Below are 208181 nucleotides of genomic sequence, written 5' to 3'. Positions count from 1 at the left end.
ATTCTAAATTCGTTGACATTGTTTCCATTTCTCAAAAAGCAGCGACAGATGTGCAGTTAATTCAGAACGTATCCAGAGCACTTAACATTTTGTAATGCAGCAGCTGGATGCTAAAGTAATTTAAAATGAATATTCCCCACTTATAGATCTCCATTAGATACTCAATGACAAAGTGAAAACAGGTTTTTATTTTAATCTTTGGCAAATGTACTGAAGAGAAGAAACTAAAACATCACACTGATGCAAGTATTGAGTCTTCTGTATGAACCTTTGCACATCTGGATTTGGGGATTTTCTTGACAATCTAGATCACAACTTCTCCCCTCCTAGTTTCCTTCCCTAACCCTAAACTGCAGCTGCTGTGTGTCCACAGATAAACCCACTTGGATTTCCTGCCGGTCTTCTCTGCAGATCTCCGTCGGGTTCTTCGCGTCTCTCCAGAGATGTTGGATGAGTCTCACGTCCCGGTTCTCGCTGGTTTCCCTCGAGGACGATCATGCGCTGTGTTGGCTGTGTGTTGAGGATGGTGGTCCCGTAGAGTGTTGTTTTCTCTCACTCTTTGGCTGCTTCTAACTCCAAGCAGCTTTCAAGTGTCTGTCACTGAGGAGGGGCTTCAGACATGCAGGCCTGATGGGTGATCGATGGTTGTCCTTCTGGAGGTTTCTCCCTCTTATGAAGGCCCTTCTCCCCCATGAACACTGCTCGGTTTTGGCTTGTTGTTCCAAAGCTTCTCTCTCATTTAGAATCGTGGAGGCCACTGAGCTCTTTCAAAGCAGCAGACATGTTTCTGCAGCCTTCCTCAGATCTGTGCCTCCACACGATCCTGTTCTCTGAGCTTCCTCTGATGTGCATTATCAGCTCTGTGTGTGTGTGTGTGTGTGTGTGTGTGTCTTTCCAAATCATGGTGGTCACAGGTGGTCTCTAATCAACAAGAAACACCTGAGATCAATTTAAAGTGTCTTAACAAAGAGTTTTTTCTTAATCCTACAAAAATGAAAATCTTGTTTCCACTTTGTTATTGTATTGAGTGTTGAAAACAATGTATTCAGAAGATTTTATCATAAAGCTGCAACTTAAAATATGAATGCTTTCTGACTGTGATGCATCTTGTAAATCAGAGGTAATGTGATTTAAATTATAGTAATTCATTTTGTACAGATCCGTTTGTATTTAAATTAAAATAAACACACAAACTGGCCACCAAAGCAACTTTCTTTGAGAATATATATGAGCAAAATAAACCCCAAAAAGAAATAAATATATAGATTTTCATAAAGACTGAAAATTGAAAAGCCCAAAATGTTACAGAAATATCTGAACTGATTACCCAGAAAGCAACAAGTAAAATATCAGCAAAAAAATAGTTTTACAAAAATAACTGGTGAAAATATAGTTGATTTAAATATATGTTTATTTCAAGTGTAAAATCACTAATGACAGCAAACATGAACTGAATATCAACATCTGCGGAAACATAATCATCAAACCAACGAAAATATGAACAAAATCAGTGCATGAAGATAATCCACCTCAAACAACAGTGAACATCACCAGAGACTTCTGATACACAAAATAAAATAGAGTTTTAAAGCTTTTAACGCTTTGACTTCTGCAGTGTTGTTTTATGAATCTATATTCATACAGAATTTATATAATCAATACATTATCGTGATGTTTGTTCTATCAACCGTCTGGTTTCACCATAAACATATAAAACAATAGAAAGACATTAACTCCAGTCTTGTGAAGTTAAAGTATAAAGTGAGCAGGACGTGTAGGAATACTTCACAGGCACAAATATAAAGCTTTGTACACCACTCACTGCAACAGCAGTCTGAGGCAACACAATTCAAATAGAAAGTATGAAAATACCTTTATGTACTCAACATCCCCGTGTTCTGACCTGAATGTGGCTCAAACTCTACATTGTGAGTGTTCTTACAGATCTACAGGAAGTGAACACGGTGTTTTTTTAATTCAGAGGGATCCTTCATGGTCCTCCTGGATTCACCGGCTCGGCTCAGTCCGCCAGACCGCCTGACTCAGCAGGAAACAAAACAAAGCAGAAGGCCCGGAGCTCGTTCACATCAGAGTCCTCCGTTTCAGGATCTGGTCTGAGAGCCAGTCCAGACCCTCGACCAGACCCGTCCCGCTGACGGCACAGGAGGCCTGGACGAACCACTGCACGGACACACAGAGGGACAAAGACATGGGAGTAGTTTACGATCAATGATTGAATTATAACTCACTGTGTCCTGTAGTTCAGTCTAAAAAACAGTTTACACTTAGTTTAGTGTTTGCTAAATCTTTTTCGGGGGACCGTCGCGACCCAATTAACAACAGGTGAGTTTGTAAATGACCATTTCCACATCACCAAATATTGTCTTTAATAGTTAAACTTATCATTTCAAAGATATACGTTTGATAATTCACTTTGTTTCACCCATCCCCTGCTTTATGGTCCGGTTGACTCTGAATGGACCATAATGTACTAAATGAACATCATGCTGTATTGAAGAAGACTTGAAACTAGAGATTGAGATTGATTGTTGGATCCAGACTCTTGACCGTAGCTGTGCCAGATTTATTACTTTTATTTTAGTTTGAAGGCCGTGGACACATGATGTCGTCCTGCTGATTTGCTGCGCATCACAGCAACAAACTACATGTTTTGTGGTTTACTTTTGGAAGACTTGTTGAATCTTAAATTCCAGCTTCAGCAAACTCTAGCTTTAATAAGTCAGCTGTTATCATGACGACATGGTGCATATTCCTCAACAAATGTGGTGTTTAATCAGATTATCACACACTTTGTCCCGGCCGATGCAAAACGCTCGATCCACCTGTGAAATGAGGCTTTTTAAGGACCCGACAGACAGACTCATTGACACAGCGAGTTGTTCATATACTGTTAACCTTAGTTCTGGTTAGCAGCGGTTTGCATGGTGTGTGTGGTGTCTGTCTGTCAGTGAAAAGAGAAGTACACACACACACGCAGCGCCGAAAACAGGACGTCATTAACGAAACCATCTCAAACCTCCACAACAAAGTGTCTGCAAGTTTTATCATTTTATATTTTCTGCACAATTAATTATGCATCATGAAAGTCTAAAAGCTGTTTCAAAGCCCTCTCAACACCACCAGGACTAAAGAAAACACTGAATCCTTGTGTTTTATTGTACATTGAGATTAACGTCTTTATACTCAACTCGCAGAGGAACCACAGAGGACGTGACACCTGTCACACAGACTGTGGTGTGTTTGCGAGACATCATCACGTGGTCCGTCATTCTGGACGAGCTGGTTTCCTCCACAGTGATTGTGCAACACTCCATTATGTAACACTGAGCCGTCGATCGCAAAGCCTTCTCTGGTTTACTGGCAGATCGTTTCATGTTGTTTGTTTGTTTTGAAAGACTCTTCAGTTCATCAGAATCATTGAAATTCACCAAACTAGAAAATACGAAGGGGATGATCTGTAAAGTAACTAAAGTCACACAAATGCAGTGGAGTAGGCCTACAAAGTATAATATTTGGGATTCAGTGTCAGTGAAGTAGTTCCATGCAATTAAAATACTCAAGACATACTTTGAATTTAAACTGAAGTACAGCACTTGAGTACTTAGTTACATTCCATTACTGTATTTTTAGAAAATCTAGTCCCCACTAACTCTGCTGTAAGTTAACTACCAACACAAATGATACTTCAATGGATCATTTATTTGTTGATCATATTTTGTATGAATAATCTGAATTTGCTCAGTAACTAAAGTTATCAAAGAAATGTTGTGTAGTATTAAGCACCACAAAGTTGTACTTCAGGACAGAAGTTGAGTAAATCTAAATGAGAGATGAGCAGAACAACAGGAGGGAGAGAAGAGGACTTTCTGTCTGCAGAAATGAAACTCAGCTCTGAACCAGGAAATGAAAGTGTTTGAGCTGCAGCTCGTTCAAAAGGGGTCGACGCACAGATAAGACACACATCCTCACAGCGAGGACACGGAGACGCTTCACTGCAGACACTCTGGTCAGCCGGCCCGAGGATGACGATGAGGATGAAGAGCAGGCCGCTTTACGTTCCCATTGTGATGGCGGTGATGTCAGCTTTGGCTGTCACAGCTACGATACGGCCAACAGAAGGTACCAACACACACTTTGGTTTTTTAATGACTTTTGGGGACATTACATTGATTTACATTTATTTCCTGGAGACTTAGAACCACAACCAAACTAAAATACTTACACTCAGCTTAAACCAAGTCTTCACCCTAAAATGTGATGAATTATGTAATATGGATATGGATAAGGATGTGCATTTTGTCCCCATAAGAAAGGTAAGTCCCCACAATGTGACTGTGTAAACAGATTAATGTCCTCACAAGATGGGTAAAACACACACAGTTGAATTAATATTCCGGTTTTGTTTACTGTTGGACATGTTGCACAAGGTGTCGTCGAAGTTTGATTTAGTTTTGTTTGTACAACTTGCATTTAAGTTATTTGAGATATTTAAAAAATGTGGGTCTGTCAGTGTGTGCGTGTGTGTGTGTGTGTGTGTGTGTGTGTGTGTGTGTGTGTGTGTGTTGGGAAACAACAAAATCAGTTCGAGGTGGGTCTGTCAGTGTGTGTGTGTGTGTGTGTGTGTGTGTGTGTGTGTGTGTGTTGGGAAACAGGAAACAAACCTTGGTTCAGGTTCAGCGTCAAAGCACAAACTTCCTTGTTTTTTTTGTCTTGGTGAGACCGAAGCTGTGACCCAGTTCTACACTTCATACTGAGCTCTCAGCACGTTTTCATTATGTTATTTAAAGGTACAGTGTGGAGCATTTGGCGGGATCTATCGGCAGAAATTGATTATGATATCAATAACTTTGTTCTCTTTCGTGTATAATCACCTGCAAATAAAGCCTGTTGTGTTTCCGTGAGATTAGAATGAGCAGTTTGTTTCTAGGGGGCCGTGTTTTCTACAGAAGCCCAGAACGGACAAATCAAGCACTTACTTCATCGGGCTATTTGTGTTTTCGACCATAATTCTTCTCCCTTCACGTTCAGCACAATTCAGTAGTTTCAGTTGGTTGCAATCTGCAACCTTACCACTAGATGTAGCAAGATCCTGCGTAGTGGACCTTTAAATAATTTAATTAATATGTAGTGTCTTCACCCTGGAAATAAATTGTATGCAGACTAAAAACACGATGATGGGGAATGCATTAAAAATAATTAAACACAAAGAACCTCGGCAGTAAATATATGTATGTATACAGTTTCTCTCATCCACTCCTGACACTACTTGTTTGTTTCCCTTGTTCTGATTATTCCACTGTTGTAGAAACTCATCAAAGAAAACTAAGTAGAGTGTAATTATGAAATTATTAAAATGTGATGAATTCAGCTCAGTTTAATTCCAAACTGTACATGTCTTTTTTATTATGTAAAGGTTTCTGCTATTTATTTTCGAATTATGAATTAACCCCAACCACAGTTTTTACAGTGTGAACGCTGTATGAACAGCCTGGTTTGAGGGATGTTCGATTAAAAACTCCTGTTTTAAGACATTTAATATGACACTTAATATTTGTGATCGGTTTTTTGAACATTTACATCTTCAGTAGGAACCAAGAGACTCCGAGCTCAGAGCCACAGAGAGAAGTCAGGAAAGGTTGAGAGACGGAATAACACGTTGTTGCTTTTGGTCTTCTCATGGGATTTGTTGACAATAACAAAATTGAAATCCATCACCAAACTTATCCTTTCATGATTTAACGAGACAAACAATTCTAATTAACAGAATGTACTGTATTGTATGGTGTGAGGGCGCATGAGTGAAAAGGAGATTTAATATAATGCTGGTTTGTGGTTTCTTTTCCTCTTTCTTCCTCTAGAAACAACTGGACAAAGTTTAAACGGGAAGATGTTCACTTTGTCTCGTGATAGAGGAGGAATATCCTTCTATCCACCCTATTATTATCCTTCCTACTCAACCACCAACCGTCCCTACTACACCTCCAACCGGCCCTACTACACCACCACCAACCGTCCCTACTACACCACCAACCGTCCCTACTACACCACCACCAAACGTCCCTACTACACCACCAACCGTCCCTACTACACCAGCAAACGTCCCTACTACACCACCAACCGTCCCTACACCACCACCACCAAACGTCCCTACTACACCACCAACCGTCCCTACACCACCACCACCAACCGTCCCTACTACACCACCAAACGTCCCTACTACACCACCAACCGTCCCTACACCACCACCACCAACCGTCCCTACTACACCACCAAACGTCCCTACACCACCACCACCAACCGTCCCTACTACACCACCAAACCACCCTACACCACCACCAACCGTCCCTACTACACTACCAAACCACCCTACACCACCACCAACCGTCCCTGGACCACAGCACCTGCAACTAGAGGTGAGTACATTCACAAACCACATAACTACACAGAAACACCAGTGTCGGGTTACTTTAACGGACAGGTTTGCTCTCGTGTTCTCCTGATAAGAAGTGATGGTATTAAATGAACTCATTTACATGCTTGTTTGTTGAGGATGTTCTTCATTACGTTTTGCAGATTGAAGCTACATTAAGTGATTTCTGACCACAGGGGGGGGGGGGATAGACTTAAAGAGTCATTTAACTAAATCATCGTATTTATTATACTATAATTTTTTTGTCATACTGTCAGTTTATTCTGATTCAATTCTATTTTTTTAATTTTTTTTACAGAAAATAATTAATTCTTTCCTTCAGACCCCAAAACCTGTAAAATAAAAGGCTGGCTAATATCACCAACAACTTTAACTTTATTCATTTATTTGTGGGAATAATTCAAGATATTTTTCATGGATTTTTTCCCAGCAAAATGCAGCAAGACAAAATAAGGATTGAAGTCGAACAAGTATATAAAGACGAAACTAGACAATTAGCAGGCATTGTTATAAGTATTTAAAGATACAGGTTATCCGCTACAGCCATAAGTTATCAGCACCAGAGAGTTTCATGTCTCTGTCGTTGTTTTGTGTCTCTTTGTGGTTGTTTTGTCTTGTTGTTGTTGTTTTGTGTGTATTTGTGGTTGTTTTTTGTCTCTTTGTGGTTGTTTTGTGTCTCTTTGTAGTCCTTTTGTGTATTTGTGTCTCTTTGTGGTTGTTTTGTGTATTTGTGTCTCTTTGTGGTTGTTTTGTGTCTCTTTGTAGTCCTTTTGTGTATTCGTGTCTCTTTGTGGTTGTTTTGTGTATTTGTGTCTCTTTGTAGTCCTTTTGAGTATTTGTGTCTCTTTGTAGTCCTTTTGTGTATTTGTGTCTCTTTGTGGTTGTTTTGTGTCTCTTTGTAGTCCGTTTGTGTATTTGTGTCTCTTTGTGGTTGTTTTGAGTATTTGTGTCTCTTTGTAGTCCTTTTGTGTATTTGTGTCTCTTTGTGGTTGTTTTGTGTCTCTTTGTAGTCCTTTTGTGTTTTGTGTCTCTTTGTGGTTGTTTTGTGTATTTGTGTCTCTTTGTAGTCATTTTGAGTATTTGTGTCTCTTTGTAGTCCTTTTGTGTATTTGTGTCTCTTTGTGGTTGTTTTGTGTCTCTTTGTAGTCCGTTTGTGTATTTGTGTCTCTTTGTGGTTGTTTTGTGTCTCTTTGTAGTCCTTTTGTGTATTTGTGTCTCTTTGTGGTTGTTTTGTGTCTCTTTGTAGTCCTTTTGTGTATTTGTGTCTCTTTGTGGTTGTTTTGTGTCTCTTTGTAGTCATTTTGTGTCTCTTTGTGGTTGTTTTGTGTCTCTTTGTAGTCCTTTTGTGTATTTGTGTCTCTTTGTGGTTGTTTTGTGTATTTTTGTCTCTTTGTGGTTGTTTTGTGTTGGCAGGAAGCTAATCAAAGCTAACTGAAGGAAACATTTTCTATCAAGATAACAATAAAACATTTATATTTAAATATGAATCCAAAACATAAAAGAACATATCTGCAAAGCGTAGTTATATTTCTATTGACTGCACTATTTACTTTCGTGTTTATTTTTTATTTAATGCGCTACAACAACCAAACAACTGTTCATTTTACAAAACGTAATTTGTCAATCAACACTGCCCATGTGACTCCTGCAGGTGTGTCTGTGTGTCTGCGTTACCTGGCCGAAAGCGTCTCCTCACTCTTCACACTCAGTCCATCCAGCAGAGCCATGGAGTTTGGTGTCGGTGATGCTGGGTCGTATGTGCTGACCGATACAAGATACGGTTACTACAGCCAGTACTTTCGACCTAACATAAAGTTCTGGCCAAACATTGGACCGGACATCTGGAACAGAGTCTGCTTCACTGTGGACTCCATGAAGAATGTGGCCCAGGTGTTTAGTGGCTCAAACATCAGCATCAGGAAGAGGCTGCCCCTTCAGGTGAGAACAAAGCAGCACATACTGGAGCAAAATGTACTTGTTTTGCATTTTTGTAGCTTCAGCCCGTAGACTGTAAATAAGAAGTGGAGGTGGTTGTCGTGGCGTCACTGTTAGGGTTTGAACAAAGAGTCAAAGGGTTCCTCTTCCAAGGCAGAGTCAAAAACTAGCTGGTTCGAGTCAAAATCAAATAAAAAGATATTTCATAACTACAGAAGCCAAACAGTTGCAAACTGAATCACACTATTAATACGCTTGTGCACAATATTCCATGAAATATGAGATCCAATCCAACAGGCTGGTATGCCTGCTCGATGGCCAGCAGAAGATCTTGACAATAATTGACACTTGACAATAATATCAGACAAACTCTTGGTTCATTTTGTCTGCAGTCATCTTTAATCTTCATTATTGTCTCAAATATTATCTGTCTTCTCTCTCTGTGTGTGTGTGTGTGTTCAGTATGTCTGGTCAGGTGAGCCTGTGATGGATTTTTCAGGTTTTGACGGTCAGTTGACAGACGTCCAGATTTGGGATTATCCTCTCAGATACAGAGAAGTCTTCAACTACATGACCAGCGGCATCTACGCGTAAGTGTGTGTGTGTCCCGTTTTGAAATATGTGAGCGTTCTCTGTATAGCTTGTTTTTGACTATTATGACGCGCAGAATTCAGATGGCGGGCAGGAAGGGAAGAACCTATATATAATGCGCAAATTGGAAATGGACAGTGAACACATAAAAGGGTTGGTTGAACCTACGCGCAGCAGTTATCGCCAGAAAACAGAAACACATATTGGATGTGATCCCTATGGAAGAGATTTTTTGCCACGCGGTGTGGAGGCCATCGACATTACAAATGGTCCTCCAGACCTCCTCCTCACACGGCTTGCCAGATGAAGGCGTACAAGAGTCTGAAGGCTTGTGTTGAGTTCGAGAGCCTCTTAAACTGTGGGAGACCAGCCTTTCCAAAGAGTCAGTCGGTTTCAATTATAAACAAAAGCTTCATGTCTCAAATTCTCCATCTAGCTACTAATCCTAAAACACTTTATGTTTATCTTAATTATGCATTTCCATAACACTTATGATTATGAATTCTTAAATGTGAATCATTAAACACTTTTATTATAACTCCTAAACATGCAGTTCTACACTCAAATTTCCTACACTTGCAACTATTTCGTGAGCGGTCGGGTCCACGACATCGGAACCAAAGAAGCATTGAACGACTGCCGTCTTGTTGTTTTCCCGGGTAGCTAGCATCGCTAAAAACAAAAGCTAGCTATGTAGTTCGCGAAATTACTCCGCTCCTCCAGACTTTAGAGGTTTTTGATCCATGTCTGTCGCCGTTTCTCTGTGAGTTTTTGTTTTTTCGGGACTTGAAAGTAGCCCTTGTTTTTCCCTCCATTCGATGGGTTGGAGCAGCTGTAAACAGCTCAAACCAGACGCCTTATTGCTGCAGTATTGAACCTGCCTCCAGCTGCCTGCCCTCCATCTGGAAAGCGTGCCGATGTGTGCCGTCATCTACAGAGAACCTACACCACCAGCACTGAATACCACAATGTTATTTTATCATTAAATGTCCTGTCATATATTATTATTTATAATAATTTGAAACAATATTAATAGTTGTTGTAGTTGATGTTATTTTATCATTATTATATTCATGTTTTTTATCCACTATTTGTTTTGTTGTTTTTAGGCCGTACCAAGGCTCCGCCCTCTCCTGGTCCTACATCAGCTACTCCCCCAGAGGAGAAACACTATTGGAGGACACCTTTGAGTTGCAGGGGAGACAGCCAATCAGCAACAGGAGGGGAAAGAAACGGCATTGGCCAAAGAAGACCAGGAAGTTTTACAAAGGCTGGGAGAGCAAGAGTGAGCAGCTTTAATGAAACACACCTCTGTTCCTGTTCGTCATTCGACAACGATTAATCATGAATGAAATTCAAACTACTACAGATTACTGATTTTTTATTAAAGTACGTGATGACATTATGACAAACTCGTCTCAGTAACGAACCCTTTGTGATTATTCTTCAAATGTAACTGACACGCTTCACTTGATGTTCTCGTTTAACCTGTATTTGCTTCCTTCATTCTTCACGTTATTATAAAACAATAAAGAGATGGCTGACACAATATCGTTGCTGATTGTACATTTTATATAAGAAGCAGCTGGGAGGTCAGACCCCGTTGTGCCATCGAGGAACAGTTCACCATTTGAAACATGTTTATTCGTATAGAAGATGGATATTTGTCCTCATCAGGGGTTCAAATAATTATCCATGTTCACTCACTTCCTAGTTCCATTTGAGTCTCATGATACGATGGAGGCTGTTACAGCATTTGGAATACAACAATAGTCTTCAATGCTGTTTTTATTTACAAGTCATTCGTTTTTTAAAATTGTATTACACTAAATTACTACATTATATTCCTTGAACTCATTCTCATACCCAGACTTTACTCTAAATGCATTTTCAAGCAATATTTTCACAACACGTTTTCAAAATAGCTTTTGACCACGTGGTCACATGTTAAAAGCAAGTATACCTTAAAACCTTAACTTGCATTCCCTCTAATGACCACCAGGGGGCGACTCCTCTGGTTGTATAGAAGTCTATGAGAAAATGACTCTACTTCTCACTTGATTTATTACCTCAGTAAACATTGTAAACATGAGTTTATGGTCTCAATCTCTAGTTTCAAGTCTTCTTCAATACAGCATGATGTTCATTGATATTGATCACGGTTCACCTTGTAATTGACGGGTTGCTACGAGAGGAGTATACAGCGTCTCTACGCGACTCCTCTGCAGTCCAAACACGGTCACTTCGAGGCCATGGCATCGTGTTTCGGCTGAGATAAAGCTGTAGAAAGACGGTACACTACCTGGTCAGCAGCAAACAGCAGACAGACGGAGGAACTAGCTGTTGAACACAGAGGAGCATTTAGCAGCTGAAGAGACGCATATCTGCCTCAGCAGGAGGTGGAGACCAAAAGCGGAGCTAAAAGAGAGACTACTGGACTCTCATTCACCCGGTGGACACAAAGAGGACTCCAAATCTACTCTTAAGGGGCAAAAAAGTGTTCTATGTTGAAAAACAGACAAGAACATACACTAAAATTTAAGTTTTCTGTTTAATGCCAAAAATACCCACCGCGTTCGAAGCAAACAAACGTCAGGGTTCCAAGTCACGATAAAGTTACATACAACTCTGATAATTATCATAATTATCTTTTAATTACAAACAAAAGAAACAACCTGTCGGCCATCATGTGAACAACACGGTGTGTTAAACCTGTCGTCCGTCGGGCCGTGGTTTAGAGTGGTGGTGACATGGCTCAATGAAAACACAGAGATCGTGAACGTCAATGCAGCTCAATGTGTGCAGCGATGCAACATAAGCAGCTTGTATTAGCGGATGTTGACATTTTGAATTTGTAGTGTCTTATTATTGATGTTAATGTTATATATACACATTACATATATAACATATCTATTATAAATATTTGATTATGCTGTTGGGGTCACAGCTGGCAAACATTTTATCTGGAAACTAACTAAGTACATTTACCCAAGTACTATACTGAAGTACAATTTTAAGCTACTTGTACTTTCCTTTATACTACAATTCAGAGGGAAACGTTTTTATTTTTAATCCTCTACATTTATTCAATACCTTTACTTAGTTTGCAGATTCAGATTAATAATACAAAATATAACAAATAATGATGTATTATTATAAAGAACGTTATTGATTTCTGGGGACTCAGCAGTAAATAAAGTAATTTAAATTAGCTCCACCTTTAAATACACACATTCATCAATAATTATGATTCCACATTATAATGTACATGTTTCTGATCTGCATATTGAGTACAGTACAGTTATTTCAGTTTCTTTGAGTATACTTTGATATCTAATACTAGTATTTCTACACAGAAAGTCTCAGCCATAAGTTTTTGGCATAAACATGTTTTTAATTCTTTAAATTACCGAAACCGTTCTGACATGAGCCGACATTTTAGATCATAATCCGTGATTCTGTTCAATATCAATGTTTTCTGGGCGTCTTAATCACATTATAATCACATTTTATTAATGTTAGAATGTAACAGTTTCAGTGTCTGACAGTAAAAAACTACAAATTCAAAATGTCAACTTGTCTCAACAACATTGTAATTATTCTAGGACAGATAAATAAGCATTACATGGAGCTGTTCTTATTTATATCTCTGTATTTAGACATCGGTCGTAATAGCAACATAATTATTGTACATCATCGTATCTGGGCCGTCATTTCACTTTACACCATTATGTACAAAACTCTTAATTCTCTACAGAGTGAAATGTGAGAACAGCCCTCCATTAAAAAAATGTTAAATTGTTAAAATAAGTTGCTATTTTTACAAATATAAAACTTACATGGTTGCCCAACAACCAGCACACATTTGAGTTATTATTCTTCACAACGATCTGCTGGACAAAGTATTTCTCCAACATGCGTTTCACGACGGCTTCAAGGAAAACAAAGAAAAACACAATCCATGCGTCTGAAGACATTTTCAAAAGAGTGATATTCTGAGATGTTTCACCAACAACACTTTTATAAAACGCTACAAAGTTATTGTCATTTAAAACTCTGAAAATACAAATAACTGAATAAATTAAATGATCCGTTATTGCTTTGATTAAAGATAGTTTTGTTCGGTTTTTTACGTTTTTCTTTTTTGGGGTCCAAGAATTCTTTTATGAATTCAAATAAAGTCAGAAGCTTTCAGTTTCAATTATATCTTTTGTGGCTGAGAACAGTTTAAACAATTGAAATAAATGATCAAAGTCACATTATTGTTCTTTTGAAGGACTTGATTCTGGCGACGTAGCTCTAAGCCGTCACTGAAATAACCAGAAATCAATAAATCAATATAAAAAAGTATCGTCTGAAGACAATCTGCAGTTAATGATATAAAACATGCCGCCAATTAATACAGTGCTAGTTAACCCTTTATTAGAACATTCCTTTTAGTTTCTCTGTGACTCTGTCGGTTTTTAGTTTCAACGATGCATCTGTGTCGTTCACTTGCTCATCAGAAAACACGTAAAAACAGACTTCAGCCATATTTCGTTTTGGGGTCTGAAGGCAACACAGAGGATCCTGAGCAGGAGGATTGATGGCCGTCAGAAGTTGTTGTTCGTCAGCGGAGTAAGTTTAGTTTAGTGTGAGAACAATCGTTGAGCTGCAGCTGAAAGACGCTCTTATTGTCTTTACAGGAACCAGATTGAGACGAACTCATCGAGTCCTTGGTTCTCCTTCCTGTAAGGCACCGGCATCGCTTTAACACAACAAATCAAAAACAGTTAAAACAGAGCTGGCTGTAGTGTTTGTTTAACACACACAAGCCACCAGTCAGTCACCAATCACCTAAAAACACGCTGCTTTTTGGACAGTTTGGACTTTCGTGTAATTTTCCCAAGAAGTTCAGAATCAGGTGAAAATCAGTGACGCACAGGTTTTGGGTTCAGTCTTCAGACAATGATTCACACCAACATTTCAGGACATTTTGAATGTTTCCCTCATGCTTTTACGATGGGCTACACAAAGCCCACGTGACAGTAATACTGGGACGTGATTGGCTAATGAGCGCGAGAGACAAGAGTCGTTTACTGCATTGACAGTTGTTACAGGGTCGCTGGTGCTTAATGCTCTCTGTGTGTTTTGTTCGTTAATATAGCAGTTCAATTTAATCATAAAGCACTGCTTGGCTCTGCTCAGTTTGTTTGCATAAAAATGTGTGTTTGTGTGTGTGTGTGTGTGTGTGTGTGTGTGAAGGGCACACTGGTCCAGTTAGTGATGAAGTGCACTTCTTTTAAAAACGTGAAAAAAACCTCCAAAGTCAGTTCCCCCGAACGTCAGGAGGCTAAAGAGCTGAGGGTCACAGGTCAGCTGGGTTCTTCTTCCTGCTCTTACCTTCAAGGCGAAGACGAGCCACACAAAGGCTCAGATGAAGCTCTTGTACCGGAGCGGCATGCCGAAATAGCAGCGCTGTGACGAATCAAGCGCTTCCTTTTCCTTTCCTCATAACGTCTCTGTGACGGGGGAAAACAACAACACCTCTTCAGAATTTTTCAATTCTGTTTCACCTCCTGAAAACTCTTCGGAGGAGTTTATGTCGTCACATGATCACCGAGACGAGAGCGACGGTCTGAATCCCTCTGAGCTGCTACCGGAGACGTTTGGGTAAAAAAAGAATCATGAAGAACTGAAGTTGGATGAACAAAAATTGTGCTGTGTGCTTTCCATGTTAGAACCAGAAGAGGTCCTCAGACTGCGGCCCAGTCTGGGAGGAGACCCACTAGCCCCCAAACTTTAAAACAAGCTCAGACTGGGGTAAGAGTTGCAGACTGGGGGTCAGGGAGTGGAGGGCTTGTGGAGGATGCCCTGCAGGTCCTCTGGTAAGGCCAGGATCACGGCCTCTATGTGGGCCCTCAGCTTGGCCACAGTCGCCGGACGCACCGGCAGCTGCTCCCTCTCCGCCTGAGTCTGCAGGAGAGAAAGTTCAGACAAAGTATTAGTTGTTCTTTTAAATCCACAGTCAGACACTCACATATGAGCTCATATTTTATATTAACGATCAGCTGATTTTGGATAAACGAATGGTCCTTTGACTGCAGTGGTAAAGGAAGAGCACCGGTAGTATCACTGGTACATGTAGCAGCTGGAGTGTACTTGTATCAGTACTCAGGTTTACTACGAGCAATAGTTACAACAGTACGAGTGGTGATCCAAGTCAATATGCGTGGTCCTTGCAGCAGTATAGATAGTAGTAGTAGTGTATTAGTACTAGTAGAAGTATTGTATTAACCAGAATAAAAAGTATTTTATTCTGGTTAATACAATGACTTCTACAGCTGATCGTTAATATGAAATTCTGTTTGGAAAAAAATGTATTATTTCTCTAAACTGATTAAATACTTTGTCGTACTAATAGTACTTTTACTTACTACGATTAGTACTGTTGGTGGTACCAGTACAAATAGAGCTGCTTTAGTTCAACATGATGTTAAAATATTACGGTAACCAACATTTTTTTATTTTCAAACACAATCAGTACGTCACAAATATAGCAGCAGTAGTTGTAAAATATGAGCACTAGTAGTAATACTCGTAGTAGTAGTAATACTCGTAGTAGTAGTAGTAGTAGTAGTAGTAGTAGTAGTAGTAGCGGATGAGTTTGTACCAGTTTATCTTTCAGCTTCAGAACCAGATCAACTGTCTCCACCTCAGAGTGCTGCTGGACTCTCTGCTGCAGATCCTAGAGACACAGAGACAGACAGGTAGAGACATACACACAGAGACAGACACAGAGACAGACACATAGAGACAGACACAGAGAGACAGACACATAGAGACAGACACAGAGAGACAGACACACAGAGACAGACACATAGAGACAGACACATAGAGACAGACACACAGAGACAGACACAGAGAGACAGACACACAGAGACAGACACACAGAGACAGACACATAGAGACAGACACAGAGACAGACACAGAGAGACAGACACACAGAGACAGACACATAGAGACAGACACATAGAGACAGACACACAGAGACAGACACAGAGAGACAGACACACAGAGACAGACACATAGAGACAGACACAGAGAGACAGACACATAGAGACAGACACAGAGAGACAGACACACAGAGACAGACACATAGAGACAGACACATAGAGACAGACACAGAGACAGACACAGAGAGACAGACACATAGAGACAGACACAGAGAGACAGACACATAGAGACAGACACATAGAGACAGACACATAGAGACAGACACACAGAGACAGACACATAGAGACAGACACATAGAGACAGACACACAGAGACAGACACACAGAGACAGACAGGTAGAGAGAGACACACAGAGACAGACACAGAGAGACAGACACAGAGACAGACACAGAGAGACAGACACATAGAGACAGACACAGAGAGACAGACACAGAGAGACAGACACATAGAGACAGACACACAGAGACAGACACACAGAGACAGACAGGTAGAGAGAGACACACAGAGACAGACACATAGAGACAGACACACAGAGACAGACACACAGAGACAGACACAGAGACAGACACAGAGAGACAGACACATAGAGACAGACACAGAGAGACAGATACATAGAGACAGACACAGAGAGACAGACACATAGAGACAGACACAGAGAGACAGACACATAGAGACAGACAGGTAGAGAGAGACACACAGAGACAGACACAGAGAGACAGACAGGTAGAGAGAGACACACAGAGACAGACACAAAGCGACAGACGCAGAGAGAGAGAGAGAGACAGGTAGAGACAGACACAGAGAGACAGGTAGAGACAGACAGGTAGAGAGAGACACACAGAGACAGACACAGAGAGAGACAGGTAGAGACAGACACAGAGAGACAGATAGACAGGATGAGACATGTCCAAGCCTAAATAAATGAAGACACCCTCCATTCATTTACATTGTTACTGGTTTCCACCATATTGATATTTGTGCTTCCATCATAAGGAAGTAAGTGAGCTACGTAGTTAAACGGTGTCTTTCTTTCTGTTGTGATTATTGTTGTTATTTCCTACTTTGTTGTTCTGTAGACTTACAGAAAGTGAATACCCTTAAAGTCCAGCTAGGAACAACATGGATTAAACATTTGTGGCTGTGTTTTTGTATCTATAATTCACATTCAATGCCTGTTAGTTATATATCGTCCGGGCAGCTCGGTCTGCTCTGTGCAACCGCATCATGTCTCCGTCAAAATATAGATTTTTACAGCTGTGCCCGGTGGAATCCAGAGGTGAGAGAACAATTTGGGGCAAAACGTGTCAACTGATTTAGTCAGATAGGCCTCAACAACTTGAAAAGTCTGGGAAAAAGTCTGAAACATCAGTTCAGGTTTACAGAATGACTGACTGCATCTGATCTTCACCCTCCCTCCCTCCCTCCCTCCCTCCTCACCTCCTCACACAGCGCCTCCAGGTGCAGAGCCTCCAGTTTCTGGGTCATCTCTCTCCTCCTGTTGCGGAACCAGCCGTCAAAGTTGGCAGATTTGAGGAAATTCCTTGACACGCAGAAAAACAAAAAACAATCATGAGTCCACGTGAGGCTGATGTGCATTAATGTGTTGCTCTGCTATCAAAAGTCATGGTGGTAAAGTTAGCTGTGAATAGTGTTGATAACACATGCTGGGTTGGTTAGTGTTGTGTTTACCGGTAGAGTCCAATCCAGTCTCCTTTCAGTCTGGACGTGAGCTGAGGTCCGGCCTTCTCCAGCGTCTTCATGAAGTCCTGCTGGATGAACGGTCGCAGCTGAGGAGGACTCTTCCAGGGACTGATGGACTTCTGGAGAGGCATCAGGCTGGCCACGTACCGCTCCTGTGACACAGACACAGACGACACACACACACACGCGCACACACACACACACACACACTTAAATAACTTCAGAATCAGCTTCATTGTCAAGTAAGTTTTTCACATACAGTGAAAGGATTTTATATAAATAAAAATCCTCGGTTGTTACCAGTGGAATCATGAAGCTCTGCGTCAGTTCTAAAAAGTAGCGTCGAAGAATTGCATTTTGGGCCGCTGAGGGTCTCTTCTGCTGGACACCCTGGAAAACAGACAAATAAAATATCATCATTAAATAAAAACATCTTCATTATCAAACATTAAACTGCTCTCAGTTGTCCAGATTTTGAAGCAGCAAACAATCGACGTTGGGGAGTCGCGATGCTTCTATTTCAAGTACACTTCTCAGTAGAAGTTTGGTGGCATTTAAAAAACTACGAAGAACCAAAACCTTTCTCAAAGCTTCTCTCATTTCATAAATGATGGTCCCATTTAGAGTCAAATACGCCATAAAGCAGGGTGTGCTTTAGGGCGGGGCTACACAGTGATTGACAGGTCGCTACCACGATGTTGTTGCCGAGTTGTCCGTGTTTTCGTCTTACAACTTTAATCCTTTCACACAGAGCGTTTTCAGTTCATGAAAGTTAACAGTAACATTTTGGTCCCCGATAAATGTCTTATTCGTCTTCTGTCACTTCTGGTTGCAAAAAGCCAAGATGGCAACGGCCAAAGGCCAGAACTCGAGGCTTCACAACATCAGTCCACAAACCAATGTGTGACTTCACGGTGACTACGTCCACTTCTTGTCTACAGTCTTTGTCGTTACCCCATGAAGTTTAATGGAAAATGGCTTCAATCAGTCTGTCAATAAAACGAGTTCAGACGTGTGCAGCGCATTGACCGGTTCTTACCTTCTGAAGCTGTTTGATGATTTCTTCATCTTTGTTGAGATACGGCTTATATGCCGTGTACACACCTGCAACACACACACACACACACACACACACACACACACACACACACACACACACACACACACACACACACACACACACACACACACACACACACACACACACACACACACACAGTGTTCAGCTGGTCTGACAGTGACTGAAGTGAAGTAGAGAATCTGCGGCCTCATAACTGTGGATGTGAGCTTGTGAGAGCTGCAGGTCGGCTCTGTGAGGTGCTTCACATTAAAAACAAAGACGCAACGATCCTGAGAAATAAACACGGAGGCTGTGAAGCACTTACCAGGTTTGGAGTCCAGCGTTTTGAGGTTTTTCAGTTTCTTGACTTTCATCTGCTTGGCCATCTCTCCTGAGAGGAGCAGACCGATGGAGAGAGGAAAGATCAGACATGTCTTTACAATGCGTCACCTGATGTCTGACTTACAGCTGAACAGTAATTCAGCATCACATGTACTGTATATTCAGATCCTTCACTCAAAGCTACTACAAGGAACTTTCATTTGGTGTTGGCTTTGGCGGCCCCTGTGGACAAAAGCGGTAGTGTTTTTCCGAGCAGGGTCACAGCAGCAGTGGTCTGAAGAGTCTGTGGTAGTGGACTACATCGCAATGCAAGGTTTTTGAACATTTGTCTTTTATCAACTGAAGACAAACATCACATTCCAGCAGCAGCAGTGTCACCCACCTGCTTGCTTCATGTCTCCGATGCGGATGATGTGCGGCCAGTGCTGCAGGGTTTTAGCAAAGAAGGGATTGGTCACTCCCAGAATGACCGACGGCCTGAAGATGGAGAGAGAACAGAGAGAGAGCCACAATTATCAACTCAGACGAACACTAACAAATCTCTGTTGGCAGTTACAGCAACAAAAAGGAGCCAGAAGCTAACGTGAGCAAGACCACCTTAAATCTTTTCGAGGAATTATGACTACAGAGAGTGGTCAGATCTTTCCAGTGTTTTTACGTTGATCTTGGTTAATATGCACAGCTGCATGTAAACTGGAACATACATTTTCATTAGCCAAGTAAACAACTTCATAGGAATTCTGTCCTTTCCGAAATAAGGTAAAACTTGACTTGCTCAAGGGCCACACAGCTGCTCTGGTTCGTCTTTACTCACGGAGCCTGAGTCCTGGTCGTGTACTCCTTAAACTCGCTGTCGTGGATGGTGAAGTACGGCCGGAAGTCACTGCAGAAACGCAGAGGAGAGATACAGCTGTGGAGGGAGAAACAGAGGGGGAGAGAGAGAGAGAGAGAGACAGAGAGCGAGAGAGACAGACAGACAGAGACAGAGAGACAGACAGAGAGCGAGAGACAGACAGACAGACAGAGACATCTTTATTGTTTGAAGACTTTCGAGACGTTTAAAATCTGAACTTAAGATGTGAAATGTAGTATTTCACATCTTAAGTTCAGATTCTCCGTGATTTAGAGACATAAAGTCAGAACACATTGAATTTGACATAACCTGCCCCCCCCCCACCTGACCAACGCCAGCACGGTGTCCGACGACTCTGCTGGCGACGGCGCCATGACGACGAGCGCCTCCCCCAGCAACACCAACTCCCACAACATCTGGATGTGGAAGAAGACCGGATAGAAACACCTGGAGAAGGAGAGATGAGAGAGAAGTTGAGGTTTAGAGTTTATAGTCTCTTTATAGTGACGCTCTTCACACAGATTTACTTCACTTTCTTCAGCACAACTCATCTTCTCTGGTGGATTTTCACAAAAGTATTAAAATGACCTGAAAACACAAGATTGATCAGAAGACCGTCTTACTGGAGTAGATGGCTGATCATCTTTTGTGGACATGGGAACATTAGACTGAGGAGTCTGTCTCAGTGGAGACTTTCACGTTTGGTCTTTACTTGACAAATTATTCTGAATACACATTTTTCAGTTTCCAAATACTCATCGCTAGTTTTACTATTTTTCTTCCTGTGATAAAGGACAAAATAAAGAAATAACCCTGAAGGTGAGCAGTCAGCTGTTATTATATGAAGTCAACACGGTGATGCTTTTCATAATCAGCGTGACTATTCATGACGGTCACACTGACCCTGTGAGTTCTGTGAATACGGACACTAACTGAACAAGTAAACAATCACGTTTTACAAACACAAACTGAATATTGAAAAGCAGCCGTTTCAGGAAACTTCTGTCTTTATTTTCTCCCGCACAAAAAAATATATACATTTTGTCAGGTTTAAAAAGAAAGGTGGTTTGGTTCACAAGGCGCACGGAACATCCTCGAAAATAATGCAGCGAAACATTTAACAGTGGCGCGTCGAACACCCTGATGTTACCCAAGCGCTGCAACTACGGCAGCAGAGAAGGGCCACTCTTACAGAAGAATGTATTTAAACCTGTTTAATACTAGAAAATACGCTCAATGTTACCGTCACTGCCCTAACCCGTCCAGAGTAACAGAGATAAGGACGAGGATCCAACATCTAACATTTTACGCAAAACTGTTGCACACCTGTTTTCAGAGGCAGCGGCAGCAGAGAAGTGCTGCAGTACTGCCCTCAAACAGCAGGCGGTGACAGAAGCTGGTGTGTCGTGTGGAAGGAAAAAAGAGCTGCAGGTCTCACCTGAAGAGGTCCACTTCATGGATGGTCGGGAGCACGATGGACACCTGACTGTCACTCTGGAACCAAGCACATAATCACGTTTTCAATGCAAACGAATCAAAACAACATTATATTTAATATGAATATATTTTGCGTGTGGTCACCTGAGCCGACTGGACCAGCTGGGAGGTTCCTGGTTTGTCGTAGCAGGTCGGGATTCTAATCTGCAGCAGCACACAGATTATTACTGAGAGTATGAACTCTACACTGCTTCTGATGGCTTTCATCAAACGTAGGACGGTGGCGTACAAGTCACAGTTGTTTTTCATCCAGGTGATTCTTTACACGAGGACACAGTCAGAGTGTTTTCAGCATCAAATTACTCGTTTTACACTCCAAAATGTTATTTTTATTGAAATGTACACTTTGTTGGTCAATCACATTCTTAGATGCCAGGCTCCCCCCTAATGTGCTCTTACAGATATAGATAAAAAATCTATCAATGTATAAAGAGAAATCATGTAAGTGGAACAACAATGCACAGCACAAAAAATATTTAAATATAAAGTTTAAAAAGACTCCAACAACATAAACAAGTAAAAGGGAAAATTAAAAATGACGGTTTCACATTAAAGTTGCAGAGCGCTGCTTTGACAAGTCACACTGAAACGCCTACTGACGCCTACCCAGTGAGTGTGTGTGTGTGTGTGTGTGTGTACCTTGATGACCACGCCCATAATGGGAAGCGTGAGAATTCGTCCCGGATGGGGCGTCGGCCAGCGGTCTATGTCATTACAAGCTGTCAATCAAACACACAAACAGTGATCTGGATCAGAATAGATCAACACTGTGGCCGCTCGGCGCTTTAGAGAGAGAAAGTAAATAAAGTTGATCTACACACACTCAATGCAGTCTGTACAACTGCTCTGCAACAAATCCCACTTTCATGAAGTTGTGTTTATTTAACCGAGACAATTCAGTTTTAGTTCAAATATTCTCAGAAACATGTCGAGAGAAGTTTATACATCACGAAAACGATAACTGTAGTTTACAAGGAGAGAAAAAATGAACAAGATTAAGTAGAAAAACACTTACTCACACAGACAGGTAGAGAGACAGACTGGAGGTAGAGTAACAGACAGACAGGTAGATAGGTTGGGACAGACGGTAGGGAGGGCGAGAGAGAGACTGGTAGACAGAGAGAGGCAGACAGGTAGTTGAGGTAGTCAGACAGACAGGCAGGTAGAGAGACAGACAGGTAGTTGAGGTAGTCACACTGACCAGCCTCCAGACAGGGTTCCTGTTTCTCAAAGTATTCTGGAGCCATGATCTTCAACAGGGAGTGGAAGAAGGTCACGTAGGGCAGCTTACTGATCAGGACCAGAGACTACACAGACACACACACACACACACCAGGTTCAGCAATAAACATACTTGAAGATTTAATACCATCAGTAATTATGATATCATTATTATTATAGCAGTCTGGCGCTGACCTTCTGGAAGTATCCTCTCTTCAGGGATTTGTCTCGCACCTGACGGAAGTACACGTAACCATAGTAATGGCCCTGTTCTCTCTGAGAGACACACACACACACACAGGTGAGAGAGTGACACAGTGAGAGTCTGTATGTGTGTGTGCGTGTGTTAATGTGTGTGTGTGTGGGTCCTGACCTTCAGACTGGGCGGTGCGTCCCGGTCGTTGGTCTCCAGGAAGCAGCCGAGTGACGACTTCCTGTTTGAAACCTGACGAAAGCGGAAGCAGAACTGCGTGTCGCCAAGGCAACCTGTGAAGAACAGCAGAGTGATGTTGTTGTGACGCTATTAAACAGTCAACTGACAGACAGGAGACCAAAGACTCAGCTGCAGTTACTGCTCATCACCACAGGGGGCCGCCAAAGAGCAACAGAGATCTTTAAATATAAAAGTTATCCCAATTATAATAATAATATAATAATCCCAATGCCCCCCCATATAAAGCCTTAAACCCTGAGTGTGAGAGGCTGCAAGGGGCATACAATGCTATTATTTTATACTTATCTATCTTTAATCCTTAATGTTTTAGTAAGACAGGCTGAACACACATGTGCCGTCCTCTTTGTTTACGTTTTATTTTAACGTCTCCATGCTTCCCCGTGTTTAACGTCACATTGCTATGAATTGTGGGTAATTCCCTTGGGAAAAGTCTGCAGAAATGCGGACTTACGGAAAGTGTCCATAAAGGGCATAAAATGTCTGCGAGAGAGACTTAAAACACTGAACGATTTGACGGTGTCTTCCTGGTTTCCTCCTACAGGAAGAGGAAGTAGGAAAAAAAAGACGAAACAGGAAGTGCCCGATGAGTCACCGACCGGCCTTTAATCTCTGCATGGCCTCCAGCAGACACCAGGAGAGTGTGAGAAGGAAAGTTAGAGTGATGAACACGCCACATACAACACACACACTCTCTCTCTCTTTAAAGCATTTCACTTCATAGGAAACACACAAGCACACACACAAACACACTTCCTAGAGCTCAGCCAAAACTCCATGACATCATGCGGTCGTGTTGCGTTCGAGGCCACCCAGCGTGAAACGAGCCTTCAGACGCTCTGACTCTCGGTCTGAACCTCTTCATTACATGTGTGTGTTTCTGTTCTCTTTGTGAGTCACTGCATCTGAAGCTGGGACCCAGCTGGACGCAGCGAAGAGAAGAAGAAGACTTGCAGACAAGTGCAAACCGAAGGGTTAAAGGTCACCAGCATCAGTAATTCTAGACCGGTGGTGAGTTTGTGTCTGTTGGGAAAAGTGGGTTCTGTTGTGTTTATTTATACCCTCGGTGTCTAGACGCCGATTGGTGGAGACTGAACTGGAGGCAAAATGAATAAAAAAATATATATAATCCACCATCATAAGACCAGTGTAGAAGAGAAAGGAGACATGTTGATGCTGCTCTGTTTACTGATGTGTATGCTGCAAATATGGCTGCTGATAAATTAATATGTTTATTATTTTATCAAGTGTGTTTTGTTTTCATCTTATTTTCCCTGTTTTTATCTTCCTTCTCTGTCTATTTTCTTTGTTGTAAAATACTTTGTGTTGCATGTTTTGTATGATTAGAGATGTTGTGCAAATAATGTGTATTACTATTATTATTACCAGCATGATATAAGTCTGAAACCACCTTGACGTCGCAACTTTCCAAAATCTAAAAAACAACACTTTCACCGCTCTTAACGCACAGCGTGGCCAGAGCTGAGGAGGTGAGGAGACAGGAACTCACCTGAGTTGGAGTCGGGGAAGGAAAGGTAGCAGATGCTTGTTTTCTGAAAGAGAAACAGATTTTGTTTGTTTTTCGTCCACTTTATCGTGTAATCTCAGGTTGATTCAGTGATGCAAATGACACACAACTGATAGGAAACAGAAGGAATTTAAGGATTATAATGAAGAACTTCTACGATGTTCTAGGAGTTAGTGTACATCGTTTACCGGCAGCATGTGATGGCTGTATTTAAGCATGTTAAATATCTTTAAAAAATCCTCACCTCTTTCTCTGACAGCTTGGAATGATGAGGATAAATAACCTGGAAGACACATGAACAGAGTTACCACACAGCTCATCAGCCCACTTCTAAAAACTCTGTTCAGCTCCAGAGAAACAGAAACATCGGCACTTTCTGTCACCTGGTCCAATACTTTATGTCACCAAATTATAATAAAACACATTTTTATTTTGTGCTTAGATATTTTGTTATCACTGTTTTGTGGACTGGCTAGTGTTTTTCAGTATAAAGGGGATGCAAATTTTGATATAATATTATTTTTTGTGATGAATGCATTGTGCTTTTATCATCAAATAAATATCTAGATAACATAATAATAATAATAATAATATGATAAAGTTATGGCTTCCAGGAACTTGAGACAAAGTTATAATGATCCGCCTGCACATTCTTTACACAGACAGACGCATTTCAGAAAATACTTTATTCAACCAATAAATCAAAATGACAAACTCTTCAGATAAAAAAATATTTTAAGTTTTTGTGTTGCTAGGTTCCTGAGAGAAAGTGAAAGACTTGCAGGATCCTGAACCCAGATCAACCGGTGTTTGTTGTGTTGGATTCAAACCATCCAATGCCACTGATGCCTTGCTCAACTCCTCGAGTTTAAGGCCGGAAAAAAGTTTACAGCAAAAATACCTCCATTTGAGATAGTAACGTTAGCTGAGCTGATGCTGTTGGAACAGACTAACTCCAGGGAAAAGACAAACACACACCATTCACCTGACGTTAGACTACGATAAACTATATTATTAGGTAATGACATCGTTATTATACAGTTATAATGTTCCTCTAAATCCTCTATATCCAAACACACATACACACGTCAGCACTGTTAAGACCAAAAAACAGGGACCATTGAGTTGTTTATGTGCTCCACTCCAGGAAGTAGTCTGAGCCCTTTAATAACTGCTAACCTAAGCTTTTTTTTTTTTTAGCTACAATCTAGAGTTTTTCCCCGGAGGATCATCCATTCTGCCTCTCACCTCCACCGCCTGTCCGAGCTCCAGGTCGAAGCCGACCACGCAGATGCAGTGCAGCCAGGTGGAGAAGCGGTCCCAGGGCAGCAGCAGAGCCTCCTCCGGCTCGTCCTCGCCTCCGGGCCCGGGAGGAAGCGTTATCTCCTCGGCCGGAGAGATGCTGCTAGCGTCCTGGTCGTCCAGGTCCTCCGGCTCTTCGACCATCTCCTCCGGGCCTTGTAGAGCCATGGCTGGCGACAGCTCGACACGTAACGTGCACTCGGAAAGGCTCCGGAGAACGCTAACGGTTGTGTTTTTGTTGACTGGTATGTCGCGTTAGTGCTCAGGTTACAACAACATAAGGCGAGCAGAGCTAACGCTACAGAAAGTAGCTAGCTAGCTAGCAGTTAGCACAGGAGCAGGGGAGCGTACGTATACGACGTGATGTTGTTACGTCATCGCGTAAGGTCGTGGTGACGTCGTCACGTAAGGTTGTCCCCGGCACTGGGTTGTGTTCAAGTGAATTATGAGACGTTCAATGTTTTACGTTTATCGTCAGCATTGGGAGATAATCTGTATGTCAAACTTTTGACGTTCTAAATCATAATACGATTGTTGCAGCAGAAATACAGATAAATAGAAAAAATAAGGAAATAAATAATAAGACGTAGGTCTTTGTAAAAAGATGTAATATAAATAGAATAAAATAAAATAAATAGAGTATATGGAGACAAAATTGCGAGGTAAAATGTTTTTTAAAACGGAGAAATAATTCTAAGGAATAACCTCATTAAGAGCAGATTATTTATCTTTCAAAACACTTTTCAACCACAATTAAGGACAAAATAAATAAACCTAAAAGTATTTATATCATACCATACACACTTTAATGTGTTCACTTTCAAAAGAAAACCATTTCATCAACACAAACAAATTGCAATGTCCTGTTACTCATTCCAACAGTCCATAATTATATCAGTCTCGTTAAGTGTCAATCATCCAAATATCCCCAAATAACTTCCTGATGTAAGTCAAGGGTTTGTACGTGTGTGCATTTGTGTGTGTGTGTGTGTGTATGGAAGGTGTGTTGTATTGAAGGGGGTGAGTGGACGCTTCAGTCTAACTTCAGATCAGATCTAGAATTCATTAAGAAACTGTTAAACCTTTACTGACATGTTACTTTAAAACTTATTTATTGTAAAGTCCCTTCTATTTCCACTCTGACCTTTTTGTCGTTTTCAATATATTCAATATTTCATCTATATTCTGCTGCTATCAATTGAGCCCAACTCTAAAGTGTGATTCAGGGAAAAAAAAGGAGTAAATCAGCTTTATCTAAATCCTTTCACAGCTCCATTGTTGAACAAACAGATGGATTAAACAGAGTGGGGGGTGCTCACAGAGAGGAGGGGTACAAACACCCTGTTCATTGTGACACAAACCCACCGTAGTGCAGGTAAACATACAAAAAAAACGATATTTAAAGTTAAAATGACAAAATACACTTGAGTTTACAGAAGAAATACAAATATAATGTATGCATATATTAAACAAATATGTAAAATATGTAGAGAGACAAATTAATTAATCTTAATTCAACAATACATATGATGACAAGATTAAACAATATCACATCACCGTTCATATTAAATTCCAATATAACAATGTATCACGACTTCTCCTTGCGTCAATACAACTTTAAGAGCTTCACATGAAACACAAGTAGATCATGAAATAACTGCATTTATGAATATGTGTTTCAATCATTTTTTTAAATGGAGTTTATCTTTTTGGGAGTCGCTTGTTTCCAACGAACAGCTTCCTGTTTAATTGGTCAAACGGGGCAAAGAAGCTAAACACAGTAAGATGCCGTTAAATCTCAAATTATAGTCAGACTGTTAGTGCAGCGACAGCTGGTCCTCTGCTCGCTCTGCAGGTGGGCTGGGCATGGCTGCAGGGACTATACGTCCAGGATCAATACCAGGACCAGGTCCAGGACCAGGACCAGCAAGTTACAGTAAAACTTCAAGACTTTTGAACACTGTTACGGTCTGACGTTACACCTCTGGTTGATCTTGACAGTCTGGTATTCGTGGCTCAGTCCTTGGCTCGTCCTTGGCTCTGGTATATTTGGAAGCCTGCAGTGACCCCTCAGGCCTCTCAGATCCACCAAGACCTCCTTCAGGAGTACATGCTCGTATATGTACAACCTGAGATGTTAAAGGAACTTGTTGGCACAGAAATTGTGATTGCATTACACCAAACACCAGCGCCACATGAATAACATAAAGGGACACAGAGTAGAAGAAGGAATAATGAGCAAAGGAGATTTTGGTGGAATAGTTTGACATTTTGGGAAATAGGCTTATTTTACTTTATTGTAAAGCACTTTGTGCTGCATTTAATGATTTTTGACTTTTGATAGAGAGACAGACAGGAAAGGCAAGATACTTCCTCTTCTTCTTCTTATCATTATTGTTATTTTCATCATACTTTTTTTTCTTGATGAGGGGTTTGATATCACGCTCATGTGTACAGAGTGAATGTGAAGCTGCGTGAAGCATCCAGAGGGATTGGAAACAGGTGGAAAGAGCCAGACCGGCTCAGTCCAAACTTCAGAAAATCTGCCAATTAGCACCTCTGAAGCAGTAGCTGTGTGAAGTCTTGTCTTAAGGTCAGCAGTAACTCGTGGTCAGGTTGCCAGGAAAAATGTATCTTACAGACAACATCGATGGTATAAAGCACGACATCGCTTTGCATAGAGGTCTCTGCCAAGATTGTGGGAACTATTTTCCCAATGGTGGTGCTGAGGCAACAATCTGAATCTCAAAACTCCATTTTATAAAACAGCTTTAATATGCGGGTGAATTGTTTCAAATGCAATCATCAATCAGTAAATTCTGAGCAAAACTGCTAAAATAATTTCATCCCTTTCTGACTAGTTTATAAAATACTGAAGCCACAGTTCAGCAGCTCACAGCTATAATGATTATTATTTTGTTCTTGCCGCTACAAATCTCAATAGTTGAATTATATTCTTATTTAACATATTAGTGAAGCAGAATGTCTCTCTGACAAAGAAAACTTCATGAACTTTGGTTCATCTGTGCTTAAACAAAGGTTGAGACCAGCGTGTTTTAGATGCACAAAACTGGAAACAGTAACGATTAATTATTATTATCATTTTTAAATCTCCTGTTCAAAATGAACGGATCAAACCAAAGTGATGTCCTGTGGTGTTTTCTCCTCCCACACTTCATGTCCTACTGTCTCATCCAGCATTGATTTGGTCTCAGCTGTCGGTTCACCAGAACACAGCGGGGACGTTTCTGGAGCCACAAGCAGAATTTGATCTCCTCACGTCACTCCACCCCACCCTGCTGCCCCAGGCCATAAATCAAGACACCTGGACAAAACTCTATGATGTAACTGTAAAATATTGTCATGGTGTTCGTATTAATAGTATCACGAATATGAAAAGGTACCGTAAGACAACAACAGGTACGTTTAAAAACAGTTCAAAGGTACACTCCCTGTGTTTATAGCCCCAAATCCCAGAGTAATAATAACTTTAGTGACATTCCAATGGGAAAACCTCAAGAAAACCTTTTTAGTTTTGTCTGTAAATGTGTCTGTAATTATGAATTATGAATTAATATCATACAAAAAAGCCCTTGTTTTATTGCCATCTAGTGTCCACACGAGAGTCAGGTAGGCTGAATATATATATATATATATATATATATATATATATATATATATATATATATATATATATATATTATTTTTTTCATTGTATAATTAGCTTTTGTTCATTTTGAAAAAGCACAAAATAATTCATGAAATATTAAAGTATTGCTTTGACATTTGTAACACATATAAATTGTTTACATATGTAGTTCTAGGTAAAGTCAAATTTAAGTAAATTGTGACGTTTTTTGTTTCCTGTTGTTCATAACAAAGAGCCTACAGTCTGAGATTAAATAATGGGTATTATTTATCCTGTTGTTATAGCTGTGGACTAAAATCATATCATATTTGTAGTTATTACAGTTAATATGTTGTGCGATATATTTTTAATTATAATTCAGTTACATTTTTACCATTATAATTTAAATACCATATTATCCAAAATACTTGTATGTATTTACGAAGGCTGGGAATGAAGCAAAGTATTAACCTAACCATATAAATTGTTAAGTACGCTAAATAAACAAGTTGAAGCGAGTTGACTTTCCAAACATCCGACTATTCATTTTTCAGTAATCATGTTTTATTTAATATCTCAAGATCTTGATTTAGTAATTCAAATTAACAAGATGTTTGAGTATTTTTCTTCATCATTTCCAACTTTTATTTTTTCATACCACAAAAAAGGCTTTTGTATGGAAGCCCGTTCCTGTTAGCAACTAATCAATAAAAATCACAGAAAATCACAGAAAATCAAAAACAAATCACAAAAAAGTAAAGTTATTATTATTTTTAATTTACAAAAAAGAAGAATAAAAATAAAAATAAATTATATAATTATATATCGGTTTTATTCTTTCGAAAACAACTTTTATTTTCTTGTATATTTTCTTTGGTTAATAAAAAATAAAAAATAAAAACTTAATAAAAAACCATTGCTGGCGGAATGGGCTTCCATACTTCTATGATATTCGTTTAAACCAAATTAATTGCAAATATTTTAACGTTAATCTTTTTTTTACAGTCAACTGACATAATGAGCTCATCGGTGTAAATTGATGTAACTCGGTCCGTGAACGCACCTCGCCTTGTCTGTCTGCTCTCTAGTTACAAGTATGGCGGCTTGGACTTGCGGAGGAGGAGAACAACTTGTTATAGATTCCTCCCGGAAAACTGTAGGAAAGCGGCGGCTTTAAAACTCAACCGTCTCGGTAAAAAACACGACCTGGAACTGAGACACACGCGCGCAACTTGTGGCTTTTACGGAGTTTTTTTTTTCTTCCCTGGAAGATAACCTGGAGCTTGTGTGATGCGCGTGAGGACCCGCAGTCAAGAAACTCCCCTGACTGTCAGTTAGCTAGCCGGCTAGCTGCTAGCTGATCCACCGTTTCATGCTAACATTCGCTTGCAGGGGCTCCGTAGTAGCTCAAAAAAAGGCGGGCTAGCTTGCTGCTTTTATTTTGCTCCCAGGAGACACAAGGGGATGGCATTTCGCCTCCATCCCGGTAAGCGAACTGGTTGAGAGGGGTGTGGGGAGAAAACATTTGGGCACCTGGTTGATAAGTTTTGTCGGCACTCATTAGCCTAGCCTAGCCTAGCTTACTTGGTTCAACGCCAGAAAACGTTGGCCGAGAGAGTTAGCGCTAGCTTTGCCCCGTCCGTTTTGCGAGCTAGCCAATTAGCATTTTAGTTGCACAAGAAGACCTGTGCTTATCGCTCGTTCATGTCGAGTGTTTTTTGACGCGTCTGCACTAACTAATATCAGACCAAGAACCGCTTTAGTTCGCCTAATTGACCGTAAATGATAAATAACTCAGGGATGTTTTTTTGCTCGTTAGTCGTTAGCGACCTTACAGGTGTTCTGGTAGAGGGAGTGGTGGCGCTAGGTAGCTAAGCTAAGGTATCAGGGTAAACAGCGTCATTCAGATTATTATGGCTGTAAATGACGAATAGATTACAAGACGACACGCTACTAAGCGGTGTGTAAGCCGACTGGCATGTTGCACATTGCTGCGAGACAAGACTTAACATTGCTCGAAAGCGCGCAATAATATTGTTAACTGTTCCCTTTGCCTGCTTCTTCGGTGCCGGAATAGTTTGATGGACGTGGGAGGCTGTTTTCCAGGCTGTCAGTGCTATAATACTCAGTCATGTATGTCTTGACACATGGCACCCTGGTCTGTGCATAGTGCCTGCTGTCAGATATATAAGTATCGTTATGTAGCGTTGGTGCACAGTCAGTGAGGGGAATGTCTTGTCTTTTTTATACCTGTTGGTTTGTTTTTTATTTTCATTTGTTTCAAACACAGGAGTGTGAATCGAAGTGGGAAAGCAGTGCAGCCCAGGCTGTGCACAGTGGACAATGTTTATTAGCTAGTGCCTAGGAACTTAAAAGGACTGACAGTTCTGCCTACACATATCGGCAACAGATATTGTACTTTTATTCATTGGTGGATTGTAACAGAAGACTGCCACTCTGGATCAAGAAAACCTGCCCCCCGTGTCCCGTTGGAGTAACACTCTTAAGCCAAAATCAATGCCTTCGGCGCTGGCCGTGTTCGCCTGCCGACCCAACTCGCATCCATTCCAGGAGCGGCATGTGTACCTGGATGAGCCAGTCAAGATCGGCAGGTCGGTGGCTCGGTGTCGGCCGGCCCAGAACAACGCCACCTTTGACTGCAAGGTGCTGTCCAGGAATCATGCCCTGGTTTGGTTCGACCACAAGACCGGCAAGGTAAGAGAGGATGATTGTTGCTAACCTGACATTTTGTTCCTGTATTTTCCTTCAACAGGAGTGCCCTTTTGTCATGTTTTCCATAATTCTCGAGCAGGCAAGCCTTTTATGACAGCCTCGTGGACCGTAACGTCACAAATGATTCTGGATTTATGTTCCACCCACTTCAAAAATATTTACTTTAAGACAGTCTCGCAAATAGACAATTGTCGAGAGAGAACGGGGATGGAGTATTGCAGTTATGTAGCATAGTTCGGCTACCAAAGTGCTCCTAAAAGCAAAATCTCATCCTGATCGTCCACATTCTTGTGCGATTGTGATTGTTGGCTCATTTTCTTGACCGGAGTTAAACTTTGTCCGTAAACATAAATTCAATGCAGATATCTACTGAGGAATGTCCTTGGTCCAGTCTCGGACTCGACTTAATCCTTGGCTAGGAAACCAACCTGTTATTTCTTTTAAAATCCACAGGTCTCAGATCTGAATCAGATCAGTGTGTGTGTAGTTTCTCTGTAGAACAGGTTGAACAGGCTGAGACAACCACGGGATTAACCCAACTATGTGGCATGCAGGGACATTGAAATACCGTGTGTGTGCGTGCTCACACACACAGCATAAGCTATTTATAATGACACCAGTAGCGTCATCCTTTCCTCTCTTATGCGATAAAAGCACACGCATGCGTACGATATATTGACATGCACTTATTTATTGGCGCTAAGGATTCAAAGTGGATAAACTGTCGCCACAGGTTATTTATGGCTCAGAAAAGGGCTGAGCTGGTAGTTTTGTATAATGAACCCAGTCACTGACTAGCCCAGTATTTAACAAGCTCAATCATATAAGAAAGATTTAAGTGTGTGAAATGTTTAATGAATATACAATAGAAATACAAGAATACCCTTTTCTGCAACACCTGTTTTAAAAATACTTTTTAAAGATGTAAGTACAGGGTGGGCAGATTAAACCACATTGAACATATTTAGAATTATTTTTCACATTTTAGGTAACGATTCAGTGAATGTGGGTTCCCTGTGACCTCTGGGTTAAGTTGCCAACCATGAACCTCAGCGTCACTGGTCTCAACTATTATCTTAAGTCTATTATTTTACACAAATTAGCGTAGCTGCTAGCAGACTTGTTCCTACTCATAGCTTTTATACTCAACACTGCGTTGAAATAAAACAAAGTTCTGACAGGTTGTTATGTTACGAAGAATATCGCACAGTCACACACTCATACACGAGGGAGAGTCGCTAACTGAGATTACTCTAAGCAGCGAGTCGCTTAAAGGCTCTGAAAAGTTTGGCGTTATTCACAAAACATTAGGAGCTGTGTCGCCTATATCAACGTGTTTGAAATATTGCCGTTATCGTGACATGAATTCATATTTATTTTGTCATATGTATCAAAATTATACCGGCGTCATCATGATCAATATGATGTGGCACACCCCTAACGTCGACTAAACTTTACATTCATCCGTAAGTTAGCAAGTAAATAAAGTCTTTGAACTTTGTTTACATTAGGTTTTTGATATGTTTGACACATTTATGGATAAACTGGTGAAGGGCAATGGCTGAGTATTCACCCTTTCTCTTTTTTTTGCACACGCACACAGACACAGACCTGGCTTGCCTAACCGATGGTTTAACCATAGGTTCCTCTTGTAGTAACATCTGTTGTTTGTCACATGAGTCTGCAGTTTGTTTCTTCAACAACCAGCCTACAGTTTCCCTTTGCTCTAATGGATTGAAACAGAGTTTATTTTCACCTGAATTGTTCTGCGTTGTGACTGAGAGCGTGGAGATCTGCATACCACTCAGGTAAAATGTCAGTGGAGACTTGTGTTTTACTGCACACATTGACACTTTATGAAGGCTTTTATTTGGCTGTTTTCACCTCCATCATGTCTTTGAGTGATAAGTGTGCACTGGAGGGAAACTGGTGCGATTGGTCGCGTCCTGTGATTGATGAACCAATCAGTCGGCTCAGTGATCCAGCAGATTGCTTTATTATTGATGTTCTCTTTCTGTACATCAGAGCAGAGTCTACTGTAAGACAGGAAGAGGTCCCACCAAGATCCCTCACTCTTAGATCACTGGAACTCAGTTCTCAGACTCAACTGGAGCTGCTGGAAAAACTCAACTCGATGACATCATGTCTTTTACATTTGGTCAGTTTTATTGTTTTGCAGCCAGACTGAAATGTGATTTAAGGATTGAGAAGTACAACGCTGTGATTACATGCTACGTATTGTAGCTTGCTGATCTCACAGCCTCCCTCTGGGACCATTGCCCCGACACAACGACTACTGCGAAGGAAGGATGAACTAATTGACACGAGCACAGCTGGTGGGATGAATATCTGAAGGGCTCTGAGAGGAAATAATGAAGTGTGTTCTTATTTAAGCAGCAGCCCATCACGGGAAGGTCAGATCAGACCCAGCTGCTCCTCTCTTAACCCTGGAGGTCCTGGGACCTCCATTCGGGAACTACTGTAAAATAAGAGATCCAGAGAGCTCAACCAGAAGACACAGTTGGTCTGACAGATGAGATGTCAGTACTTTGCCATTTTACTGGCGCTTAACTTCTTCCTTTCTCCGTAACAAGTAGTATTTCTCGATAAGGCTCCAGGAGTCCATCACCACATGTTTTCAGTGTATAGTTCTTTTTTTTTTAGAATCATTATTGCTTCAGACTGTATGTGAAGCCCAGCTGAAGTCTTTTTACATCCAATGAATGAAAGACAAACACTATCTAACCATGTGAGTTGTCCCAAATGTTGGCTGTAAGTTGTTTTTTGCAGTCCTTGATGAGATGTTTGATGCATTGGCCAACTGTTTTTGGGGAATTACGGAGCTTTTAAAAAATGAAGCTGTATATTTGTGAGCTGTTTTTTTAAAAGCAGTGTGTAAGTGAAGCCTGATGTTTCCTTACTCATAAAAGGATAATCCCAGTCACTCTCAGATGGTGAGGCACACAGCTCATTGATCAAACCCTGGTGTCGGATCGGTAGTCGGTATAGGCCGATGCCCAAAAGCCCAGGTATCTGTATCAGGACTGGAAGAAGTCTGATCGGTGCATCCCTAATTTGAATGCAGCAATCGACTCCTCAGACACTTCTAAACAGCAGTCAGTCAGCTGGTGGTGTGCTCAGGCAGATCAAACCAGATTTATAACTCACTGGAGAACTCTGTCATCCAGCTCCATCACTTAGTTATCCAGTCATTCATTTATCCATCCACTGAGTGTGTGTGTACTCTGAATATTAACATGCGGCAGATCAGATCAGGTTTATTGTTCACAAGGAAGTAGTTGTAAAATGTCAGAACTACGAGATACGGGACACTGATCTATGAAAAGCACTTTTTGGGGTTTTCATGCAACAACCAGGGTTTAGTGATTGTTGCAAGAAAAGGTAAATATAACATTAATTGAAGCTGCTTGTCAAATACTGTTTGGGTCCAGCAAATGGCTGAGTTTGTTAAATACTAGCAGGTCAGCTGATGGTTTGGAAGGTAAAATACTGCATGTTCGTGCGTCCTGCTTCATAAATACCCAGCTGGTGAGGGAACATTCTGCTGCATAAAGTTGCAGCGCTGCATGAAACGATGGTGGAGCTAAATCTGTCCTCTTGTTTCCCTGCTTGTGGCCCACATGTCTGGTGCAACGCCTCACATCAGGCCATCTGCAGCATTGTTCTGCAGGCCGATGTCACGTTTGTGGGTCAGCCCTCTGTGGAGGATTCAGAGTGGAGAAAAGAGTGCCAAGGAAGCTCTGACTTTAATTACAGTTTGAATGAATAGCTTTAAGAAGCCTCGTGGGTTGAACAGGTGTAAATACCTGTCGGCAAGTAGAAACCTGTGCACAGGGAATATCCCTCCTGCCGGTTAATAAGCAAACCGTGTCATTTTATATTTGTCGTGTTTTCTTTTTGTACTTTTTATAAATGTTCCATGCTCAGTTATGTACAGTTTAGCTGTTACTATAAATGAGAACATCACCTGCTGTTTGATTCCACTGTGATGGGAATGAAGTGCAATGCACTGGTATGGAACTATGGTTCAGAATTTATACATTTTCTTAAGATTTACATTTCTTAAAGCCAGTAAAATGTTGCGTTTTAAATTTCTTGGTCAGTGAAGCTAGCATGTGTTGCTAATACTTAGCATGTTTAGTGAAGCTGTGACACGTTTTATGAAATACAAACTACCATTTGAACGTTTGTGTAAAATGTAAATATATTAAGTCTGTAGTGATCTGTCCCACCTTAAAGCTCATTGTATAGGAGCAGCAGGCCGAGTCTTGTGCTGCGGAGTTTCTGTAAAATGTCGCTCTGATGTGTTGAATGCCTTGTTGACTTTTAGCAAAGCAGTGTTTCCTCGAGGGTACGGAGCAGTTAGCCAATGGGGGAAGAGTAACCAGCTAGGGTCAAACTAAAGACAAACTTTATTATAGTTGAGTATTTATTTTATTATTTACACATATCACATATTCTGGAAATGTTTTTATCCGCAGATTTGACAAACTAATTTGCTTATTATTTTACAAAAAGGAGCTTGCTAATGCATTAATAGTCATAGCCTGGACTATCTTCCTATTTTACAGTTCTCTGCTGTTGCACACTTAAACCAGCTGATGCTATTTTTATGTTATTGATTAATTTTCCACTGCGTAGGGCCAATAAACCGATGGCTTTAGGACACAGGCAGCGACACTCTTCTTGTGCTTGTTCCCTAACTACAGAGTTATTTAAAACTTAATTATGATGAACATCGCACAGTGCTTCTCATGGACGACTTTAGGATTTAATTACAATTAAATGAAATACTTGTATGTACAGTATATGACTGTTGTAATACAGTTTATTCAGCTGTTTATTTGGCAGCCTGCACTTATAGAAAGCTCTGCAATGTTTTTTAGTGTTAGGCTGCTTTTACAATAATTTGGGCAAATTATGTATTGGTTCTCATTTGTTTGAACTGTATTTGTTGAAAAGGTTAAAGCTCTATTCGCATGTTTTGATCCTGAAACAGTTAAGCAGACATGTTTGCTGTTTCCCGTTTCCTTCTCTTGTGTTTTTAGGTATTAGAAATAAATACGTTTACACCTAAGTTACCATTACAGGCTAAAAGATGAATCCTTTATGACTTTGTTAATCACACGTCCTCTACTCTTGTGCCACCTTTTTCATTGGTCTCACCATTTCAGTCTCTGATGTGTATCACACTTTACAGCCTCGCATGTCTCTGTAATGAGGTGGTGTTGATTTAAGTCAAAGTCAATAGATTTAAGGACTTGACTGGTCGTTCATGCAGCCATCAGAGTGTTGACATCTTATTACTACAGCAACTCATTTCCCAGCATCCTTTTATCACAACTACACTGACAATGTTATTGTCAGTGTAGTTGTCGGGTAATAATGAGAACATGCTCACACACTCCCTACAGTAGATGAGTCATTAGATTGCTGGAGGCTTCAGGTGAGGACAGATATTCACAGGGTCCAGAATTGGCATCCTTCTTCACTACGAACTGTTACGCTTACTTTATCTGACCTCAGGCTGGGTACCACAGAGGGAAGTTCTGCAAATTCTGCAAGTATGTGGCGGCACAATGGCAGAGAAGATGGCGCTAAAGGAGGGTAGTTGTTTTGTGATGAAGACAACCAGAGAGATAATCAGTCAGTCAACCAGGAAGCAGGTGGACGACCGCGCTGACAGCAGAGCTGTTGTCTGAGTATCGGTACTCCGCGGCATGATAATGACCTCCAATGTGAATACCAACACAAGCACGGGAACGCTGTGACCGCTCTGTAGCTCTCTTCATGTCTGTAGTGAGAAGGAATAAGATGCTGTTGGCAACCTGGAAAGCTCAGCTCTGGTGTTGTGCGTGTGTGTTCAGTGATAGCAACGCTGCACCCAAACACTGCAGCAGGACGCCATGATGGAGCATTAGAAGAGAGAGGGGGGGGGGTCTTTGGGAATCTCACATTTCAGATTCAAAATGAATTCAGATTCAATGAATGTAAACCTGTCTCCTTTGTCCACTGAACTGCAATATCAAACATAACTGACAGTTAACTAGTCTTGATGATGGTCACTTTTCAATGCAGTGACAGATGTTCATAAAGAATATGAAAGCAGATTAATCTGGAAGTATGAGAGAGAAGGTGAGAGAAAGGACTACGATATGCATTTTCACGATATAATGTGTCTGCTGAGTATAGGAACAACAATGTTAAAGTCAATACATTGTGTTTTTAAGCTAATGTTTATTTCTGAGTCCTTATAGCTTTCATTTTCTAATATTAAACTAAATTATCCTGCTTATCAATTAGTTTAAAGCTCACTAGAGCGGCTCGCACATCGCGGGCTTGACCCATACACTGGATATCATAAATTTAATAACGATTAATATTCAATCGTTTTGTGTTTAGCTAGCTAACGTTATTAGCATCCTACCTCGGAACAAACAAAGTCGTTCTTGTAGTTCTTCATTGGATTGCGCTGTGAGTGAGGTCTCCATCTCTTTATTTGTTTCATGTGCTCTTAACTCTTCGGACTTACTAATAGAATATACTTCAGTTGGTACAATACAAACAGCCACTGGTGAGGACGTCAAGGGTCAGAGGTCACGACAATAGATGGAGAGAGCTGTTTCTCACTCATTTTTAAAGGTTCGATACACCACCCTATGGATGACAGAAGGAAAATAATGAGAAGAGGCCAGATGCTGGAGTTTTGAGGTTGATGGAAGTAGATAGTGAAGTTGATACAAGGTCTTTATAATTTATTCATACATGATGCTTTTTAGAGATCTTGTGACAATTTTCTACTCATCTTATTGGCTGCTAAGGTGAAAGTATCCGGTGAAACATTCACATGAGATTATCCAGCTTGGTAGGAAGGTTGTCATCAAAAAGCCAGAAGAACCTGTTGACCAGAATAAACTCCGGTTAACAGGTGAGTCGGGTTTAATCTACTAACCGATGAAGCAACTCATCCAGCGGCTTCAGCTTTTCAACACTTCCTCAGACAGGAAGGAGGAAGCTGTCGACACAAACGGCCTTTTATGAGCTTGTTGTTAGAAATGTTACTTTACTCATAAAGCCATTAACAAATACGGCTTTTGTTGAATTTACCTCCTTTGTAATTGACAGAAAATAATTCATAAAAGACATTTTATTACCAATTAAACTGGAGATTCAGAAACCTTTGCGTCATTTAATAATACATGATTTTACCTTTTTATAAAAGATGAATATAACTGCAGCTGAACATCATCCAGCGTTTTATGAAGGTTTTTATTCTCTAGATATCTGTTCAGCTTCCAAATACGGACGGATGTTTTATTCATAAAGAATTCATATTTGATTTAGTTTTCAAACTGTTTGCCAAGATTTGAGACGCAGCAGAGAGTGAAATGACGTAAAAAAGGAAACATGTTTGTATTGAATGTTTTCCTTTTTAATAGTGTTTAATCTAAACGTTAACGTCTAATGTCAAAAATACACCAGACGTTTAAAAAGCTTGAGTCAAAAGCCCAGAAAAATATAGTTAAAAATATAATGTAAAAACATTTTAGAAGATGGAACCAGATGTTTGACATCTTTCTTTAATCCCTTAAATCATTAATCAATTATCAAAATTGTTGACAATTAGTTTTCTGTCTTTTGACGGATATTTAGTTGAAGAGTTTTTCTGGCAAGCTCTAATTTGAATTAATATTAATAGATACTGAAAGATGAGTTACTGTCTGTCTCTCTCTCTTTCTTTCTCTGTCTCTCTCTCTTTCTCCCCCTCCCTCCCCTCCATAATATTAACCACTAAAGTGACAGAGCTGAAAATAGGCAGCAGAAATCTGTAGCCTGAAACACTATCAGGCCAACACTCACCTTTCAAGGAAACGCACACACACACACCGTTCTGCAGGAATACGCTCACGTGCTCTGATAAATAAATAAATATATAAACCCCTCTTTCTGTTTGCCAGTAGCAGCAAACGGCCTCTTTTTGGAAACGGTGGCAGGAGTCCAAGCTCCAGTCGGCTGCTCTCTCTCCGTCTACAGCCTCTCTCACATCCACTGTCACCGGGAAAGGCTCTGCCAGTTTTAAGAAGCACACCGAGTTAAATTAAATCTTACCCCAATGCCGACAATGAGATAACAAGACAGCGTTAACAACATGTATCAAGCAATCTCTCACCGCGTTTCTCTGACTTCTGGCTCATGTGGAAGTTGACAAATAGCTCGTGAGCACTGCGGCACCATCCAAAAAATGGGTCCATCATATTTGAACGGGAGAATCTTTGTGGCTCCGTGGGTTGAGCGGATCGTCCTTTAAAACCACAAGGTTGGCGGTCCGATTCCTGACCCCTCGTGTGTCCTTGAGCGAGACATGGAACCCTAAGTTGCTCCCCCCGGGCGCTTCACAGCCGCCCACTGCTCCCTAAATGCTTAGGATGGGTTTCATGTATGTAAATGACTTGTTTACGTCCTAAACGAGGCTGAATACTACCAGAGTTTTGGTGAGGATGGCTCACCTAACCCCAATACATTTTATTTATATAGCGCTTTTCATGACACTCAAAGACACTTTACATTAAAATCTTCATATATAAAAACAATACACTAAAAACAAAGTGCACAATAATAGTCACACATTAAAAGCAGTTTTGAACAGGTGAGTTTTGATGTGGTCACGGGAGCGGGTGTGGGTGAGCAGGCGAGCAGCAGAGTTCTGGATGTACTGGAGTTTATTCAGGATTTTGGATGATGTGCCGTAAAGAATGCTGTTGCAGCGGTCAATTCTGGAGGTCTCAACTCTTATCACACCAGGATTTGCGGCCCTTTACTCGGTCATTGAGAACGACATGTGCTATGTCTCAATGTTTTTTTGACACAGCAAAAAAGTCATGAAATCCATGAGGGAAAGTTGCTACGATAGAAGCAACCTGCTATCCGTTCATAGCACCGAACACTTTATGTGTTGTTTTACCACATGTTCCAGGGAAAGCTTTGTTTCTGTATGACAGCTGGTACAGCATGCTCACTGCCCAGAACAAGAGGATTTGGTTGAAGAGTCTTTATTTGTGAATATGAGCAGCTTTTTTATGTCACGTGATTCAGAACATGTTCTGTGCTCTAACAACAAGGACGCTATACGGACACACTATCTTTTGCTGCAGCTGTGATGTCAGACAGTATTAAACGAGAAGGTAAATGAAAGCATTGAATCTGTCTCGGTATGTTCCCGACTCTAAAGGACGGGGATCAGGACATCCCTGCTTTAAACAGTCAACGTGTGAGAACGCTAAAAATACATTGTTTAAACAGACGGAGGACGGTCTCCATGTGTGGAAGGAGTTCATTACCGCTCTCGCTCTCGCTCTCTCTCCCCCCCTCTCCCCCCCTCTGTTAATAGAACAGGTTTATCACGACCGGCTTCCTTCAGCGTGACCGATTCATTCATTTACTAAAACATGGAGATAATCTCTGTCCTCTCAATCATCTCTACAAAGAGCCCGTCATAGTTCTACTGTCGGTAATTATTAACACGACTCTCATGGCTTCTTCTTTGTTTAACGCTGACCGTCCACTTGACTTCTGATGTGGATCCTTTGATCTGTTCAAGTAATAGATTACTGAATGTACTACGTTACTACTTCCAGTATTCCTACAGTAAAGTATCAGCTCTTGAACCTCCTGCTTCAACGTTGACCTGCTGTACTCACTATAGTGGAGTGGAGTGCTCAGTGTAGAGGAGATGAAGACTCGCGTTGTTATAAACCAGAACTGTTCTTTGTCTCTTCAGAGACGGTAGCTAGCTGTGAGACGTCGAGTTCACCAGCTGACTGAACAAGGAAAGAATTCTTTCCCTCACTCACTCGCTCACTCACACACACACTCTCTCTCTCTCTCTCTCTCTCTCTCTCTCACACGCACACACACACAGAGGCATTATCCATGGTTAGTGTGTCAGTAAGTCAGTCTGTGATCTGCTTTGTTGTGTCTACGTTTCAGAAGGAGAAGAGCAGATAAAGCGTCCCAGACGAACACAAATATAATTCATGTTGGTTCAGATACGAGTCACCGGGGTAACCTTTTAACCAATGGATCTGTCATTCATTCACACATGCCTTTGAGTTCGCAGTCAGCAGTCATTTAGGAGAGTGTGATGACTTCAAAAGACTGAAGTGTGTCTGGACGGTGCTTCATAATCAGCTGGGATTACTGCAGAGTGAGAGAATGAACGTCTGAAGCAGAGCTCGTCTTTAACCAGCCGTATAGCTCTGGCTTTAGTGCTGAATCACAGTTGCTTAATTTCCTCATTGGCCACACTTTGTTTGTTTTTGGGGAAATGAAAGAGACTTTCTGAGCGATTCATGCCGTGAAATTTAAGTTGAAATCAGTTTGTGGAATCAGACGACAGCTGTAACCGACAGAAAGATACCGAGAGCTTCTCTGAGGCTCAGTGGAAGGTAAAGAAGCTCGTACTTGTTGACTTGTCCTCTGAAGTGAAGTGAATTATGGAAAATAAAAGGAATGTGTAGCAGTTGAAAATGTTCTCACAGTCTTATTGATCAACAGCAGGGACTAGGACGCTCACTGTGTTTTCACCGGAAGATCTAAATTAATTTCTGGGGACGTCTTACAGTACAGGAACGTTCAGGGTGAGGTTTGCAGGGATGACCGTCACCACTCTGTCAAACACACAAAGTGAAGCTGCTTCAACTCGTTCACTGCTTCATTCATAGAACGAGGAAGTACTCTCTTTGTTTGCTGACCTTAAAGATAAAGTTATGCCGACTAAAACAGAACTGAGAAGGCGAGCGGTAGACGTAGCCACGGTGCCGTGACTGAGAGATTCACGGCACACTCAACAGATGATTTACTGTAGAGACAGACGCCCTCTGTTTTGTTTTCCTCTGTATGTCATTCCTTACATCATTACATGAATCAGTAAATACTCTGCAGCAGTAAATGTCGTTAGTGAGACAAAACTAAGGTGTTATATTTGTTTCAGTGTTTACCCCTGGAGACTACCGGCACCCCTCGTCCCGTGTCATGTTTCTTTGTCGTACCTCGGCGGACTGATTTGCCTAATCGTCGCAGGTCTTCAGGCCGCTATGGAAACGCAGACACCAATGGGCTGAAGGAACCTTTCAGTTCCTTGAAAAGTAGTTGTGGGATTAAATTAACAGGAGTTTATGGTGGACATGCGGCGTTTGTAAACTATTTGAAAGGACCATGCAATTGTTTTTATCAGTTGTACATCTTTACCATACATTTCATGTTAATGCACTTTAAATGGTCAAGATTAATGTCTTGCCTGTCTCAACTTTTTTGTGTAGTTTTAGCCGGAGAGCCTCTGCAGTGAGACCCCTGCTGTGCCGAACACAGTGGTCCCATTCAGAGGGAGCTGCTCCAGGCTTTAGTGTTTTACTGGGGTATGTTTTACTGGCTGATAATGCTGTGAAACGAGCAAATGATTTAATGAACATAGACGAAGGACTAAACCAGCAGTCTGCTGCTCACAGGTAGATGATGTCGTATGTGTGTGTGTTGCTGGGTGAAAAGCTCTATCGTTAGGTCCCTCCCTCTCTGTCTCCAGGTTACCATGGGGACAGGAGGTAACTGTCTGTGTGCATGTACATATATATACCGGTGTGTATATATATATATTTATATAGCTATCATGATCTGTGAATTGGTAGTTTTTTCGCAGCACACTGCAGTCGGATAAACGGCAGTCAAACAGTCCGTCTCTGCATCTCTTTCTTTCTCTCTCTGTCGTCTTCCTTCTTCAGTCACTCCTTCCTCTCGTCAGTGTTCTCGCTCTCTCTATCTCTCTCTCTGTCCGTCTGTCTCGCTCTCTGTCTCGCTCTGTCTCTCTCTCTCTCTCGCTCTCTGGTAGATCGACATTGGTTTTCAGTCGTGTCGGAGAGCTGAGAGCTGTTGAATGAAACTCCTGGAACGACAGAGAGACAGGCCTCAGGCATCCAGATCAGATCGCAAACTGTGTGTGTAGTGTAGTGTAATTCATACCTTAATTTGTCAGCGTGTTCATGCTTAAGGTTTGTGTTCTGTGTGTCCTTGTTAGCTTTTAATCCTCGTTTGTCTGTACATGTGCAGTTGTTTTGCCGTGTGTGTGTGTGTGTGCTTCATTTCTGTTTCTGTGAAATTATAATTAATTTCAGTTTTTTTTTTTTTTCCTGAATGATGTGTGAATGAAAGAATTGATTCTTGCTGTTTGTGTTTTACTGACATGGTTGTTGTTGTCGTCCTTGTGGATTGGTGTAATGTGACTGTGTTCAGTGCTTTTAAATGTTGCTGTATGGTCGGTGTTATTGTGTATTTCTGGGCGGTAGAACTACAGTAAAGCCTGAGGATTAAATTATGAACTAGTCACACCTCCATGTGCTGACGGGAGGAGAGTAGTGATGAGTTGATGTTGACGGGGTACTTTTTTATAGGCAGACAACGTCAGTTATTACTCATTTTTGTTTTTGACCATAAATATTTGTTACGTCAAAAACTTCCACACAGAAAAAGCTTAGTTAGTGTCTTCTCAGCGTAAAGTCTGTGGAACAAACCGAAGTGTTCAGGGGTAGAAAAAACATATGTTTTGTGTAATAATGAGGCAAACCAGGAAAAGGTAATAGATGCATTGGAGTATGTGTTGGTGATAGAAAACCCTGTGGTGTCCGACTTAATCAATACCAATATAATGTCAGTGTGTTTGTAGCTCCCTCTATGATGTGGATCCCAGGGTGGCAATGCTTGTCGTTGCAGACTAAAATGTCTCAACAACTATGAGATGGGCTTTCATGAAATTTGCTCCAGACTCCGCCAAAATTTCCAATTCCAATTTACGACCAAATACCTGCAAGACTAAGGATGTTCTCATCACCCCCGGCTGTACTTTGTGTTTAGTACTAATTTGCAAATGTTTGCATGCTAACACGCTAAACTAAGATGGTGAACATGGTAAATATTATAACCTGCTAAACATCAGCATCGTCATTGTGAGGATCTTAATCTACTGATGTGAGTATATAACTCAAGACTGGTTAATATTAGAGCGAGGGCTGGGCGGTATGGCCTAAAATGAATATAGTATGTGTCACAGTATATTTGCTTTTCCTTGAATGTCAACATAAATACTTTTGAAGGGGCAGAGCACTGCATGGCATCATTTCAACCATCCCGAAATCAATTTAACCGTCAAACATTCTGCGTTTTACTTTTACTTAGTTTTTGTCGTTATTTGCATAAAACGCTTGCTGTGATTAAAAGAAATCTTGGCATTAGTAGTTTAAATGATTTATAATAAGTGGCTTATTTGAGGAAGTTCAACAGGTCATAATTCATCTCTAATATCTATTTATATTGCTGTGAAAACATCTCCTTCAAACAACTGTATTTATTCAAGTTTCTCACCAAAATCTATTTGAGCACATCCTAATACTTATTTTTCTGAGTCGAGCTTGAATGCACCATGCTCGTCAACCCAACCTCTGTTAACGTTGGCTTTTAAGCTACGAAGGACGGTATTAATATTATTATTGTGTATCGTCTCCCTCCTGATTGTGACATTCTCAGCATTGGTTGGCTGAAATGAGCACTAGTTTGATGTATAGTTTGGATATTACTGTTTGTGAAATGTCATTATGAGCTGCAGCTCAATGTTGTCGTCTATTCTATTATTTCACTCCCTTCATTCAGTGTTTTTATAGTTTTAAACTTGACTACTTAAATACAACAGTCTGTCCATGTCTGTTGTTTTTGTGACAGTGCTGTAAATGTATTATTATTATGACTGATTTCTTAAGGTTTCTTACCTGCCATGTGTGTGTGTCAGTTCTACCTGCAGGACACTAAGAGCAGCAACGGCACGTTCATCAACAGCCAGAGGTTGAGTCGCGGCTCGGAGGAGAGTCCGCCCTGCGAGGTCCTCTCGGGCGACATCATCCAGTTCGGCGTCGACGTCACTGAGAACACACGCAAAGGTACACGCACATAAGAAATATATATATCTACGCGGTAATATATTCAAGTTCTAGTCATTTTAAACGTGGACACTTTCTGTTGTATGTTGAGAGAGATGCAGGCATGGTTTTTTTTCCCCTCTACCAGTAAAGTGCAGAGCAGATATTTGGGTCAGCTCTTCAGCTCTACTAATAATTCATTCAAAGAGCATTCAACCTGCATCCATATGGGACGACTATTCTATGTTAATCTGTGAACGTCCGTTGAGTTACACGAGATACAATTAGCACCAAATGTATTTAAGTTGGAGATCGTGTTCTCAGGATGAGCGTAGTGAACAATTGAAGCCCTGTGTGTTGGCAGATTTTAGATGTTCAGGTACAAATCATGAATGCTTTAAATTCATCATGTATAGTTTATAAATATGTATTTTGTGATTCATTTTTTCCCTTATGTTCTGGGCAGCCATTGGTTTCCATTCATTTACAGTATGAAAATGAATTTCCAGGCTCTTGAAGCATTGTTATCCACACATTTCTATTGAAAACCATATTTAAAAGCTTTCGGTTAAACTTTTTCAATGATCTGTACCAAACAAATGTTTCCTTAAATCTGTAGACTATGATGTGAAGGTGAAGGCCAGATGTCGATATTAAATATTAAACTAAAATGTTATTTTGACTCACATTTTGCCTTTAACAGACATTACGCCTTGTGCGATTTGAGAATTACAGTTGAACATATTTTGATCAACTTTAAGCAGATTTGTCGCCTTAACTGATGATGATGTTGACTCTGGTAACCAGTACTGAGGTGTTGAACGTTAACATGGTCGTGTGTCTGTGTTTGCAGTCACTCATGGCTGCATCGTGTCAACAATCAAACTCTTCCTACCTGATGGGATGGAGGCGCGGCGACGAAGCGAGTAAGCATTCTCATTGGTTAACACTTGATGCATGAAGCCGTTTGGTGGTTTGAACATATTGTAAAAAAAAAATAACTCCATTGTTGGACTGAAAGATTTGTTTCTGCTCGGTCACAATGAACCAGAGACTGATGGTTTTAATAGATGTCTGGTTACTACACACACACACTCTTCTGCTTGCATAGTGATGTGATTAGTGTCAGTCTAGTTGTTGTTGACTGCCATTTTGTTAACGAGCTTCGTGTGTATTTATTTATCTTTGTGATCCACCATTTAAAACCTGTTGTCGGTGTTGGTCAAACGGTCATTTGATGTTTACATGAATTCATGCTGAGTGTTGGAGAATGAAGGATATTGTGTACACGCGCTACTGTGTGTGTGTGTGCAGTTCAATGGGCCGTAGCAGACCAGCAGCTCACCCAGCATGGAGCTTCCTACTGTACTGGGAGTCCCACCTGTGAGTGTGTTTGGGACTGGCTCTTGTAGATCTATATGTGTGAGTGTGTTTGGGACTGGCTCTTGTAGATCTATATGTGTGTGAGTGTGTTTGGGACTGGCTCTTGTAGATCTATATGTGTGAGTGTGTTTGGGACTGGCTCTTGTAGATCTATATGTGTGTGAGTGTGTTTGGGACTGGCTCTTGTAGATCTATATGTGTGTGAGTGTGTTTGGGACTGGCTCTTGTAGATCTATATGTGTGTGAGTGTGTTTGGGACTGGCTCTTGTAGATCTACGGTATATGTGTGTGTGTGATGCCGGTTGGTGGGCAGTGCCATCTGCTGCCTTGCTCCAGCTTCTAATCTGGAAATCACAGACGAGCATCCTGACCTGCATGAAAACAGACTGAAAATAAAGAGCAGTGTGTCTGCTCCCCCCCGCTGTCTGCAAATCAAGACCGCTTAGATGTTTCAGAAACCGTCTTATTTCAGCTCTGTTTTTGGTCTCTTTAGCTGCTAAATGCTCCACTTCTTTCACCAGCGGGTGTCTTAACTGTGTCTGTCTGCTGTTTGGTGCAGTAGAGTAGAGTCCTGCAAGATTTCAGCTGACTTGGCTTTTTTTTTTAAATGTTCACATTTATCATGTCATATAATCGTCTTTTAGTAAAACATTAAGTGAGTCTGATGAACTTGGCTGAATGTTTCATTCCCACTCTGTGATGTCACTGGGCTGAATTACAGTTAATACAATCTTCATAGAATCTAAATATTATTGAACTCAATCATAACTTAGATAAAAACAATATGGAGGATATTACAACATTCTCTGCAGCTCTGTATCTCTGTGTGGAGGGCAGCTGGAGAGAGAGGTGTGAAGCTAAATCAGACAGATTTATTAATAGCTGCTCTGCTCCCCACATGTTAGCATTAGCCCCTGGAAGCCTGCCAAATACAGCTTCATGCGGTCTTATGTTTAATATTACATAGTCGCCCTCTGTGTGTATAAATTAGACCAAATCTGTGACTGGATTCAATGTTATCTTTCGTTGCTGTAGGTGTGATTATGAAAACTCAAAAGAAAAGTTTGATTAATTTACCTTCTGAGCTCTAATGTCGGCTAAATAAGATAAGACTTTATTAATCATGAAGGAAATTATTTTACAGATTACAACCGAAGAATAAAACAACAGAATATAAACATACAGTGCTGTGAAAAGTATTTGCCCCTTCCTGATTTTTATTTTTTTTGCACATTTGTCACTTACGTGATTTAGACCAGGGGTCTTCAGTGTTTTTCAGGCCAAGGACCCCCAAACTGATAGAGCAGGAACCCCCGACTATATATATTGTATAAAATTGTGTTTTATATTAAACTGGGCCTAGTGCCATGTATAAACATACCTGTTATCTTGCATACAATACTGAACTATTAAAATAATGGATTATTATACAAAATATAATAATCAAACCCAAAATATTGTGTTTTCCATCTAATGTGAAACGCCTGCTGTGACATCACAGATGGGGGCATGGCCAGAAGAGTCAGAGCAAGTTAAAACTCCCACTCTGCTTTATGTGTGATACGTCTCGCTCTTCCAGTCTGTCCAGGAAACATTGAACTTCTTCTTCTATCTGGTGAACTACAATGCTAAACAATGACTCTGAGATGTTGAAGTAAAACCTGTTTGGTTTAACCACCATTGTTTTAGCTCCAGTCACTGTGTTGTTCATGACAATAGCTCTCTTTTGTTTCCCTTATCGGCCTGTTATCACCTGCATATTTCTTTAAATCTCGCTCTCTCTGAGAACTCTCAGAACTGTTTTAATCTCCCTGCTGATTCAGAGCTTTTGAATGCCAAGTTGTAGATTGATAACTCCGCCCCCTCATGCGATGCCAGGTTCGTTATCCAGCACACCTTTCAGCCTCCCACAGACCATAAAGACAGTGAGTAGCTGGAGCAGAGAGCGGTGGGTTTTATTTCGCCACAGTGAGTGCCAGGGTGGGTGGAGCTACAGCAAGTTGCACAAGTTAAAGAAAGAAAATCTGCTGCTTTTGCTCCGAGGAGGAGCAAAGAGTAGAAAGAAAAAGTTTGTGTTATTATGGGATGACCTCACTCACGCTGTGGAAAAGTAGAGAGGAATCAGCTGCTCGGTCTGAAACTAGGAGAGAAAATGAAGTGAGGAGGAAGGATCTATTTTCTCACAGTCGGGCTGAGATCAGTGACCTTTGTCCTGTGACCAATCATCACCTGACACACGGAGAAGAAGATTGGACAGGTAACGTCTCTGTTGTCCACAATCTGAACCAGGATTTATTTGGGCTCGGATTATGTTTTACGTAAAGTGAGGCTTGAACTGTTGCTTGTGTCTGTTTTTAAAGCAACAAGGGGATGGGCATGCTGTCATAACATGAAGCTGGAGAACAAACGACACAGAGCTTGTTGTCTTGTGTTCAGATGACTGTTGGGTTTATGTGTGCTGTCAGCAGATGAAAACATGAGACCAAACGCATCTTTTACTACTTTTTTTTAAGATGCTTATACAGTAGTTATTGTTTCAGAAACAGGCTTGTGTCTGTACTGGGGTTGGTCCAAGTGTCTTCCAGGACGAGGCATAGTTTTATTTTAAATACCGTTATATCATCTGTTTAGCAATCACCCACATCCAAAGTTCAGTAGGGCTGCACCGAACGAGTAACTTATTGATTTATTCTCAAGATTATTTTGTTATTAACTGTTAAATATGACAATTCATTTATCCACAATAAATATGACAAACCTGTCTCACAGATTAATTAAGTCTGTCACAGCAACTCTTTCCATGAACTGGAGAATCAGTTTTTCTACTTGACTTGTTGATTTCATCACCGGAGTAAAACTTGGTTACAATAATCACTCACAGATGTATTGTTGCATAAGTGTGGGGCAATATTCAGAGCTGACTATTAATAATTCACAGGAAACTGAACAATCACAGTTCAGGCCACTGCAGAGGAAGACTTCTGTTTACAACCCACCCGCCACATTTGTCTCTTTACTTAAATCTTAATTCTCCATATGTTGTATAATAAGACCCCACATGTGTTCCAAAAGCAATGATGTACCTTTTGATAATGTAAGTAATGTTTTCCAGAGTTAGTTATGGGCACTTCTTTACTCTAATTCATCAGTTCATTCATTTATAATAATATAAAACAGATAAAAGCACAATATGCTCACGATTTGAGAAGCTGAAAATGGCAAATGTTTTGCTTTTTTCATTTATGAATTGTTTATTAGTTATTAATCGGTTTTCTCTTCTGTTGATTGACTTGATCCACCAAAGTTTTCAGCACGAGTATTACTTTTTTGAATTCATACAACAAAGTTCTTAAAGAGGCTGCAATTTCAGATATTATTTCAGGAACTATTACTTTAAAGAATAAGTGAAGAAGAGTGACTGAGGCTGTCCAAGGCCGGTCTGAGTCGGGATTGCAAGTGGTCGACATATTCGAGCCGGGCAAGATGGAAACTACTGCCAATGTTTTCCATCATCAGTGTCTCCGCTGGACTGCATGCTAAACACACTCGGCTAGATCGTGTGTGTGTGTGTGTGTGTGTGTGTGTGTGTGTGTGTGTGTGTGTGTGTGTGTGTGTGTGTGTGTGTGTGTGTGTGTGTGTGTGTGTGTGTGTGTGTGTGTGTGTGTGTGTGTGTGTGTGTGTGTGTGTGTGTGTGTGTGTGTGTGTGTGTGTGTGTGTGTGAGACTTGATGTTCTTGTGAGACTCAGTTGAAGAGCTGCGAGTTTAGATCACGGTATCCTGTTGGTTTTTTCCTCCATCTTTTAAAAGATGTTATTTTGGAGCAGGTACGGTCTTTGCCGTCGTTGTTTGATGAGGCCAGAAAGACGAGTGATTTGTTTGAGTCTGCTGGAAAACGCATGCTGTGGAGCTTAAGTTCAGTTTTCAGGAGTTTGAGCTTCACCCTTCAGTACCTCTTTAAGAACCAGTGACCTTTGAATTCTTAAGAATATTCAAACACTGGAATTGGAATGTGAAAAAAACTAACTAAATAAAACATTTATAACATAAAACTGCACGACCAAAGCCATAAATAAAATGGACTTTCGGGCCTCCGTTAACAAAAATGTGCAAGGTCTGCACAATGCGCCAGTCTTAATATTGTCTGTTAATAACTGTTTATTCTGACATGTTGACTAAAACGTTGATGATCTTATTTAAACAAACAAATCATCGAGGTCAGCCAAACGATTCAGGTCTTGCGCAATATGTTGATAACGTAAAAACGATGGTGGTCACGTCCATATATAGTGTGATGAGTGGATAATGTAACCGTAGGCTGTATTAATAGTGACAGACCTCTTGTCCATCAAACAGCTCTGTGAGCTCAGCCAAGCACGAGTTCACTTCGTGTGCAGGTTGTTTTTCTTTTGCTGGCTTCTGTTATTTTTAGTGGAGTTTGATTGATTTTTTTTTTCCCACCTGCATTCCACGATGACCCACCCTGCTTTGATTCTCATTGGCTGGCACCCGTTGGCTTTTTGTTTAGCAGAATTTGTCGCATTTATTGCTAATGAACCAAATTCGTGCAAGGTTGGTCGGCTTAATGGTTTCAACTCGGATGTGGATGTTTTTATCAGGATGGCAGCCTTATTGTTTAGCGCTCTCGTATATAATTACAATGTCCTGATTTTGTGGAAAATAATGTATTTTACAATATGTAACGTTGCCTCTATGGATGATATAAATGACGGCTCCATTGGAGATTAACATTTTGATGTGGTGTCATAATTAAACTTATTGTTAACCATAATGTTGATATGGCAACCTGATCAACAAGGACATTTAGAAAATGGCACTTTATATCAAAAAGGTTGGCAGAAATTAAAATGTTGACCTGATGATAGCGTTGGATAAAAGGTGACATCACCACCAAAGTAATACAATTGGATATGGAGCCTCCTGCTGTGTCGGTGCTGTTTTGAGTTTTTGAGTGACGGAACTGCTGCAGGCAGTCGTGATAAGCAAGTCAACATTATGCAGAGCGATTGCTGCGATTCAGTAGGATTGATGCAGTAAAGATGAGCGTGGTCTTAACAAAGTCCCACAGTGTGGCAGACGTTAGACTAAAGAGTGCTACATAATAAGAGCTTAATAGCTGGTGTGCATTGTAAATTAATTGATTTAAAATGGCCCTGGAAAAAACACTAAAATGTTACTAAAAATCTAATTGAAATGGCAATAAGTGCACTCTAGAAATAGCTGATGTCTTACCATGTGTGTACTTGTTTTATTCAAAATGACGGCCAGTGTTTCTGTGTAGTTTTTATTCATTCATTTGCAAAATATACTTCATGAAATTATGATGTAGCAGCTCACAGAGATGTGTTAAAGAAGACTAAATAAGAGATAATAAGGGTATCATATTTGATGAGACTGACGTTCTTCAGACGACATGTTTAGGAGGATGATCTCCTGCTGCATACTTTAAATTCTGCCTGAGTGTCTGCTAATGGACGTGCAGCAGAGCTCGATGTGACGCAGCTCTGAAAACACTGAACTCAGCACAGTGAAATCTGTCCTGTGATGGACGATGTCGCTCTGTGGAAGTTATTTGTCACGCTGAAGGAGAACCTTGATATCTGTAGAGAACCTGTGCGGTTGATGCCAAATGTAGAAAAAAACCTCCTTTTTCAGATGGTTGGCTTATTCTTTGAGGTGACTTTTATCCAATTCACTTAGCTAAGATCTGGCCGTGAGCTCAAAGCAGCAGTCACTAATAAAAGTACTTTTATTCTTCATCTACGTCTTCCTCTTTAGATTCATATAAACTGCCAGGGTTTTATTACTTCACTTTACCTTCTGTAGTCGAATGGCTTTGATCTCCTTTGAGTTAGTTTGCTTCTTTGATTTGCGCCTCCTAATATGAGATTATAACAACCAGGATTAAGTTGCACCAGCTATTTGTTAATCCGTGACTGTGTGTAAAGTTTTCTAAATATGTAGAAACTACCAGCTAATCTCAAACCGCTGATTTGATTAATCTGGTTGCTTATTTAAAACGTAAGGAATGTCTTAGTGAGTAAAGACTTTTGTGTAAATCATCAACAACTTTCAACAATATAGTGACTAAAGAATTACCTATGGATGTACTGTCCCACCTGGGTGGTGGGACAGCCTTACGTCCTAGCTAAACTGGGTTAGCTTAGTAACAGCTAATATCTACACGTGTGCACCAAACCATCATCATTAGCTGACTTTATGCGGGTAAATCTCCACTTTAGTCAACTTGTAATAAATAGATAAGGCTGAGATAGAAACAGCTGGGGCACCTGGATCCTAATCCAGATGAAATGATCACCACAGTCTGAACAGACGGGTGGTAGATTGGTTTGCTCTGCTGCTTCACACTGAGGAGGTCCTACCTTTAAAGGTAGAAGTGGTCCACTCAGCTGTCTGTGTGCTCTGGTTAACTTGATAGACTGGCAAAGGATCAACAAGTGTCTTTAAATGGTGAACAATGTGAAATAAACATGACTGGTTCATCAGCACACCGATGTTTGAAGTATTTGAATGTGACTGTCTCATGTTGCGTCTTTCCTGCCGTAGAATAATCATTTTATCGTACTAAACTTGTATTATGAGTTAACGAGAGAGGCTGTTATGTCTTTAAAGTTGTTCCCTCTCCACCTCTCCTGCTGGTTGGCTGTTACACATTAACAGAGTCGGCTGATATATTTCTGCCCAGAGTCGAGTTTACCTTCATTCCTGAATTTGTGGATTATCTTCTCCCCCTCTAGAACAAACCTGTGTGACCGTGTGTTGCGTGTAGATACAACACCTTGAATAAATATCTCCACTAAACGGCCGAGGAGGTCATGTTCATGCGGGGCATAAACTGATGCTGGATTAGTTTCCTCTTAATGTGACTCAGCGTTGGTTTTATGCCCTTATTTGTTAAAAACTACGTTCATATCTTGATAAATAACATGTGAACACATTAATGCACATAACTAAACAGGAATGTGTAAACTGTGCTGTGTCATTTCAAACAGTGTCTGTGACGAAGAACCTTTTCTATATTGTGATGAATTTTTCAGATATGTGATGTAAAAATAGACGTTTGATGTCAAACGTTGTGTCAGCTGTTATTGGTAAAGCTGACTCCAGTGAAAGCGCCTCCTGCTGCTCTGTGTGAGTGACCTGTAACATCTCTCTTTAATTGCACTTTAAAGTACTTTACTTTCCTCGCTTAATGCTCCACTGACTGTTTGATGTTCAGACTCTTCCTCACTACAGCCTCAATGCGCCGCTTTAACACAGCTAACATCCACTGCAGTGTTCACTCTGTGATTCTGTGCATTCACTGCAGCCTCTCTTTATGAGTCGTACACAGTAGGAGGGTAAGAAAACATCGATACACTTCAGAGATGTTAGGTTTTGTGATACAGTACAATTTCTCTAAAAACACATTTGATTTTTAACAAATTACATTCAAAGATTCATGCCAGACCCCGGTTTAAATTGCACAAAAAGCAGCGTTTATGCTTATGGCGGCTTGGTCTTTACAGTTCTTTGTTTTTTTAAATTCACAATATATTGTTGGTAGGTTTGGCCGTTATTACCACAGACTGTATCTAAGAAGTGGACGTAGTCGTCGTTACGTCACCCGTTGGTTTGTGGACTGATGTTTTGAGTCCTCCAGTTTGGCATTTAGGTCGTTGCTAACTTTGTTTTTTGCAACCAGTGAATGTAAGTGACGGCGAGGTAGAGACGCTGTATATGGCTCGATTAGCGACCTCCTTCAGGGCGACTGGCTAAATGGAGAGCAGGGTCGTCCTTCAATCAGAGGATTGACTGTTCGATCCCCGGCTACGCTAGTCGCATGTCGATGTGTCCTCGAGCAAGACACTTAAAAATTGCTCCTGTAGCTGTGCCTACGGTGTATGAATGTGATAGGTAGGTGTCATGTAGCCCCAGCCATCAGTGTGTGAATGATGACAAGTAGTGTGAAAGTGCTTTGAGTGGTCGGATAGACTATACATGTACAGTCCATTTACCATTTAGACCTGTCAATCACATGGTAGCCCCGCCCTAAAGCATCCCCTGCTTTATGGTCTGTTTGACTCTAAATGGACCATAATGTACTAAATGAACATCATGCTGTATTGAAGAAGACTTGAGACCATAAACTCATGTTTACAATGTTTACTGAGGTAATAAATCAAGAGAGAAGTAGAGTCATTTTCTCATAGACTTCTATACAACCAGAGGAGTCGCCCCCTGGTGGACACTAGAGAGAATGCAAGTATGATTTTTCAATACCGTCATAAATACTGACGTCTCGCTTTCTCTGACAACTTTGGTTTTGGCTCACTTAAGGTGGACTGACCTTTTTAAAGGTGGACCAGCTGTTCTGATTCTAAAGACAAAGTGACGAGCCACTCCTCCCGAGTTTTAATCGGGGATGAATAAAGTGCTGCAACGATACACAAAGGATCCAAAAACAAATGATTTTAAACCAAAGAAACCTTCAGTAGCATGAAGTAAACACTTCAATGGGCTGCGATGAGGTTTTTAATTAACGAGGAGCGACAAGTGTCACAAGACCTTCAAGAGACTCTTCTGTCGCCGTGGTTACTCCATGTGTCCTTCCGCCTTGCTGTTTCTATGGTGACGACCATGTTTCCTCCTCTCTTCTCTCCTTCTCCTCCAGTGTCATCCAGGCTCCGTTACCTCTACCTGTAGACAAGGTGAGAGCAGACGTCGTCCCGTGTGTGTGTGTTGGGTAGTTTGCACACACAAGTATTATTTGTACACACACACACACACACACACACACACAGAGTGGAGTAGTCAGCTGATAGAGGAATGCAGGGATTGCTGCCAGTTTTAGCCGTCTCCCTACAGAAGTCATTCATCTAGTTGAGGGAGCAAAGTTTTATTTTTTTCTTCTGTTTTTTTTGAGTGCTTTGTGTCTTTAAGACTATTTAAATTTCAATCAAATAGCTTTTTTTGGAGTCTGTTACATTATACACATCTGCTCTTTATTTTTGTAATTATTATTTTGAGGTGTCATGATGGCGCTCACTATTTCTGCATTAATTTGATGGAATAATGAGCCAATATCTGTCTATGGAGATGGAAACCTTCATTGCTATAAAGCCATTTAAATCTCGGAGCAGACAGCAGCCTGATACATAACACAAGAGTCACACACTCTGTCGTGTTCCTGCTGAAGTCTTCTTGTCTCACTCACCAACATGAACACACGTGTTGTCGAGCACCGTATCGTGTTGAACGACCAGAGAAATAGTCATCAAGGAAAACAGACCCTTTAATGTCAGTTTGCAGGCTAGATGGCTAATTAGCTGAACACTATGGAAACATGTGTGCAATTAGTAAAAAAAGGAAACAATATTTTTTAAACATCTTAAGATATATTTTTATCGGATTCTTTAAACTCCCAAACATCGACATTAGTATCTGCCTCAAAAATTCAAATTTGACACGTGTTATTGTACAGTGAGTTGAGCCAATCAGCTCTCAAGTGTCTGCTTTCTGTGTATAAAGATGACTTCATCATACCACACTAAACACATTAAACCATATTGAGTCAAATCAATACATGGCACACAGCACCAAGCTATACTGTGCTACAGCGTCAGGCTAACTGTTGAAGTCCAGACTTTACTTTCACACACTGTCTGGGCCGTGTTAGCTTTCTGTTAGCTGCCTCGCCCTGTTCTGTGTTTCCCTGCAACAGTGGGAACAACAGGGCCTCAGTGTAACCTGTCTGAGGAATGTAGGCTGATGGTGTGGTGTGTGTGTGTGTGTCAGGGAGGAGCTGTGACTAGATTTGAACCACGTTTCTAACATAATTAAGTGTCTTAAAGCAGGATCCTTTCGCCTCCTGGGTCTCAGAAACTCTCTCACACGCGCGCACGCACACACACACACGTGCAGACTTGAGGTGTAAAATACAGAGTATGTGTGGTTTTTGGACAAGACTACATGTGTCAGTGGGTCATGTTGCACCTGCTTTCACTGCCATCAAGCCTTTTGTTAAACATTTAAATCAAGCGAGGAATAGTTGAACATTTTTGAAAATACACTTAAACGTTCAGATTGGCTCACTGGTCCACCAGTTTGATCACTGGTTTTACTTTATATGTGACCCTGGAGATTCAGGGCTCATCCCCACAGTATTGTGAGGTATGCAAACTCTGAATGAACTCCAGACAACTGTCAATATGTCACTGTGATCTGTGTGTGTTTATTTTCTAGGTTGCTGCCAACACTCCCAGTATGTATTCTCAGGAACTGTTCCAGCTCTCCCAGTATCTACAGGTAACACACTGACACCTACTGGTCGTTCTGTGGAACCACACTGACGATAACGAGGCACACGAGTCGGTTCATGTAATAATGGTTTTACTGTCGGATAGGCTAGAAAGAGGAGGGCAGGAACTCTGCTTCATTGATGACAACTGACCTCATGATATAACATGAAGCATCATCTGTTTTTCAGCCATCCATAATTCTATCATTAAACATATAAAACCCATCACCAAGTCGGGTACATTACAGGAGAGCAGATCACACTAAATACCCAAAGATGATCAGTGAAGCACAGAAAAGATCTAAAGCTTGAGTAGTTGTTAATTATTCCTGAAGGAAGTGCCTGGAACTCTTTCCTGAGTACTTATGTAACCTCCTCTTTGATTAGTGAAGGACACGAACCCCACACAGCTGATATTCTCACAAAGACACGGGGCCTCGTTACAGAAACGTCCTCAGTCTGGAATCTGTCTTATCTCAGTTTAAGATGCCATTTATGATTTTATTTATTACAGAAACATGTTTCCTAACGATCTTATCTTAGGAAGGAGTATTTAGCATTACAGAACTGTCCGAACTAAAGAAGTTAGGATGACATAGAAAACGTAAATTCAGTTTCACGGTCTTGATTTGTCAGACCATTTAAATATCCGCCAGTTAAAGTAACCAGCTGACAGCGGTATGAAGAGATTAGCAGGTAGAAGTTAACTAACGCACACAGTTAAGGTAATGGTTATTAAGTGAATTGAAAATGAAAGCTTTTTTTTGTTGAATGTTTCCAGAAGAACATATTTATTTATATTACATTCTCTTCATTAATACAGACAAACAATTATCACAATTTAATCATAGACTTGCTGCTAATCACACTACTGTCACTTTACCCAGACATTCTGTCTCCATGTGCTTTTTTTACGCACCTATTTATTTATCTCTTTATATTTAAGGTAAATAACCATTGTTCTTATGTGAGTCATTGATTATCCGCTCTCTCGCTCTCTCGCTCTCTCGCTCTCTCGCCCTCTCGCTCTCTCGCTCTCTCGCCCTCTCACTCTCTCTCTCTCTCTCTCTCTCTCTCTCTCTCCACCAGGAGGCCTTACACAGAGAGCAGATGTTGGAGCAGAAGCTAGCCACTCTGCAGCGTCTGTTAGCCAACACTCAGGAGGCCTCAGAGAGCAGCTGGCAGGTAAGAAATACCACCATCATACTTTAAACCATACTTTAATGTCACGACACATGCTCTGAGTTGTGACTCAGCATTTTTTACTCCTTCTGATGTTGCAACTTGTGAATACAATTTATCTCAAAACTGAAGTGTTTTTTACAACTTTGAATTAAGTTTTCAGTGATAGTGTGTTTAAAGCAAACAAAAATGCCTCACATCTGTACAAATGTATCGTGTAAAGTAGGGCTGCAAGATGATGGAAAAAACTGACTTCTGTGAGGGAATTATGCCCTAAGCTTACACTTCCACTTGTGTGTGTCCGTCCTCACCAGGCTCTGATTGATGAAGACCGTCTGCTCTCCAGACTGGAGGTGATGGGCAGTCAGCTACAGGCTCACTCTAAGGTAATAATGTACCTTATGATAGAAATAACTCCTGCAATAAATGGATCAAAATGAAATCAACATTTTCATCCACTTTTATAAAACCACAACTTCTCTGACAGTCCCAGACGGAGGAAGGGATCCGTAAGGAGCTCCTGGCTCTACAGGAGGACAAACACAACTACGAGACGACGGCGAAGGAGTCTCTGAGGAGAGTCTTGCAGGAGAAGATCGAGGTGGTCAGGAAGCTGTCGGAGGTGGAGGTAAGACTCACACTCATGTTCTTACTAAATGACCACGCTATGAGGGTTCATTTGTCATTTTTGAGGTAAGTGGCTGATTGTTTTGTGGTTTCCTGCAGCGCTCGCTCAGCAACACGGAGGACGAGTGCACCCACCTGAAGGAGATGTCTGAGAGAGGCCAGGAGGAGCTGAGGGAGCTCGCCAACAAGTACAACGCCGCCGTCAACGAGATCAAAGAGCTCACCGACAAAATTAAGGTACCTGCACAGACACTGCAGTGTAGGTGTGTGATGCTACTGTAACATCTAACTAGTTATTTTAACAGTTGTATAGACTATATTAAGTATTTGTTGTTGATACCAGCTGATCGTAAACCAATCGTTTATAAAACATCTATAAACTTTACATCGATGGACCAGATTTTTGTAGCACTTTGTTAGTGATTAATAAAGGTTTGTGAATCTTTTATAAACATTATTTGGATGGTTATTATTAAGTGACAACTGATGATGATGATACCTTGTTAAATGGTTGATGTAATTAATAATTATAAGTAATTATTTAGATAGTTGATATTTGTCAGTGGTTAATAATTGGTTTTTGGTCCATCTGACTAAATAATGTTTATGTTTACAATTTGTTAAACATTTACAATTATTTTTGTAAACATTAAATACTTAATATGGTTTATGAAATTTTATAATTTGTGTAACAATAAACTCTTGACATATGATAATTGTTATCGTCTCTTAACGGCTATGATACAATATTACTAATTATGAATAAAACTATAATTATAAATACAAACTAATAACATAATGCATAATATAATAAAACAGCATTACTAATAATGACTAAATGTTATTACTCATCGTTTCATTGTTTAACTTAAATTTATACCATCAATTTATTTATTTAACTATCAATTTACCATTTATTAAAGATGTGACCTTATATTTGATTTAATAACGTGGATTTATTTAATTTTGTAGAAGCAAAGTGTGTTTTATATACAATGTGGTCCTTGCTTTTATAATTGTTTTTAATATTTTGTATTACTTTTCTCTCTCTCTGTCTACCCATTCTTATATTTCTGGCCATTTCTCCTTCTTTCTGACTCTTGACTTCCACCCTTTCTTCTATCTCCCTCCCTCCTCTCCCTCCTCCAGGAGGCGGAGGACCGGCAGGAGGAGCTGACCCAGCGGGGAGCGACGGAGAAGAGGGAGTTGGAGCTGCGGATCGAGGAGATGGAGGAGAAGGAGCAGGTTCTCCAGGCTCGCATCGAAGCTCTGCAGGCCGACAACGACTTCACCAACGAGAGGCTCGCCGCCCTGCAGGGTACACACACACACACACACACGCACACACGCACACTTAACAAGCTGACACCCTGCAAACCAATCACTTTAACTTTAACACGGTGAGCGGGTCAGAACAGGCCTTTGACCAATCATGGGGCTCCGCTGGGACTTCCTGTCAGTCAACGCTTCTCTCTGCTGTTGTTGTTGTTGTTGTTGTTTACAGTGCGGTTAGAACAGCTGCAAGAGAAAAGTATTAAAGAAAACAACAGCCTGGGTGAGTTCTCATGTCTCTGGTCTGCTCCGCCGTTCATCTCTCTCTGTTGCCGCTAACTTCACGTCCTCATCCTGCACTAATAATGCATGACAACGTCCTGCATGGTGTCCACATCACTTCCTGTTTGCTCGCCGCTCTTTTTCGTTCATCTGTCTCTGTTGTCTGTCACAGTGGAAGTCTGGCTCTTCTTCTTCTTCTTCTGTTTCGGTCTCTTGACTCCGGCCCTCGGGGGTCCTCTGGTGGTTTAAGGGGACGTGTGACGTTGATTCGCGCTGAAGTCGAGATATTTCTCTGGTGTTCGGTCTACGTAAACCCTCGGTACACTTCTGTCAAGCTCGTGAAGCTTTCAGAGAAACTCAGCTGTCACTTAGTTCCAGATTTACATTCAGAAACTTCAAAGTCACAGTGTTAGCAGGTCTGTTACTGTTAATACATCATCAGTCCTCCCTAAATACAGACATTCAAATGTTGAAAACACAAGTAACTGTTTCACTTTGGATTTAGAATTACAAGCTTTATTTGCGTGCATGCACACTTTTGTAAATAATACTATTAAAATAATATTCTAAACAAATATATGCTAGAGCCCACCAATAGTGGCTTTTCCAGGTTGATTCCCATATTTATAAATAGTTCAAAAATATAATCAACAATAATATTTGAAATAAACATGTAGCATAAGGAAACATTTTTGATGAGGAGCCCTCGGATATATTTGTGAATCACAACCAGGATAACGAAATAACAAAATGTCGCTCACCAATATGTGAAGGATTTGTCTGTTTTGTAAATGCAACATTCAAAGTTGGCCCCTCCTCCTCGACTCAACGAGGATTCAAACGTGTGATCTTTTTAATAAAACGTGCCGCCTGCGGCTGTTTCAGAGGAGGCCGGTTGTCTCGGGGACCCGGTGGTTCTCTGTGGAACCGGAGCGGGGCTCGTTGGGGGTGTCTGGGTTATCTGGGTCGATTCAATGGTTACCAAACTGTCCACTGCTTTGGTTATTCTTCTTCTGGGGAAGAAGAGCTTCTGGTCACTGATTGACTTCTTGGGTGTTGAATGCCGACACTGAACATGAATGCTGGAGGTGATGGCTGCTCACTGATCACTCTTAATCACTAGCCACTTTGTGAAGGAACCTGCCGTCATTCGAAAAGTTCCGACAAACTTGTGTGTATATATTTATATATATCTGATCTGGTCACATGACAGATGTCGACATTGTCTCCCACGGACCAGACGAGGACAAACTGAGCCGGCAGACACCTGAGAGCCAGGAGGAAGACGAGGATGATGAGGATACAGACACAGATGATGGTGCATTTGGTGGAGATGAAGATATTGATGGTAGTCTGTTTGATTATCACAATAGTAGACATCTTAATATGTTATATATATATATATATATATATATATATATATATATATATATATATATATATATATATATATATATATATATATATATATCAAACTCAAGATAAAATATTGACTTTGTTTACCTGATTCCAGACAGTATCATCAATAACATGACGAACATTTCTTTACTGAAATGTTGATCTTTCTTCTAGTTTTCCGTATCTTCAGAGTTAAGTTAATCAGAGCCCAATACAGACGACATCACCGTCTCTGAGAGGATGTAGAGGTCCTAAAGCGAATGAACTGAGACTATGAATCCATTGGTACTGACCCTGTCATGCCAGCTTGTCGGGAAGGAGGCGGAATAACGCTCCGAAGTTGGGCTTAACCTCAAGCAAGCGGTCTTGTTATTGCATACATTGGGTACGACTGTGAAGCTGAGATTCTTCTTCTTGTGGATCCAATGAGCCCAATTGTATTCTTGTGTGATGTTGTTAGTCCCCATAGAATCCATTTCACCACCGCCTCATGAACCTTAACAAGGTTATCATTTTCTCGAGACGCACTGCTGAGCTGCATCTCAAGTGTATCTTCCCAGCGCTCATGTGATGTAATCCACTTCTGTGTGGACCTGCTGTCGCCCCCTAAAAATACACACAAACGGATTTATGTGGGTCTCTGAGGGGGATTAACTTTTGATCCACGGAAATATTGTTCTAGCCTCATTTTAAGTTCACACTCAACAGACATTACATGACATTCCTGGATCTTTTAGAGTTATGTTACTGTTCTTTACAATGTCGTCTTTGCTTCGATATTGTCTTCGTGAAAGTCCTTCTCATTTCCTGCGTAGATAACGTCGGCTTACTGAACTCCAGTAAGCCTGTGTTGTCGTTCGCTACATTTTCTGTGCCGGTTGAGGAGGAACTTTTGAGGTCACACTCACATCTTGAGTTTCCATTCTGATTCTGGAGGTGAGAGTTCATGCTTTGCTGCAGAAACTCCTCCTGAATAATGCGATGACTGGATTTTTCCATGAAGTTGTAGTTGAGCTGCTTGAATTCCACATGTTGAGCTGTAAAGTCAGAGACCGTCTGTCTGCCTGTCTGTCTGTCCACGTCCTGTCTGCTGTTACCGTGTTGTGGTATCTGTCCAGAAACACTGCGTTATTCCTGCCATGGCTTTGATTTTCTGCCCCGCCCGTTTGTTTCTCAAGCGTCGATCTGTCCGTCAAGTTATTAATCTCTTTGTTACTCGATAGTTCCTTCATGCTTTCTACCCGCTTGTGTCTTTTCATCATTTCTGTCTTCGGCTCTCTGCTGCATCTCGTCCTCCTTTAATACAGAGTTGGGTATTGAAAGGAACCGATTTTCTTTTTATTTAAATTCTGCTCATCGATTCTAGACAGTAAAGATTTGATCTTCTGCTCGTCAATATAGAACATAGCTGGCTAAACATGCATCAACATGTGTGTTTTGACCAGATCAAGTGCTGGTGAGTCGTGAAACTACAGCAAGTGAGAGAACACAGTTCTGGTGACTCATTTTCTAATTGTGCTCTAAATGATTTATTTCTTAAGTACAAATGGGAAACAAACTTTAGTCAGAACAATATTTCTAGGTTACTTCATTTTACTTCCATTTTTGAAACTTTTCAGAGTTTCTTTTTCTTTCATCTGTGAACACATTATTTTTGTCCGGATCAAGAAGTGTTTATTGTTGTAATACTCATTTAGACCACAAGAGGCAGAAGTGCACCTTGTGTTCTAAACGGGATGAAAAGCGTTATTTTGTCGTTCATTGATTCATTTTCTTCCAGGTGAGTTTAACATTTGTCCATGCACTCAAAACACAAGGTACGTGTATATAGTAACTTCATTTCAGCCTCTTGTGGCTGAAAACCAGCTGAAAAAACAGTAACTTCAAACATGATCCTGGCAAAAATAAAGTTCACCTGTTAGTCATGAACACAGGAGCGAAAACATCGTAGAAAACAGACCAGATTTTTATTTTTAGCCTCCAACATATTTAGTTTTAAGTCTGAAACGATTAGATTCAGTTAGATGTTGCATCGATGAGCAGAATCAATCGGATCTGAAATAAATACAGACTCCTCTCCTGATCGTCCTCTTAGTAATGTCAGCGCTCTGTGTTTCTATCAGACAACTGTCATGTTAACAACAGCGGAGGAGACTCGACTAGAATCCAACAGTTGATTGAGTGTCCGCGTGAGTACAATCACACATTGCTACTGTGTGCTGCCACACACACACACACACACACACACACACACACACACAGAAGCACAGACTCCCATGCTGCTCGGAAAAGTCAAAAAAGAAAGGCATGTTGCATCAAAATGATAAAATATTAAGTCAAACACTTCCTTTCTCAGTCAAAATGATCAGATAAATGAAAATGTTTAACCTTTTCATCATTTACTAATGTGATATTGAAGCTAGAGTTTGTATCTTTAGTCATATTTACTCAAACTGTCACTGAGTCCTGACTGTAGCTCATAAGACAGATAATCGTTACTCTGCCTCCTCGTAAGAACCAATCAGAGCAGAGGAGTCACTGACGCAGCTGTCAATCACTGCTCTTGAAGCCTGTGGACTAAAATCAGATCAAATATGAATCAATATTCTGTTACTGCACTGCTTATTGGCAGTGATTGACAGCTGCTTCAGAGACTCTGATTGGTTGTTTTTCATCGGACACGGTGGAATCCTGCAAACGTCATGAGGACTAAAAGGAGCCCCAGGAACCAGATTATCTGTCTCGTACACTACGATCAGGACATCGTGACAGTTTGAGCGCATAGCATATAATTTAAGATTTTTACTTATTTCATGACACAAACTGATGTCTTTTCTCATAATTATGATGTTTTTTCTTCCATTTTAAGATCCATCCGAGTAAATCTGGTGACTGTGTGAAGAAAGTCATAGCCGACGTCTTTGACTTGAGTTGTACAGATATGAATATCACAAGATAGTTGTTGTATTATACATAAAGCCAAAGTGTTTCCGCTTACCTCCCACATAGGATCCATCCATGCAGATACTTTCATTTGTGCAGGTTTTAAGACCTCAGCACAATAGACTCGAATATGTTTATTTGTGTTGCTGAAAGCATCCAAAAGTTACACTTTAAAATCTGGAGAGCAGCATCTCTCTCCAGAGAACCGATGTCCCCGTTATTCAGAATAATCAGACATCACTGTCTACGAAAAATCAGAACGGTGTTTTATTCGGTTCTTTATCGTGAGTAACCAGGAGAGAATACGCTGAGGGCAACATACTATTTGTTGTTGTTGATTTGAGTGAAAGGACCTTCTAAACAAACCAACTTGTACAGCGTGAACATGTCCTTAGATATTTGATTGCAGACAGATCGCTGCTGTCTGAACGGTCTTGCTGCAGCTCTCTGAACGTGTCCGGTAGTTCCAGGTTTATCTGGTGCTCTGGTGGTTGTTTTGTGGTGTGTTTTGGTTCTGTAGCTCCGGTCGACCGGTCGGTTCTCAGCTTCTCTTCTTCTTCAGCAGATCTTCCCATCTTTAGTTTCTGCATGCTGACTTTGTAGCTCTTCACTGGATTGGTTCGCTAACCTCCTGGTTTCTCTCTCCTCGTGTTTCTGTTGTGAGAGAATTAGTTTAGCAGCTATTCTAATGGACGGTTTAAATACCTGAAGGAGTTATTTAAGTGTCGGGTTTGTGGAAACTTCCCTTGACTGCCTACATTTTCACCAGCTCTCTTATTTGTTTGCAGCTGGCAGAGACGTTAGTTGCTCTAATGACTCTGTTATTACTGTGGTGGAACACACGCAGAAGAAACTAATTCTCCTCTTTGTGACTAGGAAGCATAACCAGTGCAGAGCGTTTGGCTTTAGATGGATCGGGAGGATTTCATAGAGATAAATGAAAATGTATTGAGTTGTGGATTTTTATATTTATCGTGGGAGCAGCTGATATCAGTTTTAATGGGCTAGATTTGGTTAGAAAGTTGAAACAAGATTTATAGAACATCTGTCAACGGCTTTGTTTTAACATGTGGGTTTTATTATCCAAGTGAGATTCCATAGAGGTGATGACGCTTTGTTTACTTCCATCTGTCATCTAGATTAGTCTTTATTTGACATGTTTTAGACAATAACTCTCTCCAGAGTAACTACACAACATACAACATAACTGTACCACAAACTCATTTATTCTGTGTACAGTGGTGTCCACAGTTCATGTACTTTTCCATGTAATACTGCAGCGTGTCATTTTAATATTTACAACACAAAACTATCCCGGCTAATTCCTTTGATGTATAATGTCTGAAGATGAGCACAACCTCACTTATCTGACCAACTTCGGAAGCTGAAGTGAAACTTTATTTCACTGAGATTCTACACTTAACATCTGGACTAACCAGCCACCGATCCAGCTGTTACCTCACCCCGAGTCAGTGTACATGATTAACAGGGTGTTCAGTTGGCCGATTGGACGTTTGCAGAGTTTGGGATTGATCAAATAACCAAATAACCTATTTAAACTGATTGATTCACTGATTCTCTGTTTTCTTATTCTCTCCCTGCAGCGGTCAAACAGCTGAAGGAGACTGTGAGTTCTTCAATCCACAAATTAGCCAACTTTGCCGGTAAGAGCTCAGCTGAACTTCAAGTAAAAAGTATCAATTAAGTCCTGGAGCAGTTGAGTCGGTGAACGAGCACCAGATATCAGAGAGAAAACAAACTGAACTTGATGAAGCAGACGTAAAATCAAGAATCCGGCTATGAACCGAGAATTCATCCTCCGTGTTTATATGTATGTTTATAGAAGTGATGGACGTTCACCTACAGAACAACCAGACTGAAGAAGAAGACGACGACATCTTGGCCAGCCCTGACCGACTAAAAGGTAGAGGACACACACACACACACACACACACACACGGTTTTGACTGAAAGGGTGGATTTTCACTGTTGGTATCACCGCTGCAACACCAAACGGCTTCATCGTACAGCGCAGCTTCAGAGTTTCGTAGCTTCATGTAGCTGCAACACAAACATCCAGCTCTACCCTCTCCGAGTCCCAGCTGCTATACATCTACCAATATCATGTGTTGTAATTAGGGGTGTAACGGTTCACAAAATTCACGGTTGGGTTCGGTACGATACAGTGGAGCCACGGTTCGGTACGTTTCGGTACAGTAGAAAACTATAAATGCCAGAGAAATGTACTTTATTTTAAAATATATTTATTCATTACAACTAACATCATGAAGTATTCTTTGACTTTGAACAATGACGGAACTATACCTGAGTGACTCATCTTCTGGGGTGTCTTCTTAGCAACACATAAGCATAAAAAACTAAAACTGCTCCTTAATGTTATGTAGTATTGTTACTTACATCTTGCAAAATAGATTTTTAATCTCAATGGGACTACCTGGTTAAATAAAGGTTAAAAAAAAAAAAAAAATTGTATTTATTTTTTATTCAAACGTAATCGGTTCGTCATATGAGGCTCCAAAAGCCTCACCTGAGGAACTCTGTGCTGATACAAATAATATAGAGTTTTATGTTTTTTGATGTAAAATAACAATCAGAACCTTATTTTGGTGCCAGTTCTTTTAATTCTTGTGATTGTATGATGAAATGTTAGAGAATATCCTCGCGTGTTTCCAGTGTTTTCAGTGTACTCGGGACAGTTACATTGACTGACGTTTTGTGAAGCCACAAAGGATAAAATTGCTGACACATCCTACTACAGTGACCTCCGACCTCTGTCTCTTGCTGTTGTGAGAGATCTGACTGTCACACACATATTTTTATGTCACTACTTTGGAACCCCCAACCTACATGTCCCCCCCCCCCCCCCCCCCCACCCACCAAACCCTTATTCTAACCTCTAAACAGTCAAACTCACAGTAACAGTGAACGCACTAAAGCTGCTAGAACTGCTGCTTTTGTTGTTTCACCACATGAACCCTCCAGTGCCTCACACACTCTAATCCAGTCAGTGCAGGACACACACGTGTGTGTGATTTTGTGCACATATACACACACTTGTGGAAACCTATTTATTATTTTTTCTATGCCTTTCTTTTCTTTTTTTTCATTTCTTTATATTGTTTGCTGGTTTTAGAATTCTTTTGATTTAGTTTTTTTCCACACTCACTCTGTTTCCTCTTGGCTAACGTGTGTGCGTGTGTGTGTGTACGTGTGTGTGTCCACAGGCAATCCGATGGATGCCAAAGAGTCAGACATGTCAGACACTCTGAGTCCCAGCAAAGACCGCAGCAGTGACGACACGTCAGGTCAGTACAAACACACACAATGATTCATGTTGGAACCAGAAGTATTTAATTTCAGTTCCCTCACGTCTCTTCCATCTCTCTATTTGTATTAATAGTGTTGACGTCTGTATGAGTGTATGAATTCATCATGGAATAAGTAACCTGAATAATGGATTTAAATTTATTTTCTAATATGGTTGTTGATAATTCAGAGTAGGACATGAATCGTCTCTGTGGGACCAGTCAACACTATATGTGTGTGTGTGTGTGTGTGTGTGTGTGTGTGTGTGTGTATGTATGTATATATGTATGTGTATATATATATATATATGTGTGTGTGTGTGTGTGTGTGTATGTATATATATGTGTATATGTATGTATGTATGTATGTACCGGTAGTCATATCTGTTTTGTGTTGGTTTACCTTGTGGCTATTTTGAAAGACATTCTAAGTGTTTTTTTCTATTCCATTTTAAATTAATTTGCCATTAGAAACGTAAATAAATGTGTGTGTGTGTTTCAGACGGCAACATGGACGACCAGGAGCTGATCGAACCACAGAACAGAGTAGCTCTGCTCAAAGGTAACCATGGCAGCTCATCTCTGCTTTGTAGTTGTGCTCTGTGCTGCAGCAACAGACCACCAACACCAACTCAACAGACATGATTCAGTCGTACACTCAACTGTCCACTAGGGGGAGCTCTTTGCTTGTGTTGTTGGCTGCAAGTCCTTTTTTTTTTTTCAGAAAGAAAATGTATCAATGTTGACTTACTGTGTGTGTGTGTGTGTGTGTGTAGCTGAGTTGCATCGGGCCGGTCTAGAGCCTGGAGACACGGAGCAGGTCATCCACCACCTCCACAGAGAGCTTCTGGATGCCCAGGAATTAGCCAACACCGGCAAGCAGAGATGTCAGGACCTACAAGGTAACAGTTTAAAATCATCCACTAGATTTCACTCAGAGATGTGATGTGACTACATCCCAGCTCCAACCAGGGTCCACAGATTCTTGTTGTAAGGACATTTAATTAAAACAATATTGATCTCATTGTACGTCACAACATGACGTCATACCAGATTAAGATGGTGACCACATGACTGTGTTTGTGTATCTGTAGCTCTGCTGGAGGAGGAGAGGAGGAGTAACTCTCAGCAGACTGAAGAGTCGACCAAACAGATCCAGTACCTGCAGAGTAAGTGAATACACACACACACACACACACACACACACACAGTATACTACACGCCTGTATACATGATCACCATACTCCCATCTAACTTCTCTTTGTGTGTGTTTAGCTCAGCTTGGGAAGCTGCAGGCCGACATGGAGGCACTGAGGGAGCAGAGGGAGAGCACCATCTGCACCACCAGAGAGGAGCTCTACTGCGCCCAGGAGGAGGTACCCCTCCATGTCATTCTGCCTTCTACTCCTCACTCTGATTTCGCCTCCTGACACCCTTGTTATTACCTCTGATGCCTCTTTGACTCCTTCCCATCCAATTCCTCCTGACAGGTCCCCGACTCCTCTGAACTCCTCTCTTGACTGCTTCCCGACTCCCTTTTTACTCCTTCCTCTTCCCTCCCAACTCCCCTCTGACTCCTCACAGCCCCATCTTACTCTCCTCTTACGTTCACAGTAGGATCGGAAAAAGAGCAGCTCATCTTTGATTTGTAGCAGTGATGTCGGGCGTCGGTTTGTAGCTTAATGTCACCATTGAAAATAACTTGTAGCTCGTTGCTTTGCCGCTCGTGGTGTGAACACTTCATTACTCCTTGTGAGTCTCTTTTACCTCCTTCTGTCCTTACTCCTACTCTCCTCTGACTCCTCCTGACTTCTTCCAACACTCTCCTCTTACTCCTCGTGGCTCCTTGTCTTTTCTCCAGGCGGCAACCTCTGGTTCTAAAAAGTGAAGCCAATGTGGAAGTGTCCTAAACCTGCATTCTCTCTAATGTCCATCAGAGGGCGACTCCTCTGGTTGTATAGAAGTCTATGAGAAAATGACTCTACTTCTCTCTTGATTTATTACCTCAGTAAACATTGTAAACATGAGTTTATGTCTCAATCTCTAGTTTCAAGTCTTCTTCAATACAGCATGATGTTCATTTAGTAAACTATGGTCCATTTAGAGTCACACAGACCATAAAGCAGGGGATGCTTCAGGGAACAAAACTCAGACCCCTTCTTGTCCAGAACAGACTTCCTGTCTGTCGGTTTACAGTAAATCTCAGTCACGTGACATCACTGATTGTGTTTGTTGCTGTCAGATCCTCGTCCTGCGTCACGCCATGGAGGCGGCCACGGCGGAGCGGGAGCGGGAGATCGCCGCCCTGCAGGCCGACCTGGGCAGCGTGCGGTCCGAGCTGGAGCAATGGAGGGACACGGCCGCCAAGTACGAGAGCGAGATCAGCCGGCTGCAGGAGTCCTTCACACAGCAGCAACAGCAGCGGACCACCGCCAACCAGCTGCAGGGTGAGAAGAGGGTCTACTGTTGTAGTTTGTCTCAATCAACATTAACAACACGTAGGTTTTAATTGTAACTATACTTCCTCTTCCTCTTCTTCAGCGGAGTGCGTTACGTTGCAGCAGCGGTGTGTGTGTTTGCAGCAGGACTGTGACGGCCTGCGAGGTGAACGGAAATCTCTAACGGACAGACTGCACCGCCTGGAGAATGAGCTCAGCAGGTACACACACACACACACACACACACACTTTACATGACGCCATATGTTTTCGAGGGTTACCTTCGTTGACACTTTCAGGTGAAGAAAAGACGTCTCATGCAACTGAGATTGATGTGAAATTGTAGCTTTTGTCTTGCTTTGTTTTTAGTTTGTGAAACCATCTTCATACATGCACAGGTCAAAAACAGAGACCATTAAAACATCTGTCCAAGATGGTGAAAGAGATCATGGAGATATTAAACAATGGTGACATCACACAGTAATGTTTGTACTTCACGTCTTGGAAACTCTTCTCTGACATGAACCACAAGTGAACAAAATGGCCCGAAGATATCAGAATCAATTTAATCCCAGTACTTCTTTAATGAATTTAACACATTTGTATGTTTGGTTTTAAGCAAGCTGTACCTTGAGAATAGTGAAATCCAAACTTACATTTTAACTCTTGTACGCAGCCAAAAAAGTAATAATACAACCATGAAGAAAGTTTATTCATAAGCTGAACTCCAGCTGACAGAATGTAAACGATTTATTTGCTGTAGAACTTTTGTACTGTCATAAATATTTTTTAGTTGATGAAAAAAATGTAATATACTAAACGTTGTATTGAGAAGTGCCCAAACATCTTAAATGAGTGTAAAAGGTGAGGATCGACCAAGAACATATGGGGAATGCGTGTCAAAGTGCGAGGCTGGACGTTTAAACCGGACCTAAAGTCTGTGTGACAGCCGTGATCGAGTTAACGAATTCTGACCTCAGCACAGCTGACAGGAGCACCGCCCGAGTCCACGGGTCCTGACAGGTTCAGAGTTTAGATTCAGCACTAAAAGACAAACTGAGGACGAGACGGACTGAAGGAAACCTGGTGTCCAGCTGATTCAGGCAGAACGCGACGAGAGGGCGACAGCTGACTGACTGAACCAGACCGAGCAGTCGGCAGCGTTTTTATCCGCAGCTGTGTTTAGTTTCCAATAAACTGTCGGTGCCGCTGGCAGCTCTTCTCATTAAATATCTGACACGCACCACTCGGGTTAAACTGCAGATGTCTGCTGTCTCATCCCTCCTGTACGACCACAACCTAAACTTCTTATGTTGGAGTCTTACCTCATTCAGCTACATGCAAAACATGCAAATGCTCGTGAATAAACTGTTAAGTATTAGTACTACTATTATGGAGGCGCCTCTCCTAAAATACAGTCCACCTGCCTAAATGTCAGAAGAAGTGTTTACAGTTTTATGAAATGTAACTTTAACCTTCAGGGGGGAAATAGCAGAGGGTTGTTTATCACACACCAAACTGTTGATGTCACCATGTAACAACTAAATAGATCACAAGAGGTGATCATTTGCTTTCAGGTGATAAATCAGGTCAGCACGTTGCAATGTTTGATAAAACAGTGTGTGTGTGTGTGTGTGTATGCGTGCAGCACCAGGGAGCAGAGTCTGGTCCTCAGCAGCAGTCTGGAGTCTCTGGAGAAGAGGGAGGAAGATCTGCAAGACAAACTGGGTTCTTTGGAGAATCAACACCTGCAGGACGCAAGCAAGCTGAAGAGCCAGCTGGACCAGGCCCAGGCCCACACACACACACTGCAGAGAGAGGTACACACACACACACACACACTGCAGAGAGAGGTGCACAGTCCCTTAAAGTCGCTTCTCTACGGTATTTACAGAAAGAGAAATGGTGTGTGTGTGTGTGTGTGTGTGTGTGCAGTATGAAGACACACAGTCTCAGCTGTTGGCCCTCCGTCAGCGTTACGAGAGAACGGAGAAAGAGAAGCTGAACATCCACCAGGAGCTGGAGCAGTGCAGGAGCAGCCTGAAGCTGCTGCAGGACAAGACCAGCTCCGTGAGTACACACGCTCACACACGCTCGCGCGCACGCGCGCACACACGCACACACACACACACACACACACACGCTCACGCTCACACACACTTCCTTTTGAATATTACCAAAGAGCTACTTGTGTTGCAACCTTTATTCCTGTGGTTGCTCAGCTGTAAATCCAGATGTTTTCATGATGTCATTTCCCCCCCCAGTTTTGGATTGTTTTATTTTTTGCGTAAAGATAAATGCAGGAGAAGCACCAGACTTGCTGCTCATGGGCACTGTGGCAGTGTTGGACTTGCTGGCCGTAACCCACCCAGCTCCTCCGGTTCACAGCCTCCCTCCTCACCGCTCACTTGATAACTGGACGCAAAATGAGTCTCACCAATCAGTGTTGTTGGAAATTGAATGAGACGTTCAGTCCTGTTCACTAACAAAGAGGACTGATGATCAATAATGTCAACAGGATGTAATAGTAGTGATGAGGAATCACGTCATCGTCTCTCCTGAATCTCCACTCTGAGCTGATCAGTTGCAGCTGTTAGTTTAAACTCAGAGTAACTCAAATCAGAAGACGACAGCGAGGCGGAGCAGCCTCTTCTTCCTCCTCCTCTGTTACCTCTCTTCTTCATCCTCTTCTCTCTCATCCTCCTGTCTTCAGCTCTTCCTCCTCTTCTCTCTCTCATCCTCCTGTCTTCAGCTCTTTCTCCTCTTCTCTCTCTCTCTCATCCTCCTGTCTTCAGCTCTTTCTCCTCTTCTCTCTCTCTCTCATCCTCCTGTCTTCAGCTCTTTCTCCTCTTCTCTCTCTCTCTCATCCTCCTGTCTTCAGCTCTTTCTCCTCTTCTCTCTCTCTCTCATCCTCCTGTCTTCAGCTCTTTCTCCTCTTCTCTCTCTCATCCTCCTGTCTTCAGCTCTTTCTCCTCTTCTCTCTCTCTCATCCTCCTGTCTTCAGCTCTTTCTCATCTTCTCTCTCTCTCTCATCCTCCTGTCTTCAGCTCTTTCTCCTCTTCTCTCTCTCTCTTATCCTCCTGTCTTCAGCTCTTTCTCCTCTTCTCTCTCTCTCATCCTCCTGTCTTCAGCTCTTTCTCCTCTTCTCTCTCTCTCTCATCCTCCTGTCTTCAGCTCTTTCTCCTCTTCTCTCTCTCTCTCATCCTCCTGTCTTCAGCTCTTTCTCCTCTTCTCTCTCTCTCTCATCCTCCTGTCTTCAGCTCTTTCTCCTCTTCTCTCTCTCTCTCATCCTCCTGTCTTCAGCTCTTTCTCCTCTTCTCTCTCTCTCATCCTCCTGTCTTCAGCTCTTTCTCCTCTTCTCTCTCTCTCATCCTCCTGTCTTCAGCTCTTTCTCATCTTCTCTCTCTCTCATCCTCCTGTCTTCAGCTCTTTTTCCTCTTCTCTCTCTCTCTCTCATCCTCCTGTCTTCAGCTCTTTCTCCTCTTCTCTCTCTCTCTCTCATCCTCCTGTCTTCAGCTCTTTCTCCTCTTCTCTCTCTCTCATCCTCCTGTCTTCAGCTCTTTCTCCTCTTCTCTCTCTCTCTCATCCTCCTGTCTTCAGCTCTTTCTCCTCTTCTCTCTCTCTCTCTCATCCTCCTGTCTTCAGCTCTTTCTCCTCTTCTCTCTCTCTCTCTCATCCTCCTGTCTTCAGCTCTTTCTCCTCTTCTCTCTCTCTCTCTCTCATCCTCCTGTCTTCAGCTCTTTCTCCTCTTCTCTCTCTCTCTCTCTCTCTCATCCTCCTGTCTTCAGCTCTTTCTCCTCTTCTCTCTCTCTCTCATCCTCCTGTCTTCAGCTCTTTCTCCTCTTCTCTCTCTCTCTCATCCTCCTGTCTTCAGCTCTTTCTCCTCTTCTCTCTCTCTCATCCTCCTGTCTTCAGCTCTTTCTCCTCTTCTCTCTCTCTCTCATCCTCCTGTCTTCAGCTCTTTCTCCTCTTCTCTCTCTCTCTCTCTCTCTCTCTCATCCTCCTGTCTTCAGCTCTTTCTCCTCTTCTCTCTCTCTCTCATCCTCCTGTCTTCAGCTCTTTCTCCTCTTCTCTCTCTCTCTCTCTCATCCTCCTGTCTTCAGCTCTTTCTCCTCTTCTCTCTCTCTCTCTCTCATCCTCCTGTCTTCAGCTCTTTCTCCTCTTCTCTCTCTCTCTCATCCTCCTGTCTTCAGCTCTTTCTCCTCTTCTCTCTCTCTCTCATCCTCCTGTCTTCAGCTCTTTCTCCTCTTCTCTCTCTCTCTCTCTCTCTCATCCTCCTGTCTTCAGCTCTTTCTCCTCTTCTCTCTCTCTCTCATCATCCTGTCTTCAGCTCTTCCTCTTCCGTCTTTTGTTGACGTGGCAGAAGGTGTTCGTCTTGTTCCTCAGGCTTTGTTTCCTCAAGAGTTTTTTTTTTTTCAGACTAAAAGTCCTGATCCACAGATTCACAGGACCAGATAATTCTTGTTTATTCCAACTCTTGTTCCTATTTTCATAGTGCTGTCCATCATTTCCTCCAGTTCACTTCATGCTCTCATAGAGTTAATAGCTGAGAAACGACCCTCCAGGTTAGATTCATTTATTTGAGTCATAATAACTTTATCAGACCTTCTTCCTGCTTCAACTTTGACCTACCGTACTAACTGTAGTTGTGCGCACCCAGTTCTCCTGTGCATTGACGAATAATTAGCTGGATTAGTTAGGTGTAACCGCCGTCAACAGACTCTGATGTGTGGAGTTGGTGCAGTTCTCCTTTAAGAAGCTACCAGTGTGGCTTTTGATAAAAGACAAATAGTGTTTTTACATGCGTCCTGTGTTTTAGTTTGTGTTTTTAGTGCTGATGGAAATGATGGACCAAACCACGAAAATAGGACTCACGTTGAAATAACAGTCCATTAACTATCTGCACCGGGCAATACATGAATTGGCACCTCTTTTTTATTTATTTTTGTTAAATTAAAGATCGTATATTTGTTATATTGACTCTTATCACTGGTCTCCAGGTCAGTTTCTGGTGCTAATGAGACGTCCTGGTGTAGAGTTAATGAGCTGAAATCCAACCCGAAACATGTTTAAAACGAGCCTGGTGACTGATGGCACTTCTTCTGTGGTGTTTTGGCGAATGTGGCTGTTGAATGTCTAGAACACGGCGGTGTTGCTTTGTAGAAACGGCCGATAAGATACAAACCTGCCTCCCTACAACACCCCCCCCCTGTCTCTCTCTCTCTCTCTGTCTCTGTCTCTGTCTCTATCTTTCTCTCTCTCTCTGTCTCTTTCTCTCTCTCCCCCCTCCCTCCCCTCTCGCTGTAGCTGCTCCATCCTCCATGTTGGTTTTGGTTGATTTGCCGGCTGATATCTTCTTATCCCTCTCCTCCCTCCCTCCCTCCCTCCCTCCCTCCCTCCCTCCCTCCCTCCCTCCCTCCCTCCCTCCCTCCCCTCTAGCCATCCATACTGCAGCCTGTCCAAGCCATATTCATTGGCCTTGTCCTGGCTCTGCTGTACTGGTGTTTCGGCCAGTTGTGGTAGAAAGGTACACACCGACATGACGCCAGTCTGTCTCTCGTTTGGCCTCCATCTGTCCGTCATCTGTGGAAGGAAAGGTGACGGAGGTGAAGACATCGTCCTGATCTGTGATGAATTCAGGGTCTCGTGATGATAATTAAAACCCGTCCACTGAGATCAGTAAAGTTTAAATAGTTATGTTATTATTCTTCCCAAATAACGACCGTGTACCTGACCTTTTAACCTTCAGTGCACCTGTAAGAAATAGTTCATTTTAATGCCATTTTTGTGGAATTACTATTTTAGTTCTGGTGAGATATGTCCGCACAATATTGGACGACAATAAAAACAAATGAATCCGAATCATTGCAAATGATAAAGTTGCCAAGTCTTTAAGTCTTTCCTTAAAAAAGTAATTCCTAAATATGATAAAGTCTAAAATTGTTCTATTTTTTATTTATACTGCTAAAAGCAGTGAAGTATTGACGTTTAATATCCAGTGTTGTATATTAGTTACTATGAAGGTAAAGCAGTAGTTTGGTGGAACAAACGTGTGTAACAGTGTAATGTTTTACACGCGTGTAGCTGCTGCACAGATGAAAGCTACAATAAAAAATACTTTTTATAACAACATTGTCAAAAGAGACGAGAGGATCAGGTTGAGGTCACTTGGGTTTGATTATTTAAGCTTGTGTTTATTGTTGAATGCATCTTTGTGTAGACTGCTGTTACTGAAAGGTTTTGAGTGTTGGACCCTGAATTCTGATCAGCAGGACGTTTCCTCGCCTCCTTCCCTTTAAGACCGAGTGTCATCCTCGTCTTCATGGTGGTCTGTGTTTGTCCTCCTGTGTGAGCAGCTCTAACTTGCATGGCTGTCGGTCACACTTCTTCTGCTTCTGCTCTGCCGACACTAAACTCTGCTCTTTAAAGGGACCGGCTCCCACGCACCTCACCGCCGGCAGACATCTTTAGTTTCATCGTCTTCTCGGGAACGTTAGTCCTCCGGCTCCGACAAGAAAAACTCTGAGTTGAAAGTTTTAATTTGGTTTAAAATGTGAGCAGTTGATCTTTCCTGTAGTCGTCATCGACATAAATCTGTGTAAACGGCTCAACAGGAAGCTCACACTTTAAGTTGTTCTGTTTTCTTGAGCTGGTTTCCGCTGCGTGGTACTGGCTCTGCTGCCTTTGGTACCAGGACACTCAGTGAATCCTTTCAATCGACAACCAAACAGGAACGTCTCAACTTCCTCCGTTGTTTGTTGTAGTTTTGCAATAATAATCTGTGTCCAGTGACGATGCTCGAGGACCAATCAGTGGTCTGCAGCGTTTTAACTCCACCCTCTCGTATCAGCTCAGCTCGTACCGAGGTGGCGCCAAAAGAAAGTACCAGGAGCCATCCACAACTTTTACTAACGGAAGTGGACTGTTTGGTGGAAACGCGTCTTTATCGTCAACGTGTTAGTCAGTCAGTCTCTCTGTGCTTTGACTCCAGCTGGTCACTAGTTTTTATTAAACAGGAAGAAGTAGTGCTTCTGTTGGGGACTATTTTAAGCGGCAGATTAATCCACATTTGGTGCTCTAGTGAGTGTTTGTGGCAGCAGGACGGTGTGTGGGGGACTGAGTGTTCATGGTGATGAATGAACAAGTTGCCCATCGTTGATTCGTCATAATAGTTTCCAGAACAAGACATTACATTCCTTTTTTTAGGTTTTGTTCTAAATATATGAAATATACCACCAGAGTTCATCTTTTACCAAACGTTCTGCTCTGATTCAGCCTTTCTAACGGTTAGTTTGAGGTGAGAGATTGTTCAGTTATATGAATATCAAAGAGAGGAAACAACAATTCTTCCAATTTTAATTTAATTTGTTTTCCCCTCAAAAGAATTGTTAACATTTGTTTTGATTAAAAGCAAAACTCTGACGATGGTCTGAAAGGTCGAAACACCACTTTCCACCCAGTGAACGCGCTGTTAGCATGAAGCTAACGGAGTTTATTTAAGTTTCCCCTTTAAAGAGTCGAGCTCTTCACATCCCGTCATCGCTACAGTCGGTTACTAACTCTTTCCTGCGACCTCATTCATTCGTTCATTAACTGTCTCTTCACAGCGCTCACTCTCAGGGTGGAGCTGCTTCTTACATTATCTTTTAATTTGATGCATCATTGCCTCCGTCTCTTGCGACAGGGTTTGTGGTTCATTTATTCATTTTTCTTCCATTTCTTGCATCCAGTCTGCTGCTTAATCTCAGCTCTTCATCTTTTAAACATGTTATTCCTTCACCTGCTTACAGGTGTGTTGTGTTCACGCGGACTCATCCATCTTTTCGTCAAGTCTTTCTTTGGAGTTTCTTCATTGTGTTATTAAGCATCCGTCGTGTTTGCTGCTTGTGTGTTTCGTTGGTAAATGTCTGACCAGTGTTTCCAGATGTTTGCTGTGAAGGGAAACTGTAACTTTTCTGTGTACTCAGGTAATCTCCTCGGCCTTGTTTCCTTTGCTGCCTCATGTTTATTCATTTACTTCTTTCCTCTCCTGAAGCCCCAAAAGATGTTTTTTCATTCATTTTTTTATTGTTCAATATTAAAGTCTATCGCTTGTGCACGAGTTGTTGGAATGACAGTATTTACGATAAACCTCATACTTCTTCAAGACGCAGCTTTGATTTGATGCAAAAGACACTTTAAAAGAGAGAACTCCGTTAATTAGGATTTTACGTCACTTAAAAAAACACAGAAACTGAGCGAGCTGATAAAAGGACCGATTTTAGACCTTTTATGAGTAACGGCAGTATAACGTGGTTGTGAGGATGTAAAGGAGGAAGTTACGTAAGTTGAGCTTCAGACGGATGAAGCCGTGTTTCCCAAACATCCACTTTTTAAACATTACAAACTATCTTATGTATAAATTGTGAAGAGTTCATTTGTGTGTGAATTAACATTTTTACTGCCATTTCTACATCACTTTATATTCTCTTGTGCAGATAAACGTTTGATAAATCACAACTCTGTTTTTATACATGTTATTGAAAACATGTTAAACACTAAATAAAATCTCCTCGGTGGAGTTAAAAGGCTCGCTGTTTTTTAAATGACACTTAAGAAATGTCATCTTTTGGGGCTTCAGAGTCTTGACTTCTTTTATTATCTGTTTTCTGCACTTCTTCTTGAGTTCGTCGCTCTTCTTCATCATTCTCTCTTTTCTGGTTTTAATCTTTCATCCGGTGTGTGTCGGAAAGTTCGGACATGACGACGCAGACTAACGTGATTTTCTTTGTCGTCGTCGTCTCTCTCTCTCTCTCTCTCTCTCTCTCTCTCTCTCTCTCTCTCTCTCTCTCTCTCTCTCTCTCTCTCTCTCTCTCTCTCTCTCTCTCTGTCTCTGTCTCTGTCTCTGTCTCTCTCTCTGTCTCTCTCCCCCTCACAGAGAGGCTGGAGCCCCTGGATGCCGGTCATCGCAGTGATGGTCGCCGTGACGGCAGCCGTCCTCTACCCAAACCTCTCCAAGAGCAGCTCCACCTAGGACACACACACACGCGCACTCTCACACACACACCCCCACAGTCACACAGAGCGCTGTGAGGAGAGCATCACTGCTTTACTTGTATAAAGTCTAATTGTACATAATTGTAGAGGGAATATAAAGGTTGTGGTTTCTACAGAGGATTCAGAAGCTTCTTGGTTTATTTTGTTTTTCTGTTTTTTTTTCTGCAGCGGAGAGTTTAGTTGTTTTTTATTCTCTGCTCTCTCTCTCGGGGGGGGGGGGGGGGGCTTCTTTATTCTTGGCTTCCGTCTCCCTGCCGATCGTCTGGGTTAACGTGGCGTTAAAGTCCAGCAGGCCGAGCTTCCACACATCACCTGCCAGAGGGTGAGAGCTTCACGCCGCCTTGTCCCACCGTCAGCGAACGCAACACTTTCCCAGCAGCCTCGGTCACGTGATCCACTCTCACAGGTGTCACTGGTCTCCATATTCAGCTTTCATTTGACTCATTTATCATCTGTAGGATTACTTTTTGATCTTTAGCTGCATGTTTTTGGTGCCAGTTTACTCTAAATCTTTCAATTTATTACCCAAAACATTGCATATTTCCATGAATTATTAACTTGGCAAAGCAGATTATAATTGAATTTGCTTGATGAAATGCTCCACTGAAGCTCGGTAAAGACTGTCGTGGTAACAGCTCTAATGTAACATCAAAATAAAGTTTTAATAACTTTGATATTCCAGTTGCTGTTCTGCCTTCATGGTGCACATTCTCAAACAAACGAAACACTTCCTGTGTTTCACTTTCAGAGTATAAAGTGAATCCACATGCAAGAACTCCTTCATAGTGAACATAAACTTCTTCTGTCGGTCTGCTGGAAAGTGTTCTCGTTCAGGTGGTTTTCAGGAAGTCCTGCTGACACGGCGTTATTCTCTGTTGTTTTGTTTGTTTGTTTTCTGGGGGAGTTTGGGGGTCGGGGGTTAAAACATTTGAAACCAAATTATTCAAAATGAAAATCTGATTTATTTTCTGTTGGGTTATTTTATTTTTGTTTAGATTTTTTTTGGGGCACAGAAAAGGGGCTCAAAGTGCCTCTGATGTAACTAACAAACACCACAGTTTGTGTGCGGACACACACACACTCTGATAAACACACACACCTGGGTTAACGGACTGCTCGAGGTCTGTCAGTGTGGAGAGAAGCTGTGAGTCGGTGATCCTCAATGTCTTATGAGATTATTCCTGAACTTTCAACTGTTACCTGCTGAAGAAGCCTGTGAGATGGTGGTTAAAAGCTCAGGAAATAGCGCGTAAGTGGACCTTGATTTGACATGTCAAATTATTATTGGGGCTTCACCACAACCGTTCAACTACACGATTGTTTTTAGCCACGTTCACGTCTCTCAGACGACGACGGCGGAACTTTGACTTCATGTGTCCGTTAAAACCGAGCAGTTTGTCTGTAATGTTCATGCTCGAATGATCAGCTTCTCTCCAAACACTTCAGACCTCTGCTGAAACGTGTGTGTGTGTGTGTGTGTGTGTGTGTGTGTTGGTTCACACTCTGGACTGTTCGTCATCGTTCGTGTACTCTGTCTCGTCTCCGTGTTTAAATAAATGAAAAGACAACGAACAAATATTCCTGATGTTTAAAGAGAAAAAAACACTACAGTCCACAGAGAGAGAACTGTAAAATAAAATGTTACTGAATGATGTGCTACTAGACTTATTTTGTTAAAATTGTTTAGAGGTATGAGAGGGGGCTAAGTAGAGGTGGTGATGATGATGATGTATTGAATATGCAGAGCGATGTTTGGATTAAAGTTGTAGCAAGCTGACCCACCAAACCAGCTTCTGTCTCCTTCCTTCATTCACAGACTTCACAGCGAGAGCTGAACGCTGCAGATAATAACCGGATAGATTATATTTAGAAACAATGTTTTCAAGCTGAAATGGTCCTTCAAATGCAGGTTTCATTTATTTATTCCCAGAAGACACTGCACATTGATGATGGTAGATGTGCCAGTGTGCAGTAAACATTGTTAGCTGTCGCGTTAAACTTGTCATTAAAACAACAAATAAAACGTAACTTGATCAGCTGAACGGGATTAAAAGCTTCAAGGCAGCAATGCACGAAAGTAGGACCTGTAAAAAGCTTTTCATAGACCACAATGGTTCTCAGACAATCAGCAGTTAAATCATGACAACATATAAATGCATTACAGAAATTATTTAGAAGGGCAGTGCGCTCTTATTTTGAAATCAGAGTTGAAACTACGACCAGCTCGTGGTTGGGTGTCGCATTGTTACTGAAGCGGCACAACATTCTGTTCAAAGTCAAGTATGTGTGAACGTGTACTTTTTGGGGAGCGTGGGGGTACAAAATATCTAAATAACATTAGTATGAACATTTTGATGTAGTATACAGACATACTGTTATGTTGTACACAGTGCAGAGATACTATAAACTTTGATGTATATGGCCATGCAATCAAAAGTATTTGCATTGTGCGGAGTACACAGAATTAAAGAGTATTTTAAAGAACTTATTTGGAAGCATGATGAAGGCAAAAAAAACAGATTTGTGAGATCCTAATCTTGAATCTTATTCAGAGGTGGAAGAAGTACTCGGATATATTACTTCAAGTAAAAGAGTATTTTTTTAAAGTACAATACTGCCTCCAAGATCCTAATTAAAGTAGAAGTACATTATAAAATGTACCCAAAAGTACTGATTATGCAGTAAAATGTTCCCTTTGACTGACGTATAATATCAGATTGTTACTGATCACGTGGAGCTACTTTAACTACTTTATGAACAGTGAAGTAGTTCAGTCCAGTGGTTCTCAACCGAAGGGTCGGGTCCCTCCAAAGGGTCACCAGATAGATCTGAGGGGTCGTGAGTTGATTAACGGAGGAAAGAAGAAGAAAAAAGGAAAGTTCTGAAACACAAGACTTTATTTATTTTACTCTTTAATCTTTGCCTGCGATAGCCGTGGAGGGAATTTCTTCAAATTTGGCACCTGGACTCCAGAATGAACTGATTAGAATCCGGAGGTCAAAGTGACATCACTAAACACTCTTTCTTTTTTCACAAGGTCTCCCATTTATTCCTTTACCCAAATAAAGATGTCATCTGGATAATAATAATCAGCCATTATTGTTTGTTTGTACTTTGTCAAACAGGTTAAAATAGATTTTATTGAAACATAAGAACATGTTTTATTTTTCTGTTTTGTTTTTACAGTTTCTTGTGTTGAGCAGTGATGAGGTGATACAGACAGCTGAGTCACCAACATTAAAATATGATTCACGGAAAAAGGAACAGAAGACACTTAAATCTGAAATGTACAAACGAGCCCACAGACGTCACTGATCCTCCTGCAGCGTGTTTTTAATGATACGTCACAGGAGGGTTGAAGGAGTCATGGCTTGACTTTCCTCTGTTTAAACACAGAGGAGGGTCTGTGTGTGTGTGTGTGTGTGAGTGTGTGTGTGTGTGTGAGTGTGAGTGTGTTTGCCTGTGTCTGTGTTGAGGCTTGTCGTGGAGGGTTGGGTCGTTCTGTCTGAACAGCAGATTCAAAACTGCAAACAGAAACTCAACCTCAGTTTGTTCGCTGTTGAAGTCTGGAAATATGAATCTGATCAGATCAAAGTTTATTGATTGTTATTTATTGAAGATGAAAGAAACACTGATAGTAAACAGCAGATCAATAATGCATTCTGACAGCATCAGAGCTTCACTCTGACTGTTTTCCAGGAACAGAAAACTCCCACACATGAGAGTACAACTGAACGCAACAAAAATCTAACTCTGAACTGAAGGCAGTGGCGGCTGGTGGAACATGTTCTAGGTAGGGCTGTGCCACATCCAATCAATTTCAGCAAACATCCCAGTATGATTTCATGCAAAAGATGAAGGTATCAAACACGTATTACTACTTTGCAGTTAAATATTTAACCTTTATTCCAACATGAAAAAAAGCAGTAAATAACACTTATAAGAAAGTCCATAAGACGTCATTTCCAACTTCCGGTTCAAGCGACGATCGCTTCCGGTTGAAACCCCATCCAACCGGGGAAATGACAAATAAGGGGTACATCCCAAGGGTACTTCTCAAGTCTCTTAATTGTCATGTCCTCATTTCCTCACTCCTCAACAACTTCCGGTTCAAGCGAGGATCATTTCCTCGATCCTCACTAGAACCGGAAGTTGTTCTGCGCCGCCATATTAACGGCCGTCCCAAAGCTCTTATTTCCGCTCTGAGGAGTGAGGATCGATTCTGCCCCAAGCTGAATATATTTGAGGACGCTGATTGGCTGAATTGTATGTCACACATTTATATCTTTAATCAGCAATTTCATAGACCCGCCTCTTTTGGGCAGTTTCTCCAGCGCCCCAGAGCTGCTGAGAAGTGCACACGCAGAGAGGACATGCAGGAAAAGCATATATTTACCGCAGATATCATGTTTTACACATATTACTGGGTGATTCCATATTTCAAAAACACACATATTGACAATTTGTATAGTTTATTGTTATTATTATTTATTTTATTTGTTGTGGCTCAAGGTGGGGCAGCGCCCTCTATTGACCAGCCGCCACTGACTCAAGGTCCACTTAATGACGAGCATTGTTTCCGGAGCTTTCACATCTCACGGTCTTCCTCCTGCTCCTGGAGTTTTGGATTTCGATGTGGAAGACCATGAGATGAAGCTGAAAACATTTAGGCATTTATTTTACATTTAATGGACGGAGGGAGGGATGTTGTTTGTTTTATATTTGAAGTCCTTGCTCCTCTTTATTACAATAGTTTGTGTTTAATAAATTACTATATATTCACATATTTCATTCATTCATTATTTAATTAAATCAATTGTATCCATTCATTTTAAAATAATTTGTATTATTTCATATGATATTCTCTGTGAGAATAGAAAGTATTCTTCTTCTTCTTCTTCTTCTTCTTCTTCTTCTTCTTCTTCTTCTTCTTCTTCTTCTTCTTCTTCTTCTTCTTCTTCTTCTTCTTCTTCTTCTTCTTCTTCTTCTTCTTCTTCTTCTTCTTCTTCATGTGCTCGATGAATTAAGAGAAGAAGCTGTCTCAATTTTAACCAGTGATCAAAACCTGTCGACAGTCCGTCTTCTGAAATAAAGACTTTATTTGGCCTTATTTTTAATATTTGGGTGGTGGCGCGTGGTTTTGTTTATCTGCTCCTCTGTAATACACGATGTTTGAGAAAGTGAGTTCGGCGTCATTCCAAACTGATGCTGCATTCACGGGCTATCGACCATTTGACCATTATGAGATTTGTTTAAATGTTGTCAGTGGAAGTGTTGAGTTTCTAAGATGTGGAAACAGTTTAATGATCAAGTGAAACTAACAGAAACATAATTGTGATTCGTTCTGTTTCTGTCTTTAATGAAAATTATTATTTTTATTAAAAGATAATTTATCTTCTGCAGAAACGTGTGACCAAGACAGTTTGAAATCAATGTAGAATTACATTTAATAGATCAACTACAAATAACAATCTAACTAAAACATGAATGTAAAAATAAGAGACATTTTATTTAAAAATCAAAACGATACATTCACAAACTATTTTGATTAAAAAACAAAAACAGACAATTATGTAACATATGAAACGTTATTTTTAGTTCAGAGGAAACTTATTTGATATATTATTAAGATAAATAGAAAACATCCCTCCATTCAGTATCAGTATCATGTTTTAATATATATGTGTACTATATATGTGTACAAATGTTTATCTGTACATGCATTTGCCTTCTTTTCTTTATTATATTTTTATTTAAACTGCATGCAGTAGTTGAGTAAGTGTAGTTAAATGTATCGCATGAGAGCAGCTGGACTAATTACACCACGTTGAGGAAGATTACACCCAGAAGGAGGCAGTAATGCAACATTAAGGATCCCACGTGCACGTAAGAAATCCAAGAAGAAGAAATCCGATCTTTGAAAGCAGCACCTGAACGCAGCAGCGAGTCAGTCTCAGGGAGGCTTTTGAAAGGAAAACTCACCAAACCAACTTCAGGCTGCGCCGAGGACACATCCTGCGGGAAAACGACACACGCTCCACGGCGCAACTTTGTGTCACATTTCCTAACCTACAGTGTTGAAGAAAGAAAGCTAAAGATGCCCGTGACAGATAGGGACCTGGCGGAGGACGCGCCGTGGAAGAAGATCCAGCAGAACACCTTTACGCGCTGGACCAACGAGCATCTGAAGTGCGTCAACAAGCGGATCGGAGACCTGCAGCTGGACCTGGGCGACGGCCTGAGGCTCATCGCACTGCTGGAGGTCCTGAGCCACAAGAAGATGTACAGAAAGTACCACCCGAGGCCCAACTTCAGGCAGATGAAGCTGGAGAACGTGTCGGTGGCTCTGGAGTTCTTGGACAAGGAGAACATAAGACTGGTCTCCATCGGTGAGTCCATTCATTCGTCTCGAGGCTCCAAAAACCGCAAGTTGTGGACCCTAAAATTAGTTTTGAATGTTAGTGGAGTGTCTAAACGTGTCAGGGATGTTAGTGTTCCTAATTGTTTGTCCCAGTAAAGTTTTTCCAAGTTTATATCCACAACACACCGTTTTCTGTCGTGGGAAGCACGGACTTCCATCAATAATGGGGCGTTTTAAAGTCTAACTGCTTTTAAAACATGCCTAAATATATGGTACATAATTGTAAATGATATTTCTATAGTCAGTCGGACACACTCTTTAATTCGGCATACATGTAATACGCACAACAACAAATGGAGCTTTTATAATCTTTGTTCTCGCACCTGGCTGCTTTCAGCGAGGTGACAGACCGCGCTGGAAATAAAACTACTTTTACAAGTCGATGTTTATTTGAAGTTGGTCCTCTTGAGTGTGTATGTGATCTGATGTCAAAGGAAATTTGGCTCGCGAGGAAGCTTTTGCATTCCTTGGCTGCTGTTTTATTGTGTTGGCTGGTCCAAAGTTCAATCTGTAGCGTTACCTTTGTCCCCTCACGTGTGGAAGTCACCCAGAGTTCCTACATTTCTTATCATAAAGTTAACCAAAATCAATATTGTATAAGGTCCTCGCGTGGTAGAAGATATCGTTTATATTACACTTGTATTTTTTGCATATATTCCCATTTTAGACAGCTTGCGTCCTGCTCTTTCCATTACATGCAGCACTTACCAAACTATGTTTAAGAATCCTGCAGTTTAATATCGCCTCACCTACCGGAGACATTATAATAGTGTAAAATATTTAGTTTGAACATTGATAGACTTGAAAGAAACTAATCTTCAAATCGGCATACACACAACTCTCAAGAACTACAACCAAACCTGTAAAATACTGAATTAAACATGCAAGTGTGCTCATATCCGCGGCTCTACAGGTCGGGTCTCACGGTAATTACTGATGCCATGCATCACGGTGTCAGCAGCAACTGTTAAAGTGACAGATTTCTAAATGGAGTCTGGCACGTTGTGGGTGCAGAGTCTCCACAGGACGAGAGAGAGAGAGAGAGTGTTTGAATGAGCGGGGAGAGGCCACACCTGTGTTCACGAGCCCGGCTTCACGTGGAGCGCAGAGGGCTCTCTGATGGCAACATGTCACCCCGATGTCATGGCGGCCTTTCACCTGCTGCTCACTACTTCTGCTTCATATCTTTTTCTCTAACCAGCTGCTTGTTGTTGCGTCTCAAACATCTGATTTTAATTCATGCTGTTTGGCTTCCAGGCTGCACAAGACAGATAATCACACTGCAGTTATTTTGATGAATATTTGCTTTAATAACAATAACCAGACAAAGACTTTTCATTGCTTTAGATTTCCTTTGTTTCTTGTTTTAAGTAGTTTGACCCGATATCAGCTGATTGGAAAATTAAATCATTATCTCGGCCCAAATTAATGCTTGTTAGGACTTTTTTTTTAGTTGCTCGCTCTCCCTCTCTCTCTCTCTCCCTCTCTCTCCCTCTAACTCTCTCACTCCCTCTCACTCCCTCTAATGCTATCTCACTCCCTCACTCCCTCTAATGCTCTCTCACTCCCTCTAATGCTCTCTCACTCCCTCTAATGCTCTCCCACTCCCTCACTCCCTCTAATGCTCTCTCACTCCCTCTCACTCCCTCTAATGCACTCTCTCTCACTCTCTCTCACTCCCTCTCACTCCCTCTAATGCCCTCTCACTCTCTCTCTCTCACTCCCTCTAATGCTCTCTCACTCTCTCTCTCACTCCCTCTAATGCTCTCTCACTCCCTCTAATGCCCTCTCACTCTCTCTCTCTCACTCCCTCTAATGCTCTCTCACTCTCTCTCTCACTCCCTCTAATGCTCTCTCACTCCCTCTAATGCTCTATCACTCTCTCTCACTCCCTCTAATGCTCTCTCACTCCCTCTAATGCTCTCTCTCTCTCTCGCGCTCTCTCTCACTCTCTCTCACTCTCTCTCTCACTCTCTCTCACTCTCTCTCACTCTCTCTCACTCTCTCTCTCACTCTCTCTCACTCTCTCTCTCTCACTCTCTCTCTCACTCTCTCTCTCATATGTATGAGCTAAAATATCTGCACTAGAGTCCTGTTGGAAAGCGGACTGAGATTCTGCTTCACAGACGGTCTCTATCCGGTTGTCGGGTCTGAACCAGAGTTTTTAAAACCAACTGAACACAAACGAGCAATGCACCAGAGAACAACTGGGCGAGCAGCTTTTTATAACGGCTCTCGGGCAAATTGTATGAAACAGCAGAAGTTCAATATTTTCAGAAGGCTCATCTTGAGTTTAATATCTGCAGAAATGCATGTGCTGTGGACTCTTTAAGAGACTGAGAGAAGGTCCGTGACAACAGAGAGTCAGAGTCTGTGAACCTGGAGACCATGGTTACAAAGGTAACGATAGTTTGTCAAATGCCTCACCTCTGCGAGGGATGGAGTGACTCAGAGAGAGAGAGAGAGAGAGGGATAGACAGACAGACAGACGGAGAGGTAGTTGGTTGTGGTGAGGGGCTCCTCAGTGAGGTCCCTGGCTTATTGAAGCCAATAATGTTTCATATTATTTGAATTCATTGAGCAGTTTTCACATTGTTTCAGCTCTCGTTGTCTCTCCTGCTGCTTTCACTGTCGGCTGGGAGATTTGCACGACGGGGAAAGCAGCAGGTTGTCGTCAACATTTGACCCGTGTGTTTTGTTCACATTGGCTTCACTTCCACATCGTTGGACCACTGATTCATGTGGAGATATCATGTTTATTACCTTTAAAATATTTCATTTTCTTCTTACTGAGTGAAAGTCATCAGGGAATCGTAATGACTGAGACTTTATCGCTCTGAGATTGCAAAACCTTGAGTGTGTGTGTTGTACTGTGTGTGTGTGTGTGTGTGTGTGCACCTCTCTGCTGTGTGTGTTGTATAAACAAGGTGTGGACCATCCACTTGTGCATACAGGTGTGTTGCGTCATGACTTTGGTGGAAGACGGTGTTTGAATTGTTGCTGAAATGAATCAGGAGTCGATAAGAACACATCAGATTATTGATATCATTTGTTAATTATTAAGAGAAGAGGAAGCTCAGTGCAACCCTTAAATGTCCTTGATGCATATTAATTCACACAAAGGGTTTTGGTTTATTTGTCAGGTTCATTCGTTTCATTTGCTTCAATTTCAATCAGTTTGTGTTCGAACATAAACAAAAAAAAATACTTTTTGTTGTGCTTTTTTAATATATATTTTTTTCCCCCAGATGTTTTATTTTTCGCTATTAGTTTGAATCTGTGTTTGTTATAGAAATGTGTAATTACTGTTAAAACATATGTATTTTAAATACGGTGATTTAACTTTGATTGATTTTTTGTCACATCACACTGAAGACGATTCTTTGCTCTCAGGACACAAGCGCTCAGCTGAACGCACACACACACACACACCCACCTTCATAGAGAGCATGTGGGGAAAATGTACACAAAGAGCGGTTTAGCAACTTGTCTCTCAAAACTATTTTATTTGAATATAAATTGGAGTAAAATATGCGCCAACAAAGATCGGAAATACCACAAACTAAGTACATACATCACCTTTATTGGGTCGTGATTCTTAACGCGGTCCAATAAAACATGCAGAGTGCTATCAGACTAATCCGCTGGAACAAGCTGGGAGGCTTCCGCAAACCAAATGTCAGTTATTTCACAGGGTTTTTTTAAATCAGTTTTTTTTTTTTTTCCAAATTTGAAGCTGCATGAAAGTTTTGTGACCTGTTGTCATCGTATGTGTGAGGAACCAGGTTAAAACTCTGAGAACAGGCCCGACCGGATCTGTAGCTTTCAGTTGTGACCTTAGTCCGCTTATGTGACCACAGACACACACACACACACACACACACACACACACACACACGGTTAACCTGCGGTGCCTTCAGGCTGTGATTTTGCAGAGCGACATTCGCTCACTGTGTGAAGTGACTTTTTCCGGAGAGAGTTTTCACTGAAGCTTCAGTCTGTTTTTAAGCTGGAAGCCGATCGCTCGCGTATAAACATTTCCGTTATGTTTTAATATGCAGCCGTGATTCACTGTGTCCACTTCATTAGAAGCTTCTTTTTAAAACACACTGGTTGATTGCGATGGGCTTTGACCTCCCATTAAACTAAAGGTGGGAATCAGTAACTCACGACGCCATCGCAATACGTTGCCCACCATATTATTGCATCACGACAGTGATTCTGTGATACTAGATGCAATGCAAGACAATAGTCTCTGCGCATCTCAAAATCTGTGTAACTGAAGAGGCAAAAAAACACAGGAATCGTGTGTTTATTTTGGAGGCCCAGGCCGTAATGAGTCGGTCTGCTGGAGGCACGAGAGAACCAGGACTGAGCGGCGCAGACTGCCGGACCCTGCTGCTGTAAAATGGGAGGTTTTCTGTAGGGACCCCCCCACCGCTTTTATCCACAGTGACACGAAACGAAAGTTCCTTGTTGTAACTTTAAGATGATAACAATGACCCTTAACATTCAACTTGCTTCATGACGTCATTACGATGCGTGAACCTCAATCGAGAGCAAATTACACACCGCATTCAGATTTGCATGTAAACATGTCTCACAGAACTGGAGGTGTGACCTCCCTACGAGTTGATGGACAGAAGGTCACTTGAGGCCTTTCACACGAACACAAACTCTTTATAAACATCAACAAACAGAGTTTTACACATGCTGGATCCTCTCGAGCCAGAACCGCCAAACTGCTGCTAACGGCTAACCGCTGTAATTTGAGTCTCTGACATGTTAACGAACTTCCCTCTCTCTCCCCTTCTCTCTCTCGGCCTCTCGGTTGCCATGGTGCTTCTGTGTGTCAACAACGGTCTTCGGTGCGTAGAGCTGTGACGGCTGATTGATGTGTGGTTTCATTCCAGCAGCATCGTGTGTGTGTGTGTGTGTGTGTGTGAGAGTTTCTGTCGACATTGTTGTCTCTGAGGTGGTTTTTCTAATCTTCCGTCTTGGCTCGTCTCACTCTCTCTCACAATGTGTGCTTTGTTGCACATTAGGAACTTTTTTTTTGGTGGTTTCTGTGCTGATAAAAAAAGAAAGAAGCCTCTAATTTGGGGCAGTCGTCATTGTTGTTCTATGTTGGTGCTCTTTTGTTTGCCGTCTATTGTATCTGTTTATTCATGCGCGTCTTGTTGCTGAGCGCTTTGTCATCTTCGTGTTCTGGTTTTCATCTTTCAAATGTTTCGTGCTCGACCACAAGAAAACAGTCCGGTCAGTGAATGTGCCACACTCTTCTATCCATCTGCTCACATTAAAAAATAAATAAAAGAATAGAATAATTTAAATGTGACTATTATAAAAACATGTTTTTAGGAGTTGGGTTTTCCCAAAAGTACCAGCAACTTAAAGCGCCCAAAGTCATAACAATTCATTTTTCCTGTCAGACATTTGAAAATGTGTAAAGGATAACTTAAGGTTTGAGAACCGTCCTGTATCAGTGCTTTTAAATGTCAAAACCATCGTCTGGCCACTGTTCCAACTATTTGGTTTAAGTAAACCCTTCATTTATCGAGTTAAATCTGAGAATGGGCCGGCGCTGCACATTCTGCACATAATGATCCGATAGTTCCCAGTGATTATCGATTTAGTATTTTGGCTTGAAACGCGCATCCCTAAAAAACAAAAGAAGAAACGAGTGATGCGCCGATCTGTGTGGACCCGATTGTGATCATCGATTGTTTAACTGCGGCTGAGGGAGTTCATACACGATGTCAGAGTGTCCGTCTGTTGTTGCTCGACTTCAACAAAACGACGACATTTCAGAGTCCAGTGCGACTCCGCCGTGAAGTTAATGAATCGTTTTCATTTCCGTTGGAAACCGGAGCCATGAAGTCATGAAGATTTTAAATTGTTTTCATGGAACGATTTGTGGCAGACGATGGCTCAGATTCTATAAACATGGTGTGTTTTTTAAACTGACCAGTTTTTCTAAAATTCGATCTTGTATCGCCAGATTGTTGCCAAAACGCAGCCCTAGTAATCATGTTCTGTACATGCACACATCCTCAGTAATGCTGAACAGTTCGTTTTTTCATGTTTGGAAGAGTGTACCGGTAGTTTTTAACTTGCGATAGCTAGTAAGCTGTAGATCGTATCGTCAGTCTTCTCAACAGCGTAATCTTTAGTTTTGTAACTGAATTTTAAGCTTTGTGATTGGATGTTTTTGTTGCCCAAATGCAAGTCGTAGAAGTGCTCTCCAAAGTTTTCATGGCCATTTTGTTTTTTTCCCCAAACCGGATATTTTCTAACGCAGTTTAATATTTAGTTGTGATTCAGTTTCATGCCCGTTTACAGACTTGAAGTTCTCCAAATGTGAGTCATGTGACAGCATTTTGACTTGTGGAACCAGGGCTGCCTGGAAATAAGCCCGACTTACGTCACAGCTGCTATCCCAGGAAAGTGTAGTCAGCTGGAACATTTGAAACACCACTCGCATGCAAAGTTCATAAAGTAGAGCTCAGTCAGAGGGTTTAGAAAAGCTGCTGAAAACGCACGAGGTGCGTCACATCCGTGAGCCAATCGGCGGGTCAGCCAGCGCCACACTTTGATTTGACATTTGTCTCACCTACGAATCATAAAGCGTCCTACATGGACAGCGAAATGTCCCAAACCTGCTGCTCAGCGCTCAACAGACGCGATTATGTTTTGAAGATGTTTTAATTATACACAAAAAAAAAAGTTTAGTGTTTATCAGCTCTCCTCCCATGCTGGGAGGGTGTGTGTGTGTGTGTGTGTGTGTGTGTGTGTGTGTGTGTGTGTGTGTGTGTGTGTGTGTGTGTGACACATAACACACAGAGGCTCTGTGTTGCTGGAGAAAAAGGTAACCTGAGAGTGGCTGGGATATAGACTTTCACCCACACACCTCCACTCTGCAGAGAAAGCTTCTTTGTTGGTTCCATGTCGCTGCTTTGTGCCGTTTTTTTTCTTCTTCAATGTGAAGCTTAGAATCGAGTGACACTGGAATTCACTTTGAGAAACATTTGAAGGATTTATTACCAGAAAAGTCTGATATCTACATATTTATTCATGATCAAAGTCACGAACACGCTAGTTAAAAGTCACTTTGAAAATCAATTTATTTTCCTTTGCCTGTGACTTTACCGAGAGGCCCGTCTGCTATGAAAGCTTAGCTTAGCACAAAGACTGGAAACGGGTAGAAACTGCTAGCGTGTCCATCTAAACAGTAACTAAATCAAGCAGCTCTAAATCTCACACGTTAACGTGTCAGGGTTTGTTTTGTACGGATTAAACAAATGATATTTAACATGTTCAGTGTTGAGCTTTAGAGGAGCTGGTTGGTTGTTACTTTGGACAGAGCCAGGCTAACAGTTTCCCGTCTTTGTGCTAAGCTAACTAGCTGCTGGCTGTAACCTTATATTTAACAGATAGATATGAGAGTGGTGTCAATCTCCTGGTTTCTCTCGCTGCAAAAAAGCACATTTCACATAAGAAGAAAAGCCAACAATAGGGAAGGAATTGGGAACATATGTTGTTTTCTTCGTTCGTCAAATTGCCGCCCTCAAGATGAACAATAAGCACTGCTTTAGAGGCAACCACACGAGTTCCATCAGCTTCACAATGTGCATGTGTTTTAAGTAAGTATCTGACGCAAACGCACCTTTTTAGAGGGTCAGCTCACCCAAATAACACCGACGCGTAGTTTTGTTTATGCCAAGTTGTTGAGGTGATGAGACGTCTGATGCCGACCAGATACAATGGAGGTAAATGGTAATTTGTTTAAAACATCAAACGCACTCACACAGACCTTTGTTTCCTCGCCAGCACCAGTTGTCCTGTTGTCTCACAGCAGACGCTCGTGTCTTTGTGAAGCTGGTGTCTGTGTTTTGGTGCTGAACTGTGTTTGATCACACACACACACACACACACACACACACACACACACTGTTGTCTGGATGGAGATACAGCAGACATGACGTAGAGCTACGGATAGTCACTGTTCACTAAATATTTGGTTAATGATGATGATCCAATGCCAGAGAGACAAAAGCCCCAAACCACTAACCATACACGCCAACTTCTGCACACGCACCCTCACACACACACACATGCACCCACACACACACACGCAGTAGTGCTGAACTGTGTGTGTGGTTGTGGTGGATTGTTCGGTGACAATCACTGTGGTGAACCTCCTGCAGCCTGGCTCGCCTACAAACCTCTCAAACTCCTCTTACTCGCTCTCGTTCCATTTCTTCCTCTTCTATTTTTCTTCTCTTTTCTTTTCTTCTGGTCTTTGAACCTCAATACTATTTTGGAAACTGACAGAATTAACTGTCATCTACATCCAGGCATCAACTGTCCGGTCTAATTTGAAATCTTGTTTTTTTTTTAATTCTTTGACCGGATGGTTCCTAGTTTAGTTTAGATACGGTTTGATTGAACTTTATTGTCATTGGGTAAAAGCACAAAGACCAGAGCTGCTCGCTTTATCGTTTCGCGATGTGTGCGCGTAACGTTCGCCGCAATTTAACTGAAACACGTCATGACACACAAGCGGAACTTGCACGGTTCTCTTGTTCCGTGACTAATTTGGTGTTTACCATTAATTACCTACCGCATAGGTCGGCCTGCCACAGTTTGATTACGACCCTTACATGTTTACACTTCTCTACACGGGGGAGTCAACGTGGAGGGTCAGGCGCTCGGTCGCCGGGCGGATTTTCTCCATCCTCAAAGTGCACCAGCATGATGCATTTAACTTTTAAAATGTAAAAACGTATATTATTTATAAGTAAATTGCAATGTCAGTTTTTGACAATAATTGACTTTCTTTTGTCATTATCGATCATTTTCTTAAGTTTACTGAACACAAGTTGACGTCACCCATTGTCTTGTTTCATGCTCCAGGTAAAACATGTTCAACGTGACAAAACAACCTCCCATCAGGCTCCACTGAGTAGCTTTTTGTTTGTCCGACGTTGTACGCTAATTACAGATGTTTTTGTCGACTCGTCTCCTTTTGCCCCTCGTGTTATTGTCTTTTCTCCGTCACTATCCTCCTGCACTGCTCTCCTCCTCTTCGTCGTCCTCATCCTCACCACATGGTCATGTTTCTGGTTCTGATGACATCATGGCCTGGGAACCAGCGGGGTGAGGTCACGCGAGGCTAAACGCTGCAGCGTGTTTGTCAGTGGGCGTCCTGTTTATGCATGCAGACGTAATGCCAGATGTGTGTGTGTGTGTTAATGACAGGGCAGCACTAGGCTGGTTACTGGTCTCTTGTGGTTCTCCTGTTTTCAAGTTTCTTCTGCTGTTTGTTTGTATCAAACTTCTCTTGGCTCAAATGTCTTCCAACTGCAAACTGGTTCATTATTCAGTTGCAGGTGATGCTCCGTTCTGATACTAGTCCCATTACGTTCGACAGAGTGGACCAGAATACCTGACTTAATGGTCTTGAGAAGTGTTTCTGCATCTCTGATGAAGCTCTACTCTGGTTGAAGTCCTCCACCATGAAACAAGCTGTTGCTCTTTGGGACGCTTCAACCTGTGGTGTGCCACAGGGCTCAATTCTAGGTCCACTATTGTTTTAGATAGAAGTGCTGTGGATGTCCATGCCATTTCAGACTTGTAAGGAGCCACCTTAGAAAATATAATCATTTTAATATACCGATTATTCATGCACTTAAAAAGAAAATTTTGTATCTTACATGTTAAAGTTAAATGCATCAATCTGGTGCAATTTGAGAGCAACATTAGAGGCTACATCTATGAAGAACTTTGTGCCGATAGGAATGCAAATTTGTAACTGATCATGAACTCGTTAACTGACTTTGTGGGCAATAAAGTAGCCCATGATTATGAGCTGACGGATAATTACAATCCCTCCTCTGCATTGTGGAGTTTGGTTTATGGTTTCACTCGTCTTCTTACTACTTCACAGTACATTTAGTTTGTACGCCCTCTGTCGTTTTGGAGAAGAATGCAACTCTCAGAGCGTTGAGCATGGAGGTCCTTTGTGCAAGCTCATCTGCAGCCTTGGGTACCTTTTTTAAAACGTAGGTCTTTGATGATGACTGTTTCATTTGGGTCCTGCTTGAGTCCAAAATGCGGTAGCAAAGATCTCAAGCAACTGTTAAATTCAGAATTTATGACACAAATTCAGCCCGAGGTCCTCTGGCTGACCCGAGATGCTGCTTCACAGACTCGCCTCTTTAACAAACAGCGGGAGCTTTCCAGATTCCGTCTTTTGTTTGTTTTTTCTTGGTTCAGTCACTTCTTTGACTCCTTGTGAATGAGAGCAAGTTTCTCCTCGTGTTTGATCTCGCTCACTCGTCATCTCTGCAGCTGTTTGAGTCCAACCCAGGACCAGATTAAAGAGAGGGAAACAGGACGACACTCGTTATCCAAATCGAAGACGTCAAAAGGCCTCTTGCCTCTCCGTCTGTAATCTGGGTTCTTTTGGTGGGATCGCCCCCTCTGAGCTGCTGGTGCATGACTCATGTGACTCTTATTAAGCTGCACCGTTATTACAGCGATGCATCATGCGCTGATGTCATCAATGAGTGCTAAAATATGGGAATGCGATGGGGGAAGACCGCTGACTGCTCTGGAAACTGTTCAAATCTCAGACCTTGAACTTTTTTTTTCATTTTTTTTTTTTAAGCGATCAATCATTTGATAACTGCTTCGCCGTCCGCTGGAGGTTTAAAGGGTCAGTCCACTCAAATGATTCAAAACATGCGTTCTTGCGTGCCTCCAGTCTTACCTAGAAATGTCGATGGGATTCCTGCCACCGCCTCAATGCACGGGTGGTGAACTTTTGAAAAATGACGTGAAAATGAATCATCTTTCCAGATTCAGGGCTCCAGACTAAGTTATCCAGTGTTACCAACGCTCTCTGTTGGTCACATGTTTTGGTTTTCTGAGCATGGTATTATCAGTGATCAAAAGAAACTAAGTACATTTACTGAAGCACTGTACTCCAGTACAATTTAGAAAAATGTTGTGCTTTTTCCTTCACTAACTTCTTATTTTTTATTTTTTTTATACCAGCAGCAAGTCCACATAGCTGCTGAAAAAAAAGTATTCAAGTTAATGTGACGTTTGTCAGTGAGACGATAAAATGACTCGATTAAAACGTATGTATGACTGTTGGTGTTGATTTCAGGTTCATTGTCATTGCATTGAGAGAACGTACGTACATTTAACATATCAAAATAATGTTTCTCAAAGTTAAGAACGAAAGGTTGGAAACCACAAATGTGCACACGCGGCTAAACCTGCAAGGATAGAACGATATTGATCGATAAATGATGATGATTGTCGTTTCTATTGGACTGTGAGCATGTGATCGGTCTCACAGCACAGAGTGATGTCACACACCTGGTGTGTGTGTTGAGTGAAAGATTTGTTCACTGACCTGACAGCAGTTTGAAAAGGCTACCGTGTGTGTGTGTGTGTGTGTGTGTGTGTGTCTATGGTTGTTTAAATTGAGTGCTTGTTGAATTTGTGTTACTTTTGTTCCTTTGTCATCATCCATCGGGTCCTTGGAGGAGAGGTGGGTGTTGAAATGTGTGTGTGTGTGATGAATTGGGGGTTGGTGGGCGGGGTTATGATCTCAACACTGAGGAATGTGTGTACACAGTCTGTTTGACCCATGACACACACACACACACACACACACACACACACACACACACACACACGGTAGCTCCACGTCCTGTTTACCACTGAAGGTACCTCCTGTCTTTTTGTTGTGAAGGACATTTCCATCTAAAATTCACTTTCCCCGCCAGACTTTTACATTGTTTTTCAGCATTAAGTTGTTTTTCCCCTCAAACTTCCTAATTACGACACAATGATGCTCTGTTGTTGTGTAACAGAGGTGCAACGGATCACAAATCTCACTGTTTTGAGTCTTTGATCGGATCAGCAGGAAAAAAGGGAGCAGATAAAACTTAGAGATTTCCCCATCACGTGTCTTTTGCTGCGTCGACATGTTTCCGATCACCAATGAGCCATGTCGGCCGATACAGATAGTTTTGTTGTTTCCTTGTTATAGCGGCTGGTATACAAGGTTTGTTTTTTCACCAGCATCCCAAAAGACAGCCTTTGGTTTTTATTCATTTATTTGTATGAACATCACATGGTCTACTCCTAAAACCTGCTTGAACATCAGGTCTGCATTTATTGAAGGATCGTCTGTAATATCTCTGTGGTTCTTTCACTTTTTTTGGGTTTTTTTAACGCAAACCGGTCCGACCCATCTGTTGCAAGTTTAAAAAAATCATATTTTCATTTTATATGGAAATTTATGGAAACTAGCTGCAGCTTGAAAGGAAGAATGCTATTAAAAATCTGCACTTATTATAGTGTGTGTGTATAGTAATGTCGGCAGTAATTTAAAGTATAAAGATAAATCAGAACCGGAATACTTATTGTTCCCCGGGGTAACATTAGTATTGGCCTTTTTGGAAAAACAGCTAAATTATTTGTGGAACAATAAAGGCTGTGCAGCTCTAACATTGATTTGGGAGTCGCTCGTAGTGATGAACCTCCAGAGGATTATCTCATGAATCTGGAGCTCGTTGTTTTCCTGTCCAGCTGCAACTTCACCGCTTTGGTTCTCATGGCTTCATTTGTTTTATTGAAAAAAACCGATTTATAAGCGACTGTCCACTACCTGCTCAGCAACAAACAGCAGACGACACAGAGACTAGCTGGTGAACATATGGAGCCTTTAGCAGCTGAAGAGATGGGTATGTCCCTCAAGTGTTGGTGGAGACCCAAAAAGAGAGAATGTTTGACTTCATCAGGTGTAATACTGTTACAATGGAGGTAAATAAACAAGCAACTTTCCTCAAATTCACCAAATCAACTTGAAAAAGGATGATGCTGCATTCATGTGGCAAAAATAACCATTGATTGATTAATTAATCCAACCGGCTAGTGAAAGTTTGTGAAAGTTTTACTTTGTTCACAACTGTTTTACTCTTATAAACAAAGTAAATAAAAACGTATTGAATATAAATGTCGTATTTCTTTTCGTGTTTATTTGCTTGTGTGTGGATCTCTTGGGTAAAAACAAAGCCAGTTCATTTAATAGAATCCATCTTTATTTGACGTCTAATTGATTTAGACGGGTTTGATGACATTCTGGTGAGTTATGATGTGTGTGTGGTGTTATTACGACACATGACTCAAAGAAGAGGTTTCCTCTCTCCGGCTGCTGGGGTGGGACAGAATATTTTCTTCATGCTGACATCCGGGCGGTGATCTGCCTCAGGCGTCGACTGTTCCGTACGGCTCGGCAGTTAATTGTTGGGTAGGAAGTGAAACGTGTTTGTGAGACGGTGATGTAGCCATTGTGTGAAGGAACAGCTGTTTTAAGTGGGACACAGCTGTTGTGCCTGAGAGGGAGAGAGAGAGGGGGGGGGGGGGGGGTGAGGTATTCAAAAGAGTGAGCTACAATTACCTGACTTGTGTCTCACCTGTATGCTGGTCTGTCTGGCTTCACTGATCTTGTGTGCATTGGATTGATGGGGACAAATCTGAGCCAAATGCTGCGTTGTGAATGTCGCGTTGTCAGATCCCACCTCCCTTAATAATGGCCTCTGAGAGACGTGAAGGGGACGCTATTGCACCGAAGGACGAGCATTTCTAAAGCGGCGTACTGGCAGCTTCAGACCGGCTTGTGTCAGAAGGTGAGGAAAGTATTACTGCAGGGCAACGACGCGTTGCACTACTGCCTGACAGACGTCCCACGCCTGGTGGCCTAAAAGTGTCCCACATACTGTAAGCCGTCATGGGGACTTAAGAATTCAGGGGTCTTATGTTCCAGGACGAGGCTCCTTTCTCTTTTTTTTTTCACCCGATCTGCAACCGAACTTGTTGGTTAGCTGTCAGTGTGAGTTAACGAGCTTCTGGACTCGTTATTGGTTAGTTAGTTGGAAGGTTATTAGTTAGACTGTTGTTGGATCACAGAGCAGGTATTACGTAACTTCCTGTTCCAGAGAGAGAGAGAGAGAAGGTGTGCCACGCTGATAAGAGAGGCATTGTGTGCCAACCCGATTCACCTTCACACACACACACACACACACACACACACACACCTGCCATTGGCGTCCTTGTTGTGTCTCCACAGCGACGGGTCAACAAACCAGCAGGTATCTGCAGCGGCTTTAAACACGTTTATCTGAAGCAGATCCGGCCTGAGTTATAACGGGGAGCTTTTTTCTCTTTGTTTTGTTTTTGGTGAATGGAGTTGTGGACAGATAAATCTCAGAATGAAAGAGGCGCTGACTGCGGTGATTAATTTTCTCCGAGGGGGCGGAAGAGTCATGACAAGCCTCTCACGTGTGAGAGCCTCTTAGTGGTCGTAGCATGTCGACAATGAGATCTGAGCCGAGGTGTAGGTCTTAAAAAATAAAGAGTTCCAGGGAAATAAAGAAACTTTCCACAGGATTCTTTCACAGATTAATTGAAGTGTCTGATAAATAGCTTCTTCAGTTCTCTAGACTGAATGCGGTCTTAAGTCATAAAGTGAGAAGTAGGAGCATTTTCTCTTAGATATCTGAGTCATGTCCACTCGTGTATATGGAGCCGTCATTATGCGGGACTTTCCTAGGACCGTCTGTTATTTCTACCTTTTTTAAAGTTATTTGGGCCGGGCCGGGTCAAGGACTCTCCTGTGTGTGTGTGTGTGTGTCAAAAGCATCACATCACAGTCTTGTTCACTTAGAGTCTGTAAATAAACACGAGTACAATATTTGTTTTCAAGACTGTTGTCAACTTTTTCGATTTTGGGTCCCAGACCTGAGAGTCCGTCACATGAGCAGGAAACAATGCAGCAGATTATTAGAGCTGTTAAAACCCTCTAACGCACACACTCTGGTGTGTGTTTTTGTTTTGCGCTTCTTCCATCAGTGTTTTGACTCTCTGCATTTATGTTTCTAAACCCCCCCCCCCCCCTCCCTCCCTCTCTCTCTCTCGTCCTTTATGTGAACAATAGGCTACCATGGCGATAGCCTCGTTAATCACAAAACTGTCGGCAAGAACACACACAGTTTAGTTCCCATTCTGATGTTCGGGACTGTTTTGAATGGAATGAAGTATGAACTGTAAACACATTTTAAGGTTTAAAATACCCTTTAAAAGTTTCACCGATACAATGCATCTCACTAAAACAACATGGCTGGATGGCACTAAAGCGTTGGTCCCCGGCCTCGGATCCCTAAGGAGGCCCAAAATAGATCTGACCCGTCATGAACTGTTGACAGGATAGAAAAGTACACTGAACAAGATTGAAGTTCTGCTCCATAGGTTGTGTTTGAATCAGGCGGCAACCTCTGGTTCAGAACAGTTAAGCCAATTCTAAAGTGTCTTAAACGTGCCTTCTCTGTGTGACCCATCAGTGTTCCGCTGACCGACTCCTCCGACTGCTAAATGAAGTCTGGTTGTATCGAAGTCTGTGAGAAAATGTCTTGATTCATTGAGTAAACATGAGTTTATGACCAGAGCGGTATTCGGCGTCTCAATCGTCTCTCCCGACTCCTTCCGTTGCAAAAATCCAAGATGACAAAATGTCAAACTTGAGGCTTCAAAACCGCAGTTCACAAACGGGTGACATCACCTCCACTTCTTAACAGTCTATGGTTTGAATTAATAAATAACTTTTCCTTTTAAACCCTACTTTAGACCACTCACATTTTTCCGGGGACCCCCTGTCCTCACCCTGAGGCCGGAAACACGGCTCTGTTCTTTGCTTCCCCGTTGTTCTTCTTTTAAAGAGGGGGGGGGAAGAAACCTCATTGTTTGTCCTGGTCTGAAGCCATAAGCTCACGCACCGGGTGACAATGAGTCAAAAATAGAAATTGCTTAGTCTTAATGGACCACAAGCCAAAAAAAGCTTAAAGGTGCAAAAGAACCAATTCATAGATTAAAAAAAACCTACCGTTGTAATCTCTTGTTATTGTGCATTAACTAAACGCGTCACAACTTGAATAGCTTTAGTACAAGCGTCCCATATGGTGTGACTGATCGATGTTAAACTGAGTGCCAGCTCAGGTGTGTGTGTGTGTGTGTGTGTGTGTGTGTGTGTTCAGAGGGTAAAGGCCGCTGCTCAATTTACAGGATGTTTGCTGCAGAGGCGGAGTGTGTGAGAAACTCGCACAGGTGTGGCAGCTCAACCTTGGCGGGAAAAAGGAAATTAGAAAGGAGACGTGAAAAAAACCCCAAAAAACAGGCGAGTGGAGAGAGTGGAAGAGTTTAAAAAAAGTTGAAATACAAAGAGATAAATGAGTCAGTAAAAACAGAGATTAGGAATGTCGAAAGCAGGATGTGGCAACCTCTCCTGTGTGTGTGTGTGTGTTGAAGTAAATACTCCGTCATTATCAGTGTTGTGTCACCAGTGGGTGTGGCAGCACTCTCCCAGAGCTCCACCTAAACCCAAGGTTGCTGAAACATGTTTGGACCACAGCTGAGCTGCAGGATTCACCAGGTGGATCAAAGGGGTGTCTCTCTCTCACACACACACACACACACACACACACTCTATGTGGGACACTATGCATGTCTGCACGGTGTTGAAAGGCATTTTGCTGTTGCTTAATGAAGCAGAGATAAATATATTTGGTAACTATGAAGGTGTGGAGGCTCCAGTGTGAGATTGTTTACTGATAAGTGCTTTGATTCTAATGAAACGTGCACAGACGTGTGTGTGTGTGGTGGACGTGGCTGCTGACTCGTGTTTCATGACCGACCCCCGGGCGTGAGGGGAGATCACCCTAACCCTAACCCTTCCTTTTGGTTTCATTTCTTTCAGCACCGCAGGATTGCTGCGTAGTTGCAGGGCTACAAAAACTGACTTCAACAGAAAACTTAGATTTTGTTTTTGATCTGAACATCTGCAGATTAATTCCATACCTGCTGTGTTGTGATCTATGAAAGTTCGGCACGATGGGAAAAGAACAAATCCCCGTTTTGTTGTCTCTTTGCGGCCCTCTTGACTGTTGCTGGCTGAATGAGAGGCTCGTTGTAAAGGGCAGTTTCTCGCTCTGCTTCCAGTCTTTGTGTGACGCTCGGTCCTGACCGTTCTGATCGGACACCGAGATAAACCCGATTGAGTCAACATCACCTCATACAAGTTCTAATTACAAGAACAAATGATCATAATATCTGATTCAAGTCATGATGTCTTTGACATATTTCACCCGGACCTTGTGTCTCTACCAACTTTGACGCTAAAGACAGCAGACAAGCAAAGTTAATTATCACAAATGTTGGAGTGTTCCTTTAATACATACTTTGTTATTGTAGGAGAGAAAAATGTAGACTGAGGGATTAAAATAGACTGGAATGCTGTGTGTGCTGGTGTGAGGTACCGGCTGGTACAGTGAGGTCTGATTAATGAGTAGCATTACCCTGCAGCACTCTGTTCTGCTCTGCTAAAATAAAGCTAGAACCTGGATATCAGCAGGTTTGTTTTCAGATCTGCGCTCAGTGTTGCGCCATTTTTTTTTTATCAGCGTCTGAAATAAACTTTTTTGGGGTGGGGATGCCAAACGGGTTGATTGAAGTTGTGGTGTCGGCAGATAGGCTTTACAGACCAGGAACTAACGCAACAGACTCCCTTCTCACGTGTGAGGGGTGCACGGTTACTACGGCTGAACATAGAATGACAAGAACGAAAACGACAGACGATTAAACAAAAAACTGAGTTGACGTCACACAGATTACCGCTTATCGCCACAGGTGCCATCAAAGAGAACAAAATGAAAATCTTCCAGATTGTTACTTTAACATCTCAGCTTTGTGTTCTCTCTTCCTCTCCCTATATCTTGTAGTTTCTTGTTCAATTTTATTTTATTCCATTTTTTCAACCTTCTAGGATCGTTAATTTCAATATAGTTTTAAAATCAGCTTAGCAAGACTTTAAAGAACATCGTGTTGGGTTTTATTATTAAAGTTGTTATCAGACCCTCCTTGCTGGAACTGTTCTCTCAAGTTCTGCTTTGGGAGTTTGTGTTGTAGATGCAGCGTCACAGGAGAACCAACAAACAGTGTTTTTTTGTTTTTAATTCTTCGAAACTTGAATGTGACCTCAGGTCTCTGTTTCTCTCCGTCAGACTCTAAAGCCATCGTGGATGGGAACCTGAAGCTGATCCTGGGTCTGGTGTGGACTCTGATTCTGCACTACTCCATCTCCATGCCAATCTGGGAGGGCGAGGAAGAAAAGGTAACAATCCAGGTTTTATGAACTTGTTCTTCAGACTCATGACTTCAGACAAGAATGTACTGTCAAGTTAAAACCGGAAGATTAAAAAGACAAACGTTGCAAATACTTACGCTGGTTCTGGTTTCTGCAGCCGGAGTCAAAGACGCCTAAGCAGCGTCTGCTGGGCTGGATCCAACACAAACTCCCTGATATGCCAATCAACAACTTCAGCAACGACTGGAGGAACGGCAAGGCGCTGGGAGCACTGGTAGACAGCTGTGCACCGGGTACGCTGTGTGTGTGTGTGTGTGTGTGTGTGTGTGTGTTTCAAGGCTGTAGAGCTGACCGTACGTGGTCCAAAGTTAACTACCGTCGTATTTCCTATCAATACAACCGCCTTGACCTAGAACTAGTTCTATCTCTTCCTGTCGCGTCTGAGTTGTTGTGGTTCACGCTGTTGCTATGTGTCCTTTGCAGGCCTGTGTCCGGACTGGGAGACCTGGGATCCAGTGAAACCAGTGGCGAATGCCACTGAGGCCATGCAGCTGGCTGATGAATGGCTGGGCATCCCGCAGGTTAGATTCCCTCTGACCCTGTTCCACATCTGCTTCCTCAGTGTGACCTTTAACCTTTATTCAACACTTTACTGGTATTGTTGTTATCTCTGTAAAGTCTTTTGTTGAGTTAGAAGTTATGCTTCGCCATGTTTCTACTTCGAAGATGTTGTTGTAATAATGATTTCATGACTTCTCAAAGGGCTTTGATATCAGAAACATGGAGATTCATAAAACTGGTAACTGCAGTCAAAGGCTAAGATGCTTTCGACCCGAGGTTTGCTGGGAGGAGCTAAGACGCTAGGAGACCCGTTAGCATAACGAAAAGCGAGTGTCGGATGATTTCAAAGGAAGGAGGCGTCTCTGAGGCCTTTTACTGTGAAGCAGCTGCAGCGGACGATGCATAAGTTTTGTGTTCATTGTAGCCTGGCATGCTAACAATGCTAACGCTTAATAGATTATAGATTCGTATGGATGCGGTGACGGTTGCTTTGCATCCTGTACTGCCATTCAAACAGCCAAACAACCGTCACATTTTACTCTTCATCACGCAGCCCAGTAGAGAACAGAAGTCGCTCTGCTGGGATTTGTCCCTCCAGAGGTCGAAGGTTGTCGGAAGCATCTCACACAGACGCCGTTTGGTTTCCTGATTGAGAGTTCGTGTTTTTACACACTTTAGTTTGAAGCCGAGAGGCTGCGACTCGAGCTCAAACGGAAATGTACTATCATGACTTGTGCAACTCAATAATGAGTAACTTCTGTCACTTTTGAATAATTGGTTAAAATGTCTTTCTTGTTATTTATAATAGCTTCTCTGCAGAATTAATAGCAGATTTTTGTCCGTCAGAAAATAAAAACCTGTTTCAGCTTTTTCTTTCGTGTGAAGAAGAAGCTCAGCAGTGATCATGAAGACTCTTTCATCCTGATTTCATTCATCCCCCCCAGTCGAATGTTTCTGTGTCATGGCTGCATTACGCTATGCTCTGCTTCCTGTCAGTCAGGTGACACCCACAGGAAGTCTCCTCCAGAAACAACATAGCTGACCAACTTCACCGTCACACCCATGACTGTCTGGGCTCCTTTGTTCCAGTGACTGGAAATGCTAATGAGACGGCATACAGGGATATTTCAGACAATAGTGTTCTAACTTTGCTGCAGCAGTTCGGCGAAGACCGTTTCCTGTTTTTTAACGTGACGATACCCCTCGAACACAAAGCCAGCTCCATAAATGGATGGTTTTCCCAGTTTGGTGTGGAAGAACGTGACTGGTCAGCACAGAGGGTTGAACTGGAACGCAGACTGTGAGCCAGATTCAGTGTTGGACCTCACTGATGCGCTTGTGGCCGAACGGCAACAAATCCCTGAAACCAGGTTCCAAAGTCTTGTTTAAAACCAGAAGAGCCACATTCACACCGGCACACCAAATCTTCTTTTCGGTATATTAAAGTATAAAACTAATTTCTTTACAACAAACCCAAACCTTGTGTCTGTGTGTGCGCAGGTGATGGCTCCGGAGGAGATCATTGATCCCAGTGCGGACGAACAGTCGGTGATGACCTACCTGTCTCAGTTCCCCAAAGCCAAACTCAAGCCGGGAGCTCCGCTCAAACCCAAACTCAACCCCAAGAAGGCCCGTGCATACGGACCAGGTACGCAGCACACACACACACACACACACGCTTCACACGTGCTTGTTTTTTATTTTCATTTTTTTTATATCAACAAATAAACTCCTAAATATTATATATGACAAAGAACAGCTTCAACTCCTCACATTAGAGCACAGGTCTGTAAGTTTTGCTTCAAAAATAAATGAAAACGTGAATTGATTTCAAAAATAATTTCTGATTCGTTTTCTGTTTCACTCCGTTTCTGTGAGTGTTTTCTAGAATGTCATTTAAATCTGCAGCTAGTTGCAACTGTCCTTGACGTCATCGATAACATTCATACCGGACTCTGTTGATGTTCTTCTTCTGCAGGTATTGACCCGACGGGGAACAGAGTGCTGCGTCCTGCGGTCTTCACAGTGGACACGTTCAGTGCGGGTCAGGGTCAGGTGACCATCTACCTGGATCATCCAGACGGCACCAGAGAGGAGGTACGCCCCCAAATCCTCCTCTTCCTCTGCCCCCCCCCCACCTGTTTAATGACAAACCTGCTGTGATATTATATTTTTATATTTAACTCTGACACGTCTGTCTGTGCGTGTCGATCAGCTGAAGGCGGAGCCTAATGAGGGCAAGAAGACGTTCAGCGTCGCCTACGTTCCTAAAGTCGTGGGACGTCACCAGGTGAGCTTCACTTTCCTGTCTGTAAAAATTAATAAAATTATTAAATGCATTATGCTCATGATGTATTTTTCCATTTGACCTTAAAATCCAGTGTAATTCTCCTAATTCTATCACAGTACGTTTTATGATAATCGTGTTACTAGTGAGATGACTCGTCTAATAAAAGACCTGCGATGTTTCTGGGTAATTGTATTTTTTGTTTCCTAGGTGACGGTGATGTTTGCGGGCCAGCCGATTCCCAAAAGTCCATTTGAGGTGAACGTGGAGAAGGCATTGGGCGACGCCTCCAAGGTCATGGTGAAAGGCCCGGGAATCGAACCCGTGGGCAACGTCGCCAACAGCCCCACCTACTTTGACATCTACACTGCAGGTCAGAAACCATTTGTTTTGGGCCGAATTAGCCTTCGGTCCAAGGAAAAGGTGTCGCCGCTCGGCCCCGAGACAGGATGTGATGTCACAGACTGTAAACCACCTATAAGAGTGGAGCGAGGTTGTGTATGAGGCAACACGTGCCGCCTGAGAACACCCCCACGCCCTCTGTGTTCTAGTCAGCACTCCCACTGGAGGCATCTTGACATGCGTCAGCTTGTCAGGAAGAGTGTTTGGCAATCACTCGTTAAAAACGGTGATCCTGGTGTTTATGAACGACTAAACGGCAAAAGGTAATCGTTACATTCGTCGTTACTCGGCCCAGCTTCGTCAAAAGACGCCGTTAAACAGCTCTAAAGGCCTCTGCCCTCCAGTTTGGAGAGACTTACTGACCGTCAGCACTTCTGAAGTTATCTCACAGTGAAGCTGCAGCGTTTACACAAACCTCCAACTCTGAACAAATGATGTATTAAGTTAGGCTGTTAGCCAGGCAGCTCAGACGATGCAACTTGTAAGACAACTTTGGCGTTAGCGGGAGTCCCATTTCTTCTATTTTGGGACTTTCAGTTGTCACGCCAAGCTAATATTTCCTGGACCAGTTTTCTCCACCCAACCCATGGAGACCAAACTGACATCAACCCTCCATCGCACTTATGGTAAGACGAGGCAAATCGCCCAAGTAATGGAGCATTACTGGGATTAGTAACCGATGTAATAACGGTGACGTAATAACAGAATTTCAAACGGTTACACCCGGGCGGCAACCTCCAGGTCTGACGAGACCAATGCTGAAGTGCCTTAACAATGGCGTGTTCTCTGTAGAATACTTCAACACCGCGTGATCGTGTCATAAATGATCATCCATTTAGAGTCAAATAGACCTTGTGATTGACAGGTCTCTACCACGTTGTTGTGTGTTTGAGAGTTAATTGTATAACATTTCTCTCACCCTAAACAATTAATTAGCTTTATTAGCATCTTTCCAACGTGGTGGATTTGTTTCTACCGAGTTCACCATTTCAAAAAATTCAAGTTTTACTCTTGTATGTTCTCCATAAGCAGTGACGGAAGTCAAAGACTGACCTGTCGGAGTTCCTCTGTAGGAGCCGGTACGGGAGACGTGACGGCCGTGATCAGAGACCCTCAGGGGCGTCAGAACGTTGTGGAGGCGATGATGGAGGACAAGGGCGACAGCACCTATCGCTGCAGCTACCGGCCCACCCAGGCCGGCCCGCACTCTGTCACCGTCACCTTCGGAGGGGTGGGGATCCCCAGGAGCCCCTTTGCCGTGGACGTGGGGCCTGGTGAGTCCTTTCACCTTCACCCTTTACACTCAATTTGAATGGAGCCATTGAGGTAATCATCAAATGCACCGTAACGATCTCATCAGCCTTACCGTACACGTCTTTGCAGCGTGCATGCCGGGGGCGTGCAGGGCGACGGGTCGCGGCCTCCAGCCGTCGGGGATGAGGGTGAAACAGGTCGGTGACTTCAAGGTGGACACCAGGAACGCCGGCAGCGGAGACCTGAAGGTGCTCGTCAAAGGACCCAGTGAGTACCGTTCCTGCTTTAAAGAGACTCGAAGTGAAACTGGAGCGCCAGAGTCCTGTTCCCGAAGTAAGAGAACCTCATTGAGGGAAGTCTCAGGGAATCCTGGGAGATTTCGATTTCTGCAACATTGCTGTAGGGATGGTGATGTCTGTCGATCGACCACTTTAATACTATGGGAAGGTTTTTTGAATACAGAGATTCAGTGTTCACAGAGGATGAACCCGACTAACTACGGCCGATAAAGACGCTTGTTTAGACTGATGGCAAAAAGGAATGTTTTCCAAAATGTCAGGATGTTCTCTTAACTCTAAAGATTTCATTTCTGATTACTCCGTTTCATACGTGCGTGTGTGTGTGTGTGTGTGTGTGTGTGTGTGTGTGTGTGTGTGTGTGTGTTTAGAAGGCATCGAGGAGCCGGTGAAGCAGATCTCCGGTCAGGACGGCGTGTTCTCCTATGAGTATCATCCCAACAGTCCCGGCAAACACACCGTCTCCATCACCTGGGGGGGTCAACACATCCCGAAGAGGTGAGCTGCATTGCGCGCGTGTGTGTTCAGAGCATGACCTCAGCACATGACCTCATCAGATCTGAATGGTTGGATCTGCAGGGGAATTACGACTAAGTGTGGGCCTCGTGTTCCCTTTGTCCCCTCTCTCTAGAGCAGATTGTGTGAGTTTCAACATAAGTATCAGCACGAGTATTAGGATCAGTATACGTGTTAGTAGAGGGACTTCCCCACGTTTCTGAACTGTGTGTGTGTGTGTGCGTGTGTGTGTGTGTGTGTGTGCGTGTGTGTGTGTACATAATTAAATGAGTCATGTAGCGTGTCTGTCCGTGGTTCAGTCGTAATCATGTGCAGGCCTCCTCACAGGTCGCACAGGGTCAGAACGTTCCCATAATGAAGACGCTGTCTGACTGTTTTGTGGGGGGGGGTGGGGGGGTTGAGGAAGCTGTCCTTGAGCAGGTGTCTGTTTTATTTCATCCAGCACTGACTGTGGGATCATTCGGCTAATGTGGCAAACAGAAAACACTTTCTGTTTGTTGTTCTTACGCTGGCCGGAGACGGCCGGCGAGGGAACCGGTTTTAATCCTGCTGTTAGAACCCTGCAGCTGCTACCGGCAGCACTCCGATAGAAACCATGATAATGTGCGTCGTGCAAACACTTGGTTTCCGAGCACGCTTTGTTGGTGCAGAACATGTGCACAGATGATCAGAAACCTGATTACTGTTATGCTCTTCTATCCAGGGAGACAAATATTCAGCTTTCTCATGTTCCATGTAAACGCAATATCCTGAACATGATGACCAAATCAAAACCAGGATACCTGTGTGCACGTGAATGCCGTCATTGATGGGTGTGGTCAGAATTAAGCTCCGTTGCACCTGTAACTACACTCTCAGTGATGTCACTGGGTCCTCACGTACACCTCGACATCAAGGCGAGACGGCCAATCACTGAAGAGCTTCATGTGTGTTACAGGGAACATTCAGCACAGTGTTGATGTTAAATGTAGTAGATTGAACATACTACTTCCTCATAACATGACACCTTGAACTTTGACCCTCTCGCTCATATGTTTTAGCGGTGCAAAGGATTGTGGGTCAGAATAGCCAGAAAAGCATGCTGGCTTGAATGCTGCAAAATGCTCCGGATGTACTGGAACAACCTGTACCTTTGGCTGTGACGAACGTGTTTGACTCTTTTGAAGCCGAACTGAAATTTAGATTTGACCTTTTTGTGCAATTCTGTTTTTTTATGTTACAAAAGACGATATTTGGACTTATTTGTAGAAACGGTATGTAAGCCTGTAGCCTGGCTAGCATTCAGCCGTTTCTCTCTCTCTCTCTCGGGTCCAGATGTGGTGATGTTGAATGTCCAGACTGTCAGCAGGTGGCCCGCTGACCTCAGTACTTCATACATTACAGATCATTTGAATCAGAGGGCTGGAATCACAGATGCTTTCAGACCTGGGAGCTTAAAAATGCCTGTTAGGCTGCTGGAAAGGAAGCGATATGACAAACTGTGTTTAGTGCTCTCTCACACGGATACTGGCGCCAATTAAAGCGCAGCTGCAACGTCAGCGGGACGTACTGAAAACACTGCAGAACAACAAATAAATCAGTTTGAATAAGGCAAGGCAAGTTTATTTGTGTTGCACATTTCAACAACAAGGTAATTCAAAGTGCTTCACATGAAACCATTAAAAGCATAAAGGCAAAAGTAAAGGAGATTTAAAACATACATTGAAACAATAATCGATGTCTCCCTGAGACATTACGCTGCACGCAATCAACCATACACTGCCGCAATTCTGCAATTAATCTAATAATGCTAATGTCACATGATAAATAATGACATTGGTGTTACTGTTATTAGCAGTAGTGGTAGAAAGAGTATTTAGGGGGAGATGTTTGAAAGACACAATTGAAAGGAAAAGGAAAAAAAGGTCCTCTGTGTGAATAAAGACGGTAAATCACAACCGACAGCTTTATTTGGCGTGAAGCTAATTTCCATCTGCACACACACACACACACACACACACACACACACACACACTCTTCACTCTCTTGGAGCCAGTAACGACTGAAGGTTGGATTACAGCCCTGTGAGGCACTGAGGTTGTTTAATTGTGTGTTTGTGTGTTGACAGCCTCAAGGATGACCTCATGCAGTGTGTGGTCTCACTCCCTCTGTATACACACACACACACACACAGTCATTTACTATACATGTGTTATTACCACAGAGCTTCATTCTGCTCATTCTGACAGTTCTGCTCTGTTTTTCAGTCCGTTCGAGGTGTCGGTGGGTCGGGAGGCGGGGCCTCAGCAGATCAGGGCCTGGGGTCCTGGCCTGGAGGGAGGCATTGCGGGTAAACCTGCCACCTTCGTGGTGGAGTCTGTTGGCGCTGATGTCGGAGTTCTTGGTGGGTTTATTTTTGGTTTACTGCTTTTTATTCGGATTTTAAACTGGAATCACATCGGATTAAATGCCGCCATCGCCCCTCTTCACCTTTCAATCTAATCGGATCTGCGGCGTCCTCAGGTTTTGCCATTGAGGGACCTTCTCAGGCTAAAATCGAGTGCGAGGACCAGAACGACGGCTCATGTGATGTCCGTTACTGGCCGATGGAGGCCGGAGAATACGCCGTCCACGTGACCTGTGATGAGGAGGACATCGAACACAGCCCCTTCATGGCTCGCATCGTCCCAGACAACAACAGCAGTGACCCAGAGAAGGTCAGTAAGATAAAAGAAACAGGACGTCGGCCAGTAGCGCTGTGATTGGCCCAATAGGATGCATAGTGATGCAGCGATGATACACAGATTAGCTTATGAGCAAATGCCGACCTATTCAAATATGGCAGGATTTGCACCCGATAATAATTATCAATGATCTCTAATAGTTTTTCGGTTTTGTGGTTGTAGGTTCAGGCTTCCGGTCCGGGGCTGGAGAAGACCGGCTGCCTGGTCAGTCAACCTGCCGAGTTCACTGTCACCGCTAAGGATGCTGGGAAAGGACCTCTGAAGATCACGGCTCAGGTAAGACTCATAAATCCTCTCGTCCCAAATCATCAACGCAGACACACAACCGCCTACAAAGGTTTACCAATGAGTGTGTTGATGCTCACATCCACACGTTTCACAGCATCTTATGTGTTTTTACAGCTTTCTGTCACATAGTGAGTTTTTTGTAATAATACTAACAATTATATATCGATTATTTCCATTATTTATTCATTTTATTTGATGAATTGATGAATCGACGAGTCTTTTGTAGTCTAGTCAGCTACATCTTTGAACTTTAGTTTCTATTTCAGGAGGCTTTGACCATCTTAACTGTCTCTCTGTCTTCCCGTCTGTCTGTCTGTCAGGACGCAGAGGGACTTCCTGTGGCGGTGAAGGTGAGGAGTGAAGGCGACGGGCTGTACTCCTGCTCCTACACACCCACCTCCTCTCTCAAACACACCGTGGCCGTCACCTGGGGAGGAGTCAGCGTCGCCAACAGCCCCTTCAGGGTAAGCAGCCGATCACAGCGCCCTGTTAAAACGGGAAGAGACGTCCCGTCCAAACCAGAGGATCCGGTTGAGGCAGGACGTGCTAAAGTCATCCAGTCACAAGCTTTAGTTAAGGCCGAGTGCGTCAAAGCCGTCCAGTCGGACTCGGTTGTTCGAGAGGAAAGTTTTCAGACGGTGCAGTCAAAATGTCAAATTAAAAAGAAGCCTCTGATCATCATCACTACATACACCGAGGAGAGGTTCAGCTCCTAGTTCAGCTGCACAGGAACAAATCACAGCAGTAAGTTCTTATTATCAGCAACACTATTTGAAATCTGTGCTGGTGAGAGAACTCCTTCAACATTAAATCGCTTAGGGGAAAACTACTGGAATGAATGAATGCGTCTCCATCATGGACAACGTAGTAAAATGTCCCGTCTTTAATCGCTAGTCTGCTCTAAAAAACTCACGTTATCTTACAGGAATAGTTCCACATTTTGCGAAATCAGCCTTTTTGTTGGATGAACAGATCAACATCCATCGTGTGTGTGTAAAGTGAGTTGAAGTCAGGATATAGTTAGCCTAGCTTAGCATAAAGACTGGAAACAGCTGGGGGAAAAAACACCTAAGTGCGTCTCTAAAGCTCAATAATTAACACGATGTATTTCGCTTATTTATTCTGTACACAGAGATGGAAAGAATGCGAATTTGTGGTTTTAGGCGGAGTTGCATGCTGGAACTATTTCTTGTTAAACAGCAGTCGGCGCAGTGACGGAGTGAAGCTTCCTGAAGTTTTCAGGTTTGGCACCATCGTGCCTGTACAGAGACCTGAACATGTATTCGGGCATCTCAGACATAGTTGCGACACAGAAGTACTGGGCGGATGGATACATTGTTGTTCATCAAGAAATAGTTCCAGCACGGGACTTAAGAAAGATTAAACGGACGAGATGCGGTGTGTTAATTGGTGTGCTTTAGAGATGTTGGTAGGTATGTTTTTTAACTTTAGACAGAGCCATGCTAGCGGTATCCAGCCTGTTTACTGTCTTTATGCTAAGCTAGGCTAAACACTCCTTGACTCCAGCTCCGTATTCTTTCGAGCAATATCAATATTAACAGGCGAATTAATTAGCTTTTATCATATGCTACCTTGTCTGCTAATCCGATGTGAAATCAGTTTGCTGGGCAGTCAGCTGCACAGAGTGTCATGTAGCATGAAGCCAGACTGAACTCAGTTGTTTATGTGCCAAAGTGACTTGACATCTAAATATGTTAGTTATTTCCTAAATCTCTGAACCTGCAGACTTTCATTTGAAACCATTTACACCACAAATATGTTTTGTTTTTAAGAACTATCACTAATGTCCACTATATTATCAAATATTTTAATTGCAACTTATGTTGAAGAAATTGTATTTTTTGATTATTTTTCATATTTTATATGTAATCGTAGTTTAATACCCACTTCTGTCTGTGCACTGTAACAACCTTTGCTTTGTTTTTTACATCTTCACTAATCATAAGTTGTTTTTTTTTTAGAGTGAAATCTGACTGAAGTTGTTTTTATGTAGATTTTACTCATGATGGTTTAACCACCACGTGCACTAACCAGTCTTTTCTGCACTGTAACCGCTGTCCATGCACTGTAACCCGCTTTGTTTTATGTATTTCTTTAACACTTGTTTGTTATTGGTTGATCTACACTAGAACTTCACTCATCTGAACCTTTGTCATCCAAGATACAAACCAGTGAAGAGCTTCTGTGATTTAATTTGGAAACGTAATTAAGTAGGCACTAGAAATACTGCTAAAACTATCGACCTATTGAATGCTTTTCAGTAGGTAGGTACGAGTTCGACCCGATACTTATATTTACTTAAATGTTGATTAAATATGTATCGGACACATTTAAACATCTGTAATCTACTTAATCCGACACTCCTTATTTGTTACGAGACACTGAATCCTAAAGCTGGAGCTCCTCCTTAAAAAAAGTTATCAATCTGAAATTGATGTCGTTTTTTGTGCGCGTTGCATTTTATTTTAATATTCTAGCAGGGTGAGCACGCTTGCTAAAGCTGTAGATTAGAATGGTGATGACGCTGCAAAAAAAGCATGTTAAACAAGATGCACTAAGGCCGCGGGAACAGAGACTTCTGGGTGAGGGGCCCCCAAGGGATCGTCTAAATGAAAAAAGTCTGGTATTGAACAGCCATATTTGAATCTGATACAGCCCTAGCTATTTGCCCAAATGTTGAAGACTAATTTCCCAGCAAAACTAGCTCCGCCTTGTTTGTCCCATCCGACACAGTTATCAGTGTATATGCTGGTGGGAAGCCGGTGAGGGATCACGGCCTTGTTGCTGTAGCGGCTCCTACTGGTTTTGTCGGATTGCATTAAAACCTGCCGAGTATGACCACACCTCCAGGTGCTTGAAAGGAGCTTGTGAAACCTGGAAAGCACAAACTTAAGTTTTTTATGTTTTAAGAGTGAGAGGTTCAGATAAGTGACGCTCTGCTGTCCTCTTCACTGCATGGGATTTATATTGTTTATGAAGTTGAATGAAAACCTTTTGACTTCAAATGTGCAACTCATGAAGTAAAAACAACCTGTATTTGAAAAGTTCTTATTGAACATGAAACCTCATTGAGCTCCTTATTATATCCTCATGTTAATGCAAGTCTACTCAGAGGCCTGTTGGTTTAAAACGGAGTGAAAAGGTTTTCACTTAACAGTTGAGATATGCACTGACCAGTCATCTTTGCACTGTAACCGGCCTTTTTCAGTTCTTTCTTTAATCACTGTTGGAGAGATTTGTTTGCACTTGTTCTTATCACCGTGAGGTTTCTGACTTTATCAGCTGTCTTCCCTTCTCCCTGTTGGTATACGGTTTTTATAGTTCCACCCTCAGGGTAAATAGCTCCCATGAGAAACGTCTCAGTTGGCCTTAGATGTGTCTGGATGTGTGATTGTGTGCCGTTTGGAATTTCATGACAAAGCCAACAGACATCAGGAGTTTGCAAAGATGTCGGAGGTACAAAGTCCAAAAGTTGTAAGATAGCGGTTGCAGTGAAGTGAATTTGTTAAGAACACTGCTTTGTGCAACACTTTCCTTATCATTCGTAGACACAAAAACAACATTCCGCAACATAACGAAATGTTAGTTTGTTCTTGCCCTGATGCAAGTATCTGCACTGGTCCACGTGTCATTTCAACTGGTCCAGAGAAGTCCGTACTCGTCTAAAACATTTGATTCCAGAAGTTTAGAGCTGATGTATTTGTGATGACTCAGCAGGCTTGTTGGGAGCTGCAGCCGCCTGAAGGCACCGACTGCACCTTTTCTCCAACTTCGATGCTGATACAGTAGATGGATAGAAAGTAAACGGTCGCGCCCAAAAACGCAATACTGCTGGGAACACACGGCCGTGACACCTTTTCATTAAACAGTGGGGGAGGGTACAGCGAGATTCATGGTGGAAATCTGACCTGACCCCAGCTGTCAATGATAAATCAAGGCTGTGATAGAAAACAGAATATTTACCGTTGACGACAAGGACTTGTTTAAAAGTAAGTCTTCTGTTTGATGGCAACTCATTTTTACTTTAAGTTGTGAACACGGGACTAGCGTGCTACATGCTACTCCCCTGTAAACTCCAGAAGTACACAAATCTGCATATTCAATGAGCACATCCGTAGTTGAAGTTTGGTTGACGGATCAAACTTTTGGGTCTTTAACTTTAATCACAAACCTGGCAGACAGCTGATAAACAAACTCAAATCGATGCTTCGAAGCTTTTCAAGTTAGAGAAATGCGTTGCACTCCCCAGACTGAGTTCTTAGTTGTTAAATATTGCTGTAGGTTGACTTTGATGTGTGTTATGTTATAATGATTGGGTAACTCTTAAAGTGAATATTTTAGAGTTTCATTCACGATTGTTTTCCGAAGGTTCATTTAGTCAATGGTTTTTGTTTGTGCATGCATCCGTGCGACGCATGCTTTGTTTTGAGGATTACATTGTGTTGTCTAACAAGAGTGCATCTGTAACTAACATGTTGAATGAAACTCACCTTAACCTTCAGCTGTACTAAAACCTCAACATCATTTCTATCCACTTAAATCATAAGTGGAAGTTAGATTGGTTTAAAAATAAATTGTGATATTTCATTGAAATGTTTTACTGTGTTGTTTGGTTCATTTGCTTTAGAGTTTGCTGACTCGCGTGACCTCAATGTTTTTATTTCATTCTTTGAGAGTATTGTTATATCATTATTATTTTTCACAGTCATTAAAAGGTGTGTTTCAAGTTTCAGTTCAATATTATGTTGAACTACAGAAATAAAGATTCTATAATCCTCAATATAGTTTCAATTGTAGTGTTGCAAATATAAGTCGTTTTGAAACACGTTTTAAAACTTTGCAAATGTAGAAGTAGATACAAAAATAAGTCCAACAAAGCCAAATAGCTTTATGCAGTTTTTGTGACTACAATGCTCATCAGGATCACTTTAAATAAACACACACCACACTGACTATAAATATCACTACATGTGTACATAAAACATTGTGTAACTTAAGTAAGTGATAATTATGTTTAATTGTGTTTAACTGTTTTTCTTTAAATGAAAATACGATAAAGCTCAATCTCTAATGTTTTTGGGTGAAACTGGCTTACTGACTCCAGCCTACAGGGTTTGTCTGGACTTGAATCCCCTGTTTTATACAGTTCACCTCTTGCTTCATGTTTTTCATGTTTTTTTCATGTGTGCTGCAAAACGTGTCTTGAGCAAACATGAAAGAGAACCTAGAGCACTTTCTGATTTATTATGAAGTGATCACTCTTACAAACTGTTATTTAGGCATCAAACTTAGTGGTTTGACGATCTACTATCACTTCTTTAGTGCAGCCTCTGAAGCTGCTGCTGGAAAGTGAGCTAACGTTGTGTAGCTTAATCGTTTTGCTGCAGTAGACACTAAAGGAGATCTTGACAAACAACAATAGCTGCCAATACGTATCTAAAGTTCAAAGTACCACAAGCCTCGTGGCACTTTCAGGGCCTCCTAGAGACGTGATATCTATTCTTGGTCTGTCTTGCGGCTCTTGTTTAAATATAGCCCCCCCCCCCCCCAAATTAATTGGAATTAATAAAAAGTATAAAGTTGTTAATATGAAGATGAGGTTCAGCTCTCTGTCCCGACTGATTTAAAGTAAAAAATGTCCCTATTGTTACCTAAACTACAATGTCGTGTCACTTCTGTTTTAATTAAGTATTGTACAATTAACCCATCTGATGTGTATATAAGCGCTTTAGTGAAACATACAGTGATGTATGAAGACTGAAAAGTAGGGGATCCATGATGGAGCCCTGTGGCACTCCATATTAAGTGTTCATTCTCTGTAATAATTAAAATACCAAAAAACAAATTAACTGCTGTGCTACTTTAGACATCTCAGCAGGATCTGAGGAAGGAAATCTCGTTAAATAACCTTTTTAAAATAAGTGACGTGCTTTCCTGTTGTGGTGATGCTTGTAGGTGAACGTGGGTAAAGGCAGCCACCCCAAGATGGTGAAGGTGTTCGGTCCTGGAGTGGAGAGAACCGGGCTGAAGGCCAACGAGCCAACGCACTTCACCGTGGACTGCTCAGGAGCCGGAGACGGTAAGACACACACACACACACACGCACACACACACACACACACACGCACGTAATTAAGACAGGAAATCCCCCACAGACGGATGGAAACTGCTTTAACACCAAAATAAAACTGTCAGAACAACACACACACTCTCGTTTCTCCCTGGTATGTGTTGGCAATGATCTCAAGGCAGAAACATCCTGACGGGAAATCCATCACTTTGACTTTCCTGAGCAAAACACACACACACACACACAAGATCACACTTCATCGCCTACATGCACAAAAGTACGAAAATACATTTAAGAGGTTGCAAGACGTTGCAAACCCATCATAGCTTTCACGTGCTCCCTTTACATGTTCATGCATTCAAACTTATTTGTTAATGCCAAGAAAATAAATAGAGGTCATGCATAATTCATAGAATTGTAGTTACATACTAACTCTTGTTTTAATCATGGATCAAATCAACAGGAATTCTGGCAGTTATTATAATTTATTAATGTAGAAAACCTTCAATTAATATGATCTCCTCAAAGCCAGCAGACTCCATCAGACAACAGTAAATTCACCTCGCTGATCGTTGTATATCAGTTTATTCAAACAAAACAAGCAAAGAAGAGTGAGCCTGGTGTCAGCCTATCAAAACGTTCATTAAAGCTGCAGAATAACCCACTTTGCCACTATTTCGCCGTGTTTGCATTATATTCCCAACACACTCCAGAGCTACTGTGTATGTGTATGTATATATATATGGATGGATGGATGGATATAGAGCATCTGTCTGCCTCCTCGTAGCTCCCGATAATGTGCCGTATTTAGCTATTTTATTGTCGAAGTGAGGATTTTGTCGAGTAGTTTGAGAAGTGACATCACTCAAATACTTTAATTAAAGTACTTATTACTACGAGGAACTTTTAAATTAGTCAGTCCCTGTGGACAAAAGCTTTAATGTTTCCGAGCACAAGACTCCTATTACAAAACCTCACATTTTACTGCTCCAACACGCACTGCTTGTACATTTGACTGCTAATACTTGTGTATTTCTACTTCAATAACACTTTGAAAGCAGAACTTTTAATTGGTGGAGAGTACCTTGTAGTACTGCAAGTTTTACTTTAGTAAGTGATCAAAACCCTTCTTCCACTGACGATTGATTCCCAACGAAGCATTTAGAGGTTCCTGCAGGATGTTTAACACTGACAGGGTTTTATTTCAGGTGTATTGGCTTTTGGTGCCGTGTGAGAACAGTTGATTGTGGCCTGCATGAGGTAGAACTGTATGAACACACCTGCTGGCGTTGCTTCTCCTGGGCGAACAAGCTAACGCTGAAGAGAGGAGTTTTCAGATTGTTGGTGGCTGAAGAATCTGACCTGTTTCTGTTGTCTGACACAGTTTACTGCTTCATTGCTCTCATACTTTGAATTCCTCCTGCTGTGATTGATGGCTCAGTTCTGCTGCAGGAAGCACTTTCTTTGTGCTGCATGGTTGGTTCATTGTTTACGTTAGCGAGTCTAGAGCAGTGCAACATCCTGGGGCAAAATGTTTAGGACATGAGTTCATAAAATGAAAGAGCAGCAGTGAGGAGAAACTGCCTAGCACCCCCCTGTGGCAGTCAAAGAAACAAAGCTCATCAGCTGTTTACACTGAAAGAATATATATTGTGTTCCTTCTAATTCATAAATCTAGTGATCAGATCGCGGGCTGAACCTGCATTTAGCTCCAAATCTGCTGTTCTGTTCTTTGCGGTTCAAATAATGTGTGTGTGTGTGTGTGTTCACCCAGGTGACGTCAGCGTGGGGATCAAGTGTGACGCCAACATGGTCGGTGACAAAGAGGCCGACGTGGACTTTGACATCATTCCCAACGGCAACGACACCTTCACTGTCAAATACGTGCCTCCTGCAGCTGGAAGACTCACCGTCAAAGTCCTGTTCTCTGACGAGGTACACACACACACACACACACACACACACACGCACACACACAGAAAGTCTCTGGGTAGATCGGTGAAGATGAGTTGGTGGTTTTGTTCTGATGATTGAGTGTGAATTTTTCCACACAGGAAGTTCCACTGAGCCCGTTTAGCATCAAAGTCGATCCTTCTCACGATGCATCGAAGGTCAAGGCCGAGGGTCCTGGACTGGCTCATACTGGTGAGAATCACACACACACACACACACACACACACACACACACACACACACACACACACACACACACACACACACACACACACACACACACACAGTCCAATTACAAATTTCTGCAAAACTCTTTTTCTCTCTCTCTCTCTCTCTTCCTCTTCCTCTTCCTCTCTCTCTTCCTGTGCAGGTGTAGAGAGCGGTAAGCCGACTCATTTCACAGTGCTGACTAAAGGAGCCGGTAAAGCGCCGCTGGACGTTTCCTTCTCCTCCCCCGTCGATGGCTTTGACATCATCGACAACTACGACTACTCCCAGACTGTCAAATACACACCTGTGCAACAGGTACGCCAAATGCCCACTCATTATACACTCACCTGTACATCAAATACATAGCAGCACGTATAAGAAATACGTCTGACACGCACCAGCTTTAAATACACAGCAAAAACGCACACATTCTCCACATTCTCAGTCAGTTTAAAAAGGCTGCATGGCCGTTGCGTCGCCTCCCGTGTGCTCTGGTTGTACTTTTACAATATGACAAGTGTTGAACTGTTGGATTTGCATGTGTGTGCAGGGGGAGCAGACGATCACGGTGACGTTTGGAGGAGATCCCATCTCAAAGAGCCCTTTCACGGTCGGTGTCGCCGCCCCGCTGGATCTGAGCAAAGTCATCGTTGACAACCTGGAAGGAAGTAAGAAAGTCTGTCTGTGCGTCCAGCTCAGCAGCTCCAGCTGTCCGTCTCTCAGGGCACTGGAGACGCCAGAGAAAAACAAGTTGTTCTGTTAGTTTACAAAATGAATAAATGTCTTTCTAGGAGCGGAGGTCGATCAGGAGCAGCAGTTCATGGTGGACACCAAAGGTGCAGGAGGTCAAGGCCATCTGGATGTGAAAGTGGTGAGTGTTTATCTCACGCTCATCTGACAACAGGGGTCAGTTGTTGACTGTGGTGTTGCTTCATTCATTGTGTTCTTGTGTTTGTCACTAGCTGAGTCCCAGTCAGCAGGCGGTCAGGTGTACAATTGAGCCTCAGCCCACTAAAGCAGGCGTCAGTCTGGTCTATTACACCCCCACAGAGGAAGGGGTCCACGCTGTCAACGTGAGCTACGACGGACACCCGGTCCCTGGGAGCCCCTTCCCCGTGGAGGCCCAGCTGCCTCCAGACCCGAGCAAGGTAAGACCAGCATCTTACGTCCTTCAGAACAACCTCAAAAAACTCTGTTTCATATTTATTTTATTTTATTTAAAGTTCGAACACTCTGCTCATTTTTTTTTCTTTTTTGCTGAAGAAAAAAAAGCATTTAAGTTTTTCTAATTTTGTTTTTCATGCTCCTACCTGTTCAACAAAATACATCTTGTCCTCTGTGTCTTGATGGCATTTTTATTTATTTTTATAAAATAGCAAAGTATAAGTTTCCCACGATATGTGTTTAAGGAGAATACAAAAGAAGTAAAAATACAAACATTTATAAGGATGTACGTGTATAATTAGTAAAAAGTGTAAATCTGACTAAAACACTTTTAAAACAACAGTTTGTCAAATTGTACCTTTGATTGTTTACTTGCTTGTTGTTAAAAAGGACAAAGATATACAAATTGTAACAAAACATAATAAGAAGACATCTGCATGGCACCATCACCGTGTCCCCTCCAGGTGAAGGCGTTCGGTCCCGGTCTGAAGGGAGGCCTGGTGGGAAACCCGGCCGAGTTCAGTATCGACACCAAGGGCGCCGGCACCGGCGGTCTGGGTCTGACGGTGGAGGGGCCGACCGAGGCCAAGATCGAATGTTCTGATAACGGCGACGGGACCTGCTCCGTCTCCTACCTGCCCACCGAGCCCGGAGAATACCTGGTGAACATCCTGTTCGAGGAGGTGCACGTCCCCGGCTCCCCGTTCAAAGCCGACGTCCAAATGCCCTTTGACCCCTCAAAGGTGGTGGCGTCCGGGTCGGGCCTGAAAAGAGCCACGGTGAGCGTCTGGGGAGGGAGATGGAAGCGAAAGATCACGCTTTTTAGAAACCTGATGCAACATTCTGCAGTTTAAATCAGATGTTTGTAGATGCGCTTTCATCCGAACTGCAACAGCAAAGCTTCTGAATTATCTCCAGCTGATCTGATTTGAGCCTCTGACGCAGTGTGAAGCCTGAACCAGCGTGTTGTGTCTGTGCAGGTTGGCGAGACCAGTGTGGTGAATGTGGACTGCTCCCGGGCCGGACCGGGTCAACTCAGCCTGGAGGCCGTACCAGACTCCTCGCCGGCCAGTCCGACTGGCTCCGCACCAGCCTCTGGTAACACCAGCACTGTTGTCATTCACCAGTAACCAGGATACACACAGTTAGCTGACATACTGGTTCCAGGTTGTCTGTTAGCTGTGAGATATAGGTCCTTATGTATCTATCGGTTTATTTAATAAGAGACAGTGCACATTAATAAAAAAGCAGAACTTGAAAACCTGCACAAGACTGGAGCCAGAAGGGAACAGTTCTTATCAGCCATTTTAAAGCTCATTTATGAACGTTTTGTAACTCAATTAAGGGAATTCATTATCTGTAGTTCATTAACCGGATGGTTTTGTTGCAGGTGTTAAGGCGAAGACGGAGGTGGTGGACAACAAAGACGGGACCTACGCGGTGACCTACGTCCCCCTGACCGCCGGCATGTACACCCTGCTGCTGAAGTACGGAGGCAAGGCCGTCCCCGGCTTCCCCGCCAAGGTGATGGTGGACCCTGCCGTCGACACCTCAAAGGTCAAAGTGTTCGGACCCGGAGTGGAAGGACAAGGTGCGCTGTGGTCCGCCGAACAGTCTGTGTGCAGCTCCGTTTGCTTTTGTTGGCAAATTACTTTTTTTGTCTTCTCAAAATACCAAAAACGTCCCGTTAAACGATACCGGTAACATTTTAGAAGACGACACAAAATTGCTTAACGCACTGAATCCAAAGTAAATCCACTTCATTAGATCCAAGCAGCTTATTTATTTATTATGTTTTCTTTGTTTGAAACACAATATTGACAATTCATCACCTTTTAAGTTGGCATGTTCGAGTTACTTCACTGTACTTGATAATAGTAATTTGATCACTGAGTCATTTGACAGTTTAAAGGGGGACATTAGTTTACCGTTGACATACATTTGGGCAACTTGTGATCCCTAATTTGGTTCAAGCTCCAAAAACACAGAATCCTACATTTCCCACAATACACCTCAAGTGAGTGTTTCACGAGACCTTCGCTGACCGTATCTGCCCACATGGTTTGGGTTCCTTTCGTGAATCTATTCTGACACGCTGGGTAAGCTAACCATGACCCCTCAAACGTGCGCTTCCTTCCTCCGCCCTCCTGCAGCCGTTTTCAGAGAAGCCACCACGTCGTTCACGGTGGACGCCCGACCTCTGACCCGGCGAGGAGGAGACCACGTGAAGGCGGAGGTCAGGAACCCGTCCGGAGAGCTGACGGACTGTCAGATTACTGACAATGCCACGGGGATCTACAACGTGGATTACACTCCTTTTGAGAACGGTAACTGAAACGGTAACTTTTCTAATCTACTGTAACCTACAGCGACGTACCGAGTCGTGATCCTCAGCTGCCGTCTGTCCCGGTGTGCATTTCAGGCGTCCACAGCGTCAAAGTTCTGTACGACGACACACCGGTTCCTAAGAGCCCGTTCAGGGTGTCTGTGACGGAGGGATGTGACCCCAGCAGGGTGGTGGCCACTGGCCCCGGACTCCAGCAGGCCCTGACTGAGAAGCCCAACAACTTCAACATCATCACCAGGTGCTGCTGCTCGGTCTGATTCGTGTTGCGATGAAAAAGTCTCGAACTTCGGGTCAAACTATTGCTGATGTCTGGGTGTATTGATCCTTCGCCAGAGGGGCAGGCGTAGGCGGTCTCGGCATCACTGTGGAGGGTCCGTCGGAGTCTAAGATGTCCTGCGAAGACAACAAAGATGGCAGCTGCAGCGTGGAGTACGTTCCCCTCACCCCCGGCCTCTACGACGTCAACATCACCTACGGAGGAGAGCACGTCCCCGGTGAGAGAGCAGATATTTAAAAGCATTACCACATTACCCAGAAACCACCTCAAGAGTGGAACAGCACCATAAACTGTCAAGAGCAACTGCAATTAGCCGATAGTTAGGCTAATAATTCCTCTTCCTGTTACTTCCAGGAAGTCCATTCAAAGTCCCAGTGAAGGATGCGGTGGACTCCAGTAAGGTCAAGGTGTCTGGTCCCGGTGTGGGGTCTGGGGTCAGGGCCAATATCCCACAATCCTTCACTGTGGACTGCAGGAAGGCCGGCGTGGCCCCGCTGGCCGTGGCCGTCTCCGCTCCTAAAGGCATGGCGGAGCCCGTGGAGGTGACGGCCAACGGGGACGGGACTCACCTGGTGTCCTACACTCCGTCTGTGGAGGGACCGTACTCTGTGGCCGTCCAGTACGCAGAGGAGGACGTGCCCTGCAGGTACTGAGCAGCATTAAGTTCAGGAGAAAATCTGGGAAAGTGTGGAAAAGTTTTGCGTTTATTTTTAGTTGTAAAAACTTTTTTGAGACGACGGAAGGTGTCTCAAAGATTTTCACATTCTGACTTTAAGCTCTAGACTTTTTATTGAAAACTCAAACTGTAGTGGGGGAAATTTGAGAGGAAAATATTTAGAATTGACTGATTTCGTAAAATTCATGAAATTCAAGTCTGTAGGAAAAAAATATTTCTATTTACTTTATGATCAAGTGAAATAGTTTGTCAACTGACAAACGGGAAATCCACGTATTTATGAGTGCCTTGCTCAGGAGCACGTCAGCACAGTGCTGTTGTCCCCGAGTAACGTGTCTGTGGTAACGTGTCCGTGGTAACGTGTCCGTGGTAACGTGTCCGTGGTAACGTGTCCGTGGTAACGTGTCCGTGGTAACGTGTCTGTGGTCTCTTCAGTCCCTTCAAGTTTCGGGTTCTGCCCACATACGATGCCAGTAAAGTGCGAGCCAGCGGCCCCGGGCTGACCAGCGGTGTCCCCGCCAGCTTCCCCGTCGAGTTCAACATCGACGCCAAGGACGCCGGCCAGGGCCAACTGAGCGTGCTCATCACCGTCAGTAACACACACACACACACACACACACACACACACACACACACACACACACACTATTATATGCGCAAATATAAAAAAGAGGACGTCACACTCAAACTGTCTGTCCTCCTTCCACTCCAGGACCAGGATGGGAAACTTAAGCGGCCCAGTATTCACGACAACGGCGACGGTACATACGGCGCGTCTTACATCCCTGACCGCGCCGGCCGGTACGCCATCGTCATAAAGTACGGCGGTGACGACATCCCCGCCTCGCCCTATAGAGTCCGCGCCACGGCAACCGGAGACGCCAGCAAGTGCACCGTCACCGGTACGTGACCTCGGATGACGATGTTTCGCAGAGAGCATGAAGAAATAAATAGATGAATATATAAATTAATAAATAGATGAATGAATAAATACAATTTTTAAAAGGGGGCAATAAAACAAATCTGATAAAATGTCCTCCTCCCAGGTCCAGGCGTGGGTCCCACGGTGACCATCGGCGAGGAGCTCGGCCTGGTGGTGAACGCAAGGGCTGCTGGGAAAGGGAAGGTGAGCTGCGTCGTGGTTCAGCCCGACGGCAGCGAGGTGGAGGCCGAGGTGCTGGAGAACGAGGACGGCACCTTCGACATCTTCTACACGGCGCCGGCGCCCGGGAACTACGTCATCTACGTCCGCTTCGGAGGGGAAAACATCCCACGCAGCCCCTTCAAAGTCATGGTGAGGGAGGCAGCATTGTGTTCATTGTGGGGTTTATTGCCCTCCGATTAGGGATCCAAAATGGTTTCATGTCATCTGTTGCAGCTTTGAACGGAAGACGGATGGACATCTCACTGTATATATTCAATGATGTTCATGGAGATACATATTTAAAGGACCACACCTCGATTAACAACACATCTTACTTTCTCTACGGGGTTTGAAATGTTTGAAAAGTGTATTTTTCTTGTCTCTCCAGGCAGCTGCTGGTTTTTATTCATGTCAACATCATGAAACAGAAATAGGCCGACTCTTAAAACTTGAGTTGTGTAATCCATAACTGTGAACATAAACTGCATCACCACACAATGATAGCGAACAGTGGCTGACGCAGTTTAAGTTTAATAATTCAGTTGGTTGAAGATTAACTTTTTGACCTCATGCCTTCAGTTTACAGATTTACCCACAATGCCACAGCAGTGTTCGCCATCAAAACCTGTGTGTGAGAGTGTTGGGTCAGATTTTAACCCTTACTGTCGTGTCTTCAGGCTACTGATGAGGTACCCATAATCCAAGAGCGGACACATGGACAACGGGCCACTCCCGGAGCTGGCTCCCAGCCCTGGGTACCCCACACACACACACACACACACACACACACTGCTCCTCTCTTGCAGGTGGCTTCGGGTTAAAACTTCACCTCTCGCTCGCCTGCTTCCCCTCAATGTCATTGCGTCTCTTTTTCTCTCAGCCAATGGGATCGCAGCAAACCTCTAACAACTTCTGTGTCTGCGAGATGTGTTTTGCGGAAGGTGTTGCTATGGTGTTGCTACGTGTGTTTGAGGACTTTATTTATTTTTCCTCCAGGGGCTTTATTGTGGTGGTCTCGCTCTCTCTCATCCTCCTCAGTGCACTCTTCATCACTGTGGCTGCATCGCAGAGTCATCCTCCTTCTTTTTCTCTGCTCCTTCGCACTACACTTCCCAGGATGCCGCGCGTGTGGGCGGGGCTTGGATGCAGCAGCACCAGCATGATTTCTAACGCAGGTCGCGGAGATGGACAGGAAGTTGTTTTCAGTGTTGGATAGATTCGTTAATCTCTGTCTGCGTCTGTCTCCTCCAGGTGACATCAGACAACTACGAGCCGAACAGCAGCAGCATCAATGGAAGCGGCTTCAGACCGTTCGACATGGTGATTCCTTTCTCCTTCAAGAAGGGAGAAATCACAGGTGAGAGTGACGCATCAGTGCAGAAGCACAGCTGAGGCTGACGGGAAGGTTTGAACAACTATAGAGCAAAGTAACATTTTGACCTGATGATGCTGCGAGATTTAAGTTCACAATGTTCTTCATCCTGAAGGGACACATGAACAAAATGTATACAATACATCCAATAGTTGTCGAGACAATTCAATAAAACTACAAATGTCAGCTCATGGTGATGGATAATGCAAGATAACAACCGCTCCACCGTAAGAAAAAAATACAAACTCATAAAAGAGAAACGACCACAAGCTCAGAAAAATCAAATAAAGTGCACAGTGCAGAGATTTCAGTGTGCAGATATCTCCTTTGTCAGTTTTTGCGTCTTTAACTCTCCCCTCCCTCCCTCCCTCCCTCCCTCCCTCCCTCCCTCAGGTGAGGTGCTGATGCCTTCAGGTAAATCTGCTCAACCGGTGATCTCAGACAACCAGGACGGGACGGTCACAGTGCAGTACTCGCCCACCGAGGCCGGCCTGCACGAGATGCACATCAAATACAACGGCACTCACATCCCAGGTTTCAAAGCTTGTCTGAAATGTTATATGTTGAAGCATTAAGATGTCCTTTCATCCGAACCAGTAATGCCAGAGTACACTGAAGCATGTGGACTGAATATGACTTTCCCTGTGTTTTTAATGCTTTTTGTTGTACTGATCTTTGCGTGTTGCAGAGTCGCCCCTCCAGTTCTATGTGAACCACGCCAGCAGTCCCAACGTCACAGCCTACGGTCCAGGTCTGAGCTACGGCGTCGCCAACAAGGTGGCCACGTTCACCGTCTTCACGGAGGACGCGTCTGAAGGTACGAGGGAGCAGAGCTCAGTCCGTCTGAAAAGATGTTGGTTGTTAGATATGATTAAGACCAGTATTCTTACATTTTAGGAGGTAATTGTGGAGGAAGTAAAACCTATGATCAGAAAAGTGCCTCTTATGGTTCCCTGGTTGAGAACAACCGGTATAAACCAGAGAAAAGCAGCAAATCATACATTGTAGAGGCTGCAATAAGATACTCGTGTTTGTAAAGGTGATAGCGTGACGGTAAGAGGATGAACTGTCTCTGTGTTTTGGCACAAGGAGTTTATTCTCTTTGTAAATCTTCAATCCTGTTTCTGTCTATTTATCTGTGTGTGCGTGTGTGTGTGTTTGTGTGTGTCTGTCCCTCCAGGGGGTCTGGACTTGGCCATCGAGGGTCCGTCCAAAGCGGACATCAGCTGTATGGACAACAAGGACGGGACGTGCAGCGTCAGCTACGTGCCCACTCTGCCCGGCGACTACAACATTCTGGTCAAATACAACAACAAGCACATCGCCGGCAGCCCGTTCACCGCCAGGATCAGCGGTCAGCGTCCACGCCGACACACACACACGCATGAGCAGCCTGATTATTAATGATCAACACTCCAAAGCCTTTACAGCCGCAAATGCATCCTTAATGAGAAGTCATTTATTCTCATTTATACCCTCCAACCATATTCTTGTACTCAGGAAGGAGGTGAAATTGATTCACTTTAAGTTCCTAACAGACGTAATGTTTGATGTCCCGGTGAACGCCGGCGTCTCACCTTCTGTGTGAAATGCTTTCAGAGGACAACCAGCGGCGCTCTCAGGTCAAACTGGGCTCGGCGGCAGATTTCTCTCTGGACATCAACGAGACGGACCTGAGCCTGCTGACGGCCAGCATCGTGTCGCCGTCCGGCCGCGACGAGCCCTGCCTGCTGAAGAGGATGGCCAACAACCACATCGGTAACACGCGCACGCAAATAAACGCGCGCACGCAAATAAACACGCACGCAAATAAACACGCGCGCGCAAATAAAAGCACGAACACATTCATTTGAATCTGTTCTCTAAATCTGGTTTTTCTTCATTTTCAAATTTCTCGCTCTCCTCCGTCATCAATTTCTCTACTTCCTCTTCTTCCTTTTATTTATCCCCTTTTTCTTCCTCCTTTGTACTTTTCCTTCTCCATATTCTTGCTTTTTACTTCCCCTCTCTCCTTCCTCCATCTGTTCCTCACATCCTTGTCTTTTCTTCCTCCTCCTCCTGTTTTGTCACTCTCCTTCCTTCCTTTTCTCTTCCTCATCACCCTCTTTTCTTCCTCCCCCTTGTTTCCTCTCCTTCCATCCTCCCTTCCACTTCACTTCCCCTCTTACTGTTTTCTTTCTCGCCTTCCTTCCTTCCTTTCTCCTCTCTTTCTTACCCCTCTCTCCCTTCTTCCTCCTCCTGCTTTGTCACTCTCCTTCCTTCCTCTTCTCTTCCTCAACCCTTTCTCTATTCTTCCTCTCCCTTCTGTTTCCTGTCTCTCCTCCATGTTTGCCCCATCTCTTCCTCTTTCATCTCCTTGGTAAAATGATCATCCTCCTCCTCCTCCTCCTCCTCCTCCTCCTCCTCCCAGGTATCTCCTTCATCCCCCGTGAGGTGGGTGAACACCGAGTCAGCATCCTGAAGAACGGCCATCACGTCGCCAACAGTCCCATCACCATCATGGTCGTCCAGTCGGAGATCGGCGACGCCAGCCAAGTCAGAGCTCACGGCGACGGCCTCGTCCAGGGAACCACCTTCAACAACTGCAGCTTCGCGGTCGACACGCGGGATGCCGGTCAGTATGGAGGGCTTCCAACAGCTGTGTTACTGAAATGTCTTTTTTTTAGCCGTGCTACGACATGACAAGTTAAACCATCATTGACAGACTGATAATTCAGTCTAGTTCTACTTCAGATGGTTATCTGATGCATTGCCAGGAAATCTTGTATTTTCATTCACGTTCCCCAGAGGATGAATCCCTCTGACTTTAGAGATCCCCTCACTTTGCTGCAGCGCCACCATGAGGTTGACATTTGTGGTTGAGATTGAAATGTCTCCTTTGGATGAATTATCATGAAGATTTGGTTCAGACATTAATGTTCGTCTCTGGATTAATTATAATAACTTTGATGCTCCTCTGAAATTTTTTCATCTTGCGGCATCGTTGGCGCCACTTTGTGTTCATTGTTATTTACTAAACGTTAGCGTGCTAACGCGCTAAACTAAGATGTGGAACGTTGTAAACATTATGCTGCTCTCACTCTTGTGTCCGATCGATCAATCAAGTTTTATTTAATGAATCGAATTCAATTCAAAGTGTCTTACAAACAATTGGCAATATGAAAATGATAATAAAAAATAATTAAATAATAATTAATAAAATAATATTAACCTTAAGGAGAGTATTTGGCTTTTATTCTATTCATTAGTCGTCCAGTGTTGGCTTCATGTGTGTGTGTGTGTGTGTGCAGGTTATGGCGGCCTGGCTCTGGCCATCGAAGGTCCCAGTAAGGTGGACATCCAGACGGATGACGTTGAGGACGGGACGTGTCGAGTCACCTACTGCCCCACTGAACCAGGAAACTACATCGTCTCCATCCGCTTTGCAGAGGAGCACGTACCGGGTAACAGAAACGATACAAGAAAACAAGTCGTTGATTCAAAGTCCCTTCGAGGTGAAATCATGTTGGTGGTATTTTAAGTGCAGGTTTTTTCCAGAAATGTGACATTTTAATGAACTCATGACATTCAGACTCCGAGTCAATCATCTGTTAGTAAAACTAAATGATCGAAACTAACAGACTTTCCTCTGAAGTTTAGAGATATCGCATCCAGCAGTTAAACTTAAAAGTAAACAAAATATTTGACACTTCAGAGGTTCTGGAGTAGATTTTTAATGAACCATAATGTGATGCGTCGTTTCAGACGCATAATTTAAGGTGTGTTCATCAACAGGAAGTCCGTTCACAGTGCGCGTGACGGGAGAGGGTCGTATCCGGGAGAGCATCACCCGACGACAGAAGGCGGCGTCTGTTTCCAGCGTGGGGAGTGTGTGTGACCTCAGTCTGAAGATACCAGGTACACACACACACACACACACACACACACACTCTCTCTAACCTGGCTGATCTTGACGCTAACGATTGGGCAGCTGAGGCTTTGGTCTCATCCATCGCCTGTAAACGTCTCGGCCGTTAACAGCAGGTTCAGTGAGCGGGTCCTGAACTCGTTCAGCCTCGACGTGTCACCGACCGTCTGACATCTGGAGACGACGTTCGGACTGAAAACATCCTGCGTCACCAGAGCTGCTCCTCTGTTTCTCAAACCGTTTCCTCTCTGAAGCGCTGACGTTTCTCACTGCTGTTCTGTATCGACTGTAATTTGTCAGCTTTGTCCTTTCTTGATCTCTTTTCTTTCCTTCCCTCTTTTTCCATCCTTCCCTTTGTCTCAATCTGCCTCCTTCTGTCTTCTCTATTTTTACACTTCTGCCTTCTATCTGTATTGTTCTGCTTCTATCTCATTATTCTTCTTTCTTTCTGTCCTTTTTTTGTCTGTCTTCTTCTTTCTTTCTTTTCTTTTGTCATAATCTACTTTCTTTTCTTCCATCGTGTCTCCCTCTTTTCCTCCTCAGCATCTCCCTTTCTTCTCCTCTGCCTTCTATCCCTCTCTCTTCCTTCTCTCCTTGTGTCCTCCTTTCTCATCCTCTTCTCCCTCCAGTGAGCTGGTTCCTCCTCGCCTTGTCTCGCCAGCTCCTTTCTCACGCCTCCTTCCGCTCCTACTGCTCCCTCCGGTGGTCTGGCAGATCCAGCAGTTGCAGGATTGGTTGCTCTGCGGTTGCCCGGGATCGGAGCCTCTCCCCCGGGCGCGTGCGCCTCATCTCCGGCCTCTCCGGTGTGGTGCTGGCGGGGGGGACGAGGGCAGCGAGGGGTGTTTGGGTCGTTGATGCCCGCTGCTCGGCGGGCGGTGCCAGGGTGGAGGGTGCGTTGTAGCCCGAGGAAAAAAATAAATAAAGAAAGCTGGCTTGGCAGCACAAGGTTTGCAACATAACGTGCTTCATTAAGTTGCGGCTGCTCCTTTTTTCTCTCCTCGTTGGCGCCTCCTTTCTCTTCACTACCACCCCAAATAATATCTATTTTAGCCTGAACATGGATATGAACGCACAGAAAGGTATCAGAACTGTCGGCCTGTCTTTTGCAGCAATCGACACGCAGGAGGTCACGGCCGAGGTCACGTCCCCCTCCGGCGCCCGTCAGCCCGCGGAGCTGGTCGCGGCGGGTAACGACACCTACTGCGTGCGCTTCGTGCCCACGGAGATGGGCGTGCACAGCGTGAGCGTGAGCTACAGGGGTGTGCACGTGCCGGGCAGCCCCTTCCAGTTCACTGTGGGGCCCCTGGGAGAGGGCGGCGCCGCCAAGGTGAGAGCGGGAGGTCCGGGACTGGAGGGAGCACAGGCAGGAGAGCCAGGTACACATGCACACACACAGATACACACACGTTTGTCTCTGTTGTGGATTTGGATTTTTCTTCATCTTTCCGTCTCTCTCGCTCTCTCTCTTCAGCTGAGTTCAGTATCTGGACGAGAGAGGCCGGCGCTGGCGGTCTGTCCATCGCTGTGGAGGGACCCAGCAGGGCGGAGATCTCCTTCGACGACCGCAAAGACGGCTCCTGCGGCGTCTCTTACATCGCTCAGGACCCCGGTAGAGCGCGCACACACACACACACACACACACACACAGAGTTCGCCTGATGATTGATCATCGATGACGCCGTCTCCTCCTCCTCTCCAGGTGACTACGAGATTTCAGTGAAGTTCAACGAGCAGCACATCCCCGACAGCCCGTACCTCGTTCCCGTTGTTGCTCCAGCGAACGACGCCCGCCGCCTCACTGTTACCGGCCTTCAGGTGAGGCACGAGGAGACACCTCCACACCCAGCCGGGCCCTGCCTTGCTCAAGGGCTCTGGGGCACAGTTGCATAAAAATGGGCAAAGATCGATTTTCCTCCAGTGCGGAGAAGATGATCCGGGTGTGATGGTTCGACTGGTTTCATGTTTATTGACATTGAGCTTAAACTCAATACTGTCCTGAAATCCACTTGAAGGATCAGAACTGACTCAGCACAGTTAATCAGTGAGCTGCAATGTGAATTAATGAGTCCAAACATGTTTTCAGAACAAAAAGAAACTTCTGGAACTCAATAAGTTTTAACTGAGTTTGTCATTTTAATATCAACATTAGGATATTTGACATCAGGCTAAGCGTCGCCCTTAAATAGCCCACATCAGTCGAACCCTTTCATTGGTACAGATAATCGGGTAAACGTGTCTTTATGCAACTGGCCTCATGGATGTGACCACAGCCAGGCAAACACGCCGCCTCTGTGTGAAGTTGACCCTTTGGTCTGAGAGAGGCTCCAAAGGAAACCATGAAGGGAAAGGAGTCGTCCTTTGTCCCTTTATGGACACATTCTTAAGGATGAACTCGGGCTCTGTCCAACAGCTGTTTTCATTGTTGATGAATTATGTAATTTATTATATAATGTGTCAGAAAACTGTATGCAAATGCATAAAAGTGATATGTTAAATTGTCGAACCAACCAAAACCCCCAAAGAAATTCAATTTACAATCCTGTAGAAATAAAAAAAGCTGCAAATCCTCACATTTCGCTGGAACCGAAGATGAATCAATGTTTTTGTTTGATAAATAAACAATTAACTGATTATTTTAGTTTTTAAGAATCGTTTCAGTCTACGAATAATTTAATGGGGTAATTGTTTTTAATCTACAATGAAACGTTTCCATTTGGACAACATATTTCATCCATTAATATTTATTACGTAATTTATTATTGACATTAGGGCTGCATGATATCAGAAAAATATGCGATAATGTTGTTGAATATCGCATTAATGATACTTTAAACAGATATTAAAGTGTACTTCTGCTGCTTTCAGTATACTGTCAAAATTCAACGAACTGGTTGTGGAATTATGAATAAAATGAACATTGAACTGAACACAAAAAGCACCAATAATAAAAAAACAAAAGTGATGATCGTGACAGTTTAAAGAGCAGAGTCTTATCAACCGCACTCGCGTGGTGCGTATCGGATGAAATAGCTCCTACAGACAAAATGTCATTTAATACGACGATTTCATCACAAACATTCGTATTAAATCTGGTCTGGAACTCTTCCCTCTCTGGACCGCGTTGCCTGGCTCTGGTCATCCCTCCTGTCCGGTGTGGAACTGCTGGTGTTTCTCTTGTGTTTCATTTAAAGGCTTTTTAACAGCAGCATCACCTTCATCAGCAGCAGCATCATCACCGTCGTCGGCTCCTGGGTTGCCTCGTTGCAGCAGACCGAGGCGTGTCACAGCAGACCTCCTGCTGACTGTCGCTAGTGTCTCGTCTGTAGACGAACCTCTTCTCTGTTCAGTCTGCAGCGCTCTGGTGTGATGCTTAGATCCGAGTCTTATCGTGCAGTCGGCACTGCTGTCTTAAAGGTGCAGTGTGAAGGATGTAGAGCCATCTAGTGGTGAGGTTGCAGATTGCAGCCAACTTACTTACTTTTTATAACTCTAAATCTGACATGGTTTGCAACCTTTTATGGGAAGTATTTATTTATTGAAGATTTATTTTTCACATACAATTTACTTCAGCAATCACTCATTTTCATGTTTTTTACACTTAGTCAGCAGTCAGACAGGTGATATCTAAGCAAATGACAGAAATGCAGAGTGAGAAATATCTAAATACAGAGAAGAGAAAACACAATAATGAAAATAATATCCAAAACAAACACAAAAAGCACTGCGTTGACCTGGAGTTTAAACCCTTTTAAAGACTGTGGTGTCGATTTGTTTAACTCTGTCTGCTGAAGCTGCACCAACAGGAGCTCCGGTGAGAAGAGAAGACGGTAAATAAGAAACCTGGAGAGGATGAGAGCACAGAAAACTGTATTTAGTTCACTCTCCTCAAAAGTGTGATTGCGTTTTGAAGTGTTACCTCATCGTCTGAACTGTCCGTCCCCTGCACACTGACTGACTGACTGACTGTGTGTGTGTGTGTGTGTGTGTGTGTGTGTGACCTCGTCAGGAGTCTGGTCTGAAGGTGAATCACCCAGCATCCTTTGCAGTGCGTCTGAACGGAGCGCAGGGCAAGATGGAAGCCAAAGTCCACAGCCCCTCTGGAGCTCTGGAGGAGTGTGTCGTCACGGAGCTGGAACAAGGTGTGTGTGTGTGTGTGTGTGTGTGTGTGAGTTACTTTTCAAGGAGACTTCACCAGATATCTGGACTTCAGCTGACTAAATCCTCCGTCCTGTCCCCCAGACAAGTACGCTATCCGGTTCATCCCCAGAGAGAACGGTGTCCACACCATCGACGTGAAGTTCAACGGCTCTCACATCCCAGGAAGTCCTTTCCAGGTCCGAGTCGGAGAACCAGGACAGACGGGAGAGCCCGGTCTGGTCTCGGCGTATGGAGCTGGACTGGAGAGAGGCACGACAGGTGGGTTACCTGTCTGTTATTCATACATAACAAAATAAGAATATTCTTATTAAAGACCAAATAATGAATTCAAATTTACCAAACGGGCCACAACACCGTGACAACCACTGCTGTTTCAAAATAAATCTATCTTACAGGTAGCCAGTCAGAGTTCACCATTAACAACACTAAGGCGGGCCCCGGGGCCTTGGCCGTGACCATCGAGGGGCCGTCCAAGGTAAAGATGGACTGCAAGGAGGTCCCAGAGGGCTACAAGGTGCTGTACACCCCCATGGCGCCTGGAAACTACCTGATCAGCATCAAATACGGAGGAACGAACCACATCAGTGGCAGTCCCTTCAAGGCCAAAGTCACAGGTGAAGTGGTGGACGTCGCTCTGCTGAACGCAGCTGTTCCACCAGAACCTTAAACTAGAAACCAGCTGTTAGTGATGGATGTAAAACCTCTGTTCAGTCATTCGCTGTTCTTTCTATGGATGACTCGAATGAAATATCTTTTCAACATCTCCAATTCAGTAGTTTACAGCAGAAATGAATCTTAATATGTAACAGTATATTAGAGTACGATCTCATCAGATTCATTTCCCTCTCTCAGGTCCCCGGCTGGTGAATGTAACCAACGCCAGCGAGACGTCGACCCTGACGGTGGATCCGGCGTTGAGGGCGTCCAGCAGCAGCTTCACCCAGAGTGCCGCGCCCTGGCCGGCCGACTCCGACGCCAGCAAGGTGTCGAGCCGAGGTCTCGGCCTCAGCAAGGCCTTCGTGGGCCAGAGAGGCAACTTCTCAGTCGACTGCAGCAAGGCCGGTAAGGAAGACTCCGCCCACTCGGCAGCAGTGAGAGATGCGGCGAACTGCTTAAGGAATAAGACATTGAATATCTTGTTTTGAGAAATATCACCTTTTTCTTTAAGTCATAAATGTTACTTTTGACTTACATAATGTCCTTTTGAAACACTTAACAACATTGATGTTCGGATACTTCACCTGTCATCTTTTGATCCTCCTCCCAGGTAAGAACATGCTCCTGGTGGGTGTCCTCGGTCCTCAGACCCCCTGCGAGGAGGTCCTGATCAAACACTTGGGCAACCTGCAGTACAACGTCAGCTACATGCTGAAGGAGCGGGGCAGCTACGTCCTGGTGGTCAAGTGGGGCGAAGACCACGTCCCCGGCTCCCCCTTCAACGTCAGCGTCCCGTGATGCGCCAGGAAACCCGCCGCCAAATCCTCCTGAACCATTTTGCATCCCCGTTTGAGTGGATAACATTAGTCGCATTGCAAATTACTGTCCAATGAACAAGGTGCTTAATAAAGTTGTGTACATTTTGCTTTCAGATGTCTCAATCAGCCAAACTGCCCCCTTAAAAAATAGAAACAAAACACTCATTTAAAACAAATTAAAAATAATTAAATGGAGACTCTGTCCTCTGTTAGTTGGACATATTTTCTGCAGGGAACCAGGGAGGCGAAATGATGAAATATACAATATTCTGGCATAAAACTGGAGGTGTAAAGAAAATGATGTGACTGGGAAAGAAAGATCTCGTCTGTTGATTGTTGAGACATTTTGCACTTGCCGATAGTTTTTATACTTGATCGGTAAATGAGAGATTGCGCGTCGTTAGTTGGTGAGAATGTCCCGACGTCACAGCTCGGCGTCGCTGAACGGCCAAACTGGATTTGGAGGTTTGGACCGAGACAAACTGAAGGGTTGAGGCTCAATGACCGGCTTCTGAATCCTTCTGGAATCTTCCACGAGTCTCTGCTCAGCCAGTTGCCTTTTCACAATACAAACGACTTATCGTCTCGATTACAAAGCAGGAAACTGGAACTCTGTGTTCGGTTAACTGTCGGTAACGACGGCTCTTTAAAGTGCGGACGGACTGCACGCGACTACTGATGATCACTGATTTCTTGGCTCCCAGAATCCCACGAGTACAGAATGTCGACAACTAATGAGTGAGTGTTGAACGCTGCTTCTTCACGCTGCTGTTTCCTGCACTGTACAACTGACTACTTGAGTTGCTGTAGTTGTGGGTTCGTCGCGGTTCTCCTCGGCTGTACTGTTCACGTGAATAGATCTGATGTAACTTTGTAGAGCTGGACCATGAGGTCAGATATTTTTTTATTCGTGTGAATCTGTCTTCATGTCGCAGCTGGATGTTTCCTAATCACTGCTGCTTGTGATGCTTAAGGGATGAGAGGATGTTTGTATGGGGGATAAATAACTTCTCATTTTGTATTAAGGAATGGGTGTTTTAATATGAAACTAAACTGAGACGATGTACATTTGACAATTAAAATCAACTGGAATTAAGGAGATTGACTTTGGTCTTCTGGATTTCTTTCAGTTACTGAAATCTTTCGCGAGACATTTTACTTTCACTTCAGTAAGGACCTCCATTAGAATGAATTACTTTCTTTAAAGAGTACGAAACGAGTACATGAACACATAATACGAAGTAAGACGGGGACCAAAGCAAACTGGAGAATCGGAGTGAGAAATGGAGGTCCGGTGATCCGGGTAATTGGCGCGTGACGGCTGTGTTAGGTAGTATTATGGGATGCATTTCAATCTACACAAATACTGTAATACACAAATACTTCATATTACTATATAATGACTTGATGTTCAAAACTTTGGCTTTTTCATGACATACAATACTACGTCTGTTTATCTTTTATAATATTCTATGACTTATTTTACAGATTTTTTTCACTTTGACATGCGCTTCCTTTTTTCTATGAATTGTTACTTAACTTTATACATTGTCATATAAATATGAAAAGTTTAGTTATATTTTAGGGCATCCTATACTCTGACTTTTTGATGACATTTTTATTTTACAAGGACTTAATACAATTTTGATGGCACTTTTATGAGTTAGGGTTAATAAATAAAATAGTAATAAATAGTAATTCAATAGCAATAAAACACTTATGGCATCCATGTCTTGATGAATTTTTCATTTATTACTTTTGATATTTTATTGGAATACTATACGACTTTTCAGTGACATGCCATGCTATACAATAAGACATACAATTCTATATATTCCCTTCTGATATATACGATGACACTTTCATGACACTCTTGACATATTGTCCTATGACTTATGGTCTTTAATAACAGAGAGCCAGGCTAGCCATTCCATCTGCATCTTTGATATTAACTGGACACACAGGAGTGGCCTCAAGCTTCTCATCTCGCTCACCGGCAGGAAGTGAATAAGCTTATTCTACAAAATCATAGAAAGCCACGGTTGTTCTGGGTCTGTTCATGTCTTACTTTTATTTGCAGTTAAAACAGAAGGTCGACAAACAAAATAGAAAGTTACAGAAACATGATCAAAGTGAGAAAACAAATGGATCCGTTTCCAATGGAGTCGAGCTGTAGCCGCACCGAGCCGACATGAAGACGTTTACATGTGGTTCACAAACCTGCAGCATGAAACTGGAACTGAACGGTTTCATTCGAGCTGAAAACGAATGCAGAGCAACAGACGGAGGACGATAGAGATTGCCGAGCTACAGCAGGACCACCAATGAGAGATTTGACTTGTTTCACAAAAATAAGATTAAACAGAAAGCATTTGATCACAGAATGAGACGCTATTTTGTACGCGACGACCCGTTTGAGGATACTTCTACTTGGTTCACATGGTTGTCATTCAAGAAGAAACGTGAACAAACTGATCCTAAAGGTTGTAAACAGAAATATAACTCCCGAGTGGAGGGACACCGATGTGTCTCCGTCTGAAACACGGACAGAAGGTGAGAAGGTTTTGTACCCAACGGGCTCTGGATTTGAGTTTGGCTTCGTTGTGACCAAAGCTCACTGAACCGTTTGGCGGACGAAGCTTCAAAACCGACATACGTTCACGTCAGCCGAGTCCACGATCACCTAGGATGGTCCTGAAGTGCATGAAAAGGAAATACGGAAAACTTCGGTGCCATTTATACTTTAGATTGTTTTGATGCGAGTTGCTTAGTTTTGCAGACGAGTAGCGACGTCCTCCCGCCGAACGTCCCACGGCAACCGTATTACGCATCATTGTACTCATAAGCTCAAAGTCGGCCGATAACTCAACATTTAGTAACTCACCCCAAAACAAACTAGACGGACAAGTAGCACTACAGGTAAAAGGAATAACATGCCCCTAAGATTTTGGGGTGAACTGTCCCTTCAAACACAAATGTGACGTGTATCGTGCTATACTGTCATCGCACAGTATTAATAATCCTAATATGACCGAGTTGCCAAGTCAAAAACATGGTCCTCTCCACCACGTGACGTGAGCAACGTGAGCATCAATCCACTGAGAAAGAAACATTCACACAGAAGAACTCATCGAACGCCTCAGAAAACCAAACGTGGGATAAATAGTTAAATAGAACTGCTGAGTGTAGAACAGCTCGTTAAAAATGGTCGTTTACTCGTAACTCAAACGCAGAATAAACCTTCACAAGCTGGTCGGACGGTCCGATCGAGAAGCTTCAATATGGACTTTACATTCTAAACAACAGGAGCGGAGCTGCAACGACAAGTCGACTGAAATAAAAAAGAAACGGTAATCTGGAACTAATCCGATAATTTATCCAGCAAAAACCTCCAGAAGCTTCCGATTCAAACTTCTTAAATGTAACTTTGATCTTTTTTGCGACACTAAAATTAATATCTCTGGCCTTCGGAATATTTATTCAACTAGCATGTGAAAAAAATATTTTGTGATTGAAGTGTTTTTGACATTTTAAAACAAACAATTAGCCTGAATGCATGGAGAATTTGGGTTGCTGAATAGTATGATGGAATATATTGAGACAATGTAAATGCTTCAAGGTAGAGAAACGTTGCTGTACTTGTGAGATCTACTGTTGTATTAGGCCCTTATTCATTTATATTCCTAACCCGTACCGCATCACAGTATATATCGATAGATGTATATAATGATGGTATTCATCCAGATCACCCGGTCCTAACGGGAACCGAACCATTTGATTAATGGAAGCTTTCTAACGACGCCATCATCTTCATCAGCCAATGGAACTGGATCACGTGACCCGACGTCGCGTGATAACCGGTCTCTTAAGAGATGAGCTTTGGTGTTGATGAAGACGAGCCCGGGTGTGGGGGAAGCTCAGCAAAAGCCAGTAAGTAGCCCTCGACGCTTAAGTTTCGGCGTCCAGCAGAAGCTCAACATGACCTCACTTTTACAAATGGTGTTTAATGGTAAAGGGTTATCCTCAGTCAGAATTGTGATGCACGTCAAAGATCTCAGCTCTTACATAAATAACCATAAATACTCCGTGACACTAAAACCGGTAGAACTACAAACATTATCAAGGCTTCTTCCTCAGGTCTCATCGACCGGCGCTGCGTTTTCCAGAAGCGTCTCGAAACCAAGCTCGTGTTTGTTCCAGTGAGTAAACGGATCAAACACAGGCTCGGCGTGAACGAAGCTTTTGGGAAACACAGGTCAGGCGGCTGAATCGTGTCACTGCTCGGCTGTTTTTTTTTTTTTTTGTGTGTTTTCTTTTCCTCCCCAGTCTGTACGCAGTGCAGGGACCGATCCTCACCGCCGCCTCCGCCAGTCCCGGACGCGTCATCACTTCTTATCCTGCGCATCCTGCAGCATCTTCAGGGCGGCCACGTTCTTTGGTTCCACTTTGAGGAGGCTGTTCAGGTCGTCCTCGCAGCCTTTGATGTCCTGCAGGAAAACGGCGACGAGAATTAAAAGAGTTAGAAACTAAACATGTGTGATGAATACCGATGAGGAGAGGCTGCCGGAGGGGAAACGGCAGCGATTATCAAGACAGGAAATGCTTTTATTTTGTCGACCGTACAGAAATCCTGCAGACAGACGCGTCTGATTACTCTGGTGTGTGTGAATGAGGAAGTGAAGCGCAGTGAGGAGGATTCCCGCTCTCACCTTGAGCTCCAGGTGAGCCTGAGCCCTCCTGTAGAGCGCCTTGATGTTGCTGCTGTCGATGATCAGAGCCTCGTCACAGTCTCTGACGGCGTCTCGGTACTGCTGCACAGACAGGTAACACAGCGCCCTGATCGCACAGACACAGGAAATAGAGTCAAAACACCAGACGGCTTGTGTAAAAGATGTTCTAGGACAAAACCTACAAGTCTGAACAATCAACCCAAAGAAACTGAACTGGATGCAAATCAATCAACACCTACTTGGCTCTCAGTGATGTTTCTATATGATCGATAGATGTCCATGTGGATGAATGCCAGACTGTCTTTTGTTCATTAAAGGGCTGCACCGACTACTTCAAAGCTTCATTCATAATGTTGACATTTGAATTATGAATAACCATTTGACTGCTGCGCAGCTTCGCTCTCTTATTTCTTATGTAGAGTTGCAACCGTAGACTATTTTTAAGCACTTTGAGCTTTGAAAAGTGTTTCATCAATAAAGTTTATTATGAGCATAATAAGTGATCCAATATTGCTCAAGTTTCAGTTGTGAAGAAATAAAAGATTCACTTTAGACTCCGACTGACGACAAGAAATATTCCAAAAACTCTATAAAGTTACATTATAAACCGTTTCAACAGCATTGGTTAGGTTTAGGAATAGTTCCTGGTTTGGGTTCAAATAAATCCTCTGTGGCAGAAAGCCATGAAGGCAAACGTTCATATGCTCACTCCTGAGACAAAGTCAGTTAAATCCTGTCATTCATCACATTCATAAAAATGGTATTGGCATTGACAGATTCATGCGCTAAATCTGATACATTTATCTAAATTGTAATTGGCTCACAGGTGTAGGTTAAACTATTTACAGAGTATATGTCGTATCAGTACCTCATCCAAACATCCAAACTACCCTTTTAACCAGCGTTCTTCCCATTAAAGGGACAACAACATGGAGGAATGAAGACGCGACCCACCGGTTGGTGTAGGTTGTGATCTCAGTGGGGTTGAGTTTGATGCTCTGGCTGTACTTCTCTATGGCCTTCTTGTGCTCTCCTTTCTTCACCAGAGCATTGCCTTCTTCTTTCAGGGTTTGTCCTTTCTTCATGTCTTTGTCACTGGGAGCTGACGGGGAGGATAGAAGAAGAAAGAGACGGAAAAGATGGATTTACATCTGAACCAACCTGAAATGGAATAACTTCCTCCCGACTGACGACACACACACACACACACAGAAGGAACCGTGTGGTTGGTAGAAATGAGAGGATGTGCCAACATGCAGCTGGTCAGTTAGACATCTTTCGATTTAAATAAATAAACTGCTTTTGGGACTCCTCTTACCAGGTTTGTTGGTTTGTCTGGTGCCGTTCTGTTTGGGTGAAGGGTTCGGTTGTGCAGCGTTGGCTGTGGTTTTCTGGGCTAGTTTCTCTCTATCAGACAGAGAGACGGTGGGGATGGGAGGAAGCTTTTCCCTCCATGACGGACCGTCTGCCTCTGTGAGCGCCTTCGTCATCCTGAGACACAATAAAGAAAACACAGTGAGCCCAAACTCCTCGTTTAGTCCTTTAAATGTAGCGAAAGACAAATCCATCTGTCGGCGTGATTACAGGTGGGTTGAGAATATATTGTACAATCGACCACAAAACATATCTCTGTTTAAATACACGTCATGGAGGTTAAGTCTTCTGCAGCTCAGGTACCTGTTGGTGCCGTCGTGAGCAGCTGCGATGTTGCAGTCGATCTGCAGAGCCGTCTTGTAGTCTACGTACGCCTGCCTGTAACGCTCCAGAGCTTCGTAGGCAGCAGCACGACGAAGCAGAGACTTCACGTTGAACGGGAAAAACTCCAGAGACCTGAGAGAAAAGACGTACATTTTACGAGTTAGGCACTCATTCAGATCACCTGCATTGAGCCAGACGGCAGAGAATGCCTCAACTCTACTTATAAAGAGTCAAAGCTGCAAGACACGATGCCTAAAAAACACCCGTACTAGCACACGATTGATCATCAGTTCATTAAATAAAATGGAGCTCAAGTGTGTGTATATGGGCGGCAATCTTTTTTTCCGTAGGTTTAACTTATCGAAGCGACATTAGAAGATAAAAGCCAAGGGTCAAGAAGAAAAACCCTGAAAGATTAAAATGTATACAAATGTGGTATAACTAATACAAAAAACACAAAAACATTAAGACAACTGCACAGAATCAGACAACATGGTGTAATAAAAACACTTACGTGTTGCAGTCTTTCACACATTCGGCACAGTTGCCCTCTTTCAGGTAGCTCGCTGCACGGTTTGAGTGCAAAATGCCCAAATCCTCGGGGTTCCTCTTATCTTAAAAGAGAAATAAGACTGATTAAAGAGGAGCATTCAGCCAAACATCCTGTAGAAGACACATGAAGAGAAAGAAGAGCAAAGGCCAACTGACACAAAGGACCATCATTATAATAACAGAGAGAGGTACCGACGTGGACACATTGATTCGAGGGTCAGGACAGGAGTGGTAGACCACTGCAGAGATCCTGAGACTCTGAGCCTGAAACTAGTACAAAATACAACAGTCTGCCAAACACTACATTTGTATTAGGCTCACTGCCAAAGGGCTGTCGGACAGCTCTTTCTGGTGAAGGTGAAACTTATCTATGCTCTCTTCAGAGCAACCAGACTCCACAAGTTTCACTTTCAGTTCTCCGTCAGAAAACACCCTAAATATAGTGAACACTTAAACGGGTATTGACTTTTTAAGGTGGGCATTTCTTTTGAGTGTCTGAAATAAGTTCTGCTGCTGCCCTCGTCCAGAGCCGTACATTGTTTTGTCTCTCCAAACCGGGGAAACCGTCAACCACTGTCAAAAAATACACCGACTATGATTGAGTACCTCATTACATACCACAACCTTGAAATACAATGAGGTACAAGTACTTTACTTGAGTATTTATTTACATATGAAACTTTATGCTTCTCGTCCTCTACATCTCAGATGGAAATGTCTTACTATATTTCTTTGACAATATTAGTTACTAGCAACTTTGCAGATTCATAATAAAAATATAAATAAACTAAAAATAACTGATGGTGTATTATCAAGAAGTGTATCATTAAGTACGTAAAGTTCCACCTTTAACAGCTGCAATATTTAAGTGAAGAACACATTAATGCATAAAAAATTATAGTCGAACGACATATATATTATTCTGCATAATGAGTTATTTTACTTGTATATTTTGAAGCCAGTACTTTTACTGAAGTAACATTTGGAAATTGGCTCAGCAAGGACCAGCCAGACATGTTTGTTCTGACAAATATCAGGCTGGAATCGTAACATTGTCAAGTTCAATAAATGTGTCGTTTAAATCAGCATGCTGAAATGACCTTTTTTCCCCATTGATGCCATTGTTCATTTGCCTATTGTACATGTTGTACACCCTTCTTATTGTAAACAAACATATATATATATATTCAAGCAAACACTTACTGGACTTCTCCAGCTCTTTGATCGCCTGGCTGTAGAAATTGGTGGCGTCTCCATACTGGCCCGCCTTGAAACATTCATTTCCAACTTGTTTCAACTCCGTCCAGGACTTGGACCTTTGTTTCTGAGGCATCTCTGCTTCTTTACTGAAAGATGAAACACCGGTTACATCTCTGAACATCCAAACACTTACCAGAGGAAACTTCATATATCGCCTCTAAACAGTCCAACAGTCTGGGTACTTGTCATCTATTGTTCAAAATATGTCCTTGTCCACTGTATCAATGTTTACTGTGGTATTGTTTAACTCAGTGTCTCGACAACAATTACTCAATGACAGATGAAGAGATTTGTTCTGGCTGCCGGCAAAGAGGACATGTGATCTTCTTCTAGGTCAAAGACTCATTGGCAATGGTGGAGAATTGTTGACCATGACACCAAATCTGATATCCTCCTTTCTTATCCATACACTGAACCAAACTGTGCAGGAATAATGTATTCTAGGAATGCATCAGCTTGACTTTTTATCTCCTGGCTGGCACCGATTACAATAAACTCAAATTACAATAAGTTTATACTATATTCCATCTGGATGTACCTGCTTGAATTGGCAAGGTACGTAAACTGTTAATGATACTAACAGGCCCCTGATTCTTCAATTCACAACTTCAGCTGTGACAAATATCAAAATATGAAATGCAATGTGTGCGCTCAGATCACCACACTGAACCCAAAACCTGCTCACTCAGTTTGAACTGCTCTGGGTTTAAACTGTTACTACCTGCATCTCAACGTTGTAAATGCAAGTCATTCCTTAAGATAAGAAATGGTTGTTGAGGAAAACCTGGATTCCTGAACAAAGATATGCAGTTAACACTACACGCTTCAGATAATTAGGTATTCCTAGCTCACGGTTCAGGTGTTAATTTCACCTTTATTGTAATTTTAGAAGCCTGTAATTCGAAGCTAAAGGTCCATTATATTGCATTGCGTTACTGAGAAGTACACCTAAATCTTTAGTGACGTTACACACACTCTTTAATATAAATAAATCAACACCGCTCTGACGCAGTTTCAACACAACGGAATTAAATGACGACAGAGTTTACTGCAGGGCTGTTAGCCAGGAATGTTATACAATATAAAGACTTCAATAATAATTGTATAATAATGCACAAACATATGACTAATTTACCAGCTGAGTCTTATTCAGCCCGGTTTACCGACATACAGTTTGTCTTTTTTGGTTTTAACTGGCGTCACCTCACAATTATCTCATTGCTACATTAGCTCGCTAGCTAACAATTTGCTAATTCGAGTGGAGTTTTCAGTTAGCTAAATTCGCTTAGCGAGCTAACCACTCTGCCACGGCTAAGCTAAGCTAGCTGTTAGCTTAATGTAAAGAAAGCTCTCGCACACTTCTTACCGGGGCTGCCGGGTAAAACGGTTCTGTGATGAGGCAACAAGGATGTTCGTCCTCCTCACGACAGAAAACGACTTGGTCGAAACGACTGAAACTGAAACGTTACCTGAAATTATTTGTACTCGTTGTTAATACTGACATTACTCTGCGTACTTTGTGGTTCAGGAACTTGCCGGCTAGCTGTAGCTTCGTACTTCTCAGTCAGTTTGATTGTTGAGGCTTCCGTACTTCCCCTTTACACGCTGCGTTCGGGTCCTTTGAAAGTTGTAGGACTTTGGACAATCGTAGTGAGGCCTCTGGTGGCTATATTGGATGTAACATCAAATAAGATAAAATAAAATAATCCTTTAGTCCGGCATTAGGGAAATTTACAGGATTACAGCAGCATAGTGGAGTATACAGATATATATATATATATATATAGGACTCCCTGGAAGAAGAGCGCTTGTATCTCAATGAGACCTTCATGGCTAAATAAAGGATGAAAACAAATTATTTCCAAAGAAGTTAAAGTATTATTAAATGTATGTGTATTTTAATTTGTGGGGTGGCGTTTGCACATTATTCTCTAGACCATCTCCATATTTTAAACACCATACAGCGCGTTTAACAGATAATTATTTGTTCACTTTTTGTGTTGTAAATTTCTGTTTTTTTGTCATTTAAGATTATACATTTGTTTACTTTTCTCTCACTGTTTATTTGGCAGCAAAACATCAAATCAAATTCCCTGTATGTGATAACTTACCTGTCAAGTAATTTTTATTCATATAGCCCAATATCACCAATCACAAAACTGCCTAAGAGGGCTTTATAACCTGTACAGCATTGGACACTCTGTCCCTGGACCTTAAACCTGATTAAAGATTCCAAAAGTACAGAAATCATTATTAGATTATTGGATTGTTCTCTCCCCCTCTGGTGGGCGCTATAGAGCCCAACCAACCAGACATAAGAACCTTTTCTTTCCACAGGCCACCACAACAACAAACAGTTAAATCAGTCACATAGTGTCAATAAGCCTGTAATACCAAAAGATCCACTACCTAAAATAATATTTACAGTTTAATATACACTCTGTTGTATTCTACATATCATCCAGCGTTGTTGACTATAAATCCTGCACACTCTATAATATTATATAATTACATATTTATCTATTACAATACCCAATATGTATTATTTTGCCCTGTTTATATGTGTTTATGATTTACAGAAACACTTAGCTTGCATATAGACACAGTATGTTGTTGCTTTGTACCTATTTTAATTTTTTAATTTTAAGATATTTATCTTTGTTCAGCTTTTTTGTCCTTATTTATGTGTTTTATCTTACTGTACATGGAGAGTAACTCAAAACTTTCTTCAAATTCCTTGTTTGTGTTCACATAAGGTACTTTGGCAATAAAGCAAATGCTGTTCCTGAAAAGTAAAAGTGATAATAAAGGAAAATCACTCTTATATATGATACATACTTTGTGCTAAACTGATCTTAAAATGTGTGTGTAAAATCTGCAGTCCACTGGTGGAGTAGCTAATAATATGCTTTGGTATTAATATTTTTGGTGTCACCAATCAACTATTTCATTAGGAGCAATGCTTTCCCAAACTTCCATCTTTCCCACAGCTGTGAACGCATAATCAGACTGAGAGCAGCATGTGTTTGGTTTCTATTTCAGAGAAAAGGGAGTTTCTTCTGGATGTTTACAAGCAAATCTCGCTTTGTTTCAAATCTAAAGCAAAACTGCTGTTTCATCTGAATTAGTAATGAATTAATTTTGTGTCATTTCTTTGTGTCCTTTATTAAATCTGGGGCAACTTCTGATTGCACTAACACTGCATTTCCTGTCTATTGCTATTGCCTAATTTGCTGCATTTACTTTAAGGTTATTTTATTCTTAATTATTGGAATGCTGTTAAGCATTCCAACTATTGTTATCCTGTTTCTTTATTCAACTTCTTCTATTTCTTCCGTCGCACCGCTTCTCCTTCATTTTTTAAGCTACAGAAACCGTTCAACTATTAAAATGTTCAGCTCTTTCACCAGAGGTCTGCTATGGCTTTTTATATTTCTAACCTTTAAACTTTTTGAATTATTAAGCTTTTTATTTTCAATGGGATCTCTATGGAGAATATTTTCAAATGGCTTCAGGCACACAGGTGTTCGCGATTGAGCCAATTAGTGATGTTGATAAACACACACTCACAGACACACGCGCACATACACTCCTCTCTCTCTCTCTCTCTCTCTCTCTCTCTCTCTCTCTCGCTCTCTCTCTCTGTGTCTCTCGTACAGTCATTCAGGTCTTAGGGATCTTCAGAGGTCTTTCCCCCCTCCTCCACCCCCCCCCCCCCCCCCCCCACACACACACACACACCCCATTTTAAAATAAAAGCCGCACACACATGATTTGTTGCAGCTGTTACGTGTTGCATCTCGGCCAATCAGACATGAGTATTCTGATAAGTTTCCTGATTCGAGTGACATTTACACACACCGCGACACAAGAGGGAGAGGTGAGGAAAGACATGGCAGAGCAGGACAATAGTCATGTAAGCTGTAAAAGATAAAACATCAGACAATCTCCAAATGAGAGTTTGCCAGAGATATCAGAGCCTCTCTCTCGCTCTCTCTCTGCCTCTCTCTCTCTCTCACAAATTCTTTCTTCTCTCTCTCTCTCTCTCACAAATTCTTTCTCTCTCTCTCTCTCACAAATTCTTTCTCTCTCTCACAAATGCTTTCCTCTCTCTCTCTCACAAATTCTTTCTTCTCTCTCTCTCTCTCACAAATTCTTTCTTCTCTCTCTCTCTCACAAATTCTTTCTTCTCTCTCTCTCACAAATTCTTTCTTCTCTCTCTCTCTCTCACAAATTCTTTCTTCTCTCTCTCTCTCTCACAAATTCTTTCTTCTCTCTCTCACAAATTCTTTCTTCTCTCTCTCTCTCACAAATTCTTTCTTCTCTCTCTCTCTCTCTCACAAATTCTTTCTTCTCTCTCTCTCACAAATTATTTCTTCTCTCTCTCTCACAAATTATTTCTTCTCTCTCTCTCACAAATTCTTTCTTCTCTCTCTCTCCTCACAAATTCTTTCTTCTCTCTCTCTCTCTCACAAATTCTTTCTTCTCTCTCTCACACAAATTCTTTCTTCTCTCTCTCTCTCTCTCTCTCTCTCTCTCTCTCTCTCTCTCTCTCTCACAAATTCTTTATTCTCTCTCTCACACAAATTCTTTCTTCTCTCTCTCTCTCTCTCCTCACAAATTCTTTCTTCTCTCTCTCTCTCTCACAAATTCTTTCTTCTCTCTCTCACACAAATTCTTTCTTCTCTCTCTCTCTCTCTCTCTCTCTCTCACAAATTCTTTCTTCTCTCTCTCTCTCTCTCTCTCACAAATTCTTTCTTCTCTCTCTCTCTCTCTCTCTCTCTCTCTCTCTCTCTCTCTCTCTCTCTCTCTCTCTCTCTCTCACAAATTCTTTCTTCTCTCTCTCTCTCCTCACAAATTCTTTCTTCTCTCTCTCTCTCACAAATTCTTTCTTCTCTCTCTCTCTCTCTCTCTCTCACAAATTCTTTCTTCTCTCTCTCTCTCTCTCTCTCTCTCTCTCTCTCTCTCTCTCTCTCTCTCTCTCTCTCTCTCTCTCTCTCTCTCTCTCTCTCTCTCACAAATTCTTTCTTCTCTCTCTCTCTCTCTCTCTCTCTCTCTCTCAAATTCTTTCTTCTCTCTCTCTCTCCTCACAAATTCTTTCTTCTCTCTCTCTCTCACAAATTCTTTCTTCTCACTCTCACTAATTCTTTCTTCTCTCTCTCTCTCCCTGTCTATGTCTCTCTCTGATACAGTCATTCAGGTCTTAGAGACTTTTAGAGGACCCCCCCGCCAGGCATTTAATAACCTCTGTTTGTGTGTCAAACATGATGATTATGTCTCCTCTCCCCCTCCCTCCCCACCCAGTCCCACCCTTTCAAAATAAAAGCCTCATGGATTAACTGTATTTAAACGTTTCGCTCAAAATTAGGCTTTTTTGTTGAAATAATGAATGCTCTTACTAATACTGCAACAACTACTACTACTGCTAATATATCTAGTATTACCACTACTACTACAACTTTTGCTGTTGCTACTATTACTACTACTGCTACTGCTATTACTGCTACCATACATATTATTACTACCACTACTGCTATTACTACCACTACCACTACTATTATTACTGATACCACAACTGCTAATACTGCTATTCCTGCTACTACCAGTACTAATAACCAGTACTAATACTACTACTACAGCTATTAGTACGACTGCTGATACTACTACTTCTACTACTTCTTCTAATTACAAATACTTCGACGACAACTTCTACTACTACTGCTACTACAAATATCACTACTGCTACAACTAGTACTTATTCAAACGCTACTCATACTTATACTGCGAATAATACTTCTACTACTACTACAACAAATATCACGACTGCTGGAATTCTTTTAAGCTACAGAAACCGTTCGAATATTAAAATGTTCAGCGCTTTCAGGAGAGGGGTGACATAACTTCATATTTGTAATCTTTCAACTTTTTGAATTATTCAGCTTTTTGCAATTTTTTAAAAATTGGATATCTATTTTCAGCAATGTTTTTGAGATTCATTTCAGCTTTCAGCATTCCAACGCATTTTCAGCAGGAAATGCATTTTCTAGTTGTGTTTTTAAATACTGCTATAAATCAAAGAGTTGTATTTCATTGAAGTGCCATGTACATGTGTTTCCTGAAATTCAACACACTGTATCTCCAACATGCTTGTAATGCATGGGTGAATTACTGAATGGGCCGACCGGGCACAGCCCCAGGGGCCCAACGTGTCAGTTAGGCCCCACCACCTATATAAAAATGTCACTCAAAGAGACACGTACCAACCAGGAAGTGATTCAAAATGACCACAAAGATCCATGAAACGACTGCAAAGAGACTCAAAAAGACTCCACAGAGACCAAAACAACAAATGGATGCAAAGCAGCTGCAAAGAGACACAAAGAGACCAAAAATTCACTCACAATGACTGTGAAAAAGGGAAAAAAACTACAGAGGCTCAAAATGACTACAGAGAGACACATAACTACAAAAAAGGCTGAACAACCTCAGACAAAAAATAGCTCCAAAAATGAAAATAATTCCAAAATTAAACAGAACTACAAAGAGACTTAAAAGAACTACAAAAAGAGGATAAACAGCTATAAAGTCTGTGTGTTGTGCTCCTATATAGGTGTAGTGGTGGAGTCTTTTGCATGTGCATAGGGCCCCATTGTCTTATCATCCAACCATGCTGTAAAGGTTTTATATTGTGTATCAGGGACTTTAGATTTGTCTTTTTGGATTCGTGTTAACCTCATGTTGGGATCTTACAGCGGACAAATAGCTATTTTTACTTCTTTGATCGGAGTTAAAACTATCTAATATTTGACTTGACAAATGCAAAAATGATAGACAAGTCTGTATGAATAGACGTGATATTGTGTTACATGAATCTTTTTGTCTTTCTTATCCCTGAAGCAACACATTTAATTATCACAGCAGTATGATTATACAGTATAATGATATACTGTAGCGTCACCATGAAAGACACAAAGGCCACATGGCTTTCAGTAACACTTTATTTGTGCATATTACTGACATTTTCAATAAAACCATAAAAACGTGTAAATAAAGACAAAGACAGTCCAGCTTACACATCATTTGGTCTCATTCTTTTTTTTAAGCAGGAGGAAACACTTTAGCAGCAGCTCGCCTCCTCCAAGAAGCAGCACCGAGCATGTACAGAGAATCAACGGATTGATTTTGTTTGGTTGCAGCGAAAGCTAAAGGTTCAGAAGACTGCAGGTTGAAGTGGAGCCTGAAACAAACTTTTGTGTGTCTGTGCATGCGGTTTAGCGCCATTCATGTAAACCTTCAGCTTGACATGATTCCCTGATAAGAGCTTGTACCTGAAGCGTCACCACCAGTCTAAATGTACAGCAGGGCAATACTGGGTGCATCACATATTCTCATTTCAGTGGATGTGGAGCAAAAAGTGTGTCATTTATTTTCAGCATCGGCAACACAACGTTTCTCCAGCAGGTTCCACTGCCAGCGGGAAATCAACTGCGGCAAACGAGTTTGTTGTGCAGCGTCACAACTGAGTAGATATTGATGACTCATCAAAGAATGTTTGGTTAAAGTGTAAAATACCCTGCTTTCACTGCAATGGCTTCTTTCTACAGCCCTCATATTACCCAACACCACACATAGTAGGAGTAGTAGTGGCAGGAAAAAAAAAGCAGCAGCTGTTATTGTACACCACCACCATATTTGATTGAAAACAACAACCTTGTAGTCTTTCTTTTAGAACATCCACATTAAGAGTTTTAACTCTGACATTTTCGTTTCTGAGTGAACGTATGTGACTCTTACTAAGCGCTCAATAAATGGCCGGCTTGACATTGATGGTGCGGCTGCCCTTGATGTCTCTGAAGGTGGAGCAGTCGAAGTCGGCCACCAGAGTCTTCCTACCGATCTTGTAGGGAATGAGCGGGAACTGCACGCGTAGTTGGCTGTTTTTCGTAAGATCTGGAATCCTGTGGGGCAACAAAGAGTGAAGTTTGTGGGTACATTTACGTTGCCTGGTGTTATGATAGGCGACACTTGTGCAGTGTTGTGCATTAAAACGTATCAGAATAGGGCTGGGTTTTCGAAGCACCATTTTGGTGCAGAAAAGAAATATTAAAATATGTCCATAAGTATTAAAAACCATCAAGTATACCAAATGTTGGCATCAAATGCGTCATCGGATTCATAATCTTCATGTTATCCTTTGATCAGACAGTTCCTGATTTAGGTCAAAATGTTGCTGATATGAGTTTTATTCAGATAATGTTGTTGTGCACCTGCTTGTGTTTGGACAACATTGAACATTTTGTTAAATAAAAAAGTTTTTTTTATATTTTAGGTATGGTAACCAAAACGTTTTGGTATATATTTCAGATTGTTATGGAAACATCTCAACTCTAAGGCTGAATCACGAACACACGCATCACTAAAACAAATCGTATAAATGTATTTTGATCTTAATTGCATTTGACATTTATCAATAAAAATGCCTGAAACTTGCTGGTTGCAGCTTTAATTTGTTTTCATGTCGTTCAGAATACTTTCTAAGAATACTAGAAATGTGTGGTTGCACATATCAAACTCAGAAGATTATGCATATTTTTTGTGCTCCATCGTATTTTGTGATTGACAATCAAAACTATTGTTAATACATATTGTAATAAAATAACTATATGTTATTTTCACCTTTACTGTAACCAGCCATGAAAAGCATTCATCATCCCAGCCAGGTTATGTTAGACACACACACACACACACACACACACACACACACACACACACACACACACACACACACACACACACACACACACACACACACACACACACACACACACACACACACACACACACACACTTGATTTGAACCTCATCATGCAGCAGTCCGCTTCCAGAGAGAGTCAGAGAGCACTGCGTCAGCGTCTCGTTGACTGGGTTCTTGAAAATCACCTCCGCCATTACCCGACGGTGCAGTCTGACCTTTTTGGGAAGCTGAAACACACATTTGAACAGATTATTCAAATACATTCAGTCAGGCAACTGAAGTTGTTGAAACAACTACCCATCATGCACCAAGACGAGAGAGGAAAGAAAAGTAATTTTATTGTCTCCCAGACTCTATCCATGTAATGACATGATAATGGCTCAAATAACAATATCCCACATAAAGGCAGAGGTGGAGGAACTAAAAATGATATCTTTTATTTCAGTAAAAGTACTAATTCTACACTGTGAAACTGCTCCACGACAACCGAACGTCCTGCACGTATTGTGCAGTAAAATGTTTCCTGTCGTTGTTTTACGTCAGTAATAATGTACATTGAGATGGTTATTATTGCACAATAATGACATTATCCTGCTTATTACACGGGCTGCTTATTAAAGAAATCAATAATTTGACACAAAATATAGATAAAAAAAAATTGGATTTATATATGAATAATGTATATAATATATTATAATATATTTATTTACTTGTCATTTTTAACGCCCAGAGAGGCAGTTTGGTGCGGCGTCAGCAGTGATTTGGACGAGCGTTTACTACATTTATTACCTGCTCATGACATTTCCATCAGCTGTAGTTTATTGCCAATTGGGGAACGTTTGCATGCTAACACACTAAACTACGATGGTAAACACATATATGTTAAATTTGTCATTGTGAGCATGTTACCATGCTGACATGAGTATTTAGCCCAAAGCACCACTGTGCCTGTACGGCGTCACAGTGCCGATAGCTTGGCTGCAGTCTTGTTATATATACTTTTATCATTTTGTTCATTTTGGAACTGTAATGCTGGACTTTGAATGTGAGAAGAGACACAAACAGCTGTGTGACAGACAGCTGAACAAAGCTGGACGACATGTCTTTATGATTTGAGATTTGTTTTTACTAACGTTGACGGTGATGGGAGGGTCAAGCAGCACGACATCATCCTCAGCCAGGTATGAGTAATCTGGCTTCTCTTTGTCCGTGACCACAGCTGAAACCTTGATGCTGTCGCACTCCAACATCGGTTTACGGTAGTCCGAGAACCGGATCCGGATAGGGATGACCAGATCTCCAAGAGACAGAGGAAGAGGAGAGTCGCTTCACAACAAATTCAACAAAAACATATACGGTTTTCCATACACACATCGTTTTGGTTATATTTGTCAACCTTTTGAGGTATCTGCCTCCAAAATTCAACAGTTACATGTTCACAGAAGAAGATTCACCTATCCCAGGCTGCAGCGTCTTCTCCTTCACCCGATTCTGGATGTTCACACCCGATCCACCGTTGTACCTCATGGCTTGGACCCTGATGTTGATGGACAACGGCCTGGCAGCAGTGCTCTTACTCTGCAGCACCAGCTCCAATCTCACGTTCTTACCGTTGGTCGGTGGGCTCACCTGCAGCACCACACAATGAGACATTGACAAAAGGCCAAAATACACTTATTGAAAGAAATCCAAAGGAATTCGTCTTTGATCAAGTAGTTAATAACAGGTTACAAGATATGTGTTAGATTAGGTTTCAAATATCTGGGTTGTTGAAGTTGAACCTTGCCATTTCTGATTCTATTTTGAATAAAATAAAAAAATTTAAAATCAAAGAAAAAATAAATGATGGTTTGATTAAGAGGATAAAGTGATGACTGCCACCTCAATCAAAGGTAAAAGCAGATCATTTTTTGGTATTTTGTCTTTTTGTTGTACTTCTTGCACATACGATTTTAATTCATTTTTGCTATTCATGCAGATGTCAGGATAATCCCAAAGCTTGTATCTGTTGGTAAAGTAGTTACAGTCTTTAGAGTGAGACATTTCCTGATTTCATTTCATGGTGACTTCTGATGCGTTTGTCCTGTGAGTGCATGGTGTCATCTTCAAACATCATGATTTCGACTTCATTGCACACGGATAACAGATCATTGATATATTGATTGATATATTATGAAGAGCAGTGGCCCTAAAATCGGGTATTGTGACTTTTCCCAAGGTGCAGTTTTTTTACGGGTGATAATTGAGGTGTGACTTGTTCACAACAAAGCAGAAAAAAAGAAAGTTGATATTTTGATGGTTAGCTTTTTTTTTGGCATTTTTGCTTTCACTAGGAAAAAGGCAATAGACATGTGGAAGATTGGAAACAGCAACAAAGGTCCCCGACGGGTTTCAAAGTGTGGACGTTGCAGTTCATGCTTAAACTTAAACCCTACCAGGACCTCATCCAAGTTTTGTTTTAAATCAAAATAGCCAAAAATCAAAATAACATACATCCTATTTAATAGTCTAAAGGGAAACTTTAGTTTCTGTGACACACCTCTTTAAAATGCACAAACACTTGTGGTGGAGTTGGCTGTGGGGGGCTGACGGGGGGTTCATTCCCCGTACTTTCTGTGGGATTATTCTCCGCCTCGTCAGCACTCTCATCTTCTTCGTCCGTCTCTTCATTCTCTTCGCCCTCCTCTGTCTCTTCAACCTCAATGTTCTCCCCTCTCTCCTCATTCTCGCCGTTTTCTTCCATCTCTTCATTCTCGTCGTCCTCCTCGTCGTCCTCCTCCATCTCTCCATCACCTCTGGAGTAGTCTCTGGTGGTGGCGTATTCAAAGACAGACCTCTCCTTATCTGATCCTGTAATTACGGGGATTCAATCAATTTCCTAAGCTACTATAGACACCCTTTACAGCCAACGTCAAAATGCTGCTAATAGTTTAGCATAGCCTTCCGCTAACCTCCTCAGCCGAAACGGCTGTTGTACCACAGCACGCTCACGCAGAAGGCTATGCTACACCCGTGTCAGTTCTGGCATGTGTTTTCATCACAAAACTTATTTCAGAGACCTCATCAGGGAAAACCACGACGACTTCATGACTTCCAATTACAAGACAGCAAAATATGTAGTGTGAACAGTAGAGCTGTCGGATGACTTTGAAAGTCATAAAGTGTTAACTTGGCCGAACCAGCGTAGCATTAAAGCATGGTGGAATTACCACGCTAACTAGCGGACAGCTGGCTACTTAGCTAGCTTGCAAATTCCGCCTTTTTAACGGCTGGCTAGTTACCTAGCTACCATGCTAATTCCACCATGCTTTCATGCTAACTATACACTGCTTGTAGAAAGTGAGCCCAAACTGGTATTTTCGTGAGTGACTACAGAATAACAAGCCAATAAAACTTGCTGAACTAACATGCTGAGAGAATCGTTCTTCCTCGTCCTACGTTTCGCCCACAAAAATACCACATCATGTTTCCGAACAGAGCAGAGGTCTACAGTGCAGCAGTAACAGGTGTTTGACAGGTGAACCGACCCTCTCTGTGTTTGTAGTTGTCGGTGATGTTATTCCTCTTGTCGGAGCCGACAGTCTTGGTGGAGATATTGTGACCGACATTCGAGGTGTCACAAAAGATTTTCACCATTGAACCGTCAGCTTTCTCCTGATAGAACACACAAACAGACAATAGAAACAACAAAAATACAGTAGGCTTCGGCTGGCCATCTTTTATTTCACACTAAATCACGAAATGTGACGTTGAGGCTCTAAATCTGCTTACTGACCAGCCAGTGAATACAGTCGGCAGCGACCTCAGCGAAGACAAACGGGATGTCATATTTGCGGTCCGTCTGTCCGCTCCGGACGGCTGTGACCGGAGCTGGACCGCAGCAGTAAATACCTACAGGAGGTGAGACGTTCAAATATTAAAATAAAGTAACAAACTTCTCAACTCACACAGAGTACTTTGGTGTCATGCGATTTAAAGACATCTGTAGGATTTTAAAATGCCATCTGTTCGTTGACAGACTCCACGATGAAAGCAACAAGGAAATGTTTCAGGGGCTGCGTTGCATGCATGTGCAGAACCAAACCAATGTGTTGATTAATCGACAGAAAATTGATCTGCAACTATTTTGATATTCGTGTTTTAGTGAAATACCAAACATTTGTCGGTTCCAGCTTGTAAAATGTGAGTGTGTTTTCTTTGTCACATGTGTTAGTAAGCTAAATATCTTTAGAGTTCGGACTGTTGGTGGAACAAACCTAAACATTTGAGGATTTCACATTTGGATATGTGTGTGTGTTGCTGCAGGTGCAGGAGATAAAATAGAAACCAGCAAATCCGGTTGAAACAAGAGAGTCTGTACCGCCACTTTTCTCTTGTGGTGTTGGATCCAGAACTTGCCAGCCGTCATATTTGCCGTCCTCTGCCAGGTCTGGTCTCCTCATCCACGCCTCCACCCACACATGGAAGTTCCTAAAACACAAAACAACATTCACAATCTGCAGCAGTGCAGTAGATCTGAAACACACCACTGGAGTATCATATTAAACAATAGTAGTCTGGAATGTTCTTTTAAGATCCCTTTTGGACATGTTTTAAGACATACAAATACATAATAATAATCTGTCTATGGTTCTATTTCCTTGTTAAAAATGTCTTTAAGTAACTAAAATGTACAATAATAACTTATGTAAATGGTTTAAAGGTCTTTGGAAGCCGAGTTTCCACAACAGGTTGATTCTGAAATACGGAAAACAAAGAAAAATTTTAGAATTTTGATTTTGTGAAAACAAATATCAAGTTCTTCCTGGAATAAAGCAAAAGATAAATTCTTTCTGGATTCTTTCTGCAGCACTGGACTGACATTTTTCTTCAAAGATGAAGTTCTCGATGTTAGCATCTAGTCCCGATAGTCAAAGAGTGTGTCACTCTTTGACTCATGTTTTGAGGTATATACTGTCAAATCTTCAAAAAGAAGATAAAAGTTAAAGAACACAGATCACAGTCTAAAAGTAAAACACATGACATCATTCCATTATCGGCGGATTAAAATCTCTCAGGGCGAGACGCCACACCCAAACAACACTAGACTGTTATTGTAGTTGCGGTTATGAGGAGCCGAGATGATGATGACATGATGATGATGATAGGCCTGAGAATGGGTTTAATGTCATACCTGATCGAATAAAACTGCCTGATCGAATAAAACTGCCATATTGACTGAAAAGATCATAAAATATCAGTTTCTGTCAACCCCAAATGGCCAAAAAAAGTGAGTTATTGAGTTTTTTTTGAGGTGTTATTCTAGTAAAAGTTTGGAATGGGAAAATGCATTTTATTTCGCCCTCAGGCAGCTACTATCTCTCCTACAACACAAACTGATGTACCGGGTAAGAGTTGTGTGCCGTGTTTTTAACTTTGAGGGACTTGTGTGTAAGATATTGAAGCCTCTGTGTCTCACCAAACACTGTCGGGGGATTCCCTCTCTCGGACTCCGTAGTCGGCGTGATAAACGTCAATGCTCAGATTCTTGTTGCAGTCGTGGGCGGACTGGAAGTTGGAGACCACGCGGCACGGAATGCCCAGCAGGCGCATCACTGAAACCAAACATGAAGATTTGAGTCACTCAAACAAGCAACATGACGCCTTTCTGGAAGAGAAACAATGCCCTCCTTGTGTTTAAACCTAACTCATTTACCTGAATATGAACTAGTTTAGTTTTCTCATGTTGTAACCTCTTATCATGAGCATTTACTGTCAAAGCAACAAAGACACATTCAGACTTAAATACAAAATCACATGCAGGTTTTTTTCCCTGATCTCCATACTGTTTCTTTTCCTGCTCGGCAAGTTTGCTTTACTCGAAACACACACACACACACACACAAACACACACACACACACACACACACACACACACACACACACACACACACACACACACACACACACACACACACACACACACACACACACACACACACACACACACACACACACACACACACACACACACACACACAAGATCATGAAGTGACAAAGATAATAGAGTTGGCAGAGACACTCGGGAGGCGGCTGTTCTTATTCGGATTTAGCTACGATATCCAGAAACCTTCCAAAAGAGTTACGTGATCTGTGTCAACATTATGAGTCAGAAGATATTTTTTATTGCAGCTCTCCGTTGCTCGTTACAATACAGAGTGCTGCAGGTATGAAGTATTTAAGGTGGCCTCACTCATGCTTCCCTCGACAAAAAGCCAATGGGAATTTTTCTTTCGGGTTTTGGAATATTGCAGAAAACTAGAAAAAGCATTTCCTGCTGAAAATGCGTTGGAATGCTGAAAACTGAAATTAATCGCAAAAACATTGCTGAAAATAGATATCCAATTCAAAAACAAATTGCAAAAAGCTTAATAATTCAAAGAGTTTAAAGATTACAAATATGAAAAGTCATATCACACCTCTCCTGAAAGAGCTGAACATTTTGATAGGTTTCTGTAGCTTAAAAAATGAAGGAGGAGAAGCGGTGCGACGGAAGAAATAGAAGAAGTTGAATAAAGATTCGAAGAACAATAGTTATTGTTGTTGGAATGCTGTTAAGCATTCCAACGATAAGTTGTGTGACAAACAAACGTTTATGATACCTGCACGTTTTCTTCAGCCAGATAATCTTCACAAATGAACAGCATTTTTATGATTTTTGAAGTGTGAACAGACAATATTAGTAGTCACTTGTTTTTTTAAGACACGTGAAACCTTCAGCTATTTGCTGACGTCGCAAAAATGTTCTCTGACAGACAAATCGATCAATTGTTTCAGAGCTACTATTCGCCTTTACAGATGTTGTTTCAGGTGTGAGTACCTGCAAAGACAGACGTTACCTGAACACATCACGCCGGCGAACACCCAGCATTGCCCGTACTTGACTCTGCGGCAGTCGTTGTCGAGCCAGCGCTTAAGGATGGCGTGACTGCCGGTCCAGTGAGACGGTCTGAACCCATAATGATATGAACCGTCCCAGCGTCCCACCAGGACTCCACTGTCATCTGCACTGTTGATCTGGAAGAAAACAAGGAAATTCTCATTCTTGTAGCTTTTTTCCCTCCAAATTATGAACTTTTATTTCCTGTAAGATTTGGTCACATTTGCCATTTGTCTTTTTTATAATTTGAAAACTACATACATCTGCTGTCTTCTTCTTCTTGAGCTCTTAATTGATCTAATTAGTTGTTTCTAACTTTATATTGGTAAATGTCCGCCCACAAATGCTTTGCAGCTATAAAGGTGTGTGGACACAGAGCGCGTGCTACCATGGCGCTGATCAGGCGGCCGACGTAGACGGGGTTACAGCGAGCAGAGACGTCGTCAGCCGGGTCAATGGAGTGTTTGTGGTTGAGGTCCAAAATCTTCAAACAAATGTCCACCATCTTGTCCTCAAACTGAACAGAAGCAATGAGAGGAGACGCTGTTGAATCGTATCTTCTTTACGTCGGTACAGATGGGAATATGATTTAAACTTTACAAGAGACATCATCTGCTCTTGGCAGTACAGTACAATATGTTCAATTTCCTCATACCAAACATAACCCTGAATGTTGAGTACTTACTGCTCAGTATCGGAATTTTAAATCTGGATTTATGAATTCTGAAATATTGTATATATTATACACAAAATAATTCAGGGCCATTAATTCAGTGATATTTAAATTTCAACATTAAGCATTCGGTAGTGATTTCATATTTTTGGCCATTTTTTGCTTCCATGAAAAGTATCCGTGTGTGTGTGTGTGTGTGCATGTATTACTAATGTTGTGAGGACATACATCTGTTTACACAGTCACCTTGTGGGGACTCACCTTCCCTTTCGGGACTAAATGGATGTCCCCATAACACAAATCATTACATTTAGGTGGAGACTTGGTTTAAGGTTATGTTAAGGTAAAAATTAGGATTAGGAAATTAGGATTAGGCAAGTAGCGTTTATGGTTAGGGTTAGGCTAAATCTCCAGGAAATTGATGGAAGTCAATAGAACGTCCTCTGAAGCGAAGGCAACACGACTGTGTGTGTGTGTGTGTGTGTGTGTATTTAAGAGTACCTGCCCGAAGTCCCAGTCAAGAGGGAAGATGTAGTTGTTACTTCCTTTGTAGATGACTCCTGTTTCATTCATCACATACTCATTTATCTCCTTCTCTTCCTTCATATACACCCAGTCATCTACAGAGAGAGTGAATTCATACAGACGGATATTATTCAGTTTACAGTATGAATAGTATTCAAAAACTTCTGCATTTTAAAATCTTACTGAGGCAAAAAAGACATGATCATTATCAGCAAAATGTACTTCACGTATCAAAAGTAACAGACAAGCAGTGTTGGACTGCAACTACAGAAAGTACACTACATTTACGCAAGTACTGTGCTTACGTTTCAAATTGAGGTACTTGTCCTTTACGTCAGTGTTTTCTTTTCATGCAACATTCTACTTCTTCTTAACGACATCTCAGAGGGAAATATTAATAGAACCTTTTGACGTCAATACATTTTCATCAGCTTTAATTACTAGCTACTTTACGAATCAAGATTTTCTCCAATAAAAGATACGATTTTATAAAACATGATGCTTTGTTTCAAGTTTAACTACAACATGCAACATTTCCATGCAGGGCTGTTTCTTCTAACAGAGCGTTTTAACGTTGTGGTTTTTACTGCTCGACCTACCGGAGCACCAGGGGTTGTAGAGCACCACCAGCGTTGGCAGCGGCTTGTCCTCGTCCCGGTGTTTCACAAGCAGGTTGAACTCCCCGATGGGGGTGTCAGCCGGCGGGGTGATGGTGAGGACCAGGAGGCCTTTCGGCGGGGACGCGTCCTTGTGAAGCTCGACCTTCCACACAGCCTTTGCTGATGGAGAAGGTTTCTTGAGGCCTGGGATACTGAAGAACGACAGCGTCCCCTGCTTCTCGCTCGGATGTTTTCCTGTCAAACATATATTCACTGTTGTAACAATGCTGCTATATATTTATAACTAATCAATGCAAGTTAAAACACTGACGCACTGGACAGGAATCCCTTGAAAAGACCAAAAAAAGAGAAAATAGGGTAAAGCTTTCCGGCTAGCCCAAAGAAGACCTGTCTTTACGTGACGATTCCCACATTTGCATTTAACTTGATCGAAAATGTAATTAAACCCAGTAATGCAACAGAATGTCCCGACTGATATTTTAATAACATGTTTACTGATTATGTAATACCGAATTAGATTTTTGTGCTAACGGGAAGCTTCAACAACTCATAAAAACAACTAATGTCATGAAAAACCGACCTGTCGCTGCACAGATGGCGAGTGGGTAAAGGTTTTGGTTGAAAGCTTGACTCAGATTAAGGGTCACTTTGAAGGGTTGGCCTCGCCGCACAATCAGCTGATCCAGTGAGATTTCACTGGTGTGGTGGTCAGAGTTGTTGGTTTTAGGGTGGAGGTCCACTCCTTCAAAGACTGAAAGAAAATAAAAACACACAAACATGAACAGGTTAACAGAGATTTGTGGTGATTTGTCAGCACTGTAGCATTCGCTCAACTGACGACAAATGGAACTAAGTTCACCAAATGCTAAATAAGAGATTTTTAGTGAACCAAAATGTTCCGGAAAACACACTGTGAAAGGGTTGAAGTCGTAAGACAAAAACACAGATAACTCACAGACCAGATAACACCGTGATAGAGACCTGTCAATCCCAACGATAGCCCCGCCCTAAAGCATCCCCTGCTTTATGGTCTGTGTGACTCTAAATGGACCATAATGTACTAAATGAACATCATGCTGCATTGAAGAAGACTTGAAACTAGAGATTGAGACATAAACTCATGTTTACAATGTTTACTGAGGGAATAAATCAAGAGAGAAGTCGAGTCATTTTCTCATAGACTTCTATACAACCAGAGGAGTCGCCCCCTGGTGGTCAGCAGAGAGAATGCAAGTTCAAGGCACTTCTTTAATGGCTTCAATTTTTGTACTTTGTGTTGGTTTTCATGCTTCGTTATAGGTATTCATCTTTATTTAGATAAAAGCATCTTTCTTTATTTTTGGTAAGTCAGAGACAATTGAGCTCCCTTTAAGCTCAGCGGAGGGAGACTTGGATTCACCGAGTGACAGATTCTAGGGCAGGGCGGGGTGAACCGGCTGTCACGTGATGGCAACATGCTTTTCATGATTTGAAATGTCACTCACGTGGCATCACGGTATGCGGTGAAGAAAGATGAGTAGGACGGGTTGAGACAGAACAGGACGGGACGAGAGAAGAAAACAAATGCTCGCCTCCGCTTGAACGACAGCCTGGAAAAGCCTGTCAGACGCCACGTGAACGTCGCAGTCACAAATGATGCATATTGGATAACACGGAGCACTCCACCACCTACTGCAGGGACAGACTCATCCGGCTCCGCTGTCACGAGGACATACAGGAGAACATTCCTGCAATAAGACTTTATCATCAATCACCTCAGTAAACATTGTAAACATGAGTTTATGTCTCAATCTCTAGTTTCAAGTCTTCTTCAATACAGCATGATGTTCATTTAGTACATTATGGTCCATTTAGAGTCACACAGACCAAAATCCTCTGTCAGGCGGTGTTTGATTAATGTGATAAGAGTGTTTTAATAGTTGCATAAAAGTTTAGCACAACACAACTCCATGGCTGCAAAAAAAACGAGATATGAAAGAGTTAAGGTCAGATGATGAGCAGCAGCTGGGGGTTGTTTTACAGGATGGGAGGTTCTGAAGCGTACAGTGATTTCAGGCTGCAAATCATCTCTGTGGAAGCGTCTCTGCATAAGTATAAATGAGGCAAAACAAACCTTTGTGTACTTACTAGATTTTTTAGTTTCCTGCGTCATCTTTCCAAAGGTTCCCCTCTTAGAACAGGTGTGAAGACAGTGAAGTGAACTCTGGCAGACAGTCAGCAGTGCACTGTGATCTACAGGGTTCCATTGTATTTATAACACCTCACCAGCCCAACCCAGACATCAGACAAACACGCAGCAGGTATGGTGATCTGCATTGCTTATCACTTCCTGGCAGCGTTGCATTGCTAAATGGCCTTTTAGATGTCCCCGCTGGGGTTGCCAAACTACTGTCAAGCCTTACTAAACTGGTTTATCCTTGTCCAGTGGAAACTCACACAGGAATGACAACATTGATAACATTGTATCATCTTAGTTTCATGTCGTTTTAATGTATTATATACCTTTTATTTATAACAAGCATGAAAAAACGCAAGAAAACACCAAAACGCTCCTGCTGGCTTACAACATTGTAACAGCTCTTTAAATCTGAGGACAACTGCAGATTCAGGTGATGCATCTTTGCACTGAAAGCGACCTCTTTCACACCGTCACATTGTTTTCAACGGCATCCGTTCCTTTTGTGTGATTAGTAAGTTGCATTGTTGATTACTTCAATTCAGTAAGAAGCCCCGTCTCCTACAACTTTAAGTTCCATTTACTGAATGGCGTTCTCACTTGGATGTGGTAAGAGCAGCATTTCTCTGAATTTCGAAACAAAATGTGACACAGGAAGAGAGTTTATGCGTGGGCAATATGTTAAATCATGGAGCCTACACCTTAAAAGAAGCTCTGCAGGTTTTTACGTGCAGACAACATGAACATGGTTGTCCTGGTTTCGATTGGATTTGAATAGATTACTCATCAGTATCTGTTATTTGGTCCATACATTTAATTTACTCTTTCATTTCATTTTCTAACTTTGAGATACTGCAGGCGGACGTCGTGCAGCAACTTTGTAGTAATTCATTTTAAGTTACTCTTAGCAACCGACGCCCTGGCATCCTCCCCAAACGTACAAAAATAAGGTTAGAATGAAAATCAAATGATTTTGTCCATATGTAGAATTTAATAGGTTTTCAACTTATTGGGCAGATGTTAAACTTCTTCTTTTTGTCTCCAGCAATGATGTGCATCATCTTTCTGTTATGTTAATCCCCCCCCCCCCCCTGTGAGGTTAGGGTTAGGAGTCCACTTAAAAGATTACGACGCTAGTCGTAGGATGTGAATCTGTCTAATATTGCTTTCGATTGTTGTTCTGCATTCATTTCCTTCATGTCCACAATGACGCTTACCTCAATTGTGCAACATTGCCGAAATGTTTTCTACCGTTTTTTAGTGATGCCATGACATTAAATGCTCTGGTCCGCGCTGTTGATCACTGGGCAACTCCCAGTGGTGAGACTGTTCTGTGACTATTCATCAACGCTGAGTGAACTGGGAGGAGCTGATCTTCATCAGCAACTCTGTAGCTCAATAATCAGTCTCGTCTTCTACCCACATCTATTACGTCTGATTCTACCCATGCCTGGTCTGACTCTGTAACAGGTTGTGTTTGCATTCAGCGAGCAGTCGACTGTAGATTCACTGCAGCGAAGACAAGAGACACAAAGAGTTCATGTGAGGACACCAGTCCTTTAATTCTCATATGCTGTACATGCATGAGCTTGTAAACGCAGTCACTCTTTTACAACTCCTCACCTCATATACGTCACACACACACACACACACACACACACACACACACACACACACACACACACACACACACACACACACACACTAGCTGTCCTGCTGAATGAGGTCTTTGGCTTTCTGCAGGTTGTGATCGACGGCTCCATCTAAGAACTGAACCCAGGTCAGCTGTGATTCTCCACACACATGACTGGACCTGTTCAGGTGGGAATAAGTAGAGAAAAAGACAAAGAATGAAGACGATGAATACATCCGTGATTTGAAAAGAAACAACTTTAAAAGCCGACCATCGTCAGCTCCCATCAGTCACAGAAGGAAACTTGTGTTTTTTTTTATCTGATCAGATGAGCTGATGTACAGACACACCACCCACATGTTCCTCGCACCATGATTCCAGAGAACGGTGCTCCCATCAGAAGTCACTGATCGCTGGAAGCAGAATTGGCAGACGGAGTCGACTTGAAGCCATTTCAAGTTCAGTTTGGGAATTCCAATATAAAAATCCTACCTTTTAATGGTGAACTTATTTAGGAGGATAAAACACATAAAAAAACAAAAGCAGGTCTTATGGCATGTTTTGGTTAAAAACACACTCGGCTGCACACTTCAGCCACACACAGGACGCCATGGAGAGGATGTGGAGGCCTGAGAGGAACATTCTGTTTTGGAGAAAAGTGTTTTATTTTGGAGGGTTTTTGTTGTATTAAAAGGGTTAAATGATGAATTGACTATAAATTGTATAGCCCCTCTCTCGCCTTCAATTTGGGGTTCAGTGTCTTGGCCAAGGACACTTCGACATGGAGCCAGGGATGGAACTGCCGTCCTTCCGACTGGAGGACGACCTGCTCTGCCTCTGAACCACAGCCCATAAGCAGACATACTTGTCTGTCATAAGGAGCCGATTATGTCTGCTTATGATCCGGTGAAAGGTTTGTTTCTCGGGGTGTAACGGTTCACAAAACTCACGGTTGGGTTCGGTACGATACAGTGGAGCCACGGTTCGGTACGTTTCGGTACAGCAGAAAACTATAAATGCAGAGAAATGTACTTTATTTTAAAATATATTTATTCATTACAACTAACATCATGAAGTTATTCTTTGACTTTGAACAATGATGGAACTATACCTGAGTGACCCGTCTTCTGGGGTGTCTTCTTAGCAACACATAAGCATAAAAAACAAAAACTGCTCCTTAATGTGATGTAGTATTGTTGCTTACATCTTGCAAAAGAGATTTTTAATCTCAATGGGACGACCTGGTTAAATAAAGGCTTAAAAAAAATCGTATTCGGTTCGTCATGCGTACCGAACCGTGAGCCTCGTACCGAACGGTTCAATAGGAAGACGCGTACCGTTACACCCCGAGTTGTTTCTATCTGCTTATGATCCGGTGAAAGGTTTGTTTCTATCTGCTTATGACACGGTAAATAAAACCAGAGCAAATAAACCCACTATCTCAATTTTATTCCAATAAATTCCTCTTAATTCCACTGGAAAGTATCCGCCGTGAATATTCCCTGAACTACATGACCCTAGACTGACGTTCTTATGATGTGAGAGAACGATCCTCATCAATCGATCTTACCTGATGATCCCCAGAACCTTCTTCAACAATGACGCCAATTTAGACACCTGTAAAGATAAATAGATGTTATGTTTAGAGAACGTTAAGAACTCGTCCCCTGTATAAAACACTGACAGTGTATTTTGTGGATTATCCTGAACATTGTGGACATTGTTTCTGAAAGCTGAGACTCCTGTTGGATATATATAATAGAAGTCATTTTGTAAAGTTCTACGAATGAAATACCATTCGCCTTTCTGTGTACGACTAGAAAAGAGTAAGAGATGACGTCATTCTCTAATTTTGGGGTGAATCGATCCTGTAAAAGAAAACTTTTGCGCAGGTAATTTTTAGAGATTTTTGGTGAAGATTTCTTTCAGACCCCGTTTAGTGCGTACGCAACGGTTATCAATGAGGCTCATCAGAGGTGATTTGTAGTGATTTGCTTCATTAAGGGGCTCATCAGAGCATCGCATACAACTTTTTCTTAACTCAAAAACTTGTGACTTTGTTTCACGATTAGTAATGATGGTGTGTGTGTGTGTGTGTCTTACGTTGTTCTCCACTCCGCTGTAGTCCATTGGTGGGTAGAGGCACAGAGCCAGATCATCAAGACTAAAAGACAGCAACAGACAGAGATTTGTTGTCATAAGTGTTTCATTTTGTCAAAATTTATATTCCACTTTGATGATGAATAAAATAAAAACAATAACAGTTTATTGCTGGCGAGGGTCCAATGTAGGGCCGCTGTAATTAGTCGGCATTATCGATGCCGTCGAAGCTGAAAATGTGTCGACATCAATATTTGAAATCAACATGTTTTCTCTTTAATCTTTTGCCATCTTGGCTTTTTGAAACCAGAAACCAATCACAAACAGCAGGAACATCAGTCAGGATCCATAAAAACGTCCAACGTCTCATTTGTGAGTGTGTGTGTGTGTGTGTGAGTGTGTGTGTGTTCCTACCCAGGACTGATTTCCTTGCTGATATCAGCCAGGTCGTCGAGCTGAGCGAGATTCTGAGACGTGGCGACGTCGCCGTTGGCTTTGACGGCCGACGTCAGCTTCCTCAGGCACGCCGCCGCCGCCTTCATCAGCCCCCGGCACGGACCAATCACGCGCCGGTCCTTCTCTGACCAGTAGGTGTCCTGGTTGCCTCGAGGCTCCTGGTCGTTGTCGAGGACGTCACTGAACGGGTCCTGGTCCTCGGACAACGCCTAAATCATAAATCCAGCGTGGATTAAAGCATAAGGCTGGAGATATTTATTGACAATAACAATGGAGGAATGAAGGAGCAGATCAAGGGCTTCTCACTAGAACATGATGAGATAATAACTTATACAACGGAGCTAATTGGGGCATTAAGTTCTCTAATACGAGTCGGAGTGCGTGTGTGTACCTGCTCTATTTCCTCTATGGCATCCTTCACAACTCCAATCTGATCAGACAGAACCATCAACACAGCCGCCTTATTATCTGTAAAACAGACACACAGACGCACGCACACACACACACACACACACAGGTTTTTCCACAATTAAAATCTCGCAAAACACAAAGAAATAACATAAAATACACTTAAACATAATCATATATTATCATATTCACAGTCCTCACTTATACAGACTCATCTGTATCAAATCATCTTGGAAATAACTGCAAATTAATTTAGTTTAACAACATAAAATTACATTTTATAATCTCTTGATAAACTGACGGCATCATTAAATAAAATAATAAATGATGTCTAATGATTCTTAATAGTTCTGATCAGTCAGGAGAGGGCGTGGTTTTAAATATAAAGAGCAATTTACAGACTTTGTGGGCTGAAACGCACAAAACACCAAGTTCTCCTTCACAATAATTTAACTACATGTGTAAAATATGCAATAATCAAAATCAGTGCATATGATGGAGTAGTATTACGGAACTGGCTGGCTGCTCCACATCCTTCTGGAAAGTCCCGATCACAAAGACACTCAATTTAAAATGAACAGATAAAAGCAGCAAAAACTGTGAAATTTGAGATGCTAGAAGAATGTTTGGATTTTTGCTTGATATCAGTTTCACAACAGTAAAGCTTCCACATCTGCGGATTCTCTGCGTGCCTTTATGAAGCGCTAATACAACTTTACATTCTGTGTTGATTCACTGTGATCACATTCAGCTCTGGAAAGAGTCAAACTCTCTCATGCATGAAACCGGATCAACCGGTACTCCAGAGTCTTATCACTGAAACCTTTACTCTGCTCATGACTCGGCCCGAGGAACATTGTTCAGCAGACGTTTAATAACAGGCTTAACGTACTCTTACGTTGTTTGTTTATCATAATCCATTGATCATATCTTTAGTCGTACGTGCAAACATACTTGGCAATAAACCGTTTCTGATTGTGAGTAAGACGCAATGTTATTATTGGCACTGTATGATTTTCCATGAACAAAAGGTCCACAGGTGTTACAATTGCTGAATGAATCTGTCTCAGTTGATTTCGTCGGTTAAAAAGTGAGTGACAGCGATTTCACAGTAAAACGCCTTGAATCATCTCTCTCTCTCTCTCTCTCTCTCTCTCTCTCTCTCTCTCTCTCTCTCTCTCTCTCTCTCTCTCTCTCTCTCTCTCTCTCTCTCTCTCTCTCTCTCTCTCTCTCTCTCTCTCTCGTGTCTACTGACCTTGTGGCAACCGGGCAAAGTGGTCGCAGGCTGACCACACACCTCCTGTTGATGTCAACTGGTCCTGGGACAGACTGGAGGGGAGAGAGAGGAAGAAGAGGATGTCAGGAGAGAGAGAGAGAGAGGAAGAAGAGGATGAGGTAGAAGAGGAGAGAGAGAGAGAGAGAGAGAGAGAGAGAGAGAGAGAGATAGTCTGTATGTGTGTGTGTCTGAGTGAGTCTGTGTGTGTGTGTGTGTGAGTCTGTGTGTGTGTGTGTGTGAGTCTGTGTGTGTTTGTGTGAGTCTGTGTGTGTGTGTCTGTGTGTGTGAGTCTGTGTGTGTGTGTGTGAGTCTGTGTGTGTGTGTCTGTGTGAGTCTGTGTGTGTGTGTGAGAGTCTGTGTGTCTGTGAGTCTGTGTGTGTGAGTCTGTGTGTGTGTGTGTGAGAGTCTGTGTGTGTGTGTGTGTCTGTGAGTCTGTGTGTGTGAGTCTGTGTGTGTGTGTGTGTGTGTGTGTGTGAGTCTGTGTGTGTGTGTGTGTGTGTGTGTGTGTGTCTGTGTGTGTGTGTGTGAGTCTGTGTGTGTGTGTGTGAGAGTCTGTGTGTGTGTGTGTGTCTGTGAGTCTGTGTGTGTGAGTCTGTGTGTGTGTGTGTGTGTGTGTGTGTGAGTCTGTGTGTGTGTGTGTACCTCTGGAGCGGTGAGCTCAGGATGACCTCCACCAGCTGTGCGACGCCCTCCAGAACCTCGACGGTGGCGTCTCTGACCTGTCGGCGCAGACTGACACCTGAGACACCGAGAGGGACAAGTCACGCTGCTGCCATTGACTTACATTCATTTCATCTTCTACTATTGTTATTATACCAACTATCCATCCAAACACATTTCACTGAACGTAAACTGGAACAACTCGTACCAACGTTCTTACGTTGCTTGTTCGAGGGATTTAGGAGAATTAGCAGAATTCACCATTTTTATCGCATTTTAAATGAACACTGTAGCATTTTAGGGGATTTATTAGCAGAGCTGGAATATAATACTCACAGCTATGTCTTCATTATTGTGTCATCACCTGAAACTAGGAATCAGGTTTTCATTAGCTTGGAATACGACCTTCAACTCCACCACTAGATGCCACTCAATCCTAAACACTGTCCCTTTAAATCCTCTCTTCGGTAAGAACACAACGTACGAGCGGTCCAGACCGGTCGTAGGAGTCACGTGACAACAGCTGTTATCCAAACCTACGTTTCTCTCTCGTGGAGCGTCTATTTCAATACTTTTCAGCAACTTTGAGTCTGAAAGCCAAATATAAATTACACTTTACAATTACGTTGACATCATCCTGTTTGACTCTGCAATTTGAATTCGAAAATAATTCTAAATTCATTCATAAAGCCGGACGATATCACAATTCATTTAAATTGGCAAAAATTGCGAGCAAGGCTCCAGATTACCTTTCTTTTTATATAAAATATATGAAATTAAAATATGAAAGTGATCGGCGGGTCAGCGGTTTCGGTCGGTGCATCTCTGTTCCTGGACTGTTGTGGGGGCCTCACCTTGGCTCTTAGGTAGCCAGTAATACACTGTGGACAGACTCAGGACACTCTTCAGGGTGGACTCTGATAACTTCTCTACGTCCTGCAGAGACGATGAAAACACATAAATATGTTGCGAATTACAGCGGAAAGTTAGTGCGAGTATACTTTCTTTAACAACTTCTTACAAACTCATAAATATCTACGATCCTTACCATTAACCTGCTTACATTTTTTGTCGTATATTTTGGATTTGAACCGTATGAATAAGTACTAAATGAAAAAGTAATAAATGAAAAAGGTTCTGCAGTGAAGGGGCTCAGTGATTGGCCAGCAGGCTCCATATTTATCAACTCTTCAAGTGTCCTTATCGTGTTTGTCACGCTCCTCCACAGCTCTAACCACGGTGCTTTTACAAAGGTGTCTTGTTGTGGATCATAACGGGTACAAAATAAACTCTGATGATGCCACTAATAATCTGACCTGTTGTGAGGGCAGCGGGGGTTTGGAGAAGGCCAGGCTGAGTTTAGTGGCTTCATGGGACACGGCCTTCACCGCCTGGTCTGAGGACAGAAGAGACAGTCACATTAAAGGGACCCACTTAATGAAGAGGAGGATGATGATGAGGGGGGGGGGGGGGGGGCCTGGATTTTAAATGAATGTTGATGAGAAAATATTTGCCAATCTGGAGTTGTTGGAAACAACCCCAGATTGTAGATAAGTCGATAGAAGACACAGAAATGAACTTATTGTTTATTGACTCAAAACGTCCATGGGACACGTTGCTGTTCCTTCATAGAAGCAGACCGCCACCAGTCAGAAGAAGACGGTCATGAAGAACTGTACTCAACTCAGAGAGTCCCAGAAGTTGGAGAGGTTGAACGCTCCGTCTGACTCGTTGGATTCGCCATCTGTGGAATAATAACATTAAAATGCAGAGTAAAAACCAGAGGACTTGTGCCAAACCCTTTTATATTCAGTCACTGATTTAGTAAGTTAATGTCTAAAATGTATTAAAGATAAGAACAAATGAACTTCTATCATTTTTAAAGGCAATGTCTCCAAATTTTTATTTTTATACTTAAGTTATGACGACTAAAACTGGACCTTTTGATTCGCATGTGTCACTTTTTCTGACATTTTATAGACAAAAGTTAAAAAATAAACAGATCAGCGTTAATTACTAAAGAAAACAAATCATTTGTTGCAGTCCTACAGGCTGCTCCGGTGCTAAAGACTTGAAACATGTACGTAGTTTATAGTTTATGGCAGTTTGGCAATATTGAACATTAATCTCCAACATCTTTGTCTTCCGTAGGCTGTTTTCCTTTGTTGTCCGTTTCTGAATAAATATGTAATAATTATGATGATTGCACGCTTTTGTTACTACGTTGTCCATTTTGTGTTCTTTTGCATCCAATTTGTATATCGTCAGATATATCGCCACATTGTTCATATCGTACCAGTTATATGATAGTTCACTTAAAAAAGTAAACAAAAACAGACATGCCATCTGCTTATTTCATCCATAAACAGTGTCTCAAATGTTTTATCCAGAAAACATACTGGATTATAATACATATATGTGTGTGTATATATTAACCTCATAAATAAATCACATGTACTGTACATATGTTATCCAAAGTCAGACACACTCAGTAGCTAATTAAAAGAAACAGTTCAACACAAACTATATTTAGATAGTGTTGATTCAACTTCATAGTCATTTTGAGACTAGTTTGTGCTGTTGAACTGTATTTAATAAAACAGGTGGTTTTATCCATCCCAGTTAAATCACTGAGGAATGACTGCATATAAAAACACTTAATAATAATAATACAGCAGCACCAAAAACTAAAAGGCACAGCCTCCAAAATGACGATGAATTAAAATCCCAAACGTCCCTGAAACAATATCTTCAAAAACGGAACATTAAAACCTTCATAAACGGAGCTATTTAAATAGTGTTAATTGAATAACGGTCGCGAGGTTTAGTTGGAGAGGTGTAATGTTTACGTGAAGCTGCTCCAGAGACTTCAGATTTGGCATCTTGATAAAAATGCAGCAAAACAAACAGGAAGGCAACACTGAAGCACACAACTCATTAAAACAAAACAATAAAAACTGAAATCAAAGCAGACAAACCGGACCCAGTGTGAATCAAAATAACAACGTTAACCGCTGAACTAATGTAGTTTAATGCCAGTTAAAAAGCGACAGTTGGCACTTTCAGCGTGAGCTTGACACACGCTAGCACGCGCACGTATCGACGTTATCTCGGTTAGGCGTCACACCTAATGCGTCATAAATACCTCTGACTCGGTCTCTGATACACTGGATGGAGTTCAGGAGATTTCGTAAAGGCAGAGACACGTTTTCACCACAATTATCAGCACTCATGACACCAAAGTTAGTTGAACAGCTTGATACATGCGTGTTGTGGAACTACAGAAGAACCGGAAGTTGAGCCGGGGACAATTATAAAGGAAGGACTGACACTGCAGTAAAGGGTTTTAGTGACACCTGGTGGTGAATACAGAGTATTACAAATGGAGACCGAATCAATTACTGTGCTTGAAATAATTAAATAATTGATATGGACATTGTGGGCTTATCTTATTTAAAATATATATACATCCCCACCTTCCAAAGACATTCAGGATCAACCGGGCTGGCTGGATAGGTGAGTTAGAACTGATTATGATTTAGGATTCTTGTTTAATCACCAATAAAGTATTGGTGAATAGCAGCCCTGTATTTGTTATGCTAGGTCTGCTTTATTTTAACGTAAAGCACAAGTTGATCGATTGTGATAATTGACTGAGCTGTAAAGGGTTGCCCATATTATCCGACTGTATGTATATTATCATCCTTCCATCTCACATAAACATATAATGTTGGTAATGTTGCACATTATCCAATAATTATCTCTTTATTAAACAAACAATATAAATGAGATGTCATTGATGTGAAGAAAAGAGAATATACTTAAGAAACAAGTTGCAAAGGAAATACACATCTGTGAATCACTGATTATACATCCAGTAGTTTGTACACAAGAAATATGTGTAATGTACTGAATTAAAACATTTTGCTGAAGTGTTTTTATGGTTTAAAATGATTTCAAAGTTACAAGGAACTTTCCCTTTGTGTAGATTTTGGCAGCCCCTGTGGACAAAACTGGTCCCTTTAGAAAACCTATCATTTTACTGCAGCAGGGTCTGACAGTCTGCTAAGCGTAGTCCTGGTTTTGGTTCTCCCCCTCACTACCTCCAGCAGATCCGGCAATAGGGCCTCCAGCAGCGTGGTGTCGGTGTTGGCTCCGGTGTTGGGTCTGTCCACGGTGGACCGGTCTCTGCTGGAGGATCTTGGTCTGTCCACGGTGGACCGGCCTCTGTTGGAGGATCTGGGTCTGTCCACGGTGGACCGGTCTCTGCTGGAGGATCTGGGTCTGTCCACGGTGGACCGGTCTCTGCTGGAGGATCTGGGTCTGTCCACGGTGGACCGGTCTCTGCTGGAGGATCTGGGTCTGTCCACGGTGGACCGGTCTCTGCTGGAGGATCTGGGTCTGTCCACGGTGGACCGGTCTCTGCTGGAGGATCTGGGTCTGTCCACGGTGGGCCGGTCTCTGCTGGAGGATCTGGGTCTGTCCACGGTGGACCGGTCTCTGCTGGAGGATCTGGGTCTGTCCACGGTGGGCCGGTCTCTGCTGGAGGATCTGGGTCTGTCCACGGTGGACCGGTCTCTGCTGGAGGCCCCGCTAAAGTCTGAGCTGAAGTGGTTTCTGGTGATGATTTCATCTGATTTTGTGCAGAATCTAACACGGTGGCACCGATGACAAGCGTTAATAATAACTATGTGGAAATAGACCATCTTCTCTGATGGTCTCGATGGTTTTCTTATGTAGGTCATAGAGGATCAGGATTAAACTGAGACAGGTTCAGAACGAGTTAGAAGTTCTTTAATTAACATACATATAAAACCACCCTCGTTGAGGAGAGGAGGCTGAGATTTTTAACGAACCTGCTGAAATAACAATAAAAAAACTGTCTGTGTTTAAGAATGCAAACAAACAAATCAAAGAGAAGCGTTATATATAAATCACTTCTACCCCCCCCCCCCCCATTTAGGGGGGGGGGGGGTAGAAGTGATCGGCCAAACAGAAGAGCGTGTTCACCACACCGTTGTGGCCCTCGTGCCGGCTGTAGATGGAGATGTCCGGAGCCTCTGATCAATGAGTAAATAGATCAGAAAAGAACATAGACAAGTGACTGACAACCTTGTTTTAAGGGATATTTAAAATGTTGTTCCATTAGTATGAAAAATGGTTGGATAAACTCGGTACCTTGCGGTATGGTTGCACCAGGAGAAACTTTTTCCGCTTTGCCCAAAACACTCCGACAGTGAGTAATGCTAGATTCGGCAACTTCATAAGCCCTTTTCTTGAAGTCTTTGACAGACTGTGGCAGCCGAGGTATCAAAAACACCACTTATTTCTTGCTGAAGTCAGCATATACGACCACGTCCCCGTCAATGAGGACGTCCGCCCGCACCTCGCCGGATTCATAGCATCCATAGATGTAGTGGAAGTCATGGGAGGGCGCTGGAAAAGCAGGAGCTGAAACAAGATGGAAGCAGTGAGACTCATATTGTACTAAGATTGATCGACACCAATGATCCATAAAATCCAATTTGTAGTGGAAGGCATAGTTCAGCGGTTTTTGAAATACCCTAATTTTCTTTCTTGTTGAGATATACGTGAACGTTGATGTCAATCTTGCGTCAAACAGGGACCCTTAAGTTAACTGCACGTTCATGCACGCTTATGCCCCATAATATGCAGGTTTTCACAGGCTGTTCTCATACAGAGTTTGTAGCTAAACCTATATGGAAATGAATGCGTTGTAATTTCTTGATACCCCACGAAATCAATCCATATGAAATCCACTTATTCCTGTACCAGAAAGTATAAAGACAGCGAAAACCCAAAGAGGGCGGGTGGGGGTGGAGGTGAATGGGTCAACCAAAGATTGGTCTTTCGCCCAGGAGACCGTTGTCCGTGCTGCGTCTGAAACAAGAAGTCAATGTTGATTTATTTGTCAAGTTTTTTCCCTGCTTTCCACTTCCATTTCATTTATTTGAACCCAAATCAAGATATTTTCCGACACCTATCAAAGCAGTTTTGTTTCCTAAACCAAAAGACGGTATGCATGTAACCAGCGGAAACTGACACGCGTTGCTGGACCTTTGTAAGAAAGGTAACAACGGTCCTACGAACCATTGTGGAAGCGTTGGTCTTCATCAGGATGGGGGTAATATCAGCTGTCAACGTGGTTTAAAATGTCCCGATTTTCCAAAAATAAGTCCTCTCACTAGCAAAGTGGTCCCCTCAATGATAGAAGTGCACACACACACACACACACACACACACACACACACACACACACACACAAACACACACACACACACACAAACACTCAACCCGTCTAGACTGAAAACCAATGAATGTATGTCATATTGCCAAGCTGCAGTGTCTCTGAGGGCCTGTGAGTGTGTGTGTGTGTGTGTTTGTCAAACTCTTAAGTCTTTCTTATTCTTCTTTTCTACTCTCCCTTTTTCTTCTGTCTCTCTCTATCTCTCTCCTTCAATCTGTGTGTTTTATGTCTCAGACAGCTTTGCACACTTGGAGGCAAATCATTTTATCACCTCTTTCCTCCCTCTCTTCCGTCTCATTTCCTCCTCTGTCTCTTTTTTTCTCTGCTCCCTCCATCACTCTCTCTCTCAGGTGTGATCTGTGTGGGGAGTTTCTGTCTAGACAACCGATTATACCGAATAATGAGGGAGGGAAAGAGGGAGGGAAGGAGGGAGGGAGGGCGGTGGGGGGATAGACGGAGCATGAAAGAGGAGAGAGGTGTAGTGTCAGACAGAAAGAGAGAGGGGTGTAAATGGGAGAGGCAGATAGCAGGAAAAGCAATAAGGGAGATTAGAGACGAGAGAATAAAAGGATGGAAGGAAACATGACGGAAGAAAGAAACGGAGGAGGAAAGAAAAAAACGAATGAGAGATGAAGGAGATGGAAAGAAGGACGAGAAAGAACAAACAAGGGGCGAAAGAGACAGAAGCGAGATCTAACAAACATAAGACATGAGGAGGAGAAAAAATGTCAAGAATAAACAAAAGAGACGGAAAGAGGAAAAAAATGAAATGGGAGAAAGAGAAATCAAACGATTGAATGAGCAGAAACCAGCATGTCACATGCACACACACACACACACACACACACACTGAGCCGGAACAAAGACACAGTCTGATCTGCCGTGTTAGGAAACCCTATCAGTCACACAGGCTTTACTAACTGTGTGTGTGTGTGTTAGATTGGTGATGAGTAATCAACCAGCCTGAAAACCTCCCAGACACACACACACACACACACACACACACACACACACACACACACACACACACACACACACACACACACACACACACACACACACACACACACACACACACAGACTGTAATAGGATTATCCAGTGCTGCAGTTTCAGCCTCTAAACTGGGACTTTCTTTTTGCTGTTTATGACAGAATATTCTCTGTATGCCAAAACAAAAATTGACTTCTAAAGAAACCTTCCTACGCCTGTGTGTCTGTGTGTGTGTGTGAGTGTGTGGGTGTGTGTGTGTGTGTGCAGTCTTATTTTTCTCTGTTTGCAAACCAGGACAAGAGAGATGTGAGTAAGACAGGCGGTGAGGCAGACAGGCAGACAATCAGAGAGACAGTGAGTAAGCAAGAGAGACAGATGGTGAGACAGCGAAACATTAAAGTATGAGAGTAAGTGAGACAGATGGACAGACTTATAGAGAGACAGACAGGCAGCCAGTCATGTCTTTAGGGGGACAAGCAGACAGTTTAGACAGTAAATGAGACTCTTTAATCATTCCTTCATTAAAGACAGTAAAGGGAGCAACGATAGTAATGCATTCATTTATTTCACAACACTACAGATGTACAAAATAACATTTTTGATTCGATGTTTTAATTATATTTTGTCCCATCAACTAAATTATTTTTTATTTTTTTACTTTGTTAATTATAAGGCTTACAATTAAAAACCTGTCACTTACTAAGTGTCAGGTATTTTCTGCAGGTATTGCAGATTTTGCAGATGGTAGTATCCCTTTAACTTACTGTATATATTAAGTGAAACAATACACACACAAATACAAGATACATCGCTGACGTACTTCATGGCTCCACCTCCACATTTTGAACCTTGTGCAGCTGGCGGAAAGTGTTCCAATCTGCAAAATGTGCAAAAATATGGAGTCTGTTAATATAGTGAGTAATTCATTTGATACAAGGGGCTGTGTTTTTTAATCATATTTACTCTCCTAAAACAACACATAAAAGAGACAAAGGACTTTCCAAACAACTATATTGTTTCTGTCATTTCTGTGTGTGTCCAAACAAGAGCAACTCTATGAATGTCTTCCAGCAGGGACTCTCTGTAAATGTCATCATCTCCCCCCTCGCTGTTATAACTGTTTTACTCCAAGTGTGACCGTCTGCACACAGCAATAAACACTTCCAATGTGGTCGGACAACACATCGTACAAACTAGTTCATTGTTGGAATGCTGTTAAGCATTCCAACTATTGTTCTTCGAATCTTTATTCAACTTCTTCTATTTCTTCCGTCGCACCTCTTCTTCTCCTTCATATTTTAAGCTACAGAAACCGTTCAACTATCAAAATGTCCAGCTCTTTCACCAGAGGGGTGCTATGACTTTTTATATTTCTAACCTTTAAACTTTTTGAATTATTAAGCTTTTTATTTTCAATGGGATCTCTATGGAGAATATTTTCAAATGGCTTCAGGCACACAGGTGTTCGCGATTGAGCCAATTAGTGATGTTGATAAACACACAGACTCACAGACACACGCGCACATACACTCCTCTCCCTCTCTCTCTGTGTGTCTCTCATACAGTCATTCAGGTCTTAGGGATCTTTAGAGGTATTCCCCCCCCCCCCTCCTCCACCCCCCCCCCACACACACACGCCATTTCAAAATAAAAGCCCCAGAGAGTGAATTCTAACTGAACTGCTTGTGATGAAGCCTGTCATTTAATAAACTCTGTTTATGTGTGTCAAACATTATGATTATGTCTCCTCTTCAGTTTTCAGCATTCCAACGCATTTACAGCAGGAAATTCTTTTTCTAGTTTTGAGGATAACCCGACCCTAAGACAGACAGACAGTCATTTCTCTCAAGGGACCAGCAAATAGACGGACGGACAGAAAGCGAGCTGCCTGTCAGTCAACATGAAACAAACATTTCTCTGAAGGCACCAGCAGCAAGACGGGCAGACAAACAGCGAGACAGATAAGAAATTGAGAGACGGCAAACTTGTTACACAGTAATCAGATAGTCTGATGATACAATGACGTCATTAAATCCTTTACACACTCAGGATAAAAAGAGAGAGAGACACACACACACACACACACACACACAAAAACGATTTCTGTCTTGCATTGATGTCAAAATAACCTACCAGAGCAGTTTCCCTGCTGTTTTAAATTTTCTGGATAGAAATAAAGCATACATAATGGTGTAGGTGTGTGTGTGTGTGTTCAGGAGGAGTGCTTCCTTTCATCCTTTTAATTTGTCTTGCACGCTCATTCTCTCACACGTTGTGTTTTTGCCATTAAAGGAAAGTTTCACCACAAAAATGCCGTCCTGTAGATATTTCTAAGCCTCCCAACATTCCACGACATGCAGCTACATAAAGACACGCACACACACACACACACACACACACACACACACACACACACACACACACACACACACACACACACACACACACACACACACACACTAACTCATCCTTTCAATTTGCTACACTGTCTGAAATTAATACAGAGCTGAAGCGGTATGTCACATTTTAATGAAAGACATGGAGAACAACAAGTGATTTTGTCAGTATATACAATGTAATATACAATTTCACAACATGATTGGTTGACGTGGTAAGAAAGCGCAGAAAAATGGACCTCGCGCCGGGAAAAAGAAATTACTTTTACGCCTTTTTGTGACGCGTAACATGTGTGTGAAAGTAGTCGTAGTAGACCAAAACAACAGTTCCAAAAAATATATTGAAGTGCAAATGAATTTCACAAGAAGAATAAAAACAAATGCGAACGTGTGTAAAGGCCTTCAAACAGCCACGAGTGTCTCTGAACGACACCGACGCACGTTCACTTAGTCCCAAGAAGCTTCCAGGCTTCAGTGTATTCACCATTCACTCTTCAGGTCAAAAAAGGTGAATGAATGCGGTTATATGAAAATGTTATGTTTGATCATCCTTTTGTTTCCTCTTTCGTCTATTCCGTGTGCTTCCTCCCCCTTCCCTCATCCCCTCTCTCGCTCTCTCTTTGTTTACAACACAGTCTCTTCTCGACAGAGGACATTTGTAATAGTCTACTGCGTCGAGCCTCAAACAGCAGCAGGGGAGAAAGGGGGCGGGAAAGTGAGGCAAACGGGAGTGTAGACAGAAGAGGGAGAGAAAGAGAGGGAGAGACGGAGAGATGGAAGTAAAGGTGGAGAGGCAGACAGGGTGAGATAATGAAACAGAAAGAGGATGAGAGAGAGAGGTGGATTTGTTATTCTTGCAGGCTGTTGCACAAACGCAGACAGACAGACATTACCTCACACAGCTGCTGCAGTGAGAGGAAAGGGTGACAGTGTGTGTGTGTGTGTGTGTGTGTGTGTGTGTGTGTGTGTGTGCGTCTGTGTGTGTGTGTGTGTGTGTGTGTGTGTGCGTCTGTGTGCAGCCGGACGTAAACCTGCTCATAATATCCTGAAGCGCAAAGATTTGAGTCAAATGTTTTGTCAGAGTGTTTCCTCTACTTGTATCAACTTTTATTTTTGTAGCTTTTTGTCATCGTTTCTGTTGGTTATTTATATATTATATTGTATTTTCTACAACAAAGTCTGACGCGGCAATAAACACAAGCAACTAGATCGTCAGGCTTAGCCGGATAAGCTAAGCTACTTTATTGAATTATAAAAACTGTCATTAACTCTTCTTCGTACGGCAAGTAGAGTGGGTCAAAGTTGAACCAGGGATGTTTAAAACAGACGGTTTGGGGTAAAAACGTTACCGTCCGTCTTTGTACTCTGAGGGTTTGTTTAAAACCTGGTCGCTTGCCGACATTACTCAGACTAATGAGTAAAGAGAGGGCCGGCATCCCTAGTTGACTCAAGGGAAGAGAAGAAGAGCTTGCCAGTGTGCGATATACCCAACTTTTGAGAGATTCAATTCATCTCCTCTAGCGTAAGTCTGTAACACACCCAAGTATAGCTGTAGGGCAGAGTCTGCAACCTTTTCTATCCAAAGAGGCATTTTGTAGGGGTGGGAATCACCAGAGGTCCCGCGATACGATATTATCACGATACTTAGGTCACGATACGATATTATCACGATACTACGATATTCTCACGATACTACGATATTCTGAGTATTGCGTTAACCTGTAGATATTCAAGGAAAACTTTGTTTTCTTCAGAAACCACAGCAGAGATATCTGTTTTGCCAAACTACAAGGATGAAACTTGCAGGTAAAATAGTGTGTCGGAAGTGGGGTTTGAACCCACGCCTCCATTTGGAGACCAGCTCTTTGCTGAGGAAGGAGTGAACCCTTGAGTCTGGCGCCTTAGACCACTCGGCCATCCTGACAGGTGAAACCAAAATTGTTACATCGTTGTCGTCTCATGAATTTGATTTGAAGTTTGCTCATGAATGAGATTTTGAAGGGCTTTAATTTTAAATCGTTACATCAGAATGTCCTGTAACACACCCAAGTATAGCATAAGCGCCTACAAATTCATCCCAGGTTAAGTCCTAGTCTAAAACTCTGAAGCCCAACGTGGGGCTCGAACCCACGACCCTGAGCATAAGAGTCTCATGCTCTGCCGTCTGAGCTAGCCAGGCCTATCAAACAAAAGGTTGAGAGTTCGAATCCCACCTTGGGTGATAGTCTTTTGTACTGTGGACTACTGGCCACCTCCGCCAACCCATCCCCCACAATACTACAGCTATTACTATGACTGCTGATACTACGTCTTCTACTACTTCTAATTACTAATATTTCGACTACTAATAATACTTCTACTACAACTACAACTTCTACTACTACTACAAATATCACTACTACTACTACTAGTACTTATTCTAATGCTACTAATACTTCTACTGATAATACTTCTACTACAACTTATACTACTACAAATATCACCACTGATGAATTATTTTAAGCCACAGAAACTGTTCAAATATCAAAATGTTCAGCTCTTTCAGAAGAGGTGTGATATGACTTCATATTTGTAATCTTTCAACTTTTTGAATTATTCAGCTTTTTGCAATTTTTTAAAAATTGGATAACTATTTTCAGCAATGTTTTTGAGATTCATTTCAGCTTTCAGCATTCCAACGCATTTTCAGCAGGAAATGCATTTTCTAGTTGTTCTTCCCTCACTGTTCTGTTCTTTTGGTTTTTGTTGACATTTGTTCCCATAAAGGTCGAAGAAAACCACAAACACACACATGCGAGGAGTGCTCAAACCTGCCGTTTTTCACAGGGCTAAAGTCAGATTAGCGCTGCTCGTCTGTCTGCTTTCACGGAGAAACACGCTTAATCCCTGTTTAATCCCACCTGCAACGGGATTGGCCACCGCCTAAGACTCTGATGGCTATTACCCCGAATCCTGGCTTCAGACACAGACTACCACACACCTGGGCCGAGAGGCAGACGCAGGGAGAGAGTGTATTTGTTTTTGGCAGTTCTGCGTTCGTCCTGCTCACTATGATGCATGTCGGATTAAATTGAATTGAAATCAAAGGAGAGAAGCAGGAGGATAAGTGGGAGAGAAAAAAAGAAAATACAGCGTGAGGGATTTGGATGGGAATTAAAGGAAAAAATATGGAGAGACATGCAAAAAAAGAGAGAACAGTAAACAACAAGCACAGAATGAAAGTGTGAAAAACACGGAGGAGGAGGTATCGATAACCATGTGAACACATGGATAAAAAAACGACAAAGCACATGTTAGAGGAAGAAGAAAAACGCAGCTTCCTCCCTCACTTTACAAGCCAGAAGATATCACCTCACACACAACTCTAAAAAGATCATCATAAAGTCACAGAAGACATTTTGACATGTCAGGTCAGGAAAGGCAGGTGTTTTGATTTCAGGGTCTTGTATTGCGCTTCCTGGCTCCCTGGAACACGAGACAAGTTTCCAATCACATTTAGCATAAGTATAAATGGTTTTTTTCTTAAATGGCAAAAGAAAATGTGAATAATGCAAATTGTCCTCACTACTGTTATGCAAAATAAGTTAGAAATGGCGGGAGCATCGACATAAATAGTTGGCTGCGTTAATTCTGCAGTCGATTGCCATTAAACCATCGGCAAGGAAGAGGACACAGGGAATTGAGGTAAGATTGCTCCAGTTCAAATTTCAACGAACAAAAACGATGTGGAAAATGCAAGGAAAATATGTATGTGGTATGCATAGACTGTATTTAGGAAGTGGCCGTACTCATCGTGACGTCACTCATTGGTCTGTGGATTGATGATTTGATGGCTCGAGTTCGCCATGTTGTTTTTTTCACAACCAATGACCAAGTTACCATATTTGGAATACGGTGTGACGTTTTGACCCTGTATAAGGCTCTGGTAGCGACCTGTCAATCACAGTAAGCCCCGCCCTAAAGCATACCCTGCTTTAGGGCGTGTGTGAGAACGTGTGTGTATTTGGAAGCTAGCATTTCTGTCTTTGTTTCTTCAACACACACCAGAACATCATGTTGTGGTTGAATTAAAAGGGATCACTGATTGAACACTGATCTTTGGCTGGTCGTAGCCACATATGGACCAGAGAATGATACATGATTGTAATTATGAACAGTTTAAACTGACCCACGTTTTTATATAAATATATAAAAATATATGACTGCAGGGTATTGATAACGTAGAGATACTTCTGTTTGCTGCTGCCTTTAATTGAACCACATTCAATTAATATATTCATCAATTTCCTGCATTTCTGCATTTTACTCCTGGTAATATGTAATACTCTGTTTAAGTTTCTTGTATTCATTTGAGGAAGGTCACAGTGTCCTCATCTTGCCACAAATCTGCCCTGGCCACTTCCTTAAGACTTACATGCAGTTGCTAGTTAACATAGAAAGAAATTAACCGAGAGCTAAGTCCCGCCCCTGGAAGGCCGACTGGCCAATCATAGCGTAGCATAAGTCAACTCAGACCAGGGTCTGACAACTATCTGGCTCTGCTCATAGACTCTCATACAATTGTTTCAGATTTTCAGGCCGGTTTAGTGGATTTGGAGCTGGTGATGCTTCAATGTTGTGTAATCGGGATACTTGTTACCACTTCTATGCTACGCTAGCTGCTTATGGTACACTGAACACATGCTGCTTTTGCTTGATTGTAACAGTGAATGAAGACAGATCTTTACAGGAATTGCGTTGTTCCTTTATTTTATTGTCGTCTGTCGCGAACAGGTGATGTGGTGGTTCACTTTTAAACTGTGATCTGTGGTCTTTAGTTTCTTTCCAGCCAGCAACCTCCTCTGAAAAGAGAAGCCAATAATGAAGTACCGTAAACTTGCATCTTCCCTAATGGCCAGCAGGGGCGACTCCTCTGTCAGATTGTATAGAAGTCTTTGAGAAAATGTTTTTCGTTTGTTTGTCTTGCAACTTTAACCCTTTCACAGTATACCGTCGTCATATACAGTTCTGTCTGCTTCTCTCAGGACACTGATTAGATGTTGTTTGTTCAGCGAGTGCAATCAGTGACAATGTGGTCTCCATGGTAACTCAGCTCTGAAAGCTTGACAGAAATGATTTCTTCCAAAAATGTATTTCGAAGACAATTTGTTAATTTATGAATGATATTTTGAAGGGGGTTTGCAATGAAATATGAGTGCACCTTCCTGGTAGACGACTTTGTTGCGTGAACTCCACAGTTCTGCTGCTTATCTCACGATCATCAAGGTGGAGGATAAAACCGATAAATGTGTTGTAAAATCCTGTGTCGTGGTGCTAGAAACAGCTGCGTGGCGTCTGATAAGCCTCCAAACTCCGGGATCTGTTACTCAAACTGGCCTTCCTGGATTGTATTTCATCTTCCCACCGCTTCCAGAAAACATCCCCCACCTCCCTCCCACCCCAACCCACCCAACAAAGCCCCTTCTTTTAGGACCAACGCCATTTTCAGTCTGAGCAGCAAAAACAGACAATGATAAATGGATACACTCATTCCCAACGAGAGACAGCAAGGCCAGGGCCCGGTGATTCACCAGCTTCATTCTTCAAAGACAGGGTGCGATAACGAGAGCAAGAAAGAGACGGAGACAATGAATGACCACACCTGGGTGTCCGTTTTGGTGACTCTGCCTTTCTCGACGGTGAACTGACTCACTGCCAGACCGACTATCAGTCTCAGCCTGCTGCCTCTGCCAAGGCAACGCAGACAAACAGAGGAGCTCAGTCTGTTTGGCTTTTAACAAAATGTGCTGAACTCCTGGAGCCAGCTTGTTTCACATCGAGGGTCACACGACGCACCAAAGTGCACCAAAATAACAGTGAAAATATTTCAAAGAGGGATAGGAAAGTTACAGTTGTCCCGTTATTAGTTATCCTTTGGGACTTTGCTCTACTTACATTGTATCTAAATTAGCTAATTTAAGTTAAAAACATTTAATAAAAATACTTTGAGCACCCTAATAATTGTGTATATTTATGGCAGTATAAATCCCCAAAAGCATATGACTGAAGTAACTATTCCAGTATGAATTAATAATCAACTTATCTAATGGGACATAAGAATTGTCTTGAGTTTCTTTTTGCATGCTGCAACTTAAGATGTATAAATATCTGTTTCCCAAGCTCAGTTTTAAGTATGCCAACAAATATTAACGTGGAAATATGTGTAAATGTTTGTAATGAAATAAATGTACCTGTGCCTTTGTTCGAATTAGCCGATGCTAATTCCTTAGCATACATACAGCACCTGTCTCAAACACAATGACAGTTGTTGTTGCTCCATCTTCTCTTCAACTGCTCAACTGCAGCTCCACTAATTAACTTTGGGTTCAATTAACTTTGGGTTCAATGGGAGGAAATAACAGAAATAAGTCATCAGTTATTATGACTTTCCGATTTTGGTTTGAGGCATTGTCATGTGATTAAGTGTGATAAGTGTCTATTTCGCAATTATTCCGAATTAATATTTTGACTCCTGAACTCAAACTTGTCACTTATTCTGTGAAAATGTCCAACATACTGGCAGTAGGTTTTGTACAGACTTTCATTTTTTGCTAATTAGCTAATGTTAGCACGATGACAAGCTAAACTGGGATGGTGAACATCATTATTTGGGTGAAATTATATATAGTTTGAGACAAGATGTCCCACGTTCGTCTCTTGAAGGGTGATCCAGCACCAGCAGAAGAAGTGGAACCATTATTTTGCCCTGCCTCTTTGCTCGGGCCTGGTGGTAACACTCGTGTCAGTGCTGCTGGCGACCAGCAGGGAGCAGCAGAGGGCACTCACGCGACACACTGTTTTAAACTTTGCATTTCTATTTATCAGGTGGATAGACTGCTCCCCTGCAATCATATTCAAATGAATGGTCATCAGGCTGATAGGTGGATGTGATTTGTACTATATCTTAAGTTTGGCTGAAAGGTGTGACGATTCCATTCTGTTTGAATCGTCAATGCAGGTCGGTGTTCACAGGCTGAACACGTCTGCCTGTCTGATTCTATTGGACAATTCAATTTGAATTCATGTAACACTGAAATAAACGGTTAAAGGCTCAAGTTCTGAGATCTCTTGGTGGTAAATAAAGACAGTAATATTATGTTTATATATCATTTTCAAGCATTTTTCACACATTTTTCAGATATTCGTTTGAACTTTTTCACGTATTTTTCTGATATTTCTCACACATTTTTGAGACATTTTTCCACAAATCTTCCGGATACTTTCAGGACACATTCCACGCATTTTCTGGATATTTTTCAGACATTCAAAATCAACAATGTTGAAACAGTGCCCTGTTTGGTTTAGGTACAAAATAATGAAAACTGATATTATTTTGCAATTTCTTTGAACGCACCCTTTAATAAGTTAGTCATAATTACATCTACCAACAAAGGTTTCGGTTGGAAAACTGCAGGAGTGAATAAAATGGCATAAATAGATTTTTTTATGTTTTATTTTCAGTACACACTGCTTGGGTTGTGTATTTTTTCTCTCTCTCTATAAGATTAGGGCTTTGGTGAGTCCAGCTGGGCAATAAAACCACTTTAACATGCAACTATAAACTCAAGCAGACCTAATTAGAAAGTTGACTCAGATGAGACATGCTGTTACAGTCTCGCCCCATTGGTCCCTGGGGCCTGTCAATCATGGCGGTGACGTAATAGCGTCTGGCTCTTTCGATCCCCTGCACACACACTTAGACGAGAGCTTACAGATACACACACACACACACACACACACACACACACACACTAATATTCTCTTACACTTATAATAACAATCTGAGCCTGTCAGTGTCAAAAATAAGCACTTTTAGGGGACGTACATTGACGGTGAGGAGTTGGCCCGAACGATTACATTGCAGCCAGTTTAGCCGTTGCTAACAAATTCTGTTGTTTAAATTAAGGATTTCTTGCTATTTCTTAGTAATACTCTTACTCATCTGTGTAAACCAATTAGTTGTTCATGCAAATTAATATCACGTTCTTGTAGCGATAGGAAATTAAATGAAAAGGTGTTTACCGATGAAGACCACGAGATGGCTGGTTAGCTAGCTAGCGTACCATGATTTCACGCTACACTGCTTACAGAAAATGAGCCAAACAGTCGAGGCAACGAGAACTGTCCAATCACAGCACAGTAGTACTAGCCAATCACAGCACAGTAGGGCGGGACTACAGGTGTCGAGAACAGAGAGCGTATTTGTGGACTTCCTTTTGGATCCCGGCACACGTGAATGGATTCAATTATAATAATAATAAATGGCATTTGGTGGGTTTGTGACAGTCAGATTTTCAGACCAATTGTATTAACCCTTTTACAGCTGCTTCTTTTCCAATGATTGTGTGTGTGATTCATGATTTTTGGGTCAAGGTGCGATAATCCCGGGAAGTTGCAATACCCAGTGTGTCCACTACACGGTCACAGAGCTTGGTTGTAACCCATGTTGATCTCTTTGGCTTCAGTTGAAAGCTCTGGAAAAAGGCCAGAAAGTGGACCGTGAGCTGCAATGAGATTTTTATTTTTGACAAAATGATGCGTCATGAATACATGTTTAAAATCTTGACTGTTTAACATCATGTTTTGTTCATTTCAAGAGCACAACTGAAGTAATTAGTGTGCCGGGAGTGAATTAGAAATGTGTGCATGTTGGGATAATTCGTATGGTTATCATTTGTGTTTAAAGCGTATTGATTCGAGAGCAACAGCATGAATGAGACGTTTATGCAGGCAACAATTTAATAATTTGTGAGCACAAATTAGACATTTCTAAAAGTCTGCAAGCATTGACTTTGTTAATTCAAAAGCATATCGGTCATTATTGTGCACAATTCATCAGCCAAATCTGTAAATTAACATCTGCTGTACATAAAGCTCTCAGCAGTAGGAATGCACTTTCTTGAATGTACAAATGCAAAACTGTCATATTTGTTGTCTTGCCATAAGGGAAGTTTCGTGGTCTTGTACATTTGTCCAGATTGTTACTCGTCCTACTCTGGGGGCCTGAATAAAAGTGACTTGACTTCTCATCGTGGGTTTTCTTTCATCTGCTGTTTCCTCCTCTCTCCTCTCTGCGTGGTTTAGCAGGACTGTGGCGATGTGCCAAATAAAAAGCGAGTGAAAATTGGATATGAGAGACAGACAGACAGACAGACAGACAGTGTCACCGAGAGAGAGACAGTCAGACAGAGAAAGCGAGAGAGAGAGAGAGAGAGAGAGAGAGAGAGAGAGAGAGAGAGAGAGAGAGAGAGAGAGAGAGAGAGTCACTGAGAAATCCCCTGAGACAGCGAGAAAGAGAGAGCGAGGAGGGGGTGAGGGAGAAGAGAGAGAGAAGCAGACAGACGTCCGTTAGCAGTTTAGTCGCCGGTTCCTCGGCTGAAAACACGGAACCATTGAACCCTGATTTCTAACGGAAGAAACCGGACATTGAAACTAGTTTGCGTTAACGTCCAGGCTCCACTGGACGGCTGTACCGACACACTTCAACGGTACGCCGATAGATAGAGAGAGAGATTTCGGAGGAAGAGGAGGAGGAGAGAATCGAGACAGGAGGACGGGTCGGAGAGGAAGAAGAGGAGGCTGGAGAGAAAAGCGAAAAAAGGGAGGATTTTTTGGGGGGGAGTTTGGTGCGTGCGTGTGTTTTTTGGACTCCTCTCCTTCTTGCGATCGCTTTCTCCAATCTTCAACCTTTACCCCCCCCCCCCCCCCCCCAGAGTCCTCCTCGTCTGGAGTATGAATGTCTGGTTTTAGGAGCCTTTAGATGTTGAACTTGATGGGTGTTTTAAACTCCACCTCCGCCAATGTCTCCTGTACGTGTAACTGCAAGCGCTTCACCTCCCTCCAGAGCATGGAAATCAGTAAGTAACTTGACATTTCATTCACTTTTTCAATGTTCTGAATCACTGACTTCTTTCCGTCGCTACATTTAAAAAAAGAAACAACCGAGACTTTCACAAGTACCGCTGTCTACAGGAAGCAGCGCAATGGGCTAACGTTACATTTCATCGTTTGCGCGGAGTGTTAGTCGTCATGTGATGGTTGTGTTGCACTGATAATGTCTGGCTTCTTCTTTTACCTCACTGTCATTTTGAACCGATTACATGCTAGTTATTGTCTGTACGTTTGACTTTCTCTGTTCCTGTTCCTCTGTTTAAAGTTTAAACCATTTCTGAGTAATCAGGCTTTCATTTACAACTTGAACCAGAAGCGCAGAAGCGTCCCATCTCTTCCGCAGTGAACAAACCTCCTGTTTTAAACATCATTTTCAGGCTTTTTATAAAAGCACTTTTGCTCGCTGTGCGTTTTGACAGACTGAGTGTGATGTTTCCCCAGAACCGCTGGCGGTGTCTGCTTTAGATCTCAACGTTCAGCTTGCTTCATTTAAGAAACAAAAAACAGTCCTTTCGGTGGCTTTTAACGGTACAAAGAAGAGAATACTTCCGTTAAACGTATTCAAACCACCAGGAAGCACGTAGAGGACATTGAGAGCTGCACGGTGCAGCAGAAGGTGCGTTTGTTCGGGTGGGAGTTGGAAGTTTTTGTCGCCGCTTCGTCATCCGAGCAAAGCAAAGCCAGACGTCTGTCTAGCCGTCTGCGTGCGTGTGTGTGTGCGCGTGCGCGCGCGCGTGTTCATGTGTGTGGTCGTATCCCGGAAATCCCTGTGTTTATGTGTGTGTGTGTCCAGTATGTTTATATATGAGTGTGTTTTTTTTGGGGGTGACTCAAGGCACTAACTTAGGGGCTCTACTCCCACTGGGGACAGTCCTCATGCTGAAAGGTGTGTGTGTGTGTGTGTGTGTGTGTGTGTGTGTGTGTGTGTGTGTGTGTGTGTGTGTGTGTGTGTGTGTGTGTGTGTGTGCGTGTGTGCGTGTGTGTGTGTGTGTGTGTGTGTGTGTGTGTGTGTGTGTGTGTGTGTGTGTGTGCGCCCAGCCGAGGTCACCAGCAGGCCTGACTCAGACAGCGTCAGAGCTGAAATCTGGCAAGATTTTAACTGTAGACAAGACATGCGTGTGTCAGAAAATGGTCATCAGAATGTATCCCAGTTCACCCAGTTCAATGTGTTGAACTCAAATGTCTTGTTTGGTCCGATCGACACCATAAAGCCTGCAGGAATACTGATCATGAGTCTTAGATTCATTTTCTGTCCTAATCATCAACGGTAACTGAAAATGTTTAGGTTTTAGAGTGTTCTGTCACAACATGGTACATAAAATGTTGAATTATGTACCAAGCAAATCATCAATGAATCCAACAAACGATAGCGATGTTGTTACTGTCATTTTTGAAAGTACCGATCATGGAATAGAAGCAATCGTTCAGCCTCACAAAGCCAGACTACAATGTGTGAGTTCAGTTCACTCGACACGATTGAAGACAGGAAACGTGCAGCGAGTTCACCGCAGCTGCGGTCGGATGCTCAACAAAAGAGCGTCACGATGATGTCGTGAAGAGCCGTCTCTCCAACATCCCTGGGGAAAAACAATTTGTTACAGACCCAAAGAAGAAGCATGACTCAATGGCCTTTTCAGGTTTATTTAAAAAACAGATTTTCTTGGACGGTTGCGGAGATATTTTGACAGGCTTATTATGATTCTCTAGTTTTAGATTTGGAAGCAAAGATGAACACACCGGTGAGTAATGTGTTCCACTAATCATGTGTGCCATGCCGGTGTCATCGGTCATTTCTTTTACCATGCAGCTACACTTGAAATGGCATTTGAAGACGAAGACTTGCCAGTCCAAGTGCGCGAGTGACCGCATGTACTTAAGTATGTCCACATGAATGTAGACAGGTGGACTGTTGATGGTTGCAGCAGTAGTAGTTGCAATCGTTCAGTGAAATGTAACAGAAATACAAGACAGGAATGCAGGCAGACACACAATTCCTCTGTCTGAGAGCAGACATGATGTTTAGTCTGGAAGACAGACGGAGGGAAACAGATAAACCAAAGGAGGAGAGAGAGGGCGAGCACTGCGGACACAGAGAAGGGAGGGAAAAAAGAAATCTGTCGAAACTTCAGGAAAAAAAGGAACAAGATGTCGGCAAAACAAGCAGGAAACACGGAGTGAAGATTGTGTCGGAGTTGATACAGAAACCGGGTTGTGAGGCTGAGACTAATGATGCTGTGGCGTGTTTATGCATAAAAGCAAGATTACGTTTAAGGCATCGGCCCAGCCGTACGGGACATTATGCAGTGGAGTGTGACAGGGAAGATGAAAGACACAGTGGAAGAAAAGTGTAACACAAGATAATCCTCGTTATACACTTGAGATGTGTTGATCAAAGGACCACGCAGACACGCCAGGGTTTCCCTGGCTCTTTACTTCAGAATATGTTAAAAATAGATCCATATCTGGGTGGAAAAGGCTCTCATTGTATAACAGACACCTGATATGATATCAAATCAACAACAAACATGAAGAAACAAAGCTGCAACACATATGAATTATCTGTAATCAGCATTTGTGAACTAGAAATCCAAAAGAAAATAGCTCGCTAGCTGCAGATATAGCACGTAGTTAAAACACAATAGCAACACAACTCGAGTCCTGGTCAGCTCACTCGATGCTGCTATCTTTGTTTTATTTCTACTTTCTTTTATTTTTTATTTTTAAACAACAAAACAGAACAAATTAGGAAATTAAATATACATATATGGTCAAATTAAACAACAAATAATTTATTGGAATTCTGTCATAAAATACAATAGACTAGAATAAAAATAAATACAAATAAATACAAATAAATAAAAATAAATAAAAATAAATAAAAATAAATAAATAAAAATAAAAATAAAAATAAAAATAAATAAAAATAAATAAAAATAAATAAAAATAAATATAAATAAATATAAATAAATATAAATAAATAAAATAAAAATAAATAAATAAAATAAAAATAAATAAATAAAATAATATGAAATGAAATGAAATGAAATGAAATACAATGGGGGATAAGGAGGCTGTTATATTTGAATGTTAGTAGAGGCAGCTCAAATTAAAAAGCCGTCCCTTGCAGCTGCAACAGCTGGATTAAAAGCATTTAAATGCTTCTCGGAATAGTCCCGGGCAGCACGCGACGTCACAGAGGAACACCGTCGCTACATCGCGTTACATTTCTGCACGTAGTGTACAAGGAGGCCAGGTAACGGCAACGAATCAAACTGCTGCAGAGTCACAGCGGCGGTAGTGCGTCTGTCTGTCCCGCCCCTCACCCGGGCCTGTGACGCTGCAGGCTTCTACCTGTTACACCCTCTGACATTAAAGAGCAACACACACATGTGCAAAAAACACATCTGTTCTGAGCGGCAGACATCGTCTAAGCACATGACATCAGCATTACTCACGGGCCGGCCGTGTGTGTGTGCGTGTGCGTGTGCGTGTGTGCGGTGAAGTCATCAGTTCATAAGAATCATTTCCTACCAGCAGCTTGGTTTCGCTGTACATTTGTTGCTACATGTCTGGCAGTCACCGACACCTCCGCAGTCTGTCTCTGTAGCCAACATAAATGTTATCTGTGTGTGTGTGTGTGTGTGTGTGTGTGTGTTCAGCTGGAGGGTAGCGGTATTTATTTTGATAATTGAATTCGAGGAAAAGAGTCAGAGTGTTCCTGAAGTGTGTGTGGGGGGGGGGGGGGACACGCTGTGACTGGGCTTTTTTAAAATCTTTTACTGGTTGGCACACAGTCCTGTGACTGTCAAGTCACAAGTTTGATTCCTGCAACAACTCTTGTGCCCATGAGCAAGGCACAGAAGCTGAATGCATCTTCAGGTTGGTGTCGTGGGTTTGGAACTCGTCGTGGTTCAACGTTGTGTAATCGTGACACTCGTTACCTGAAGCGGTTGGAAGGAGACAAAACGTTACGTTTCCACCTTAAAACCTGTGGCGCTAACATTAGCAGAGCACGTTAGCGTATCATTAACTTGCGTTAGCACGTCTATGCTATGCTAGCTGCTGAAGGTGTACTGAATGTCGCCACCGCTTCTGCTTTTTAATGATCGTCACAGTGACTGTAGACCGACACGCTCCACAGCCTGGATACATCCTTCAAACGCACATTTGAGACCTTTCTGTCCGCTTCTCGCTCTGAAATTGACTTCGTTATTTTCCGGCTCACTTGAGGAATTCTCAGGTATTTTATCAACCCAAACCACATCCAATGGAAACAGCTATACTTCAGAGAGATGAGGTGCGATTGTGATAAAGTGACACAACTTTTGTCGAGCTTCGGCAGAGATCGTTTCCGAATGCTGCTGATATCTTTACCACATCACTCACTTCTAGTCATGTGAAATAGGGCCAATGTGTTTTAAAGCACCAACAGTCAACCACTTTTACTTCATTTTTAGCTTGAAAAAAAAAAGGAAAAAAGTCCCTCTTACATCTGAGATCCGGCTTTGTGATTGCCATCATGTGTCATTCTGTCACCGTCACGTGTCACAAGCATCAGCGTACATGTCCTGTTCAAGCTGCAGCTCCCATGTGACACAGAGATGATGTTTACTCATCAGTGGGAGAAACAACAACAGCATCTTTTTCTTCATTCTTATACGGTTCCACTTTCGACGGCATGTCTGCGGCGCAGCGCTACATCCTGAGGCGACCTGCATGCAACGTTTGTCTTTCATCGCTCACCAGAACGAACTTTTACACCGTTTATCAATGCGCCGTCAAGGTGACACAACAATGGAAAGAAGCCCAGAGAGTTGAGAAGACGCAGCAATTCAGGCGCACACTGTGACTGTTTGGTTTCTCATCCTGCTCTGTCTTTGTCAGTATTGTCAGTTTGTTGTGGTATGATGTTTGGGATGTATTGATAGATGAATATCTGTGATCCAATATAGTCATGCTTTTGAATCACGGATCGGATCAGCAGACAATAAAAGGGAAATATAACTTTTATAAATATCAAATCAGCAGCATCGAAGTGTACTTAATGTACAGAAAGTAAAAGCACTGATCATACAAAACGACCCACCTCAGAATAATGTATTGTTATTGTAATGTGTTACTGAATTGCAGTGATGCAAACGTGTGCGTTGCTTTAATGTGGTCGATGGTAAAGGCGGGGATCATTTTAATACTCACTGCTGGGTAGTTCAATCCATGACAATACAACATGATGTATCTGTTGATTCTATTGTTGTTTTAATCTGCAATCTGCCTCCGGAATGCAGTGGAGCAGAAGTATAAAGCAGCATGAATTGGAAACACTCAAGTAAAGTAGCTCAACATTGTTATGAAATAGAGATAATTGTGCATTTACATCCAATCACCGTGCTGAAGGGAGAGACGTTTCAACAAATCCAAAAACAAGACGTGAAACACAAGTTCAATCCTCTCCTCTTCTTCAAACAGCGCCGGCGGTTTGTGTTTCCTGTCTCCGTCTTTCAGTCCTCATTGATTGGTTTTCTTTATTTCTCTCTCTCTCACTCAGTGAATCATGGAAATTAAATGATTGAGCCGGTTCTGGCGGTCTAGACTTATTATGTAAACCTCTCTCTGTCTGGCTGTGTCACCACTTTGTGCACGTACGTGCACACGTGTTAGGCTGCATTTGTCCAGTCATTTCCTGTCTCTGTGTGTCTCTGTGTGTGATGTGATCGTCGGTTGAGGATTTGTAAAAATGCTATATCTATAAAAAATATTCTGTTCTACATTTGGCTTTTCTTGCGGTAAAGAAGAGCGGCAGATAAAATGTGTGTTTACAAAAAGCCCGTGTGGATCAAACTCGGCCTTTTGTGTTTCCTCATTTGTCCTTTGATTGACAGCTGGCGTCGTTCCAGAGCCAGAATCTTCAGCTTTAATCCTCGTGGAAGATAAACACACTGTAGTTCAGAGGATATTATTTATCCAACGCAAGTCGACTCAGCTGCCTTCTTTTTTAGTTTGCCAGGTTCATACACAGTGGAGCAGTTGCTCAAGAGCACGTCGGTAGTTTGATGCTGATGCCTCTGTATGACCTACAAGGCTAACAGAGCCTGCTGCACTGAAAGGAGAGGTTTTCTAAAGGGACTCTGGAGCTCAGAAACACCACTGCTTTTGTCCACAGGGACGACAAAATCAACACAAAACTACAGTTTCTCACAGCAGCTTTAAAATCGAGGTCAACTTTGAATTAATTCAGCAACTATGGAGGCGTGTTTTGTGTCGCAGGCTCATGGGTATTGTAGTATTTAGAACAGACAACAATGCCAAACTGACAACGGAAAATACCAGATTTCTCAGAAACAAACTTGCGTGCGTGCGTGCGTGCGTGCGTGCGTGCGAGCGTGCGTGCGTGCGTGCGTGCGTGCGTGCGTGCGTGCGTGCGTGCGTGCGTGCGTGCGTGCGTGCGTGCGTGCGTGCGTGTGCTCTCTGCATATAATCTGCATACAAGCCGGTGTTCAGCTGAGGCCCTCGTAGTCTGTTGGATCCATATCGTCCCATTAATTAGCCTGAAGTGAGCCGGCCATGTATATCTGTCCCGCAGCGTGAAGGAGACCGTCTTGTCTCGTAGGACCGAGAGGCTGCACTGTCTGCCTGCTGTGTGCACAGAGTGGAAAATACTGTCTCTTGTTTTTCCATTAATTAGTCCGAGGCAGGATAAAAAACAACGTGTGTCTGGTTCTTTTAAGTACTTCAATAGTGGTCTATTTACATCGTCTAAGACAGTCTTGTCTTTCATTAATTAGTCTGGCCCAGGGGACGCTGGCGTAGGACTGTCTAGTTTCTAAATGTTGAAATGAACATTTTTGTTGATTACTCTGGTTTACCCTGAAAGTGCTGAGTGTCACCGGCTAATGCAGAATAGATCATTAAATGTCAAGTTGTCTGTGATGAATAAAAGATTCATTTATTTTTATTTTAAGCTATTTTTTCAAGCAAACACATCTCCTGTTTTCAGCTTCTGCTCCTTGATTCCACCTGCGTCTGTGAGACTAAAATACTCTTTTCCTTCTAGTTGCGTTTGTCACTGTTGGGCCCAAAGCTTTCTTTCGCCAGCTGCCAATCGCGGAGCTCCGAGTGTCAAAGGAAGTGACCGTGAACCGGTCCGAGCCAGGGCTCGCTGCCAGTTGGCTTTCTAATAACAAAATGTCCGTAGTCGGAAATGAATTAGTCCAAACCAGGATGTGCTGGAGTGAGTTCATCTCGAACGGAATCAAGTCGTCTGTTTGTGTTGCAGAATTCAACACACTTTCTTTGTTGTTCTGCTGTTGGTTCCTCAGTCAGCCCACGCTCACATTTATGACGCTATTACTAATTTAGATATTCAGATGCATGTATGCAAATGCTTGTTGTGTTTATGCGGGCTGTTACCCTGTAGAGGTCAGGGGTCAGGTCAGGGGAGGAGGGGCATCGTCACAAAGGTGGGGGCTGAATTCTGAAGTGTTTGGTAATTATTTCGCTGTATTGGACTGCTCTTTGCCTTCAATAAGCCTCATCTTCATTGTTGTGTTTGTTAAAACGACTCAGCACACCTCAGGTGACCAGAAGGTTTCAAACTCACTGTGTTTATTGATTGCATTGATGAGAGATAATCGTTATTATGATGCGTTCAAGCCCTATTCAGTAATAATGAGCTTTTTTTTCATCCAGCAATTTTTGCTGGATGAATCACTGGTAATAAAGAGATTTGTTTTGATAAAATATTGTCTAAAAGAAAAGACTGTTCCTGATGGAATGATTCCATATTAATGCTGTGCGTAGCTGCATATTGTCAGGATATGATTTTCTTATAATGTGCAGATGAGAGTGATGCTGGCCCGTTCCTGACACAGTGACACACACACATCTTAATATATGTGTGTGTGTAACGTGTACGTCACTCAGTCAGCTGGTCCGCTCCTGAGTCTAGACAAGAGACGCTATAGACGGCAACACCCCCCCCCCCGAACACATGACATACTCATTCATGACCGTGGGCTTGACCCCTACGCACACACACACACACACACACACACATGCACCCTCACACACACACAGACTTGTAGTGAGGACTGCGTCTGCCTCACTTTGCCCTCTGGCCCGCAGGAAACAGCTGTGACCACAACATTTGCATCCACAAACACGCACACACACACACACAACACACACACACACCACACACACACACCACACACACACACACACACACACACAGACGGTCCCGCCTCTCTGTTTATATTACTAAAAATGATCATTATACATTCAACTATTCAAACGCACAGACACAACGCACAAGCAATTCTTATTATAAACACCAAGCTCCGCCTTCTCCGACTATCACAAACACACGTACACACACACACACACACACACACACACACACTGTAGTGTGTCTAGACAGAGCAGCGGGCTAGAACAACACACCAACACATCAGTCAACTTGATTTAATGGTTTTCGGGCTGAAGGCACATATCATGTTATCACAATCAGGCCGTGCGTTGCCGTCACCGTGGTTCTGATTGTTCACACTTCTTGAGCCGTGGCCAAGATTGCATCCGCACCAAGATTGGTTAAATGTGAGAACACATCTCTTTCACTCCTCGTCGTCACTAAGCCGGTGTTTTTCATGCCCCAAAACGGAGCTGATAGTCTTCTTAGAAACACCGGCCTCACACTTTCATGTTGACAGGGAAAACCAAGCTTCTGGAAAACTATGATGTAACGCTGCTCACAGTGGAACGTCTTTTTCTTTTTGGACTGTTTGAATTTGAAGTCTCCACCCTGGTCTCTGGGAACTTGTGAACGGCAGTTTTTCACCCGATGTTTTTGACATCTCATGGCCTAAATGGTGAATTAGTCCTAGAATAAAAATGCCATGCGTTGTTATGTTTATTGCCATGTGGTATGTGGCAGCAGAAGGGCAAATGTACTCTTCATCTGCACCCCAATGTTGCTTTGAGCACAATGTCTTGATCCAATTCAACCTCAAGGCCTTAGAAAGAGGAATGCCTCTTCTTTCCTTTATCCTTGAGAGTCTGAAGAAGAGGACGATTTGTAAAGTTTAAGAAGCTTCTTAAAAGTTTGTTTTTTTTGTGCCTCTTACGAACGTATGGATGGAGTCTAGAGACCTCGGAGCCAACAAGTTAAATCTAAATAAATACAAATGAAATAGCTCCCATCACACCTGAGCTGACAGATTCTTGGCAACATCCGAAGTGCAATCGCTGCTCGCAATGTGTCCAACAGCCTCCCACACCTCGTCCAGTGGAGAGAGGGTAGGCCTTGCCAGCTGGCACACACACACACACATATATATATATACACACACACACACATATACATACATGAGAGGCCCATATCGTTTTGTGCTCCGAAGGGCACCGAGCCAGTTTCCCAGCTTGTTTGCCACCCATGCATTAAGCCTTCATTACTCAACTACCGATCCGCTCGTGGTAAACATTTGTGACACCGATGCTGGAAAGAAATGTTGACGCTTTAAGTCACCGTCATCCGTGAAGTTGAGTTCATGGGAATGTCATCCGCGGCAGAGACGGAACGAGGAACAGACTTTCAGGTGCGCGTTGCTTTTCTTTTTGCCAGACGTCACACGTGATGAACGTTGACTTGAGAGGCCTTTTTAGACCAGCAGGAATTCTGTTTTTGAAACGCAAACTGCCAAAAATTCCGACCCGAAATACCCAGACGGTTGAATATTTTTTGCGTCGCCGCACCTCCCTTTGCTTTTTTTGTAGTCTCTCCTCGCTACGCTTCGTTTGAACGGCTTTGTCCCACTGATGTTGTTTGGGTGTCTGCAGACATTTCTGTTTTGTCTAAAGCAGTGGTTATCTTTCTCTCTCTCACACACACACACACACACACACACACACACACACACACACACACACACACACACACACAAGAGAGGGCGAGTTGATTCACGCGGAGGATCTGAGCTGATTTGAGCCGAGTCTTTTACGGAAAGAAAAGATCTATTCAGAGCCAGGTGTTTCTACTGTGAGGTGAAGCTTCAGTGTCTTGCTCAACGGTAACTGAATGAAGGATTAAAGCATTCACGTCTTTGTGTCGTCTTTGTGAAATCCTCAGTGATTGCAATGTAGATAACGTGTGCTGAAGAAAGCATGGAGGAAGTGTCTTCAACGTAGATATGACTGTCGTCTACTGAAGTGGTCCTCGGCCTTTTTTTTTTGGCTTGTCTCCCTTTAAAATGAAGCAATGTCCACTTGTGACACCCATAGACTGTATAAACAACATCCGGGCACATCACGTGATGCCATGGGCCATTAGGTAAATGAACCTCTCGGCACGTAGAATAACCTTTATTTATATCATTAGGTCTTGGAAGTTCCAGCTAAGTCAGAGCTGCTTTACTGGAAACGGCTGACGGACCGCAGCTCGATACGAGGTGGTTGATAAGAGCGCCAGACCACAGCCTGTTGAGTCACAACACACACACACACACACACACACACACACACTGAACCCCAGATGTCCGTGTAATACATTAGCATTATTCATAATATTGACCCATTTATCCAACACACATTCATGTAAACTGTAGCCACAGCGAGACATGCTTTCAATTCATTACCATTGTTTATTAATGTGAAATTGATTTTCCCAGACACACACACACACACACACACACACACACACACACACACAGGGTCAGACATTAAAAGCATTCAGACATTGTTGTGTCTAGCCAGGTGTGTGTGTGTGTTTGTGTGTGTGAGGACCGGCAGAGCTGGTTTTGGTTTTGTCGAAAGACTGTTTGGACAGGGACGCCATGTCTGGCACACACACACACACACACACACACACACACACACACACACACACACACACACACACACACACACACACACACACACACACACACACACACACACATCCGCTTCCTCTGCAGGCTTGATCTCACACAGATTTGACCTTGATTCTTGTCGTCTCAGCGCTTGTAACTACTGAAGCACCTTTAATGCTCCCAGAAGAAGATAAAAGTGCAAGAAAGTCGACAAACCTTTCGACAATGACCGCCAGCTTGTTATTAATGGACATTCTGGCAGGTTGTGAAAGTCATGAGTCATCTGAAAAAACTATTAACGGAGCTTTGGGACGACGTTGTGACATTATCGGCTGTTTAATTCTGTTTAAAAGTTCTTGAGAAATGACCAATAATGTTGACGTAAGGATAAAAGTCAAAGTGAAACCGATTTCATCAAATTACAGACACACCTGAGTTAATCTCATCACAATGTTCTTTACATAAAGTCTGGATCCCACATATTTAAACTGATAACGGCGACAACAAGCACGGCATCCAGCCAGACGCTCAAAGTCCGCTCCACGAGTCCAGAGTCTTTAACGTGACGAACTAACATCTTCCGGATGGTCGGTCGGACGCAGCGGGACAGTCGATGACGTCGCCTTTAGAAAACTGGTCCTCTTGATTCAAAGACCCAATGATGGAATCCATAATTGAGGAAAAATAATCAGCAGATTAATCTTGAATAAAAATAACCCTCAGTGGCAGCCCTGAATGAAATGAGGAAACGTTAATCCTTCTTAGGATGCATGTAGAAGTCTCGATGTCTATTTGGTATCGATTATTGTGCTGTAGATTTTAGATTTAAACGCTTTGGCTCGAGGGACAGTATATTTGGCACTACTGACTGCAGGATTTAACTAATTACTCCTCTGATGCGCTGTGTGTGCTCATACACCCACCGCTGAGAGACTGTTAATGATTATTGTTATGTCTAGTATCACGTTGGATCACAGCCATCACACACACACACACACACACACACACACACACACACACACACACACACACAGCCCTCTGCATGTGACCTGCCCTGCGCGAGTCTGTCTGACTTCCCTCTTTCTTTCACATTCAAATGAACAGTGTGCGTCTGTGTGCGGAGGACCGAGTGTGTGTCTGTGTGTGTGCGGGGGTGCGAGACGACAGGGGTAGTCTAGCTCCTTCTGGCTAGAATTCTAATGAGCAGCGCACACACACACACACACACACACACACACACACACACAGAGCGAGAGAGCCAGACAAGCACCTGATAATGAGGTTTGATTTTCATATGTTTCAGACAGACTGCTCTGCAGGTCTAGTACACAGAGGATCAGTGTGTGTGGGTGTGCGTGTGTGTGTGCGTGTGTGTGTGTGTGTGTGTGTGTGTGTGCGTCTCTAAGTGATTTCTGTTGGACTTTACACTCTCTCACTTTTTCCATTGTTACCATTAATGGCCGTGTGTGTCCGTTACTGCACGAGATGTCTGTGTTTGGTCTCCATGTTACCAGTGTTTCTGACGTCAGCACAACACCAGACTTCTACTTCATTTCTATTTGTTTTATTTGCTGTTTGTGGCGACATTAAAACACAGAAATAACACGAGCATTTAAACGCACATCTTGGTATCTATGTGTCATTCACGCAGTGGTCTCCTTTATGCATTGGATGTTGTTGTTTTTCCAATGATTACTTTCTGTTTCATCTTTGGAGAAGTACATTTTAAGATGTTCAATCGCCACCACAGGAAAATAAAGGAAATCAAATAATGTAAGCCGGGAAAACAAATTAAGAAAGTTACAACATATTAGAAGAGTGACTTAGATATTAGCAGCAGCTACTTGAGTCATTTATCTAATTCTAGTCTACATTCTTTCTACGTCCCTGGTGCTGAAAAGGAAAATGACTGACTCGGCTGTTATTGACATGTTGGTGAAGAGCAGCCGACGTAAACAGTGCGGAGACATTGTGTCTTTATTTCAGCTTCAAATAAACCCACAGTCCACCTCAATAACAGAAATGCTTCCAGGAGAAAGCCCTGGAACATAAAACTACAAATAATGTTGTTTTTTTGCTTCTTTGAAATAGTTTTTCATAACGTTGCATTATTCTGATGAGTCTGCATAGCGAGGCAGAAAGTGCAGATAAAACAGTGCTCTAAGACATAAGAAGGACTTAACATCTCGCCAGTGATGCACACAACTGTTCTTCAAGCTGCAGCACACTGAAGCTTTCACCGACTCCTCATCAGCTGATCATCTGTGTCGCTCTTTCCCAGCCGAGTGTGTTCCTCGTGATGATCAGTGAGCCACGGAGGTGTGTTTAGAGGCGTGATGTCACAGCTACACGATGTTCACTCTCAGCTCTACCCAGTAGTGGTGACCCTCTGTCATGACATCATAGAAAGTTCAAAGAGGCCCAGTTACTAAAATGCTCTTGCTGCAAACCTCTTAATGTCTAGATTGCGTTCTATAGCCTTACATCTATCAAATACAATCCCATATCATTTCAACAATGATACCTCTTGAACACTGCCCCATTTTTAGGCCTCTGCTCGAAAATTGCATACCCATACTAAAGAGAGTATTTCTGCAACTACAAGGTCTATTTTAATAATGTTTTGATTGTATAATACAGGTAACACTTGTGAGATGTGCTGCTATCTGTAAAATTGTGTATATGTTACTGGTTAATAACAAATACACATATGGCACAGCTCAAATTGAAAAAGTTTTCAGGTTCGCCTGAAAAAAAGCACCGGTTTTACAGTCTCTAAAACTGATTTGACTTCGATTGAGTGAAGCAGGCCAGCATAAACCAAGCAAAGGCATGCTAAATTATCATTTTTGGAAGCATTTGGTTGCAATATTCAAATTTTATATAGTATATAACTACATATTAACTATATATTCACTTTTATTATCACTAAGAGTGTTCAATAATCCTAATAAAGCAGTTTGACACCATTTGAAATAATTTTGAGCAGTTATGAATGTCATATCTGTCAATCATAAAAATATATGAATCATAATTTGTGTCTGTGTGACTGTAAAATGGACTGTGAAATGGGCTGTGCCTGCTCGATTTTCACAAAAAACACATTTTTCGATTTTGGGATAGTCCAACGGGAGCCATGCGGGGGTGCTTGACAATCTCCTTGTCTGTTTACTGACTAAAAATCGGAAAATACTTGGCGAACCCCTCTCCCAACATGGATTGGTCCAGCTCACAGTTTCGCCTGCCATTTCCTCATTCAGTGTGCCAGCACATTGATACCACTCACAGACACATATCACAACATGGCGGACACAGCTCCGCCAAAATCCGCTGGAAAAGATCCGTTTTTCGTCCATAAAATCATCAAAACGTAAGTTTTTTTTTTTACCCAATATTTTTTGTCGTGACCTGTGGCTGATATTGGCATGTATCCCCATAACTTTTGAACGGTTTGAAAGAGAGTCATTTCGAAAACGATACGCGAAGCGGGGTCGAAGCACGGTCCTCTGGATGTGCTCATTCGCCAAAATCGCTCCGTGCTTTCTCATCAGAGACCAAAACAAAGAGTATAGTACTGCAGTTTTTTGCCCAGAAAAATGTGGTTTTGTGGAAGTATTCTTCTAGATATGATCTTAGTTCATGTATAATTGTGTTTTGCATTGTGTAAAATTGCTCCCGTGGCTGTTTCGCCCAGAATGTCTTTGTTACACAGGTATTTTTTTTAAATTATATATATTTTTTATTCGTATCGCAAAAGTGAAATGTACACCACCCCCCTACCCCCCTCTCGCCCCCTTTAAAGGGGGCTGTCGTGTTAAACACAGACACATGGAACTTGTATGGCACTTATGTGGAAAATAAATCTATCCTTACTATAAATAGAATTGTACGAGCACAATGACGAGTCACATTTGTCAATGAAAGAATAGTCAGTGGCTCTGCTGTACACGTGTGTTGTCAGTAAGCGAATCTGCAGCTAGTGAGCGTCCTAAAATTCTGACATGATCAAAATACCAACTGCATCAAAAATGCCAAAGATGACACTGCAGTTTGAACTTGAAACTTGTTTTCAAAAGCATTTAATATTATTTATATTAGTCCCAAAAGAGTATGTGACCCCCTCACTGCACCGATGGTCACTAACCGAACTCTATCTACCATCATGCATTGCGCTGAAGGAAAAATGTCAGACAGACGAGAGTAGAGCGAGAGAGCAGCGCGATCGAGACAAATCCAAAAGTTTGATTGTATTTAATGTGAGCAGAGCTCACTTCCGGTTTTCAACCTTTCACAATAAAAGCCAGAGGTATGCGGCACGCGCTGCGTCGCTGCTTAACCAGGGAGAAGTGAACTTCACTCACAGAGCGTTTAACATGGGAGTTCCCTGGATTAGCATGCCAATGCTAATCCAGGGAACTCCACTCATCCAGTACCAGTGGCGGCTGGTCAATAGAGGGCCATGGGGCATGGCCCCACCATGAGCCACACAAAAAAAATAGAATAATCATAAATTATACAAATTGTCAATATTTGTGTTTTTGAACTATGGAATGTACCCAGTAATGTGTGTAAAATATGATATCTGCGCAAAATATATTCTTTTCCTGCTCGTCCTCTCCCCCTGTGTGCTCTCTGCTCGTGCTCTCTGTCTGTGTGCACGACACTCTGAGAACGCGCAGCTTGGGGGGCCTAATCGTTTTGGCCCAAAAGAGGCGGGTCAATGAAGCAGTTTAGCCAATTGCTGATTCAAGATATAAATGAGTGACATACAATTGAGCCAATCAGCGCCCTCAAATAGATTCAGCTGTGGGCCAGAAAGATCAGCCCCCCTCGCTGCGCGTTCTCGTCAGGAGAAGTCTCTACAGGTGAGCACTCCTCCTCCAAGACCCGTTTGAGAGGAGAACTTTGAGGAGATTCTGCAGCCAAAGAGCTGATATCAGATCAGCCTGACCTCACAATCAGACAGCAGACTCGCGGGAAAGGGAAGCAGTACATGAAGCTTCTGTACCAGCTGTACACCAGACAGGTTTGGCTCGCTGGATGACGTCATGCTAATCATTTATTTAGCTTTTTAAAACAACGGGGACGGATCCAGCACGGACAGTTAC

At 42.3% G+C, this 208181-nt stretch overlaps 8 protein-coding genes and 1 long non-coding RNA gene across 22 annotated transcripts in view; 5 read left to right on the top strand and 4 right to left on the bottom strand.

The window, feature by feature from the left end:
* Positions 1-3995: 3995 nt before the first annotated feature.
* On the top strand, positions 3996-10520 carry LOC306775399 (uncharacterized protein). Its single transcript, XM_079265820.1, has 5 exons — positions 3996-4140; positions 5880-6434; positions 8103-8389; positions 8849-8976; positions 10087-10520. The coding sequence occupies exons 1-5, from the start codon at positions 4044-4046 to the stop codon at positions 10274-10276; spliced, it is 1257 nt and encodes a 418-aa protein (XP_079121946.1). The 5' UTR covers positions 3996-4043; the 3' UTR covers positions 10277-10520.
* Positions 10521-11509: 989 nt separating this feature from the next.
* Positions 11510-26154, bottom strand: dennd6a (DENN/MADD domain containing 6A). 2 transcript variants are annotated; one of them, XR_013771874.1, is made up of 20 exons: positions 25875-26154; positions 24871-24909; positions 24609-24651; positions 23021-23133; positions 22843-22923; positions 22628-22733; positions 22066-22145; positions 21511-21570; positions 21368-21423; positions 20254-20376; positions 19891-19986; positions 19459-19553; positions 19060-19125; positions 18714-18778; positions 17975-18064; positions 17663-17826; positions 17411-17513; positions 15630-15704; positions 14360-14932; positions 11510-13724 (listed from the first exon to the last, which is right to left on the bottom strand). XR_013771874.1 is itself a non-coding variant. In XM_079265819.1 (19 exons), exons 1-19 carry the CDS (start codon positions 26094-26096, stop codon positions 14801-14803), a joined length of 1809 nt encoding a protein of 602 aa, XP_079121945.1. In that variant the 5' UTR covers positions 26097-26154; the 3' UTR covers positions 11510-14800. The 2 variants fall into 2 exon arrangements, 1 of the variants encoding a protein (XP_079121945.1); XM_079265819.1 differs by having other exon boundaries at positions 11510-14932.
* A 4508-nt stretch (positions 26155-30662) lies between these two features.
* slmapa (sarcolemma associated protein a) lies at positions 30663-82247 on the top strand. Of its 9 annotated transcripts, none has more exons than XM_079265803.1 (26): positions 30663-31042; positions 31847-32271; positions 46139-46286; positions 47119-47191; positions 56341-56377; positions 57912-57974; positions 59056-59151; positions 59463-59534; positions 59636-59776; positions 59875-60012; positions 60925-61093; positions 61280-61330; positions 62543-62647; positions 64851-64916; positions 67275-67334; positions 67514-67594; positions 68916-68996; positions 69499-69558; positions 69773-69898; positions 70091-70165; positions 70272-70372; positions 71239-71443; positions 71538-71655; positions 73083-73254; positions 73370-73504; positions 80352-82247. In XM_079265803.1, exons 2-26 carry the CDS (start codon positions 32074-32076, stop codon positions 80445-80447), a joined length of 2667 nt encoding a protein of 888 aa, XP_079121929.1. In that variant the 5' UTR covers positions 30663-31042; positions 31847-32073; the 3' UTR covers positions 80448-82247. The 9 variants fall into 9 exon arrangements, with proteins under 9 accessions (XP_079121929.1, XP_079121930.1, XP_079121928.1 ...); XM_079265804.1 differs by adding an exon at positions 76874-76961 and having other exon boundaries at positions 30663-32271; XM_079265802.1 differs by having other exon boundaries at positions 30663-32271.
* Positions 82248-86484: 4237 nt separating this feature from the next.
* flnba (filamin B a) lies at positions 86485-139310 on the top strand. Of its 3 annotated transcripts, none has more exons than XM_079265800.1 (49): positions 86485-86859; positions 105026-105135; positions 105266-105401; positions 105592-105689; positions 107170-107317; positions 107648-107766; positions 107885-107959; positions 108167-108329; positions 109432-109632; positions 109742-109879; positions 110283-110406; positions 112671-112807; positions 112927-113120; positions 113310-113423; positions 113756-113899; positions 119412-119535; positions 121301-121461; positions 121581-121671; positions 121850-122004; positions 122240-122357; positions 122481-122560; positions 122652-122837; positions 123318-123632; positions 123834-123951; positions 124244-124444; positions 125007-125180; positions 125276-125438; positions 125534-125694; positions 125832-126123; positions 126589-126742; positions 126866-127055; positions 127200-127447; positions 127975-128052; positions 128549-128654; positions 129063-129203; positions 129358-129486; positions 129850-130023; positions 130269-130427; positions 131080-131283; positions 131960-132112; positions 132444-132566; positions 133686-133952; positions 134048-134185; positions 134276-134391; positions 136583-136715; positions 136816-136992; positions 137130-137348; positions 137587-137796; positions 138002-139310. In XM_079265800.1, exons 1-49 carry the CDS (start codon positions 86568-86570, stop codon positions 138187-138189), a joined length of 7839 nt encoding a protein of 2612 aa, XP_079121926.1. In that variant the 5' UTR covers positions 86485-86567; the 3' UTR covers positions 138190-139310. The 3 variants fall into 3 exon arrangements, with proteins under 3 accessions (XP_079121926.1, XP_079121925.1, XP_079121927.1); XM_079265799.1 differs by having other exon boundaries at positions 110280-110406; XM_079265801.1 differs by lacking the exon at positions 127975-128052 and having other exon boundaries at positions 110280-110406.
* Positions 139311-140263: 953 nt separating this feature from the next.
* tomm34 (translocase of outer mitochondrial membrane 34) lies at positions 140264-148005 on the bottom strand. The gene is made up of 8 exons (XM_079265825.1): positions 147816-148005; positions 146393-146535; positions 145152-145251; positions 144617-144769; positions 144258-144430; positions 143894-144041; positions 142919-143045; positions 140264-142696 (listed from the first exon to the last, which is right to left on the bottom strand). Exons 2-8 carry the CDS (start codon positions 146520-146522, stop codon positions 142595-142597), a joined length of 933 nt encoding a protein of 310 aa, XP_079121951.1. The 5' UTR covers positions 146523-146535; positions 147816-148005; the 3' UTR covers positions 140264-142594.
* A 5533-nt stretch (positions 148006-153538) lies between these two features.
* tgm8 (transglutaminase 8) lies at positions 153539-166404 on the bottom strand. Of its 3 annotated transcripts, none has more exons than XM_079265814.1 (15): positions 166069-166404; positions 164522-164692; positions 163921-164175; positions 163298-163416; positions 162512-162640; positions 162083-162260; positions 160663-160798; positions 159565-159674; positions 158980-159095; positions 158732-158858; positions 157744-158054; positions 156659-156833; positions 156338-156501; positions 155298-155431; positions 153539-154407 (listed from the first exon to the last, which is right to left on the bottom strand). In XM_079265814.1, exons 1-15 carry the CDS (start codon positions 166091-166093, stop codon positions 154251-154253), a joined length of 2307 nt encoding a protein of 768 aa, XP_079121940.1. In that variant the 5' UTR covers positions 166094-166404; the 3' UTR covers positions 153539-154250. The 3 variants fall into 3 exon arrangements, with proteins under 3 accessions (XP_079121940.1, XP_079121942.1, XP_079121941.1); XM_079265816.1 differs by having other exon boundaries at positions 155309-155431; XM_079265815.1 differs by lacking the exon at positions 166069-166404 and adding an exon at positions 165426-165503.
* Positions 166405-167497: 1093 nt separating this feature from the next.
* Positions 167498-175935, bottom strand: ccndbp1 (cyclin D-type binding-protein 1). The gene is made up of 11 exons (XM_079265824.1): positions 175796-175935; positions 174335-174394; positions 173967-174046; positions 173505-173586; positions 172633-172729; positions 171970-172043; positions 170698-170774; positions 170265-170515; positions 169854-169914; positions 169321-169367; positions 167498-167930 (listed from the first exon to the last, which is right to left on the bottom strand). The coding sequence occupies exons 1-11, from the start codon at positions 175881-175883 to the stop codon at positions 167822-167824; spliced, it is 1026 nt and encodes a 341-aa protein (XP_079121950.1). The 5' UTR covers positions 175884-175935; the 3' UTR covers positions 167498-167821.
* LOC306775407 lies at positions 167939-169131 on the top strand. The gene is made up of 2 exons (XR_013771875.1): positions 167939-168408; positions 168867-169131. It is a non-coding gene; the product is annotated as an uncharacterized lncRNA (long non-coding RNA).
* A 16169-nt stretch (positions 175936-192104) lies between the features above and the next one.
* Positions 192105-208181, top strand: part of pmepa1 (prostate transmembrane protein, androgen induced 1) — a gene marked incomplete at both ends in the record, with an annotated part of 28055 nt that continues 11978 nt past the window's right edge. The window contains one exon of the mRNA XM_079265903.1: positions 192105-192201. Coding sequence (XP_079122029.1) covers positions 192105-192201 — 97 coding nt within the window. The remainder of the gene's footprint in view (positions 192202-208181) is intronic.

The sequence above is a fragment of the Melanostigma gelatinosum genome, assembly GCF_949748355.1.
Source record: "Melanostigma gelatinosum genome assembly, chromosome: 3".
Classification (NCBI taxonomy): domain Eukaryota; kingdom Metazoa; phylum Chordata; class Actinopteri; order Perciformes; family Zoarcidae; genus Melanostigma; species Melanostigma gelatinosum.
The sequence above is the reverse complement of the archived record's forward strand: the minus strand, read 5'-3'. Positions and strand labels throughout refer to the sequence as shown.

Excerpts from the sequence above, each read along its gene's own strand:
- LOC306775399 (XM_079265820.1), top strand. The coding sequence starts at position 4,044 with ATGACGATGAGGATGAAGAGCAGGCCGCTTTACGTTCCCATTGTGATG. Across the intron at positions 4,141-5,879 it reads TACGATACGGCCAACAGAAG|AAACAACTGGACAAAGTTTA; the intron begins GTACCAACACAC and ends TTCTTCCTCTAG. Across the intron at positions 6,435-8,102 it reads CACAGCACCTGCAACTAGAG|GTGTGTCTGTGTGTCTGCGT; the intron begins GTGAGTACATTC and ends TGACTCCTGCAG.
- dennd6a (XM_079265819.1), bottom strand. The coding sequence starts at position 26,096 with ATGGCTCTACAAGGCCCGGAGGAGATGGTCGAAGAGCCGGAGGACCTG. Across the intron at positions 22,146-22,627 it reads GGAACCCTGTCTGGAGGCTG|CTTGTAATGACATAGACCGC; the intron begins GTCAGTGTGACT and ends TTTGATTGACAG. Across the intron at positions 20,377-21,367 it reads CATGAAGTGGACCTCTTCAG|GTGTTTCTATCCGGTCTTCT; the intron begins GTGAGACCTGCA and ends CTCCTTCTCCAG.
- slmapa (XM_079265803.1), top strand. The coding sequence starts at position 32,074 with ATGCCTTCGGCGCTGGCCGTGTTCGCCTGCCGACCCAACTCGCATCCA. Across the intron at positions 61,094-61,279 it reads GAGGCTCGCCGCCCTGCAGG|TGCGGTTAGAACAGCTGCAA; the intron begins GTACACACACAC and ends TGTTGTTTACAG. Across the intron at positions 73,255-73,369 it reads CACACACACTGCAGAGAGAG|TATGAAGACACACAGTCTCA; the intron begins GTACACACACAC and ends GTGTGTGTGCAG.
- flnba (XM_079265799.1), top strand. The coding sequence starts at position 86,568 with ATGCCCGTGACAGATAGGGACCTGGCGGAGGACGCGCCGTGGAAGAAG. Across the intron at positions 105,136-105,265 it reads GGGAGGGCGAGGAAGAAAAG|CCGGAGTCAAAGACGCCTAA; the intron begins GTAACAATCCAG and ends TGGTTTCTGCAG. Across the intron at positions 125,439-125,533 it reads AACTTCAACATCATCACCAG|AGGGGCAGGCGTAGGCGGTC; the intron begins GTGCTGCTGCTC and ends ATCCTTCGCCAG.
- tomm34 (XM_079265825.1), bottom strand. The coding sequence starts at position 146,522 with ATGCCTCAGAAACAAAGGTCCAAGTCCTGGACGGAGTTGAAACAAGTT. Across the intron at positions 145,252-146,392 it reads CAAAGAGCTGGAGAAGTCCA|ATAAGAGGAACCCCGAGGAT; the intron begins GTAAGTGTTTGC and ends TTCTCTTTTAAG. Across the intron at positions 144,431-144,616 it reads GCTCACGACGGCACCAACAG|GATGACGAAGGCGCTCACAG; the intron begins GTACCTGAGCTG and ends ATTGTGTCTCAG.
- tgm8 (XM_079265814.1), bottom strand. The coding sequence starts at position 166,093 with ATGACGCAGGAAACTAAAAAATCTA. Across the intron at positions 159,096-159,564 it reads ACCACAAGAGAAAAGTGGCG|GTATTTACTGCTGCGGTCCA; the intron begins GTACAGACTCTC and ends CACCTCCTGTAG. Across the intron at positions 155,432-156,337 it reads ACCCTCCCATCACCGTCAAC|CTTCCCAAAAAGGTCAGACT; the intron begins GTTAGTAAAAAC and ends TGTGTGTTTCAG.
- ccndbp1 (XM_079265824.1), bottom strand. The coding sequence starts at position 175,883 with ATGAGTGCTGATAATTGTGGTGAAAACGTGTCTCTGCCTTTACGAAAT. Across the intron at positions 173,587-173,966 it reads CCCCGCTGCCCTCACAACAG|GACGTAGAGAAGTTATCAGA; the intron begins GTCAGATTATTA and ends TCGTCTCTGCAG. Across the intron at positions 169,915-170,264 it reads AGCAAGGAAATCAGTCCTGG|TCTTGATGATCTGGCTCTGT; the intron begins GTAGGAACACAC and ends GCTGTCTTTTAG.